General features: G+C 46.9%; 5 protein-coding genes across 17 annotated transcripts in view; 4 read left to right on the top strand and 1 right to left on the bottom strand.

Moving 5' to 3' along the window:
- The first annotated feature begins 35,387 nt into the window (after positions 1–35,387).
- CD2 (CD2 molecule) lies at positions 35,388–47,445 on the top strand. Its single transcript, XM_036344917.1, has 5 exons — positions 35,388–35,478; positions 35,619–35,921; positions 39,933–40,163; positions 43,972–44,094; positions 46,556–47,445. Exons 1-5 carry the CDS (start codon positions 35,418–35,420, stop codon positions 46,885–46,887), a joined length of 1,050 nt encoding a protein of 349 aa, XP_036200810.1. The 5' UTR covers positions 35,388–35,417; the 3' UTR covers positions 46,888–47,445.
- Positions 47,446–137,251: 89,806 nt separating this feature from the next.
- Positions 137,252–189,076, top strand: PTGFRN (prostaglandin F2 receptor inhibitor). 7 transcript variants are annotated; one of them, XM_036342668.1, is made up of 9 exons: positions 137,252–137,563; positions 159,780–160,148; positions 162,975–163,406; positions 165,772–166,176; positions 175,353–175,778; positions 178,766–179,245; positions 181,932–182,039; positions 183,709–184,014; positions 185,472–189,076. In XM_036342668.1, the coding sequence occupies exons 1-9, from the start codon at positions 137,515–137,517 to the stop codon at positions 185,636–185,638; spliced, it is 2,742 nt and encodes a 913-aa protein (XP_036198561.1). In that variant the 5' UTR covers positions 137,252–137,514; the 3' UTR covers positions 185,639–189,076. The 7 variants fall into 7 exon arrangements, with proteins under 7 accessions (XP_036198561.1, XP_036198563.1, XP_036198559.1 ...); XM_036342666.1 differs by lacking the exon at positions 137,252–137,563 and adding an exon at positions 137,779–138,040 and having other exon boundaries at positions 165,796–166,176; positions 178,826–179,245; XM_036342665.1 differs by lacking the exon at positions 137,252–137,563 and adding an exon at positions 137,779–138,040 and having other exon boundaries at positions 165,796–166,176.
- A 4,107-nt stretch (positions 189,077–193,183) lies between these two features.
- CD101 (CD101 molecule) lies at positions 193,184–225,160 on the top strand. 2 transcript variants are annotated; one of them, XM_036343828.1, is made up of 9 exons: positions 193,188–193,757; positions 201,492–201,872; positions 203,153–203,566; positions 204,767–205,153; positions 209,794–210,177; positions 211,113–211,517; positions 214,691–215,101; positions 217,959–218,354; positions 224,272–225,160. In XM_036343828.1, exons 1-9 carry the CDS (start codon positions 193,715–193,717, stop codon positions 224,499–224,501), a joined length of 3,051 nt encoding a protein of 1,016 aa, XP_036199721.1. In that variant the 5' UTR covers positions 193,188–193,714; the 3' UTR covers positions 224,502–225,160. The 2 variants fall into 2 exon arrangements, with proteins under 2 accessions (XP_036199722.1, XP_036199721.1); XM_036343829.1 differs by lacking the exons at positions 217,959–218,354; positions 224,272–225,160 and adding an exon at positions 217,351–217,558 and having other exon boundaries at positions 193,184–193,757.
- An 11,533-nt stretch (positions 225,161–236,693) lies between these two features.
- On the top strand, positions 236,694–272,992 carry TTF2 (transcription termination factor 2). Of its 4 annotated transcripts, XM_036343943.1 has the most exons (23): positions 236,694–236,800; positions 236,880–236,982; positions 239,204–239,290; positions 246,821–246,887; positions 248,608–249,600; positions 249,907–250,021; positions 250,578–250,766; positions 252,267–252,394; positions 253,916–253,997; positions 255,678–255,797; positions 256,982–257,132; positions 259,244–259,349; positions 260,910–261,091; positions 261,808–261,961; positions 262,279–262,370; positions 263,395–263,477; positions 263,863–263,996; positions 264,760–264,930; positions 267,324–267,382; positions 268,189–268,339; positions 269,031–269,113; positions 270,241–270,315; positions 272,161–272,992. In XM_036343943.1, the coding sequence occupies exons 1-23, from the start codon at positions 236,773–236,775 to the stop codon at positions 272,303–272,305; spliced, it is 3,498 nt and encodes a 1,165-aa protein (XP_036199836.1). In that variant the 5' UTR covers positions 236,694–236,772; the 3' UTR covers positions 272,306–272,992. The 4 variants fall into 4 exon arrangements, with proteins under 4 accessions (XP_036199836.1, XP_036199837.1, XP_036199838.1 ...); XM_036343944.1 differs by lacking the exon at positions 250,578–250,766; XM_036343946.1 differs by lacking the exon at positions 246,821–246,887 and having other exon boundaries at positions 236,737–236,781.
- A 5,976-nt stretch (positions 272,993–278,968) lies between these two features.
- Positions 278,969–287,353, bottom strand: part of TRIM45 (tripartite motif containing 45) — a 9,091-nt gene continuing 706 nt past the window's right edge. The window contains exons 1-6 of one of the 3 annotated variants that reach the window (XM_036344209.1): positions 287,256–287,353; positions 284,906–285,639; positions 283,297–283,426; positions 282,590–282,704; positions 280,372–280,498; positions 278,969–279,236 (exon numbers count right to left, since the gene is read on the bottom strand). The exon at positions 287,256–287,353 is cut by the window's right edge and continues 706 nt beyond it. In XM_036344209.1, the coding sequence (XP_036200102.1) occupies positions 279,088–279,236; positions 280,372–280,498; positions 282,590–282,704; positions 283,297–283,426; positions 284,906–285,639; positions 287,256–287,353 (1,353 nt within the window). In that variant the 3' untranslated portion in view covers positions 278,969–279,087. Of the gene's footprint in view, positions 279,237–280,371; positions 280,533–282,589; positions 282,705–283,296; positions 283,427–284,905; positions 285,640–287,255 lie in introns of all 3 variants that reach the window. The other 2 variants (XM_036344210.1, XM_036344211.1) reach the window with 2 other exon arrangements.

Here is a 287,353-nt window from a genome sequence, read left to right as displayed (position 1 = left end):
TCCAGCTTCTGGTGGTCCAGGTGCTCCTTGGTTTGTAGAAGTGCAACTTCATTCTGTCTCCATCTCACACGGAGTCTCCCCTCTGCGTCTCTAAGTTCCTGTGTCTCCCCATGGTGCTCTCCCTCTGCCAGGTCTATCTTCCTTCAGGGGACAAAAGTCACCTACTTTTCCTGGGAAACCGCCTTTCTTCCATTGTCCCATCAAAAGCCCCCTGCTGTATGGTGAGCTGCGGAGCTCACACCAGCATCCCAGGAAGCTTCATGAGTGCAATAATTAATCATTGTAACATTCCCTAATGTTTTCGAGGCGTCTCACAGTTTACAGAGCACTTTTCACACATATTCCAGCTTTTTCTTTCCCCCCAATTCCCCTTTCCTTCTATAAGAAGTGGCACCGCTTAGAATCACTCATTCATTCATCTACCCATCCATTCATCCTGGCTACATAGTGCCAGGCCCTGAGCTGGAGGCAGGGCTTTCAGAGATGAGTGACAGGTCTCGGTGAGGAGACAAACACACAAACTGCAATACAGTGGGACAGCCCTGCAGTAGAGAGACAGGCTCTGGTGTAGAGAACTGGGAAGAAAGGAACCCACCAAGGAGAGAATCACAGGAAGGGAAGCTGAGCCTCCAGTCTGCCCTACCCATTGTGCTGTGAGAAAACAGGCCCCTCCTCCTCAAAGTTGGACTTCCTGTCCCTGCAGACTAAAGCATGCTCACTGAGACATGTCCTCACTCACAGGCAACGAAATTAAGTGCCCAGAAGCAAAACGATTTTGCCAAATGATGCCCAGTTAATAAGTGCCTGAGATGGTTCTTGATCCTGAGTGCCTGATGCCAGTCCCACACTCATCTCTGTACCCTGTGTGCATCTCCCAGGGGCAGAGACAAGGATGCCCCATTAGCCTGAGTGTAGGTACACTGCTTGGCATCTGTCTTCCATATACACAGCAGAGATGGCTGGGCAGGAAAAAAAAAGGCGCCCAGCCTGCTGGTGTGGCTCAGTGGTTGAACATCAACCCATGAACCAGGAGGTCACGGTTTGATTCCCAGTCAGGGCACATGCCCAGGTTGTGGGCTTGATCCCCAGTGGGGGGCATACAGCAGGCAACTGATCAATGATTCTCTCTCATCATTGATGTTTCTATCTTTCCCTCTCCTTTCCTCTCTGAAATCAATAAAAATGTTGTTGTTTTTTAAAGAGAGAAAAGGTGCCCAGCGACACTCATGAGCCCGGGTCACTTCCTCCCAGGCGGCTGAGAGATGGGCATTTTACAGTAGGGAGCCATTTCACTAAGTTCAGCGGTGTTCACACAGACGGATAGGGCGTGTGCACAGTTAATCAGCCCTAACAGGTGAGCACACTGTCGGAAGGCCTCGAAGTGCCTCATGAATAATTCCCTGTAAATATGGATCCATTGTCCAAGTCTCAGGGAGACGGATGGAGGGGATAAAAGACTGAATGGCTCAGGGAACAGGAGCTAATGGATGGGCGGAATCCATGGGAGCAGAGGCCAGGGAATAGGCTCAGTGCAGCCAGGCTCACCAGCCCACTGGGAGTTTGAAGTATGAGGGCAATTAGGCATGAGCTATTTGCAGATGGCAGGAGAGAAAAGGTGAGCTGCACGCTCAGTTCCATGTGCAAGCCTGATGCTGCGGACTGTCACCCTCAGAGGAGGCTGTAAAACGATGCAGAGGGTCATCCTTACAGAGGGCGGGGCCCAGAGTCGCAAACACTTAAGTCCACCTCCTGAGCTTTCAGGCAGCCCTTATCATAAACATAAGCACGAAGGTCAAGAATTCTAAACCCTTAGCTGCTAATTGCCTCATTTCACCTTAAGTAATTTTGCTAGAGAATGCTGATGCAGCCTGTGTGTGTGTATGTGTGTGTGTGTGCAGGGAAGATAGTGTAGGGGGAGGGGATGTAGCATTTTTTTGCCAGCATTTGCCTTATTTTTATTTTTGATCTTTTCCCCCCCTGCTTTTCTCCACCCTTCCAATAAGCTGAGGCAGTGTAAGTTACAATTTATTAGCTGGTTGCTATGGGTTACCCCAGCGCGCCACAGATATTCCCTTCAGAAATAGTAACACTTAATGTAATGTAAAACAGAACTACTGTATCACCACTTGGTTGGCTTCTGCTGGCTTGCAATATTCCATCCTTCCCTGCTGAGCCTGAAGCCTCGGGAAATTAGCTGGTGCCATTATTCTATGATGGTGATGGGTGGCTGCCATAGCCCTTGTTTCATGGAAAAGAGAGCTTGCCAACCACGGGTGTCTGCAGGACCTGGGGGCCAGCTCGCAGTGCCCCACAGTGCCTGGAGACCGAATGTTTATTTCATCTTCCTGGTCATTATTTCAGGCTGCCTTCTCGAAGCACAGTCCCTATGAGCCTGAGGCCAGTTACCGTAACTGGGAGGCTAGTCGTAACTACCGATGGGTTTTCTTTCTTTTGCCATCTGTGTAATGTTAGTAGCAGGCTGATTAACAAAAATGTGTGGGCTGGTACATTTTTAGGATAATATTTAGCTGTCAGGATTTAAAAGGAAATGGTGAGGTGACAATGCTGAGTACAGTTGTTCAACTTAAATAAACACAGTAAGAGAGAGATTGATATTTTTAGGTCACCTACATTCTCTTTTCTGCCCACTGTCGCCATCAACCATGCACCTCAGCCCCGGGGAGGAAAGGGACCCCCCAGGAGAGAATGCCAGCTCCCTCCCTTTTCTCTTCTGCTCACAGAGCTGCAGCTCGCAGTGCTGTGGGCCACTGGGTGGGTGGGTGCTGCCCAAGCAGGGGCCACTTCTGAGGACTGCTGGGACGGGAGAAGGAATCTGGGTTCTGGAGTCCAGTGGTCTGTGTACAAAGCCTAGCTCTGCCCCTTTCTGGCGGTATGACCTCGGGCAGGTCACCACTCCTGGGGCCTCGGGTTCCATACTGTAGAGTGGGATGACAGTATTTACCTTGCACACAGCCCAAAGACGAGAGAGGCAAACTGAATGTTACGTCACGGAGCACAATGCCTGGCTCGCTGTAGGTGCTTCAACAGTGGCCCAGCTTGCTTTCTAGGTCTCGGGAACACGGGATACTGCTCCCTCTGCCTGACGGACGCCTGGCCGGCTCGTCCACCTGGGCGACTCTTGCTTTTTGTCCGAGGCTCAGTTCAGATAGAACCTTTGTGAAACCTGCTCGGTCGCCTTCCCAGTTCCCTGCTCTCAGCTGCCTGTCCCTCCTGCTTGCAGCTCCGCTGTGGCCTCAGGGGCCCTCTGCTGTCTCGAATGCACTGATGGGCAGTCTCTGTTTATAGCTCTTCCTCCCACGGGCATGGGCTCTGGCCCCTTTGGGGCGGGGACCTTGCCTTGTCAGTATCGCGCACACAGTGGCTGGCACACAGGGTTCAGTGAGGTTTGCTGGGTGTATGGACGAAGGAAGGAAGGAACTAGTTCATCAGGTCCTGTCTACCTGACGCCATACCACGGGATGAAAGCCGGTGCTCCAGTCTACAGGCCAGGGGCAGTCACTAGGACAAAGGGACAGTATATGCCGCAGTCTCTAGGGTTCAAATGGCTTTGGCTGCAGGTAACAGAGATGCAGCTCACAGGGCTTAATACTGAGAAACTGATCACACCCCACAGGAAGTCTTGTTTTCAGTAACGTCATCAAGGAGGCAGGGTCTTCAGCTGGCCTAGGCATCGTATGGGATCAAAAGGCAGAGTCCGCTTCCTTTTCTATGAGGGATAAACCTCTTCTAGAACCTCCCAGATGGACCCAGCAGACTGGCACTCACAGTTCTGCCAGAGGATGTCACGTATCCTTTCGGAAACCAGTCACTAACATGGGGCAACCACGCTGGCTCAGTGGAACGCATGGTCCTGAGCAGGGCAGGTTGCCAAACACAATGGGGGGTCTGCGAGGAAGGGGAGCATGGAGTGAGGGTATTTTGGATGAGCCAGCACCCGGCTTGTGGCAGCAGCGTTCACCCCATTTATTCCTTCAGTGGGTATTTACCAGCACCTACCACGCACCAGGCATTGTTGAGATGCATGGACAGCCGTGAACAAGACCTCTCCCCTAAAGGAGCCGAGGAGCTAACATTCGGGCGGGAGAGAGGATGAGCATGTGAAGAGATAAACAAGGGCATCATAGCTGCCGGAAGTGTCGGGAGGAATAAACAGGCCAGTATGGCAGAGAGGGAGCAGGCTGCACTGCCCGGGGAGGTCGGGGACAGCTTCTCTAAGAAGGCGCACTAGATGGAGGAGGGAGTGCAAGTCAAGTAAAGACCAGGGCATTCCAGACAGAGCAGCAGCAGTACAAAGGCCCTGAGGCAGGAACGAGGTGACTGCCTGGCTGGGGCAAAGTCTGTGCTTAACCACTGACCCGAAGCTGCTCCTGGCACCCAGCCCGGCTCCTGCCTCAGGCTGGGGACAGATCACCACCATGGCTCCTGCTTCCCAGGTCTCCTGCTCAGACTTGCAGCCCCACCCAGGTCAGGTCAGAGGCACAGCTGCCAAGGCCAGGGGACAAGGGGTTTGGCTGTGGGCTCAGCCCAGTGAAGACAGGAAAAGCCAACAGGCTTTGACAAAGAACCCCTGGGGGTCAAAGGCCTCTTTGGGCACTGCCTAATTTGTGTAGCAGAGATGTCCTCGGTCACATCTACTGGGGGTATAAAAAGACAGGGGCGCCCAGCTGGTGTGGCTCAGTGGTTGAGCGTCAACCTATGAACCAGGAGGTCAATGTTAGATTCCTGGTCAGGGCACATGCCCGGGTTGTGGGCTTGATCCCCAGCAGGGGGCATGCGGGAAGCAGCCAATCAATGAATGTCTCTCATCATTGATGTTTCTTTCTTTCTTTTTTAAAGTATTTTTATTGATTTCAGAGAGGAAGGAGGAGGGAAAGAAAGAAAGAAACATCAATGATGAGAGAGAACCATTGATCGGCTGCCTTCTGCATGCCCCATACTGGGGATCGAGCCCGTAAGCCGGGCATGTGCCCTTGACCGGAATCAAAGCCAGACCCTTCAGTCTGCAGGCTGACGCTCTATCCACTGAGGTCCTTTTAGATTGGGGCACCCCGTCCCTCAGTGTCCCCACCAACCCTGTCTGGCCCCTGCTAAGGCACCAAGGCCAAGAGTGGCATTCCTGGTTTGTCTTGAGGATAAAGATCACCTTTGCCGCCCCCTCCTCTAAACACAGAAAATCGGCACAGCACATACTTATTGAATTCGAGTGGGACACCATTTCCCGTTTTCTACTTATTCTGTGGTGTGTTAATAAGAGTACTGTGAAAATAAAAGTGCACATTTCCTGCTCTAACAATTAAGTTAAACAAACTTAGGTTGTTGTTTTTACTGCAGGACATAGAGCTTATAATGAGCTAAAACGCGTTGTGACTATGGCCACCTCACATGAACCTATAGCACCTCCAAAGAGTACTCTCTGTACCACATGGAAAATCCGGGCTCCCCTGGACCCCGCCCCCAGGGGCCGTGGGGTCCCCTGGGATAGTGAAAGCTCCAACTGTCTCAGGGAGAGGAGTGCTCCTAGTCCCTGCTGAAGCTGCCCCTCCGTGTCCTCAGGGCTGCCAGGGGCGGGGCTCAGGTCACCCCATCAGCACAGGTGGGGTTCCTGGGGTGGCTGAGACACTTCCCACCCCCTCCCCTCTCCCTGGAGTAGAGTTTAGGAAGCCAGCCAGCTTCAGGCCCAGGAGACCAGCCATGAAACGAAACCTGTCTTCTGACAGGCTTTTCCTTCAAGTGGATTTTGTCTGCAGAATTGGGTTTAAACATTGCATTTCAATTTTACACACACACACACACACACACACACACACACCAAGATGCCCCGGGGCAAGGGGGCCATTTGAAATGAAAACCAGACCAAGTCCTCTACCTGCCAAGTGTTCGATTAAGCTGCTTAGGTCTGTTTCCACCATCCTGTCTTTCAAATATTTATGTGGCAGATTATAGGCAAGCTTCAAAGGCAAGGAAATGCAAATCTGCTCTATAAATCATAGAATAGCACAGCTGCTGTCCTCCGCACAGTGACAGTTCACGAATGCCAGCATTTCTGTCTGCAGGGGTGGTGGGTGGAGGGGTGGGCTTCTTGCTCTCAGCCAGGCCTGGTGTGTGTGTGTGTGTGTGTGTGTGTGTGCACGTGTGTGTGCACGTGTGTGTGCTGAGATGAGGTAGAGGGGGGAGGTCTAACATTGTTTGCCGTTTTGCAGAACTGCAGGTTTTATTTTTTGTGTGTGTAGTTTCCCCACAGTTAAGGAGTTAGCATTCTGCTAATCCTAACAAACTGAAGGGGTAGGGTAGAACCTCTCCAGGCCGCTGAGGCATCCAGGGAGTAAGACAGACATGAGTGGCTTTCAGCTTGGGAGGGAATATACCTAGAACTTGAAGTAAAGTGGGAAGAAGTCAATAAGCAATAACTTTGAGAATCCCGAAATGAATTTAATTTAGTCTAAATGAGTAAAAAGGAAACTGTGCATTGCAAATAGCTGTGCACATTAAGCTCTGCCCCCAGGGTCCTGACAATCTGGCAGCAGAGGCCCCTGCTCTGAGGATGAGACTTCTGTGGGCTCTTTCAGCTGTTGCCATGAACACATGGCTCTGGTACACTGGCGCTCAGCGACACGTGAGCATCCGCCAGGACCGGTGCTGGGGTTTATGGTCCTTGGCTGGCAGCTGGTTCTGGCCTGGTGTCACCCTACGGGCGTACCTGGGGAAGGTGCAGAGGCCGAGGGGTGTATCAGAGGAAATGGGGGAGGGGGTTGGCTGGGTATTAGTCAGGATTCCGCTGCAAGTGACTCAAGCTCACTTAGGCAACAGGGGAATTTTCTGGGTCACGGAACAAAGCATTGAATAAGCAAATTGTGGGAAAGGAGGGGGTGCAGTTGGGCTTCGGGACAGCTGGATGTAGGGGAGCACTGCCCAGACTCCCTTCCATCACTCGTCTTTCATCTTTCTCTGTGTTGGTTTCTAACATGGTTGGCAACAACTAGCAGATTCTATACTCACACCTTTACCATTGTAGAGACTCTTTGGTACTTAATGACTTTTGCACTATCAAGTCCTCTTTTGAATAATTCCAGGGATGAAATATGATTGGCCCAGCTGAGATTAGGTGTCTATGCCTGGGCCAATCAACAGTAAGGAGTGGGCATGGGGGGGGGGGGACTCTTCTGTTTGTCATGGGGATAAGGAGAGGTCTCTCTAGAAAAGGGGGTGGGAATGCTTTGGACAGAGGATCCAAAAAAAATCTACTACAGCCAAGAGAGGGCTGATTCCTCCTTCCAGCCGGTCTGAAAGTAAAACGCCAGCGTTATGGTAGCGCTCCCCTCACTTGATTCTTTTCTCTCAGGAATCACAGTCCTGAAATGCCTGCTGTTCACTATCTGAAAACAACTATTTCATATAATGTTGTGCAGTTTTCTAGTTGTTTTCACTTGATGGGCTAGTTGGTTACCAGTTATGCCATTATGTCCAGAAACAATCTTATTAGAATTTAATTTTATGCTTTCACAAACACTCCGTCCTAACCAACTTGAGGCTGTTTCCTATAAACAAGCTAATGTTTTTCAGTGTACAGTATTAAGACCCCCCATGTCTTCCTAGAATGCATCATCCCCTTTTTTGTGTGTGTCTCACCTCTTAACAAAAGTTATCTCAAAACTTACCCTTTCCAGAAAGCCTCCTGTGATTAATCCCTCCACCCTTCCGTATGCACCATTCCTCTGTTGTAGTTTCTAGTAATTTCTACTACCTTACATTGCATTGATGGCCATGGAGGTTTGTAAAAAAATAAATAAATAAATTGGCAGTTATATGTGACTTGTCCTGATGATTATAAGCAGAAGCTTATAAACGTCTTCTACTTACTCCCTCGGGTGCAAACCCACCAAAGCCCATGGGGCTGTTCCCAGTTAGGTAAACATCAGTGGCCCCAAAAGTCTGGTGCAGAGGCAACGGACCACGAAACAGATCTAAATATAAGCGCTCTCGTGTGATGGGCCTCCTCCAAGACCCCAAGTCCCTAGCAATCTGTTGTTTTTATAAATTTTGCAAAAGACAAATATGTGAACCACAATCCATTAAGCCACTCCCCCTTTCTTTTAAGAATCCCTTTGGCCAATTTCCCCTCTAGTCAGGTGGCACTGAGTGACGATAGGCATTTGGGGGATCCAGCTAAGGAAAGGTGAGTTGGTAGTACATTTAGGTGGGGTTTGGTGGGGTGTATTTGTGTGGTTTGCAGATATGTCATATACAGTTAACTTATTTCTATCTGCCCTTTGCAGGAATACTCCTAGCACCCACTGGGCAAACTTACCCATTGACGTGATGGGAGATTCAGGGCCAGAGAGCCGGCTTGACGTGAGCGTGTTCTACAGCATCCCACACTGGGTGGCTGTAAGGAGAGGAAGAGAAATGAGGTTTTAATTGTGCAAAACTAGAAGCTAATCTGTAGAGTTATTTTTAGTGTTGATTCTTTTCAATAAGATCATGGTTTAAAATAGCGGGTTTCCTGACCACAACATAGAAACAAATGATAAAAATCCGTTATCTCATTCACCTTCAGCTCCTTTCTTTCCATTAGCTCTACACCCTGTGTGGAAAATTCTTCTGATCATGGTACATAACATTGTAATTGGAGAAGCATTCAGTGCTCATCAATTCTTAGCAAAGGAAACTGTCAGGAATATATTCTATCTACAGTGTATGCGTTTATAAATAGTCCATGTTTTTTTGTTTCCTTTTTGAAGGAACTATGCAAAATCAAATTGATCAGAAGTCCTCTATTTAGAGGTTACAACTCCTTTGGAAGAACTACAGTGAACATGTCCACTGAAGTTGCATATTTCATGAATTTAAAAAGTTAGTAACACAAAAAATTTTTGAACAACCAAGTTAGAACAAGGACTCAATTATCTTATTATCTCTATAGAAAATATTACAGAATAGTTGTCCCATGAAGAGGCCATCAAAGAGTATGTAGCCAAAAACGTAGGAATATCCATTATAGAACTATACCAGTTATTAATTAAAATATCACATTGTTCTCTGGATCCTCATGGCATGTATTACCTTTTTAAAATTCAAAATGTGTTATCATTTCTTTTCTCATTGTGTATCAATATTTACTTTTGTTCCTAATTTTGTATTTGTAATTTTTAATGCTTCTTCTCAAAGAAGGCCCTTGAAATGTGTATATCCCAGGCCCCACAAAAGTTGGATCCAACCTTAGAGAGGTGACGACATTTGTTCTTCCCCTTCATAAACTTGCTACCAGACTACAACAAAGTCAAGTGTCAGATTCAGTTCTGCTTCAAATAACAAATGTGTATTATCAAGCAGGCGGAGGAACCATCCCCAAACCTGTCCTATAGTCGCAATGACAATCCAGTTCTGTGTCCTTTGAGGTTCTCCGACAGGACATTTCGTGCAAGGTGTTTGTGAAGCAGACAACACTACTCTAAAGGGAATTCTGCTGACCCTCTAGTATGTGTGTGTGTGGGGGGGGGGGGGGGGAGGGACCAGGCGCACAGGAATCCTCTGATTCCGCACCTTCATCCGGGATTGTTCATGAACTGAGCCAGGTGGGAGCTAAGCACCTTCTGGATTCCTGTATCTTGTTCTCACAAGATGAGGAGCCTCTCTATTTAATCATTTTCTCTGGACCATGACTTATGTCCCCAATATAATGCATTTTTACCATCCATTATGCTAATTAGCAAGGCTTGTTGATTACTAGAGATGATAACTGAAGAACTCAGAGTTCTTGGTGTGCATTTCCAATGAGAGAAGTGACCACCTGGGGTGCAGATTAAATCTACATCACACACAACGTACAAGTCACACTGTCAATGCTGAGGCATTTCAAAGGCGGTTCCGGGGAACAAGGATGTCTTTTCGGTTACATTTGCTTGTTCACTGGGTCCTGAGGCACCCGGGGCTCCCGTGGAGGGCGTCACAAGGAAAGGGTCCTCGACAGCAGCTGGGCACATGTCTGTTCTACATACTGGGGTTCTGCATGCCATTTCCTTTGTGATAATTAAAGGGGGTTCTGCTGCACTGGGAACTGTGAAAACCATTGGTCTAGTAATAAGCACCTCCCCTTGTCCAGTGCCGTGTGTTGCTATGATCAAGGCCAAAGTTGTGTAGGGGCTGGTTTATGCCAGTGAACGTGTTGCTGGAGACTTGGTCCAGGTCCGCTGAGCTGATGTAAAAACTATAGCCTGGCCGGTGTGGTTCAATGGTTGAGAGAATTACTGATTGGCTGCCTCCTGCACGCCACATACTGGGGATCACAGCCTGCAACCTGGACATGTGCCTGACTGGGAATCGAACCGTGACCTCCTGGTTCATAGGTTGACGCTCAACCATCAAGCCATCCCGGCCGGGCTTGCCAAGGGTTTTTGAACTGAGAAGCAAGCCCTGCTCTGTCCGATGGGGAATATGTGGACCAGGGGCTGCTGGGGTCCATGCATCGAGCCCAGAGAGAAAAGCCCCCCGGGGAGCACAATGCTGCCTGCAACAGGCGGGTGGGTGGGCAAGAGGGTGGAGGAGAGTCCCAGAGCCTCCAGGGCCCAGTTCTGTCATCACTGATGCCCATCCCTATTCCCGCCCCTTAAGTTTGGGTGACATGAGTCCACAAATTCTCTCTATAGCTTGAGCTGGTTAGAGTTGAATTTCTGTCATTTTTAAAAACTAAAATGCTTTAAAGGAAGCACGAGCTAAAGCAGCACAATTACAGCGCCTGATAAAAGGAGTGAAAACAACATGAAGCAGGGAGGACGTCTGACAATCCCCAGGAACAAACACCTGAAGAGATGCTAAGGTGTGTAGTCCTGGAAGTCCACGGCACGGAGCGCAGGCACTCATGTGAGTGATCTTGGGATTTTGAGCTCAGGGAGACAAGGGTGACTGTGCGGGCTCCTTAGCCTTGGGGGAGATGGTGGGGGGCAGCCATGAAAGTGTCCTTCCTCACAAGGCCAGCTGGCTGGAAGAGGAGCAGATGAGATGAGGTGCCTGCATGGCAATCCACCAACCACGAGGGTAGGGAAAGTCATGGAGAAGCTGAGAGAGAAAGGGAGTGAGACTGGTATGTGCTCTGGGTTGTGCAACCAGATGAAAGAAAAGGATGGCACACCCCTGAGAAGCGTCACTGTGGCTGAGGGGCATGTGGAGCCACCGGGAGCAAGATCGAGGCTTAAAAAGCCCACGGCCAGGCCAGGGAGCAGCCAAAACTGGCTGGGCAGCAGGCAAAGGCCACCCGCACGGGCACACTGGGAGCAGGAGCTACATGCGATGCAAAACCAATCTATTCAAGAGCAGACAGGGATGGGCTCAAGGTCAATCTAAGGGCAGAAGCTGGGTGACAGGAGTGAGTCAGATCTATGAAGAGAGTTTATGAGAGTCAGACACAGGTAGAGGCAGGAACCCAGCAACAGAGGCTAGAAACCAGAAGTGGCTCAGCTGGGGGCTGGACAAGGTGAGAAACGGGGAGTGTGCAGATACAGGGCTCACGGAGAATTCCTCCAGACGGCCATCTGCTGATGAGCTAGCTGCCCCTTTTATGCTTGTCTGCATGCATAGGCGGGTGGCTCTGCCTTCAGGGCTCAAAGGCACCCACCGGCCTTCCGACGGCCCATAGGGTGGCGTTGGACAGCAGCCAGATAGAGTGGGGACAGCAGGAGTCTCATTCCACTCGACACGGGCATCCAATAAATTCTCCTCACGCCTCTGACAGTTTCATCTTTCAGAATTTAAAGAAAGAAATGCCCCCCCCCCCCAACCTCACGCTGGGCATCCCGCTCGGCAGAGTGGAAGTCACAGGGACCCCGAAAGGGGCTCCCAAACCTGGTGGCATCCACGACCCGGCCAGAGGAAGGCCCTAAACCCGTTGGGAAAGCAGGTTTTAGAAACAACCAGAGAAGGGTTAGGTGGGTCTCTCTCTGCAAGACTCGTGAGCAGGCAGCTCAGGAGGAAACAGAGGCTAATTGGGGCTAATTGTTACTTTGCTAGCAGAGGACAGCAAGAAAGCAGAACTCTTCAAATTGTACTCCACTTCCAAACTCTCCATCAAGAAGACTGATGCTCAGAATGGAAAGGCAGGATGAATGCTGTGGATGGAATGAAGCCACATGGAATTGCTTTGAGCAGATGTCCTGGACCCATTAAATATCTAACGGCCCCCACAGGATTCCACCCCCTCAAAGGACTCCTCAGACACGTCTGAGATGCCCAGGACGCCAGGCTCTCAATGTGTGGCCACCACCCCAAGTCAGGCCCTGCTGTCAACGACACCCTGCAGGCCACAGCAGGCAGGTTCCCTTGCTGCCGCTACCAGGCTGGCCTCGGGGTGAATAGGGCCCGAGCCCTCTGCCTTTCCCCCCTAGCACAGGACACAGCATTCCCTAGGTGCCCCAGAGCACAACTGAGACCAGTCAACCCTCCGTCTGGAACCTAAGGTCAGGGAGTCATGTCTGTCCCCTTTACCCCCCACTCTCCACCCCCCAAAGCAATCCGAGGTCTAGAACAGTTCCTGGCAGGAGCTCTATGAGTCTGCAGCTCTTCTAAACAGTCCAAAATAAAAGAAAAATGAGGCAGAGGATAATGAGCAGTCACTGCTAATTTAGGGGGAGGGAAGGTTCAGGCCCAGATTTAGGAAAGCCTTTGTACAAATTACAAAAAGTGGCCCATTGAGCCCTAGCCAGTGTGGCTCAGTGAATAGAGTTATCAGCCTGAAAACTGAGGGGTCTTGGGTTGGATTCCAGTCAAGGGCACGTGCCTAGGTTGCAGGCTCTATCCCTGGACCTGGTCAGGGCACCTGAAGGGGGCAAGCAATAGATGTATCTCTCTCACATCGATATTTTTCTCTCTTTACCTCTCCCCCTCCCTTCCACTCTCTTTAAAAATCAATGGAAAAAATACCTCAGGTGAGATTAACAACAACAACAACAACAAAACACACACACACACACACAAGCAAAACAAACAAACAAACAAACCAACCAAAAAGTACCCCACTGAGCAGGCCCTGGTTTTATCTGTAGGACCGACCACCGGTGAATGTCCTGAATGTAAGAAATGGGAGGAGGGAGAGTCTGCAAATCACAGAATGGTGAGCGACCTAGATTCTGGGGAATATCTATGAATGAATTGCTTAAAGGGAACGTCTGAGCACCTGTGAAAGGGAGGAGGAGCTTACTCAGAGACAGTGTGGACTCACCCCTAACGCCAAGGCACAGTAACTATTTCTCTCCTTTTGAGAGGATTAGCTCGGGACTGAGGCCGCGTCTGTGCGGCAGGCAGAGAGCAAGACCGCGCACTCCATCTGTGACCCTGGAAATCAGAGGCTGCGGATTGGAGTCTCATGTCTCCCTCTGTTTTGTTTGGCTCTGCCCAGCATTTATGATGCTTTGGATCCGTTGCCAACATTTAAGAAGAGCGAGTGTGGCAGGTCGTCTTCTTGCCTTAATGATGCTCTGTCCTCCCACGGCGGCCCTGTGAGCGGCAGTGTGTTCCCGGGGAGGTGGGGGGAGAAGGCGTTTATCCTCTCCTCGCCCAGGCTTGGCCAGGGCACACACGGGCTGATGGGGCGTGAGTGAGCAGAAGTGACCCTGGCCACCTGGCATGGTGTCTGCTCTCGGCCTGGATCCGGAATGTGAAGACACAGAGCACAGCCATTGCCACGGATATGTAGCAGGAACAGCCATGAACTTTTACTGTATGTCACTGACATTTGGGGGCTGTTTGTTACCACAGCCTAACCCAGAAAAACTGACTGATGGAGGAGAGATCCCATAGGAATTGGGGTCTCTTCAAGGCCAGGAGACCTGATGACACTGTCTCCCAGGTCCCCAACCAATGGCTGGAGATGAGGGGTGGCTCCCCCTTTGGATGGAGTCCAGTCTCCACCTGCCCACGCTGCCCATCTGCATGGCCTGCTAGCCTTCTAAGCCTCTAACTCAGAGCCCCGTGCCACCCATGTATAAGGGGAGCCTCAGAGAGCCGTGAAAGCCCGTCATGGGCAGGAATCCCCCACGTGGCTTACTCACTCCCAGCCTCAGCTCCCCGTCCCCCCTCCCCCCGCTGCCTGTCCTCCTCACTTCGCCTCGCAACTTCCCTAAGCTCCTCGAATGCAGGAGGTTCACCCACAGCATAAACCCTCTGAGAGACAAGGCCTGTCTTGACCTTCTCCTGGCCCAGCCTTCATGATGCACGGCTGGAACAGGACCTCTAGAGGGCACCCACCGCCCAGCTCCTCTGCACCCCTCTCCCACCCTGGAATCCTCAGAAGTGCCCCATGGCTGGTGAGGGAGGGAGAGGGTTGAAGTGAAGTACCAAGAACTCTGCTGTGTGGATGCTGTCACATGGAAGCTACCACGTCTGGTGCAAACCAAGAGTCTCAGATGATCTCCTGTTGACATTTGGGTGGCACAGCTGCCCCTTGCTGACAGCTCCACATCTGCCTGGGCCTCTCCCCACGGAGAATGGCAACCCCACTCCTCTGAAACGCAGCTGCATTTCAGGTGCCAAGGCCCTAAACACTTAGGCGAAAACAGGACAGACCTGAGAGCCTGGACCCTTCAAATACCCTCCCTTCAGCTGGACGCCACGGCCCTTGGCATATTCCCAGGCACCAGTTTGTGGCTATGATGCGTCAGGGTCGCTGCAGGGTGGCTGGGATATGAGGGAAGGTCGAAGGCAGAGCTCAATCAGGAATCAGGAATCAGAGGAGCCACTGCCTGAAACCACTGCCCCCTTCTGGAGCCACGGTTTTATGAAACTAAATCCAGATGGCACCTGCCCACTCGCCTGGCACAGGGAGGAAGTGGAAACAGCTTCCCAGGCTCCCATTGGCTAGAGCCAGGCCATGGGGTCCATGCTGCCCTTTGGCAGTTGGGCACTGGGATCCTGGACCGGCCCCAGGTCATCTCCATACAGCGGCCTCTCCTGGCCTCTGATCCCAGGCCCATGCCAACCCCAAGTGCAGGCTGTGGTCACAGGAGCCTCCTAAATGCACCTCTGGTTACGCCATTCTCTGCTCAACCCTCTCTCCCTGGTTCCCATCGTTTCCAGGACACAGTGCAAGCTTCTTACATAACAAGCAAGTCTGTTCATGCTCTGGCCCCACAGGCCCTTCTACCCGCCACCCCTCCATCCACTCCCACCTGCCCCAAGTTCACCCGTATCAACTGCCCCGGGTTCCTCAAACCCACCAGGTCGGGGCTTGTCTCCTGGTCTCCCTCCTGCTGGGAACACGGCTTCTGGCGGCTTCTCCCAGCCGATTCCTCCCAGGAGTCGCCTCCGTTGGCAAGCTTCCCCCGAGCCCTTGGGCCACTCTTGGTGCCCGTCCCCTGAGCTTCTGAGGCCGCCGCGCTCCCTGTGGCAGAGAGCAGGACTCCACATGCCTGGCGCATGTACTGTCTCTGGCATCAAATAATACTTTACTAAACATTAAAAATTACAACCGGGCAGGATTGAGGCCTGTCTCCTCCAGCTCCTGCCCTCTAAGCCAAGGGCTGGAAAAGGGTCAGAGGGCAGTGCCGGCTCCCTGGGCCACATCGTGTCTGCAGCAACGACTCAACTCTGCCCCTGGAGCTTGACAGCAGCCACAACAATGTATGTGTAAACAAATGAGCGTGACTGTGTGCCAATAAAGTTTTATTTACAAAAACGGGCAGTCAGCCTGTAAAGTCCACTGACCCTGGCACACGGGTCACGCGTGGTCTTCTCCTGTCACACGTTTCTAGCAGAGGCGGCGGTGGTGGGCGCAGAACCCGGCTGAGGACGCTGTCGCTGCTCCGAGTGTGTGCGACAGCCACTCCCAGGACCCGAGTTTCTGAATTTCTCGTAGTCACGCTGGTGGTAAGAATGAATCACGGCTTCCCCGCTGCCTTTGAGCAAGTCCTCTCTTGACAAAGGAAATGGCTCTTGGCAAGACCTTTTTGTTACAGTTCAGGCTCATCAGCTATTCATCTATAACGAGATACCTTTATTATGTGTAATTAAGGCAGCAGCTGAGAAAAGATGCAAATGTGTTCTTCAAAACCTGACTTCCCAGCAGCTGGGAGCCTCGCAACCTTTTCAAAGAGCAGGTTTAAAACCACTCAGATTTGGCAGGTGCCACGATGGGAAAGGAGAGAAGCAAAGGGAAAGGAGGAAAGAAAAGAGGCTGCCGCTTAGTGTTCAGGAATTCCTGCCCATGTAGGGGTTCCCCTGCGCGCCAAGGTGACTGCACACCCCAGGACATCCTCGACCCAGACCGATGCTGACACCGCTCTGCCCCCAGGGGCTCCCCTGCCCCAAAGTTACATGCAGCAGCAGAAATATCACCTGCAACCCGAGTGTGTGCCCCGACCGGGGATCGAACCCACCACCCTTCAGTGTACGGGACAACACTCCAACCAACTGAGCCACACCAGCCAGGCTGAAAACTGGATTTTTTTTTTTTTAAGAAATATTTTTATTGATTTCAGAAAGAAATGGAGAGGGAGAGAGAGATAGAAACATCAATGATGAGAGAGAATCATTGATCGGCCGGCTGCCTCCTGCATGCTCCCCACTGGGGATCAAGCCAGCAACCCGGGCATGTGCCCTGACCAGGAATCGAACCGTGACCTTCTGGTTCATAGGTTGACGCTCAACTGCTGAGCCATGCTGGCTAGGCAGAGAACTAGATTTTTAAACGCAATTCCATTTTAACTGATTTTAATCAAAATGCTCGTAGCTCCCGTGGCCAGTGACCACCATCCAAGACAGCGCAACTGCAGGGTGTTTATCAAGGACTCAGGCTCGGGAGTCACAGACCCAGGTTTCCAGCCTGGCTTCCCACTGACTGTGCTGGGCCAGATAACTTCTTGCCCCTAATGCTCCGTGAAGTGACGTCATCTGTGGGCTGAGAGAATGAGGTGAGAGTGGAGATGATGCACTTCGCACAGTGTTCGGCAGGAGGTAAACACTCACAAAAGCTCACTGTTTGTGTTATTCTCCAGGAAGCTCCTGGAAGGACCCACGATCACCTTCCAGGCCTTCCAGGCCCTGGGTCCCAGGCACTGGCCTCTCCCACCGAGCTTCCTTGGTCATCAGCGAAACCACATAAAGTCGACTGAAGAAACAGAGCCAATGGCCACCCTCCTAGACCCCTGGCCACCTCTGATCACCTTTGAGACTTCTTCGGGAGGCGAAGACTGGACCCTGTCTCTGGCGTGAGTGACCCAGAGCAGCAGCCCTGGTCTGGAATTCGTCCCACGAGGCAGCAGCATCCTACTGGTACATCCTCGCGTGGTGGTTCCCGTGGGCCAGTGTCTGGGGTCCAGCGGCACCCCAACCTGGTGGCCCCTATGGGTGGCCCTGCCCAGCGCCTGCCTCATCGCTCAGTTTGCCATGGATTTCCGTTCCCAGAGCCCGGTCCCCGGCTTCTCTGCTTGTCCGGGAGCTGGCCGACATCTCTCTAGGGCATTTATTTTTTCCTGACACTCATCAGACTCGGTTTCTGTCTCTGCCACGGAGAATCCTGCCTGCTGCACGTGCTGAGCAGCACGATCTTACCTGTGACCTCTCACATTATGGGCATCCTGACGGCCAGATCAAGAGACAAGGTTTACATTCGCCAGTGCAGCATTGCCTGGGTAAAAGCTCATTCTCTCCGGTTTTTAAAATGTTCAGAATAGTTTTCTCCATTTCTCCTACTGTGGATCCTGAAGCCCTGGGAACTCCAGCCTGGAGACCATGGATGTTGTCGTATTTGCTCATTTTACAGATAACAGTGAACTCCCAGAGGGCTGAAGGACTTGTTCTGTGCGTCAGGCTGTGGAAACAACTTCCCAGTGAGGGCTGCTCTGTGCTTGACCTGTGGACATAGCCTCTCGGGAAACTCAAGGTCAAGTAGGGGAGATGGATGCTTCCAGTGAATGCAAATCGCCCCCTTCTGGAGAAGAGCTTTGAGGAACCAAAAGACCCAAATAACATGAAGAAGGGCAGGTCAAGCTACTCAGAGGGAGACAATGACAGTGAGAGCAGAGGGAGTGGACTTCGCTCGGGGACCGGCAAAGCAGCAGATGTCGCCCTCTGTCTGGACCAGATGAGAAGGTCTGCCCAGAACAGAGGGCAGAGCCCAAGAAGGGGTTTGGAAGAAAGCTTGCAAAATCAGAGAGTGCAATCAATAGATGCTGGGTCCCGCTGTGAGAATGTGTGATTGGAAATGTCTGAACCTGAAAAATAGATTTTTGACATCACTCGCTTTAAAAAATGGTCCTCCACTTTAACAAGAGGAAGGCACACCCATCTCCCAGGATGCAGAAATGCTGCTTTGCTCATTTATCTTCTACAACATCTTGAGGCGGTGTTAGTATCCCCACTTCCCTTAAAAAGCAGGGCTCACAGATTAAGTAACCAGTCAAGGCTGTAAGAGAAAGAGCCAGATCTGGGCGGTGTCCTTGTCTGATTCCAAAGGCCCCGAGTTTCCCAGCCTTTCCCATTCTCTGGGGCCGCCTCCCACGGAGGGCCTTTAAATAATGACACTCGAAATGCATTCGGAAGGCACTTCTAATTGAAGAGACTCAATTCACAACGACTGGATTTGCGCGCGGTTTTGAGAACACATTCATCACGCAGAGCATGATGTAACAATGTAAGGATAAATACGGATCCCATACAAAGGAGAGGGAAATAATAGAGGAAGTGTGGTTAATGCAGGCAGCAGGAACTGGAGCACTTGGAGCAGAAGGGCACTCCCGGAATATGATACCATAAGCGGCTTCATTAGGAAGACAATGCATGTGGTAAGCGAGATAATAGCGAGAGAGAGGAAAATGCAGAAACAAATCAGCCTACCAGAAAACACTGATTTGAAAATACGCTATCATGATTGATGGGTAAGAAACCTCTGCGCCATAGACATCCATGGAACCCTTGCTTTCAGAGATCTTAAAAACTAGGTCAGCGTCGCTGGGTCGGACATATTTAGGTGTGATTTTCCTTTTCGGGGAAAAGGCACCAGCTGGGTATTTTCGAAAGTTCTGTTTAGTTTATGTCTCTAAGGCTCTGCCGATGGGCGCTTCCCATGACTGTCATTCTTTAAAGCCGGTTAACTCAGGGGCTTTATTTTTTCCTCCCCTCAATCCCCCACAGGGCTTTCGCTGAGTCAGACCACATTTGGCGTCTGTGCCCCCTTCTGGGCACCACGTTCAAAGGGGACATTGACCTGCTCTGCCTCCAGCGAATGGAACCAAGACAAATGGGTGAAGTCTCGCAGAGATAAAGCCCGACTCAATGCCAGAAAGCCGTTTCCTGCCATCAGAGCCCTCACAATGGAACCGCTGCTCTCTGAGCCGGTCTGTTCTGGGGTTGGAAACCCCGAAGCAGGGGGGTTTCCACAGCCGTCCAAGCTGCTCTGGGAGAGACATTTTTTTTTCAGTAAGTTCTCTTTCAATTCCAACACTATGATTGACTGATCATCTCACTCTTCAGTGTGTTTTCCAGTGGGTAGCTCCTCTTCTGTTTTTTTTGGTCTTATTAGCCTCTTCTCCCCACCCACCACCCGCCCCCCCGCCCCACATACAATGTTGGCAAAAACAATACAGAATGACAGTAACAGTTACAACACCAAGGTCTTGTTGTTGTCCGACTGTGCCAGGTACCCTCCATTGGGTTTGTTGTTAATTATCAAAATATAGGTCACGAGGACAATCCGGGCCATCGGTGGTGACAGTGTCGGCATGAACAGGGTGAGCCGAGGCTGAGGGGACCATGTGTCCTCTCCTAGAGTCCCCATCTTGGTTAACGGAGCCTCTCTCCATTCAGATGTGCGATTTCTTCCTCTCCATACCCCACCCACACCACAGTTCAGTCCCCCTGCATAACACAAGCCCCACCCCCACCTGTCATCTGATCCTGCACCCCTGTCATGTGGGTTCACTCCCATTATTTTACACAGATTGAGACACCCCTACTTATACTTCTCATTGGCTTCCCAGTGCTGTTGGGACTGGTGGGAATACAGACTGGTGCAGCCGCTATGGAAAACAGTATGGAGTTTCCTCAAAAAAGTAAAAATGGAACTGCCATTTGACCCAGCGATCCCACTTCTAGGAATATATCCTAGGAATCCCGAAACACCAATCAGAAAAAATACATGCACCCCTATGTGCATAGCAGCGTTATTTACAATAGCCAGGATCTGGAAGCAGCCCAAGTGCCCCTCAGTAGACAAGTGGATAAAAAGGCTGTGGTACATTTACATCATGGAATACTATGCAGCAGTAAAAAGGCAGGATCTCTTACCCTTTGAGACAGCATGGAGAGAGCCAGGGAGTATTATGCTAAGTGAAATAAGACAGTCAGAGAAAGACAAGTATCACATGATCTCACTCATATGTGAATCTAATGAACAAAATAAACTGATGAACAAAATAGGTCCAGAGGCATGAAAGCTTGGAACAGAGTGGCAAATTTCAGAGAGAAGGAGGAGGGGGAGAACGGGGAGAGATTAACCAAAGACCTTATATGCATATATGCATAACTTGTGGGCACAGACAATAGTGTGGTAAAGGCCTGGGGTGGGACAGGAGCCTGTGGAGGGGGCAATGAAGGACATCGGTAACACTCTCAACAATAAAGAGACAATTTAAGAAAAAGAATCTTGGCCTCGCCCTGCCTGCTCTGGGCCTGTGCACATCTCCAGTTCTGTCTCACTTCATGCCCCGTCCCAGCCACACGACCTTCTTTCTCCCACATCTTCTCCCACAGTGAGGGGTGGGACGGGGGCAGGGAGGGGGGGGCGGGAGGGGATGGACTGCTGCCCCTGATCTTGGGAATGCCCCTCCCCCACCCCTCCTGGCTGAGGAAAGGCTTACCCATCCGTCCTTCCCAGCCCGGTCAGTGGTGCTTCCTCCCGGACCTTCCTGCCAGACCATGTCCCCCCAGGGTCCCAGGTCCCAGTACCCATGCTCTCCCTCCCTAAACTTCTTCTGTTTGTAGTTATAGCTTCATTTCTGTGGCGATTTAGTCTCTGGGAGGGCAGGGACCTTGCCCGGTGTGCCCCTGAATGAATGAATGAATGAATGAATGAATGAATGAAGAGAGGAAGCTGTTGGAGGTGCACTGGGCTTCCAATGGCCTCCAAAGGCCTAAGCCATCTAGAGACAGGAGGTGGCCATTGACAGGCCCTCAGTCCCCTGCCTCACCCCCCCACACCCCCCCACACCCCCACCGCAATCTCTGTAACCTCCAAGCCAGAAAGTCTACTGCTTTGTTAAGCACTGACCTCACATTTCAGTCTTCTGTGCAAAGCAGTTAAGGGAGGTGAGGCTGTCCCTAACACTTGAGTTCAGCCAGCAGCTGAGTCTATTCCTAGAATTCTCTCTAGTGAGGAATATTTGAGTTAGAAGGGAATATTGGCAGCCAGGGGTGGAGAGAGTGGAACGACTTAGAAAGGAAAGGGAACGACCTGTGTGGGGATGCCACGCACTGCTGAGGCCCTCGGCCCTCACACAGGGACTCCTGCTGCCTGGAAAGTGCCCGTCAGGATCCTAGCCACCCGTCAGGAGCAGCTGACGCGACCTTCGGCAGCCTTCGCTGGCCTGCCCGCTCTGAGCCTCCAGGGCACCTCGCCCGCACGCCCACATTACTGCGCTGACCACACCGCCCGGCAGATGTTTGCAGGGTGTCTCCCGTGCCTGCGGTGAGCTCTCTGAGAGCAGCACCCTGTCCCCTTGTCGTCACGCTTCCGTAACCAGCGCCTGTCACCGTGCCTGGCTGTGTTAGTCCGGACTCTGGCTGCAAGTTGGTGAAATCAGCTTGATCTCCTCACTGAAGCAAACAAGGATAAGCCACTCCTGTCCACTCGGCACGCCCCAGGCTCACTGAACTTCCCTCCCTTTCTCAAAAGCAGAGCAGTCTCCTGCGAGGGCTCTCTGCGGGGGGGGGGGGGGGGGGGAGCCCGAGACAGAGGGCAGGAATGCTGCTGAGGGCCAGCCGACCTTCTTTGCTGTTTAGTTTGGGGACCTGGCTGGTGTGGCTCAGTGGTTGAGTGTCATCCTATAAACCAGGAGGTCACGGTTTGATTTCCCTTGTCAGGGCACATACCCGGGTTGCAGGCTCAGTCCCCAGTGGGGGGCGTGCAGGAGGCAGCTGGTCAATGATTCTCTCTCATCACTGAAGCTTCTTTCTCTCCCTCTCCCTTTCTCTCTGAAATCAATTATATATATACACATACTTAGATATATATTCCCCAACTCACCTCTGAGTAGGAAGGAGTGCCTGGTCTGGTCTCTCCTTCTAGTTTCCCCTCCTCACTCTCCTCTTCGTTCCCAGATCTGTCAGCTCATTAAACTCAGGAGACAGAGCATTGTGCCCACCAGCCCGGTGGGCACACGGGGCTGGGGCTGTTACCTGGGCCGTGTTGGGTCCCAGACGAGCCAGCAGAGATGGAGGACCATGGGGTAGACACTTCCTCCTTGTCAGCATCCAATTTTCTCACGTTGCCCTTCCTTTCTAAGCACTCAATTTCTTTTCTTTGTTTTTCTAGTTAAAGGCTAACAAAGAACGAATTGGGTATTTCAGCCATTAGCGGTCATCATTAATTTCATGGTCCTCTGCATTTATTAAGTCTTATTTCCTCCCCTTAATCTCCTTTCCCCTGATATTTGTAAAAGCACATCTTATTTTCCCCTTAATTGCTTCGGCTGGTGTGATCTCATTCGGATTTTCTGCCACTTTTATCTTTTCCCAGGAAGCTTTAACTGATGCAGCCTATTCCCGCTTAATTCTCTCCCCTTCCCTCTGCAGATGGGCATGTATTTCTTTCTCTGTAGCTCCCAGTCTTGGGGGAAGCTGCACGGGTTGAATTTGGCTTCTCCTTTACGAGAAGGGCTGGGCTTTAATTATGGGTGGGACCCCCCCACACCACCATCCCCTCTCCCCCCTCCTCCACATGCTTCTCCCCTGAACGCCATCCAGGTTTCTCCATCTGCAGCCAAACCAAGTGCTCGCTGCCCCTCAGTTGTAGGCTATCTTCCCTGGCTGTGCCTGGGAGGGACAGCAGGCCGTGCCAGGGGCAGGAAGGAAGAGAAAACTGTGCGGTCAGATGGGGTTACCATTAGCAGCTTGGGCACACACACGGGTAGGGGGGCGGACAGCTGGAAAGGACGCTCCCCGCCCAGTGGGTCAGCGCATGGATCATGCAGAGCTCATTATCAATGACAGAGGAACTCCTCACCTGGCCCACTGACAGCCAGATCCAAACGTCTGCCTGACCTGCAGGCACCACAATGATCGCCTCCCCTGGGCATTTTGCTTATTCCCCTTTTAACATCGATTTCTTTCTGCCTTGACTTGTGGTTAGTCATGCACGTGTTTCTCTCACATGTGGGTCCAAAACCCATGTCATCATCGCACCCATTTGCAACCTAAATGTATTTTGGATCCCACGGTCCCCATCTCTATGAGCATCCTTGCCTAAGCTGTTCCAGAAATTTCTCTAGGCTCCCTTGCCCCTCAGCCTCCACGCATAATAGTTCACCAATGTGCATCATTTTTTTAAAAAAAATGTTTTTATTGATTTTAGAGAGAGGAGGGGAGAAGGAGAGAGATATAGAAACATCAGTGATGAGAGAGAATCATCAGTTGGCTGCCTCCTGCACACCCCCTACTGGGGATCGACCCACAACCCGGGCATGTGCCCTGATTGGAATCGAACCGGTTCGTGGGTCGACGTTCAACCTCTGAGCCACACCGGCCGGGCCAATGTGCATCTTTGATGTGTACTCCCTCCATTCCCACTGGATGCCCTTGATAAGCTTTCCCTGATAGATGTTTGCATTGTCGTGGCCAACCCACATCCACCCCTCCCTCCATCACCACAATGGGTTTTCTTTCTGTTATCTGCATCTTCCCACACCCTGAGGGGGCCTGAGGCCTCCCAGCCCCCGGGAATGGAGCTTGTGGCGGCTTAGGCCTAACCCTGGCAATGTCATTCATGGCCTGGCTCTTCTCATTGGCTCAGGGCTGAGCACTCGGCCCTGCTCAAGCCAATGAGATTAGAGAGGACAGCTGTTGAAGTCTCTGGAAGAAAAGCTTCCTTGCTCTCCTGAGAGCGCCTCCTGAAGTGGGTCATGAGTCGCTGGTGGCCATGTTTCCCACCACGTGGAAGGCCCACCTGAGAACGAAGCCGATGCAGAAGAAAGCGGAGCCGAGAGACACAGAGAGACGGGGCCCCGATTTTATGGTTCGAGCTCACGGATCCAGCGGGGCCCGAACCCTTCCTAGACCCATGTTATACCCCTGCAGCCTACATCCAACCCACAGGCAGATCCCACTCAGACCCGGGCAACAGCCTTCACACTGGTCTCCCTGCCTCCACTCTTGTCCCGACGCACCTTCTCCACCGAGAACAACCGAGAGACCCTTTAAACCCTAAGTCAGTTCACACCACTGTTCTGCTCAAAACGCTCTAAAAGCTCTCCGCTCAGCTCCACGGTCCTCACCGTGACCCAGGCCCTGCGTGACCTCTGCTCCCCTCTGACCTCACCTCTCACCACTCAGCCCACTCCATCCCCCCGGCCTTTTAACTCCCACGGCAGGTCTTTGCACTCGCTGTTCCCTCTCAGGAATGCCCTTCCAGCAGACAGCTGCATGGTTTGCTCCCCCTTTCCTTCGGGGTCCTGTTCAACAGCTACCTTTCCAGCAAGGCTATCCCGGATCACTCCTCCCTAACATGGCACTTCACCATCACCTTGTATCCCCTTTACAGCACGTATAGATTTCTACGGCTATTATCGGGATCTCCCTTTAGAACACACATCCTATAAAAACCTGGGCTGTCGTTTGCTGCTACAGATCCAGTTCTTAGAACAGCAACTGGCACAGCAGGTACTCGATAACGTGTTGTCAGCTTACTGATTGAATGAATGAATGAATGAATGAATGAGTGAGCGAGCTAATCACTTCCCCATTTTGAGTCAAGCATTTTCAGTTGGCTTAATGCCACTTTCAGACAGTGTTCTAATACAGCATTCAATTAATATGTGCCTGACAAGTGGGCAAATGAACACCTTAGCTCTGGTCAGACTGTAAGTTACAGCCTCATGTAGTGCCCATAACTGACCTGTGGCTCCCCGGTTTGAGTCCCAAAGCCGTGTCACACACAATGCTCCCTTCGATGCTCACGCTGCTTTCGCCAGATAAACAGGCAAATCGCGCCCTCCCCCCGCGTTGTGAGCAAGTGTGGTTCGGAGGAGCTACGCACAGAGCGGGCGCAGAGCGGGCGCAGAGCCCACATTTCCTGGTTCCTACCCGTGGCTCTCCCACCACTCGGTTTGCATTTCTGCCCACTGGTCCTTCACAGCCCATCCACAGCCCAGGGAACTGCTGGGAAGCTCTGGTCCACATGGTCTCTATTTATCTACCATTGCCAATTCCCCAGGCTCCGAAAGCCAATAAAACTCTGAGTTTTCCCCACATGAGATTGCGGGCTCTTTTGGGAAAAAGAAAAGCAGGCATATGGCTCTCAGGAAATCAAATCTGCCTTGTGAGAAAAATTCCCCCTGCAAGTCAGCACACAATAACATTCCTCGCAGCCGCTTTTTACATGTTGGGGGTGCGCTCAACAGACGTGGGGTCCGTGCAAAAGCATTCTCCAGGCTCCCCGCCTCCCCCATTCCAGAGCGGCTTCCTTCCCCGGCGACTCCCCACGGACCACATTAGCTCCCTTTCGAATTCCCTTCCCCTCGCTGCACACTCGATGTTCCTCACCAACCCCCAGCGGACGTGTGGAGACTGACTGGGTTTCACATGGAAGAGATAAAACAGCAGGGGCTTCTAATCAGAGACATTTTCCAGGCTGCAAAAGGCTGCAGAAAACCAACCACAAAGCGGCCAATATGGTTCCAAGCTTATTAATACACACTTGGAACAAGCGGGGCACCCGACACCTCCCTGGCCCCCGTGGGGAGGAGAAGAGATTAGTTACATGTTTACAGACAAAGTCCACAGCAGTGACGGTGGGGAGGGGGGTGATGGTCTGGAGGCAAGCTCCTTCCCATGGACCTTCCAGGGAACTCATTTAGTTTTTAGTTTTTTAAATATATTTTATTGATTTTCTACAGAGAGGAAGGGAGAGGGATAGAGAGTTAGAAACATTGATGAGAGAGAAACATCAATCAGCTGCCTCCTGCACACCTCCTACTGGGGATGTGCCCGCAACCAAGGTACATGCCCTTGACCGGAATCGAACCTGGGACCCTTCAGTCCTCAGGCCAACACTCTATCCACTGAGCCAAACCAGTTAGGGCTCGTTTGGTTTTTAAAATCAGCATTATTAATGTACAAGTGATAGACAAAGAACTGCACATACTTAATATAGACAATTTGATGAGTTTGGACATATGCACAGACCCATTGCACCATCACCACAACCCAGGTCATAGACATATCCAGCACCTTCTAAAGTTTCCTTGTGTCCCTTTGTTTGTTTTGTCATAAGAACACTTAACATGATGGTACAATCTTTATAGAAACAGTATGGAGGTTCCTAAAAACTTAAAAACAGAGCTGAGCTGCCATACACTCCAGCAATCCCACTTCTGAGACTATATCTGAAGGAAGTGAAGTCGCTGTTTCACAGCTATGTATGCTCCCTCATGTTCAGTGAAGCGTTCTTTACAATAGACAAGGCATGGGCACAACCTCAGTGTTCCAATGTGTGAATGCTGGAATATATGATGGAGTATTATGCAGCCATGAAAAGGAGAAACCCTGCCATGTGCAGCAACATGGATGAACCTAGAGAAATGTAGGATCAGCAAAATGAGCCAGACAGAGACAAATGCTATATGATCTCATTTATATACGGAATCTAAAAAAGCCAAATCTAGAAGTCAGACTATAGAAAAGGCTCCTTTTCCATTTCTTTAAACTCTGCAGAAAGAACCAGACTTCACAGTAGTCAGTACTGAGGCTCCGAACAAAGCCTCCTAGGACTTCCTCCTTGGCCTCCTGCCCCCACTCTGCCTCTCTGAGCTCCCTTCATCCTCCCTGCCCCCCCCCCCCCCCCCCGCCTGCTCCCCATTCACTCCTCTCTCCTCTCTGTCCTCAGACCCAGCAGGAGGGTCTCACCTCAGGGCCTTTGCTCAGCCATTCCCCTGCCCCGAGGGCTCCTCCCCCACATATTTACCGGGCTCTGTCCCTCAGTTCCTGTGGGTCTTTGCTCAGAGCCACCCGCTCCGGGGCCCTCAGTACCTACACTCTCCACAAGTGCAAATCCCCCACCCACTTTGCCCGTCTCCCCTCTCCTACCTATTTCTCTTGTGAATTTTCACTAGCTGAACACTTATATGTTATTTATTTATGTTATTATCTGTGTCTCCATTGAATGAACACCATGTAACAAAAGTTTTGGTTTTGCTATTATCCTGAGACACAAACAGACTAAGTGCCTGTGATAACACACATCTGTTAAATGTTTATATGGAAGACATGACGCATAGAAGAGACTATTAAATCCCCACCATCACCATTAACACCACAGCACTGATGCTTCCCCAAGGCTGAGCCTCACTGCTGTCGGGCCCTCGGCCCACGATGTCCTTCATCAACCTCTTTATAAACTTGCACCTTGTTGGTCTTTTAAGGTCAAACTCCAGCACCACCTGCCTCTCCACCTGAAACTATTGGACTTGTCAAGAGTCCTGTGGCCCCTGGAGCCTGGCGCACCTCCCACATCGGTCTGAGATCCCTGGGAGGACAGGGGCCCTGCCTGCCTTGCTCATCCTTGTGGTGTCCCCTTACCCTTGGGCAGCCCCAGGTGCAGGGGGTGTGGGGAGTTTGGGGCTGTGTGGCTGGTGGGAGGTAGGAGAGGAGGTCCGGAGAGCACCATGCTCAGATTCTGGGAACTAGCCTAGTAACCTTAGTACTAACTGACACCCCCCTAGTGATCATGGCAAGAAACACCAATCTTGGAATCAGAGAATTGGGGCTCATTTCCTGGCCAAGTCTCCACAGAAATCCACTTAACTTCTCCAAGCATTGATTTCTCCATTTTAGAAAAATGCTTATGCTGCCCTGGCTGGTTTGGCTCAGTGGATGGAGCGCTGGCCTGCGGACTGAAGGCTCTCAGGTTCGGTTCCAGTTGGGAGCACATGCCCAGATTGTGGGCTCGATCCCCAGTGCAGGAGGCAGCCGATCGATGATTCTCTCTCATCATTGATGTTTCTCTCTCTCCCTCTCCCTTCCTCTCTGAAATCAATTTTAAAAATGTTTATGCTGCAAGGACACTGTGTGGGTGAACCTGTATTATTTTTGAGGGGGAAAAGGGTAAACTGAAAAAACTGTAAATACATATAGTTTGCCTACAAAGTTAGGTTTTCTAACCACCTGCAGTGAAATTAGCAAGGGTGCACTTCAGGTTGTGGCCAGAGGGTGGCAGCAGCAGGCAGGGGCTCTGCCCTAAGGTCCTTTGAAATACAGCAAAGGTTTGGAAAGGGATAGATTTACGGGGTTGCTAATAGCGATCACTGTGATGATTCTCTCTGCCCAGCTCACCTGACCCTGAAGAGCGTGCCCTCTCTCCTGGTGTTGGGATCAGGCCGTGGTTGACCGTATTCCCAGAAACCTCCCCTTGGTGCTTTCCCCATGCGTTTTTCATGGCCACGGTCCCGGGGTTTCCAGAGTGCAGGGCCAGTCTGTCGTCACTGACCTTATCTAGCCCTCACCACAACTCTGTGAGCTAAACTGAGAAAGAGGAGTGATTGTCCCCCTCCCCCACCTCACTGTTTCAGACAGGATGAAGCCGAGGCTCCAGGAGAGACCTGAAGATCACACAGCCAGCAAGTAGGACAAGTTAGAACTCACGCTTCAAACCTGGGCCTTCTAGCCTGAACTCCACCTCGTCCCCACATCTCTCACCGCATCTCTCAACTGTTCATGCACCCAGCATTTATTGGGCTCGTGCTGTTTGTTGGGGGGCTGCGTGGACTTCCACGTAAGCCACGTGGGCCCCTCCCCCGCCCGGGCCAGGTCTGTGCCTCATGGGTCCTCAGTCTGTTTCCCTCCAGCAGGGCAGCTGGTACTATCTTCTCCAGTCCCGGGCTCACGTTCCCAAGCCCGGCAGCTGAGAAACCCTCTGTTTCCCTGTGTCCCCTGGGTCACACCTTACATCACAAACTCCCGGGTCCTGCAGGCCTCCTGAGGAGTCTTCTTATACAGCAAGAAAAAGCCGAGAAAAGTAATACACACCTAAGAAATCTTATGAAGGGTCCGAGGATATTCTTTCCATTGGTTTTTAGAGAGAATGGAATAGAGGGAGAGAGACAGAGAGAGGGGGCTGTCATTGGTTGCCTAGCTCACGTGCCCTGACCAAGGCCAAACCTGCAACCGAGGTTCGTGCCCTTGACTGGAATCAAACCCGGGACCCTGCAGTCCTTGCGCGGACGCTCTATCCACCGGGCCAAACCGTCTAGGGCGAAGTGTCCTAGTTCTCATTGGTCTAAAGTCCCCGACTGTCTTGCTGAATAGTATTCAGGGGCCCTGAGAGCCTCCAGCGTCACTGCTTCTCAATCTGCCCCTCCCTGTTCTCTAAGTACTCTTTCTTCTAAAGGGAAGAGTCCGCTGTGAAACAGTGGGCCCTTTTCGCCAGCAGCAGCCTCTCACATCTGGCGTTTACCCCGTCTCTTGACTGCATCATTCTGTCTTGTGCTTGACTTAATCTCGTGTTGTTTTATAAATGTAGTGTAGCCTCAGTGTACGGTGTTTATAAAGTTCCCACTCACACTCACCCAGAGCAGCTTCCAGCCCTGCCAGCTCCATTCAGGGCAGGGGCCCTACACAGCTGAAACCTTTCTTATCTTTCATTTTACTGTACCTTTCTGTTTCGATATGTTTAAGTACACAAATACCATTGTGCTAGTTGCCTACAGTATTCAGTACAGTAACATGCTGTATGTGCATGCAGCCCAGGGCAATAGGTTCGGCCTGTGGTCGGCAAACTGTGGCTCGCGAGCCACATGCGGCTCTTTGGCCCCGTGAGTATGGCTCTTCCTAAGCCTTAGGAGTACCGTAATTAAGTTAATAACAAGGTACCTACCTATATAGTTTAAGTTTAAAAAATTTGGCTCTCAAAAGAAATTTCAATCGTTGCACTGTTGATATTTGGCTCTGCTGACTAATGAGTTTGCCGACCACTGGGCTAGGCCATAGAGCCCCGGTGTGTAGGAGGCTGTACCCTCTCGGTCTGCAAGTGCACTCCGATGTTCGCACAACAACCCGACCACCAACGCATTTCTCAGAACATATCCCCACCATGAAGCCACACCTGGCAGCAGTGGTAAGCTAAGTGCTGAGGCTCTCCTCGGGGCCAGGCACTGCCCAGGACACTGGTCTCCTCTCCATATTTCAATTGAGGGTCCTGAGCCTGCCCCCCACATTCAAGTCAGCAGCCTAATCCCCAGCCCCTGGGACCTGTGCTCCAAACTCGGGGGGCACTGTCTGCCTCTTACTGAGATCGCAGTCTTCCTGCCTCCCACACCTCCTGGGGCATCACCAAGTCCAGCTCCCCTGCCTGCACAGCATTCATCTCCTCTCTTTGGGGCCTCGTTAGACCTCCCCACAAGCTCAGGTGAGACATGTGGAAAAGGAGGGAAAACGGATAGGAGCAACTAAGATGGCGGCATAGGTAAACACTGGGAAATTGTCGCCTCACACAACAATTGAAAATTGCCGCAAAGGACTGAGCAAACATCATCCAGAACAACAGGAAGGCTGGCTGAGTGTAAATTCTACAACTAGAAGGAAAGAAAAGCACGCTGAGAGCCAGAGGCGCTGCGGAGGTGAAGTGCAGAGGTACGGCAGCTCGCGCGCGCGAGGAAAGGGGGTAGCACCTGAGGACGCGGCTGTCTTTTTGAGTCACAAGCTCCTGACTGCTCTGAACTCCGGTTCCGGGAAGTCTCTGGGGACCCAGGACTCATACGGGGAGAGGCTGGTCTGTCCGGCAGCGAGCGAACTTGAGGGCGGCTTTCCCTCAGAGGTGCTTGCAGCCGTTACCGGGACACTGAGACGCGCGACTCCGGGCGGAGAATCGGCCATAGCTGCTTTCTCCGCCCTTTGACTCCCTGAGACCCCGCCCCACCCAGGCTGCGGCAGAGGCTTTTGCATGTGAATGTACCTAACTGCAGCCGAACCAGGCAGACCCGGAACTTCCAAGAGAAGGCCTAAGGCCCCGCAGCGGCTTGCATTGCTTCACAGCTGAGCCTCTTCGTGGCTCCTGCTGTGTCGCCTCAGGCAGAGGCTGAATTAGCACCTCCTTAGATCCAGGAGCCACTGTACCCAGTGGTCAGAGGGGGTCCATCCAGACTGCAACTCCTCAGATCCATAAGGGACACACTCAGGGAGCAGACTCAGTGAGCACCAAAGCCCCACTGAAGCAAGTCTTGCCCCAGAAGGGTGTCTTCAGCACAGAAGTTCTCCCACTTTAGACACAGCTGATTCTCACAGCCAATTGGCCTGGAGGTCAATTCCTCCCAGTGATTCTACAACAACCAAGGCACCAAGAGTGCACCAAGAGTGTCCACCCCAGGTAACTGGGGAGGCTGAGCTACTGGGCCCTACAGGACACCTGGCGCACAGGGCCACTCTATCAACACAGGGAAGCTGCCAAAATGCGGAGACAAAGAAACAGGTCACAAATGGCAGAAATGGAGGAAAGCAAACGATTGGATATAGAGTTCAAGGCCACGTTTATAAGGTTTTTCAAGAATTTTATGGAAACCGCCGATAAATTTAATGAATCCCTCAATAAGTATAGTGAGACCATGGAGGACATGAAAAAGGACCAACTAGAAATTAAGCATACACTGACTGAAATAAAGAATAATTTACAGAGATCCAGCAGCAGAAAAGAGGATCCCAAGAATCAAGTCAAAGATTTGAAATACAAAGAAACAAAAAATACCCAACCGAAAAAGAAAAAAGAAAAGAGATTCCAAAAATATGAAGATAGTGTAAGGAACCTCTGGGACAACTTCAAGCGTACCAACATCAGAATTATAGGGGTACCAGAAGGAGAGAGAGGGCAAGATATTGAAAACCTTTTTGAAGAAATAATGACAGAAAACTTCCCCTACCTGGTGAAAGAAATGGACTTACAAGTCCAGGAAGCGCAGAGAACCCCAAACAAAAGGAATCCAAGGAGGACCACACCAAGACACATCATAATTAAAATGCCAAGAGCAAAAGATAAAGAGAGAATCTTAAAAGCAGCAAGAGAAAGACAGTCAGTTACCTACAAGGGAGTACCCATACGACTGTCAGCTGATTTCTCAACAGAAACCATGCAGGCCAGAAGAGACTGGCAAGAAATATTCAAAGTGATGAATAGCAAGAACCTGCAACCAAGATTACTTTATCCAGCAAAGCTATCATTCAGAATAGAAGGTCAGATAAAGAGCTTCACGGATAAGAAAAAGCTAAAGGAGTTCATCACCACCAAACCAGCATTATATGAAATGCTGAAAGGTATTCTTTAAGAAGAGGAAGAAGAAAAAGGAACTCTTACCATTTGCCACAGCATGGATGGAACTGGAGAGCGGATAAATACCACATGATCTCACTCATTTGTGGAATATAATGAACAACATAAGCTGATGAACTAGGACTGATCCAGAGACGGAGAGGCATTGATTGGACTGTCGGGACTTGGAGGGAAGGTAGGGGAGGGTGGGGGTAAGGGGGAAAGATCAACCAAAGGACTTATATGCAAGCTTATAGGCCTAATCAATGGACATGGACAACGGGGGGGTGAGGGCATTAGCGGGGGTGGGGGGGGTGGGGGGTAGAGGGTAACGTGGGGACAAGGAAAAAAAAAAAAAAAGAAAAGAAAAGGAGGGAAAACGGAGCACACCGCGGCTTCCGTGGTGATTGGCGAGGCCACGCCGTGGGTCTGTCTGCAGCCTGGTCTGCTTGGTTGTGTCTGGGGGGTCACATCAGCATCAACTCCAAATCACAGCCATTTTCACTGCCAGGCAAGGGACGGCTGCACCCTCAAAGCGGCCTCATGCAGTCAGCCACCGAGGCACATCCCGTCGGGGAGACCTGGGTCTGAGAGCCCACGCCTTGACAAACACTGAGCTTTCTTTCCTTTTTGTGTTCCACCCACACAGCAGGGAAGAGAGAACCAACCCACGGAAACCGCTCCTGTGTGAAGTCTGGGTTCCTGACGCAAGAGTCGCCCAGCCTGGAAGTCCCTGCGCGGATTAATGTCTCTGTGAGAAGTAGATGCCCATCTGTCACCAGCTGTATAATCACGTGATTATGGAGAAGCAAGCTCTGGGCCCAATGGGCCAGCCCCACCGTACATTGCATTCCTGGATAGTCGTATGCAGTTTTTGAGTTTCAGTTTCTGCATTTCTAAGAGGACAAAGACTTCATTTTTAAGCTTCTTGTGAGAAGCTGTGGGAGCACCCTGACCACCAGGGGGCAGCTCTGGCATTGAGCATCTGCCCCCTGGTGGTCAATGCGTGTCATAGTAACTGGTCGACCAGTCGTCATTCAGTCGTTCAGGCTTTTATATATATATATATATATATATATATATATATATATATATACACACATATATATATGTGTATATATATATATATTTTATCCTATCAATTATATCGTATAATCTTACTCTTAAGTCTACTTTAACTGTTATACAATATTTCATAATATGAATATACTGTTAGTTGTTTTCAATATTTGTTACAAAACATGCTACAACAAACATCCCCAAACAGAATTTTTACATATTTATGCAACTATTTGGATATGATAAATTTATCAAGTCAAAATTTTTATATATAAATCTATCTATCTATATATGTATGTTAAAATTTGGTGGAAATTGTCAACTTTTACCCTGGCCAGGATGTATGGATTTAAAACTCCTCCAATATTGTATAAAGGTCCCTCTTCTTTCCTACATTCCTATTTTTTATAATTTTGACAATTTAATGCTGAAAATGATATTTTATGGTGATTTTAGATGTCTTCTCATATGTTTATTGATATTTCCCCTATAAAGTATTTCTCCTATCAGCTTCTCATTAATATACTCTACCCATTTCAAAAAAGGGAGTTTTCTTTTTCTTATTGATAGGAATAACATATTTCTTGGATATTAATAATTTTTCAAATATATTTAAACTATTTCCTGCCATCTGTTTTTTGTGGATGATGTGAGTTAGGGACTTGTCACACAATCATGAGCTCAACATTCTATTCAGGCTTCCTATGACCCAGTGGCTGAGATCCACTGCTTGGCTTAATTTCATTTCCTGGGCCACATTCTGGAGATAATATCTATATTTGTACGTAAAGTTGAAACAGAAAACAAGCCCAGTGTTTAAGATTGTTACTCCCTCTCGCCTACAGATCATAAACCTGGAAACTTACTTTGGGGAGATGCCTTTGGTGTCCCCTTTTCTGGGACTAGACCTCTCTGTGCACCCATCACTGTGCCCATCACTGTGCTTCTCTGCCTGTGTCACCAGTTTCCTTTTCCTTTCTCCTTCCAAGTCTGCCCTCCCTTCTCTTTCTCTCCTCAACTGTTCCTTTCTCTAACCATCAATAGTGTTACCCATCTTAAATGTTTTTTTAATGATTTGTCCTGGTTGCTTAATAGTATTTCATAGTCTCTATGCATTTTTGTTTGTTTTGGAACACATTTTTATTTACCTAACTGTGAATTTTTAATAGAGTTACACAAATGTATGCTAAACATAAGATTCGGGTATTTCAAACATTTAGAGCTGAGACTCAATTTATATTTGTTCCTTTTCATCATAATATAATTTTTGAACCTCAAGAACACCTTTTGAGAAAGAAAAGAAATCCACTTTTATAATTATCTCATACATATTCATTTCCTAGTATTAATAACCATAGGATAAATAGTTGTATGCTGCTATTCACTTTTGAACATCTACCTGTATTTCCATGTGGTCTTGTCAGAGACATTATAGCAACATGATTGGAAGGTGGGCTACATGGTAGAATTGGGGTCCTTGTTAACTAAGGAGTGATGCTGAGTGATTCACTTAGCCTCTCAGATTCTGTCTCTTCAATGGGGGATAATACCGCCCCCCACCCGAGCCCCCTGCCCAAGGTGCTCGTGAGAATTAAAATGTGAGAAGAAAACACACACTCCTAAGTATGCCTACTTTGGCAAAGGAGCACATCAGCAGGGTTAATTTGCCCTGTGTGAGTGTGTGTGTGTGTGTGTGTGTGTGTGTGTGTGTGTGTGTACACGCACTCTCTCTGCTACTGTAAAAGCAGCAAAAAAGAGAGGCACGTGGTTAAGCTCACAGGGGTGGGTTCTTCCAGTCTTACTTTACTTCCTTGTGCTAAAGCTCAGAATCACAATAAGGAAACTAACCCCCAAGATGAACTTCGCATGTACCATCCTAGCCAGCTGCCTTCTGATTTTCATCCCTTCTACCAAAGGTAAGCTGGGTGTGGGTCTCCAGTGTCACCATGCCAAGCTTCTTTGGAGGCTCTGAAGTGAGTGCAGAGTCTGGGAGGTCACAGCCAGCTGTGCCTGGCGGTGAGTCTCAAGGCCTCAGAGACTGTCTTGCTTTTTATAGGTGTCACTCCTACAGTTACTAAGTTACTCCAGGGTATCCTGAATGATGACATCAACATGACCATTCCTGATCCTCCTTTGTATAGTATTTATGATATACTATGGGAAAAAAATGGAAAGAGGATTATACGACGTATAAATGGCAAGATTTTCCCCCAGCAACAGGAAAAATACCAAGTATTCGAAAATGGAACTCTGAAAATTAAACATCTGCAAAGAAATGATAGTGATATCTATAAGGTAGACCTATATGATTCGGACGGACACCACATGTTGACGCAAACATTTGATCTGAAGATTCTAGGTAAGTCTGTTCCCTAAATTCCTCCATCTCAATGTGGGTGCTATTTAGCAAGTTGGGGAGTAGCATTTATCAAATGTCCCCAGCCCCCGCCTCGGCCTTGGAGGAGCCCGAGGGAAAACGGAGGCATCCCTCCTGCCTCAGGGGAGGCTCCGAGCTGCGGGAGATGGAATCCACATGTGGAAATACACAGCTGATACACAGTCTGCCTGCCTGGAACTGGCTGTCTCTTCAGTGGTTATGGGAATGTGCGGCTGAGCAAAGAACCCGGATTAAGGTGGCATTAATCGGGGAGGGAGCAGGCAGTGGTGAAAGAAAAGGTAGGCATTTCAGGTGGATGATGAAGGGCAAGCTAAGGGGAGGGCAGGGAAGGTGAGGCTCACTGGAGAGCTGTGGGCCTTCCAACAAAGAGACAATTTTCAGCCAGGATGCCCCGAAGGAGTAGTTCTATGGCTGGGAAGGATGCATTTAAGGATGAAGGGCCCTGGTTTCTGAGCCACTCACTCCACATCAGAGTGGTCCAAGTGGGTTCTGCCGGCCTCTGTAGAGAACGCACAGGTGTGGCTGTGTGTGTCTGTGCATGGACGGGAGGGCAGAGCGCATACTGAAGATGGGGGCAAGAAGACTGGCCAGGAGGCTGCTGCTGTATCCCAGTGAAGGGGAGAGGGGCTGGGTTGTGATTCTTAGCCCTGCCTGCGCATTAGAATCAACCCAGAGGCTACTAAAAGTTGCCAGTGCCAAGGTTCCATCCTGACAATTAAGTCAGAATATTTTAGCATGGGACTGGGCATTAGCAGGGTCTAGGTTGGCAGGTGATTGTAATCGGCAGTAAAGGCTGACACCCTCTGGCCTGGACTTGAGGATGCCTGTCAAATGAGGCAGGGTGAGCATATGGAGAGTCAAGTGGAGAAAGCCTAGGCAGGATGGCATGGGTGTGGGGCAGAGGGAAGAGAAAGTGGAATTGAAATGACATGCAGTTGAACGTCCAGGAGCCGCATGAAAGGGGTGATAAGCAGTGAGAAGAGGGTCCTAGCCGGTTTAGCTCAGTGGATAGAGCGTTGGTCAGTGGACCCAAGGGTCTCAGGTTTGATTCCAGTCAAAGAGCATGTATTTCAGTTGCAGGTTCGCTCCCCAGCCCTGGTCAGGGCTTATGTGGGAGGCAACCAATGGATGTTTCTCTCTCTTTTCCTCTCCCCTCCCTTCCACTGTCTCTAAAATCAATGGGAGGGGGATTTTTGGAGGGGGGAAGAATACAAATCAATGGAAAAATATCCTCAGGTGAGGATTTTAAAAAAAGCACAGAAAACATCAAAGTGAGAAGAGGAAGCCGCACTTGGCCTTGAGAGGAAGACAGGAACCTCAGCATGAGCACAAGGCAGCCACTCTGAGCAAATAACACTTCTGGCTTCACACAGGAAATGTCACTGGGGCAGGGCCCCTCCTCCTACCCAGGGCCACCTTCCTGTCCTGTCCTCAGTATGTGGACCTGGCAGCCACCCCTCTCCAACAATCCCAGACATTGTCAGCTCCCTGCACATGACGGCTTCCCACACCCTGGTCCTCAAACCTGAATGGAGAGTACATTCCAGAACTGGGATGGGACATAGAATGGAGCCAGAAGGGGCCTCTGCGTATGGATCTGGGAGCCCCAGATCTCAAGACTCTTGCCAGCATGGGCTCGGGGTCCTGCTTCGAACACGAGCCTCCCACTCCTGTCTTCTTTAGTACGGTAGCCATCACAGTGCCTGTCTGCTGGGTGTTGAGCGCTTTGCTTCCATGACCTTATTAGAGGGTCCTAGCACTCCGGAGAGGTCGCTGTTACTACCCCCTTCTTTTCTATAAGGAAACAGAAGCGACTTGCCCCAAGTCTCACAGTGTGACTGCTACAAAGTCAGCACCAAACCTAGGGCTTCTTTTCAGCAAAGATGGTGACATTTTTTTTCTTTCCAAAGTTTTATTGAGACACAATTCACATACCATAAAATTCACCCATGTAAAGTGTATAATTCAGTGGTGGTTAGTATGCTCAGGTATGTACAACCAACAACAAAATCAATGTTAGAACATCCGTAGTCCCCCCCAAAATAAACCCTGCACTCCTTGGCCAAAAGACAGAGATCTTTCCATGACACAACAGCCACCTGTGTGTGTGTGTGTGTGTGTGTGTGTGTGAGAGAGAGAGAGAGAGAGAGAGAGAGAGAGAGAGAGAGAGAGATAGCATCACCATTCCTTGCCACACAGCCTTGAGTAAATTCTCTATCTGCTCTCAGTGTGGCTTTTATAATAATAATTGCCTGGGGTATTCAGTGAGACATGGCTTCAAGGACTAAGCACAGGTGCCCTGCGGGGCCCGGGACACAGTGCCTGTTTGCCAGGTGCCCTCCCCCTTCTCATTGCTTCTTCATGCTTCTCCTGGCTACAGTCTTGGCACCCAAATCCCCTTAATGAGAGGGCTGCTGCCGCTGATGGAAGAGGCAGTGGAAAGCCTTTTAAAAGCAGATGTTAGTGGAGAAGGGGTTAAACCTAGAATTAAGGAGTTCCCACCTATGGGATGAGCCCCCTTTGATCTGGCCATTCCTTTGCTAGGAAGCCCTCTGACAGGGAGGATATGTACAAAGATAGGACTTGGAGAAACTGCTCATCGTCATGTGGTTTATATAAGTGAAATACTGGGAAGGGTTTTAAAGTCCCCAGCAGTTAGAAAATTATTCATTAAATGAAGAATACATCCATTTAAAAACAACGGTGGTGACATACTTAAGGGAATTTCATAAAAGACCAGTGAAGGAACAAAGGCAGACTACAAAATCACAGGACACAGTTTTCATTTTTAAAACATTATTTATATGTGTATAGAATGCATAGAAAACATCTGCTAAAGATATACATCAAAGCATTAATTATTGGCTCTGAGTAGTGGAATTGCAAGTGATTTTTAGTCTTGAAACTTTTAAAATCAATTTTTACCATGATCGGGTGTCACTCTTATAAATAGAACAAAGAATATTTCCATTCTGAAAAGACAAGTAAATGCCTGACTCAACCCCAGATTACACACTGACCCTGTCTTGCTGTTTGATGGCGTTTCTGCATCTTCCTCTTTCTTGCTTGCATAGAATGCAAGGACGGGGGGAAAAAGCTTAATTTCTGCATGCCCATATATTGAGACAGAAATGCAATTTGGTGGGAAAGTTCATTAATGAGATATTGTTGTCTGGGAGTCAGGCAGGGAGGGGATCCTGGGAAAATAAGCTGTCTATCAGCATAACGAATGGAGAGAACCCGGGCAAGAAAGGTGGTGAGTCTGAGGCCAGGAGGAAGTAGGAGAGAAAGAGCAGAAGAGGAGAAATCGGAGGAGGTCTCACAGATACAAGGTCTCAACTGGTGTGGTAGGATCTGTACCTGGCCTGTGTGATGCCAAAGCCAGGCTCTTTGAAGATTCTCATGTCAGAAAAGCAAGGAATTCATGATTATGAAGGGATCAACTACCACCAATAACGTTGGTGCCTAACACTTGACCCAGGGGTTTGTCACATGCTGCCCCTGTCACATCAGGTGGGGCCTGTCTTTCTTACCTTTCTCCTAGAGATGAGGTCCAATGGGGCACAATGCGTGGCCAGGCCGCTCTGGGCAAGAACCCACCCAATTTAACCTCTCAGAGCCTTGGGCATTTCATCTGCCAATAGGAAGGAAAACATCAACCTCTCTGTTTGCTAGGACCAAATGACATCCTATATGTGAAAACTGTTTAAGGTATAAAACAGCACTTAAACATTTGACATGATACATTTTTACTGGTTTAATGTATGTAAGAACTTTATCATAAATACATTTTCTTCTGAATGTGCTGTAGATAAAATAAAAACGATTTTTGAAAATAGTGGGGGTCTTTGAAATCGCTCCCTGGTCTCAAACTGACTCTATCTTCCCCCCCTCTATAATAAGGTATGTCTATTAATCATATCATAATCAGAAAGTTGACTCATATGAATGGGATTTTTCTTTTCTTTTCAGAGAAGGTCTCAAAACCTGTGATCAACTGGAATTGTGCCAACGCAACCATCACCTGTGAGGTAACACAAGGAACTGACCCTAAAATAACACTGTATCGACATAGGAGAATAATCAAAGAAGGCCAGAAGATCATCAGGTACAAGGGGACCATCAAATCAATTGCACCATTCAATTGCACAGCAACTAACGGCGTCAGTGAGGAAACCAGCATGGTGAACATTGACTGTTCAGGTACGTGTCAGACATCCCAAGTTCACTTCTCAAGTACAGTCTGCCAGGCCCATGGGGGAGGCCCAATCCAGGGCCCTGGTGCCCGGGCTGGGAGGCAGCTCTGACTCAGGGTGAGAACTGAAAGCACATCCCTTCCCCCTAAAAACCTTCAAGGCAAGACTTAGAGGAAAGAGGAGGTGGTGTGCTATGGTTACCCACCTGGCACCTTCCCACAGAGCACCATGTAATCTCAGGTAATTAAGAAGATCTTTTGGGAGAAAGAATTGCCAAACCGAAGACACAGAAGGAGCTGTAGAGGCCATTTTATGCAAACCTCCACTTCCCAGAGAGACGAACTTACTTGCCCATGGTCCCTCGACTAGTCAGTAATCATAGTGGTGACTCCCATTGTAATGATGGAGAAGAGAGCAGGCAAGATTCTTTGGGGGGGAAAGGAGGGGGTGAGGATGCGGTGGGGAGGGCCAGCACCTCCTATCAGAGGCTGCCGAAAAAACATGGAGTTAGGGGCTGGGAGAAGAAGAGCTCGAGGCCAGGGAGGACCATAGGTGCAATGAGAAAAGGCTCCTCCTGCCATAGAACAGACAGCCTGGCTATGGCACCAGCACCAGGAAGTCCTGAAACTCTAAGCATCTAAGCTCTTTCCTGGCAGCCCAGCCTGACATTGCTCCCAGAAGTAAATTTGGGGAGGCAGTCAGCTGAGTGCTCAGCTCTGGAAGCCAGAGGTCTGTGCAAACGTAGTGGGATGACTTGACGGAGTTCCTTTCCTCTGGGCCACAGCCTCCTGGTCCGCAAGGAAAATAAGCCCCTGATTCCCAAGAGTCTACTCATCTGAGACTCTGAGATTATCTTCCCAACGCTGTCTGGTGGACCCCCAGAAGGGAAACTGAACACAAAAGTAGTTATTTGGTCAGAAGTCCTGAGTTTCTGCAGTGACTATGGCTGGTCAGTGACCCTAGGATGCAGCCCTGGGCTGGTGCGAAGGCAGAAGTAAGACTTTTTCATATATAGTCTTTGAATTAGTTATATTTTTTGCTGCATAACAAATTATCCCACATTTTGTGGCTCAACACAAGCAGTTACTATCTCACAGGTTCTGTGAGTCATGAATCTGGGAGTGACTTGATGGTCCTGGCTCAGCATCCTTCATGAAGCTACAATCCAGATACTGGCAGTATGTCCTATCAATCATGTCCAGGCTCTATGGAGGGGTCTATGTCCAAGATCACTCATGTGGGCCATTGGGCTGCCTCACAGTATGGCTGCCAACTTCCCTCTGAGCAATCTAAGCGAGAGCAAGAACAAGGTCTCAAGACAAAAGTCATGAACATTTTATAATAATCTCAGGAGTGATAGGTATCCCAGCACTTTCGCTGTATTCTAGCCATTAGAAGCAACCAATAAGTCCGGGCCACATTCAATTGGAAGGGATGACACAAAGACGGGAATCCCAGGGGGCAGGATCTTTGGGCCATCTCAGAGTCTACCCACACACGGAGACCAGCATCACTTCTCCCCACATGTCTGCCCATCACCACAGCACAGTGAATCCAGCGGCCTCTCCTTGACTTTACGATCCCTTTTCCCTTTCAGGAGGCTTTTGCTTAGAGTTGCCAGATTTAGCAAATAAAAAGATAGCATAAAAAAAAGAAAAAGAAAAAGACAGCATAAATACGTTCCAAATGTTGCATGGGGCATAGCTAAACTAAAAATTATTCATTGTTTAATTAAACTTTCACTGGGCATCCTGTACTTTATCTGACAACCCTACTTCATGTCTTTTTAAACTAGATCCCACCAGGATAAAAATGCATGTGCATTAGGGATGGAGAGAGGGCCTCGGGAAAAGCCTAGGGTCAAAGACTGGAAACTTCATGCTCCTTATTCTATGGTGCAGAGCAGGAGCCGGACTGGGAAGAGCCACAGAAGAGATGGGAGGAATATCGGGGCGGGGGAAAGGAAAGGGGAGACCGGGGAGGTGGGTGCTTCTCTTGAAGACCCTAAAAAGGAGCAGGGTGTTTCCTCCTGAAAGGCCAAGGCAGAGGGGAGTGGAGGTAACAGTAACCATGGGGCTCAGAATAGTGCTTGTGTGCTTAAAACCAGAACACAGGAGGCAGGACCCACCACATAAACTTCTGGGCACGCTCTCTTCAAGGAGGGCAGGAAGGAGGGTGGAGGGTGGCTGGCTTTAGACACGGTGAGCTCCCAGTTTTGAATGCCTCTGAGATAAGCTGGAATGTCTCCCACGGAGAGTACTCCCAGGCGCCCAGAGGGCCATGCTGGGCAAGCCTGTGGACTGACTTTTTAATGTCCCCAGGATAAGGGTGTGGCCACCCGTGTGAGGACTGAGAGAAGACGAGCTGGTGGCTGCCTGGCTGAGCCCTGGCCTGTCCTGGCCCACCCACGTCAGAACCTGGGAAGGTCTCTGCTCAGCCCGAGGGAGACTCCAGCAGCCCCAGCCCTGCCTCCCAGCCAGCAGATCCCAAAGAACCCCAGATCCGTTCTTGGACCCATTTCACAGCAGTTTAGGATCATGCCTGCTTTTCTAAAGGAAGCCCCTTCATCCGCAGACCAGAGGGGTTGTGTAACTGGCAGGCAAAGAGTCGGTCAGAGAGACTTGAGCAAAGCAAGCGAGGACTAGCACCACTGCCGTCTGTTGGTTAGGTTTCTGGGCCTCGGGCTTGCTCCTGGGGCCCAACCTGGGCTCCGCATGTAAGAGGATCTTCCTAGGAATGTTTGGCTGGAGAAGGGTTTCTTTGTGATGCTGGGCTGAGCTCCAGTTTGTTCTCCAGATGTCTGAGTCCCCTGACCCCTGGCCCCTGCTGCTGCCTCTCTAGCTGCCACTGACTCACAAAGGGCAGATGGCCCAGCAGCCCTCCCGGGAACAGCTCCCAGGACACAGAGCTCAACTAAGAGCAGGACCTCGCCTCTGTGTGCTGCTTTACAGTTTACAAAGCACTTTCACATCCATTATCTGATTGACTTTCAGCAGCCTCCCTGTGATGTCAGTTTCATCATCTCCATTTTACAAAGAAAGGCACAGGCTCAGAGAGGTAGAGTCACTTGCCAAAGGTCACACAGCGCTTTGCCTAGAGGAGCCTGGAACTCAAACCCTTTTCCCTAGACACTTAGTGATTGTTTTCCTCACTGCTTTACGGCAACTGAAGAAGGGCGGGAGCTGAAGATCAAGCCCCCTGCTGCTGCTGCTAACTAACTGTGTGTGCCAGGGTTTCTCTCACAGGCCAGGGAAATCTGGGAGGGTTGCTGGCTGTGTGGTCAGGGGGCTGGGCTGGACAAGGGACACATTTACCCTTAGTCTTTGGTCACTGCCTGGTCAAGAGGGTGAGGGGAAACAAGTGGTATAGGAGGGTGGCCAGAGGTGAAGCTGGGTAAATAGTACAGAAACTCTGAGATAAGCAACTGCTTAAAGGAACCACTCAGGAAGATACTGTGTGGCCTTGGGCAACTCACCCTCCCTCTCTGGGCCTTGTCTGTAAACCCAAAGGTGATACCGCATTGACTCTAACTCCTTCTCAGATCTAAACTTCTGCAGTAGTCTCTTTCCTGGGGGCCCTGGCGGTGCCCTGGCCAGGAAGGATCAGGTGTGCTAGCCCAGGAGGGCACTTCCTCAAGGTGCCTTTGGGGACAGACACCTTCCGCCACCCTCCATGAGCTTGGCCTTTGTGAGGTTGAGGAGTTGTGTTGATTAAGCTCTAGCATCTGCTTAACTCGGGAGGCAGGAATCCGTGGCCTGAGCAGTGATGGTCCCTCTGCTAACACTGCCCACCATCCCCCCTCTTTCCTTTTGCAGAGAAGAGGCTGGATATCCCCCTCATCGTTGGCATTTGTGGTGGAGGCATTTTCTTCTTACTCTTTGTGGCGCTCCTCATTCTCTTCATCAGCAAGAGGAAAAAACAGCACAGAAGGGAAAATGGTGAGTCCCCTCTTCCGCTCCCCTCCCCGTCCCTGCAGGCCTGAGCAAAATCCCCGTGGAAACGACTCGTGGGGAGGACACTTGTGTCTGGATTCGGCAGTTTCAGTATGTCGGGGCTGTAACCGGCGGTTACAGTTTGTTCCATTTTGTGGTTAGCTTGATTTCTGACAAACAAATTCTCAGTGGCAACCATGTGGGAGCTTTAAGAAGCTGAATCCAGGTTGGCCCCATTGGCGTCCACCACCTGAGCCGACTCTGCGTAAAGCGGTGTGGACGTTATTTATGTATTTATTTGTTTACTTATGTATTTACGTATGCACGTACGTATTTTTTCCCATCACCTTTTATCCCCTCTATGACCTCTTCCACCTCCACCCTTCCCCCTCTGCCCCCTGCAATCACCACCCTGCTGACCATGTGTGTGGTTATACTTTGAATAAGCCACACATCTCTCTGTGGGTAGGAGCATTAGCTTCAAAACACATTTCTGTGGACACACATCTTGCCCAATCCTGCAGGGGTGGCAGTTCCTAGGAACAGGGGTAAAATTTCAGGGCCTCGGGGACCCACAGGGACACTCTTGTTCTAAAACCAGGTGTTCATGCCTCCTTTTCCAATCCGCTGTTCAGAGAGATGTGCTCGGGCTCTGAGTGTCCCTCAAATCAGGCCTGACAACCCACCAAGATTAAAAAGATTATGCTCAGAAGTGGGGAGCTGGCTCAAAGAGCATGCAGGCCACCAGAGGCAGTGTGTCCGGATACAGTCGCCTCCCCCCCCCCCCCCCATTCCATCCCCACCCCTTATCTGCAGACGACAGGCAAGAGAGAATGCAGGAATGTGTTCCAAGATGCCCAGTGGCTGCCTGGAACCACAAATAGTACCAAAGCCTGTACATACTATGTTTTTCCTACAAATGCATACTTATAATGAAGGTTCATTTGTAACTTTAGGCACAGTAAGAGATGAACACTAATGACTAATAATCAAATGGATTATCACAATACCTTGTAATAAAAGTTATGTGAATGGCTTTGTGGCCATTATGAAATAGAATAATGGTGACTTGAACACACGCACTGCGATGCCTCGACAGTCGATCTGAGAACTAAATGGCTGCTACGTGACCAATGGAGCATGTATGGCGTAGATACATATATGGAGTAGATACATTGGGCAAAGAGATAATTCATACACAGACAGGACAGAGCAAGATTTCATCGCTATTCAGAACAGCATGTAATTTAAAATTTATGAATTGTTTATTTCTGGAAGTTTCCATTTAATATTTTTGCACTGCAGCTGACCATGGGTAAGTGAAACCGTGGATAAGAGGGGACTACTCTAATGGCACACCAGGTGTCTCCACAGGTGCTGGGGAGGACGGGGCTTGCTTCTGAATTCCTAAGAACCTATCCTCCAGCCCTCACCAGAATGTGGGTTGCATTAGAGCCGAAGTGAGTAAAAGGCAGATCTAACAGAGAAACCCGTGGGAATGAAGGTCATTACTGATGTGTCCCCCGCCCACTCAGGGCCTATGCGAGGGCTCTAACCACCAGATGCTCAGCGAGTCACCTCTAGGACGACACAGAGGCCAGGCTGAGGGGTCCGAGTGCCCTCTCTGCTTCCAGGAGACCCAGGCACAAAGGCCCCCACCTGTCTCCTTGCCTCTGGCTTCCCAAGTTCTCAAAGCCCCAGGCTCTCATTCTGTCTTGCTGGTGGGCATATCTGTCTGCCCTAGAAGACTGGGAACCCTCAGAGCAGGGGTGGGGAACATCCAGCCCGAGGGCCTTATATGGTCTGGCCCTGCCAAGGCATTAGAAGTGAGTTAATGAAATGTTTGACCAAATACAGCAGGCTAATTTTTAAAAAATATATATTTTTCTTGCTGATAGTATTACAGATATCTCCCATTTCTCCCTTCTCTCCCCCCTCCACCCAGCCCCCCTCCCCCCTCCCGAGGTCTTCACTACCTTACTGCCCATGTCCATGGGCTATGCATATAAGTATATAAGTTCTTTGGCTTATCTCTTCTCATTCCCCCAACCCCACATTAAGGTATGTCAATCTGTTCCATGATTCCATGCTTTGGGTCTTACTTTTGTTGGCCAATTCATTTTGTTCATTAGATTCCACGAATAAGTGAGATCATGTGGTATTTGTCTTCCTCTGTTTGGCTTATGTCACTTAGCATCATATTTTCCAGGTCTGTCCAAAGCAGGCTAATTTTTACGTTGCTAATTTTGTATGGCCCACCAACAATGCCATATATATCCAAATGGCCCTTGGCAGAAAAAGGTTCCCCACTCCTGCCTTAGCGGGTAGGGGCAGCTTCTGCCTCCTCATCACCTCCCTGAGAGCAGCTGGCAGACCCCTTGTGCAGAGAAGGGCCACTTGGTAAAGAGCCGCATCCATCATACCTTGCCAAGATGAGCTCTGACGTTTAGAAGTTTTGTTGTTGCAGGTGGAAAGCTGGAACTCAGAGCACACAGAAACACCTCTGAGGAAAGGAGCCGGAGGCCCTACCAAATTCCAGCCTCAGCTCCTCCCAATGCAGCCGCGTCCCAAGCCCCTCCTCCACCTGGTCATCATCCCCAGGCTCATGGTCCTCGCCCCCCGCCTCCTGGCCACCGTGCCCAGCACCAGCAGCAGAGGAGGCCCCTTCCTTGCCCTGGCGCCCCCGTCCACCAGCAGAAAGGACCTCCTCTCCCCACGCCTCGGGTTCAACCGAAACCTCCCCGTGGGGCCAGAGAAAACGCAAAACAGTCTTCTGGCAGAGCTGTCCCCGTCCTTTGATTAAAAGAGGTAGAAACTGTCCCTTCCCGGAAAGGCACCGTGGAGCTCCTGCACTCGGTGCGGACGCCTCACTTCTACCAGCTGCATCCGACAAGCAGGGCGTCATCACCTCCCGGGCTCCTGGCCCACAGCCGCACCTGCACACCCCTCTCAGCCACACGGTCTCACATCTGGAATCTCTGGCCTCCTCCTCAAGTGCCACCACACCAAGAAGGGAGAGACAATAAAAGTGCAATCGTTAGGATGATGGGTGACCGAGCACGAAACCCTGGAGCACTCCTTGGCACCCTGAGCGACATCCAGCAGCCGCTGTGCCCGTGTCTCCTTTACCAGCCACCTGCTGTTGCAGAGACTCTTGGGTTTCTGATGTGCCTGGTGGACACTTGCCTACCATCTCGTGAGTAGATGTGAAATGTAAGGTTTGACTTGACCCCAGTGCCTACTCACTATAGAAAGCAACCCAGCAGCGCCGGCCAGTGTGGCTCAGTTGGTACTGTCGTCCTATGCACCAGGAGGTCGCGGTTTGATTCCCCGGTCAGGGCACATGCCCAGGCTCGATCCCCAGTAAGGGGCGAGCAGGAAGCAGCTGATCGATGTTTCTCTGTCATCGATGGATGTTTCTTATCCCTCTCTGCCTCTTCCTTCTTTTCTAAAATCAATATAAACTTATAAAATAAAATAAAATAAAGGAACCCAGCATCAAGCTGCAACATCAAAAAGAGGCTTGTTGGTGTGGCAGCAGGACCACATTTGGTTCCCCCAATTCACCTGGGTCCCCTTCCCCACCAGAGCGTGCTCCCCAGGGCTCAGATTGAAACCTCTCTGCACAAACTTCAACAAGAGGCACCAGAAAACATAATTCTTTGGGTACCACTTCCTTTACTGTTCAGACACGGTCACGACGATCTATAATGGTGGTTCCCAGCGTGGGGCACATGCCCCACAGAGGGGCAATTTGAGAATGAGTTATTAACAGTGAATTTTTTTTTGTATTTCTTATGGTTCTAGGGGCCTCATATACAGTATATAAATATATTTTGTGACATATTTATGCATCTCAATTCTCTATTATGTTTTGAAACGTTATTTGCTATTTTTTCATATCACTTCATATTATTATGTTTTTTTATCAGTTTCTTAGTGATTTCTTCCTCAGTACTTCAACTGTCCTTTCATTCTTTTATTTTTCTCTTTCATGGATGCCATGTTCTTTGGAAGCTTGTTTAGACCAAGTTAATTGCCTTTTAGGCTTCCTCCATGTGACTAAAAGTTCACTTTTTGAATAAGAATTACATGTTACAGGGGGCATCAGGATTTTAGAGATGCTTGGGTGGGGCATGGCCAAGAAAAGGTTGGGAACCACTGATCTAGAGAGTCATCCTAGAAAACCCATGGATACTGGAGGTGCCGCAAGCCGATCAGATGACATACAAAAGGGCAGGCTCAGCGACAACTCGGCTGAATCAAATCCCAAGTGTCTTCAATGACCATTGCTCAAAGGTCAGACTCCATCCCCAGCTAGAGTCATGCTAGCTGTACTTTGGGAGAAGTGGGAAGAACAAAACAGCTTTTTGTTAAGGTTCTTCAACACTAAGCGGTGAAAAAGCACCCAATTTGAAATGTGGGTGCCATGGTTGTGGTCCCGTTCGCCACCTTCGCCTGGCCCCTCTAACACTTGGTAAATCTTATCAGGCTCTGACAGGAAGCTCTGAGGTATAAACCACAAGGTCTGTGTGCCCATACAGGGCTTCCTGTGACAGCTTCCTGAGGGCTGAACTGCTTATTCCTTAGCACCCAGAGTCAATTATGAAGGATAATGATGAACGAAACCCCACAGCCTCCTGAAATTCACACAGGAAATCCAGCCAAGCAACGGTCATGGCAGGATCTACCTTCAGTAGGAGAGATGGAGGTCTGAGCACTGCCCCTTTCTCATTCCTCATTTCAGTCCTGAGCCATTCCATCAGGCATCCTGCCAGATGGCCTCCATCCCATCCCTTCAGGGAGCCATCCCCGGCCTTTCCAGCTCCGTGCTGGGCCTTTCTTTTGAAATCCTCTAGCGTTACACGTGATGCAGATCATGTGCTGCCTGTAAGTATTCGATCTTTTGTTATTCATTCATTCAACAAACATTTACTGAACTTCCACTGCATCCCAGGCTCTGTACTAGGGACCAGGGAACACAGGGGTGTACAACCAACTGAATCTTTGCTTTCAAGGACCACATAGCCTAGTTGGGGGGAGGGGGGACAACGTCCAGGACATGATAAGTATGGGTCAGAGGCCAGTACGGGAGCCCAGAGGGAAGATTTGGACTACAGACCAGGTGGTGGGGCTGGGGTGACACAGAAGGCTTCCTGAAGGAGGCGGCATTTGAATTAAGTTGTAATAGATAACATTCGTGAAACAGAGGTGCAGAATTACCCATGTGGAGGGAACAGCATGAGCAAAACTCATGTCAGCTACCTGTTCATACATGTAAGTTTTTCCTTAACTACTGTGTTTCATTAATTTGAAGATACCGTTGATTTTAAGTGGCATCATTATTCCACATGCCATAAAAAGAAAACTTCTCAACTGCCTTATAACAAAGCTAAGATACACTCTTCTTTTAGGCAAACCCCATTTCTGAGATGTTAAAATGTGAAAAGATACACATTTTTATTCCATTTATTTATTTTAATTTTTTTTTTTTAATCCTTACCCAAGGATATTTTTTCCATTGACTTCTAGAGAGACTGGAGGGAGGGAGGAGGGGAGACACACACACACACACACACACACACACACACGCAATTGATTTGTTGCCTCCCGCCCCTCCTGGGGCTGAGGAACTTGCAACTGAGGTACATGCCCTTGACCAGAATCTGAGACCCCTTGATCTGCAGGTCAATGCACTAACCACTGAGAAAACCAGCCAGTGCTTTTTTTTTTTAAATCCTCACCCAAGGACATGCTTATTTATTTTAGATAGAGAGGAAGGGGGAGAGAGAGACAGAGAAACATCAATGTGAGAGAGAAGCAGATTAGTTGCCTTCCTGATGGAGATCGAACCCACAACCTAGGTAAGTGCCCTGACCAGGAATCAAACCTGCAACCTGTCGGTGTGCAGGTCGACGTTCCAACCAACTAAGCCACACGGGCAAGGGCAAGACGTGCATTTCAGAATTGATGAAATGCATAGTTAATAAGCCTCGAGAACAAAAACCATAGCACTTTATAGAAATATCACTAGCTAATTGACTCAATGGGTGCCCACAGCCTTTATGAAAGAAAGGGAAAGGAACACACGTGGCATTTACATATTTAAGACACACTCCCTGCACCGCTGGAATCTCCACCATGAGGCAGAAAACGTGGGCCTTGCTCAGCCTTGTGTGACCTACCACTGACCCTGTCCCCAGAGCATGGACTTCCTGAGAAGCGGTCAGACCAGTTGCATCAGAACAGTGTGTGGAGCTTAGGGAAAAAAAAAGCAAGAATTTAGTAGGTGAGTTTGGGCCTCGAGCCGCTGCACTTTTAATAACCTGTCTAGGTGATTCTGACTGGTGATTCTCACAGGCCAACTGGTCTTCACATGGTTAACCATCAGTAACAGGTGAAATCTGAAGACGTTCTAGATAATACGGCGTTGCAAGAAAAACAGTGATAACACAGTTAACAAATCTTCTGCTGGAAACTACGAACACGAGGGAGTCAGCTGGGTTGGGTAACAGTGTCCAGGTAATTGAAGGGACTGGAACATCCTAGGGGGTCATGTGAAGGCAGGAAATTCAGGGTTTTTGACAGCCTCCCTGCCCTCCATAAAGAGCCATCTGAGCCTAGCAACTGGGTCAGCCCAGCTCCAAGGGGGCCTGGGCTGTTGACTGGCAATTTCATCTCAGTCCTCCTTGATGAGGTCTCTAACAGGGCTCCTCGAGGCTCCCCGACGCTTGCCGGGCTGCAGCCACATGGTTCCTCGGGGCCACGGCCCACGGTGTCCCCCTCCCAGAGCCACTGCCCACACTTTCCACTTGTCTACACTCTTCTTTCAGGACTCAGGGGCCTTGCTGACTCCTGAGTTCTGCAGTGGCGGGAGCCTTGTGAAGCCATCTTGCTCTGTCTCACTGTGGTCATCTTGTCCAGAGCAGGAGGCGGCCCATAGGCACTATAGCCAGAAGGCTCTACTCTCTCTCACTGGTTTTGCAAGCTCAAGATACTTACTCAGCCTCTTTGAACAACTGGTTTCCACATGTGTAAAATGGAGATAACACCTCACAGGGTTAAAGTGCGGATTAACTAGAAATACTGTATGAAAATGTAAGTAGTGTATCTTGGTGGACAGGAGACATCTGTTACCTGTGAGCTTTCCTTCTGGCTTGATACCTGAGAAAGAACATCCTGGATAGCAGACGTAAATGACCCAGTTATTGGAAAGAGGCACAGCCATTATAAATTCGTAAGTACTCTGTAAGGGGAATAGTGTGCTATGCGTTTGATTCACCTTAGTTTTCTAACATCGGCCACAGTGGACAGACTGATAAAACCCTATATGCCAGATGTATTAAAAGCTAAACAACAGACCCTTGAGACCACCACACAGAGCTTGGATTGAGCCACCGGCCTGCTGTCCCCATTAAGGGGGACCACTCTGACAACACGTCTGGCCACCACTCTACAAGACAGCCTGGTGATTCATTCACAGCCATAGGGAACATTCTGGTCTTTCTGAAATCCTACCAGTCTGTATGAGACCTGCCGACCGGTCAGGGCTGGCATAGGGGAGGTGCTTACAGTGAATGTTTGGAGGACAATCAACTTTCCTGTTTCAAGCAAACCATCAAGCAGTCCTGGAGGCCCCGAATGAACTGGTGCAGCCAAAGGCAGCCACACAGACCGGAGGCAAGGCCTAGACTGCGGGAGCTGTGGTCCGGGAGGGGGCAGGGCGGGGTACCCGTAAGGCCGGGGAATTTCTAGTTGAGGATAACAGCTTAACTCATGTGTTAGCTTTTACCCTCTCTTCCCCCACCCACCCCCCCAAAAAACAACAACATTAACTTGAACAAAAATAAAAGACACAAACCACAGACAGGGACAAAGAGAATAGGAAAAAACCCCACACAACAGTAGCACATGTGGGAGCTTAAAAAAGCAGAGTGAAGGGTGGCAACTGACTAAGTGAACTTCAAAGGTGCAATCAATCTGAAGGCAGCAGAGGAGAAAGCCATGGTACAAACTGATTTACTGTATTACACCCTCAAAAGGCGAAGGTATCTCCAGAAGTAGGGTGCTGATGGTGCTGAAACAGGAAGATGCTGAAAGATCTGCAGAAGGAGCAATTAGATCCTGTCCCCAGCACCGTGCAGGTCGGTTACTGGTCAGGTGAGGCCAGTAATTCTCTGCAGAGGGTAAAACAGAGGGTTTCTGAACTGGGGATGCCCTACACAGTTGATAGAATGAGACTACATTAAAAATAGAGAAATTAAATAAAAATTTCTACTGAATGTTGAGACTGATCTCCTACTCCACCCAGCTTGCAGAAAGCAGAGAGAATATTTATGATATGTTTCGGGCAGGATATTAGAAAACACTTACTAGTTTGAAAAAGCCTTACCTGCTCAAGGAAAAAGTCCTAATCACACTGACATTCAGAGTTTCCCAGTGAAACCACCAAGCTAGCACTATATCTAGAGAGAAGACTACAGTCAATAACCCCCTCCTACCCACACACAGATTTCAGTCTTTACTGTTTCCCTCTAGGATATGAACAAACAAGGATCTCCATAGAAACGAGGAAAGCCTCTAACATGAAGGAAAGGGGTTCAAACAAGTAAACAGAAACATTACAGGCAAGAGAGAAAAACTTAAAGACACATTACCCTTAATGTGCTCAAGGGATGAGAAAATATTGCATCCGTGAAAGAAGAACAGAGCGCTATGAAAAAGGCATATTCAAGAACAAAGAGTATTTTTGGAAAATACAAATATAAAGGCAAAAATGGAAAACTCAACAGAAGGGCTAGAAGATGATGCTGGGAATTTTTCTCAGGTTGTAGAGGAGAAGGAGAGGAAGGAAAATGGTAATAAAAAGATTTTAAAATTAGAGAACAGGTCTAGTAGGTCCAAAATCTAAATAATGGGTATTCCAGAAAGAAAATGGTGGCGCAGACTCCGTCCACACCTTTGGGAACCCCTGGACCTGCTGAGGCTGGACCCCAACAGTGTTTTATACCTTGGAGAATAAATCTTTTATGTGGAAAAAAAAAAGAAAGAAAGAAAATGGTGGAAGCACAGGGAGTTCGTTGTCCATGAAACCATTCCAGAACAGTTCCCAAATGGAAGAACGCAAGTTTCCATATTAAAAGGGTTCATTAAGGACGTATCATGTATCACGATGAAAGAAAATGTATCCACAAAAAGATATATCACTGTAAAACTTCAGAGCACTGGGACAAAAAAAAGAAAAAGAAAAAGAAAAAAAGCTGGTGGGAAAAAAAGAGAGAGAACATTAAGTATCAAGAATTAGAAAAGATTAGAATGACACTGGATTTCTCCACTGTACAGGGAGCTAGAAGATAACTGAGCAATGCCTTTGAGTCCTGAGAATAATTTCCAGCCTCATATTCTCAGGCAACTATCAACTGGGTGTGGGGGTAGAATAAAGGCATTTTCAGACACGTGTGCAGCTTTAAAAAGATTTACTTCTAATTTATTACCGTTTTTAGGAAGCTACTACAGGACTGTGCTTGGCCAAATAAAGGTATAAGCCAAGAGAGAACATTAAAACATTGACAGCAGTGTTAAGGTTAAATGAGGTCATAAGGGTGGGGCCTTACTCCCAACTGGAGCAGGAAAAGGGACCCAAAGAGAATTCTTCAAGAAGATGAAACTGATCAATCTGCTTGTGTTTAAGCATACTAAGGAAAGATTTATGTATAAGAGGGAGAGTTTGGAAATGAATTACTTATAAGTACAGAGACCATTACTCAACAAACAAAAGACAATAATTAACTGTAGGAAAAATAATAACTTGTAGAGAAAAGCAAATCATTGTACATCATGCCACTTAGCAGTTACATGCCCATTAATAATATAAACACTGTGTATTGATCTACCCAAAATTTAGGATTATTTATTGGGAGGATTAGGAGTGGAGAATCTATACATAATGCCCAAAATGGAAAAAAAAATCAATAACTATATAACCATGTAATTTAGATACAGAGATGTAAATACCAAACTAATCGGTTTAAAAATTTGAGGGTGGTTCTCTCTGGAGAATGGGAAATGTTGGGAAGGGGAGATCAGAAGGCAACTAATGATATTATTATTATTTTTGTAACAAGCCTTGCGGAAGTACTTGATTCTTTAAACCAGCGGTCCCCAACTGGTAGTCTGCAGACCACTGGTGGTCCGGGAGGTCCGAAAGGTTGGTGACCACTGCTTTAAACTATACACATATTAAACCTTGATAAAAATAAAAATTAAATCTACCAAAGAAAAGAAGAAAAAAAAAGGATAAGGCTGATTTTTTTTTTTTTAAGCATAGAAAGATGATAGAATAGGTAAACTGGAACCCAAGAGGCCCTCAAGCTGGGGAAGTGGGACTCTATGAGAACAGAGACATGATTGAGCGCGGCTTTATCTATGACCGACTCAAGAAGTGACACAGGATCCCAGAAGTCAACCCCAGGATACCACACCCTGAATCAGTACTGTCATGAGCAAGGTGTCACAAGAGTACAAGGCGAGAGAACTATGGTTGGCAAGAGGATATGGTTTTCAGATAAGCCAAAAGAAGGTGATGAAACCTGGTTCCCTTTCATCTACTTGATTCCTCCTTTGGGCTTTCTGCTGGTGATTTCATAATTTAAAATGGTCCCCAAGCTTAGTGTTGGTATTATTAGTCCATTCAAGCTGCCGCAACAAGATACCTAGACTGGGTGGCTTAAACCACGGGTTCTGGAAATCCAAGACCTAGGTACCAGCCGGGCTGAGTTCTGGTTAGAACTCTTTCTTCCTGGCTTGCAGGTGAGTGCCTCCTCATTATGTCCTCACCTGGCCTTTTCTCTGGGGGTCTGCACTCCTGGTATCTCTTCTTCTTCTTAGAAGGGCCCCAGTCCTATTAAATTAAAGCCCCACCCTTATGACCTCATTTACTCTCAATTGCCTCTTGAAAGGCCCAGTCTTCAAGACATTCACACTGGTGACTAGAGCTTCAACATACAAATTTTGGGTGGACACGACTATGGTCCATAACGATGTTAAAGCGCCATCCAGTATTTCCCAGGGGATGAAGTTCTGATGTGCCATATGCAGAAAATACACGTGTTAGATGAGCTTCACTGAGGCATGAGTTATAGTGCTGTTGGCCATCAATTCAATGTTAACGCTTTAGCAATATGTCTTTAAACAGCAACACACACAAATCAATGTTGAAAACAAAGGATAATACTCAGAAAGATGGGAAAAGAATAAGCAAAGAAAGAGAAAAACATAATAACATCGGTAGAAGAGAAATCAATAAAATAGAAAATAACAAAAGAAGATTAATAAAACCATAACATAGTTTTAGAAAGATTAATAAATAAACCTGTGACAAGACTACTTCGGATAAAAAAGAGAGCTAGAAGATGCCAATAAGAAAATAATGCAGAATGCAAAAGAGGAAATAACTACAGATACCTCAGAGGTTTAGAAATCAATAAAAGAGTATTATGAACAACTAACTATACACTAGTACATTTTTAAGACTAAGGAAATTTGATATATTTCTTGAAAAATGAAAAAGGCATAACTGGCAGCAGAAGAAATACAAAACTAAAGTAAATTGTCTGATCTTAAAGAAATTGATATGATTATCGGAGAGCTCCCTTAAAAAAATCTTCAGGGCATTTTTATAGGTGACTTATATGAAAAGTCTATGAAGCAGTTAATTTTTATCTTACACATGTAATTTCAGAAAATAGAAGACTGAAAACTATCAGCTCAATTTATGAAGTTAATATAGTTCCAAAACTGAATAAGAATAAATAAGAAAAGTATAAGTCTATTTTACTTATGAATGTAGAGGAAGAAAATCTTCAATGGAATATTAACAAATTTTTAAAAACGCATCATGATCAAGTAGAGCTTATCCAAGAAATGCAGGAAAACATCAACATAAAAGTAATCCTATACAGTAGGTCCTTGGGTTACATCGGAGATCCGTTCCTACGGCGCAACATAACGTGATTTTCGCCGTAAGTTGGAACCCACCTACATAAGCACCTACGTTACTCACATGGAGCACATATACAGCAGTAATGAAGTGAAACAGTAATACAATTTTAAAAGAAAGATAACAATTCCTGACCCTTACTTGTGGTAAATAAATAATAAAAAACATAAAGCACATTTGTACATATGTCAAAATGGGGGAACTTTTTTTTTTATAAATAAATGGGAGATGGCGAGATAACCATGAAACGACGTACATCGAGTCGAGTCTGAAGTAACCCAAGCATTGTTTGTATAATCAAAGGCTAATATGCAAATTGCCAAACGGCAGAACAACTGGTCGCTATGATGCGCAATGACCACTAGAGGGCAGACGCTCAACGCAGGAGCTGCCCCCTGGTGGTCAGTGCACTCCCACAAGGGGAACACTGCTCAGCCAGAAGGCAGGCTCACGGCTGGCGAGCGCAGTGGTGGTGGCAAAAGCCTCTCCTGCCTCCACAGCAGCCTCGAGGGCTTCTGGACTGCGAGAGGGTGCAGGTCAGGCTGAGGGACCCCCCTGAGTGCACGAATTTTGTGCACCAGGCTCTAGTCTATCAATAAAATTATAAGAATGGCCAAAAGGAGAAACATGTTGATGTTACTGTGTATGGAAAAAAAGCACATGATTAAGAGCCTTAGCATGGCAGGACTAGAAGTTCTGGCCATGGTCCCCTTCTAATGATAAAGTCACCCAGACACACGGTTGCCAAACTATGTATCCCACCCACTCTTGCTACTAGAAGTGGCCAATATTTAGGCTCTGGTCAAGGGGATGTGTTTTGTGACATCTGGCGGTGTTGAGTCAAATCAAGAACTCATACAGTATTTGACTTGACAAATTGCCCCTGGGCGTACACATCTTAGAGACATATCTGCACAGACTATTATGTCTGCTCTTACAAAGAATTATAGGTAATCTAGGTTGTGACCAGGAGGATGGATAAACAAAGTATGGCACTCAACATAGAATTTTATGCAGCAATTAGAAACAACAAATTAAGTGAGTGCTCAGCAACAAAGAGACATCTTAAAAATAATACCACAGTCCCCCCTTATCCACAGGGGATACGTTCCAAGACCCCCAGTGGATGCCTGATTACACAGATTGTACTGAGCCCTACATACACTATGGTTTTTCCCCCCTATATATACATACCTATGATAAAGCTTAATTTATAAATTAGGCTCTGTAAGAGATTAACAACAATAACCAATAAAAAAAATAGAAAAATTATAATATACTGTAATAAAAGTTATGCAAATGTAACATTATTACATTTAAAAAGGGTCACTTGAACATAAGCATTAAAATACCAAGATAGTCAATGATACTAAACGACTAACGGGCAGGTGACATGTACCGTGTGGATACGCTGGGTAAAGGGATGATTCATGTCCTTGGGAGGATGGGGTGGGACAATGTGAGATTTCATCTCAAAATGGCATGCAATTTAATAATTATGAATTGTTTACTTCTGAAATTTTCCCATTTAATATTTGTGGACCGCAGGTCACTGAAACCTTGGAAAGCAAAACCATGGATGGGGGGGTGGGGGCGCGGGTATTGTACTGCTAGCTAATCAGTGTTTGCCAGAGGACAGAATAGCTCAGTATCTTCATCGTGGTGGTTATGGAAAGTTATACATGGGACCAAACTGCACAGGACGGACAGACACACACACACACACACACACACACACACACACACACACACACAGTTCATGTGAAACCAAATAAAATCTGTGATTTAGTTAACAGTAGTGTCCCAATATATATTTCCTGGTTTTGATATTGTAATACTGCTATATAAGATGTCACCATTGGAGAAAGCTAGGTTTACTGAACTCTAGGTACAATTTTTGCAACTTCCCAGGGATCTGCAATTTCAAAAAAACTGGAAGAAAAATTGGGTGGGTAAGTCTACTGACTATTCCAGAACAATGAGACATTTTTGCAGACAATTAGAAGTCTAAAGGAGAAACCAGTCAGGCCAGCAGAAACTGCCCATATAAATTCTGCACCATCAGAATCTGGGAACAAGTGCATAACTAGGGGCCAAGAGGTCAGGGGTGTCGTGAAAAACAGTCCTTAGATCTCAAGTTTCCTGCTGCAATCCCCCTTCCTTTTTTTAAAATATGTTTTTATTGATTTCAGAAAGGAAGAGAGAGAGAGATGGGAGAGGAAGATAGACACATCAATGATGAGAGAGAATCACTGACCAGCTGCCTCCTGTATGCCCCACACTGGGGGTCAAGCCTGCAACCCAGGCATGTGCTCTGACTGGGAATTGAACCAGTGATCTCCTGGTTCATAGGTCGACACTCAACCACTGGGCCATGTTGGCCGGGCAAGACCATTCTTGTTGGGTTCTATCACCTTCCACAAGAAGGGATTGGTGCCCAGATCACAGACGTACACACAAATAGTAAGTAGAACTCACAAAGCGCTTTTCGAGTTTAGAGAAGGGGGATGCTAATTAACTCCTTCTGCTGCGATAAAAGGAAGGTCTGATGGAGAGCGCAGCAGGAAAAGGAAGCTTCAAAGGACAGCTCTACTCTAGGTCTGTGGAGACAGAAGGGGGGGGCACATTTCAAGCAGAAAGAGCAGAGGTGAAATGAAAATGGAAATGAGATGTGTAGTCTTTATTTATCAGGGGTGTCGTGGGATATCATGTGGAAAATCATTGTGATTATTTATCTCTATGATGCTGACCTCTTTGCATCTTTGTAATAATAACCTTGGCAGGAACTTACATCAAATCCCAACTGGAACCAAATACTCATTTCTTATTTTTAACTAAGGCACATATCAAACCAAACTCGAAACACACACACACACACACACACACACACACACACACACACCACTTTGAGCCAGACAGAATTCTGTATAGTTTAAAAGCCACTGAACCAAAATTGCTGATAAAAAAGGTATATTTTTAAATTCTAAATTATTTTTTCTCTTCTAAATATATCAAACTTATTCTGATAATCTGAGTTTATAAACCTCTTTATTAGCACACAGAATTCAATGAGGCGGGACTATGCGTAATGATATTGATTCCTGCGTGTAGCTTGCAGGATTAGTCTTCATAATTAAACCTCCCTACACTGCTATATCCACAGGCTGTCAGTGGGGGTCCTTAATTGAAAACACCGTCACCCACGTAGCTAGTTAAAGCAGAAAGGGAATTTATTACAGGCTGACAGGTACCACACACTGTCTGAGAGGGCCAGAGGGTGGGTTGGGCTTGGAAGCTACATAGCCAAGCAACTGACTCGTTACAGGACTGAACTGGAAAGACCACTCAGGCCAGCACTACTGTGACCACCGGTGATGCCAGGCGCTATACATCGGAGGCCCTGCCACTGCTCCCCCCAAAAGCAGACATTCTGTTGTTCTTCTCGTCAAAAGAGACCCCATGTGCTCCTGCTCTTCACATTGCTGTCTTCCAAATCTAATTTTTACATGGGGGCATCAGCTAGGCAACCTAGATAACACACCTGCTCCCTACACCTGCATGGGAAGATGCGGAAATAAGTTCTGGCTTCCACCTTAGGAAGCACAAGTCCAAAATACGGGGAGTTCTCTGAACATAGGAAGCTCTTCAAATAACCTGGGGTGGTCAGAAAAGCATGGCAGAAGTCCCCTGCACTTGGATGTGTTACCATGTGCCACAGGTCCATAGCAATCAACTGTGTTCAATTTGCTTAGCATCCTGGAGATTTCTGTTTCTGTCAATCTTGTCAACAACATAGCCTGAGAAAACATCCCACCACAAGACATCTAGAAATTCTAGATAAAATAGAAAGGCATCACCGATTTTAATCAAAAAAATAAAAAATAAAGTAGTGAAATATGTACCAAAATGAAGCTGAAACTGGAAAACTTGGTGAGCTGCCTCTGAAGCTGTAGCTACCCTTTGGAGATTCGCTGATTTGGAGTTTCCTGACTACTGAGCTTAATGGTTGTGTAAGAACTGAAGCTAAAGCCTTGGCCCTTCTCAAGGTGCAAATTGGAACAGAGACCCCCATATGATGTTGACCAAAGAGCCTCAGTGAAAAGGTGTCCATAGAAAAGCTGCTCAGAAGCAAAGGGAATCACGGAGGGAAGTTTTCAGCTTGTGCAGAAGCTGGGAAGGGAAAAAGGTTTCTCCTACAGCTTTGGGTTTGGGGTTTGATTCCGCATTGCTGGTGTAGCCCAAGAAGACACAGCTGAGAAATTCAGTGAAGGGCCTCCAGGTGTGCACAGCACACATGGTGACGGGTAGCGGTGAACACTAATTGTCCCTAGAAGACATAGTCTCAGTTTAGGGCTCTTCCTCAAAATACAGTTAGTTCAGTCAAACACAAGACTGTATGGTGAAATCATAGAAGATGTAAGGAAACAAGCCACCACAAGCAAGAGCCACTGAAAATAACAGTCAAATTAGATCACCTAGGATTTCAGATACTCAAACACACTAAGAGAAAGAGAGAAAAAGGAAACATGAACAAGGAAACGGTGTCATAGAAAAAGAATGGGTCACACAAGAGATTATACACAACGGAAGAGAGATTGTGTGAATTAAAAGAAATTACTCAGAAGGAAAAAAGAGCAAGAGGGAAAGGTGAGACATAGAGGGAAGTTAAGAGACATGGGAAATCAAATGGGGTCTAACATATAATTAAGTAGAATTCCAGAATAACAGAAGAGAAGGACTCAGGGATATTAGGGTTGAAGAGGAAGGCCAATAAATGACACTCCATTCTCCACTGTGTTTGGAACCAATTGAGAAATATACATTGGATTCAAACAGCTGTAGATAAAAAGCACTAGATTTATTGCTGATTGAACTGATGTATAAATAAGCATTAATAATGGCCTTCTTAATACTGCATTTCAGAATTAAGCAAATCCACCCCATCATAGACAGTGCTGGACAGTTAAAGCCCTTTCTCCCATCCTCCACATTTTCTGCCCTGAAAACTGTAGCACAAAGGAACAGAAAGGAAGTTTACTCCCAGCAGTCAGCTCCCAAAGAGAACTGCACAATAAGCTTACTGAGCAAGCTCAGAGACGGAGCCCAACCTCAGCCTTTGGATAAGTCATCTTTCTGCAAAGGGGAAGAGAAACAGCGAAGCCACAAGTGTTACTTTCATATAATCTCCTACATAAAAATCTTTCAATACTGATGAATCCTTAGCTCAGGGAAACACAATAAATGCTGAGCAAGATAAATAAAAAATTATCTACATTTAGACACACTGGGGTGAGACGGCAGAACACCAAAGACAAAGGGAATTTAAAAGCAATTAGAGGATAAAGACAGATGACTTACTAAGACCTGTTGGAAAACATCACAGCAAGAAGTAAACCAGAGACAGAACAACAAGGTCTTCAGATTGCTAAGAGAAAATAACTGTCAAATTAGAAATGTGCTCAGCCAAATTACTTTTTAAGAGCAAGGGTAAAATAAAGATCTTTTCAGACCCTGCCTTCCCCCCCTCAAAAAGAAAAAAACAACAACAAGCGCCTTACTAAATTTCTCAAATGTATTTAATTTCGGAAGAAACAAAAAATATACCAGATGGGAAGTCAGAGATGCAAGATGATCGGAGCACAGGAACCTCTTCGTTCACCGTTCACCCTGTGACGGTTCCCTGGCTTCACTGGAGAATTTGTTGTCTGGACTTTGGGGTGAGGTCCATGACTCATCACCAGCCCGCCTTCTCTTTAGAGTCTGAACAAGGAATCCAAGTGCTGCCACCTTTTCAGAGGGTGCAAGTCCGTGATGTTCCCAAAAAGGGAAACAAGGCACGGAAAAATGTGAAGACCTGTGATGTAATACATTACCAAGGAGCCATGAGAAAACAGACTGCTCAGGTGGAATTTCCTCTGGAGATACTGCAAGAAAAATCCATGCCTCAGTGTGTTGTACCAGGTGAGGGACATTTTTATCTGCTTGGCGCTTGTCATCTCCTGCTTCCCACTGGCCAGGTTTACCTGCGGCAGAAGTCACTCCCCTGCACTTTTGGGTGACAGCCCTTAGCTGCTCAGAAAGCCATATCCCGTGCTTCATGTATCAATTCATTCAAGTCCCAGACATAGAAATGTGACGATGCCAATCAAGCTTGGTGAATGAGATGTAAGAATCATGCTGGTCTTAACCTAGTCTCCAGACAGCTCAGAAATCTTGGCCGAGTAGCAGCAGAATGGTGATGGACACCTCGGGAGGCAAGCAGTGCCTTTGGAAATAAGGAGGCGATCAAGAGAATTGCAGAAGGCATAAAAGGTTAAGGTCTCACAGACTCCTAAAACAGTCGTTCTCTCCAAGAAGTTAACTGACTCGTATGGAGATTAAATCTGTATCTTTGGTCTTATAAGAACTATTCTCTAATCAATGAACTAGCTAAGCCAGATTCAAATATTTTTTAACTGAAAATTAAAGGAAAAATCCAACACTGTACCAATCAGGATAGGATATACCAGTGATGGCGAACCTTTTGAGCTCGGCGTGTCAGCATTTTGAAAAACCCTAACTTAACTCTGGTGCCGTGTCACATATAGAAATTTTTTGATATTTGCAACCATAGTAAAACAAAGATTTATATTTTTTATATTTATTTTATATATTTAAATGCCATTTAACAAAGAAAAATCAACCAAAAAAAATGAGTTCGCATGTCACCTCTGACACGCGTGTCATAGGTTCACCATCACTGGGATATACCATGCTGGGATAACAAGCATCCCCAAATCTCATGGTGTAACACAGCCAAGGCTTATTTCTCATTCATGCAACACCCCTTGAGGTCCCAGGTGACTCTTCAGGGCAATCATCCTTTGTGAGATGCCTCAGGGATCCAGGCTGACAGAGGCTCCGCCATACTTTACTACTCCCTCTGAGCCTGTCACCTCCTGGTGAGTGTGGCGGGGGGGGGGGGGGGGGGAGCAGGGGGGATCACGCACCTGCTCTCCAACGCTCCCTCCCACAGGTGATTCACATCACGTTGGCTGACAGCACTGATCCAAGTAAGGCACATTGCTCTGCCTAACTTCATGGAAATGGGAACATATAATCTTCTGTGTGTCGGAAGGGGAGGAGACCCCTTGAAGTACACAAGTGATATCTAACCACAAACATTTTTTAAAACTAGGATTTATGTTGAGAGGATTAATCACTAAAATATCATCTCCCTCATTATTCTTATTCTCCCTCATATTCTTATTCTGGACACCTAACTGTATTCAGTTTAAGTATAAATTTTAGGAAGATTTAAATGTATTCTCTTTAATAATCCCATCATTTCTAGAACTATCCTAACCAGGAGTTCTATATTTGATTTTTCTTAAGGAAAGTTTTGATAGTCAGTAGAATTGAAGTTGGCTTAGAAAAAATAGATTCAGAACTGAAAATGACTTTGGAATTCCACACACAGGAAAATGTGTTTCGGGGAGGATCGGCAGGACTCTCTATCAAAATAGGAGTTTGATATTAATGTCCATCAATACTCCCTCGGGCACTTCTGCAGTATCATCACTCTGTCCTTTTCCACTGTCTTACCCGTAATGTGGATTCATCGTCTCTCCCTGCCCCAGTTAATTGCATCTTGGCAGTTCCCTCGCCTCCCCAGTCCCCATCCGAGACATGTCCCATGCAGAGGCTATAATCAGTTATGACTTTAAATATTACTCATTGTCTCTAAGCTTTCTCATTTTTTCCTACGTGTGCTTTGCCTCTCTCTCAATACTGAAAGCTCCTGCCGATTAGAACTGTTTCGGATATTGTTGTGTTTTCTCCCATCCTTGTTTCCTGCCTTTTCCAGCACCTGGCCCAGAACACTGTGTGTTCTCAGTGCACTCAATACACACGCGTTGAATTGAATTCTCTAAACCACACTCATTATTCATTCAGCTCAAGTCCTTGCGTCGATGGAGAATGATGGATTTCCAGACACCAGGACTGAGGGTCAATTCAAAGCTCTTGGGAGCCTGTGGGTTTACGGTCCACAGCACCTTCCCCTGCTCCACTGGCAAAGGGAGCCACTGGGTGACCGTCCAGGATTTCTAGGCAGCTGCCCTGTGCTCGATGCCTCCCCTAAATGAGTCCTGGTGGCAGCCATGAAAATAGACCCACTTTTTCCCCCCTATGTTCTGTCTACAAAAGGGCTAAAGAATGTCAAATGAATGACTCATCGAAGTCCACTGCATCCTGTTTCTCTGACTTCTTGGAGAAGTAAACCCCTAGATTTCTGAGAACACGCTTAGCAATTTCTCCACTAAGCACTCCTTTCAGATGTTCGCAAGAGTGGCAATGTCTCCATTATTGTAAGTCGAAGACTCTGCAAGACCAGTGTGATGTTTAAGCACTGTCATAGCCTGTTTCTAGTGGAGCGGACTGGAGGAATGCCGTGGGTCTCACCTTTTTGCCTGTCCTTATGTAGTGCAATCATGCAGGTACAGACAAGAAAGATTTGTTACACAACAGAAGACACTTCTGATCATTGGGATCAATTTTATCACTCTATCAATAAATTGGCAAAACGACAGTGCCATAAGTACTGAGAGCAGAAAAGTAACAGGAAAGCAGCATGAGTCATAACATAATAAATGCCGCCCCTGAGATGTGTTCCGTGAACCACTACGTGCTGCTGCGACAACACAGGAACCTCTAAAAGGATGCCAGAATCGTCCCAGGGCTGGGTCATTCCACACAAATGGTCTGACCTGATTAAGGTCTGTTCTTTAAACTGTGGACTTCCCAGCATGCTTTGTAGTGTTGTGAGCACCACATTTTAGTTTTCCATAGTGAAGTTTGAGACAGGATATTTGTACAAATAATTCAAATGAGACAAGAAACTACTTTGGGAGAAGCTGACAAAGTGGTCGCATTCGCAATTTCTCTGCAATATAACATGGTTGTACAAGCCTGTATATCTTACAATATTTTAAATAAATTCAATAAAAGCACCATGGTGGTGTACAGAAGCTGCAAAGAGTGCCGAGGTGAAACTGAAACACAGGTGAGGTTAGTATGAAGAAATGAGACTTACTGTTTTGAAGCAGAGACAAGAACTGAGTTATATAAAACTCTGTAAAAGGTCATAGATTAAAAAATCCTAATATAAAAGTTATCATACAATTAAAGTGTATTTTCTCACTAATGGAGACATAGTATCTGAGGAATCCATTTATTCTGCTCTCTGCATAGGATAATTACCAATTAAAGAATAACAGCACTTGGTAGAGATTGTTAATGATTCAACTTTGAAACAGTCATGAGACACTACTATTCCCTTTTCAGGCCCTTCTAGAACAGTTAATTACAGAGCATTCTTAGATTTAAGGCAAGCCATTGTTAAATAACCTATGTTTTATGATTTTTTTATTCTGTGCAATTGGGATTTTCCCCAATGTTATGCCTTTAAAACAAAACAGAATTAATTGGCTAACATGAGATTGGAATTGGTATCTATAACCTCTGATTTAAGTTAATGCATTGGTGATTATGGGGGCAGGGAAATTGGGGAGGTGGAAGAGGATATGGAGGGATAAATGATAATGGGAAAAAATTAAATAAAGAAGAAAAACAAACGTAAGAGAAGAATTTAAATAAATTAAAAAATAAAGTTAATGAGTTCTTCAAAACAGCCTCATTTTTGACTGATTTAATAGTAAATATCTATAATAATAAAAGCGTAATATGCTAATTAGACCTGACAGCCAAATGACCTTCTGGACGTCCTTCCAGACAAAGGCAGGGCTACGAGGGCCAAGGCAAGCCCTTGGGGCTGTGAGGGTGGAGCCCCTTACATGAATTTGTGCATTGGGCCTCTAGTATGGCATAAATTCAAAGTTAAAAAAACTTAAACTGATAAAATATTAGGAATTTTGACCAAGAACTTAAATTTGATTTTTTAAAAAGTATTTCAAATAAAAATATTATTAAAACTGTGGAATAAACTTTAGTTATAAAGTCTTGGAGGGTTCCAGAACCCTAACAATATTATAATGGGATACTTTATGTATAAATAAAAATCATTAAGTATTAGGTTGATCTGCACAACTCTAAAATTGCACGATAAAATTACACTCATGATTCACATAACATTTTACATTTGCTAAGACACTTTATATTCATTATCTCATGTCAATCCTGTGATACAGAAACTAGCCCTCTCAGTGGGCAACGTGCTACAGGACCAAGGATTTGTGCTGAGCTACTTCAGAGCTGATGGTCAGGGATCTGTGGACTTGGGGAGGCAAGGCAGGGACAAATGGAGGTGGACAATGGTTACTGAGTCAGTGGGCTCCCTGACTTTTGTACAGAATCATTCCTTGAGGGCTGCAATGTGGACATAGCAAGGAAAAAAATGAAACTAAGGGAGTGGTTTAGCCCTGGAGGGAGTCTATGAATGAAAGCAAATCCGCAACTCACGGAGGGAGGCCGCTGGAGTTGGCCACTGGGGATCCCACTCAACACGGGTTACACTGATGTGGTTTCTCTTGGTAAAGGGACCCATCAAAGAATTTTACCTAGAGCAGGAATTTCTAGTAGCTAAGACAAACTGTGAAAGAAATATTTTTTAAAAACCTTGAAGTAGGACAGAAAAAATGGCTAAAGTCTACATGGGAGAAAAACTCAGTAGGCAAAAATCACAAAATTTTAAACAATCAACATTTCTGAGTACATGTTTTTGTGTATTATACCTATTATAGCCTTCAAACTTTCCATCAGCCCCATGGAAAAAGTAAATCAAGCAGTCTCAGTTTCTCTCCCAATATCACAGGATCATTAAAGTGGCCTATGCGAGTTTTGAGCTTTGACCGATGACTAACTGCAAGTCTAGGCGGGGGTCTTTCCAATTCCCTCAGCACTTTTCAGGTACATGGTAAGAATACTGGTAAAGACTTTTAATATCTGTGCAGAAAAGAGTTAACATAGCAGCCTAAGACTGGGGTCCTCGCTAAGGCCAGCTGGAATCTGAATGATAAACAGTTCCCTAGACTGACATAAATGGAAAGAGTGGCTTGCTGTGCCTAACCTGTTGGGGTAAACAGTGTGGCTTGTGCTGAACACCTGCTTTCCTCCTGGGAATCTGGAATTTTGCTGTGTGCTAGGCAGAGGGGGTCTATATGACCAGGCTCCAATAAAATCCTTGAACACAGCCCCTAAGGAACTTTCCTGCTAGAAAACATTTCACTTGTGTTGTCAAAGTCATTGCCGGGAGAAGTAAATGTGCTTTTTTGTATGTGACTCCACAGGGTGAGGACTCTCAGAAGCTTGTGTCTGGTTTCCACCGGCCAGAGATGACCTGTAGAGGTGGCTGCTGCTGCAGAGCATGTGAATGGGCATCCGGTGGGGAGAGTTCCCGGGCTTTGCAGGAGCTGCCACGGAAGACAGAACAGAGCACAGACTGGATGTGGCCAGAGCTGGTCTGTGAGGGTCACTGCCGTGAGCACCACCAGGCCCCTCCCACATCAATCCATTGGCTCCCTCACTGGATAAAATGGTAGGAGAAACAGAACCAGCGGGGAAGCAAGTGCTCCCCTGCTGCTTTGCAGATTTACGGCTTTTACTACTTTGAGTGTCACTCTAGTACCTTCCATTGACAAAGCCTAATATCAAGCCAGTCAGCAAAGCAGAAATGCTCTCAGGGTACAGCTCCAGGATTTCAAATCAGGGCAAAGAAGTTGGATTTAGAAACGAGAGGCAATAAACTGATAGTAGGCACACTCGCCCTTCAGGGGCCAGGTTATTTCTGAGTTTAGAGCCTCTTGGTCAATTTCTAGAGCACAAACCTTCTTTCTATTTGTGGGGGAGGGGAAGTCACCTATGCTCTGACTGCTGCTTATCTATAATAATAAAAGCGTAACATGCTAATTAGACCGCATGTCCTTCGGGATGACCTTCTGGATGAAGCCAGGGATGCAAGGGAAGCCTGGGTCCTGGGTGCCAGAGGGAAGCTGGTGCCAGTAGCCAGAGAAGAAAGGCCTACTCTTGCATGAATTTCATGCATTGGGCCTCTAGTATAGAATATACATGAAGGCTCCACTTCCATCCGCTCTTCATTCCTAAGTTCAGAGGTTTCTCCAAGCCTCTATGAGGCTGACATGAGCAAGCTGGCTTCCCATTCTCACTTCCTCCATTGCACATGGGCATTTCTGCTTGCTCTACATATCATGAACTACTTGTCTACCCACTGTGTGACTCCCAAGATTTTGCTCACATCTCTCTTCTAGTGCTATTTTTTTTCCTCCTGTTTTTCTTGATTCTTGCGGATTTATGGCTTTTACAAAAGTCCACTTATTGTCTTTTTATTGGAATTTCAGGTGTTTACCCACCCATCTTTTAGGGAAAGTTTAAATATTTACTTATACATGAAAGAAAACGAGTTAGATTAAGCAGGGATTAATGACAACTAATTTTTAGTTTGGAAGGTACTGACTTTACATCCATGCATATGTACTTTTCACATCTTACTCTAGGACTGTCAAAGATTTGGTCCCAGAAACACAAGCATCGACATCAGCTTATAGTATTTGTTGAAAATGCACATTCTTGAGCACCCTAGAATTTATGGATCAGACTCAGAGGGTTGGGCCAACTAGTCTGCATTTTAAACACATTTCTCAGATGATTAACAACTCTAAAGTTTGAGAACGACTGTTCTGTCTTGTATTATTTATGAGTGACAGAGTATTTGATTTGGCATTTTGGTGAAAAGCTGCATTTTATTAGGAAAAAGACCATAAAAATGACTCATATGAGTCATGTCTTGTTTGCTTGCTTTCTAGCCAAACCTGGTTAAGCCTCGCTGACTGGCCTAAACAACCATAAATGAAAGTACCCTTGTTCGCCTGCTGTTTACTACCTGGAATTGGAAAAGCATCTAAGAACCCAGGGCTCCCTGTGGACCAGCTCTACAGATGCAGTCACAGGGAAGCAACAACAAATGTCATTGCCTCCATTCAACTGTGGATAAAAATGAATGTGCGTCCCAAGGCCTTGATGAGCTCAACTAATTATGCAAAGTGAAACTCTACATTAGTCTTTTGTTCCATCCCTAATCTCTAGCTGACTGTAAAGTGGGAAGTCAACCTTTAGCGATTCCGATTCCGGGAAGGCCTGAGCAGGTAACAACCAAGAGCAACCAGCAACCACCACCCTTTCTCCTCCAGGCCCTCGGGGCACAGTGGCAGGTTTTCCAGCCAAGATTACTTCCTTTTCTTTTAAAGTAATAACATGAATGTCCTTGCTGCTTATGCAAGTAATATATCCTAATGAAAGTGAAATTAGAACACTGAGGAAAACTGAGAAGAAAATATACCATAACCGCAGAGATAACCAGTGTTAATATGCTTGTATATTTCTTTCAAGCCTTTTTCTGCACTTAGGCATTTTGCCTGGTTCAGATAAGGCCTTTGAGCTGGTGGGGTGCCCTGCTTTTCCTCACTTAACATTGTAAGCATATCTCCACATAATTAAAGTTCTTTGCAAACACTTTTAAAGCGTGGATGACTTTAATGGCAGCCACTCTCCAAATGTGGTTTCCAACTTCTTGCTGTTATGAGTAATATGATATGAGGCTCTCTGTATCAGTTTTGGGCCACTTTTCTCACTGATTCCTAAGGATACATTCCTAGAGGTTGTAGATATTTTAAAGCCCTTGATAGCTGTCAACCTATTTCCCCCAAAAGTCTCAATATACCCTTCCATCAGTAAGGAATGAGAGTGCTTTAACAGGTCTGGCTATTAGAAATATATATTTTTTTTTATTTACTTAGACATATCTTTATTGATTTCAGAGAGGAAGGGAGAAATAGAAACATGAATGATGAGAGAGAATCATTGATCGGCTGCCTCCTGCTCGCCTCCTCCTAGGGATTGAGCCTGCAATCTGGGCATGTGCCCTGACTGGGAATCAAACCATGACCTCCTGGTTCATAGATCAACGCTCAACCACTGAGCCATGCGGGCTGGGCATCATTATAAGTATTTTTAATCAAAATAATATATGCATATTGTATAAAACAAATATTATCCAAAGACATAATAAAATGGGTCTGCTGACCCACGTGTGCTGTCCTCCTGTCCACAGCTCAGAGGCAACCCACTCTTAACTTTTTTAGCCACTGTTTTAGGTGCTTACTGCTAATAATATATTTATTCTATGATTTCAAGTTTTTAGATCTTATCTATTTATTTTCTGCCACAGCAGGTTAGGAGTTAGCTCATTTATAGCAACTCCCTCCTTTCCCACTCTTTATTCCCATATCCTCTCAATAAACATATATGGCTATGCTTAGTTTAGCCAATAGTAAATCAACAATTAATTATTAAGTACTATAACAATATCTCATTGTGATTGTCATTAATACATTTATTCATAATTGTTATGATTTACATAGTAATAAATCACTATAACTGCATAAGTACTATTCAACACAGACCCATACTGTGTATTAATATTACATCTATGTTCCTATCCCTTTGTGTTTGGGCTGGCATTTCTTATTGTCCTTTTCTTTTTGCATTGTCTCTTTTTGTCACCTTTCACATTAAAAAAAAAAAAATAGCCCTAGCTGGTTTGGCTCAGTGGATAGAGAGTCAGCCTGCGGACTGAAGGGTCCTAGGTTCAATTTCGGTCAAGGGCACATGCTCATCACTGATGTTTCTCCCTCTCTCTCTCCCTCTCCCTTCCTCTCTGAAATCAATAAAAATATATTTAAAATAAATAAATAAATACACCATTATATTACATATTCTACTGAGTTCTCCACTTTCCTAAAGATCTCCCTGCCAAATTCTTCATGTTTCACAAGTTAAGACTGGATCGGGAATCAAACTATTCTTTTAAAATACTTCTAATTAATCCTCTGATTTTTAATTCTCCACATCTCTTGTAACCTTTTTGGCGCTTGGAGTTTCTAAGCCAAGAGGTGCTACAGGGCCAGCCGGTGTTCATCTGTTCTGCATCCTGTGATGGCTCTGTGGGCACACCAGGCACTGGCTTCCTCCAGCCCGCTCCACCCAAAACCATCTTCAAGAGTTCTGCTGAGATTCCTCACCCTCAAGTGCTCTGGCCCCACCAGCCCTCACCCCCGGGGTTCTCGGTGATCCCAGCAGGGAACAACTGGCAATATCTGCTGACAGTCTGGTTGCCACAACCTAGTGGGTGGGGGGTTGCCACTGGCATCTGGTAGGTAGAGACCAGGGATGCTGCTAAACATCCTACCTGCAATACACAGGACAGTGTCCACAGCAAAGAATGATTATGTGGTATCATTTTAGTGGTATCTCAGGAGGCAAAGGATATCAATTTATATTCATTCAAATCAACATCTTCACATCACTTGATTTCTTAGAGATTGTTTCTTCATTCATAAAATGAGACTGATACTTGAGCTTATTTTAGGAATATTAGATTAGGAATATTAAATGAGATGATGTGTTAACAGGGTCCAAAACATAAAAAGCCTTTAAAACTAGTCAGAAGTTATAATTTTTTTAAAAATTTGTTGATAGTTTGACAGATTTACAAATGCTATAAATGCTATCTCATTTACATTTATATTTCTTTGTCCTGGGGAGGCTGACATATTTTCATAAGCTAATTTTGCAATTGGCATTTATTCTGCTGTGATTGGTTCTTCAAATCTTCTATGAAAACATATTATAATTCAAGTGCTCTGGCCCCACCAGCTTGTGACTGTAAAATTAAGTCCCATTTACTTTTTAAAACTTATTTTTATTATTGACACTATTACAGATGTCCCCCACTTACAACTCCCCACCTCCTGCATTCACCATTCTGTTGTCTGTGACCTGTGACCATAGGATATGCATATATGTTCTTTGGCTAATCTCTCCATCTTCTTTTATCCAGTCCCTCCCACCCCAGCCCCTTTGACATACCTCATTTACTTTAATATCCAAATCACTCTGAGTCATTACATCCAAATTAATAAGAAATTCACTCTTTTCTGGGGTTGCTCTTCCCACGTATTACTGAGTAAGTACCCTGGGTTATTGAAATGCCTGTCCTCATCACTTGCTGCCCCCTGCTGGGAGAGCAGGGACTTGCATTGGCCCCACAGGAGAGGGGCTGCTCTGTGTGGTTGTTGGTAGCTGTCCCCTCTGCACACCCTTCTGAGGGCCCCACCTGCTGGTCTCCATGCCACCATCCTCCCCTGGTAGTGGTCACTGGTGGGCCGGACAACATGATGAAGCCCTGCAGGTCTGCAAAGGTGGAGCCCAGCTGGGCATCTCCCTCGACCTCTCCTAGGACCCTCTTGTTTTACTGCCTCTGGGGCAGTTGGTCAACCCTCCCCCCAGGTGGAGATGGGTCGCAGATAAGATGAAGACCTTAACATTCCAGTCAATGAGGAGTGTTACCACAATGAAACTGCCAAAAGTCCAAGTGACTTAGCTCTTTGGTGATATATGTATAGTCAGTGGTTTTTATATATAACATTCTCTGAACACTCACTATGTAGCAGATACGATGCTCCATACTTCCCATGCATCATTTCATACTTATTCCTCACAATAATTTAGGAGTTAGGCACTTTATTATTATAATTCCCATTACTAACTGGCCAAAAGACATAGAACCACAAATCAAACTTGGAACCGTTAGTCCTCAATGCCTACATTCTGCGTGGCTAAGGTATTTCTTTCTTCAATTTGCACATACTGTGGTCAATTCCTCCCAGGCAGATGTGGGTAGAGTAGGTAGCATCTAGGTTCAGATCCTTTCCTCCCTGAGGGTATGTTTACTCTCAGGAGCCACCAGTTAATTCCTTCACTCTGGCCTCAATCAGAGCCACTCAAGTCCATCAACATATGTCGATATTTTGCAACTTCACAGTGGGATGGGGTGGGGTGTTGTGGGGTGGGGTAGAGGGCAGGATCAAGGTCTTAATCTTCTTCTCCCAAAAGAAGACTCTCCCATACTTCATGAATCCCATACCTAAAGAATGAGATCCTTCTGCCTCTGCCTTTCCCAGCTCTGCATTGCTGGGTGCATCCATGCTGCCACCCACCGGCCCTTTCTGCCCTGAGCCAGCTCCTGACTGAGATTCCTGTATGTCAGAGACCTCAGCGCTCACTGTCTACCTCCTGAGGAAGCCATCACCTTCTCAGACTTTACCTCAGAAGCGGGTAGTGGCTCCTGTGTTCTCCCCCACCTTCTCCCAGCATTACATCCAGGTCTTCTTGATGGCATGTCAGCAGCCTAGGGTCCAGCTCCCCCCTGCTCCACTCTGAGACCAGGCCTGAGCACTCACAGCACTGAGGAGGAAGTTTCTCCCGACACCTGCCCATGTCCCCACGTCCCCACGTCCCCACGTCCCCACGTCCCCATCTGATGGAATCTCAAGGAACAGGACCGGCCTATACAGTCGTGAAACCTGGATCTAAGATCTGACTCATTAAGCCTCCTGGTGCCCTGATCCCTGTCCAAAGCAAAGCACAGGCTGGGGATCCTCAGTGCCCAATTTTATTGCTGCCACCAGGGCCTGGACCCTTGTTCTATTGCCCATACATACTCAGATCTCTGGATGTCACCTGCCCATCTCCCTGACCCTGAGGATTGACAACTGTGGCATCTCAGGTCAGCTGTCTATTCTTCCTGATGGAAATCCTGAGTCTATTTCCTGGTCAAGCCTGAACTCACCTGGTCCTTCAGGCATTGTGACCTCCCTATTTTCTGCCTTATACCCTGTGACCAGGCCATTTCCCTGCCCTGCTACCAGGTCCTGGCCTCTTCCCTGCTCTGGCCTATCCTCCTCCTGTTGCCCTTTCTGACTGAGCCTCAGTTCTGGTGGGGACAATAGTTCAGTTAAGGGGACTCCGAGGGGCTGGAATAATCAGGCCCCAAAGATGATGCCCCACCAGGTTAACGTGAACCTTCCAGCTTGTGATTAAAAGGACCAGGTCTTCTTCATCTTTGTAACCTGAGTTTTTGTACATCTACTGGGTAAATTAACATTTATCTGATGAGTGGACATAAAAAGAAGTGAACAAGCAGAGCAGAGGGAGCTCCCCATAAAAGTCCACTGGACTCTCTCTCCTTGGCCCTGTCCAGTTCACTGTTTCCATCAGTGGCTGCATTTGGTGAACGCCCAATAAATGGCGCTATGGAGGATATGATTACAAATTGTACATGACAGAATGTGACAGTTTATTAATACCATCGTTCACTAACTCTAAAATGCACATTTTAACATGTCTACAATCAGATGCATCACACAATCAATTGCATGTTGTAATTTCATTGACAGCATTTCTTTCTCTTCATGGTAATTTTGTTTGGTAATTTTTTTAATGGTGCATCTAACAATTAAAAGAGTCTTGCATTTGAAGAAATACGGTATGGGTTGATGTAATCCAAAGTAGACTATCAACAGGATGGAACAAATGGGAGTGAGTCTAACAAGATGGAATCTTGTAGTGATAAACAATATAGTTCTGCACTTAAGTTCAAAAAATCAATTGCACAAGTAAAAGATGAAGATAACTTGGCTTAACTGCAGTCCCTGTCACAGCGGCAGGAATAGGTTTGAGTAGATGGCTAAAGAAGAGTCAATAGCCAACTCTCTGCTCAGAGAGCTGATGCAATTACAGGCTGCGTTAACAGAAATACAGTGTCCCAAACAGGCAGAAATATCTCATCATTTTCTCTGGTCAGACTGAGTTTGAAATATTTTATTGCTGTATTTTATTGCTGTGTTTTAAGAGGCACATTAACAAACTGGAGTGTATGCTTTTACTGAAATGGTGCTTTGGAACGAAGACTGAGCTCTGCGTTGAGAGATGACTTTATAAGAAACAGCTTGGGACGTGTGCTATTGAATTTATCATAAGAAAAGTATTGGGTGCAGTCTTCTTTAGGAGGACTCAGAAATTTTTCTCTCCTTTCCAGATCCAATTTCCTGTCTGCTCTTCTGGACCCTATGCTGTATAACTGCCCATGTCTCCCTTTTTGGCCTTGGGTTGCCAGGAAGTTCAAAAGGCACATTTAGGGCCCACCTACAGGCAAGTTCGGAGAATGTATGGCATCATGCTGTGTATTCCGTTTACCTTGGGCTTCGTCTTCCTGCATTTCTTTTCCCTTCACTAACATTCCCTCCATTGCTTTTATAAACCTGCCATATCATTATGCTTTGTGAGCTCCTTCATGTCTCTTTTGGAATAAATCAGGACTATGAATGAATAAACGCAAAGATAACTATGTGAAAAATGGATGCATATTCAGAGGAGAGCTATGGGGAAGACCGTGATGAGAAAATTGTTCCCCGGGTGCTAGCAGAGAAGGAACCGAAACTGTTTGGAAAGCAGAAGACTTATTGAGAAATAAGAGCAATCCTAAACATGTTACGGGTCTATCATATTGAAAAGGGATCGAGTTTATTCTGTATGACCTGAAGGTAGTAACATCAGTGGAAGCGAAAGGGAGATGGATTGTCCTTTTCTCGATATAAAAGAAAAACCTGCTGAAAACTCAAGCTGCCCCAAATGAGAATGGCTGCCTTGTGGGGTGATGTGCTTGCTCCCTGTCTTTGGAAACGCTCACATTCAGGCTGCATGGCCACCTGTCCAGGATGTGAAGGGCAGGATTCCCCTGGGCTCTCTCCCGGAAGCCCATCTGCCAGTGAGTCAGCGTTTTGTGTCATGGAAGCCGAGGTGAGGAAGAAGAAGCCACCTGTGCTTGTGGGACGGTATTAGGGGGGCAAGGGCCTGTAGGGAGAGAGGCCACTTCCCAGGGAGGCTGTCTGCTGGCCCCATGGGGACCTTCTTCCGAGCACACTGAAAACTGCACGGAGGAAAATCCGGAACAAGAATATTAAACCAAGCAGCGCTCTCCACCGACCTCTCCTCGCAAGGAGTGGCAAGGGGCACTGGGATGCGGCCCTCTTTGATTCCCCAGGGATCTGTTCTGCTCCCTCTCCCCAGTTCAAGTTCCATCCTTCACTCTGATTGGCCGACAATTACCTCATTGTTCCCTCACTTGTTGGAAAATCACATCTGCCCTCTGGGCCCCTCCCTCCTCTCCCCATCCCTCTTGCTCCCAAATGACAGAGAGCCTTTCCCTGGCTGTGCATCCCTGGCCTCAAGTTCACAGCTCCCCATTGTCCTCAACCTGCGGTCCCAGGGCTCTCAGCGGGCTCTGTCCTGACTTCATTAGTCATGCAGATTTATGCGGCTCTCCTCTCAGCCCCACACCCAGCTTTGCTGCTATGCTAATAGTCAATGTTCCCCTTCTCTCAACTCTGCTTCTAGCAGATCTTATTCCAAAGGACCTCAGACCCTCTCTCCCAGCTGGGAGGGGGCAGCCACATGGGGTAACACAGGACAGTGCTCAGCCCAGGGGACAGGAAAGCCCCCCACCCAACCCGGGGCCAGCTGCTGAGGTGTTAAGCTGAGAGTAGGAGGGGGAAGAGACCGCCCTGCCATCAGGGGCTAAAAACAGGCCTGGCCACCTCCGAAGGTTCCAGAGATTAAGCCCCTCTTCCGCCCTTCTCCATTCCCGCCATCACTCCCAAACAGCTGAACTGCAGATCACACGGCCTGTGCGGCTCCTTTTCCCGGCAAGGCCACTGGGGATGTTCATTTTCATTTCCTTTTGACAGGCACAAAGCATAGGGGGAGGAGGGAGCCCACGGTGGGATGTGGCCTCCCTCTGCCCACCTCCAAGGGCGGCCTGGGCCTGGCCAGCAGGACCTACAGCTTCAAGATAATTTATAGCCTGAGACCTCAGAAGGCTGGAACCACGCCGAGGCCATAAACTTTGTTCAAAGTGTCGTTTGATAGTTTATGGTGAAGGGCAGACTCCACTTCCTGGCCCTGGGCTTGGCCCTTCATTACAGAGCAACCCTGTCTGCTGCATTCTCCTAAGATTCACAGGCTGTGTGGTGTGGAACCACAAATACTAAACAGACATGGTTCCCATGTCCTGGGTCCTCGCACACCTGGTTCTGCCACGCCCAGGTCCTTAAACACCTAAGTTTATGCACACCGAGGTCCTCCCACACCAGGGTTCTTACATGCTAGGCTGTTAGACACAAACACACTGGGCAGAGTCACAGAGTAGGCACCCACAGCCGTATCAGGTGGGCTATCAGGAAAGAGTGTGGGGCCTCCCCAGACCCCCCATTTTATCTACTGGGGAAATGGTGTGCAAATGAACTTCAAGAGCAGCCTTGTGGGGAAAAGACCACAGAATTAGATGGGTGAGGAGGGAGGGGCAGGTGTTTGTGGTGGTGGACGGATTAATTATATGCCAGGGTAACAAAAATGCAAGTGCTTTGCCAGCATTCGTCTAAATAAAATGTCACATTTCTACTTAAAAACAAGTTAGTGGACCTGTCCTCACTCCTTTTGATCAAAGAAAACTTGTTTTCCTCCCACCTGCCCGCCCCCCACAGGAACCCCCCAGTATTCCTTCCCTGCTCTGCCTCCAGCCAGGCTGTCCGCACTGAAGGTCCCTCAACCACCCCCGGGGGCTGCTTTCACCAGCCCCTATCCCTCACGCTGGGCTCGGGCCTGTCCCTCAATTCCCCACCAGGACAGGCAAGAGCAGACTGTCACACTTAATAAGATTCTTACCTAAAGCTGAGGCTAAAGGCATCAGAGCCCACCCAAAACTAACAACCCCCCACGATGGATGTAGGGTGTCCTCACTGGATGTCACTCTGCCTGAGTCACTCAAGAAGAAACGAACCTTTCTCTCCCCACATCTGAAGTCCCTTACAGCCCACCTCAAGCCTGTCACCCCACCACCTTCACAAAGCCTTGTGTGTGACCCCAACTCCATGACAGTCTGGAAAAGGCACAACTATAGATAGTAATAAGATAAGGGGTTGCCAGGGTAAAGAGAATTAAGTGGCACAAACTTCCAATTATAAAATAAGTAAGTCATGGGGATATAATGTACAGCGTAGGGAATATAGATGACAATATTGTAATAACTATTTTTTATTTTTTAAAAATATATTTTGATTGATTTCAGAGAGAGGGGGAGAGAGATAGAAACATCAATGATGAGAAAGAATCATTGATTGGCTGCCTCCTGCACGCCCCCTACTGGGGATCGAGCCCAAAATCTGGGCATGTGCCCTGACAGGTCATCAACCCTGGACCTCCTGGTTCATAGATCAACATTCAACCACTGAGCCACGCCGGCTGGGCTATTGTGATAACTTTAAATGGTGACAGATGGTAACTAGACTTATTGTGATGATCATTTTGTAATTTGTATAAATATCAAATCACTATGTTCACTAAAATACTTTTAATATTTAATATTTAATTGAAAAAGAAAATGCATATTAAAACCACAGCAAAGTACCACTTCATACCTAACAGAATAGCTAAAGTAAAAATATTGCCAAAACTAAGTGTTGACAAGGGTATGAAAACACAGGGACTCTCATACAGTGCAAATGGGCATGATCACTTTGGAAAACAGATGGACTTTATTGAGCTAACTTGAATATGAGTCCAGCAATTTCACTCCAAGATTCATACCCTAGAGTTCTCAACCTTCTGGCCCTTTAAATTACAGTTCCTCATGTTGTGACCCAACCATAAAATTATTTTTGTTGCTACTCCATAACTGTAATGTTGCTACTGTTATGAATCATAGTGTAAATATCTGATATGCAGGATGGTCTTAGGCGACCCCTGTGAAAGGGTTGTTTGACCGCCAAAGGGGTCGTGACCCACAGGTTGAGAACCGCTGCCCTAGAGCATGGTTCTCGAACTTTACTCAGCCATTAGCACACCTGGGAGAGGGGGATCTTGTCCAACCAGATTGCTGGACCCTTCCCCCAGGGTTTCTGATTCAGTGGATCTAGAGGTGGAGTTGAGGTTCTGCAATTCTCACAGGTTCCCAGCTGATGTGATACTGAGACCACATTTTGAGAACCACCACCCTAGAAAAATTCTTGCACATGTGCACCAGGAAACATGTACAATAAAGTCCATAGCAACTGTGTCTTAATAAAAAAAAATTAGAAGTAACCCAAATGCCCATCAACTGAAAATTGGGCAAATAAATTATGGTGTATGAAATTATTAATCAGCACCAGAAAAGTATAAAACTCAGGCACAGACATCATGGACATATCATGAGTAAAAACTGCCAATCAAAGAAGGACACATAGCATTCAATTCAATTTAATTAAAGTTCAAAAAAAAGTAAAACTAAGAAAATGGTCTTTAGGAACACAAATGTTAAAACTATAAAGACAGGCAATGGATCTATAGTCACAAAATCATGGTGGTGGTTCTGTGTGGGGAGTGAAGGGGGAACTATGACGGGAAGACACACAGGGCACTTGATCTTGAAATCAGTGTCCTATTCTGACTGCTGATTGATAACACAGATGTTTGTTTTATAATTATTCTTTAAAATGAATAAATCTATCCTTGGACCAGGCTCTGAGGAACACTACCATAGAGCTTCTAAATGGATCCATCAAAAGCTAAAAATTCGACACCAGTACTTTCCCCATGTCTGCTTCCCCCAAACCCGAGAAGTGAGTGGAACATAAATGATTCCCAGGCTACCCCGTCTCCAGCTCAGGGTGAAGGCGTGCTGGCCAACCTGTCATTCTAGAAAAGGGTCCTTGCTCCACATTTGCATAATCAAAGGTTCTTCGGGGTATTGTTTTTCCCCAGAACAATGAAGCAGTCTGCTGCAAAATTAAACAAGGCAGAAAACTGCTTCCAACCTTCCAAAGAAACCAGAGTATGTTGTTACTTCTGTATAGAAGCCTCTGTTTTCTCCTTTCTTCTCTCCCTTCCTTTTCTTTCTTTTAAATCAGCAGTGTCTTCTTTCTTTACACCAGAGGCATCTGCATTTGTGGATGCTCTTGCTCTATCAGAAAATTCTTTCTTGATTGAAATATTTCTCACCCAGAGCTTTCATCCAGTTGGCTCTGTTTTTGCCCGTTGGGGCCAGAGACTAAATCCAATATCTCTTCACCATGACAGCCTTTCAAACAGATTAAGACAGTTACATCGTCCCTTAATTTTTTTGCTCTTGGTCCCTGGGTCATCTCCCACATGGCAGTTTTGAGCCCCTTCTTTTCTTGATGTGTTTTTAGGCTCTACTTTGTCTCTCCCCAACATAAAGAGGGGAACCCAGATCAGAAGGCAGATTCCAGTCATAAGAAGGGAGAAATTATTTTCCCTACACCTGTTTTATAGGCATGGGCAGAGGCTCTGCAAAGTAGACAAGAAAAACAGCCCTGGCCAGTGTGGCTCCATTGCTTGAGCATCATCCTCAGTTCAATTCCCGGTCAGGGCTCATGCCCAGGCTGTGGGTTCGATCCCTGGTTGGCGTTTGTGCAGCAGACAAGTAATTGATGTTTCTTTCTCTCTCTCTCTTTCTTTCTCTCTCCCCTCCCCCACGCCCCCACCCCCGTCTCCCTCTTTCCCTCCCTCTCTCCCTTTCTCTCTATTTAAAATCAATAAAAACAGACAAACCACATTAAGAGAAAAGCAAACAACAGTTTGTTAACATGTGCTTTGTGCCTACTCATGGGAGTGCTCAGTGAAGAGTAAATCAGAGGGGTGGTTAGAACTCAGCCTCTTAACAACAGAACAATGAAGTTTTAGAGAAGTGACAAGACAAAGGAAAAGAACGCTGAGTGCTTAATGTGGCAAATTGTGGGAAGGCAAATATATGGGAAAACTAGTGGTACCTAAGGGCTAATTTCTGCAAAGTTATTTAGATTCCTTTGGTGCTGGTCTCTGGGTTGATAGGGGTCTCGAGCTGTCTCTATGACTAACTTCTGTCTTCCCAGGTAGAGAGGGGAGGAGGGGCACCTTTATAGATTCCTGTCCTGCTTTTAGGCAAACAGGAGGAGGAGAGAGCTTTTCTTATATCTGCTTCTTCTCAATTGCTTCAGCTCAAAAGAATCCTAGCGCCAAACTGGCATATTCTGCTGCCCTTCAAGGTTCCATATGACCAGTCTAGATGGCAGCAGGACATCAACCCCCATTGCACGTCTATTAATGCCACACTTTTAAGGGTGATAAAGTGCATGCTATCAGAAGTAATTTTTGATGGGTGCCAACTTAGTAGGTACTGGAGGAGAAAAAGAGTAGGAGATTAGTTTGTCTTTGTAAAAGCAGCAGCTATTACAGCAACGTTTGTGAAATGTTTCTTATTGATGGCGCGTTGTCATGCAGCACAATACCAGCTGATGTCAGAACCTGAAGGGCTGCCAAACAAATAAGAGATTTGTCAGATTACATTTGCCATGCATTGAATTTGACGACAGCAGTTACCTCTAGATAAGTGGCCTCAGTCTTCACAGTGCAGCGCTCTTTGTAGAAGTAACAGATAAACTCTGAAAGCTCAGTGATTTCACACAATAAAAGTATATTTCTTGTCTCTTTATATCCAATGCAGGGCTCTTGTATGGGTGGTTCTTTCCTAACCAGAGATTCAGGGGTCCAGCCTCCTTCTCTGCCGTTGTCAACAGGCTGTTCCTGAGACTGCCCTGTGGAGGGGAGGCTGGGAGAAGGGGAGCCGATTTCATTCCAACCAGCCAGAGGGAAAAAGAGCATGGACGGCCACCCCTGGTCACCCTGGGGGCCAGGTGTGAGAGCAAAGGGCATTACTTCTGCCTACAACCTATTGGCTAGAACTCAGTCACAGGGCCAACCTAAGCACAGGGAGGCCGGTAAATGTAGCTAGACAGGTACCTAGGAAGAATTTACTTCTTGTCTCTTAGCAACCCAATGTGAGGGTTCCTATATGGATGATAAATAACATATTTTTTGTTTGTTTTTGGGTTTTGTTCTTGTTAATCCTCGCCAGAGGATTTTTTTTTTTCCATTGATTTTTAGAGGGAGTGGAAGAGACAGAGAGAAACATCGATGTGAGAGAGACACATCAATTGGTTGTCTCCCACATGCACCCTGACCAGGGCCGGAGATTGAGCCTGCAACCGAAGTATGTGCCCTTGACCTGAATCAAACCTGGACCCTTCGGTCCACAGACCAACGCTCTATCCACTGAGCCAAACTGGCCAGGGCAACATTTTTATTTGTGTAAAAATTGCTTTGACTTCAAAGGTCCCTGAAAGGGTCTCAGGGACCTGCAAGATCTCTGGGCCACACGGGGAGACGGCTGCCCTGAATACAGATGACCCTTCAGTGGGCTGATTTCACAACTCGGCAGTCGGACATTAAAAGGGCACACAGTAATCTTTTACCTCCCTGAACATTTTATATGCAGGGTTAGAGTGCCATGGTTCAGTTTCTGCCTTCTCTGGGCTCAATTGGAAGACACTCAGCTAAGTGCCTCCCCTTCATGTTAGGGGCCCCTGCAACTGGTGGTGACTTCTCAGCCCTTGCTTTTCTCAGTGCCCTGTCATGTCTATGACCTGTGACCTCTTCCCATTCAGCTCAGACAATGCATGACCTTCCTGGGACAGACCTCAGCATCTGTTTCCACCTCTCCTTCTTGAAAGTGACTAACAGAGGCAGTCACCCTGGTTTCTAACTCTCAACAGAAAGTCCACCCTCTACCCCTTGGACCTGCGTCCCTTCTCCTGCGCTGTCCTGACAGGCGCTGCCCTCCCACTCAGCCCAAACAAACTGGGCTGGTCCCTCCCTCCCCACTCAGTGCCCTGGAGTGCCCAGCCCCAGCAGTCCCTGCAGCCCCTCTCCCCTCCTCATGCCCATGTGGCACGGGCACACCTGTGCACACCTGGGCAGACAGGAGGCTCCCCGGGCCGCCGAGGCATTTTTATTTTAGATCCTGTCCCTCCAGCTCCTTCAGGTGGGGGAGCGGGAGGGGCAGACCCTGTGGCTCCTGCACTGTTGCTGGAACTACCAGAACACTCTCCCTTTTTCGAGGCCTGTGTCTGGGGCGAGGAAGGCTCTGGGGGCAGAACCTGTTCTGCTGTTTGCTTCATTTCAAGTCTCCCAGTCTCGCTAGAGACGGTGCCTTGTGAACCCCGAAGTCAGCAATTGGTGCCCCTTTCATAGATCTAAGCCTTGCCTGACAACCACCCCCAACCCGGGGCAAATGGCAGCCTCGGATCTCAATGTGCTGGATGCGAAAACCGAAGCACTGTGGTCATGTTTCCAGGTATCAGTCTGCTGGGTACTATCAGGAGTATAAATGGGGGAAGTGGTTTGAGGGCAACGATTAGGCTTAAAGTCACGTGCTCTTTTTTTTTTTCTTTTTAAAATTATTTTAGAGAGAGAGAAGGAACGAGAGAAACCTCATCCAACTGTGCCCACTGGAGGACACAGCACTGCCCTTCCCGCCCCTGGGCCAGGAGGAACAGGGCCACCGGAGAGAAACCCAACCCTGTGGGGAGGCTGGGAGGACACAGAGGGGCCAGGGGAAGGATTAAGTCCAAACAGGTGCAGAGTTGGACATGACTTGCTGTGCGGCCCACACAGAAGGGAACTTACAAGACCAGAACTGGGGTTTTGACCAGGATGCCACACATGCTGGAGTATCACACCGCCTTCACACATGTGCCCCAGATGCAGATTCGTGTATAACATGTGGTTCCAACACAACCGAGGGCGTGTTCTATAGGAGCAGCTGCACATCGATGGGAAGGAATGCTGAGCGGAGCAGGCAGGGGGATGTGGAGTTGGGTTGAGTACAGTTTGCTGCAGAAGGAGGTAGAGGGCTACGTGGTGGAGATAGGTTTCCTTCCGACCAGAACAATAGAGAGTGTTGCCTCCCGAGGAGAGGGGGGTCCAGCCAGCAAAACAAATAGTGGCCACGGTACAGGACATCAAAGGACCAGGGGAGTGCAGTACATACAACTGAATGTCTTCATCTGGACCATTACAAATCCTCGTAGTTACCAGTGTGCCAGGATGCTGACGTGGGCAGCACAGACATGAAAACAATGGGATGATACAGAGATTATCATGGGCCCTACACTCAATGACGTGTACCTTCATGAAACACTCTATATTTGGGGGTAGTTTTCTATATGATTGAAGAAGTTCTAATATATACATAATATTTCTCAGTTTTTCCAAAGCAACCAACAGAGTGGTTAAAAAAAGAAAGACTAGAAGTAAGTTAATCAAGATGTTAATGATGGTAACCCCAAGTTGTGAGACTATAAATGATTGGACTTCTTGTGTTTGGACTTTCTACATTTCTAAACTTTAGAAAAATAAAATGAAAAGGCATAAAAATAATTTTTAAAAGCTAAACACACGCACGCGTGCGCGCACACAGACACACAAAACAAAGGTTGCAGCCCTTTGTTTAAGATTTTGATAGTTGCAATCCTACTTGATCCCTCCAACATCTCTCGGGGACACATTACTTTTTCCATTTTCAGCTGGGAAAACAGGCTAGTGCTGCTAATCATGCCCTCAGGATCGCACAGCTATACGTGAATGAATCCAGACTCAAACCCAGGTCTTTTGACTCCAGATGCCATGTTCCATTCAAGGCCTTAACTCCACTTACTACTGCTGAGTTACAAATGACTCCTAAACTTAGCCTCCTAAAACAAACTTATTGTTTCACTCATGGTTTTGTGGGCCAAAAATTCAGGAAAGGCATGGCTGGGCAGTTCTCACTAGGGGTCTCTCTTGTGGCTACTGTCAGATGTTGAGAGCTCAATTGGGCTGAACGTCCAAAGTAGCTCATGTACATGATTGGTAGTTGATGTTGGCTGCACCAGCTGTTGGATGGAGAACCCACGCATGGCCTCTCCAGTGTAAATAGAGCCAACTCAGGATAGGTGGAGGTCATACCTGGTGTCCAGCTTCCCCCAGAACAAGCTGCACACAGAACCAGGCAGTGGCTGCAGGGTCTTTTCTGATCTGGCCTCGGGAGTTATGCAGGACCACTCCCATGCATTCTCCTGGTGACAAGTGAACCCTTAGATAAGTGGTTCTCAACCTGTGGGTCGCGACCCCTTTAGCGGTCAAACGACCCTTTCACAGGGGTCGCCTAAGACCATCCTGCATATCAGATATTTACATTACGATTCATAACAGTAGCAACATGACAGTTATGAAGTAGCAAGGAAAATAATTTTATGGTTGGGTCACAACATGAGGAACTGTATTTAAAGGGCCAGAAGATTGAGAACCACTGCCTTAGATAGACTAGATTCAGCTGGGGAAGTGGGCTCCAACCCTTGATGGAAGCGTGGCAAAATCACATTATAAAGGAGTGAGAGAGACTGTTTCAGCCAACTCTGGATAATAAAATATCTGCCTCAGTCATTTAATCTGACCCTTCCCAACCTTTGTCACTGCGTAGCACACACAGAAAGCATTAATGTGTGTGTGGCTCACGGCACACTCACTGGGAAGCTCTGATAGGCTAGCCCTCTGTGATGAACGAAGCCTCCTTTCCTTACTGTATGGCTAGTGTGCATTCAAGGGCAAGATTCCCCAGGGCTTCCCGGTACACGTGGGCCAACAGAGAAGAAACCCCCAGCTCGGATTCCTCTCTGCTACAGGTATCTCTGCTATGAGGATTTTGTGTCCATAAGCTTTGAGGTAGTTTTTCATCTTCTCTCTCATAAACATTAGAGGAAACATAGAATCTGAATGCACTGCATCAGTTTAAAATATATGCTGGCAATCACAAAGATTGAGCACTTCAAGTACGTTAAAATTCATGAGTTCATACTGATTTCAAAACAACAGTGACAACAACAGAAATCATTATGGCAATCTTCAGAGGTTCCCAGGGTACTAACGCATTCAGAAAACAAAAATAAATGGAAAAGACAAGCATTTGTCCTGCCTTTCCTGTAGGAACTATTTTCATGGCATGTGAGACATCAACGTATTGCCTCTCAGCTCCCAGTCCACATGTCTTTGTTCTGCACTGTGATACTGGTACTGGGTCCTGTAAACATTTCTCCTGTTGCCACCTGGAGTAGTGTGGACAGAGGATGCTGGAAGGACGCTGCCGGAGGAAGGAGTTTCTGGTTCCAGGGGGCTTTCCTGCCTGTTCCTGTGGTACACCGTGCTCAAGAGTGCGGAGGACACCCCAGTGAGTGTTAGCTGCACCCCCACCCTCCACATACAGCTTTCTATCGAGCTTTGTCAGCACCCTCGTTTCCTGCTTGCCAGCCCTTCAGCAGTGACCTTCCCCGCTGTCCAATGGGCACAGCCATAGTCTCTCCATCCTTGGGGGTGGGGAGACTTTCTTATAGTTTGTCACGCCCTTGGGTGCTCTGACTCGGCTCAGAGGTAAGGCTATTCTCTGTATCTGCTATCCTTATATGCTTTCGCGTTTCTTAACCCCTATTGGCCAACCCAGGGGTGGGCAAACTTTTTGACTCGAGGGCCACAGTGGGTTCTTAAACTGGACCGGAGGGCCGGAACAAAAGCATGGATGGAGTGTTTGTGTGAACTAATATAAATTCAAAGTAAACATCATTACATAAAAGGGTACGGTCTTTTTTTTTTTTAGTTTTATTCATTTCAAATGGGCCGGATCCGGCCCGTGGGCCGTAGTTTGCCCACGGCTGACGCTAACCCCATATTACTATTTCATTTCTTAGATTAAAATTTTTCTGTTCAAATCGTTGTATGCTTTCTTTCTCTTGTTTGGACCCTGATTGACATTCAAAGAGTTGACAAAAGAACATTCTCTAGTCAAGAAAGGTCTATGCATCTAATGAATGTGCAAGGAATGATACAATTGAAATATTTTGTAGTGAAAAAACTCAATCTAAGCAATGATCCTCCATGGATGCTACAGCCATTTGGTGACAGGCTGATGGGGATCCGAATACTGGAAGGGTCAGGCTGATTACAGCTGGATCGCGGAGCTTACCCCAAGGGGAAGCCTCAGCGCCCCTCACTCACATGGTCCTCTACTAAGACCTAGAACCTCATTTTGTAATTTTCATTTCTTTCTTCTAAAGAAAGCTCGTCAAATTGAAAACCTCATTGTCCACCGTTGTGAACCCAATGATCAACCTTAAGGTCACAAGCACAGAAACAACCACACACAATGCACCTCCTGATGTGATGGACTAGGAAATAGCACCATCCATGACGCGCCTCTGCCAGAGGCTTGACCTCACACTGATCAAGCCTCCAGACAGAACCCCTAATTTATACACATACTTGGGATAGAAGAATACGTTAAAGACACCATCAGAATACAATAACCCAGTCCAAAATATGGGACGTTTTATCTGATAAATCACCCAGTTTTTTCAACAAATAAATAACAAGTGAAAAAGAAAAGTTAAGGCAGGGAGGGAGAATTATAGATTTCAAAATACTTTTGGAGCAATATCACCAAAAGCAATGTGTGCCTTTTTTGGATCCTGATTCAAGTTAAATAACCACTTATGAGACCATCCAAAGTTCTATGCTCTCTGGATCTTCAATGGAATTAAGGAATTACTGTCAATTTCTTTTAGATGTGGTAATGGTATTGTGGACATATATTTTTCACAGAGTCCTTGTCTTTTAGAGATATGTGTTTAAGCATTTTTGAATGAAGTGGTATAAAGTCTGGGATTGTTTTAAAAATAATCTAACAAAAGGTCGGAGAGTAGAGGTTCTAGATACAGTGCAATTGATCTACTATTGATAAATGGTGAAGCAAGGTGATTGGTACATGGAGGGTCATTATAAACATATTAAGTATATTTGAACACACTTTACTGTCTGTTTAAAAATGTCCTATAAAAAGCTTAATAAAATAAAATGTAAGCTGCCACAGATGGCATATTATATGCACATTAATGATAACCAAATTAATAGTGGATATTGCCATTTCCAGAGTACTTTTCATACATAATTTAATGTCATCCTAACCTCCGGTCTACAAGATAGGCTGCATTGTCTTCCTTTCACAGGGAACAGTTGAAGAGTGGTTAATTCAGGGGCTCAGAGGCCTGGGGCTCGGAGGAGGCAGAAGGGGATTCAGGTCTGAGTCCTGATGTCTACCTCCTACACCACACCTGGCAAGGTACAAGGGAGGCTGCATGGCCCAGGTTACATCACTTAACTTCTCAGCCTTGGAAAGATGGGAACAATATGACTTAGCCCACTTTCTTTTTAGTTGCTGGGAAATTCGAGTCTGATGATTTCTAGAAAAAGGCTTTGTAAATTGTAAAGTGCGCTATAAATTTAGATAATCATATATTGACTAGTTTTCTCCACAAAAATGAAAGAAAGCAGAGAGTTCTGGGGGCTGATCTCAGATGATGCAAAGTGTGTTCTTGGCAACTTCTCTATGCTATTTCTGTAGACCTCACATCCCCAAATCCATCCCTTACATCAATATTAACTGACTAGAGAGGCCCAATGCATGAAATTCATGCATGAGTAGAGTCCCTAGGTCTGACTGGCGATCAGGGCCGATCTGTGGGGCAACTGGGGGGGGGGGGCGGGAGTCTCTGCTGACACCCCTCTTGGCTGGCCTGGGGCCTGCAGGCTGGAGGCAGCTCATATGTTGAGCATCTGCCCCCTGGTGGTCAGTGGGCATCATGGCAACCAGTTGTTCCACTGGTTGTTCCACCGTTCGGTTGATTTGCATATTAGGCTTTTATTATACAGGAGGATAGTGGCTTGGATGGTTTTCCTTGTGGCTCATTTGAATGCTTGCCATTGTCCCTAGGATACTGTCTATGTCACTTGTGGGAACAGAGACTCCACAACAGCTGTTGATAACTGGATGTTTTCTGGCTTGTTTTTAGGCTGTTAAAATGAGTATGAACTGCACGATAGTTTCTGCTTTTGTCCAGAATTCTCTGCTAAGAACAGGTAACCACACGTGATCTTAGCCAAAAGGGCCAGAAGCAACTGTCCAGAATTCTCTATCAGATTATTTACATGGAGTCATCGGTACCCAGGAAGTTCCATCAAGCAACACTGGGAAACCAGTGAGTCACTTTCAGTTCCCTAGTGGGCAGAATAATCAAGTGGTACAATTAAAACGGCTGACATTAAATGACAAAAACAAAAAACAAAACTTCTCTGGGGTAGAAACATGAAACAGCCATGTCAAATGGCAGTGTCCAAACAACCACTTTAAAACATCTTGTGCTGAAACACACATTTAGCGATGGCAACGCAATTCAGCTGGTGAATTATTTAAATACGAACAAGGGTACTTATATATAACAATTTCATCGTAGATAAGCTATTTTATTCGTAAATTATTTCTTTTACAGTAATAGTTTTAGCCATAAATAATTTGGGAAGTCCTGCTACCTCGCTGGGTCTCCATTTCCTTAGCTGTAAGTTAGGAAGAACAGTAACATTTATCGCATGGGTTAAAATTAAAGGAGATCAGATGTATAAAGGTACCCTAGCCTTGCTCGGGGCCTGGCACACAGCAGGTGCTAAATGTTAGTGTCTCTTTGAGTATAGGTACTCATTAAAGTGTGCATCCTAGCCTATAATTGCTCAGGGGAAGAGAGGTTTGTGGACACCGCGGCACCAGAGTGTGGTTGCTGGGCACCAGATACTGAAAACAGGGGCCTGGCCATGTGACAAAACAGTGTAGGCTGTCACTTTCAGAATCTTGGTGCTGAGCATAGTTCGCTAAACATTTTCTCAACTTTTCTAAAAGTTTGAAAATTGTTACAATAACATGTTGGGAGATAAAGTTAAAAATAAACTCTGGGGACCCCTCCGAGCTGTCATGGCCATGAGCGGCCTTAGCAGAGTAAACAGAAATGAACTGTCCAGGTCTGTGAGCCCTGGACAGGCACCAGGGAGGGAGAAGCACAGGCAGGGGTGCACTGGGGGAGGCCACGCAGACAGCTCTTTCCTGCTGGGTGGGCATGCTGCTGGAACTCCAGCTCACAGAGGGTCTTGCTTGCGCAGCCAGGAAAGTTTGCATCACTGGGAACATCTGGGCAGGACTTCTCCCACCAGACAAGCCATGATCATTTTCAGCTCTGCTTCCAGCCAGCCGAGTTCAAGATGGAAAATTTCAGTCCCAGGGTTTCAACAGGAACTTCTGGAGCTTAGGAAAGGTACCTCACTACTTGAGAGCTGAATTAAATGCTAAAATTTCAGAACTGCTGTAAAAGTCTGTATCAACTGCCCTGAAAATATCATGTGTGGGTGATTCATTGGACTTGAATGCCTTGTTTTGGTTGCATGGATCGCACAGGACATCGGCTAGGAAACTATGATGCAATATTTACGCCAAACACCATGGAGGATTGCTATCTTCAGTTCACAATTCACTGAGTCACACAGTTCCCTTAAAATTTAATCAAATAAGAATATATGTGTATATCTTAACTCTGGACAAAGGTTTAAATATTATTGAAGCCAATGCACATCTGTTGAGCCACCTACTATCTACCATGTAATTATTATGAAGTACAGAAAATACTTCTTTTCTAGAATATGCAAATTATGTAATTCCAGGAATGTGTCACAATCAAGCCTTTTGTAAGCACAATCTCTTCACCTGTTCTTCTCTGTGAGAGTCACTGTAAGCTTTATAATCATACAAGAATCAAATTGGAGCAGAATGGAGACCCTCTATTCAGCTACTTAGGGGTCACCATTATTTTTCTTAACTGTGTTTAAATGTTAAATGCCAGTGGCTCAGAAGGCTATAAACTGAAAAATAAAGTTCACCTCCACACGACACTCCCAGTCTCACGCCCCAGAAGGATAAGATTTTTGCATCCACTTCCAGAAAACTTTACACATATGCAAATATATATGTGGCCCAGATGTGGGCTGTCCACCTCGTCTGCATGGCTGACTCTCTCTTGGTGCCATGCCATGCTTGACACAAGACTCAGCCTGTTGACCAGCATTTACAAGAAATCTAATCATACCAAACACATTCCGATGTTTATAAAGTATTACTGAAGATTGGTGGGGCTGGGGGGAAGGTTCACGGTGTCCGGCACCTCTCTCTTAAACAAAACTACGTTCAAGACTATGGAATAGACTAGGTGTCTCTCCCATGGTCTTGCCAGCCCACACTCGGCACTCTCCTCTTTGGCCCCCTGTGCACTGCATCCAGCCAACAAACGGCACTGCACTGCAAGTACTTGTTTACCTGCCTATTTCGGCAACAAGGCTGAGAACAAGGCCTGGGTCTTATCCATCTTTATGTCCTCTCTGTGCAACACACAGAAAGTGCTTTAAAAATGTGTGGGAAGCCCTAGCCGGTTTGGCTGAGGGGATAGAGTGCCGGCCTCTGGACCAAAGGGCCCCCGGTTTGGTTCTGGTCAAGGGGATGTGCCTCAGTTGCAGGCTCCTCACCAGCCCTGGGCCCTGGTCTGGGCTCGTGCAGGAGGCAACCAATTGATATGTTTCTCTCACATCAATATTTTTCTCTGTCTTTCCCTTTTTCTTCCACTCTCTCTAAAAATCAATGGAAAAATATCCTCGGGTGAGGATTTAAAAAAAAAAAGTGTGTGTGAAATTGACATGTCCCATTGTGTTAAGAAGCACCCAGCACACCCTCCCCTCTTCTGGAGCTGGAGTTATGGGTAAGGCAGCATCCTGAAGGCGTGCTGCTGGCCCAGCCTCTCTGTCCCTGCCCTGAGGCACGAAGTTAGCTGAGTCACACAAACCCTCTGAAACCTCCCGTTTAGACCCGTGCAGTCTCCCGACCAATTAATAAAGGTCAAGGACATCACATGAAGAAGGCAGGGTGCACCAAGATTCCAGTCAATGTTAGAATTGGTAGCCAGAGCCCGGGGAGGAAGAGTCATGTTAGGAAGTGGAATGACACTGGAAGAAACAGGTCAGATCAACTTAAAGTCACTGGGTTATCTTGTGGACACAAATGAACCCTGAAATAGCATCGACTTATATCACAAGGAAGGGCCAGTTGTACTTACAGTCCACGTTCACCAGGTCCACCACCAGGGCAGGCTCCTGCTCTTCTCAGCCCCGGGAACCATACTGATGGGGTGTGGCAGGTCGGGGTCCCCACAAAACAGACTCTGAAAAAAAATTAACATGCAGGGGGTGTAAGGCATTGCTCTTATCAACAACCGTGAAAAAGATCAGGAGGAACAGGATCGTGCAGAGGGAGGAGAGGAGCTACAGAGCAGGCCCAGCAACAACCTTGGCCTAGCCCCTGGGTCTCTGCAGCTTCAGTGGCCCTTCAGAGCGGTCCCAAGTTGGGCCAAGATGGCTGGGTCCTTAAATCCCTGTGTCAGTCAAGTGGATCATGCCAGGTGGCTCTGAGCAGCGGAGGCAGTCCCTTCAGGGACTGACCACTGAAGGCCCTCTGCGGAGGACAGCCTCCTCGGCCCCCAGGGCAACAAGACCTTCGCGGAAGGGGACATGAACAACCCGTGGCAGAGCCCGCCAAGCAGAGGGCTAGGGTAGCTGCCCCCTCGGAACACATGCCAAGGTATCTCAACTTGGATCCTCCCCAGAGGTCAACCCTCAGCCCGGGTGTGAGTGCAGGCAGCTCACTGGGGAATATGGAAGTGAGACAGGGAACATAGAACGCTCTTACGAACTGGACGCTGCTGGGCTCTGCCAGACAGAACAGAACAGGCTGCCAGTCGTCCCACCCGGGGAGCAACAAAGGGGTGGTACTTATCCACCAAATCCTGTCTGTCACTCAAGGCCACTCCTGGAGGCAGTCACCCCTGGCAATTTCAATCTGCCCAGCCCACTTGAGCAAAGAGTCACAGGTAACTGCAGGAAGGAGTCACAGGTAACTGCAGGAAGGAGCCACGGGAGTGGTGAGCACCAGGGGGATGCCAGGGAGGAGAGAGCCCGCGCAGCCTCTCAGGAATGTTACGTTACTCAGCCCAGACGTGACACACGCACACCCAGGAGCAGAGCGAGTTGCATGGCCCACCCTTGATGGGCTGGGCCAGGAGTCTGCCTGGCCCAAGGGAGGGAAGCAGAAGTGGACATTGCTAAGCCCTGAGAAGGTCCACATCCCACTTCACCACCTACCGGCGGTGTGTGATTGAGTAGTTGCTTTACTTTCTGAGCCTCAATCTACTCATCTGTGAAGTGGGGAGAATAACACCTATGTCATAGAGTGTAAGAAATGAAACCAATGCACATGACGAATCCATGTGATAGGTTCAAATTATTATACTTTATAACACTTTATGTTACCTATATTCTTTCTATGTATCAAATATAACATTAACATAATAAAGGATACTTGCTTGATATTATGTATTGTGAAATTCTAAGACTATTTCAAATATATAAATATCTTTATACATTTGTATATTTCTAAATAGCCTACCACAGTTTCTAGGACCTATTTGGCAATTCATAAATGGTAACTATTATTACTTGGGAACGCCTGGCAATCAATCTCATTAATCATAAGCTAACAATGGGTTTGGAATGTGAGTTACCCAGATAAATAATCAGTTCAAGGGTCTTCTACTTGGAGAGGAGAGATGACCTATGCCTGTTGACTCACCATGTAAACACAAGTCATGGCAATTTACTAACAGCAAGATCGATTTCCTGCTGAGTCCTTCCAACCCCGCTCCCATCGGGAGCCAGACACGGGGGAGGAGGTCCGATGTGCTCACATGGAACCCGCTTCCCTTTCCTCTGACTTCTGTACGATTAGACACCTGCTTGTTGCAATGTCATCAAAATGAGACGCAGAAATTCCTCACCTGCCATAAGCTAGACAGAGCTTTTGAGATGCAAACCATATACATTCTCAGAGGAGAGGACCGAAGCGGAAGGGAAAGTCACTTTCACAGATTCATCCCCCAGCCTTCCCCCTCCGTACACATGCTAAGCACACAGAGCTTTTGCAATCTGCTATGAAAACAGAATTTTAAAATAAACCCTCGTCTCCTCTCTCAGATCAGAATTTAGAGGAAAATGGAATTCTGCAAGGTGGATTTGTTCTCCCAAATTAGCTTCATTCAGACACACATACACACACACACACACACACACACACACATGTCCACAAAAAGCAGCCTTCATTAATAGGCCAAATATAGAAAAAACAAGTTCACCCTCAGCAGGAGGGAGACATTCAATAAATATGAGGACAGGCTTGAAGCTGCATAAAAATAAAACTCACAGAAGCCAGCAGATGGCACTTAATCATAATTTTTCCTATAATTTCTATTAATTGTTAAATATTCTTCATTCTGTCTTCCCAATAAGATGAATGCTGTGGAAATATGGCATAGTAAGTAATGTTTTCCCTTTGAGATATTAAATAGGCTTGCTACATAAAATTTCCCCACCTACAAAACTAGCCCGAGACCCATTTTTCTCTCGCGTGTATTTATCATAGCACGGCTTGCATATGCATGTGCATGTATCTGTGTGCTTCCAAGCACGCAGCACATTTGATAAATGTATGAAGTACCAGCTAACACCTTCAGTTATCTCCTCCAGAAGCAAATCCAAATCAAGAAATTGTTGTTCCGCCCTAACCGATTTGGCTCAGTGGATAGAGCGTTGGCCTGCGGACTGAAAGGTCCCAGGTTTGATTTTGGTCAAGGGCATGTACCTTGGTTGCGGACACATCCCCAGTAGGAGTGTGCAGGAGGCAGCTGGTCGATGTTTCTCTCTCATCGATGTTTCTAACTCTCCATCCCTCTCTGTTCCTCTCTGTAAAAAATCAATAAAATATATTTTTTAAAAAAATTGTTGTTCCTGAAACAGTCACATAAAACCACTTAAAACCACATTGTCTGCCACAAATAGAAATGTAGGGATACCTCAGGGAGGCCACTTTGGCAATTTCCTTCAAGGCTTCTATTACAAGCACTAACAAGGCCAGTGACCCCTTCTAGGCTATTCTGTCTCACCTGCCTATTCACCCCCACCCCCGACTCCTCCCTCCACTATGATGTCCTCTCCTTCCTTCTCCTCACACTCCCACGCTGCTTCCCCCCATGCCTGCTGCCTAATTCCTTTCCCTTTTCTGCTTCTGCCGGTTTTTTTCTTTTCATCTCTCCTCCTCTCCCTTAGGCACTGGAGTCGGTTTCCTAAGCCTTAGAGGGACAGATGCTGTACCAGTCAGGGTTCTTGGTTTCTGACACCAGAAATTGACTCTGTTAAGCAGAAGAAAAAAAAATTATTGGAAAGCCATCAAGCAGTTCACAGACTCGACAGGAAGCCTGGAGAATCTGGCTCGGCCAACAGACAAGAACCAAAGGAGACTGGCACTAGAGAGGACAGCCAAGGTCACACCACTGAAAACCGCTCGGCTGGGACAGTGCCACCGGCACCGCGGCCTCCAGCCACCACTGCCACTTGACTGTGCAGAAAAAGTGAGCACTCGTTCTGAGGATTTGTTTCATTCCCTCCAGATCCCCAGTCCAGACACATGACCTGCTCTCCAAGAGCACAGCCGTAGGTCTAGTTCAGACCAAAAGGAGGGGGGAGGGGGTGCCGAGCCAGAGCCAAAGCTCAGCAGCCTATCTAGAAAGCAGATCTCAAGAAACACTTGAGATTAGGAAATCCCATGTGTCACAGACACCACTCGATTTAGACCCACCTTATTCCTGGCCAGTGGGAATAACTTGGGGAAAAGGAAAGCTAAGGGGCAGAATACAAATCAATTCTGCCAGCTCTGGAGAGACAAAGTATAATGTGAAACGTAGCTGATGCTATAGCTCTGACAGTTGACTCGGTTATTTCCTATGTCCTTGGTCCTGGACAAAGCCAGGGGCTGCAGTTGCTAATGTGAACACCCTTTGTTTGCAGGTTCTGTTTAGCCAATTGAAATTCCGTCTCCTAAACAGTATTCCTTTGACCTCCTACATCTTAACCCTTAATGGAACAAGAGCAGCTACTTTCTAGGGATGAGATTTGTAACATGATGCCTGGCTTGGTGCAGGGGCCTCTGTCCTCATCCTGCCAGCTGGTCCCAATTATGCGCTGGTTTGGGTAATTTGAGATCGCGGAGGGTATCTGCAGTAGGACTGTTTTCTAAGCACTGAACTTCCCTTAGGATCCCCGGCCCAACTAGAACTAAGGGGTCCTTTAATATTCTCAATGATGAGGTGATTTTCTCTGTTTTTCAAAAAAAGGGGGGGGGAGGAAATAAACTATATAAATAGAATCACTTGGTGGCGTGCCTGATACCACTGCCAAGGCAGGGTGAAAAATGAAGGCAGCTGTCTATGTCATTCGGGCAGCGCTCCAGCTCTGCCTACATATATCTTGGGCGACTGCCTCAATTTTCCTGTGGGTTAACAGAGCGGGTCTGTGTTGCTGCAAGTTTTCTTTGTGATAGGTGACACCTTGGCCAGCCTTTGGGGGAGCTCCAGCCCGGTGTTAAAGGACCACACACTTATCTGAGTCCAAGTTAATGTGTTTACAGCTTAATGTTCATTAAGCATCTGTTATACCAAAGCACTGAAAATTCTAAAGTCTAACTGGGTAAGGCTCACTATCTAGTGAGACTTTATCCAGCCAGTGGCATCCCGAGGTGGTGGAGGGTAGGAGAGTCCGCCATTGGCTGGGAAGAGCGTTGTGTCATTGACATTGTTTAGAATTGCCACAGTGCACGGTGATAATACAAACCAGATGGCTTTTAGTTGGTTTTATAATTATTTTTAAACCCTCTACAGAGTAAGACACCCCTATTGCCTGCACTTGGCCCCCTCGCCATACTCCTGTTCCCCACCACCACGCCCAGCTCAGGCCATCGTGGGCTCTGAGCAGGTGCAGGAGAAGGAGACTACAGCGGAAGATATAAATGTCGCCGGAAGACAAGTGCCTGTAGCTGAGTGGGCCTGAGTTCCACTAGTTAGACTGATCTTTGGGGGGGGGGGGCCTGTCCCCTCACCCCCATGCCTTGAATCACATTATTGGCATTTATAAGTCAGCTCCTTTTCCTCACTATCAGACGTATTCAGTTATATCTATGGGTTAGACCTGCGGTTGGCAAACTGCGGCTCGCGAGCCACATGCGGCTCTTTGGCCCCTGAGTGTGGCTCTTCCATAAAATACCACGTGCGGGCGCGCAAGTACAGTGCGATTGAAACTTCATGGCCCATGCGCAGAAGTTGGTATTCTGTGGAAGAGCCACACTCAAGGGGCCAAAGAGCCGCATGTGGCTCGCAAGCCGCAGTTTGCCGACCATTGGGTTAGACCATCCTGCTATCGGGTTCTTTGTACCATAAGAACCTAGGCTTCTTCACCACTTATTTCACCTTTCCAGCACCGTCACAGCATGCCAAATGCATGAAATAGATGTTTACAGCAAATTGGCACAGCAGCCAGGCCGGTATGGCTCAGCGGTTGAGCCACCCCCAGGTCCACGCCATCATTATCTCTGTTCTACGTGGTCTCACAAAAGCCCATTTCTGCCTCAACTAAGTGAACCTGTTAAGTCATCAGCCAAATGACATCATTCTTCAAAGTCAAAGTCTTCTAGTAGCTCCCATCTCATCCAGAAAGGATGCCACAGTCCTTCCTCTGCCCGCCGGGGCCCTGCTGGGCGGCACCCCCATCCTCTTTAACATCCTCTCTAGCTGCTTCCTTCTCATTCCTGACTCTCCCAGACACGCTCCCACCTCAGGGCCCATGGAGTCACTGTGGGTTCCCCCGACACCCTTCCCCAGGGAGCCACATGCTGTTCTTCACTCCACTGTGCTGTTCTTCACTCGGAAAATATCCTCTCAGTGCGCCTTCCCTGCCAGCCTAACCCAACTTTCTCATTCTCCAGACTTCACACTCCCTTTTCTACTTTATTTTCTATGTTTGGCTTCTATTACTGTTTTTTTAACAGAGAGTTTCATCCATTAGCCTGTGGGTTCACGAGGGCACAGACTGTTGTTTTGTTCACTTTTCAGATTCTAAAACAGTGCTTTGTGGGTGGAAGGAAAGCAGGAGGGGAGAGGAGGTGGTGTGAGAAAAGGAACTGGAAACTTAAAAAAGAAGGAAATGAGAAAAGCAAGGAGAGAGGAGAAAAGGAAGAAGAAAGGGGGAAATGGAATGTAGCTTCCATTTCTGAGTATGATGGTGGCAGGGTAGCCCTCGAATAAAAGCCATCCTTCCCTTGCCTGACTCCCCTTTCCCACCTCCCTCAGGTGGCACAATGATCAGGCTTAAGCAGAAGTTCATCGAACAGTGCATGTCGGACCTGGACTACCCTTGCCAGAATCTACACTTTATACCCCAAGTTCAAATTTGAGCCAAGGCATATTTCCAAGGGAAAAACAACACAGCACTTTATCTTGATGTAGCTCTTTCCCCTTGCTAATTTCAAAGAAGGTTTATAAACAAGCACTATCATTGTACAAGAGAGGAAACGGAAGGGAACTAGTAATATTTAGGTGACCAAAGGCCAAATCAGTGAATGAATGCTATACTGAGTTATAACAGGTGATTAAGTGATGTTGTTGAGTCACAGGCAGGCTTCAGTGGCCTCAATGGCATATAATTTGGAAGAAATAGAATATAAAAATGTCCACATAAAAACAGAAGTCCAAGGGGATATAAGGAGTGAGGAAGTAAAAATAGATTTATATCTAACTAGATAGAAATCAGCGTTTAAACAGTTGTTAGGATATGAAGAATGGGTTTAGTTTTTAGAGTCTGGAAGAGTTTTCTCATTTTCCAGAGCTGCAGGTATTCTGTGCCAGGAGGCAATGTTTCCTAACCCAACCTGACAGGCAGTTGTTGAACAAGAGGACTTTGCAGACTAGCTTTCCGGCTAAAACCCAGAAAAGGACATGACTTTGGGTTTCTGAGGCCCCAGTGCTTCAATACAAAGAGATAGGTATCTGTGTTTCCCAGAGATACTAAGGATGCCATACACTGTGGTGTAACAGAATGTGACTTCCCTGAGCATGGGATTCTCCCGATGCTTAGGTACCACAGAACAAGGTAGCATCATGTTTACTTCAATCCCTGTCCTCTCTGAACTACTTTCAGTCTCCTTTATATGCCCATTTTAGGAAAATTGGGATAACTCAAGAAAGTAGCTTCTCATGTGTCCGTTAGGATTAGGTTTTGTAGTAGGAGATTGAATTCTCCTTACCCCTCCCCCCCTCCAGGAAAAAAAACACAACAAAACAAAACAGTGGCTTAAACAACAGAGACGTTTACTTCTCTTTCATATAAACACGGACAAATAGTTTACAGACTGTAAAGTGCTCCACAGTATCAGGGACTCAGATTCCTTTGCTTAGTTTTTTTTGCCTCACATAATCGTCAGTCCCTAAATCATCTCATAATCCAAAATGGCTGCTTTAGCTCCAGCCCTCACAGTGCCATTCCAGTCAGGTGAAAGAAGAAAGAGACAAAGAGGAAGGAACACCCCCTTCCCTTTAAGAACACTTGCTGGAAGTTGCTCACACTATTACTTATACCCAATTGACCAGGCCTTAATCACATGACCTTATCTTACTAAAAAGGGGCCAAAGAGACTGGGAAGTGGAGTCTTTCCAGTAGCATATGCCTGGCTAAATAGTATGGGAACCAAAACTATGGAAACAAAGAGGGGAAACAAATGTTTTGAGACAATTAAGGAGTCTCTGCCACAATGTATCCCTTTGACCTCTCAAAAATAAATGTGTACCCTTCTTCCTCCAAAAAGGACACACTCCTTCCCCAAAGGAAGAAACCTCAAAATCTTATCAAGGGACTGCCTCCAGTTCAAAATCAAGATCTCTGGGTGACGTGTCATCTTCCTGTTTGAGTCCAGGTTGAGTCCACGATCTTTCGAACCACAACTAAAAGACTAATGATCTACCCCATATCAAGCTACACATACAGTGATGGGGTAAGAACAGGAAAACCACAATTAAAACTACCATTCCAAAAATGGGAAACCCCCAGGAGTCACAGTCCACAGCAATGGTCAAATCCCACTGAGCAGGTAAGCCAGTCAGAGAAAGACAAGTATCACATGATATCACTCATATGTGGAATCTAATGAACCAAATAAACTGATGATCAAAAACAGACCCAGAGTCATAGAAGCATGAACAGACTGTTGAGTCTCAGAGGGAAGGCAGGGGAAGGTGGGTAAGAAGAGATCAACCAGTGAACTTGTATGCATACCAGTATATGCATAACCCATAGACACAGACAATGGGGTGGAGAGGGCCTGCAGGGGGGAGGGGGACGGGAGCAGGCTGGAAGAGGTTAATGGGAAAAGCAGGACCTACGTAATACTTTCAACAATAAACATTTTTTAAATAAATCCTGCTGAGCAGGAATAGAGGAGACTGTCCTCCGGAGGTTCTTCTGTGTCCATTACCCTGCATAGCCGGCCGTAGCTGAGACAGGAAGCGGCCAGGATGCCCTTTGGGTGGTACACAGCAGTCACAGCCTGTTTCCTGCTGATGCATATTTGGTGGCACAAAGGTTGCTTGAGACATTGAAGAGACTCAGGATTTTGCAATGCAATTCCCCAGAAACTCAGTGAGCATCTCTCCCATTTGCCTTCTCTCAGCTCCATCACAAGGAACAACCACCAAAGATCTTGTCTAAAAATAATTTTTAAACTTGAAGACTTGGGTGTTTCACTTATACACCTTTGTCCTCTGCCTACCCCTTCCTCTAAGTTAAAGGCAGTTAGTTGAGGCCATCTAAAACAGTAAGTTCTGGAGGGGAAATAACATCTTTAATTGGATAACAGCTAGTTGGCATCACTGTCCGGCAGAGAGCTTTTAATGGCACTTTCCCAATGAAACACACTGCAGCTTTAGAGCCACTGCCCAGGAATGTACCTTTTGAGGGGTGAGGGGGTCAGAACATTTCTCTTTTTCACATTTCAGCTCCCAAACCACTGCTCTGCTAGTCTATTTAGACGGCAGGCCTGAGGCAGAAAGCACACCCCTTAGCACTTTCCCCAACATCTTAAAAATTGGGTAGCTTAGCTCTTCCTGTTGCTCAAGGATTTTAGGATTCTGTGATGGCACTTCCCCACCCCACCCCCAATCCTGGTACTACTTTATGTTTTGGCTAAGGTAGCAGAATTGCTACCAAAGATAGATCTAAGAATGGAATCACGCTCAAACAAAAGAAATGTGTTTTCCTTTGCCGGGGCTGTCCAGGACAGGGGCTCCAGAGGCCCCAGGGCCCAGACCACGGGGGCTATGTCTTCATAAACAAAGCAGCCATCCTAGTGAAGGGGCTCCAGTCCTAGACTCTTGCCTGTGAAGGGGTGCTGATGGCGCCTCCCTGCAGTCCACACAGCAGGAAAAGTAATTCTGCTAGGTGCCCAGTGCTCGGCATTTCCAATTGAGAGAGATTTGTGCGGGTGGCAATAGGGCATCTCTAATACAGATGTCCATCCTTTATTTGAGAGATTGGCTTCCCTTACCCCCCCCTTTCTCCTCCCCCCGCAATCTGAACCCACAGGCCCAGGGAGCTACTGTGGGCTTTGCACAAACCTGAATTCAAATATCCCCCACTCCCATTATGTACTACCTACGTGACTTTGGGCAAATTACTTAATCTTTCAGAACCTCAGTTTGCTTAACTGTAGACTGCAGATTAAGAAACAAAATTACCTGTATTGTGTAGAGATAATTTTATTTATATATGTTTGCTATATAGTGAATTTAATATATTATTTACATATATAAATATTTTAAAATTATATCATGTTTGTATATAGTTTTAGTAAGTATTTAATAAATGGTAGCTCTGCTTATCTAAGGTGTATGCAGTTAGGATGATAGAACTTGGATTTGAATTTTGGATGGATCTGGGTTGGATCCTCATTCCCCGCACTGCTAGTTTTGTGACTCTAGGCCAGTGGTTCTCAACCTTCCTAATGCCGCGACCCTTTAATACAGTTCCTCACGTTGTGGTGAACCCCAATTTCATTGTTACAAATTGAACATAATTAAAGCATAGTGATTAATCACAAAAACAATATGTAATTATATATGTGTTTTCTGATGGTCTTAGGCCACCCCTGTGAAAGGGTCGTTCGACCCCCAAAGGGGACGCGACCCACAGGTTGAAAACTGCTGCTCTAGGCAAACTCTCCTTATCTAGTTTCCTCACTAGTTAAATGGGGATCGTAACACCCATCTCAGAGTGTAGTGTGAGGATTACACACGAAAGAGCAATTGGCACATAGCATGGCAATTAGTACATAACAGTCATTCAATATGAGTTATTGTTTTTAAATTTTTTTATTGCTTCCTGATTAAGGAGATTCAACTAAGTTTGGAAAATACAAAAAGTTAGGAAGGAGAAAATAAAAATGGACTGAACTACCACTACCCGGATGACACTGTCAGTATTGTATGTCAGTGACTTCATTACAGTCTTCCTTTGTCTATCAGACTATTTTTTGTAAGGTTGTGGACTACAGGGGACCCTTTGATTCTATATACACAGGCAGTTCCCCCACTCTGTGTTATGAAAGGGAAGCCAGAAGTCTCTACCAGTCTGAAAATATAAACAAAAGAGCCCACTTAATACATACCGAGTTTCAGAGGAAGAGAGGGTAGCTGTCCCTAAATTAGTCTAGATTTGCTGCCACCTTAGGAAGGCCTGAGCCCCAGGGGACAGGAGGCACTGGCACGATCCAGGGGTGGGTGAGTCTAATTCACTATCTCGCCTCCGGCTAGTTCTTCCGGAACGTCCAGTGCTCATTCCAGTCAATGGAGTATTCTAGTCACAGAGGAGCTGTGAGATTCGGCAAAGGGCACAAGGCAAGAAATGCAGACAGAAACACTTAAAACTTGCAACGTGGCACAGGGCAGAAATAGAACCGCAATCTCCAGATTCACATCTTCTGACATACCCAGTCGAACTGGAACAAAGATCAAAAATTTAAATTGGGCAGCTACCATCAGGACTTATTTCTTCCCCAATGGGCTGTGTAGAATTGGCACTCAAGGACTATTTTTTTTATAATAATCTGTGATAACCTGATAACAGAATAACAGACCACTTTGTCATTTTTAATTTCTAAACCTCCCCTTCCTATTATCACCACCTAGACATTTTGCATTGGTCTTTAAAATGTAAATTTACCTGCAGCTATTCATTCTGTCTATTCTAATGCCTGTCAAATAGAGATGAAAGAAAGCTACACCAAGGCAAGTCTGAGACCCGCGTCTCAATCAGTAAAATCTTCCGTGGAACCTTGCACTACTCAAGCAAGACAGATCTGAGCGCTTGATACGGTTAGAAAATGTGACCTACTTTAAAACCCAGCAGTGTGTGTGTGATGAAATGAAAGTGAATTGTTTTGCTGAAATCTGACACTAAAAATAGGGCACCGGATCCTTCCCCTGCTGGAGGAGGGAAAAAAAAGGCATTAAAATGAGTGTGTGTCTGTATGTCTGGGAATATGTCTCCATGGCAACCATTGTCCCACCTCTCCTATCAACAGCATTACCCCTCTCTACAGAAAGAGGTCATCTGAACGCCTTTCCCAGCACCCCTCCCAATCCCTTACTCCATGAAATCTAATTAAAGAGTGGAATGAATTTCAGTGATGGTTCTAGAGGCTGGGAGAAGTCCAAGGTGGGGGGACGGGGGTGTTGAGGGGGGCAATGGGGAGACCTGACCTTCCACACTGGAGCAGCCCCAGGCAACTCTGCTCTCATGTTTGAAAAGAGCCACAGCCCCCACACTGAGGGGCTGCGAGGGAGCGATAAACTTGCCGCACAACAATGTTATTACTTTAATGGATACAGGACTGGTGGAGCACTTTATTTCCACCAGGGCTTTTTACGGGGCATCTTCTTCCCTTTACACAACATCCCGTTTTCCTCAGACACCCCTCCCCTTTATTAAGGAACCTTGTCCCCGTTTCTAATCCTACTGGGGGCAGCGGGGAAGCAAACATTATTTAAGATAATAGGTCTGTCTCCAGAATGAGGTGTGCGAGACAAGCACACTCGTGAACAACCCCACCCCCAACCTCCGACACCCTCTTCTGTATGGATTAGAACCTGGAAACGACAGGGGGGATGGGACAGCAGAGGCTGGGGAAGACACTCTGGGGAGGCTGAAGCTGATTTGTGCCAAAGAGCCTCAGGTTTTTTTTAGCATCTGCTGGGAACCTCCCCTCCGCCTTTGCAGCAGCTGCGCCCCCTCCTTCCTGCTCCCCGCTTAGTGTCCAGTCAGCAGCGGCCTCAGGCACTCCCTCTCCCTCCACGCTGGCCACCCCTGCCCCGGGCTGTCTGGGCGTCTGCTCTGTACTCCTGCATCCAAATGTGCTCTCCAGGCTGGATGTCAGTCGGCTTTGAGCTGCACAGGGCCCCGCGGGAGCAGAACTGTCTTCAGAGGAGGCCACAGTCAGGTCTGGGCTCGCCCGCTGGCAGGAGGAGCTGGGTGGCAGGAAGGCCTGGGGGGCCTCCTGGGAGAGAGGGGAGAGTCTGCCACACACAGTCCTCAGCCCGTGCCCTGCCTGAGCGGTGGAAGGGGGGGGCGGGCAGTGTGAAGAGCGGCCCACTGTCACCCAGACCTGTCTCCGTCCTAAGGGGCTGGGTGTGAGGGCTGCTCACATGGGAAAGGTGAAAACCGGGCTTCACCAGGACAGAGTGGCAGGGCAAGGGGTAGACTGGCAAGAGGCAGGCAACGTGCCACTGGGCATCTGGAGATGGCACCAGCTGTGGCACCTGCCGTAGCCGCCACCTCGCCTGCCGGCCCTGCAGCTTCAATTGAAGGCCGCTTCCCTGTACAGGGAGGGACAACCAACCTCTCCCCATGGGCAGTGGGTCTCCAGCTAGGGTGGCAGGGGCTTCCCTCTTGCCAGCCAGAGAGGGCAGGGAGGACCCTTGTTTGCCAAATACCCCCAAAGCCTCTCGGAGAAACTCAGGGAAGATCTACATGAATGAGTCACGCTCAAGCCAGAGAAATCCCTGTGACTAGTTTCTTGCTCAGCATGTGGCTCAGAGCACATGGCTTACCCATAATATCATGGGAACTAATACTGACGGAGTGCTCACCCTGGGGCAGGAATTTTTCCAAGCCCTCCATATCCTGACTCACTTAGACTTACAATCGCCTGTGAAACAGGCATCATTCTTATCTGCATTGGGCAGGTGAGATAGGAATATGCCCAAGGTCCTATAGCTAGAAAGTGGCTAAGTCAGGGGTAGAGGTCAGAGGCCACGCTCCCGCCTCTCAGGGGGGGATCTGTACATTCACTGCACCACACGGGTCCCCAGTCTCCATCAGATCATCTTCCTTTGTTCAACATGCTTAGGATTTTTTAACACCAATATCATTCTATAAATAGTATCATTAAAAGCATATTTAAATGAGAGAAAAAGAAGTCACTGCTAAACCCACCCCCCCAAAGCAACCAATTTAACCAAGGCCTGCTCCTTCAGTGTGCGCATCATATACACACTCACATAGGGAACATATGATTCTGTATTCTGGTGTTTTTTTCAGTACAACATTATATTATAAAGGTAGTTCCATAGGGTGATTTTATTTATCTTAATTGCCATATAGCTTTCCTTGAAGTTGATGTACCATCGTTGACTTAGCCAGTCGCCCATTTTGGACAGTTAGATTGTTTGCAGCTTGTCACCATTTTAAAAGGAAAAAGAAAACAATCTTTGCCTCCATTTTTTTCTTTCATTGAGTATTTTGACTGTGTCCAGTACAATTGGAGCTGTTTTGATAACCTTTGCCCTACATAAGGTTTGCTCACAGGTTGGAAGTGTGGGAGCTGGGAGAGTTTCATTACTGAAGGACATGGGAGGGATGAGAGGGCGGGTGGACCTCACTGGAAATACTTCTGCGGGCTGAGGGGCAAACTTGCAGAAGCGGCGTTGTTAACGTGGCAGCAGAGAGCCCACTGGTCACAGCTCAAAAGGCCAGGGCTCCTTCACCCACAGGGCACGGGCGTGTGACTCAAGCTCTCTGCCGCACAGGAGCTGGCTCGACTCACTTGCCAAGGGCAGGATGACACATGTGAATATGCAAGAGACATGAATTATTTCCTCCCTGAACCTCTGCGAGTAAACATTCCTAGTCTCCAACAGAGACTTGTAAAACTCTGAATCACCACCGACTGCATCCCCAGCTCCATCTGGGCTCAGCCCCTCTGGACTAACAAGGGAAATCTCAGAATCTGGCTTATGCTTAGACCAGACGATTCTGCTGAAACCCTAGTAAAAATGAGCCATCTCCCCCAGATCTTGAAAGCTCAATGCTGACTTGGCCAGTGTGGCTCAGTGATTGAGTGTGGACCTATGAACCAGGAGGTCACAGTTCGATTCCCAGTCAGGTCACATGCCAGGGTTTCAGGCTCAATCCCCAGTGGGAGGCATTCAGGAGGTAGCCCAACAAGGATTCTCTCTTATCATTGACATTTCCATCCCCTCTCCCTCTCCCTTCCTCTCTCTGAGGTCAATAAAAACATTTAAAAAAAAAAAAAAAAGCTCAATGCTGGGCATTAAATCAGTCCAGAGAGGAAAGGGGACCCCACAGCGAGGTAAATATAAGGCGGCACCCCTCTCAGGTGCTGGCCCTGCCCTTGCACGAATCAGAGATTGCTGCCCCTTAAGCATGGTGTCCTGGGCACCTCACACGCCTCCACCTAGGCCTGGTTCTACCTAAAGTCATGGCAATGCTCTGGCTTGAACATTGCTGCCCTTCTCAAGCCCACCTCCCCCATTAGACTCTGAAAAACTAACTAAATCTGGGCTCCCAACTTTGGCATGTAAAAAAAAAAAAAAAAAAAAAAAAAAGGCTGCATGCACTAAAAGGTGGCAGTGACGAAAGTAGACTGACAGCCTTTCTGTGACCAGCTTGAGAGCGTACTCACGGACTCCAACCAGCTGCCACCCGGGCGTATTGACAAACAAGAGGGCCAGATGACCCAAGCCATGACGTCAGGAGGGACTGGCACTTGTGTTTTTAAGAATTCACATTCAACAGCTGTGCGTATTCACACTGCTGAAGGCGTGTGTATTACACAATATTATCAGACATTCTCCTACGCCGAGCAGCGGTCCTGGCCCACGGGGTGATGCGTGAGGTTCCAGCACCAGAGAAAGGGAGCTATCAAGATGCTGGTGATGAGAGAAATGGTAGAACATGGTCACAGAGGAAGACAAAGCGATAGCTTTTCAGGCTGGATCAAGAAAAGGCTCTGACAGAATGAGGCATGATTTCCCTTTATTTGAAGTGTTGCAGGTCTACAGCTCTCAGTGCAATTTCTCCTGCGCATGGAACAATGCACCAGGGATTCCGCCCTGAACAGCTGGGAGAGGAGAGATGTGAGAAACGAGAAGGGAGTCAGGTGAGTTCACACTTGAATAATAGATTCTCTTGGTAACAAAACCACAGAGAGGGCTAGGGCCGGCCCAGGTCGAGAGGTAAGAAGGGCCTCTTCCCTGGGTCTCTACCGGCTTGGTTTTCTCGTATGCCACCTTGACCTCCTGGTTCCCAGGAGCAAGGCCCTTCAGAGCTTCCCCATTGTCTGAGCCAGTGGCCTCCAACCTGGGATGTGTGTGCACTGATGTTCTGGGGTACAGAAAAAATAGTAGAATCCTCTTTCATCATCATTTGGCCTCTGCCTTAACTCTATTCTTGAAAAGGTATTATAATGTATATCATACAGTAATACAGCATTGATGAGTACTCATTTCAAAAACAGCGCTCAACAAACATACTAATGGGTTACATGATCAAAAATGATTGGAAGCCAGTGAGTGGTCTAAGAAAGACGATAAAACCCCTTAGCCTATAATTTACCTATTCAACCCCTTCTCTCACGATTTCACTTTTCAGACCATCTACTGCAATAAAGTGGAACCGGTCATCCAGAGGTTCCTGGGGTTGGTGGTTGTTTGAGACTTTCTTGCTTCTGTATCTTGGCTCATGGAATACCAGCAAACGAGATTGCGTTTCCCAGTTACATGGAGACTCCAACCACTTTCATAGCAGAAATGTCAGTCCATTCCAGGATACCCTTCCTGATTAAGCTCTCTACGGGTAACTGCCACGTTTGTATTTCCCTATGAAACACAGCCTACTACTCTCTGCTGGGAAGAAATGGTGACTCAGATGTAATCAAAGCTCAGACAAACACTACAATTACTGCCTCCGCCACTCACCGCTTCTCCCTCCTCTTGGTAGGCTAGAGGCCATCCACGTGATGGGAATGACTGCTAGCTGTGTACCCAGCCACCCCAGCCTTGGGGATAAGACTTTGGCATTATGAAGTAGAAGTGACTCCAGGAGGCTCAATATGGGGACCCAGAAAACACTTCCTCCCTCGCTCAGTCAAGGGTCCAAGGGTCTCCCAAAGCACAGTTGCTGGGGCAGGAATGCTGCGTGTTTCTGCAGCGCGTGCACTGCACACTGGTGCCCAGGCAGACAGTGGATCAAGCCTTCAATCTACTACGTTTCCCTCTCCACAGACTGCATTTTCCATACACAGCAGCCAGAACATCTGTCTATCATGCGACATTGATGCTCCTCCCGTTCAGTGGAGAGGTCGAAGTCCCCTCGTGACTGCTTCCATCAATCTAATATGGCCGAAGCAATGGCGTGTGACCTCTGGGGCTTGGGTCCTAAAAATACCACTCACTTCTATAAAAATCTCCCTAAAACCTTCTCTATTATCTGTGGCACCTTCCACACCAGATGGGCTGTGTAACTGTGGGCGAGCTGCCTAAAGTCTTGGACCCTCACTATCCTCATCCATAGAGCAGGGATAATATGAATGCCTACTTCATGAGGATTCAATAAGGTAATCTGTGCAAGTGTTTAGTGTAATGCCCGGCACATAGTAAGCACTCATGGTTAGCAATTATTATCAACACCTGGATAGGGTGGGTGGCCAGTTTACATGTGTTCACTGATTAATCAAATCGCACCATGCACAGACTGAAAAGATGAAGATCCAGTTCTTATCCGAGGCATAGAGGGCTCTCTGTGTCCTGGCTCTATCAATGTCTGCAGCCCTCTTTGCACCGGCTGCCTTGGGCACAGCAGCACATCACACACACACACACACACACACACACACACACACACACACACCCCTCAACCGCTGTGCCCCCTGCCCAGTCTTCTATTTTTTCCCTCAAACTCCATATAAGCCTCTGGCATTTCCTTTTGTAGTTCCCTCTTCCTGAAGGATCCCTTTCAACTTCTCATTCCCCTTTCAACTAATTTTTACAGATACTTCAGTCCTCAGCGTCCAGGGCATCCCTTAGGGAAGCCTTCCCTGACCTCAAAATTAAATAAAGTCCCTCTCCCTGCTCACCCTATCATGGCAGTAACTCATCCTATGGCAACTGCCTGCTAATTTCTCTGTCTGCCCCATCCCCCAAAAGCTGCTGGAAGGTAGGATCTATGTACTGTTTACCATTGCATTCCCAGTGGTGAGGAGAGTCTAATGAATAATAGTTACTTAATAAACACCTGTTGAACAAATGATTGCAAATGAATAGCAACTCTAAAACATTAAAGAAAGGCTACATAGTGTCTGGCACCACCACTTTAAGAAAACAGAGAGCTGTGTAATACATTTTGAAAAGATTTCCATCAAAACAGTTTCAAATAAAAATCTTGGCACTTAATGGAGTAACCTTCGGTTATCTGGAAATACAATTTGCTTGCAATGCTTTAACAGAAGGTGGTAACTAAATGAAAATGTTATTCTTTAGGTGTGTTTGTCTTTTACTGGCTTCTCAAATAGATAAGCTCTTGGGAGGATGGGGGGTGGGAGGAAGAGGCCACATAACTTCCACAGTGCCAGGGATGGAGCCTTGAAAAACTATTAGCACAATGAATATTTGATGACAGACTGTAGAAGTTTCAAGCTGAAAGGGACCTTGATGACTGACTGGAGGCTGAACTAAAAACTGAACTGTGTGTGATGCTGGGGAGAGGCCCAGAGAGCAGCGGTCACTGGCCAGGAGCAGGGAATACCTCTGTTGCTCCAAGGACCTGGCCCCGGTGCCTGTACGGAATGGCTTTCCAGGAACCCCAGCTGCCCGTGCCAAGATTGCATTTTCTGGTTTCACTACGCAGGCTTTTTGTATGGAACAAGAAAATACCTGCTGTATTTTTTGTGCAAATGTGATTAGCACAGCATTCTGCGTTAAATTCCTTCCCAAGGAAAGCATACCCTGCTTAAGCTGGGAAAACACCCAAAATGTCCCTTGTGACAGGATCCACCAGGGTGAGGCTGATTTCTAACAGAATCGAGGCCACTTTAATTTCCCACGGGAGGATTCTGATCACTAGAGGCTCCACCTTGTTGTGTGTGGCCAGAACCTGTTGGAGTGCTGCATGCCACAGCCTGCGCTTTCCTGTATGTTGCCTGTCTATTGTCAAAAAACGCAAGACTCTGACATAATGGCACTAGTCTTCAGGATGCTGAATGGGTCTCCTCCCTGCCTTGGAAAGCCCTCTTCTAGACAGGACATGGCAGGCTGGTTTGGGAAGCCTCGGGTTAATTTTTTTCTGACACCACCCAGGATAATATGGAGATAGGTATGTCCACTCACAGACTATGCCACTGTTTCTAAATCTTCCCCCACAAAAGGAACCCCTACACACAGTCCTGTTCAATGGAGTCTAGAACAGGCGATTCAAACACACACTTTTTAGCACAACATGAAGAAATATGGGGGTCCAGAGAACCTGAGCTGCTGTGTTGCACAACTCCAGGGAGCGCCGTCCTCACACAGCTACTCTGCCAACAACCTGGACTTGCCTGACTCACGTAGTTTCTTAGTCCTCTGAGTGCAAAGGGACAACCTCTAACGTTGGGTTCCTAGTGCCTCTCATCTTCGTCTACAGCTTCTTCTCCTAGGCTGCGACCTCGGCAGTTGACATTTCTTCTGGTTAATAATAGTACCTACTTTCATTGATAGTTAACACTATCACATGAAATGCAATATTCTGGTGAAGGAGTTAGGTAGTTATTGCCCTGTTTTACAAATGAGGTCACTGACTTGCCAACAGTCACCCGAAGTAGACTCATTTCCTTCCTAGATCTGGTCAAGAAAATTCATAGATAGAAATCCTCTCTCTCTCTCTCTCTCTCTCTCTCTCTCCTATTCTTCCTTTCTTTCTCCCTTTCCCTTTCTTCCTTTCTTTCTTTCTTTCTTTCTTTCTTTCTTTCTTTCTTTCTTTCTTTCTCTCTTTCCTCTTGGTCCCCTCTACTCAGTCCCTTTCTCCCCTGTGCTTCCACATGTCTATATGCACCTTGATTAATACTTCTAACATTATAATGTAATCACTGGCTTATATATTCATCTCCTCTTTTAGACTCTGATCTCCCCAATTCACTCCTATTCCTGGACCCTAATACCATGAATGTTATTTCGTGTGTCAGATGGAGAATGTGGGGAATAGCCTTGCTACAAAGTGTGGTCTGAGGACCAGCACATCAGCATGACTTGAAAGCTTACTGACCATACAGACTCAGACTCCACCCCAAATCTATTTAACCTTATTCTGCATTTTGATAGGATCCCCGGGGATCTGTATGCACATTTCAAGTTGAAAAGCCCTAGGTTAGAGGCTAATACATGCAGATGGTGAGCATGTGTTTGTGTGGGTGTTCACATATTTTTTATGGGTCTGACTACCCCCAAAGGAGGCCCTAATTGGTAGCTTCTGGAAGCATCCCCTCTGATCACTCAATCTGGCTCTAGTCTCACCCACAACCCTCCTCCAAAATTGTGGCTGGACTGGGCTTGTGTAAGAAGTAGAGGAAAATGAGCCTGCCCATGGGGCTCCATTCAGAGCAATGGAACAGTTGCTACTTCCTCAGATCAAATCTTGTTACCACAGCAGAACTGGCCTGGCAAGATCCCTAGCACAGTAAAGGTTTCTGTATTCCAGCTGGCTGACTACCTCTTTCGAGGAAGACTTATATCAGTTAGTTCATCTGTTTGTTGGTGAAGACCAGGCTTGGGGCACTGGATGAAAATTACCGATAGGGAAAATCCTGAAAGTTTTCTAGGATTACAACTGGGAGACCAACCCACTGAGCTACTATGTAATCAGGCTTCACCGGGCAATTCCTAGGGCTTTCCCAAAGCTTGCTCACAAAAGTCTGGCAAACCTGTTCATGGCTATTATAATCAACTTCAGATTGTTTTCAAAGAAAATTCTGGTCTTCCTTCTGATGTTGATTCTACTTGAGCAGCTTTTAACTCGATGTCTAATAACGGATGGAACTGAGACCTTTCTCTTTTTGTTAAAAGGACCGAGATGGAATGGGAGACCACATCCACGCTAGATTTGGACAATTTGGCAACTCAGCTTGCTCACACCTGAAAGAATAAACACTAAAATTATTAATTTTTGACTCTGGCAAGTGAAGATCCATAGACAAAACCAAAACACCGACATTTCTGCTGTTATGGCAATGAGCCAGGACATTGGAAAAGAGATTTTCACAAACTGAAGTCCTCAAGCATCTTCAGCCTTCTAGCCAATCCTTCCAGTGTCCTCCTGAGCCCCAGGGATGGCTACAGGGGCTCTTCCTCATCCTCTTAATCTGCTTGTATAGACCACTCTTCAGGTTGAGAATGAATCGCTCTGTCCTTATTGACCCTGGAGCTTAACCCCTCTGTCTAAAGTAGCCCCAGTGACTAAATCATTTCAGACAGTGGGGGTCTCCAATAAACCCAGCAGGTTCCTGTCTCTGAAGCCATTCCCTTTTTGTTCAGGCCCTTTGAGAGACACTAACCCTTTTCTCCTTTCCTCCCTCTGCCCTTACTCATTGACTAGGCTGAGACTTCTTAGAGAAGAATCATGCCGGAATTTCTTTCTCCCAAAAGGGGGAAACAATTCTAAAATTTACCATAACCATCAAAATAGCTAGTCGGATAAATTAAATGACCTTTTAATGTCTTTTATTTGCTCCACAGCCGAATCTGGAAGCACTAATCACTCGTCCATATTGGATCAGCTATCATCCTCTTTATGGGCAAAATCTTCCATTGATGTGGGCAGAATCCACAGTGCACCTTCTATCAAGATTCAAAGAGATCCCTCAAAACCCCTCCCCAGAATCAGTCAATTACCCCATAAGCAAAGAAGCCATTCAAGGCATAAAGTCTATAGAGGAGATTACAAAACTCAGGGGTTTCATTGTCCCTTGCACTAGTTCCTGTAACACTCCCATTTTACCTGCGAAGAAACCCATGGGCCTAGGGTAAGGTTTGCCCAGGACCTCCCAGCAATCGTCCATTGTTACCCCTTGGCACCCTGTTGCTCCTAACCCTCACACAAGACTGACATCCGTCCCAACTGAACTGAACTCTCTACTGCAACTGATGTGTGCCGTGCAAATTCTTTAGCATTCCAGCTGATGAGGCTCATCAATGTGGTTTTGCCTTCACTTGGGAAGGAAAACAACTCACCTAGACAGTAATGCCTCAGGGTTTACTGAGAACCCTTCTTACTTTATGCAATTCCCCAGGGTGATCTGGATGACATGAGGTTCCCTAGGGGTTCTGCTTTGTTGCAATAATATGTGGAAGACTCGCTTCTTTGCTGTTCCTCCCCAGTCTCCTCATAGGACGACAGCATCCGCTTGCTAAGGCTTTTAGCCTTCAGGGGACATAAAGTCACCAAGGAAAAATTACAGTTTGCCCAAACCCAAAGTTAGTATTTTGGGCAACTGATGTCAGAACAAGGTCTGCATCTAGATTCAGACAGGATTTATAATGCCCTAAGTTTCCCCAAACCCAAAACTAACTATCAACTGTGAGGTTTTTCTGGGGCTAATTAGTTACTAACAAAATTGGATTTCAAATCTCTCCCTTACTGCCAAATCTCTGTATGATTTACTAAAGAACAACAACCCTGACCCAATTTTATGGGATGAACCAGACAACATTGCCTTTTAAAGCCTTAAAGGAGAGTTTAATTAAACCCACCTGTCCTTGGATATTTCGATTATCAGCTTCTCTTATTCCTTTTTGTACATGAAAAGGAAGGGAATCCCTTTGGGTATTGAACCAGAAACTTGAGGACCACCATCAATCCTTAGGGTATTATAGCCATCAATAGGACTGTGGTGTGGGGCTATCCCCCTGGCCTTAGAGCCATTACCGCCATCACCCTTTTGGTTAAGGCCACCGAGGAAATCGTTGTGGATCCCCTTTAACCTTCTTTGTACCCCATGCAGTAGGAGCCCTCCTGAACTCTCATCACACCGAACATTTTCGGTCAGCTGCCTCACATCTATGAAATCCTTTTGTGACTGCTCCTCATGTAACTCTTTCCCGTTGTAATAACCTTAACCCTGCCAGTCTTCTCCCCTCTGTTACTGACAACGCCCCTTATGACTGTTAAACACTGACAGGTCACCTCCTGACCCCTCCTGATGATCTGCCAGAAACTCCTTTGAGTGACAACACTTCTCAGGGTTTGCTGATGGTTCTTATTTAAAGGGTGACAATGGCAAATATTGTGCTGAATATGCAAAGTCAACACCCTTTGATGTAATTGAAGTGGCACCTTGCCTTTGGGCCTGCACCTTAGTCAAGGGCAAAATTGCTAACAGTTAGACTGACAGGAGATATGCTCTTGGAGTAGCTCATGATTTCAGAAGGTTGTGAGAGCAACCATGGCTTCTCTTACCTCCAGCGGAAATTAAGTCTAAATGGCCAGTAAGTTCAGGAATTAGTGGATACCATACTTTTACCAGCTTTGACTCCCTGGAGGCCAAGGGAGATCACCTTCCCAAAACTCTGCAAGGAATGCTACCCTTAAAGGAGCCCAATTGGCCTCAGAAAAGGAAAAAAAAAAAAAAGGTTGGCAATCCAACAGCTATTGGTTTGATAAAAAGAGAAAGCTCTTGCACTGTCAAGGGTGAAAAAAAAAGGAGACATATGTAATACTCTTTGTAATACTTTAAGCAATAAAACGATTTAAAAAAAAGAGAGAGAGAGAAAGCTCTGGTTCTAGCCAAATAACAACCCAGTCCTACCAAAGACTCTAAAGGCATCTCTGTTAACTACTGTACACGATTGAACCATTGGTCCATGGACCAAATGATAGCCTTCATGAATCAATATTGGTGGGGAACTGTTAGAAGGCTGCCAAAAGCGCCTACCTCCCTGTCCCACTCGTTCAAAGTGCAACCCTGGGAAGCCTACTCACACTGCACCCAGACACTTTACACTGCCCAGTGGACCAGTTGAGTGTTGGCAACTGGTTTTCATACAGTTTCCCCCATCTCGTGGATATAAACGTGTTTTAGTCATGCCTAAATGTGTTCTCAGCTGGACTGAAGCTTTCCCTTGAAGACAGGCTACTGCCTCTTCTATGGCTAAAGTCTTTCTGGAAAAGATTATTCCTACCTGGAGAACCTCTCTCAAACTCAAAGTGATTAGGAAACCATTTTGCCGGTCAGGTCCTTCGACAAGTCTATGTGTAAGTCCATTGCGCTTACCACCGTTAACCCTCAGGCTTAGTCAGATGTACCGATGGCATTATTAAGACACAAACTAGAAAACTGTGTAGAAACCCAACAAATACCTTGGCCAAAAGCATTAACATGGGTCCTTCTAAATCACAGATCCACGACATTGGGAACTCACAAACTCTCACCACTTGAGATAGCACCCAATGTACCCGGCCCTCTTATTACTCAAATGTGACCACAATTGGTTTCCAATCTGTGCACTTTTGCTTCGATGTGGGACACAACATCCAGAAAAAGTCCTTCCTGGTTTTGAGGGACAAAAGGTCACTGAATCTGGAAAAACCTGACTCTTGATCAGCGATGCTTTTACAGAAAGATCTTGATCAAAAGGGGGAAATGTGAAAATTAATAAGCAGAAACCTCATTTAAAACAATTGAGAGGCTAGAAGGGAAAATGCTCATGCACATGTCACTCAACACACACCACCGTCATACCTTGTATCTGGACAGGAAGTGATACTACTTAGTAACAGCCCAGCCAATGGGAGACTCCCATAACTCAGCCAATGAGAAGTCACTGTACTTCAAACTCTGAGTTTCTTCCAACTCTTGGTTTACAACAACCCCTCCCAAGTCCATAAGAGAGCACTCCTCTCTGTTTCTAGGACTTGTGAGTGTTTTTGGCATTGGGTGACATGCCCCAAATTGCAATTTTTTGTTCTTCCTGAACAAATCTACTTTGCTGGAGAAATATCTTGCTATTTGTCTAAGGTCAACACATTTTGTTTAATTTTAAATTTCAAAAATTTGACTAAGTAGCATAGGAGATAAGCCATTTAAACATCTAGGTTCCCCTTGCTGGGAAAGGGGGAGTGGCCTTCAAATCTGGAGACTTATAAACGGGGTTCGCCTGGCTACACCTCCTACCCTGACGGTGCAGCTGCAAAGTGGGCTGTCAGTCATATCCTTTCGCCCAGGCTGGATGGACCACTTGCCAGGGAGACTGTCAGGCCTCTGCATTTCTTGACCCACCAGCCCAGGTCTTTCAGGAAGTCTCTCTGCCCACCATGAAGCTTCAGAGCAGAGAGATGGCTCCAGTCAGTGCAGCCCGGCTTCCTCCCACAGGAGAGTCCAGGGAAGGCAGAGCCAGCAAAGCTCCTGCCAAAGGCAGGATGGTTTCCGCACCGGGTGACACTGGCAGGAACATTTTCCAAGAAGCTGGTCTAACCGAGAGAAAGCCAAACGGTGGGGAGCACAGGCTGCCCGAGAGCAGCGCACTCCGAGGGCGTGGCTAAGGCTAAGGCCTGGGAGGCACTAGTCCGGCAGCTGGAGGCTATTAAAATGTGGCACAGGCTCCCTTCTTTGTTCTCAGATCAATTTAAAGTGCTACTAGCCCCTCGGCCCTGGAGTTAAATTCCAGGAACAGGGACTATTCAGAAGAACCCTGATTCTCAAACACAGGATGCCATTTTTATAAAGTTATTTATTGGAGTAACAGACTTCTTAAAAACCATCCACAATTCCACCCTCCCTGCCCCGAGCACATTCACTGTTTTCATTTTTCCATGTTCTCCTCCATAGCTAATACAATTTGTATTGCTCTTTTTACTCCATCAGTCATGCCTAGATGTCTCTTGTCTCCTCCCCACTTCTGAAGGCAGTTCTACCCAAACTACTGTCATTTCAGTTTTCCGGGATTAGTAGAAGGGTTTCCTTCATTCTCTGTGTCTCTTGGCTCACCCTGCCCCGCCCCGCAACACACACACACACACACACACACACACACACACACACACACGTCTCCCTTCCTCTAGGTGCCCTCCTTTCTGTTGATGTGTTTCACTAACTTACTCTCTAGGTCAGTGGTCGGCAAACCACGGCTCGCGAGCCACATGCAGCTCTTTGGCCCCTTGAGTGTGGCTCTTCCACAAAATACCACATGCGGGCGCGCACATACAGTGCGATTGAAACTTCATGGCCCATGCGCAGAAGTCGGTTTTCGGCCTGGGCGAGTCTGTTTTGAAGAAGAGGCGTTAGAAGAAGTGGGAGTACGTTCTCTGAGGTCGACCCTTCACATTGAGGACGTTTTTAGCAAAGGTCAGCTTAGGAGTACCCTAATTAAGTTAATAACAATGTACCTATCTATATAGTTTAAGTTTAAAAAATTTGGCTCTGCCGAAACCGGTTTGGCTCGGTGGATAGAGCGTCGGCCTGCGGACTGAAGGGTCCCGGGTTCGATTCCGGTCAAGGGCATGTACCTGGGTTGCGGGCACATCCCCAGTGGGGGGTGTGCAGGAGGCAGCTGATCGATGTTTCTCTCTCATCGATGTTTCTAGCTCTCTATCTCTCTCCCTTCCTCTCTATAAAAAATCAATAAAATATATTTTTAAAAAAATAATAAAAATAAAAAAAATAAAAATAAAAAATTTGGCTCTCAAAAGAAATTTCAATCGTTGCACTGTTGATATTTGGCTCTGCTGACTAATGAGTTTGCCGACCACTGCTCTAGGTTATCTATCGCCCAACCCTGATGGGAAAGGCACTTGTGAGGAACAGAAATGTGCTTTTTCAGCCTCATGCCCGTTTTCATCTAGAATCTGCCTGTAGAGTTGCTCATTGCAGGATGTATAATGGTATTGAGCTCCTGGAGCCCAGCCCAGTGGTCAATTTCGCCCCCTCTTCTTCCCTTCCCTACTGAGTTTTCTATCTATCTATCTATGTATCTATATCTCTATCTCTATCTCTATCTCCCTTTCTTTCCCTCCCTCCTTCCCTCCTTCCCTTTTTTCCTTCCTCTCCATCTCCCTTTCCCTTTCCACTGATAACAGCTCTCAGAAATGTCACTTACATTAAGGGACTAATGGAAGAGGTTCCTAAAGAATTTTTAGTGCATGTACACCACCACCATAATGCATTCCATTTTTTTTTTTTTTTTTACAACTCTCGAAGTCTAAAAGTATGACTTTGGCATTCCTAGCAGGGACAGGGTAAGATTTAGGCACTGAAGCTCTTTCCTACACCTTTAAACTAGCACCACTGGGGTTCCTGGCCATGGCAGGACCCTGACACAGGACTTGGGAGCCTTTCCCAGGGAAGCAACTTCTGTTTCCTCGGCCCAGGTGGCCCTCAGGATGCTCTGGCGGCTTGTTTCAACCTAGCTGCACATCTGGATCTCTTGCTTCTGGGGACCTAATTCTCATTTCCAGGTGCTCGCTTGCTTAGGTTTTCTGTTCAGGTATTCCTTCTTATGGTTAGGCTAGCTGTCATGACTCAGCAGAAAATACGCAAACCTTTTCTCTCAGAAATGGGCAGGCAGGGGAAGTCAGGGTGCAGGACTCAGATTATAACTTAATCTCCATCCACTAAATCTGGGCTAATGTTCCGGTGCCTGGGTCTCTGTCCTGAAAGGCACTTTTATTTCATTGACCAGTTTCCTCCTTTTTGTGAAAAAGAGTTCAGCACTTGACAACCAATATCAGGAAGATGAAATAATAGTGTATCTTTTTTTTAATCTTTATTGTTTAATGTATTACATATGTCCCCCTTAACCTCTTCTAGCCCTCCCCAATAGTGTATCTTGAAGTCAGAGAGGAACCTGACAGTGCCACATATTAAACTTCATAAACTTTATGAAACCTGCTGCTCTCTCAGCCTTCAAGTTCTGCATCTGTAAAAAGGGGTTAATCTATCTCCTAGGTTTGTAATGACATTAAGTGAGATAAGATATATAAAACTCTTAGCACACTATCTAGGTTGCACACAATGCTCTAAATTTTATTTTAAAAATTACTAACAATTACTGAGGATTTACTAATTTATTAGTTGACTAAGTTGTATTAATTAGTATAAATTAGTATACATTTGATGTCAAGTAACAAAACAAAACAAAACAAAACCACCCTAACTGCCTTATAAATGAAAAACAAATTTTTGGACATAGCAATTGGTCGCCAAGGCGGGGGGCTCCAGGTTGGTAAGCTCAGTGGAGCATCAATGTGACCAAGGCATTTTCATCTTCGCTCCCTACTATTCTTGTCACATTGGCTTTGTCTGCAGGCAGCTCTCTTCATATCTGCAACTTGGCTTACACACAACCTCACCGCAACCAAGTGCAACAGCAGCCAAGAAAGACACCATATGTGTACGTGGATTACGGTTTGTTGCGTTTTTTGTTTTTTGTGTTGTTGGGTTTTTTTTAAGATAAAAGAGACTTTTCCATTTCTGGCCATGAAACTGTAACTTATATAGGAATTGCTTTCCTGCCATAAAGAACTACAGAACTGAATAAAATATACGAAAAAAAAAAATCCCACCTGTTTTCCACTATGTACACAGGCAGTGTAGAGAAGAGGGGAGGGAAATAAGCTCTACAATTGCTCTGGCTTTCTTCCTGGAGACATTTCTGGATCACAGAGCAGGAGGGGGACCAAAGCAAAGCAGGGGTGCCTCTCTGAGTTTGGAAGACAGACATCAGAGTTTGGGGATGTGGAATTGGGGGCAAGCGGGGTGCGAGTACTGGAGAGATGAAAGTTTTACAAAGAACCTCCAGCAATCTGCTTAAGGGGAACCTTTGAGTCTCTGGTTAAACATTAAGCTGCACAAACTCAGAGTAAAACTGCACAAGGCAGGGCAATAAAGCAGCTCTTGATGCTGCACAATTCCCAGTGTTGGCACAGGAGGGACAGCTGTGGCACTGGAGCCAGCTGGGTGGAGTCTGCTCTGGATACCTGGGCACTGAGCAGAGGCTCCAGGGAGTAGTAAGGCTAAACTAACCCTGGAGTGAAGGCTACCACCTTAACAAATGTTTTTAAAAATCCTCAAAAGTATCAAGCTGTTTTTACTTTTCATATAAGTATGTCTCATGCAATAAATATGTCTCATGGCTCATTGTTTGAGGTTCAAGATTAACTAGATGTTCTATGTTTTTATTTGCTAAATAGGGCGACTCTAGATAAAGGTACTATGGTTGTGGAAGATGTGAATATGAAGGGAAGCCGAGTGAAGGACATACAGAAACTCGGTGCTACCTTCGCAGCTCTTCTGTAAATCTAAAATTACTTCAAACTAAGCTTTAAAATGTAGTTTATAAGAGATTTTTAAAGATATAAGAAAATATTGTTGTGGGGCGGGGGGGAGTTGTGAGCAGGAAACAGAGCTGTATATTCATTATGATACCATCTATGTGTTTTTGGTTTTTTTAATGAAATGCATCCTGAAAGTGTAAAAACACGGAAAGGAAATATATACTGGTCAATGATTACCTTCTTTGTTGTTTTATTTTCTTTTTTATACTTTTCAGATTTCTAACTTTTATATAATAAGCACACTGCTTTTAATAATAAACTTTTTAAAAATAGTTTTTAAAAAATCAAGCTGACGTGCAGGTAAATTAACTGCCTGACCATACACAGCTTATCACTTTCAATAAAAAATAAAGGAAGATAACAAAAATCCAGATACTCAGCAATGCCTAGCAATCAGTAGTTCCCAAATATACAAAGAAGCAGAGAAATGTGACTCTTAACCAGAAAAAATACCACTTCATGGTGAAATTTTTAAAAAAGGAATTTAAACAGCTATTATAAATATGTCCAAGAATTTAAAGTAAAACATAAGATAACAAAGACATAAATAAAAACTATAAAAATAATGAAATGGAACTTCTAGAGCTGAAAAATACAATATCTGAAATGAAAAATCCACTGACTGGGTTTACCAGCACAATCCACACTGCAGAAGAAAAGATCAATAAACTTGAAGACATAGCGATAAAGGCTATCCAAATTGAAGCACAAACAGACAAAAAGTTTTTCAAATAACCTATGGGATCATATCAAGTGACTAACATAAATATAATGGGAATTCAGAAAGACAAAAAGGGGAGTGGGGCAAAAATATATGTATATTTGAAGAAATAGTAGCCCAATTTTTTTTGAAATTCAATAAAAATTAAAAACAATACATCTTAAAAATTTAATAAATCCCAGACAAGATAGACACACACAAAAATCACAGCAAAACACATCATAATAAAATTGCTGAAACCAGTGATAAAGATGAAATCTGAAAAGTAGTCAGAGAAAGAGATGCATTGTATACAAGAGAACAAAGAAAAGAGTAATGATTGACTTCATGTCAAAAAACACTGCAAGCCGGAGACAATGAAATGACATCTTTAAAGTTCTGAAAGAAAAAGAAACATTACACCCTAGAATTCTATACAGGGAAAACAGTATCCTTCAAAAATAAAGACAAAACATATTTTTTAGGCAAACAAAAGCAGAAGTATGCTGTGAGAAATGTTAAGTAAGCTTTTTAGTGGAAGGAAAGTAATACCAGATGGAAATTGGGAACCACACATGAAAATGAAAAGCTCTCAAAATGTAAGCATATGGATTAATGAGACATTTTTTTCTTACTTTAAAATTTCTTTAAAGGATAATTGCTTAACAAAAATATAAAAATGTATTCTGAGATTTACAGCATATATAGAAGAAAATTAATGAAAACAATAGTACAGGGAAAGAGAAGGGGAAACAGAAGTAGAGTGTTGTCAAGCTCTGATATTTACACGAGGTAACCATGACAAGTTAGAGACACAGATTGTAAACATAAAAACATTAAAAAGAATAGCAAACAGGTATATCTGAAAGTCAAAAGAAGAAGTAAAATGGAATACTAAAAAAAAAAAAAAAAAGAAGAAGAAACAATCCAAATAAAGGTAGACAAAGAAAAGAACAGATGAGACAAACAAAACAAATAGGATCATAGACAAACTCAAACATATTAAAATTGCATTCAATCTAAATGTTGTAAGCATTTCAATTATAAGGCAGAGATTGTCAGAGCAGATAAGAAAGCTAAACCCAACTATATACTGTCTACTAACATTACACTTTAAATATAAAGTCATAGATAAAGGTAAAAAAGAAAGAAAGAAAAGAAAAGATATACCATGCAAACAAATATGGAAAAAATATCTGCAAAACATATCTGATAAAGGACTTGTATTCAAAAAACTATAATGAACTCTTATAATTCATTAACAAAAAAGAAAAACAACTCAAAACGAGCAAAAATACAGTTAACCCTTAAACAACACAGGTTTAAACTGCACGGGTCCACTTTACACACAGATTCTTCTTCTTTGTTTAAATATATTTTTATTGATTTTAGAGAGAAAGGGAGAGGGAGAGATAGAAACATCAATGATGAGAGGAATCATTGATAGAGTACCTCCTGCATGCCCCCCCACTGAGGATGAAGCCCTCAAACCAGGCATGTGCCCCTAATCAGTATCGAACCCGGGACTCTTCAGTCTGCAGGCCAACGCTCTATCCTCTGAGCCAAACCAGTTAGGGCCATAGGTTCTTTTCTTATACCAGACACAAGAATGAACTCAAAATGGATTAAAGACGTAAATGTTAGATTCAAAACCATGAAAACCCTAGAAGATAACATAGGCAGTAAAATCTTGGACATTTCTCGTAGTAATATTTTTTCCTGATATATTGCCTCTGGCAAGGCAAAAAAATAAACAAATGGGACTACATCAAACTAAAACATTTTTGCATAGCAAAGAAAACCATCAACAAAATGAAGACAACCCCCTGATTTGGAGAACATATTCACCAAAAATACATATGATAAGAGGTTAATATGCAAAATTTATAAAGAACTTATACCAAAAACTTCACACCAAAAATCCCACAAACAACCCAATTAAAAAATGGGCTAAGCACCTGCATAGACACTTCTCCAAAGAGGGCATACAGATGGCCAGTAGACATATGAAAAGATGTTCAATGTCACTAATCATCAGAGAGATGTAAATTAAAATGACAATGAGATATCACTTCACACCTGTCAGAATGGCTATCATAAATTAATAGACAAACAACAAGTGTTGGTGAGGTTGTGGAGAAAACAGAACCCTCATGCACTGTTGGTGGGAATGCAGATTGGTGCAGCCACTGTGAGAATCAGTATGGGGTTATCTCAAAAAATTAAAAATGGAACTGCCTTATGACCCAGCAATTTACTACTGGGCATAAATTCAAAAAAACCCCAAAATGCTAATCTGAAAGAATATATGCATCCCCATGCTCATGGCAGCATTATTTACAATAGCCAAGATCTGGAAGCAGCCCAAGTGTCTATCAGTAGATGAGTGGATAAAAAAGCTGTGGTACATTTACACCTGGAATACTACTTGGTTATAAAAAAAAGAAGGAAATAACCTGGCCAGCATGGCTCAGTAGTTGAGTGTCGGCCTATGAACCAGGAGGTCACAGCTTGATTCCAGGTCAGAAAATATGCCTGGGTTGCAGGCTCAATCCCCACTGTGGGGTGTGCAGGAGGCACCCAATCAATGATTCTCTCTCATCTACTGAGGTTTCTATCTCTCTCTCTCTCTCCCTTCTCTGAAATCAATAAAAACATTTAAAAAAAATATTACCCTTTGTGACAGCATGGATGGACCTAGAGAGCATTACGCTGAGTGAAATAAGCCAGTCAGAGAAAGACAAGTACCATATGATTGATTTCACTCATATTCGGAATCTAAAGAACGAAATGGACTAACAAACAAAATGGAAACCGACACATAGATAAAGAACAAGGGAGGGGGTTGTGGGGCAGGGTGAATAAAAGTGAAGGGATCAAGCAAAGAAACTCATACACACAGACAACAGAATGGTGATTACCAGAGGGAAAGGGGGGTGGGAGGAGGTAGAAGAGTGTATCGGGATATGTGGTGATGGAAGGAAATTTGACCTGGGGTGGTGAACACACAATACAATATACAGATGACATATTGTAGAATTATACACCTGAAACCTGTATAATTTTATTAACCAATGTCACCCCAATAAATTCAATTAAAAAAGCAACAACTCAAAAATGAGCAAAATACAGTTTACCCTTGAACAACACGGGTTTGAATTGCATGGATTCACCTATGAGATTTTTTTCAATAAATACAGTAAATGTGTTTTAAGTTCCTTACGATTTTCTTAATAACATTTTCTTTTCTCTATTGTAAGAACATAGTATATAATAATACATAAAATATACAAAATAGGTGTTAACTGATTGTTTAAGTAATCAGCAAGGTTTCCAGTCAACAGCAGGCTATTATTAGTTAAGTTTATGAGGAATCAAAAGTTAATTGTGGATTTTTTTTTAATCCTCACCCAAGGATATTTTTCCATTTATTTTTAGAATGAGTGGAAGGGAGGGAGGGAGGGAGAAGGGGAGGGAGAGAAAGAGATAGGTTTGACAGTGTCTTATAAATTTAAACATAAACCCAACATATGATCCAATAATACAACTTTGAGGTATTTTCCCAAGAGAAATAAAAACATACATCCACACAAACACTTTCTTGCAAATGTTCATAGTACCTTTATTCATAATAGACAAAAAATGGAACGAACATAAATGTGCATCACCTGGGGAATGGATAAATTGTGTTATATCTATATAATGGAATACCGATCAACAATGAAAAGGAACGAACTGCTGATATATACAGATATGTGGATAAATCTCAAAGCACAGTACTGTGTGAAAGAAGACAAACATATAAAACTGTATCTGTGTGAATCAATTTATATGAAACTTTAGAAAAGGCCAAAACTATAGTGGTAGAAAGTGCAGGTGAACAGTTGCCAGGGACTGGGTGTGGAGGGAGGGGATTGACTACAAAAGAGCATGGGAAACTTTTGGTGAAATAGAAATATTCTTTATCATGATTGTGGTGGTTATATGACTATCAAATTTATAAAAACTAGCCCAGCCAGTGTGGCTCAATGGTTGAGCATCAACCCATGAACCAAGAGGTCACAGTTCAATTTCCTGTCAGGGCACATGCCCAGGTTGTGAGCTTGATCCCCGGTGTAGGGCTTGCAGGAGGCAGCTGATCAATGATTCTCTCATTATTGAAGTTTTTCTCTCACCCTCTCCTATCCTCTCTCTTAAAATATTTATAAAAATCTAACTGTATACTTAACTTGGTGAATTTTATATGTAAACTGGAGGCCTGATGCATGAATTCGTGCACAGGTGAGGTCCGGCCGCCCACCGCAATGGGGGCTGATCAGGCTGGGCAGGCCGGGGGGAGGGGCCACAAGTGGTTGGCTGGCTGGCCCTGCCCCCAATCCGGGTGAGGGGGGTTGAGCGGGGTGACCGGCTGGGGGGAGGGTCCGCAAGAGGTTGGGGGGGCCAATCGGGGCCCTGATCGGGCTGGTTGGCCACCTCAGTGTGCATCATATATATATACAGATGATACCTCAGGAAAGCTTAAAGATAATCACTTAAAAAAAAGAAATAATACAGTAATCATAGGAAAGCTGGAATGGTTAAATATATTTTTTTCTACTCTATTTTTTCCACTCTGATTTCAGAGTGGAAGGGAGAGGGAAAAAGATAGAAACATCAATGATGAGAGAGAATCAGTGATTGGCTGCCACCTGCACGCCCTATAGGGTATGGAGCCTGCAACCCAGGCATGTGCCCTGGCTGGGAATTGAACCATGACTTCCTGGTTCATAGGTTGGCGCTCAGGCAGGCTGGAGTGGCTACATTAATACAGTAAAAAGAAGACCTTACCAAGAACCTATCCCAGACTTCCCCTCACATCTCACTGGCCAGAATTCCTTCATGTGTTCACACTCAAACCAATCACTGACAGGGGAATGAAGCTTAGGAGGATTCTAGTGTGGAACCTGAGAGAGCACACCCTGCAGAGCAGTCAGGTATTACCCATGGGAACTGGGGATGGAGCCAACACCCCAGGGAGGCAAATGGCTCAACAGAAATGGGTGGATTCCTCCGCAAAGTGAGGTTCTATTGTGAGGATAGCTGTAGCAGCTGGAAAAGTAAGGCCCCGCCTTTCAGTGACTTAACCACCCTCAAAGCTTATTTCTCCCTAGCACATTGGAGGCAGTTTTCCTCTATGGAGAGATTTAGGGACTATTGCTTCTTCCTCATCCTGTGGCTCTGTCATCTCAGGCACCTGCTTCCAACTAGCAGGCAGGGGACGAGAGTGTGAAGAAGCCACACAACTGCTTTTGAACCTGCTCCCCTCAAAATCATACATGGAATGCCTGCTTTCACTCACTGGCAAGACCACGTCATGGAGCCACATCTAGATAGAGAGAGAGCTGGAAATACAGTCCCCACAGGAGAGCTGATTCCCAGCGATAATTCCACCCTGTGGAGTGGGACACATTTTGATAGGCAGCTGGTTGTCTGCCTCAGTGGAGGTGGGGACATTCACTGTTGAGTGACAAACCAACCACTTCTACCCCAGAAATGCATCCTTTACCCTTTGCCAAGTATTCCCCAAATAATGTTTTGCCATCAATATTATTATTGTCCCCATTGTAAAAACATGGACATTAGACAGCATGTGCCAGGTCAGAGAGCTTTTGTAAATGACAGAGCCCGAATGTTCGTCTACCCTGAGTGACGCTAATACAAGTTTCCTAAACTTTATTCTAAGTTGCCTGAAGAAAAATGCCACCACTTCTTTCTTCATTTGACTTTTGGAGCTTCTGGCACAGGTGAGAGTCAGAAGGAAAATGTCTGAAAATGGGCCACCTAGACGAGGAGCAGGTATCGGCCCTACATTCACCCCGTTCTCCTCAGCCATGGTATCAGGGACCATGGAAACCCTACACCCGCCCTCTTTTCTAGAGTAATGTTGACCCACGTCTGGGCAAACAAGAAAAGTTCAGTATGACTATGTCTGTTCAAATAAATCCTAACTCTCTCATTTCATAGGAATGATTAATTCCAATGACTTAGGTGACACCCTCTCCCCAAAATAAATTGTTTCACTGGGTGTTTCATATATATATATATATATATATATATATATATATATATATATATATATATCACCATGCATTGAAGAATGCCAAACTTTTTTTTTTCTTGGTTTCATCATAATCTTTGACCATGCCTGGCATTCTGTATAGCACACATGTGCCCAAGATTGCAGTGGAAGGACGGGCTAGAGATAGGAAGGGCTCAGAGCACAAGGGGAGGATTTTTCTAATTTATTAAGACAATAGTACCACCCACACTTCATTTTTTATTAAAAACAAAAACCCCACTTTCCTGTAGCTGCCACTGGCCGATGAACAGGTTGGAGAAAAGGATGCTAAATAAGTTCATTCTGAGTCAAGGGCCTTGCTACATTGAAAATGTGTTTATAGGGGCTGAATTTCTTCTCCTAGAAGAGAGAGTCTCATTCAAGCCATTCACCTCTTTAATCAGAGCTCAGGAACTTTCCAAGTTAATTTTTCAAAGCAATTTTCTGCTGGAAACCCAGCACAGAGGTGGTCAAACCCTCCACTGGAAGTGCTAATAATTCACATTATAACTCAGTCGGCTCCCTGGTCTGCACTTTGCATACTTTGTGAAATCATTTTAATATTCCCATAATCACTTTAATATACTGTGTAATCTTGGACAAGTTACTTAGGCTTTCTGGGCCTCTCATGCCTCATCTGTAAAATGAAGGGGTTGGACTATGTAAGTGGTTTTAAATTCCTTTTTTCCCCCAAATATAATTTTACATGGCATTCCAATAGCTAAGAGACAGAAAACTACACCTATTTGTACAGACCTATTTGTCAAGCGTTGTGCTGGATGCTGGGAGTGGAGTGGACCACAGCCTCTACTATCATTCTAGTGGGGATACAGTCACATAAACACAGGATGGCTGTATAACTGTAAGACACATGCATTGAATGCAGAGCTAGAGATACACCAGGACATTTGGGGGGCACCAGCCTGAGGACACAGGGTGGGCTCTCAGAAGAGTGACGAGTAGCTGTAGCAGACGCCCTCTCTTCATGTGTTTCCAGGAAGCCTTGACGGACAGTCCCATGCAGACTGCCAGTGGCCTGCCTCAAGCACACCCACCTGCCTGCATCAGGACTCTAGACTAGGACAGGTGCACTCCATGCTGGCTGATCTCAAATGAGCAGCAGAATCAGAGTAAGTGCCCGAGCCTCCCCTCTGTCCCCTGGGGGACAGGACTGAGGCACCCTCTGTATACCATTACCCCCTCGGGATCACATGCTTTATTGACTTGCTCCTCTTTCCTGACTGTTCCCCCTGCTCCCTCACCACTAATCTCTGAGATCACATCCCAAATCCAAGTCAGTGTGTTGGATTTGCTTTCAAGGCAACCTAACCCAAAGGAGTGGCCACGTGAAGAAGCATGGAAGGCATGTCAGACGGAGGGGGGCAGCAGTAAACGCTCAAAAGTGAGAAAATGCAGAGACTAGGGATCACTAGGTGGTTCAGCGCCGGCTGGACCATCGCATGTGAGCTGTCAACTACAGAGCTTCCGGTGGGTGTCTATGATCACCCATCTGCCTGTGATGCCCTCGGACCACGGCCACCTTCCACCATGGTGTGCTCAGAGAAAGCAAGCTGATTCTCCTATTTGCTAACTGGTGCAGACAGGCAAACAGGGCCCTGGGGTTGGGTGAGGAGAGGCCACTGCCTGCTGCTCTTGGAAACAATGTCCTTTCTCAGAAGTTCCCGTAACTGACAGGTCCCGCTGCCCTCTCTCATCTCACCGGGGCCTGGAGTTCAAGGGCAGCTGACACAGCCCGATCACATGCCAGCCTTTCCCTGGAAGCAGAATTCATTGTGATTATTACCTCATTGAATTTAATCTGCAAATGAGGAGTTAGCCTTGAAAATGTCTCTTGAAGGGCAGGAGGTATGGACTAGAATTCTACAGTAGGGCGGATAGGAAACCGGTTCCTACGTTGTACAACCGCATGAACATAATAAAAGAAATGGAGATGAAAAGAGTAAAATGAGCGAAAGCGAAATGAATAGCACCGCGGTGAGGTAAGGAGAAGCTGGAGGTGACATCCTTGCTTTAAGTCCTATTCCTTTGCTAGAGGGGGCGTTGCAGAGTTGGCTGTAGCTCTCTAATCACCGTCATTTAAAAGAAAGATCCTGGCGGTTATAAAATTCCCAGAGTCCACAGGTAGAGAGAAACCAGTCCTGAAGGAAAAGCGCAGCTATTCATTTGCAGTGCGGAGACCAGAGTCACATTCCTCGGTGGGTCCTGAGTCCACAGGCTGCCGCAGGATGCAATGAAGCGGTTGCAAACCTCCCAGGAAACGCAGCGACAGAGTGCGCAGAGGGACTGATGTCTCAGGACATCCCTCCATATAGACGGGTGGCATCCGGACAAAAGCAGCGTTATGAGGTGCCGATATGACAGAGCCAGACAGCAAGCTTACGGATGGTCCACTTAATTCATAATTCAGGGGCATCTAGAAGAATGTACAGGCTGCACTTACTTCCGGGGATCTTCCACAACCACTGCTTCTCTGAGCTGAGCTTGTAAACATGTTGAGGAGCAGGACATCTGAACTCACCCCCCGGATGGGGTCGGTTCCACCAAACCACCTGCTCTACCCGCCCCGTCCACGAGCCCACCTGGGGCGGAGCTGACCTCCTCCTGGGAACTCGCCACACCTGGACCTGGACAGGCTGGGAAGGGGGCCTCCTGCGGGTCCAGGGCAGGGAGCCCAGGATTCTTCCAGGAAGTCACTTCGCACTCGTCCTAACTCAGAGGCAAATGGGTGACCAAGACCCCACAAGTTTCATGTCAGAAAGCATGGATACGACCGTTTCAGTCCGGAAAAGAAGGACTAAAGCCCGTGTTACAAACCTGCTTCCGCCAAGAGGGAAGAAAAGCCGTTCAGTAAAGTACAGCACCCCCCTCCCCCCCCCGCACCCCCCCCCCCCCCACACACACACACACTCACACACTCCCCGCCCCCATATCCGCAGGGACACGGCCCAGGACTCCCCTCCCCCCCCGTGGATGCCTGAAAACGCGGATAGTACTGAATCTCGATATACTATGTTTTTTCCTTTACATACATACCGATGAGAAAGTTTAATTTATAAATTAGGCACAGTAAGGCATTAACAACAATAACTGGTAACAGGGAACCATTATGACAACATACTGTGGTTGAAGTTATGCGCATGCGGTCTCTCAACACACCTCCTGGAACCGTACTCACCCTTCCTGGGATGCTGTGGGGTGACGCCGTGTGGACGCGAGGAGCCAGGGCGGTGAGTGACGTGGGCATCGTGAGGCGGCCTTAGGCTGTTCACCGTCAAGGCTGCTCCCACGCGCTCCCTCGTCCGATACCCAAGATGGCCAACAAGTAACTAACACGAGACGCACGTCTTTGGTGTGAAGACGCCCAACGTCTCGCGGGATGGAGCAGACATCGCGAGACTTCGTCCTGCTACTCATAAGGGCGCACCATTTAAGCTTTATGAATTGTTTCTTGTCTTAGAATATGTTTTGATTGATTTCCAAAGAGGAAGAGAGAGGGAGAGAGACATAGAAATATATCAATGATGAGAATCATTGATCAGCTGCCTCCTGCGCGCCCCACACTGGGGATCCAGCCGCAACCTGGGCATGTGCCCCGACAGGGATGGAACCGTGACCTCCTGGTTCATAGGTTGATATTCAATCACTGAGCCATGCTGGCCAGGCTGTGAATTCTTTCTTTCTGGAATTCTCCGTTAATATGTTCGGGCTGTGGTTGATTGTGGGTAACTGAGCTCTTGGAATGTAAAGCCCTGGATAAGGGCGGCTACTGTGCCCATGAAATGCCACTCCCTGGCACCTTCCAGGTTTGACCAAGTTTCGCAATGTATCCCTCTGCTAAATGACTTGTCCAGGGAGGTTATGAGCTACTAAGTGGATGAAAAAGAAGAGATGTCTACCGAAAATGATGGCTCAGTTGTAGAATAATTAATCTATGAGTCTCCAGTAGAGAGTAGGTAGGTAGCAGGGGTAATAGTCCTGGATTTTCAGAATAATTCCCTGGCCATGGGAGCTTGCTCTGTTCTCTAACACTGCAAGCAACACATGCAGCCGAACCCGAGGGGGTGGGAATTCAATAAATCACACCATCTTTAGGTTGGAAAGGACATCCTTCAGGTCAGCTTGTCTAGGGCCCATCTAATGCAGAATTCCCCTATGGCTGCTTGTAACGGTAGGTATTTAATCTCTGGCTGAATCCCCTTTAGACAGGAGATACCACCATCAAAGAGCTACCTCTGGTCATGACAAACTAGGCCAATTCTGCCTCCTGGCAATTTTTACCCAGTGACTCAAAACAACACCCTGAAGCAAGTCCATTCATCCTTTGAAATGCAAAAATTCAAAATATTCTGAAGATAACTACTCAGAGTTCCCTGTTATCTTCTCCAAATCTTCCAGAAGAACCTATTTCCACACAAGGTACCTCCTCTCTGAATAATCAGATAGATTTAGCAATTAAAAATATGGGATGCCCAGGTGAAGTTGAGTTTCAGATAAACAAAGAAGCCTTTGTTGGTATAAGTATGCTCCATGTAATATTTGGGACATACTTATACTCACAAAAGATTCCTTGTTTATCTGAAATTCAAATGTAACGGGGCATCCTGTATTTTAGCTAACAATGCTCCTCTCTGGGTGCATTTTAGCTTGCAAATGTTTTTAAAATGTAGTGCCTGGCCCGGCCCATATGGTAAGTTGGTTGAGTGTTGTCCCACGCACCAAGAGGTCGCTGATTCAATTCCCAGGCAGTGCACATGCTGGGAATGTGGTCTCCATCCCCAGCAGGGAGTGTGCAAGAGGCCCCCATCCATGTTTCTATCTCTCTCTCCCTCTCTCTAAAAAATCAAGTAAAACATATTTAAAATGTAGTGCCTAGAACTTAATATTCCAGTTGAACCCAGAAATAGAGCTCAAGTGGGTGAGAGGAATGAAGGAGGACATGCTTCTGTGTGATGACTACGGTAAAGTGCCTTCCTGGGGGCTATAGAGCCCTCTCCCCCAGCTCAGTGTCCAGGCAGGGCACCTCTGGGTACCACCGAGGTTGCCCACCCTGATCTTAGGTAAAGGGTCTCTTCCAACATCTCGAAGCCCCCTCTAGCTATTTCTAACTTGCTGTGGCAACTCTTCTTTTTCATAATTGGCTCTGCAGTTTCTATTCATTAGGGGTTATTTTGAGCCCAGTTTGATAGCATATTTTAAAACACTATACACACAGTGGGCTTGCCCTCTCCTATCTACTCACCTCCCTTTGAATTTTCTTCCCTCTTCTGGCATTGATCCTTGGAATGCCTTTGTAGCATTCCAGCTCTTTTGCTACATTAAGCTAGAATATATAAGCTTCTCTCAGGCAAGGGCCAGGTGCACTGTTACTATGATGGTAGTAACACCTCACTTTTGCAGTGAGCTTTTACTGCCATAGCCTTGTCCTGTTCCACTTGCTTCCTTTCTCCCCTCACACTTCCACACCAGTGTCCCTGCAGGAGTAGACGCTGGAGATGGGTGATCAGGGACACTTCTGGCCTGGCGAAAGTGGAACCAAGGACAGCTGTTGTCATCTAAGAACACTTTCTCCCCTCTTTGCCCATTTCAGCCTTTTCAGGCCAGAGGTCCCAGAGGGCAGCCCAAGCGTAACCCATTGCAAACAAATGAGACCCCCTTGCTGTTTAGGAAGCTTGTCAGGTGAGCATTCCACAACTTCCCCCAAGGCCTCCCCAGCACTGAATGACTCTCACTCAGCGGGAAATGAAGGCTTCCTCTCCCACCCCTCCCTTTTTAACTCTTAATTCCATTCTCGGATTCTATGATTAAATTTTAAATTTCTGAATAGTAATCCCCTGTTTAACTTCAATAGGGGAAATAGACTCCTGGAAACCAAACAAGAACTGTTTTAATGAAAATAAGTGGCGGGATGAAATATTGCTATGGAACACACTCCTTCCCCTGCCACCCTGCCGCAAAGGGTCAGGGCTATCTGGAGATTGTGTGTATGTGTGTGTGGGGGGGGGGGGGAGGGGGTGGTAAAGGGGAGAATGGAGGGGGGAGGGGAGACTGGTGGGGGTGGCACAACTAACACGCCAAGTCTGGGTGAATCCTAGCAGCAAATTCATTTAGTGGGACCTTTAACATTTCCATTCTCAACTTTAAATAATAAGGCGATTTTACTGATTTCAGCAGAAAAACCCATTAGGAGTGTGAGGGTAAAGACCCTTATGAGCTTTTCGGTGGCAATGCCTACAGACACAGGCGTGTAATCAAGAGACAGTAAGGGCTGGCCGCTGTGACCAGAGCCCCTGAGGGTCCCTGTGAGGTGGCTAAGGAAACCCGTGGCGGACTCACCTCTTTGGGGAGGGTGTGTGTCAAAATTGCTGAAGAGTGAGCCTTCCCTGCCCGTACACTAAGCAAACCGAGAACAATCGACTGGGCAAGTGCCTTACCTGTATAGGAGGTTACTCACTCTGACATATAAATATCTTTCACCATAAAAGCGTCATCAGATTCCAGAGTCATGAATTGACACATTGTGCTGGTCTGCCGCAGGTGCTTCCCTTCTTTACTGAGAAACCTATTTTATCCTTTGGGACCCAGGGCTCTCCAAGGGTGTGGTGGTTATGACCAACTGTCTGGAGCCATTCATGTATGCTCATTTTCTGCTACAAAAATGGCTATCTTGGGCTGACTCTCATGACACAGGTGACTGCCCACCGCCGACAGGCTATCCACGTTAGTTAGTCCCCATTCTGCTTGCCCTGCCTGAACAGTCTCATTTATTCTTTCTATTTCAACTATTAACCACTGTTATTTCCAGGACTGTAAGATGCACCATTAATTTAATAACACCTAGCAGTGGGAAGGTGAAGGGAGAATCCCTGTCATATTAAATAGACAACATCTATTGTCAGCTCATCCCTACACCTCACAGCTAAAGACCAATGATCCTTCAGGACTCATGTCAGTCATCTCCTCTGAGAAGCTCTTTGTTCGTTTTTTTTGCTAATCCTCACCCGAGGATATTTTTTCTATTGATTTTTAGAAAGAGAAACATCAATGCGAGAGAGAGACACCAATCAGTTGCCTTCCTGCATGTGTCCTGACCAGGGCTGGGGATTGCACCTGCAACCCAGGTACTACATGCCCAGGACCTGGAATCAAACCCACAACCCTTCGGTGTGTGGGATGACGTTCTAACCTCTGAGCAACATTGGCCAGGGCTCTGAGAAGCTCTTTTGCCAACCTTTCCTAGGACTGACCTCTCTCTGGTATCACAACTGCACCTTGCACATGCTGGCATAGTCAGGGTCTAGCCCAGTGCTTGGCATGAATTCACTCTATAGATTTTGATTGAAGACCTACCATGTGCCAGGCGCACTCCTGGACTTGGCACCTGTTTGTTAAACAAAAGAGTTTTTAGCAAACGCTGACTCGGCAGTGATACAAAATGAGGATGTGACTGTTTCTCTGTCCATTCCATTATTAGGCAGAGATGGGAGCAGTAAGTATGTTATGCTGCCTCAGTCAGCCCAGGCTGCTGTAACAAATATCACTGACTGGGTAGCTTAGGCAAAAACATTTCGTTCTCACAGTTCTGGAGGCTGGGAAGTGCAAGGTCAAGGTGCCCAAAGATTCTGTTCCTGGTGAACAGAATTGTAATCTTCCATGCTGTGTCCTTTCATGGCAGGGCAGAGATCATCTCTCTGATGTCTTCTTATAAGGACATCAGTCCCATTCCTGAGGGCTCCATCCTCAGGACCTAATTATCGCCCCCTCTCCCGCCCAAGGCAGGATAGTAAGAAGCTAGGAAAATTCCTTGGCAAGTGGAATTAGGCAACTGAGACAGACAGCTGAACAAACTGGCCAAGCAATTTACAGCCAGATACAGAAGGCCATCAGGGTGGAGAGCCCTGGGTGCCTAGTAATGGGCAAAACTGGCACTGGACCTCGCTCCCAGGATGGCCTGTACTCCCCTGGCATTTCTCTGGTCATGCAGTTTACACCCCCTGACCTTCCATATCACTGGTCATGCAATTTAGATCCCCCCCTGACCTGTTCCTCCCTGGAGATATCGTCTAGGCCTCAGTTGTATTTCAGCTTCAGGCCCAGAAAAGCAGCAAAGCCAGGCAGGTGATGACAGGATCCTCTGCAATGACTAATCAGTGGAGACCAAAACCCTGAAAGGACACACCTGGAAAAGCTGATGAATATTCTATTGAGATCCTCCACTAAGACCTCCCCTTTAAAACACTCAAAAAAAAAAAACAAAAAAAAACGAAGAACCCAATGAGTGTTCCCTTTCCTGGAAGCATGCCTGCATCTTTCCCTCCCCCCTTCTTCCCCCACAGGCCTGCATCTTCTAAACTCTAAGGACCCCAAAATACTTGCAACCAGGGGAGCAAAGGGCAGCAGCAGCTCGTCCTGGGCTAAACCCCGAATCTGTCTCCTTCTCGGACTCTCCCGGGAGCTGGCGGCAGCTCCGCCTCGGCTCACTTTTCTCCCATGGATTCTAGGGGCCTCGGCAGCCACGCCCCGTCTCTTTCCTGTCGCTTCTTCGCTCCCAAGCCCTTTGTCTCACTGCCCCAGCTTTAGTACACGTACTCTCCAAATCACCTGGACTCGTGTTGTGAAATCTTTCCTGCACAAAGCGAAGAACCCACACACGGCAGGCCAGCCAGAGGCAGACCTGCTCAGGGCCCTGTCCCCTTTCCCGTAACATTCCCAGAGAAATTCTAGAGGATTCCATGGGATGGGAAGTGGGAAAAGAATGGCAGGATGAGTGAACAGCATGAAGAAAGGCTTGGTGGCAAGAATGAATTAAAAAATTTTAAATTGATGTTAGAACATAGATAACATATCATTTTAACCATTTTTAGGTGTACAGTCCGGTGGCGTTTAGTACATTCTCATTGCTGTGAGTTTTTAATTGTTGGATTTGTAAGGGTCTCTTTCAGAAGGGTTGATACCTGGCTGGTCACACATTTGTTAGTGGAAATAATGATGCATCAGAGGAAAAGCAATTTTCCCCACTAACATATGTGATTTGTTTTGCATATATTAATGAGAGGCTGTGGTTTGGGGGGACAGGGGGCACCAGGGCTGCTTCCAATATGGTTTGAATCATCTTTGTGAAGTTTTAAACAATGGACACTAATCCCCTCCCCCCATACTGGGCCTTTTGTATTCAAATCAAAAGCACAAAACCCTATTGTGGGGGGGAAAAGTGTCTTTATTGGCAACCAGTCCCTTCTACTTAGAGCACTAAATGTAGCCTCACGAGTACATTCCCTACAAGTACTGTAGCTATTAATCACATGGGTGTTTTCTTTTTTGGTTTGGTTTTGTAATAGGTGTATTCGTGGCAAGTGTTCTAATCAGCACTATGGGCACCCGGAGATGGAAGAGGGTGGGCTAGGGAAGGCGAGGCCCACCCAGCCACAGGGCAGGAGCAGAGGCCTGAGATCTGGGGTCCGGCCTTGCCACTTCGCTGCGAATCCCCGGGCAAGTCACCTGAACACGTAAGGCCTGGGTCCCATGCAGAGGTCGGATCCAGGGCCTTTCAAGTCCTCCCATCTCCGTGGTCCTCCCTGAATAATTTTTAGCAGGGGCCCATCTGCTCATTGGTGGGGCACTCAGCTTGGGCCCGGCGGGTGAACGTGCGCGCAGTTAGCCGAAGGGACAGCAGACAAGCGTCCACGGTGGCGGGACGCAGGGCGTCCCGGAAAGGCGCTCAAGTGATGGGATTTCCAGACCAGACTTTGCCCCGCCAACTTTTAAAGGTCGGAGGAAAGTTTGTCGTGGGCGGGGGCCCGAGAGGAGGGCCGGGTGGGCTCCGCCGCCGCCTCCCCTTTAAGCGGGCGGCCCGCGCTCCCTCCGTTACCTGGCGCGGGGAGGGGCTTGGGAAAGTTTGTGTTTGTTGCTGGCAAAGCGCCCGATGGGAGGCGCGGGCGGGCGCTGCGGTTCTTCCCTTTTGCTTTCGGGAAGCGGCCAGGGCAGCAGGCTCGGCGCGGCGGGGCGGCCAGGCGCCCGGCTCCCGGCTCCCGGTGCCCGCGGGCCGCAGGAGGCGGAGGAAGGTGGGCGGGGGGCGGGCGCGAGGGGCGCACGCACGCCCGGCGCTGGGAGTGCGCGGCTGGCGCGGGGAGCGGAGCAGGCGCGCGGCCCAGGCGGAGGAGCGCTGACTCTGGAGCAGCCGGAGCTGGAGGAGGAGGAGAGGCGGCGGGGAAGGAGGCGGCGGCGGAGAGACGCTCCCGCCGGGCGAGCATGGGGCGCCCGGCGCCCAGGCCGCTGCTGCTGGCGCTCCTGTGGCTGGGTGAGTGCGCGCGGGGCTTGGCTCGGCGGGGCGCGGGGGGACCTGCGGGCCCCAGGGCGGGGGTGGGGAGGGGGGCTCATCGGGGCGCGGCTGGGGCGCGCGGCCTGGGGCCCCGAGGGTGCCGGGGCCGCTCTCGGGAGACCCGACGGGATAGGCGGGCGGCGCTGCCCGGCGGGGAAGCGCGCGGGGCCCCCGGAGCCAGGCGCGAATCCGCCCCGGCCACGCGCGGGATGTCAATCCCCGCTCCGCTAGGCCGAGCCTCGCCCCCCACACGTGCGCGGGGAGTGGCCCGTGACCGGCTGCCCCCGGCCCTCCCTACCTGTTGGCCGCCGGGAGCCCGACTCACCTTGAACTCCCGGGCCGGAAGGTGCCTGCGGTCCCCGGCCGGGATCCCCAGCCCCGGAGCGGAAATATGCGCCTTTGATCTGCCCCGCCATCTCCGAGCCCGGCTCACCCGCTCCTCACATGCAAACCCAGGTTGAGTTGCCTTTCGAGGGAAGCGGGAGAACCCACCAACTTCCTTCTACGAAGGTCACTGGGTGGCCCAGGGCGCTGCCGTGAAAATGGGTGTGCGAGCCCTTCCGTCCTGTTCTCCGTGGGAGAGCGTCTGCCTCAGGCTTTTCTTTTATTCTGGAAGCTGCCTACCTCCATATTCACACACAAAGACCTAGCAGCCGTGGCTTGGCCAACTTTTCCTACCTGTTACTTTTGCTCCCTTCACTGCCTCCTGCCTTCCACCCTCCCCGAACCTCGGCGCCTCTTGGTAATTTGGCCGGCACCCTCACCCCACCCAAGGAATTTTGGGTGGGTGTTTTTTTTCCTCTCTGTTTTCCTTTTATTCTATGCACACAGACACCATCTTCACGTAGATACGCCTGGTTATCCGAAATGGTTACGTTGCCATAACCATGTGGTTACCCACCACGGAGGTACATCTGCTTATTACCCGCTCACCATGGTACCCAGGGCTGACCCTGAAATGCCGGGATATTCTTGGATCCTTTGGGTCTGTGTCAACCAGAACAGAATGAATCCCGAGACCTGACCACGGGTTTCCTTCCAAGCCCCTTGAGAAGGCAGAGCGGTCAGAATCTTGCAGAGTGCTGCCTGTGGTGTCTGTCCCAGCCGGGCCCCAGCTGTGCACGCGCTAAATGACTGCTCTGCACTTATGGTCGGAGGGTCCCAGTGGAGGCCTTGCACAGCCACTCCCGGCCTGCTGGCCTCAGGGCTCACACGGCCCCACACCCGTGACTCCCGCTCCTGGGGGGCCAGCCTTTCTAGCTGCCATGTTTTCTTCCTTCGCCTTGGAGAGGGTCTTCTGGAACTCACTCCCAAAGAGAGCTGACCCAGCCTCCTCGCGTTGGCTGCCACTGTGTATAGAAAGCTTCCAGATCGCTCACTTATTTTGTGGCATGTCTTTTATGGTCTGGGATCCTAGAGTTTCTATTCTTCCACTTTCACTCTCTGACCCATGTAAGCTGTACGGGTGTGGTACACTGCTGGTGGCCAATGGTTGCACAGACTGTGCACTGCTCAACTCTAGAAGTTGCGTGCACTTTATAGTCTGTGTGAGAATGACTCCCCCTAGAGTTGTACAGGTCACACCACAGCCTGTATACCAATGAAGGTGTTGGGGTCTGGTAGGAGCTTGAAAAAAAATGCCCTTGAGTAACTGAAAAGAAGTCGGGCCAAAGAGAGACTAGAAGTGGGGAGAGCACAGCTTGGGGAAGTCTTGGTTGTATACCAATGTCTCCTGCCCTGCCTGGGCATCTCTCATTAACCACACACAGGGAATGTGGTATCACCAGCCAGTGCCTTCTCTCCTAAAACTTCCCCAAACTTGAACCTGATAACTCTGCCCCCCACACTCTCCCTCGGTTGGCTTCCGGCTGACCTCTGGGATGCCTTCCCTGTTGTACCACTCGAGCAAAATATCCTGATTCCTGAAACTTAATATGTTGATAAGCAAGATCATCTTTCCTCTTGTATTGCAACCCGGGCATAACCTTGCTGTCGCTTTCTTTGACCTCCACGTTCTCACCGACCCTCAGTTCTGTGGCTTTGCCCACATCGCGCCCTCCAGCTCCGTCCTGTCGCCCCTGCTTGTACAGCTACTCTGGTAGCCCAGGTCCTGGCGCTTCTCCACACCATTGGCTGGGTTGGCTTTTCCCTCCAGCTTCCCTTCTAAGTTCATTATTTTCCTAAAGGATGAGTTTAGGGAGGCCCATCCTTTGCATGTAGGTTCTTTCTGACTTTCTTACAAGGATTTGCTTCCCTTTGTGTTCACCCCCCCCCCCCTGGTCTTCTCTCTGATTCGCACACTTCATCCTAAGGAACCTGTTTGCTATCCTTGACGTGGTCTATCCGTGAGCCTTCTGGCTCTGTCGTTTCCCTTGGCCTTGGAATGCCCCTCCTGCTTCTCTACTCTGGCCTGTGTTTTTCCTTTTCCTCCTAAAACTCAGCTTCCTCCATGAAGCTTCCCTAACGAACTTAACCATCACATCAGCATCCACACAGCTTCATGGAGCAAGTTTTCCCTCCTGGTCCCTGTGTCTGACCCATCTTGGTTATCCATTCAATACAGCATTTCTCGAAGGTCCATTAGAGTCCGTAAGTGTCCGGACAGATGCCTCATTGAGTGATCGGGGGTGGGGGGGGTGGGGGGGGGGTGGACGGGTACTAAAACAGCCAGCTACAGGACAGAAGGAAATACCTACATAGAAACCAAGTGCTGGTCGGAAGCAAGGAAGAGATGATTCCTTTGACGTGGGATTGGAGTTGATTTTGCTAAAGAGGTGGTGTTGGAGCTGAGCCTTGAGGACAATAAGAATTTTGAAAGAAAGGATGGAAGAGCATTCCAGGCTCTGGGGAAAGGCATACCATGTGTGGACGAGTGAAGGTGCGTGGCTCTTCAGGGATGGCTGGAAGGAAGGTCCGTGTAACTGGAGGGGGAGGAGGGGATATAATGGGAGAGCAAGCTGGAAAGCTGGGATGGGGTGGGTGCTGAGGGCTTCTTGTGCTGTGCTGAGAAGTCTGGACCATGCGGGGTGGGTTTGTTGGCCCTGTGAGTGCTGCCATCTTCCCTCCTGTTTAGCTCACTGTACACAGTTCTCTGTGCCTGGCTGCAATCCCCACTCTGATTATACCCCTTGTGGGCAGGGACCATGCTGGTCTTGTCTTATTCACTATTGTATCCCTGTTACTAATAGGGCGCCTGGCACATAGTAGGTATTTGATATACCGTGGCTCTGGGTACATGTATATATCCTTTTATCTGTGGGTAATGGGTAGCCATTGAAAGTTCACAGGACATGGCAATCTGATTGAGGAGGGTAAGTCTTCTCTAGTATGCAGCATGAATTAGAGCAGGGAAGGTATGGAGGTTGTGGAGGGAAGGTAATATGTTTTTAATTTGTCTTTTAAAAAACATTTGCAAATCCACTGAAGTAGTTTTTAAATGACAAAAGCATTGCATCTACATTTTAAAATTCACATAACATAGAAGGGCATTAACTAGGCAGGCCAGGTTGCTCTCACAAGTAGACTCAAAGCACAGAACTTCAGACAGTAGAAGTGTCTTTCTTAGCAGGCCCGAGGGGATGTTTCAGATAAAAAGGTTGGGTTGGATCCCTTCTCCACACAGCCATTCTGGCTACCAGGCTGATGGCAGTTCATGGTCTTCAACCCATAGTTTCTTTTTTTTAAAGAATATTTTTATTGATTTCAGAGAGGAAAGGAGAGGGATAGAGAGATAGGAACATCCATGATGAGAGAGAATCATTGATTGGCTGCCTCCTGCACGTGCCCTACTGGGGATTGAGCCCTCAATTCGGGCATGTGCCCTTGGCCGGAATCAGCCTGGGACCCTTTAGTCCGCAGGCTGATGCTCTATCCACTGAGCCAAACCAGGTAGGGCAACGGTAGTTTCTAAGGTTCCTTTGGTTGTCATCACCGTCTTTCCAGCCCCTTAAAGGGGAAAAGGGCATGGAGGAGTCCATGGAGGCCTCACGGCCAAGCTTGGAAGTGTGGCACCCATCATTTCTGCACACATTCCGTTCCATGGAATTCAGTAGCTGCAAGGGAAGCTGGCACATGCAGAGTCGCCTGGCAGCCATGTGCCAGCTACTATGGAAGACAAGAAGAACAGATTTGGGAGAACAGCGAGCAGTCTCTGTGTCAGTTATAAAAGATATAAGATAAAAAAAGCACCCACCCTCCCACTGCCCAGGCATAGCACTCCTGTGTACGGTACCTGTGTCCATGTAGTGAATATTCTGCTTGTTCTTTCTCAGAGCTTCTGTACAGGGCTCTGCACCTATACAGGCACAGAGTGAAAATAGCAGCTACTGACCTAGTGCATGCAGACAAGCATCAGGCTCTTACATATTATTTTCTTATTTAATCCTCGCAACAACACTTGGAGGGAGGTACCGTTATTTCCTCCGTATTCCAGGTGAGGAAACTGGTGCCCAGAGAAGCGAAGGCACTTGTCCGGAGTCATTCCGGGACTCCATTCTGACTCTGCTAAGGAGAAGTTGGCTTATGGGCCCCATCACCTGATGCTGTATACTTCTTGAGGTTAGTTTAGGGGAAAAGGGGTGATAGTGGTGTTTGAAAGCAAACGTGTGGTTAAAAATAACAGGGTCTGGGGTGAGCGCAGCCCAGACACAATTCCTGCAACCCCATGGCAGGTCCCCACACCTTCTCCGCGGACAGGGACCGAAATGCAGCTTTCTCCAGAAAGCGCCGAAGCAGGAAGCCTGGCAGGAGGAGCTCCCGTGCATTCATCCCGCCTGGCCGTCTTTGAAGTGCTGTGGCCTTCAGAGATTCCTTGGCACTCATTTCAGCCTTGTTAACAGAATTCCTGTATCTGCCAAGCTGATGAATGCCTGCCCTGGCTGTAATTATTCTTATTAGCCTGCTGAATAGGAACTCTGGGTGTCAGTGTTCATTCCTTACAGGGCAGTCGGGCTGGTCCGCGTGTATATGGCTATTCTGTTGTAGTGACGGAGTGCTGAGCGGATTTTAACCCCGGAGATCGAATGTAGGTTTTCATATCGGCGCCGAGTCTGGCAGTGAAATAAGGTGTGCACTCGTCTGTCAGTGTGTGACTGCATCTCACTTTATCAAGCGAAGTTGGGGTGGGGGGAGCTGTCAGGGCATTTTATGGCTCTGCTGTTTAATTGCATTGGTTTCTTAAAGGCAGGATTGCAAGGCCATTTGACGCTCTGCTTTGGGAAAATAACTTGAACTGGCAAAAATCCTCCGTAATTTATCTTCTGGAAAAGGCCAAGTGCTGCATTTGGCACAGCGGTGGTTTTTTAAGATCTTGGAAGATTTCCCCCCACACCAACTGTAGTCTTTGGGAAGCCACGGGATTCGACCCAGTCGCCCTGGACCGGTGCGTAGACGAGAGATAATGACACGGTGTACACGTCTGCATTCTTCGAATGCTGATTTCGCCACAATGCTCCCCGAGTGTTGGTGCGAGATTATGGAGTCGCTAAGCAGCATGATTCAAGTTTAAATACGATGCGCTGGGACCTTAATTGCGTCCTGCCTCGCACCTTTCTAAGCAGCTGGAATGTGAAAGTGTTTGCATCACTCATATAATTCAGGGGATGGAGTACCATCCCCTCTGGCGGGTCTAGGAGGAGTCTGGCTTAGCACCATGCTTAAGGGTTCAGGGCACATTTCGGAATGGGTGCTACCTTTGAATCCTAATAAAATAGAGGCAGTGTGCAGAGAGACGGGTTACTTCCCAGGTGCTACAAGGGACACCAAGCCAAGAAAATCCTGATCATGGCTCTTCCTCGTTTTTAGTCAGAGCTGGATTGGGCCAGGACTTCCCGGCCTTTGTGCGGTGGTAAGGACCTGCAAGGGTTTCAGGTGGGTTGTATTTGTGTCACGCTACCGGTGCCCTTAGCCCCCAGAGCTGACAGGTCAGAGCTGCCCCTAAACCAGACACTGTGGTTACCCCAAGAGCCATACAGATGTGATCACTTCCTGTGTGTGCTGTGATCTGATGGAGGTTGGCAGTTACATCTTTTACCTGACGAATCACAGCCCTTAGCCCCAACCTGGCTTTGAGATATGAGCTGTTTGAGGATGGATGTTGAGAAGCTCGGTGACCTGGAGAACGGCCATTTATTCACTCCGTTAATACTGAGAGTGTTCACTAACCCTGGCCAGGCGTCGTCCCGAGTGCCGGGGATTCTGCCGTGGACAGAGCTGACTCAGATCTGCCCTCCAAGGTGGGGCAGGATGCACCAGACCTGTGGTCGGTGTTGTTGCCAGAATGTGATGACGGAGGTGAGGGTCAAGGTCAAGTTCTTGGGAATGCCTGCTGGGGAACAGGAAATGGAAGGAAGAGCTCTGGGAGGAGTGGCCAGAGGGTGGCAGAAGAACCAGGAGTGCATGCGGTAGAGGCCAAGCAGGGATGAGTGTGAGTAGACTTGTTAAAGAAGGGTTGGTCACATGCCGCTATAAAATCAGAGAGAGAAAGGCAAAGAGTAGCCTTGGATTTGGCGACTGAAGAGGAGGGAAGTGAGAGATTGTAAGCAGATCCCCCGGGGGATTCAACTGATTGCTAACGTTTGAGGTGCCCTGGTCTGGATGACTGCTTGACACACAAGAGTATTTGGTGGCCTGGTCTTCCTGGGCGAAGTGTGAGGCCAAGGCCATGCTCAGAGTCAGAGCGAGAGGAGTGTGGGTGGGCTCCGTGGGAAGGTGGAGCCATTTAGTTAGCCATGAGGATGGGTCGGCTTAAGTCTGTAGTGGAGGCAGCCAGCCTGGTTCCCTGACTTGATCCCACCAAGTTTGGCAGCCCGGGATCACATGGTGTGGTCTCTCCATGCCATGAAGCGGGGAGGATGAAGGATGCAGGAATCTGTAGGGAGCTGCCTCATGGAGACTCGTCTCCAAGGAGTTCAGGTGGGAGAGGCAGGTGAGTGAGGCTGGAAGGGCTGATACATGGCAGACGGTTTGAGGGGCCAGGGGGCATTGATGAGGGTGAAAAAGCATATTCAGAGGCACAAGGGAGTGGGTGGGCCAGGAAGGTAGGCGGTGAGGACCAGAAGAAGTAACTTCTGCATCCAGGCTCTTGGGGGAGGAGACGGTGGTGTGACTTTTTAGAAGCATCAGTCCCAGGTATTGTAGGGAAAAGGTGTGGCTAAGATGAGCGGGGGGGGGGGGGGGGGGGGGGGGGGTTGGGGGAGAGGTGTGCTGAGGAGGAACCAACCTCCCTAAGAAATTCCTTCCTACCTTTTACATAGCACTTCCGTTACGCCAGGCAATGGACGCTCCATATATTAACTCACTTAGTAGGTTTCAAAACCCCACGAGGTACTATTACCCCATTTGATAGATGAGGAAACTGAGTCACAGAGAGGTGAAGGAATCGGCTCAAGGTCACACAGTCAGCGGCAGAGCTGCTGGGATTTAAACCCACTTGGCGGGTTCCAGATCTGAGCTCATAACCGCAGCACCCTGCTCCATCTCTTCATTAGTCTAGCTATTCAGAGTCAAACATATGTTTGCAAACCTAGAAAGGAATTGATACAATTAGCCACAATGTGAGAACATTTGTTTCCTCGTATTCTGGAACAGGAGGCTTGGATTCTGGCCCTGGATCTTTCACTCACTAGTTTTGTGACCTTGGACGCATTGAAAAATAGCTCTCAGCCTCTGGAACGTCAGGGGCTGGACCAGCAGCCGACCCCGAAGGTCCCCTTCCGTCCCCGGAACTCTTTAAGTCCACGCTGACCCCTGCTGTGGGGCCATATGGGCTGCTGGGTCCAGCCCTGGCTCCTGGCCCATCTTCCCCAGCCTCTCTCCCGTCTGCAGCCTGTGCTCCTTCTCTCTCACCTGCCTGGCACCTCTCTACCACCGGGTGGCGGGGGCCTCGGAGGGCTCTGGGAACTGTTTGTCATTCTGTCAGGATCAGCAGCTGCTTCCTCCTTCCAGCCCCGTCCCTGTGCTGGGAGATGGCAGCTCTCCCCACCCCCAGGGTTCTCTAGGCTACGGAGGCGTCCCCACCACCAGGCGGACTGCGCTTGCAGGCGGACTTCTGGGAAAGGTCAAGGAAACGATAGAACCAGCAAGGCGTTTCTAGGAGACAGACTGTTTCTTATTACTGACTTTGGGGCAAGTTTCGTTGAGGACATCAGCCGTGAGTAAGCTGGGGGTGAGTAACCGAGCCCAGCCTTAGGAGCGGGACTGTGTTTTCTTCCACACGTGGTCCTGGCGTCCAGGGAAGAGCCTGGCAGACCTTGATGCCCGACAGGCTCTCCTTTTTTTTGTTTTGTTAATCCTCACCCGAGGAAATTTTTCATCATAGATTTTTAAAGAGAGTGGAAGAGACACAGAGAGAGAAACATTGATGTGAGAGAGACACATCGATTGGTTGCCTCCCGCATGCACCCTGACTGGGGCAGGGGATCGAGCCTGCAACCGAGGTACGTGCCCTTGACTGGAATCAAACCCTCGACCCTTGAGTCTGTGGGTTGATGCTCTAACCACTGAGAAAACTGGCCAGAGTGGCTCTCCTTTTCCGAATACCCCCCAGTCGAGGGCGAGAAGACAGATAGCCTCGGTGTGTCCAAATGCATACTCAAGGGCAGGGGAGTTGGAAGCAGACGTCTCCCACCAATAGTCTTAATCGGCTAAGAAACGTGCTCCCGGTGTTTGGGGCCTTTCTTCCTTTTTATCCCTGAGTCTGAACGGGGAAGGTTCACAATGGTGTCGGAGGCAATGACAGCTAAAAGGATCCCACCTGGAAGGCCTCCATTCTGCTGGGAACCTGTGCTTGCAAACCCAGTCGCCAGCACACCCGCCTACTTCGAGGTGCAGCCAGTCTCCTGACCCAGTCCCGTTCTCTCGCTCATGGCGGATGCAGATATTCTCGCGGCTTCTTAGGAACCCTCTCCGGCTGTGTTTGGCGTGGCTCGCTGCCTTTGGCCATTCTGGGGGTGCAGGGGTGGCCGGTGCTTTGTGAGGGCTCTGCCCCTCCGGCATGTCCTGGGCACCAGAGACTAGCTGGTTTGGTGTCTGTGCAGGTGCCGCTGCTTTGCTTATGCTGCAGAGAGGAGTTAAAAACCAAACGGCTTTTGGCATGGCTATTCATTTTTCCATTTTCCGAAGCCTGGCACGTCCAGTGTTTTCTTATTTATTAGAAGGCATTATAGTCCATCATCTTTGACGGACAAATCCATACAACCAGTTCCAAGTGAAGACCAAGCACAGCGCCTGGCCCAGCGCCGGGCACAGGCTGGGCGCTGAGTCATGTTGCTCAAAGGCACAAACGGATGCCCCGCTGTTACCCGAGGCCGCAGTCCACGACAGTCCTCCTTTTCCTGGTGGTCTTAGTTTTTAGTACTTGAGCAGCATTTAGGGAGCCTTTGCCACGGTCCCGACACTGTGGGAGACGGCAAAGGAATTAGGAAATGGAGGCCAACGTGGAAGCCGACCCAGGTACACCGAACAGCAGGATGGGTGGCTGGTGCTTGTTTCGCATCCAGGCGGATGCGTTTTTAGGGAGCTGTGCATATGGGGCTGTCGGAATTATGGGGATGAAACGGAGGCCTGGGCTGACAGGAAGGAAGGCCTTCATGGAGCAGGTGGGACTGGGAAGTGGTTTGAGCCGGGAGCAGGAAAAGCATTTCGGGTACGAAAATGACCGGTGGTAGGTAGGAGTAGATCAGTGTCCCATTTGGGGATTAGCTGGAACAGTGAGAGCGACTCCGGGGATGCATTGAACTCCGAGGACGGAGGCTGGCGGAGAGGAAGAGGGTGAGCAGTCACCCTGCAAGGGGTCGTCAGCGCCCGCAGAGCAGCTAAGAGCTCACGCGCACTGGCGAGGCTGCTGAGGTCTGCCGGGGCTCACAGGAAGCTCGCCTGCTAAATTCAGGTGATGCGTCAGGCCATAATCCTATTTTTGGTTGTTTCTTACAAGGAAAATGGCTCATAAAACAATTACTGATATTCCCCTTCGGTAGTTTATCAGAGCATTTCTTCTAAGGACTATCACCTGGTAAGAGGCACGGGTAAGTTTTAGAGGAAGAATGGGGGATTTTAGATGGGTTTTCTATGGAAACAAGCTCTATACAATCATGTGGTCTATTCCTCAGAGTCCTACATTAATAACAATTTATCCCACAAACAAGTTTCATCTGAAACAACAGGATGAGTCCCGAAAGCTTATGTCTTTCCTGGCTCGTAAGTAACCGGGGAGGGTACCCCTGCGCCCGCACCTCAAGGTGGTATATTACTTACTGCCCAGTTGTCCCCTCAGGAACCCAAGGCCTAAGGGAGTTAACCTCGAAGCAGGATGGGAGCTTGGTCCTAAGAAAACAGCATGATGCGGCAAGCTTGCTGTTCTGCCCAGTGTGGTCACTGAAGGCATTTGGACCTCAAAACAAAGAGGTGTGGAGCCCGACTGGCGTGGCTCAGTGGTTGAGCACTGACCTATGAACCAGGAGGTCACAGTTCAATTCCCAGTCAGGCCACATGCCCGGGATGCGGACTCCATCCCCAGGATGGGGTGTGCAGGAGGCAGCCGATCAGTGATTCTCTCTCATCATTGATGTTTCTATCTCTCTCTCCCTCTTTCTTTCTCTCTGAAATCAATGCAAATATATTTAAAAAACAGCACACAAGTGTGGAGCACACAGTCAAATTTGACGACTCCTTGAAGTTTTCCCAAGTGCCCCCCATTCCGTGTCCTTGGAAACGACTGGATAATCTATGCCCGAGTTGCCCCTCTTTTGTTTTTGATTCATTTTGGAACGATTTCCATTGGGAACTCAAGCTTCACTTCCGGGAGACAGGGGGACCCGTTCTGAGCCGGGTGCCGCTGCCCGTGGCACGGGCCAGCCTGTGCCAGTTCCTTTGCCGTGGGCTCACTGAGCCGCGTGCCTTCAGCGCACAGCCGTGGACTAGAATGCTCTGACTGTTAGGATGAGTGCTGGTCTTCCTAGCCCCGGGGGTAAGCACCCTGACAGCAGGACCATGTCTGCTTTTATCTCGATGCCTAGGAATTCAAGTCTTGGAATGAGATTCATTTCTATGTTAATTTGTCTCGTGTACTTCTACATCTGTAATATACTAGGATACAATATGTGACATATATGAAGTCTGTATATAGAATCGTGGACCTTAAGTCATAAAGGGGGCAGAGGTTAGGATGTGTCCTTACTATCTTCGGAAGGTGTGCTTACGGTTTTGTTATTAGTATTTCCGAAAGGATTGCTGGTGACTTCCTTTCTAAGGCGTGTATTTGTGGGGTCGGGTAGGAGAGAATGAAGTCTGCTGTTCTTCCTCGGCAGCTCCTGGGAAAGACAAACGACTCATGGCTTCTCCTCATTGTCTCTCCTCTCCCTCCACCCCTTCCTCGCTTTGTGCGGGTGACACAACCTCCCATCCCCGCTGGTACCGCTCCCTCTGGGACTCACTCTGTGGTTCATGGGGAGGAGGAGCAGATGTTCTCCGGAACAGCCTGTGCGTCCAGGGCCTCGTGGCTCAGTTTGTCGGGACCGCAGCCCTCCTGCTGGTCCTCACCTTTGTAGCACCAGCCCGCTCTGGCCACATCAAGGGAAGGGGCAGTGATGCTGCAGCCGGCACATGGGCCGCCGGCTGCCTCATTCATAACCACTGGTTATTCTCAGCACCGTGTCGGAAGTTATCCCAGAGCTCTGGGCCCACGAGGACAGCCCCTCCACTCTTGTAGATGCTGGACTAGATGTGGAGTGTGACTTACACAGGAAGAGCAGTGACATTGCAGAAGTGTCCACGGATTGTTAGGGGGAAAAGTGCTGAAAGCTTAGAAAACAGGCAGGAGAACATTCTGGACTAGTGTAGACAGAGGTGCTCTTGCAGACAAGGTAGGATGACTGATATAACCTTCTATACCAGTGGTTCTCAACCTGTGGGTCGCGACCCCTTTGGGGGTCGAATGACCCTTTCAGAGGGGTCGCCTAAGACCATCGGAAAACATATATAATTACATATTGCTTTTGTGATTAATCACTATGCTTTAATTATGTTCAATTTGTAACAATGAAATTGAGGGTCACCACCACATGAAGAACTGTATTAACGGGTCGCGGCATTAGGAAGGTTGAGAACCACTGCTCTATACCTATTTGTATCACTACCCGTGTCTCCTCTCTACCTGTACGTCCATTCTTGGGCTTTAGTGGCCTGTCTGGATTGGGAACCTTTTGTAAGATCCACAGCACCCCGCTCATTGGCTTCTCAAGCCCCAAAGAAGAGTGAAATAAAACTGACGGGGTGAAATTTGGGGTTTGGGACACTGAGGTTGCATCACTTTTGGGGTACTGAGACCTGCTCTCTGGACGGATGTGTGTTTCTCTTACCACACGCTCTTCACTTTCTGTGGTGAGCTTAGCAAAGAGCTTTGAAAATTCATTGACGAGGAACCATTTCTGATATAAATGAGACTAATGACTCCAGTTGTAACCCACCTAGGTGATGGTCCAGAGATCAATTCTGGCTCTGAAATCCCAGTTTGCAGAAGCTCGTGCAGTCATGACGTCACCAGGCACGTCGCTGGGCTGGGAACCTGATGATGAGCAGGGAACCAGCCCTCTGCCCCTTCAAGGGGCTCACAGTCCAGCAAGGAAGCCAAACATGCCCGGGTGACCCTGGCAGCCGTGCCCATTGACCCTCAGCGGGCACATTCTGAACTCCACCTGCGCTGGGACTGAGCCTGGGGGAGGATCAGGAATGGCTTCTGCAAGGTGGATGCGCGTGAGCGCATTAAGTCTGGACTAAGTAGAAAGCTTAGAGAACAGGAGAACATTCTGGACTAGTTTTTTTGCTGGGCAGAGACGGGCTGGGTTATTTGTTTCAGCCAAGGAAAGAACACGGGCAAGAAATACAGCCTGTCCGACCTCCTCGCCCCGCCCCCACCAGCCAAAGGCCCAATTCAAATGCTGACAGTGCATGCAGCTTTTCACTAACCTTTTTGGGTGGACACACCCTCACTTTGAATTCCATGCCACTGGCTCTTGTCTCTCTTTGGTGACTTATATCCTTCCTTATATCACAGTTTCTAAGTGCACCTCTGACCCTCAGCACATCACACATGAGTCCCTCAAAGGAAGATGCAGGGGCTGACTTGCCTCTCTCGGGCGTCATCTGGCACAGGGGCCGCTTGCTCAATATTGTTTGTTGAATGAGTAACATTATATTTGTCTAGTGTATGTCCGGGAGGTCTTAGCTGAACCTTAAAAAAACAAAAAACGATTATAAGACCTGCTCTAGTAGAACCTATTTGCGTTCAGATGGGATTTTGAAGTCCTGCCATATGTGACTTCACTGCGCATTCTCTGCTGGCCGTGACTTGTTTGGTGCACACACTACTGCATGTTCATCACTTAGGGACTGTCTAGATGAAGCTGGCACAGTCCCTCCCTGCAGGGCCTCTCGGTGGCAGACGGGAAGAGACAAAGGTTTTTTCATTAGTTGAGTCAGATACGCCAAGAAAGGCTCCATAAAGCTTTACAAGTTTGGCCTCTCTGTTCACTTCTAGCTCGCAGCGGACTGGGAGCTTGACCTCTGTGTTCAGTTCTAGCTCGCGGAGGACTGGGAGCTCCCTGTGGAAACCCATAGGCTCCGGTCTCTCTTAAAGTCCCGGTAAGGTTTCAGGCAAGGGGACTCAGGTGTCCTTTTATAAAGCAAACCGAAATACCATAAGCTCTTTCGTGTCAGTATTTCAGCTCTGCCTGGACCCCTGGATTCAAAACTGCCAATATTTCCGAATGGCTCAGATTGGAAAGTCAGGCTGTTTGCTTCTAGGCAGCTCAGCGAGACGGTAAAATTTGAGCCGTTGCAAAAATCCTTGGCCTGGACGCTGCAGGTCTTGATTTAGAATCATGTGGGTGATAACCCAAGAAATAAAATTGATTTCCCATGGATATCATGAGGGGGTGGGAGAGGGTAGATAAATTCAGTTTAGCCTTTATTAGCTCGTCTCTCTTAATGATGCCTCACGGTTGCCCATCCCGCTCATTGAAGGAAAGGTTGCAGGAATAGGTTACCTTGGAAAACGTGCCTGACTTTTCTGGCCTGCCCCCATCCATTCTCCGTGGCTGGAGAAAGTCGGAGGCGTTTCATTATCTTCCCGAGCACTTCAAAGGTAGGCATCTGGAAACAGTGGCCTCTTGATTATCAATTATTGGTACCGCCGGAGAGTCAGAGCCCTGAGCTGCCAGGAGCCCCCCTACACGGCTTTGGAAGAAAGTTCCCCGTTACCTTTTTTGAGTATGAAAGTGTGAGATGTTAGAGTTCGTCTCGCTTAAAATAATGAAGGTAGTATCTCAGGGAGAAAAAAAAAAATTAACCTGGAAGGTATTTTTAAAAAAATATATTTTATTGATTTTTTACAGCGAGGAAGGGAGAGGGATAGAGAGTTAGAAACATCGATGAGAGAGGAACATCGATCAGCTGCCTCCTGCACACCCCCCACTGGGGATATGCCCGCAACCCAGGTACATGCCCTTGACTGGAATCGAACCTGGGACCCTTCAGTCCGCAGGCTGACACTCTATCCACTGAGCCAAACCGGTCAGGGCGGAAGGTATTTTTAACAGTCCCATTTCTCTGTTTCTTTCATCTACCTACTTCATCTTGAGACTATATACTTCTTCTCTTAGTAACTCATTTCTGTTACTCTGCTGCCGATTTGGTTCCATTGCCCTTGGAGAATTTGAAACATTTTATAGGGAATTTCAAGCTTTCTCCTTCCTCCTCAGAGCAGGCGGGGCTACTGTCAGCAGCACAGTTGAAGGCCTTGACCGTGCAGTGTGTAGACAGGCCAGATAAGCCCGGGGTAGGCTCCCCACTTAAAAGCTGTTATGACCTTCAGCAAGTTGATTAACTTCCCCGAGTCTCCGTTTCAGCCCTCCGTTTCCTCGGTTCTATGTTAGAGGTGGCATCCTAGGACCAACCTTATGGTCCCGTTATGGGGATTTATCACGATGAATTATGAATAGTTGCCACCTCGGTACATGGCATGTAAGGAAGATGCAGTATGTTATTATTCCAGTCTTATTGTTGAGAGATATTTGATGATGTGTCAAAGTGAACACATGACAAAATAAGTACTTCAGAAATGCTTAAGTGATTTTTAGCCGAAATGGATTCTTTGATTAACCAAGTTTTTGGTGTTTTTTTTTAATCATCCCCCTCTGCCCTCTATTAGTTTGTTATCCATTCTTTCATTTTCATCGTTATTCTAGGGATTAGAACATGCTTTGTGGACTTTTTAGTGTCTACTGGTGGCCCTATGTATTCCACTCTTTCCCTCACTTTTCGTGCTGTTGATGTCACATATTTTAATTGTGCGTATATTTTACGTTTCAGAAGACATTACTGGTGTTGTAGCATAGCATCAGTAATCAGTAGACTTGCCCACATACTCCTCCTTTCTTCTGCTCTTTATGCCTGTCTACTCTACTGCCTTTCTTTCTATTTGAAGACCCACCTTTAGTATTTTTTTGTTATTTTTATAGTATTTCTTTTTATTAATTCTCTTCCCCTTGTTGAAAGTTGGTGGAAAGCATATTTATATTACTTTTTTTTAAGGGATGTTTTCTGTGTAGAACTTGAGGTTGGCTGTTTTCTTTCATCACTTTAAAGATGTCATTCCATGGTCTTAGGAGCATCTTTTCTATTGAAAGTCAGCTGTCAGTGTGCTGTTGCTCCCTTCTCTGCCTGTCAGCAGTTTACCATGATGTGCTAGGTGTGGTTTTCTTTGTGTCTATTCTGCTTTTGATACATAGCACTTTTTTTTTAATTGACATTGAGAGAGAGAAAGAGAGAGAGAGAGAGAGAGAGAGAGAGAGAGAGAGAGAGAGAGCGGAAAACATCATTGGTTACCTTCTGCACGCACCACAACCAGCGATGGAATCCGCCACCTTTTGGAGTACGGTACAATGTTCTAACCAACTGAGCCACACCAGCCAGGGAGGTGCATCGCACTTCTTGAATCTGTGGTATGCTGTCTATTGTTGGTTTAAGAAACCTCTTAACCATTATGTCTTCAAAAATGAGCTCTGCCTAATCCAGGGGTGGGCAAACTTTTTGACTCGAGGGCCACAATGGGTTCTTAAACTGGACCGGAGGGCCGGAACAAAAGCATGGATGGAGTGTTTGTGTGAATATAAATTCAAAGTAAACATCATTACATAAAAGGGTACGGTCTTTTTTTTCAATAGTTTTATTCATTTCAAACGGGCCGGATCCGGCCCGCGGGCCGTAGTTTGCCCACGGCTGGCCTAATCCCACCACATTCTTTCTCCTCCTGGGACTCTGTTACACATGTCTGAGCTTTTTTTACTGTCTCCCATATGTCTCTTGGATTCTTTTCTGTATTTTCATCCTTTTTTTACACCCTGGGCTTCAGTTTGGATAAGTTATACTGACTTCTTTCCTACCTCACCTAACCTGCTAGCAAATCTCATTTATCTAGCTCTTAATTTCAGATATTATATCTATGTTTTTAGTTCTAGAATTTCAATAGATTTTAGTTAAGAGGTGAAATCCTCTTGTCTTTTTCTTTAGCAAACTAATTGGAGTTAAAGTCTATGTCTGAGAACACCAGTGTCTGGATTTCTGGGTCTGTTTCTATCATCTGTTTTCTTCTCTTTTGTTTCCTGTCATCTGATCCTGTTGTTTGGAATGTCTGGCACATTATGGTTGAATCCTGAAAAATGATAGAGACTCTGTATATTATCTTCTTCCCAAGATTTACTTTTTTTTTTGTTTTCCTGCTAGGCTTGTGGGGTAAAAGAAGTAAGTGAGACCATAATCCAATGAGGAATTGAGATGCTTTGAGACTGGATTTCAGTCGCATGAGAGCTAGTTGTTTTTTGAGCTTTACTGTTACTCCAAGGACATAGCCCTTCAGGGTTGTCACTGAAAGTCTGGGGTAATTACTTTGCTTAACCTTTTAGCCTCTTAGTATTGACTTTGTGCTTAGCTTCTCAGCCCCTCACACCCCAATTCCCACCCCAGGCAGCTTTCATAATGTTTGTCTCCTGGAGGGGAAAAGTGATGTCAGCTCATTTCCCTGCCGGGGCCTCTTTCCCTCGGACCTGGACCCCTCACATTGTGGCTTTCTTTGCGGGCCTGCACTTCAGTTGTCTTCTTGGCCCCATGAGGTGCTGACAGCTCTGAGCTACTAACTTGACTTAGTCTCTCTGACCTAAACCTCTCACAATTGGTGAATCTCCAGCGAAAAAGCAGTGGACATTGTCAGGTCTGTGATGTTGCCCCCTTGATCCTGGCTTGCTCAACAGTGCATTCAGTTATCGGTTTTTTTGTAATGTATCCATGTTTTGTAGTTGTTCTCAGGGAAGGAGTTGGTCTGACATAAGCTACTGTGTCATAGCAGATAGAGAAAATCTCCTGGAAGTGGAAATCCCAATAATTGGTCTTTTGAAATTTATGTCATTCTTACCCCATCCTCCCAAAAAAGTATTTGAGACAATTTGTAGTAAAATACACATGTACATGCCATAGAAAACTTAAAAGAAGAGTAAAAATATCAAAAGTACAGGACAGCAGGGAAGGCAGAGGGAGGTAATTATGAGAAATTGAAACTATGGGTGGTTTCCATTGTTGACCATCATATTTAGACAGGCCTTCCTTGAAGCGAAGGTACAAAAGGACACATGACTTGAATATGTTTTGGGGAACACAGGACTTGGAAGAGAAAAGAGAGATGATAGCAGTAGTAACAATTGTATTGGGTTTTTCTTGTTGTCTTTTTTTGGTTTGTTTTATTTTTTTGGCTGTTTTGGTTTTATTTTTGTAGACTTAGAAATGTTTAAAACAGAAGTTTGGAGGCAATGGAGGGTTCTGAAACTTACCAAAGGGAGTCTGACCCAATCAGGGCATTGCATGTGCTGGGCTACTTAGTCATTGAGATTGCTAATGGTTTGGCATCGAAGCCTCGGCTCCACTGGGTGTGGCTCAATTGTTTGGAGCATCTTCCCTACACGGAATGGCCGTGGGCTCAGTTCCCGGTCAGGGTAGTGCCTAGGGCAGGGACGGCGAACCTTCTGAGCTCGGCGCGTCAGCATTTTGAAAAACCCTAACTTAACTCTGGTGCCGTGTCACATAGAGACATTTTTTGATATTTGCAACCATAGTAAAACAAAGATTTATATGTTTGATATGTATTTTATATATTTAAATGCCATTTAACAAAGAAAAATCAACCGAAAAAAATGAGTTCGCGTGTCACCTCTGACACGCGTGTCATAGGTTCGCCATCACTGGCCTAGGTTGTGGAGGGCATGAGGGGGAGGCGTCCGATCTATGTTTCTCTCTCACATTGATGTTTCACTCTCTCTTTTTTTCTCTCTCTCTCTCTCTCTCTCTCTCCCTCTCTCCCCTCCCCCCACCTTTTACCTTCTCTCTAAAATCAATAGAGAAAACATATCCTCAGGTGAAGATTACCAAAAAAAGAAAAAAAAAACTTATTTTGTCTTGAGTATCAATGGTACTCAACTGGTTAGTCTTATCCTCTGGGGAAAGAATGTATAATGGTCCATCAACAGGTATTTTTTTCTGGTACTTAATTCTAAGGGAATTTTATTATACAGATTTTTACGTCATTGAGCAGCACAACAATATCCCCAATGTTATTTTAAAGGGTGATAAAGAAATGCTTTAAATCATCACTTAGTAAAGACATTTTGTGAAGAACTAGACAAATAATAGTTCAAATAGCAATGTGTTTGGGACTCTCAATTTGAAATGCTGGTAGAATTTAGAAAACCAGGGGAGAGTTTTATTCTTTTCCCCTCAGTTATCAACTGTTAAAAGGGATTTTGACAGAAATGGGCAATGTGTAGCTATGCAGATACTTTTCTTTCGATCGGAAAAAAGCCATATGCTTTGTTTTTTTACCATTTATATTTATTTAAAAATATTATTAGCTGTTATTTAACACTATTAAGGGAAATCTGCTGAATACCAGATTGCTTGTAGTAAGTTGAAATTCTGTTACCAGAATTTAAAAACTTGATTTGCATGGCTGAGGGGACAGCTGAGTTCTGCATGCAAGACACATCTCGGGTTTATATGTTTTCAGATTAGAACTTGATCTTTCGAGCATCTGTTCATATCTGCTTCACTGTCCCCAGCGGCACTATCACAGAGCCGGCGTCGGCGGTACTGTCTCAGGTTGGGCTGGAACGTGGAGGCAGGAGTGCCTGCTGATCCCAGGGGAGAGGGGAGGCTTCACAGAGGAGGTGGCGCTAGAGCTGCTTCTTGCAAGAGGCTGAGAGATTGCTGACACGGGCACCGAGGCAGAGGCCACGGGGCACACGAGAGCATGGCATTTCCAGAAAATGAAGGGTCATTTGTTTTGCTGGAGTATAAGCATTATGGGGTGGGAGAATGGTTGGAGAAGAAGCTAGAGTGCTAGCCATGGGCCAGACCATGCACGATCTTGTATGCCTTTTATTCAGCCACTCATTTTGCAAATACTTATTGAACAACTGTTATGTACCAGGCCCTGGAGTAGGCACTGGCATTCATTCAGCAGTGAACAAAACAGGCCAAAAAATAAAACAAAACCACTTGTTCGTATGGAACTTACATTCTAGTGGGAAGAAACAGACTATAAATAATAGTAAAAATATATAAATGTACAAAAATTGTATTAGTGAGAAGACGAAAATTTGGCAGGAGGAAGAATGGGCGGTGGGGTTTTAGTGTGGTTAGGAAAGGGCTTCCTACGAAGGTGACATTGGAATAAAGATCTGAAGCTGGCGAAGAAGCCGGGAGCGAGTGAGAGGGCTCTGGACTGAGGAGCCGTGCAAAAGCCCTGAGGTTGCAGCAGATCTGCTTTGTGCAAGAAACCGTAGGAGGAGTGCATGGCTGAAATACAGTGCAGGGAGCCAGAGGGAGAGGAGAAGGAAGTTTGAGAAAAGCCAGATGTTGTGAGGTTTTGTCTGTGTGGCCTCTGGGAGGATTTTGACTTTTATCTGAGTGAAATGGGGAATGATTAGAATGTTTTGAGCAGAGTAATGACATCATACAACGTCAGCTGTTAACCAGGAGCCCAGCTGGGAGGTGGTTGTCAATGCTTCTGGTGAGGGGGATGGTGGCTTGACGCGGGGTGGTCGCAGTGGGGACATCTGGAAGGTGGATTGTGTCCTGTAGGTGATGAGGAGCCCTGAAGACTTTGGACCAGGGAAGTGGCATGGCAGCCATGTGGAAGCAGGATTGGAGACATAAGGAGCTGGATCAGTCTCCCAAACTGCAGGCACTAAGAATACGGATAGAGACCCTACCAGGGAGGGAGTCTCATGCCTGGGGGCAGTCGTCAACCCTGGTCAACTTTTTTTTTTTAATCTTTATTGTTGAAAGTATTACAGTTATTTCCCCCGCCCCCATTGACCTCTTCTAGCCTGCTCCCACCCCCACTCCAGGCCTTCACCACACTAAGATTCTCTAATAAATATATATATGTACATATATAGATATATTTGTATATCTATACATATATTTCAAAGAGGAAAGGAGAGAGAGAGAGAGACATCAGTAATAATGAGAGAGAACCACTGATCAGCTGCCTCCTGCGCGCCCCACACTGGGGATCAAGCCCGCAACCCAGGCACGTGCCCTGACTGGGAATCGAACCATGACCTCCTGGTTCCTAGGTTGATGCTCAACCACTGAGCCACACCGGCCAGGCAGCCCTGGTCAACTTTTTGACAAGGGATAGGAACTGAAATGATTTATACATTAGGAGATTCCTTTGCAAACCTTGTCAAGTCAACAAGATCAATGATGTGATCAGGTTTATTCTAGAGGCGGCCTGCCGAGCAGATGATAACCACACACCCTTACCGGGAGATAGGCCTGGTTGTGAGTGCCGTGTCGCTCAGTCCTGCAGGGTGAGCGTGGTGAGTGTTGTCTTTGTTTCTCAGAGGAAACTTGGGCACAAGGAGGTTAAGATCTTCCCCTTGACACGAACTTCTGAAAGCCTTCCTAGGGAGCTTCAGAATTGCCGGGTCCTCTCCAACCTGACATTGAAAAAGAGACCACATGTCCCTTGTGAACTGGTGATGGTGGCTTTGCTGCTGGGTAGTCCCCATTCTGTCCCGCTCTGCTTGCACGGTGGGCCCTCAGCTGGCCGTTTCATCTCACGAACTCATGGCACCCTTCATGCCCCATTTCACAGCGGGAAGGCCGGGCGGAGAGGTCTCGCAGATGTGAACGTGGGTCTCCGTGACTTCAGAGCCCGTGCTTTCTCCTGTGTGTCTCATTCATAGAGCATCCAGGAGTCACTCGCGTTCATTTGGTCTGGGTTGCAATGCTAAGCACAGGTGGTCAATGCAGTATGGAATCGTGCCGAATTTCACTGCAATGAAGATGTCTCAAAGGTCACACAGGATTGCCGGGAACTCTTGGCTTCGTCCATGGGCTTGTCCCCGGCGAGTGGCTGCATTCCTTACAACACCTAGCCTGGAAACCAGCCAGACAAGCCTCTCTCTCTCTCTCTCCCTCTCTCTCTTCCTCCCTCCTTCCCTCCCTGTGTGTTTTCCTATCCTCATTCTGCATTTGGTGAAGAGTAGGGAGAAGGAAATGAGCCAGAAAATAGAAAATTAATACTTGGTAGAGTCGTCATATTTTAAAATTAATTTATAGGCAATGTCAGATAATCAGAGTTAAATCATTTTTTCAGCAGGCTGGTGTAGGATTTAAAAATTGACATCCATCAGTATAAATCAGTCCCAGGAGCCCCAGGGAATGGTCTCCGGGGACGAGGGCTGATACAGGGGTGGGCACAAGTGTAAATACTTGATTAGCTATGTTCTTTTCTTTCCCACAAAACCTGAGCCATTTCTCCATCCCAGTGAGTGGTAATGATGGTATGTTACATAGTAACGGGAGGGAAGAAGCTGCTATTCAGATCTGTGGCTAGCCTACTTTAAATTCTTGTCTTCCTCCCTGGCAATCCTAGGAAACTTGGGTGAGAGGCACTCATTTTGGGTGCACTCCTGGCTTCTGGCTCCTTCTGTACAGACACACACAGGACCCCATGTCCCCCAGCTGTCCAGGTGCCCCAGCTCTGCCATGCGCCTGCAAACACGAGGGCCCACAGGTGTGCTACATGTATACCAGGGAGGCCTGGCCAGATTCAAGACCCTCCTTTCTCCTCTTGTCCTTGCAGCTCTTTGTCGAGGGCGCGTGGTGAGAGTCCCCGCTGGGAACCTGGTGCGGGTGGCGGGCACCGAGCTAGTCATCCCCTGCAACGTCAGTGATTACGACGGCCCCAGCGAGCAGAACTTTGACTGGAGCTTCTCGTCTTCGGGGGGCAGCTTCGTGGAGCTCGCCAGCACCTGGGAGGTGGGCTTCGGGGCCCAGCTGTACCGGGAGCGCCTGCAGAGGGGCGAGATCCTTCTGAGGCGCACCGCCAATGACGCTGTGGAGCTCCACATCAAGGACGTCCAGCCCTCGGACCAAGGCCACTACAAGTGTTCCACCCCCAGCACAGACGCCACCGTCCAGGGCAACTATGAGGATACAGTGCAGGTGAAAGGTACATCCTCAAGGGGGGCCCCCACGCCAGCGGCCAGACTTTCCCCTGCCACTTGGCCGTGGGTCACTTTGTCAAGAAACGTAACACCTCTGGGGCCCTGCTTCCTCCTTAACGAGTAAGAGCATCTTATCTGATTAAAGGCAGGGGATGGGCCAGGTGGCCCCCGAGGTCCTTTCTCTTCGCTGTGATTCTGGGCCATCCCCTGGCTCAGGGGTCCTCAAACTATGGCCTGCCGGCCACATGCAAATACAAATATTGTATTTGTTCCCGTTTTGTTTTTTTACTTCAAAATAAGATATGTGCAGTGTGCATAGGAATTTGTTCATAGTTTTTTTTTAAACTATAGTCCGGCCCTCCAACGGTCTGAGGGACAGTGAACTGGCCCCCTGTTTAACAAGTTTGAGGACCCCTGCCCTGGCTGGTGAGTTGGAGGCAGGAGGGCCAGGCGGTAGGGAGCCCCGCTCTGAGCCAGGTTGCCTGCACTCCATGAGTCACTTACTGGCTCTACCACTTGTTGACTATGTTGCATGGGCACGTTGACCAGCTGCCTCCTCTGTCCCAGTGCCTTTGTCAAAGGCGGTGAGGACAGGGAGATGGCACGTGTAAAGCCGCAGTAGGCATTCAGTGAAGGTTGGCGATGAAAAGCTGACGGCCGTGATAATGTTTGGCCTGATGGGAAAAACAGATACTTCAAAGCTCATGTCCTCCTGGGTGCCCGGAAGCACCTGTTAGTTCTTGAACTTGTATGGGGTCATATGTAGAGAAAGAGTGATGTGGTCACTGCTCGCTTATGATGGGCACGGCGAGCTGATTGGCCTGGCTGTGCAGGTCATCACACCTTGTATATTGGCAATGTTTTTTGTTTTTTACATGATGCTTATTCTTTTTTTTAAAATGTTTTTACTCATTTCAGAGAGAGGAAGGGAGAGGGAAAGAGAGATAAAAACATCAATGATGAGAGAGAATCATTAATTGGCTGCCTACTGGAAATCGAGCCTGCAACCCAGGAATTGAACCATGTCCTCCTGGTTCATGGGTCAGTGCTCAATCACTGAGCCTCATTGGCAATGTTTTTGTTTTGTTTTTTCCCCATTTTCCAAATCCTGTTAGATTTACTCACACATTCAGTTCTCTGAATTCAACGAAGAAGGTCGGACAGGATATTGCCTGAATTTACACATGAGGACATGGGAGAGCAGAGGTTAATCACTTTCTTAAAATCCCACAGCTAATTAGTAAATGAGCAAGAACAAACAATTTTAATTTGGGGCTAGCCAAATAGAAACATTATCGTTGTTATTTTTATTACTTAATTATGCACTTATTTGTACCCTGCCTTGTTCCAGAAAGAATTGATATCAGGGTAGGAGTGTATTTAACAGTCAAGAAAGTGGAAGAGGCTACATGTTGACATAACAAGAGGGCTTGATTCCCACAGTAACGATTTGTAGAACCCTACCACACCTCAGAAACTGTTCCCCCATTTGACTCACGAGGGGATAAAACAGCCCTGTCCATGATGAAGGTATTAAAACATCAAACCTACCTCTTCCTTTTTCCTGTAGAAAATCCTAAAGATGTCTTTTAGAAAAAATGTCCCGTAAGGCATCCTTGCTTTGCAGCTAACAAATGCGTTGCTTTTGTAGTCAGCACGCACATGCTACACCTCCATTAGGTCAGATGCACCCTTGCTTCCCCTCGCCATTGAAAGCAGAGGGATGGCCCACGACAGAGGCTGGTTGGCTGCCCAGGGGGAGCCCCTGGCACCTGCCATCCGTGGCCCAGAATCGGCCTGGCCGTCAGCCTCATGGGTTTGAAAGTTGTTCATCTGTGTCAGGGAAAACTGGCCTTGGGGACTGAGCCACGTTAGCCGGAATCACAGACGGGTGTATGTACTAGAAGGTCATTACATTCATTTTGTAGCAGGGATGGGTCTTTCTAAATATGTAAGTTTTATGAATCGTGGTGTGCGAGCATTCTCTCATCCAGCTCGTAGACAGACCTCGGGGATTGTCCCTGGGAAGAGGCCCCCCCTCTCTGGGTCCCTCCCTCTCACTTCCCTTCCAAAACGGCACTGACTGAACTTCCTTGATCGCCGGCCGTCTTTTCCTAGACTCTGTAGAAGACCCCAGCCCCTTTCCCGATGGAGTGGCCCCAAGAGCGAACGCAGAGAGCGGAGGCGTCTGTCTGTTTGCCTCGACGGGTTCCCCACCTGTGGAATTCTGCTCGCTCTGCTCACTCGCAGGCAGTGCCCAGGCCCAGGCCCAGGAGCTCATGCCCAGCCTCCCCCTGGGGATCATGCTGCTTGGAGTCTCGGGAGATCCTTTGCGCTCCACACTCTAGCCCTGGGTCCTAACAAAGGAGTGTGTGACAGCTGACAGCTGTGGCCAGTGGTTGCACCGTGATTGCCCAGGGCCAGTGCTGTCCAGGGCACTTTCCCTTCAGCTTCCTGAGCCAGGTCCACTTGTCATCCCTCTTCAGAGATGAGGAAACTAAGGCACGGAGGGGGTAAAGGGTAGTTTAAGGGGAGCAGAAGCAGGTCTCCAAGGCCCAGCTCCCAAAAGGGAGTTTGCACCACCACCCCCAGCTCTACCAGGGGGTCTTACTAGGCCCTCTTTTATTTTCATTTTCAAGTGAGGAAGTCAATTGAGATGACAGGTGACTGACAATGGGAAACCGTGCCCATCGGGGCATTAGCACGGGGAACGGGAGGAGGAGGTTGTCCTTGGTCAGCCAGGCTTGTGGCTCAAGGCCAGAGAAGTGGCTGGTGCTTGCTGGGGCAGGGGCTCGGGTGCTCTGCTGATGGTCTGTCCCTTCCACCTCCAGTGCTGTCCGACGCCCTGCACGTGGCCGCCAGCCCGCTGTCCTCCCCGGGCCCGGGCCTGGGCCGGAGCCTGAGCCTGCACCTGGGCGAGCCCTTCGAGCTGCGCTGTGAGGCCGCCACCACGTCCCCGCTGCACACGCACCTGGCGCTGCGGTGGGAGCTGCGGCACGGCGCCACCCGGCAGCGTGTCCTGGCCCTCACCCGCGAGGGCCGGCTGCACCCGGGCCCCGGCTACGAGCAGCGCTACCACGGCGGAGACGTGCGCCTGGACACCGTGGGGAGCGACGGCTACCGCCTCTCCGTGACCCGGGCCCTGGCCGCCGACCAGGGCACCTACAGGTGCGTCGTCAGCGAGTGGATCGAAGAGCAGGGCGCCTGGCAAGAAATCCAAGAAAAAGCCGTGGATGTGGCCACCGTAGTGATCCAGCCAACAGGTGAGCTTCTGGGAATGGAGCGTTTAGACGTGGTCTTACTTTCTGGCCAGTGATGGTGTAAGAAGCAGATAACACTACGCTGGGTTGTAGCTTAGTCTCATCATGAGAGGAGATGCTATATTTCAGGTAGGAGAATAGAAATGTTTTCTCATTCACCCATCATGGACTCTGTGGACCCCAGGTTCCAACCCTGCACTGGAGTGCTGCTCTTTCTCTCATCAGCACCTGCACTGTCCGTGCCGGCTTCTTCCCGCATTGTTGTGCTAAACAGCTCAAAGCTCCTGGGACAGTGGGCTGTGCCACCTGGGCAACCGTGTTCCCCGCTGTGTGAACACTCCCCTCTTGCGTTACGAGTCCCTAGAACTGCTTCCTTTTGCTTCAGCCTGAATTCTTCCCGTTTCCCACAGGAAACCCCCTCCCCCAATCCCAAACATGTGGGAACGATGGTTAGTGGTGTGACAAGGTACTAGCCACTTGCAGAGACCTTTACACAGAGAGCTGTACAGTTGAAGAGACATTCCTGCCACTGCCCAACCTAAGACTGTTTCCTCCGTGCGGACAGCCCACAGCTGTGCGGACCACTTCTCCACGCACCCGGCTCCCTCTGAGCTGTCGTCCACCTCCAGCAGCTGGTGGCCGGCACAGGGCTCAGCAGTATCCCAGGGTCTCTGACCACAGTCGTACGTGGGGCGGTGCAAACCACAGCACAGACTCAGGGCAACAGTTTCCATACTAACTCCTCTAAAGACTGACTCCTAGTCTGTCCGGTGAGGCTGCCAGGAGGTCACCGTTCAATTCCCAGTCAGGGCATATGCCCGGGTTGTGGGCTCCATCCCTAGTGGAGGGTGTGTAGGAGGCAGCCAATCAATGATTTTTCTCTCAATATTGATGTTTCTGTCTCTCCCTCTTCCTTCCTCTCTGAAATCAATAAAAACATATTTAAAAATAAAATAAAAAGACATCTTCAAATTACGCTTGGCCCCTATAAAAGGGCCTACCTGGAGAGGAGGAAGACTTTGGAGGGTAGGTGGAGGTGAGAAATGAGACTGAAATTCCTTTTTCTAATTACTATGCCCACCTCAGTTTCTGTCTTCATCAAGGTGGGTCTTGAACTTGGCCTGAAACCCTTGTCTGAAATGTTGTCAGGCTTTGGAACTATTCATAGGAAAGCACTTCAACTCCAGAGGGCATGCTCTGCGGGGCTGGTCCTGCTGGAACTGGCACCGGCCTCGGTCAGTGAGCCGCCTCCGACAGCAGTTGAAGCTGCGAGGCTCCTGCTGGAGGACCAGGACTGTGCCTGTGCTTCCTGTCCCCCCCACACCGGCCCCCATCCCCCGGGAGCTGTTGGCTATGTATCATCTAAAGCAGCTGTTCCCACAGCATTACCACGAGTTGAATGTTTTTCTACTCTGATTACAGATGTTCGACTTCTTTTCAAAAGCCCCCTAAATACAGTAAAATGTTTCCATGTAAAAAGCTGTGACAGGGGAATGCTGAAACCAGAGCTGCCTCCAGGCTGTGGCTCCAAGCCCGGCAGCGCTCCTCCTAAATATAGGCCACTTTTCATCGTCCAGGCCGATGAGAGAGGGCGGCGGCTCGGGTAACCCCAAAATCATTGTTTTAGTTTGAAAATATATGCTTTACGCTTAACTGCAAGGAGGTATGTCTCATGGAATAAATGACGCGCTGCGTACATTGCATTTTGAAGATGTGACTCATCTGGCGTACGGTCTGGTTTCACTTTCCCAGTCCTTCTGTTTAGGATTCTCCCCTCTTTCACCAAAAGATGGTTTCACCCTCGCTGCTACCCTCTAGCCCCCAGTCCCCAATGAATAATATGTACCAATCCGAACAGAACCGTCATTTCTCTATAAAACGCCCAGGTCTTACCACACACATGGAGAAAGTATAATTTTAGTTTTGTGATGCTCAGCAGACTTCTTTTCACACAGTAGTGTATCAGTTAAAAGCAGAGTTCCTGGAGGCAGACAGCCTGGATTTGAATTTCAACTCTGCCACCTATTAGCTGTGTGAACTTGGGCAAGTTCCTTACCTTCTCTGTGCTTCAGTTTCCTTAGCAGTAAAAGGGAGATAATAATAGTGCCTACCTCATAGGGTTGCTTTGAAGATTAATATTTATGAAGCACTCAGAACAGTATCTGGCATAGAGTAAATGTATATAAATTTTTATGAATTAAAAGGAAATGTGATGTCCTTTATGAGTTTATTTAGGAAAAATTTCTCCAGCATTTACAGCTGTACAAGGCCTTCTCACTTTAATGCCATAAATAAGAACCTAAAAGGAAATGATCTAAAAGAGGGCACGGGGGAGGTGAAAGGGACAAACATCATCCAGATTATCAAGATGTCCTTGTTTTTCATCTTCGAGTTCTGCGAGCCGCCGTGGGCAGGAACGTGTCTGTGGCTGAAGGCAAGGAGCTGGACCTAAGCTGCAACATCACAACCGACCGAGCGGATGACGTCCGCCCCGAGGTGACATGGTACTTCAGCAGGACGCCTGACCGCACTGTGCCGGGCCCCCACGTGTTGGCACGGCTGGACCGCGATTCCCTGGTGCACAGCTCTCCTCACGTCGCGTTGAGTCACGTGGATGCTCGCTCCTACCATTTACTGGTTCGAGATGTTAGCAAAGAGAACTCCGGCTACTATTCCTGCCATGTGGCGCTCTGGGTACCGGGGCATAACAGAAGCTCGCACAAGGTGGCAGAAGCCACGTCGGCCCCAGTGGGGGTGGATGTGACTTGGCTCGGTGAGTGGTTTGGAGGGTGGCTCCTACCCTCCCTGGGGTCGTCCCTCCTCGGGGGGGGGTATCAGGAGCTACAGCGCTGTGCGTTTCATGCTAGTTTGGCGTTCTCGGTACCAGGATGAGCGGCTTGGATAGGTCCCAAGCTGGGGGTGAAAGCAACACTGGCTGAAATAGAATCTGGCAGGCAAGGGCAATGTTTAGATAATGTGGCCTCAGTTGAGAGGATAGAGTTTCCTTTTGTCGAGATTTGCAGGGTCCAGCCCTGCTCAATGGCCCTTTGAGACGGACCGTTGTGCAGGGGGGCCGCCGTCATGCTTCCTGTCCTTCCCCGGCGCCTAGGTGCTCCCTGGCCAAGCCCCGTGCGGAGAGAGAGAATTCTGCAGCGAATGGGACACGTGTTTTTTCTGAATGCCCTAGAATCGCCAAATGATTTCTTTGCAGATATACCCGTTGCACAGAAGGGCCCTCCTGCTGCCCCAGCTCTCCTGGTGGGCTCTCACCCAGGCACAATGCGCCATCACCTGTTGATCCCCTTGCCACGCGTGTATACCAACTTGTCATATATGTGACGATCTTTGTCTTGTCCTTTCTTTTTCCCCACTTAGTCTTCCCCACCTCTTACTGTCCTAAATGCCGCCTGGCAAGACCCACTTTTTCTGGTTTCTGTTACGGTCTTGTAAGTAATTACAGGTAAACCTAGGCAGGATGGGGTCGAGTGGAGTGTGCCTCGCTGTCCACCTCCATCATCACAGGGATGGAAGCAGGCCTGCCAGTCAGACCCTTCCCTGTCCCGCGCTCCAGCTCTGCGTCCCACGCCCGCTCAGAGCCCCGTTGGCGGCCTTAGGCATGGCTCTGATTATTAGGAGTGAAACCTCTTCAAAGGCTAGGAAGTCACTTCCTCCTTTGCCTGATGCTAAACACCCCCAGCTCATACTTGGCTCTTCCTTTGCCTTGAAATCTTCTTATGGGTTCTTGGGTCTGTGTCTTCCTAATAAGCCTTTTATTTGGCAGAGATGGGGAGTTGGCAAGTGGGGACCGAACGGGCAGGGAGAGGACGAGTAATGAGAGTAAGCAGAAGGTACATCCAGTTCGGAGCGCGACTAGGCAGGGCGTGCGTCATCCCTGGTCGCAAAGCGATGCTTTGATATCTGAAAGCGAAAGGAGCAGGGTTGATCTGGCAAGCTTTTATCCCTGCCTCCTGCACCCCACGCAGGAGACTCGCTCTGAAGTTCTGAACTGGAACAATGTTGGCCCGGCTAGAACTCTCCTTAGCAACCTTCAAAATAAAACAGATGTTGTCAGCCCAGAGAAGGTTTTTCATCTCTGGAGCTGATCCTCGGAGCATTGTGTGGTGCTGTCAGATCCCGGCGCCCCCTCTGCTCCTCCCTCTCCCCCTCCCCCTCTGACTCAGAATCACAGCCCCAGGGTTTTTTTTTTTTTTTTAGAAAGTGCTGCCTGCTCCCCAACCTGAGGGCCCCTTTGAAGTCCTCCCACATTGATCCAGGCATACCTGGGGGTGCCAGCACTGGAGGGGGGCTCTGGGAGGGAGCGAGCTCTTTTGACTGGAAGGGATTTGTTGGGGTCTGTTGTCCAAAGTGAGAAGAAATAAAGAGACTGAATTGTGGGAAACGGTTCAGCGATCATCCTGAGGATCCAGTTGTTTTTCTGCAAAGTGCCAGCACCATTGTTGCGAAGTCACCTGTGTGCTTTTCCCTGCCTGGCGCCGAGGTGCACAGACCCCACACCTTGCGCAGCGCCATGCACGTAACAGGCATTCTGTGAGCGCTGGCTGGCTGGCTGGCTAGATAAACCAGCGCCGGACTCATGGGCAGTGGTGAAGTATGTGCAAAGAAAGCATTGGTGTTCTATTCAGAGTTTCAGAGCCATGTGCACCCAGTAAGCCTACTGGGAGTGGATGGCGGACGGCATAAGCCGATGGCCTCCTGCTCCCTTCTCCCTCCTGAGTCTCCCCTTCCCTGTGCCTGTGACTCACACCATCACAGCTGCTTGGACACTTGTCAGGAGGCACGTCCGGCTCGAGTACAGCAGCCGATCTTTCTCCAGAACCTCCCAGTTGAATAGCTGCCCAGAAACCCATGGACCCGGCCTGACATGTGATTCTTCTAGATACACAACGTGCATGTGTATGTATGTGGATACCATACCATGTGCAGCTTGGGGCCTGTAGAGGTCACTGAGAGGCACCCCAAAAAGACAGGAAGGCATCACCTGCCAAGTCCTCTGTTGGCATGGCTCATCTTATGGTATGACTATGGCATGTTGTCACAAAAGAGTTCTTGAGACAGTTGGTTCGCTCTGCAGGTGTTACACAGAACTCTCAATTTGCTACTTGACATATTAAAAATTATCATTATCATTTATTGAACACTTACTGCCTGCCAGGCATCGGGCTAAGGGCTTTACATGCACTAACTCGTTAATCCCTGCCACAACCTGTGAGTGAGGTGCTGCCCTACCCGCCTCTGAAAACCGTGGGTTTTTATTTTGCTTACGGTTTTGAGGGTCAGGCATTAGGAAGGGCTCAGGGGATTCGTCTCTGAGGCACATGGCGACAGCTGGGACGGCCGAGATGGGGATTCCCTTCCAGATGGCTTTCTCGTGCACATGTCCTGTGCTCCCAGGCCTCCCTCTGTCCCCACGTGGCATCTCATCCTCCAAGTCCGTTTCACGTGGCTTGGGCTTCTCACAGCACAGTCTTCTCGGGCAGTCACACTCCTTACGTGGCGGCTGGCTTCCAAGAGGCAGGAAGTGAAAGTGCCCAGCCAGTTAAAAAGCTATCTCCGGGCCGGCCAGCGTGGCTCAGTGGTTGAGCATCGACCTATGAACCAAGAGGTCATGGTTCAATTCCTGGTCAGGGCACATGCCTGGGTTGCAGGCTTGATCCCCAGTAGCGGGTATGTAGGAGGCAGCCAATCAGTGATTCTCTCTCATCATTGATGTTTCTTTCCTCCTCCTCCTCTGAAATCAATAAAAAATATATTTTAAAAAAGCTATCCTCAGGATCGACCTTGTCACTTGCACTGTTTCCTGGTGGTCAAAGTAAGAGTCCTAAAAGCTGGGCCATTCTTGTCCTTCTCTGTTTGGGGTTGGTGCTCTGAGCAGATGAGGGGCTGAAGCTGATTGGAACTTTCTCTCGTTCTATTGTGTTAACCAGACAGAGATCAGGGCAGTGACATGAATGGGTCTGGCAAGTCCAAGAGCGTTTGTAGCGGCTGGGAAGACCTTGATGTTTGTTTTTTTTAAGAGGGTAAGAAAAGGCCTCTTTTACTTAGGGTTTGTGTCCTACTTTTGAAGGGGAAAAAAAAGATTCAAGTTGGCTTGCAAAATGAATCACAGTTAAAAGCAGGAGACATAAAAATAAAATCAAGATCAGAGGTTTAAAAAAAATCAAAGGGTAGATAGCTCAAGGTAGTTGGGCAAATAAGTTGCTGCATTTGAACACTGAACTTGCCTCTGAAGTTTTGAAGAGTTGAGGCACAAAGGAATGTGATTAGGCAGCCCTCCTCGGATAAAGGAAATCAAACGCAGGGAGACAAACTTTCTCTTGGCACTGAATTTGTCATGTGCTTTGTTATTTGAGGGGCATTGGATAACAGAACGGACAGGGCTTTCCACTGTTCTTTCACAAAAGGCCCCGAGTGATTGTTTAAATGGATGTTTCTTCTGTCCACTTTCTGTAAGAGCTGAGGGCCTAAATCTTAAGTGTGTGAAGGAGTTTCTGTAAGGAGCTGAGTTACTGTGGAGGACAAATGTTGCTTTGTGTCCATGCGGTTTGGTGTATAGCTACAACTAGAGGGGGTCTGGAGGAATCGCGGGTTAATCTGCATCTTAAGCCATCTCTCTCTGCTGTGAGATGTCGGAAATGAGCCTTTGGCACGAGTTGGGCGCTAATGAGTTGGTGGTTGAGCTCCCTGCCCCAAGTACCAGCTTCTGTGGTGTTAATTGGAGAGGCTTCCACGGGCTTCCCGATCGATTGGAGAGCAGGGAAGGCAGAGTTGAGTTCTGCTGCTTGGGGGTAGGAACCTGATTTGCATCCTTCCCCACGAGAGGGCCGTCCCCTCTTCCAGCAGTGTGCCAGCGAGGAAGGTAATTATTTTTCTTTAAAAGGAGCTGTTGCCGAAACCGGTTTGGCTCAGTGGATAGAGCGTCAGCCTGCGGACTGAAAGGTCCCAGGTTCGATTCCGGTCAAGGGCATGTACCTGGGTTGCGGGCATATCCCCAGTAGGAGATGTGCAGGAGGCATCTGATCGATGTTTCTCTCTCATCGATGTTTCTAACTCTCTATTTCTCTCCCTTCCTCTCTGTAAAAAATCAATAAAATATATTTAAAAAAAAAATAAATAAAATAAAAATAAAAGGAGCTGTTAATCTGCTAAGTACGTGGCAGAGACTTCAGCGTTCTGTGCCATCTACAGGCGATAGGAGTTAGACCTGCAGTCTGTTAATAGGCAGCCATGATTAGCTGCCTGACCAGGGTTATCTCTGAAGGCAGAAGAGCCCGTAGGTAAGTGTGGGAATCTTGCTCTGAGACCCTCTGGGTGTGTCATCTTGGGTGTGTCACTTACGGTTTCTAAGCTGTGGTTTTCTGGGTTACCTTCGCTGCATTTAAAAAGTGTTTAGCATAGTGCCTGGTACTCAAGTGCTCAGTACATGTTCATGCTGGTGGTGATGACTTACTGGTGTGGGCGTTCGGGGGTAGGGAGGGTGTCAACGTGTAACATACTCTTCCCCACCAAGGTCTTAACCAAGTAAGACATAGGAGTCTGTCTTAGGGCATGGAGGAACTGGGAGTGTGTGTGTCCTGGAAGCACCCCTCCCAAGAAGAGGGGGTTGAGCTGACCACACCCAGTCCCTTTCCTGTCCCCGCCCCCAAATCTGGTAACTCACTCTTCTCTGGGAGGAGTCGAGTGAAGACGGAACGGAGCAAAACCACATGAGTGTTACGTTGTGTGGGGGACATAACTGAACCATTCAAACAATATTACCTTTATGGCTCTGACATGGCTAAATCTAAATCCAGCTTCAGAATAATGGTTCTACTACGGAGGAGTCAGATGTCCCCTCAAAACAACAGCCCCTTATTTGTAGCCTCGGTGTAAATGTTGGAGAATTTTGTTCTACACAAACGTGATAGTGGCAACTCTTTAGCAATTAGTCAACTTGCTCAGCTGCCTCTGAGATACCTGCCCGAAACCCCATCAGCAGAGAGGACACTCCCATGTCCTCTAACTCAGGCAGGCAGCCTGTTCCTCTGATTAGCTGTGCCAAGTTCACTATGCTTCAAAGGGGTATTAGAACATGGCCCTGTGGGCCACGGTCCGGATTAGTGCCTGGGCTGTTAACCATCACTCGCGTCTTCTGGGACACAGCAGGCTCTGGGAAAGTGTTAATAAACTGGGACGAGTAATAAGGTTGTGTAATTTGGTCCTAGTGGGAGGACCATGGAGCCAAAGCCCAGCCTGGAATTCTGCTCACACATACTGTGCAAGGCTGGACTCTTTTTACTTAATTCCTCTGGGCTTTGGTATTTTTTGTTTTGTTTTTCTTTTTATTGGATTTATTGGGCGATATACAATTTCAGGTGCACAGTTCTTCAGCCCATCATCTGTACCCTGTGTTTGGAGTGTGTTTTTTGTTTTCCATTTAGGAAATGTGCCTGAAAATAGTGTCTGTCTCATAAGGTCGCTGAGAAGAGTAAGCGAGAGTGTGGGGAAAGCGCATGGCATGGTGGGAGCCTGGCCTGTAGGAAGCCCTCGATAAATGCGTGTCGTTGTCATTGTCATTGTCATTGTCACATGGGGATAATGATACCTTCCTTATCGAATTATGAGAGTGAACGCAGGTAATCTGTGAAAACCTGCAGCTACGCCCCTGCATACAGTAGGCACAAAATATCTGCTTTGATAACTCGGCCAGTGATTCTGAGAGCTCATTGTTTTGAAAGTTGTAACAAAGGAGTTTCAAGACCCATATGCAAAGACCGTGGTCTTTGATTTGAGGGGGGCTCCTAGTGATGGAGGCCATGGCTCCAGGAGGCAGTGTGCTTATGAGCAGACACCGTCCAGGGCACCGGATTAGGGAGCAGACCCTTGCTTGTTGGAATGTTGGTGACGCCACTCCTCGGCCTCTGTGCTGAGAGAAGGCTTGCTCACATGTGGTGCTGTTGGAATAGAATTGGCTGAGAAATGTACACAGAAGTAGAAGGAACCACCAGCTTCAGTAATGATCAATATTTTGCCAATCTCATTTAATCTCTCTTCCCTCCCCCAGACACACACAGACACACTCACTTTTTTTTTTCTTCAGGAAGAATTTAAAGCACATGCCAGACAGCGTGTCATTTTACCATTAAATACTTCAGTAGGCATCTTTAACTGATACGCATTTTTAAACATAACCACCATGGCATTCTTAGCAGATTTCTTGATGAGATCAAGCAGAATGCCTCGGTAATCAGTGGTGGAATGCTTCTGCCCAAAATGAGCATTTTTTATGCAAAATATGAAATGCAGTCCAATTCAGCAAGTGTGGCAATATCTTTTATGAACAAGGCACTGCGTGGGTAGCACATATGTTTGAATAGGTAGGCAGTGCCTGGCCCTGTGAGGAAGGTCCATAAGACACAACCAGAGTTCAAGGCCGTGTTCAGGTACAGTCCTTAGAGAGCAGGGAGCCTGGTGGGTGGTAGGGTGTCTGTGAACGTTTGTTGAATAAGAAGTGGGGGTGTGACAGGCTAGGTCAGCGCAAAGGAAGAATTCTCTGTTAGAAGGAGAGGTGAGGTACGTGCACAATGGGCCATGGGGATCAGGCGCAGTCTCTGCCCACAGAGCAACACAGGACACTTCCATCCATGCACCAAACGAGAGAAATAAGAGCCCATCTCTGACTACTGTTCTGACATAGTGGAGTCATAGCTTCTCTAGGAGTACAAGTCTCGTCGACCTACAAGGCTGGTGGATAGTTCAGGTGACCTTGAAACGTCCTTTAATAAAAGCAGCAGTCGCCAACCGGTGGTCCGTGGATCATTGGTGGTCCGTGAGGTCCGAAAGGTTGGCGACCGCTATTGTAAGTCACTAGGACCTTCCCTTTGTAAGTTCACTTGCTTTTGTTAGTCTTTGCATTAGGGTCCCCCTCTTGAGGAGACCACCCGTTCAGTAAAGAGCTTCCCAAGGCTTCTCGATGTTGGCACGGTCCGGGTCGGTCCGGACCGGAGCTAAGAGTGCGTCCAGCCCTGTGCGCAGCCAGTTCCGTCTGTCCTGTCCACGTGAACTGAGCTTGTTACCCTTGTCTGCACTCCAGCCGCTGTGCCAGAAGCTGCCAGGAGGAGAGGGTCTGAAACCCTGCGTGCGGGGTGACGGGAATACCTCGGCTTATGCACGCGACGGTACAAATACATTCGGTGGTATTCGTTCCGCAGTCCCTTGTCGCTAGGGAGGCGGTGTGGTGTGTCAGCCCCCGCTGCCCGGGAGGCAGGAACCCCCAGCCGTGCGACTTGTCTGAAAGATGAGGCAGGATGACGTCCCAGAAGCCACCTCATGGCAGGGCGTGCTCCCAGGGGCCGGCAGGGCCACGTTGGTTTAACTGGCAACGGCACAGGGTCCAACCTCACTTGCAACCAAGTGCTTGTGGAGACAGAATTAGGATTTTGAGTTCTTCCCATTGCCTGGCCCAGTGAATTGTTCTTGGGGCAGCCTTGATGTTACACATTTCATTAGAAGCGTAAATCAAAAAAGAACAGTTCCTCGACCTCAGCAGTTTATAATCTGAATGAGTCATAAATAAAAACAACGTGAAATAAAACGACACTGTCAGACCGAGGTGAATAAAGGTCGTGCTGGCAAACGAAACTTCTGTTTAGGTAGAGTGATTTTCCCTCCCAGAAGGCAAAGTGCTACGAAAGAAAAATGTAGCCTTTTCTAAACGCCTTACTATGAAAGCAGCAAACATTTACTGAGTGCCAACTGCATACGAGGCTGTGTGTTTGGAGCTTGGGGATGAGACCGAAGCAAGGAGTGTAACAGGGTGGGGCTCCTGCTACCCAGGGTCACATGCCCGTCTTATGGAAGCATAGAGAGAAAGTGTCACACTCTGGGGACGCCAAGAAGGGGGTGCAGGGGAGGTGACGCTGAGGAATGAGTGGGGGGTTGCAGGGCAGTCAAGAGGAGAAGCCACTGCAAACAGGCCGCCACAGAGGTGTGAGACTGTGGTGACTGGGGGGGACTCTAGATAATGGGGGGTGACATTCGGAGGGTGGGGGTAGAGGGAAGGAGGTGGCAAGGGGGTTCTAATATCCCTTCCTTGGCAAGTGTGGAGGAAGGGCTCGGGGTCGACGTGGAGTTGCAGAAATGGATTAATGTCGTGAACCTCAGAAGGAGAGGTTTTTATAAAATAACAGGACCGTGACAATGGCCATGGGGACGCTAGGAGAAGGCTGGCTTTCCCCCTCTTCCCTGTCAGATCGGTGCCTGGCAGGAAAGTGGGGCCTCAGCGAGCCAGGCTCTTCAAGGTTGACCTTTATACGGGCGAGTTCCATGTGGCCGTGAGAAGAATGTCAGTTGGGAGTTTGAGGATGGTGTGTTTATTGACCATGGAACAGATTCAGTGGAGAAAGTCCAGGGACCAGTAAAGTGAGGGTGAGACCACATGGGGGTGGCGGCCTGAGGGCCTTGCATTTGGGGCCCAGCCAAGGATGGCAGGAGCCGCGCCGCGATGGGGTGGGTTGGCCTCAAGTGCTAGAATGTCCTCTGGGATAGTGTTTTCCGGTGCTGTTCCAGTGGGGTCTGTGGGCACTGCTTGGCATTCCAGGGGAAATCTTGGCAGAGTGTGGACACCAGGCTTCTTAGATCCTTCTCCAAAGAGTCCAGGCTCCTGGGGAAACTGACTGCAGACCCCACCCCTATGGAAAGATCGAGGCTCTGATGGGGACATTGGGCTTCTGGCTTTGGAAGTGTTCTTGGGGACAGAGTTGTACAAGTTTTGCAATAACAGCTCTTCCAGGCTCCTTCCCGTCCAATGCAAGGACTTTCATTTCTGTCTTTGTCGTTGGCAGGATAAGCATTTAATTTAAGGACAAGAGGAGTACATGTCTCGTGCTTTTTGCTAAGCCTTGGGATGTTGCCGCCTGATTTTTCAGCCCCGTTCCTCTCTCTTTGGTTCAGAGCCAGACTATCAGGTGTACCTGAATGCCTCCAAGGTCCCCGAGTTCTCCGACGACCTCACGGAGCTGGAGTGCCGGGTGGTGGACAAGAGGAGCATGGAGGGGAGCGTCCGTGTCACGGTGTCCTGGTACTACAGGGTGAACCGGCGCAACGACGACGTGGTGACCAGCGAGCTCCTCGCAGCCATGGACGGGGACTGGACGCTCAAGTACGGAGAGAGGAGCAGGCAGCGGGCCCGGGACGGAGACTTTATTTTCTCTAAGGAGCGTGCGGACACGTTCAGTTTCCGAATCCAAAGGACTACAGAGGAAGACAGGGGCAATTACTACTGCGTGGTGTCCGCCTGGACCAGACAGCGGAACAGCAGCTGGGTGAAGAGCAGGGATGTCTTCTCTAAACCTGTCCATATATTTTGGGCCTCAGAAGGTAGGCGCTTTGTCCTTGTTCTCTGTTCATATTTTGGCTTAAGTCATCCGACTGTATGTTCTCAGATGCACAGTCACCCTGCAGGTTTCCATTTATACGAGGGATCCAGGAAAGGCATGCTCAAATGACTGCTGCTTCTCTCTGCAGCACCCAGCCCTGTCGGGTGGTGAGGCTGGACAAGGGTAAGTCCTCGGGAGAGCGCTGGGCAGGGTCGGTGGCAAAGACTCATCTTGGAGCCACTCACGGTGTGCATGGGGTCAGCCATTGACACTGTTGCTCCACTGGGCGGGTCTTACTAGTAAGCCGGACTTCACATGGGCCTTTGGGAGTGTCCGCACCATGAGTTCCCACTGGGTGCAGGCACATTGAGGCGCCACAGTGTAGATAAGCTTTTCATTCTCGGCCCCTTGTCCTTCTCTCTGGTCATCACGTCCTCTGTCCTATTGTTGTTATTCATGCCCCGCTTACACCCGAACTAGACCACCTCCCTTCTGATAACTGAAAGACCTGCATGCTCCCAATTTCAAACGTCCTATTCTCGATGCACACCACTGCCTTTCTAGATCACTCTCTCTAGACTCCAACATCAACTCTTCAGCCTACCAGGACAGACAGTCCGTTAATCCTACCGCCCTGCACTGTCCTTCACTCCCATTGTCCTCACTTCAGCCTTACAGAGGGTGACCATTTGCCCAGGGTAGTCCAATCTATACCTGTTATCCTGAGTCTTTTGTTGTTGTTGTTGTTAATCCTTACCCTATGATATGTTTACTGATTTTAGAGAGAGAGCGAGAAATATCGATCAGTTGCCTGCTGAACACACACTGACCGGGAAACGAACCCGCAACCCTTTGTTGTGCGGAACGATGCTCCAAACAACTGAGCCTCTTGGCCAGGTCCTGTGTCATTTTTAATAGCACCCTCTTCATTCTTGGACATGCCCCGGGTGGGAGGTCCGATAAGTTAGGAGTCACCCTGCTGTTACTTAGGCCAGGTTCCCAGTCAGTCAGTCAGTCACTCCCCGCACACCCTTAGCTCCCCGATTGCACTGCTCTCTGGCTCAGCTACACCCCGGTTCAGAGCCAGCCCTCTGCCGCCTCCCTCTCTGCATCTGCAGAGCTCAGTGTGGTTGGAGAAAACATTTAAAGATGTTGACTGGGCTCCTTTTAGATTAGATCTGCGATCATTCATGTCAAGTGGGCTCTCAGCACTCCCTGGGCATCATCTACGTTTCCTTAATCTGTTCACTTCCCTACTCTTTAAAATGATGACTGCATATCACTTTATCTGAAAAACTCCTCCCCCAGCTCCCTCGCAGCTCCCGGTCCTGCTTTCTAGGCCCTAAGCAAATGGAAACAATCGGGAGAATTGTCACACCCTCCCCAGCGCCGAGCTCACAGTTAGGCGACCTCTCACTACTCAGGCACATGGCTTCCCTCCTGTATCTTCAATCTCTCTCTCTTTTTGGACCTTTCCCATTGGCTTGTAAACATGCTGTTAGATCTCCTGTTTTAGTGTGTTTTTTTTAACTTAAATTAATCTTGACCTCCCATCCCTTCTATCTTTCTGTTCCCCACACCTCCTGGCCCACCTGTTATTCTCATTCTTTCCTTGCCCCTGGGCGGTCCAAAAACATTAAAAAGAAACTTTCAAAAATTAGCAATTAATAAATCTTAAGTTCCACATTATGCTGAGTAGTGTGGCGAAATCCCACACCATCCCTCTCTGTCCCTCCTGGGATGTGAGTCGTCCCTTTGTCCAGCATCTCTGCTCTGTACACACTCCTCGCCCGATAGCCACTTAGCAGCCTCTTGGTGATCAGGTCGACGGTTGTGGTGTTGCAGTCAAGTGCTCAAGTCACCCTTATTTTACGTAATAACGGTCCCAACGTGCAAGAGTAGCGATGCTGGCAATTTGGATGTGCCAAAGAGAAGCCATAAAGTGCTTTGTTTCAATGAAAAGGCGGAAGTTCCTGAATTAATAAGGAAAGAACAAAGATTGTATGCTGAGGTTGCTAAGATCTATGGTAAGAACAAATCTATCAATAAAATTGCCTAATTTATAGATTCTCTCTCATCATTGGAGTTTCTATCTCTCCCTTCCTCACTGAATCGATACAAATATATTTTAAAAAAAGAAAAAGAAAGAAAAGAAAAAGAACTGGTGATTCTGGAGAGACGCCGTAACATACATGTTCTACTCACAGGTTTGGTGGAACAGTTATTCTTAAAAAACCCCAACATAAATATCTCATCTTATTTCCTTAAAGGATGAAAAGACTGTTTAATTCATTTATTCATCCACTCAGCAAATATTTTCAGCACCAAAGTGCCTGACACTGAGCTGTTCTAACATCGGTGATTTCTGATGTGTATATGCTTAGAGATTTTTTTTTTTTAATTATTATTTTTTTGGACAGAGATATGGGGCGTAACACACTTAACACCTAAAGTTAGTGTAGACATGGATGCATGCTCAGAGTGTTCAGCAGTGTCTCTGTGGAAATGACTAGATCTGCAGGTGGGTGTGTCCATCACTTCAGTAAATACCGGTATCTGCTCTGTGACGTTACCGTCGCAGGATTGAACGGAGAGCACACGTTTCTCCCTTCCCTGCCCTTCCACGAGGCTGGTTAGGCTGAGGGTTCTTCCCTTGCACCCAGCGGGATCTCAGGAGAGGAGAGGCACGTGGTGTCTCTTAGAGCCTGTCTTTCCCCCTTCCCTGAGAGTGAGCGCTCTCTCACATCCTTAGGGGGTGAGGGGCAGGTACCAATGGCTACCCAAACTCTTACTCTTCTTAAGGACTTGAAAAACCTCAAAACTAAATTTCCACCCATCAATTCTGCTTCCCTCACACCCGATAAGTCACTTTAGGCTGCTCCCCTTCCCCCAGCATCACGTGATTTTTCTGGGTTTCCACATTGTCTGAAGTGCCGTTATGTGGCAGTTTGCAAATAAATTCCTATTTCCTTGACATCGTTCTTTCAGATACATATCCATTTGACCTGATCCCATCGGGCATCACCTGTTTCTGCTCCCTCATTCCAGATTCCGTGCTCGTGGTGAAGGCGAGGCAGCCCAAGCCTTTCTTTGCTGCCGGAAATACATTTGAGATGACTTGCAAAGTGTCTTCCCAGAATATCAAGTCGCCGCGCTACTCTGTTCTCATCACGGCGGAGAAGCCTGCGGGCGACCTCTCCAGTCCCAACGAGACCAAGTACATCATCTCCCTGGACCAGGACGCCGTGGTGAGGCTGGAGAACTGGACAGATGCCTCCCGGGTGGACGGCGTTGTGTTGGAGAAAGTGCAGGAAGACGAGTTCCGCTACCGGATGTACCACACTCAGGTGTCGGATGCAGGGCTGTACCGCTGCGTGGTGACAGCCTGGTCTCCTGTCAGGGGCAGCCTGTGGCGAGAAGCAGCAACCAGTCTCTCCAATCCTATTGAGATAGACTTCCAAACCTCAGGTGAGCGGGGAGCCCTGTGCAATCAGAGGTTGAGCTAGAAGAGACCCGTGGGCTTTATTTGTTTAACAGCTTGTTGAGATATGGTTCCTGTGCCCTAGAGCTTACCCATTTAGAGTGCATACTTGGAACCTTGCTTCTGCTCACGGAGGGATGCAACCTATTTTCAACCTAGGACGGTCGTTCTCCAACATGGTCTGAGCCCAACAACAGCTTCCCCTGGGAACTTGACGGAAATGCAAATGCTGGGCCCACCTAGACCTACTGAGCCACACTCCCCGAGGGTGGGCACACACAGCCTGAGCTTTACCGCCCTCCTGGTGATTGTGGTGCAAGCCAGGGCTCCAGAACCGCCGCTCTGTGGCAGGGTTCTCGGCCTCCATGCTCTGCACGGTTTGGCCTGGATACTTCTTTGTTGTTTTTTAGTTCTAGTTTTTTGGTCGATTCCCTGGGATTTTAAAAATAGGACTTCATGCTTTCTGCGAATAAAGACAGTTTTACTTCCTCCTTCCCAAACTGAATACCTTGTGTTTCTTTTTCTTGCCTGATGGCCCTGGCTACAACCTCTAATACGGAGCTGAGTAGTGGTGGCTCCATTGGACATCTTGTTCCTGGTCTCAGCGGGCGGGAATGTTCAGGCTTTCTCCATGAAGTGTCATGGGAATGTGGGTTTTTCATAGGTGCCCTTAACTGAGTTGAGGGAGTTTCCTTTCATTCCTAGTTTGTTGAGTGTTTTTACCATGAAGAGGTATTGGGTGTTTTCAGATGCTTTCCTGTGTCTATTAAGATTCAGATGATGGTGTTTTTACTATTTGTATGTCTGTTTTACTGTCTATAGAACTTTATTCCAGCTTGTTTTACATTTCTTATTTGATGTTTCTTTAAAACTGTTATGAGGAAGAGGGGAGACATACAATCTTTTGTATTTCTGGGTAAGGAATGGGTATTGAATTTATTTCTCAATTCTTTATGTCTCAGTATAACAGGAAAGAAAAAAAATCACTGTAGCTTCCAGGATGAATACACTGCCTAAGGTTTTTATTTTAATCCCTGGAGTTGTCGTGGCCAGTTCACAGTGTAAGAGAAGCTGCAGTCAAAGCCAGTATCCAGCACAATGCCGTAGCCTGAATAGCGCTTAGCAAATATTGACTTGATACTGAAGAGTCGTCACTTTATTGATTTCAGGGAAGAAGGGAGAGGGAGACAGAGATAGAAACATCAATGATGAGAGAGACTCACTGGTCAGCTGCCCCCTGCACGCCCCATACTGGGGATCAAGCCCACAACTTTGGCATGTGCCCTGACGAGGAATTGAACTGTGACCTCCTGGTTTATAGGTCGATGCTCAACCACTAAGTCATGCTGGCCAACCACTTCTTACAATCAGCAGCACACTGTCAGACACACACAGCAAAGATGTCCTTCCTAGTGTCCACCTTTCTGTCCCCTGGTCTCAGGCCACTTGCCTCCTGGTATGAGGACTGCATTTCTATGGAGCCATGACTTACTGATGGTTTTCTCCTTAATAGAGAATGTCTTAAAACACAGTAAAGTAGAAAGAAGGAAAAGAGATTCACCTATAAACTTAATTTGTAGTCTTTGTCTTCCTAGAATTTTCTCTGGTATGTTGTCTTCATGACGTTGAGAGCAGACTGTATATACAGTTTTATGACCTGCTTTCCTCCTATTTAACATTACAACATAAACATTTCCCATGTTATATAACACGTTCTAGGTAAACACCATCTTTAATGACTCAACCTCCTAGAATTTGGTTGGTGGTCATGCAGCTGGTCTGCAGTTTTGCCTTTCACAAAAACACTGCTGCTAACAGCCTTCTTTTAGGGGCTGGAGTTGCAAGATGGTTTGCGTCAACATTTATTTTTAAAAGCCAAGTGGTCCACGTACCCTCTGTAGACGAGGAATCGGGGGACAACTAGTGACTCTGGTTGTTCACTGGCCTAGTCTGTCATCTTGAAGTTAACCAGACAAATCCCCTTACAAAAACAGCATCACTACAGAAATTGACCGTAATAAAAATATTTCTAAGCCTGGGATAATGACCCACATTAACAGCGAGTGGCTGGTTTCATTAGCAGGAAACCCGCTGGGTGAGTCATTCCCAGGGAAGGCCTTTCCGTCCTCACTGGCCTGGGGAGCCGGAGCACAAATGCTCTGCTGTTCCCGCAGCCGCGGCCACGAGGGGAGGTGAGGGCCGGGACTGGTGACCTCAAAGGCGTTTGGGGCTTTCTCTGGTCGTAGAAGGAAAAGAAAGGGAAATTTGTCCAAATTAGGTAAGTCTTTCCTTGCTGGTTCAAATTAAGTAAATAAAAGCCTAAATCCTCTGTGAGGATCTTTTTTTTTTCTTTTAAATATATTTTATTGATTTTTACAGAGAGGAAAGGATAGAGATAGAGAATTAGAAACATCGGTGAGAGAGAAACGTCAATTAGCTGCCTCCTGCACACCCCCTACTGGGGATGTGCCTGCGACCAAGGTACATGCCCTTGACTGGAATCGAACCTGGGACCCTTGAGTCCGCAGGCTAACGTCCTATCCACTGAGCCAAACCGGTTAGGGTTGTGAGGATCTCTTTAGGTTGTATCGTCTTGCGTTCTCTTAGAAGGGGACTGGACCCTTTAAGGACTGAACACTGTGAAAGGGAATGATGATCATCATTTTCTTCCAGGTCCTATATTTAATGCCTCCGTGTATTCAGACACGCCCTCAGTCATCCGGGGAGATCTGATCAAATTGTTCTGTATCGTCACTGTCGAAGGAGCAGCCCTGGACCCAGGTACTTCTCCCACCCTTTCCCCATGTGGCCTTTTGTAAATATCTCTTGCATCATCCCCACTACGTTGCACAGACGTGGACGTCAAGGATTGGGCTGTCCAGTTATCCTCACACTGCTCAGCTCAGGTCTCAGTAGGTATTTAATAAATATTTGTTGAATGGATGCATCTGTCAGATGAATTGGAAACACATGATATTTTTAAAAATATGTTTTTATTGTTTGTTTTTTTTTAGAGAGAGAGAGAGAGAGGAAAGGAGAGGGGTGAGAGAAACATAGATGAGAGAGAACATAGATCATCGATCGGCTGCCTGCTGCACACCCCCTACTAGGGAATCGAGCCCACACCCTGGGCACGTGCCCTGACTGGGAATCAGACCAGCAACCTCTTGGTTCTTGGGTCGACGCTCAACCACTGAGCCACACCAGCTGGGCCCCATGCAGATATTTTGTCTGGGTTGTTCAGGCAATTAGTGGGCCACTTACAGGGCCGATTCAAGCTGGTGTGAAACCCACCGGCAGAGTGAAGCGCCTCACCTTTGTCTTTCGTCCTCCTCATCATGCCGATATTTATTGAGCTCCTTCTGTGTACACGCGCTGTTCGAGATGCTGGGAGTAGAGGAGTGAACAAAATATTCCAAGTCTGCCCTCAAGGCGCTGCCAATCTAGTTAAGGAGGCAGACCAGGAGGAAATCACCGTATACCATCAGATAGTGATTGACGCTAGGAAGAAATGCAGAAAAGAGCAAATGCGTAGCAGGTGACCAGGAGGAGCTAGTGCGGATTAAATCCTTAGAGAAGTCGCTGTAAGTGTTTTCTTTGAAGGAAATACTAGCATCGCCAACAGGATGCCAAAGAGTAGTGGCCATTCGTCTTACACCCTTTCTTGGCGGTCCTCTTCGTGACAGTTGGTGTCCCTTTCTCACTTTTTAAGAGGACATTAAGTATCAGTGCGCTAGGGCTCATGGTGGACGCTGTCTTCACATCCTGTGAGCATTACCACTGGGGCCGAACTCTTCCTTCTCTGATGCCCATATGAATGCATTTGAGGCTTAATTTTGCAGCACACTTTACAGTTTGGCAGCGTTGCTCTCTGGGACTGTTCAATTGTGTTCAGTTTTCTCAGCTTGACTTTTTTCCTCTGGTTCTGAGTTTAAGCACTTCTTGGGAGGCAGGGAGGAGGAAGGGGGAAGCCACAGGGAGCCGTAACATTGACACTGTTGGCGCCTCTAAATTCTTTATGATCCACTGGATGGACCTTTCGTTCCTTATGACTCATGTCCTCCCAGTCATGGGTGCTTCTGCCCCGCTTTCTCTGGGAGACGCCGTGTGATTTCACCACGTACCAGCTCTACACCCCGTGTTCTCTGTGGGAGACAGTTTGGGGTCTGACTCTTCCTGCTGTGCCCCTTGGCTGGGTGGTGGCAGCAACAAGGTCGAGCGGGGGCCCCTGGGCTGGACTCCCAGAGGGAGGACACACGCGCTGCTGCCTCCTGGCTCTGTGACTCATGGGGATTTGGTCCCGCCACAGGTCTGGAGGGTGACAGCACTTCCATCACAGGGTTGGCGTGAAGAGCAGGTAGAGCAGTGCCGGCCCGTCATCAGGTGACCTGCGTGCCAGCCTATTTCCGCCCATGGCACTGACCCCAGGGTTTTGGCTTGTGATCCATAGATGACATGGCCTTCGACGTGTCCTGGTTCGTGGTGCACTCCTTTGGCCTGGACAAGGCTCCCATCCTCCTGTCCTCCCTGGACCGCAAGGGGATTGTGAGCACGGCCCGCAGGGACTGGAAGAGCGACCTCAGCCTGGAGCGCGTGGGCGTGCTGGAGTTCCTGCTGCAGGTGCACGGCTCCGAGGACCAGGACTTCGGCAACTACTATTGCTCCGTGGCTCCCTGGGTGAAGTCGCCGACGGGTTCCTGGCAGAAGGAGGCGGAGATCTACTCCAAGCCCGTCTTTATAACTGTGAAGATGGACGGTAAGGGTGGCGCACAGATCCTGTCTGCTCTCTGCTGGACCGCGACAGGCAGAAGCCGGGCTCCCCCCCCCCCCGTTTGAGGAATATGCTAGAACACGGCCTGGTGTCCTCCAGGCCTGGCGGGGCCCGTACCAGAAAGAGCAGGCAGCCCTTGGTGTTTGCCCAGCTTCGGTATCGTATGCTGGGGGCAGCGCTGAGAAATGATTTTTAAGACTTACTGGGAAGATTTTCGATGCTTCCTATGAATTCCATGCAAGCTCACTGTGCCCGCAGAGAGCGGAGTCAGGAGAGCCGGTTCAGGTCTCCGGGGAGATGCTGGGAGTGGGCTCCTGCTACTCTTGTCCTCCTTGATGTTGGTTCTTGGGAAAGGGAGGCTCCTCCTGGTGTTACTAGCATGGCGGGGTTCTGCATGGGACCCCAGGATGGGAGGGGGAGTTCCCGGCCTCTTTGGCCCACACTGACCACCAGGGTCAGGTGAACAAGGTGGGCAGAGGGCCCCCTTGCCACCCTGTTCCCCGAGCACCCCAGTGTCGGAGATAGTTAATGAGAACCATCTCTGCAAAACGTTTCAGGGTGAACATCGATTGAAAAAACTCCTTGGAGAGAGTTCCAGTCCAGGGACCTCTGAGCATTCGGAGACTCGAGTCTGTTTCCCTGGTGATAGTGTCAGTTCAGGGGAGACTGGAATTGGACCCCCAGCTCTTCCACAGATGATGTAGCCCTTCCGATCTTTATTCCCTCTCTTGTAAAACGGGGTGGCCCCCTTTCCTGGGGCGGGTGTGAAAGTGCAGCCCTACGAAATGTCAGGCACCTCCCACATTGCGGGCATCCGCGAAGGCGTGCTGGCACTTCCCGGGGGAGGGGACATGGGATTCGGGGAGTGGGGGAGGGACCTAAACAGTGTGCATTCCTAACACTTGCACCGTATTTGCATCTTAGAAATTCTTTCCTTGAAGTGGCAAAGAAAAAAAAAAAGAAAAAAAAAGGAAGCCCAGATTACCAAACAAGTGCGGGAGTGACTCTTGACTTTCCTGGATAATTTACTACAGTGTTACTTAAAATAGCTCCCCGAGTGCGCTTCATTTGTTTGACTCTTAGAATTGGTTTACGTACTGTTTTTTTACGGAGGCATCTGCTGCGGAGGGTGTGGTGCCCTTATACTGACTTTTAAAAATCCATCTCCTGCCAAACCCTAAAAAGCAAATTGACATTCAAAGGCATCGAATGCAATCATTTTGCTGTTTTCTTTCCCCCCGCAGCACTGGGTGGGGAGACATTTGCCCACTTTTTGGACAGATAGGGCTGAGCTGCTCCTGCCAGCAGTGCTGTGTGCCGGGGGGCTGGAGACAAGGTCAAAGGGGGTCTGATGGCTCCAGTGGGGACAGGAGGTGGTGGTGGGCCCTGCGGCCACCGCCCTGGCATCACTAACTGGCTTCCCTCTGCTCTGCCCCTGCCAGTGCTGAACGCCTTCAAGTACCCGCTGCTGATCGGCGTCGGCCTGTCCACCGTCGTGGGGCTCCTGTCCTGCCTCATCGGGTACTGCAGCTCTCACTGGTGCTGCAAGAAGGAGGTGCAGGAGACCCGGCGTGAGCGCCGCCGGCTCATGTCCATGGAGATGGACTAGCGAGGCCGGGGCAGCGACACGGGGACGGACGGTCTCAGAGCGATTGGGGCAGGAAGAGGACGGTGATGTTCTGACGTGAAGTGTGTGACACTAAAACCCAGTCCTCGCTCATCTCAGGTGGGACTCGGCGCGCTCTCCTCTGCACGTGGAGTTGGAGCGCGGACACGTTTACCAGCACACAGCTTCTCTTCCCACGGCACTTTCTGAGGACGGCCGCGCGTGTCTTTTCCCCGACGGCGGCTTTTTCATGGTTAACCTCTGTCTAATTTTTTTCTCCTACTGGTTTATTGATCTCTGGCTTGTGTGTGTTTATAGCTTTTGTCCCGAGGGGTCGCGGTGAGGGCGGGGTAGTGGCATTCGGAGTTCTTTGTCCCGGGTGAGAGCCAGCCGGCTCCTGGGTGGGAGGCAGGTGTTAGGAGGAGGGTGGCCCTCCACGCCGGCCCAGGGACAACACGGACCTGTGCCCAGGGCGAATGTGTGGCCTTCACCCCCCCCTGCCCGGTCCCTGTTTTCAGGGGCTTAGACCACATTGGAAATCTGAACTTGCGGTATGTAGCTTCGCATCGAGCCCAGACGCGGATTTTGGTTTTTTGCCTCTCTGCCCCCTTTCCATTTCTTTGCTCTTTGCTTTCTGTGAGCATGCTGAGAAAGGCAGCCCTGGAATCTAGGATTTGGCTCTCCACCAAGCACCTTATCATGCCACCTTAGCCTTAAGAATGAACATGAAGAAAAATACACAGCCACTCGTACCAGGGCGGGGAGAAGGTCTGCCAGGAAGAGGAGGCTGGGGACAAGGGAAGGAACTGACGCTGCGATCGAGCAGAGGCCACTGGGCCTCGCGGGGGCCCCAGGGAGAGCGGAAGGCGGACCCTGAGAGTTAGATTTCTGCAGCTCGTGCTGGGAGGGTCAGGGGTGTGTCAGGCGGAAGAAGCCACCTCCAGTCCCCAGTCCTGTCCTTTGCAGGAGGCAAAGGCCTTGGACACCCAGGGACGGCCAGGGAGACCCACAGGTGCCCCCCTCCCCTCCTTCCAAGGCTGCTTGCTCTCCTTAACGTGAAGGACTCTTGCTGCTTGGAGACGGGCTGACTTCACGGGATCAGAAATCGCCTGGAAGAACCGAGTGTTTTCCCTGGCCTTGTCCGCCCTTGCAGGTCTGTGAGATCCCCTGCAAGGGCTGGTGAGAGAGCTGGCCTCTGGGATGCTTGCTTTCCTGTTAGGAACATGAAGGAAACCCAGCAACGCATTGCCCTGGGAACAGCCTACAAAGGAGATCTGAGAGCAGTCTCTTTGGCCCAACTGCTTGTACCAGGAATAGGACAACGGACCAAAAGAGACCTTCCGCTCCGTTCTGGCCCCGGCACAGGGCCGGCCTTTCGGAAGCCTCCCCGTGGGGCCCTGAGGCTCGGCGGTGACGCCCGCCCTGCATTGCACTCCTCCGTGCTGCTGCGTGGCTCCGAAGGATCTGACACTCCTCTGTCTTCCGAAGGGGAAAAAAGACACGTTGGTTCTGAGCAATAAAGTAATACGAAACGATGGCCATTCATGTACGGCTCTTTGTCACAATGGGCTGGACGAGCCCGACCCCTCCCGGCCCACAGTCTTCCCTCCACTTCCCTCACTCTGCTGCCCACCGCCCCTTCTGCACGCATCACCGAGGCAGCCCCAGGAGGCAGGCCCCCACTCTCCGTTTGCCCACTGCGGGACCACTCGTGGGGTAGGCACGGGCTCCTGCACTGATGGTGGCAGCACAGATGACTTCTAGGCACAGATGGAACCGGGAGAGACGGGCCTCAGAGCATGAGTGACTGGAGGAAGAGGAAGAGGCCTCCATAGCACTAGAGTTGGGTATTTTCTTAAAAAAATTTTTAAGTCTATTTTTATTGCTTTTGGAGAGGAAGGAAGAGGGTTAGAGAGATAGAAACATCAATGATGAGAGAGAATCATTGATCAGATGCCTCCTGCATGCCCCGCCACTGGGGATCGAGCCCACAACCCCTGCCCTGATAGGGAATTGAACCGTGACCTCTTGGTTCATAGGTCAACACTCAACCACTGAGCCACACTGACGGCAAGAGTGGGGCATTGTCTACATGTTGCTTCCTAACTGCTATTTCAGAGGAGGTGGGTCATGGGTGAGCGTACACATGGAGGTTAAAGAGAGAACGCATAAGCAGGTGTTGCATTGGGAGCAGCCAGTGCCCGGGAGCCTGGCAGCGCTCACACTCACTAGAAGATTCAGGATTGTTGTAGCGGAAGCCCTTCTTGGTAGAGGAAAGGGTATTAGCCTGGGGCGTGACCAGGTGGCCCCAGATGTGTGTGGCCCATGAAAGGGTCACACCAGACACTTGGTAGTAGGAAAGGTGACCTGTGCTCACACTATCCCTTGTCCTTTCAAACTGCTGTTGTAGTTCAAGGCTTGATCCCAACCCCACCCTCTGTCCAGGGGGCGGGTCCGAGGGGAAAATCCCAGGGTATTGTAACAGGGACCTCGTTCCTCCAGGGACATGCGCCTGCCAGCAGCCTGTGTGAGAGACATTCTTATGCGCTCTCTGGCGGGGTTCCTGCCAGAAGCACTGGGCGTGCGGAGGAAGGACCCGGCCACGATGCCCGCGGACGACGTTGCACTTCTGAACAACAACAACAACAACAAAACTTGATAAAATGTTTGGTTTTTTCCCCCCAATCATGAAAGTCTCCCCGGAAAGCGCCTACGCTATGTTCAGATAGGAGCCTCAAAATTACGTTCAATTGTTTACTTTGTAATGTTTACATACATCTTACACTTTTTTTAAAGAAAAAAGAAGAGAAAAAAATGCAAACTCTGACTTTTTGACAACTTTTCCGATTTTTCGTGGGACGGTGGAACTCTGACTCACCAACTGGATTTCAGTCTTCATGGAGAAACGTATTTATTTGTGTCTTTTCTCCCCTCCTATCCACGCAGCTTTCCCCGGGATGCTGGTGGAGGCCCCTTCTCCTCAGACTCTTGTCTGCTTCCCCGGTGGCTCTCGCTTGCTTTGCAGACCGCCTGCAGCCACGATTTTGTCACGGGCACCTGTGAGCCAAAGACTGGGCGTTTGTGGCAGGAATAATAAGCAATACTACACAACTTGCTACTTTCAGAAAACTTTCTTTTTAGCTTCACCAATAACCACAGAGGAAGAAGGGAACTGGGATTTGGGTAAGTTCTCTTCCACTGTTTGACCAAATTCTCAGTGATAAATACTGGGTGCAAATCACTAGGAGAAAAAAGTTGACTTTCTTTTGTAGTGTGGCACATGGGATCTGCCAGATTTCACGTAGACCAACGAAGGATCTTGTGTATTTTTGTCCATTTCCAATGTTATATGAACTGATTGTATTGTTTTATACTGTGACCACAACTATTACGCAATGCACCATTTGTTTTTTTATTTCATTAAAGGAAGTTTAATTTAAATTGAAGTTGTGTGAGGAATGTGATGTTGGCCTCAGGTGTCCTTCTATCTCTTCGGTGGGAGGGATTGCAGCTGAATTCCAGTCGCAACTCGAGCACCTTCTGAGCTCTGAACCCTAGGACAGCATCTCAGAGTTTCTCTACAGATATGAGAAGAGCCCGGCTGGTGTGAGTCAGCGGTTGAGCGCCGACCCAGGAACCAAGAGGTTTCCAGTTCAGTTCCTGGTCAGGGCACATGCCCAGGTTGAGGGCTCGATCCCCAGTAGTGGGTGTGCAGGAGGCAGCCAATCGATGGTGTTCCTCTCTCGTTGGTGTTTCTATCTCTCTATCCCTCTTCCTTCCTCTCTCTAAAAACATCTACAAAAACATTTTTAAAAATAAACAAAGATAAAAGAAGAAATGGATTTCATAGGATCAATACTGAAATTCCCACTGAGCGGCAAGGTGAGGGCCAGGCCTGGTGCAAGGTCTTTTTGGTAGCTGGGTGAATTCTCATGACCTGATAGGTCTCCTAACAGGAAAGAGAAGTCACTGTTGTTCCTCTCTGCGGATCAGGAAACCAACACCAAAGTCCTGTGACCATATCGTGACTGGAGCAGAGTGGCTTTTCTGACTCATGACGCAGTCTGGAACCCAACCCGTCCAGGTGCTGGCCCCTGTAATACAACAACAGTGCGATTCCCCCGCTGGCTTCTAGGACCTGGACAGGGGGGCGTGCGGGAGCCCCGACTTCCTGCTGGGCCTTGGAGCAGCCGCAGCCTTGGCTGGCCTCCCCATAGACTTTCCTGTGGGCCTCATGTGTGCTCTGGGTGGGAACCAGCTCGTGTTTTGAGGTCTGTGTCCTCGTTACTCACCTTGCCCAGGAATCGGCTCCGTTCTAGGCCTGGGGAAGGTACTGGCAGTTTATAAATGCAGTTAACGCCCTGGAAAGAGCCCCGCAGTGACTTGGGCCCATTCAAGGCCTCAGTTTCTCTCTTGTTCTTTGAGGGAGTTGACAGATCATTTGATCCCTTCCTGTGGCGTCCCTGCTTGGTATTCCATACATATAGACAAGAGGCTCAGCCCATACCTTTGGCAAGTTCCACGCCTGGATATAGCCATGACTCTGACCTGAATTGTAAGCTCAAGTAGGGAAAGGAGCAAAATCATGACCAGCTTCCTGCGGACACGCATTCTGCCTTCTCTGAAAGTCATGAATGGCAAGCTGCAAGGTGTAATAGAAAACACTGAATCAAAGTAAGAAGCAGCCTTAGAATGCAGCCATTTCCCAGCCATACGATCCTGGCTAGGTTAGTTGATTCCTCTGCGCCTCAGTTTTCTCACCTGCAAAATGGGATTAGCAATAGCTATCACATAGTGATGTGAGTTAGTCTATAAAACTACGTGCCAAGGGTCCCTGTTTAACTATTTCTTGGGCCTGAGTTTTTAGGGTAGGGGAGGGCACAGAAGGTGTAATTTTTATGATTCTGTGGAATTAATATTTGAGTGTATCACATCTAAAAAAAAATATATATATATATATATCTTTTCATTAATCTTCCAGGACCTGGAATAGGATTTTTTTTTTTCCCTTTAATACATTCCTGGGTTGCTTTGTCCAGAACTGCCCGCCCCCAAGCCCCCCCAGCCCCCCATCTCAAGCAAGAACTACATTTTGCATTCCTTTCATATGATACAATTGCAACGCACCAATTCCCAAGGTAGTAGAATAACTCTGTCTCTCTCTGGCTCTATTTTTTTCTTTCTCCTTTTTTCTTGACAACAGAAAGCTTCTTTTTCCCTCCAGAAAGGAAATGACATCACCCTGTGAATGTTAAATTCTGGCAGAAATGGAGCCACTAAAATGGAAACAAAAAAGGGGGTGAGGGCGGGCAACAGCCAGGAATGAGCAGTTGCATAGCTTTTACTTGGTTGTATGTATTTCGGGAATAAAGGACGCTCTGTATTATTGGCAACGGTTATCTCTGTGGTCAATGCTGACTTCAAAAATAATTCTCTTCTCCGTGCGCTTGGCAGGTTGACTGCATCGATGACTCCGTTCTGTATCTGCATCGCTCCTTCTGCAGTTCCCTTCACGAAGGAGAGCGAGTTTGTTAACCCATCTCTTGCCTTTGGATGTGGCTATGTGACCCGCTTTGGTCTGTGAGATGTTGGCAGTCCTGATGCAAGTAGAAGCTTTAAAAAGTACCGATGTATTTCCTCTCATTCTTTGGGACCCCTGACACCATGAAAGCGTGTCCAGGCTACCCTCTTAGAGGGATATGGGGGGCGGGGGAGTCCAAGCCAAGGGCATCCTAGACCATCAAGCTCTTGCTAACAGATGCAATGGCTTGTGAGCAAAAATTAATGCTGGCTGTTCTGCGCCCCCGAAGTTTGGTGGTGGTTGGTGACACAACAGTAACTAACTGAGACGGTGCGTTTGCCTAAAATTTTGGTGCCTGGGGTTGACTCATGACTTCAACTGAAATGGTGAACAGGTTCTTGTCCTTCAGGCCACGCTGATGTGACAGTGAGCAGCCTAGCGAGGTCGTTTGAAATCTCCATTCCAGACACACTGCCCTAAATTAACCTGCACACCCCTGCCTCTGTATCTGTAATTTCATTTCTCCCTCCTAGCATGCCCTCCCCTCTCTTGTCTGCCTATTTCAATCATACCAGATCTCTGAGCACCTACTTAAAAGCAGCCTTTTCTGAAGGACCTTTGGCTGCCCTCTGCCTGCAGTGGTCTCTCCGGTCTGCTAATTCATGGGGTGTTTCTTGCCAGAGCCATAAATTGGATACCCAATGCAGACTGCTTTTCATGGCTACTATTGCTTATCTACAGTTGTTTCTTAAACTAGAGTCTAAGTTCCTGGTGGGCAGGGCCCATTTTCCCCTTCTTTTATCCGCCAAGCCTCTTCCCTGTTGTCCCAAATTAGATATTCTCTTTCCCTCCTAAAAATGTCCATATCTCTCACGATGTGTTTCTTCTAGGGACCCCCACTAATTCCCCTGGTGTGATAGCTGGTCATTGTATTTTCTGCTTGCCTCTACCGTGCTCTACCTCCACCATCCATTAAAGTTCCTCCGACACTTGAATTCCACGTGCGCCTGTAGCACCTGGTAGGGTGCTGACCCTATAGCAGGTGCTCAGTGAGTGAGTGGTTACCTCTTCATCCCTCTCTCCTCTGACTTCATGTTCAACGCCCACATTCAGACCCTCATCATTGCTAAACACAACATGGAGTTCAGCTTAACAGGAAAATCTAACTAGACCATGCTCCTGTAAAACAAACGCACCGCCAAACCAAAACAAACAGAAAACGCCACCCTCTCAAGAGCTCCCCAAAGCCAAACGCTTGGGCCTGGTGTGCATGGCTCACTAAGATCTGCCCAGCCTACCTCTCTAGATCCTTCTCCCTTCACACCAGCCTCGAACTTGACTCCAACAGGCGGGCACAGCTGGTGCCACGTCATTCACGCCAAACCGTTTCTCTCCAGCTATACCCGGCCCCCTTCCTCCCGAGCTGTTTCATTTGACCCAGCCCAGCCCATCCTGTCCATCCGTCCTGCCCACCAACCTCCCCCATTCCCTTTGGGTGCTGACTTGATCATTGTGGCATTCTGATCATCCGATGACGTGGAAGTTTCCTGAGAGCCAAGACGGAATTGCTACCTCTCCATAGGGGCACAGCCTACCACGGCACCCAGAACATAGAAGGACTAAAAAATTGTTGGATGGGTGGATGGAGCCAGGGATCTGCCTGAAGCAGGCCAGCTTGCTATTGGCCTATCTGAATGTAGGCTCAACCCAGGGAACCAGTCCTCTGTGAGCTCACCCGTGGTCTTCTGGGACTAGAGTGGGATTAAGTTGGCCAGAGTCCAGTGCCAGCTTTTAGGCTCTCCCCCCGGCCTCCTTGGTGCCCAGGCCCACACTGGCCAGAAGAAGATTCACTTAAATGTCGAATGACGGTGGCTGACATTTACTGAGCATTTTCCATGTATAAGATATTGTTCTAAGCATCTTAAGCAAATTCGTCCATTCAATTCTCACAGCAATCTTGTGGGGTACATACTCTTTTATAGATGAGAGTTAGAAAAGGTTAATTAACTTCTCTAAGATCACACAGCTCTTAAAAATAGGTTCGGTGTGCAAACCCAGGCAGCCGGCCCTGGAGCCTGCCCTCCGCACCATCACCTCTTGCTTCCCCAGGTTCATGTCCTTCAGGGGCCCTTCTGCCATTTCTCAGTCCTTTTCTCCCCCAGGATGGGAGGAGGGGTCAGGGCTAAGAAAAGAACATTTCTGCTTGATTTTTTTTATTTATTCCATTTCCTTACATTCCCTGATGACTTCCTGTGGATGCATATTTAGCCAGGATGAGGCCTACCTTTTCTTATTTTTATCTGTATGAACATATACTTACCCAGGAAGATAACTGTCCTGTTCAGTTGTCTGAACTAATTTTTTTTTTCACACCCAAATAGGGGCAATTCGCAAAGCACCACAGTGCGACTAGCGTGGCTTTTGCAAGTCACCTCGCTTCTCAGTGGTCTGGAAATGACACCGCTTCCTCTTTGCCTTTACAGTGAGAACATAGCGTTTCTCACCCGGCATCTGAGCAACCTCAGTGCCGCCGCCAGCAGAGCTCTGCACGGGTCCCCATGGCACGCATCCCACGTGTGGCATCTCTCCTTCTCTTTCTCAGTAAGTGTCATCGTTCCGCTTGTTTCTCTGGTCCCGGGGGCTGCTGGGTGATGGAACAGGACAATGTGGTTTCTCCAGGAAAAACGGGGCCAGGCTTCTCTGGTGTTGGCAGTGCTTTGTGACTTTTGTCTGCGGTGCCAGATCTGCCAGTTCTGCTGGCTCTGCCTTTACCTTGTCTTCTTGGGCTAGCTCATCCCTGGAGACAGGAAGAGGCTTCGCTCTCCAGCCTGGGAGGTGATTGTAAGGTTTGCCTGATGTCAGAGCCTCACTAGATAAGTGTGCCTTGGGGATAGAAGGAAAGGTCATGAGAGCACTTAGTAGTTTTAGGCTAAGCTAAAGAAGGTTCTGGACTCTACCTGGGCTGAAGGGGGAAATGACTGCTAAGAGACGGAGAAGGGGCAGGGAGATTCACTTGGCTTGGCTGAGGAGCATACGCAGGGGCCTTAGCTGGCCCGGGGCATTCCTACCTCCTGTAACGGGAGGAAAAGGGAAGTTTGATGGTGAATTGGGAAGGGAATGACATAGTTCCAGAGTAGGTAGAGCAGCGAGCAGGTACTAATTGTGCAATGGTTTCCTTTAGCATCTGGTAAAACTGATAGACCCCATCTCAGAATACTGTCTTAAATGCATAAAATAAGATACAAAGGGCTCTAGGGGAAATCAATCAATCATATTGAAATGCAGTTATTAGAATATTTTTAATTAATTTTAGAAAGAGGAAAGGGGAGAGAGAGAGAAACATCAATGTGAGAGATACATATCGATTGGTTGCTTTCCAAATGTGCCCTGACTGAACCAAACCTGCCACTTTTTTTTTCTTTTTTGGTGTATGGGACGATGCTCCAACCAACTGAGCCACACCAGCCAGGGCCAAAATAGTTTTAAATCGATTGTGATGTAGTCACTTATTCATCTCTTTATGCATTACATAACAATCTAGAAGTTAACCACCAAACTTCAACGTTGCAATGAATGTGAACAATATTTCAAGATTTTTGCAACAACTGTAATGTGATAATGAAAATATTTATGTTTTGTTGTTTACATTCATGACTGAAGGAAATACTAAATTTCCATGAATATTAATGAAAATTAAAATGTCGGGTTTTTTGTGGTTTTTTTTTTCCCCACCCAGGTTTATGGACTCTTTAAAATGGCAAATTTTCTCTCTTTAGTAAGCAGGCTGGAAGGTCCGAGGGGAAAGAAAGTAGTAATCCCAGGCTAAGAACTCCTGCTCTACAGAGAGTGGACTGAGTTAGCGAAGGGACTTAAATGACTGGAACCAGAGGGGAACTAGAAGAAATTACACTCAGTGTAACCAGGGCTGTGGCCAAAGCACGCAAAGGGAGCAGCATTCAGCGAACGAGGTGCTTAATAAACATTGGTTTGAGCTGAATTGGCTTGGGCTCACGTCGCAAGGGGCATTGGCTAGTGTGAGGTAAGAACCAGGTCTGGGGCTTGATGGGGTGAGAGGTGGTCTGAAGGAGATTCCTGGGACCTGTTGCTGGGTGACCAGTGCCCACTGGACTGGTCAGGCAGGTGCTGAGGGCCAGGTGGACTGGTGGGACCCTTTGAGGATTGTTGGCTGGTGTGCTCCTGTTTGTCCTGTTCATTTGTCTGAGAGTGATTCTCGGGTGTACTTGCTTTGCGAATTTGGAGTGTGTGTTTGGCTTGCGTGTAGGAGGAAGCTGGGTTTACATTGGGCAAGTCAGACAATTGCAACTTTTCTCTCTTTTGTAAGCAGGCTGGACGGTCTGAGGGGAAAGGCAGTAGTAATCACGATTCAAAAGGGGGCGCTGGAAGCTTTTCCTTAACCCATTTAAACAATGGCCGATACCGGGTTATATATTTTACTTCTAAAGCCTGAGTCATCCTCAGCACTAACTTCGTATAGAACCAGTTTTTATGTGAAGAACACATAAATCAGGAAGTAACTTGCAAAAATGTAGGAAGCCTGCTATTAGTCATCACAAGCACTGAGGGGGAGTCCTAGCCAGTTTGGTTCAGTGGATAGAGCATCGGCCTGTAGACAAAGGGTCCGAGTTCGATTCCCCATAGGGGGTGTGCAGGAGGCAGCCAATCAATGATTCTCTCTCATCATTGATGTTTCTGTTTCTCCCAGTCCCTTCCTCTCTGAAATCAATAAAAACATATATATACTAGAGGCCCAATGAACGAAATTCATGCAAGAGTAGGCCTTCCTTCCCCTGGCTTCTCTCAAAGCCCCGGCTTTGTCTGGAAGGTTGTCCAGAAGGACATCTGGTCTAATTAGCGTGTTATGCATGCATATATATATATTTTGAGGGGGAGATGAAGGACACTAATTAAGTGATGACCAGTTGATCAATTGTACTGTTTGGTCCTAATTTATTTATATTTTTAGTAATCCTGCTTAATCCTGTTATAACATGGTGCTAAATGAGGTCAATGTCATGATTAAATGAGCTCTTGGATTTAGCCCTTCGTTCTGCATATTTGATCTGTCATTCCTCACCTCAACTAGACGGCCTCCAAACAAAAGCCACTAATATGGGAGGGTCTTGGGGTGGGGAAATTGCTTGTGTAACTGAAACTATTTCATGAAAAAAATGTCACTAAGTTCTGGGTGGAAGCTGTCCCAGCTTCCGTGCAGATAGGTTTTCCATGTGTAAAGAAAGGAGTTGCGTGGTGTGTTCCATGTTCTCCTGGTAGCTTTTCTGTAAGGTGGAGTCATTTGGAGTTGCTGTTTTTGTGTATCAAAAATGGCCAAAGATGAGTCGTTTTATATGGTTCAATCTCATAGCTTCTACTTAAATAATACTGAAGCGGCAAATTTGGCAATCCCAGAGATAGTTTTAAAAAAAAAAAAAAAAAAAAAAAAGCCAATACCATCAAGAAATTCTTCATGTTTCAAAAGCATGACTCCAATGCCGTATGTCAGTGCCACGCTGTGTGCCCATCAGTCAACGAGACTTTGAGCTGCTGTGCTAGGGCATCTAACCCTCTGCCCATTCAGAGAGAGGGCAAAGGGACAGTTTACTCTTTCGGAAGAGGAGAGATATATACACCATATCCCACCGAGAATATATTCGTGATAAGATGTTTCAGGGTATGATCCCAATGCATAGGCATTTGAATTGAACTCTGTCAGTCAGTCCTTTCCATCTTAAAAATGCCTATGAAACTGCTACATTATGGCGTTCACTTTTCTGAGAAACAGTACCATCCCAATCATGTTCTTGACCTCATGCTGCTACTAGGACCTTACTCCATTCATCACCCTTTCTCTGGCGTCATCCATCTCTCCCCTCCCCTGCTCCTCTCCCGTAAGCAGACAATGGCACCTGTGTCCCTCCCGGCCCTCACTGCTGCTCCCTACCTGCTGTCATCTTATTCCTCCCTACTCTTCTGCATGAAACTTCTTGAAGAAGTTTACGCTTCCTGCATTGGCTTCTGACCCTTGAAATCCGCCGCTTCTGCTCGATTGACATCACTTTTACAAAGATCTCCACTGACACCCTCATCATTCAGCCTTTAGAATCCTCAGCCTCTCAGCGGCATTTCGCAGGGCTGACAAGCCCTTTCTTATTGGAATGATTTGCCTCCTTTGGTTTCCAAGCCACTGTGCCTTGGCTGCCCTCTCAACTCCCTAACTCTTCCTTCCATAGGTATTGTTCCTCATCAAAGCCCCCTAAATAGAGAGATTTTCTAGTAATCTCTGTTTAGCACTCTTCTTTATATTCCCTAACACTTCCCAATACTTACGTGTATAACTGACTTATTTTGCATCTACAGCCCAGAACTCTCCCTACTTACAAACAAGCATTTACAGGAAACCATGAGAAACTGTAGAGATAGCCAGAGGTTTGGCATTGGCAAATCTAGGTTCAAGTTTGGCTCGACCATTTACAAGTTTTGGCACTGCCAAATAAGGAACTATGACAGAGTTCTTGAAAGGATTAGAATATACATCTTTTCAAAGGGTTGAAGACTTTAAAGCACAGATACATATATTTAAATATCATTTCCAGTTATTTGCTGTATATCCTTCCTGTTTATTCCGCGGTATTCAAATTTAGTATTTACAAAATTAAATGCATTATCTTCTTCCTTGAACACACAACAGAAACTCTCCCTGATCTCCTATATCTGTTAATAGTTCCATTATTCTTGCAGTCACCCTCACAAACCTGGGTATCATCTTTGATTTCTTCCTTCCTTCCATCCCTCCACCCACCCCTACTGCCTCCAAGCATCCAAGACACTGAAAAACGGTAGATTTTATCACCACAATGGCTTCGAAATTGTAGTCCCTTTCTTTCCACCCCTGTTGCCTTCATCACTTCTCTCCTGGGCTACAATAATTACCTCATGTCTGTTTCTAATTTCCATCATCCTATACAAATTGTCAGGTTAATTTTCCTAAGACCATTCAAACACTTTCAGGCTTAATCAAGCATGGCTTACTCAATCAAGTTCAAACATTTAATCATAAGAGTCAAGTCCTTCATGTTCGGGACCCAAATGTCCTACCTGGTCTTACCTCCTCCTATTAATCTTCATATAACTCTTCCCCTAATCTAACCGATTATTTCCTATTTCCTTTAACAAGTCTTTTGATTCCTATTCATTCAGTCTCCTCATGAAATCTCCTTATCTAAAAGATCCTGTCTCCCCACTTAAATTGTCATAATCGTTCCAATTCTCCAAGGTCCATTTCTGGTACTGTCTCTTTCATAAACCTGGCCTATTTCCCTCCTCAAAAAATACAATCTCTCCTTCCTTCAAATTCCTCAAAGCATTTTTATCACATCTCTCTATGAGGACTATTACCCTACTTGACCAAATTATAAAATATAGAAGTCAGAGTCTCTCTCAAACTCATCTTCATATCTTGGTTCCTGAAGCATCAGAAATACTAGAAATGATTGAATAAATATTTATTGAACTGGCAAATAAAACAGTAGAAAATGAAATGTTAGTTTTCACAATGAAATGCTTTAAATGCGGCACCCATCTCTCTGAAAAGTCATGGAAAATGTTGAAGGAGTGTTGCCTAGCAACCAAAAATAGTATTGTGGAAACATGCCCTGATATAAACAGGTTAGTGGTACCTCAGAAACTATATTTTTTTAAAGGCATTTTTTTATTTTGTGAAATATAACACAAAAGAACAGTTAATAAAACATAAATGTGCCTTTGAACAAATAAGTAAAAAGTAAAAACCATGCAATCATTACCCAGGTCAAAAAAAATAGAACACTGCTAAGACCCAAGAAAGACTCACCCATGCTGCCATGGGCCCCATCCAGATCACAACCCTCCCCCCGACGCAATCACTTTTCTGACTTTCATGATAACCACTTCCTAGCTTTTCTTTTCTTTTAATTCTCTTTACCCCTTATGTTTGCATCACTTAACAACACAGTGTAGTCTTGCCTGTTTTAAAACTTTATAAAGAGTAGAACCAGTCTATTCTCTAGGTAGTCAAACAGATTCAAAGTATTTTGCATCTTTTATTAAACACAGTTATTCATATTATTGCAACTATTTCATTTTATGGATGTACTGAGTTCATCTGCGCTATGTTGGTGGGCGAATGGGTGGGTCTCTAGTTACGGGCTCTAATGGATAATACAGCCACGGATGCTCTCTCATGGTCGCCTGAGGCACAGTGCACACCTTCTCTTAGATGCATGCCTAAGACTGGCTGGCTTTGCTGAAAATGTTTTCAATGGCCTCTGTAGTATAATTTTTTTTTAGTAATAATTTAAAATTTTCTCAGGTGCCCTAACTTCTATTTCTAGGCATAATATAATCATAAAATACATATGAAATTGGGATTTATGAATACATGAGTATATTATAAATGATTACTGGAAATGTGTGTGATTGGTCAGTTGATTGGTTGGATGTTTGTTGTTCCGTTTTGCACTGAACATGCACATGTGCAGTTTTTAGTTAGTTGACTGTATCGGGTGACAACTTACTCTTTCTGCCCATTTGTTTGTAGCCCCGCTTCTATCAGAATTGTTTTCATTCCAGAATTTCTATTCTCAGCCTTATCATGGTCTCTGTAATGTCGTTGTTCCTTTCTCTCACTTTTTTCCCTTCAGTTTCCTTTGTCCTGTAGGGTCACGCGATCTAGCAGATGCTCTGCTTCTCCCGTATCTTCTTATGAACTCATTCCTTCAGATGAGTACTCCGACTTGTGGTCACTCCATCTCATCCTCCCCTTCCCACTGGCCCTCCGCCCTCCTGAAAGATCTAGCTCACCCTTGTGGCATCTGTCATCTGTTCTTTGTTTTTTTCTGGAACACAAACTAGCCTTTAATATTAACATAATAAATAAACACATTGTAATTTCTGCAAAATGCTTGATTTTGAAAATATGTATATCAGAGGAAATGTTACCGTTCAATAATATTTTCTCCTTTAAATCTAATACATGAGATTTGTCCCAACAGGAGACATTCCACAGTGGTCCCAAATGAAAACCTGGGGTAAGGGAAGAACTAAAATAAATTCTGATTCCAGATCCTGTGGGACTTGACATTCAACAGTATGAAGCTTTTCAATAAAGTTGTAGTGGCTCTTTTAAAAGTTATAAAACAAAACCCCCTCCGCGGTATAGAAAGGAAGTACTGCTATCTCTTCAGGTGCTAATTTCAGCTGATCTTGCATCATATGTGGCCAGGAGCTACAAATAGACCAACCAACCCACAGGAAAAGGCATGGCCCCATGGGCAGTGCTGGAGACTGCCTCTCCAGCAATCATGGCTGCGAGAAATGCCACCCAGGAATTTGAGGCTTAGGAAGTACCTGCTGAATTTCGCCCCCCATCCTCCCCCCCGCCAAAATGTACAGGTGAATCATCATACATTGTATTTACTTTAAAATAAGTGCACTTCAGATAAGCAGATATGTTTCATGGTAGGGGCCATGTTACATGAATTAAGCTAGAATTGTTGTGGGGTTTTTTTAACTCAATTTAGAGCGGAAGGAAGAGGGAGGGAGAGAGAGAGAGAGAGAGAGAGAGAGAGAGAGAGAAACATTGATGTGAGAGAGAAACATACAGTAGATCGGCTGCCTCCTGCATGCTCCCTACCCGGAATTGAGACCACAACCTGGGCACGTCCGCCTGACTGGGAATCGAACTGGCAACCTTTTCGTGCACAGGATGATGCCCAACCAACTGAGCCCCACTGGCCAGGGCTAGACTTGTTTTTGTTGTTGTTGTTTTTTAATTAACTTCTAGTCTTGTTACAGGTATTTTTATTTAGCTATCTTTTTTAAAAATATATTTTTATTGATTTCAGAGAGGGAGGAAGAGGGAGAGAGAGATAGAAACATCCATGATGAGAGAGAATCATGGATCGGCTGCCTCCTGCAAGTCCCCCACTGGGGATTGAGCCCACAACCCGGGCATGTGCCCTTGACTGGAATCATCGAACCTGGGACCTTTCAGTTCGCAGGCTGACGCTCTATCCACTGAACCAAACCGACTAGGGCTAGACTTAATTTTAAGAGACTAGAGATTATAATGGAAGTTAAAGTTATAGAAGAACAATTCATTCATCAAGCCATTCCACTGCTCCTCAGCCTAAAGAAGATGTTGAATCTTTGAGTTGATTATAGCTAATAACCTGCGATCTCAGTTACAGGGATTGTAATACAGGGAGCTGCAGAAGTCGGCACGCTGGGAACTGGGACACTAATCTATTTTTATTCCCCTTTCTTTCTCCCACTTGCAAGCTAAGCTCAGCATTGGCCAGAGAGAAGTAACAGTTCAGAAAGGACCGCTGTTTAGAGCTGAAGGTTACCCTGTCAGCATCGGCTGCAAGGTAACTGGCCACCAGGGACCTTCCGAGCAGCATTTCCAGTGGTCTGTTTACCTGCCGACAGTCCCGACCCAAGAAATCCAGATCGTTAGCACCAAGGATGCCGGCTTCACTTACGCAGCGTATGCGCAGCGGGTGCGAAGCAGGGACATCTACGTGGAGAGGCTCCAGGGCAACTCAGTCTTGTTGCACATCTCAAAGCTCCAGGTGAAGGATTCTGGTGAATATGAGTGTCACACACCGAACACTGATGGCAAATACTATGGGAGTTACAGTGCGAAGACTACTCTGATTGGTAAGCCGTGTGCCCTCCTCTGCTAGCCACCCCCAAATATCCATCGCAGTGCCTTGCGGTGTGACATGGCTTTATATTGTGCTGTTTGCTTTGGCAAAATTGCCCATGTACCTCTCTGGATATTTGGGGGATTTATCACAAATAGGTATTTCATGTTTTTGAAAGCTGTCAATTAATTTTTCCAATCAACTTTGCCTTGAAGATTGAGATAGTGTGTGTCTTCCCAAGGCCTACCCACAGCTACCCATAGGTTGATAGTAGCCACAGCATCAGTCAAAGCTTAGAGAGCTCTCATCAGGTTATGTCTTCTCTTAGAGGCAGAACATTAACTTGATAAGAGCTGGTATTAATGTCATAATGTCAATGCTTATTTTCAAACTACCCTTCTCTAGCATATTTACCAAAAAAGAAAGGGTAATAGTTCTTGCAATTACCATTGTGTCCCTTTGCCTAGAATGTCTTATCACCCTTTGTTCAGCCTAGCAAACTCCTACATATACTTCAGGACCCAGTTTAGCTATTACCTCTGCTATGAAACCTGCCCTGACTATTGCAGGCAGTATTTCAATGTCTTTCCTCTCAATGCTCTATTCACACCACTATTCTTAGCCCTCACCCATTTATGTGGTAATTGGCTGCTTCTGTGACTCTCTCCTACCTCACTCTGAGTACCAGGAGGAGGGGATGTTTATCTCAGTCCCTTGCACTAAATAGATGCTCAGTAAATAGTCATTGACCGAATCTAAGTGTTGCCTTCACTTAAGCTTAGGCTCTGTCATTTCCTTTGAGGACGGAGAGAATGATGAGGTGTAGGATGGTTATCAGCACTTTCGTACAGGTTGCATGTTGGCTCTGAATAGCAGATAACAGATGGTTTCAGAATGTTGTTTTATAAAGGAGCAGATTAAGGCCAAGGAAGTGAACTGACTTGCTCCGGTTCGTGTAGTCAGATAGGGACAGATTTTGGATCAGAATCTAGGTCTTCTAGCTCCCAGGGTGTTCCCCTTTAAATACTTCATGTCCAAGTAGCAACCTTGGCTACAGCCTATGCTAAACATGTAAAGTCAGGATCAGTGCATCAGGGAGCCATTAGCTTTGCTGAGTTCCGTTGACTATATGTACATAGATGCCAACATTTGCATCGGCCACAGGGAACGCGTATGGCTACCTGAAAAGAAACTCAAAGTATGTGCTTTACAGATGGCGGGTCAGGGCGCCATCTTCATCTAAGTAGGCCAGTCTGACTGGCATTGGGCCAATTATTATTTCTTTGCTTCCAGTTATTCCAGACACCCTCTCTGCCACCATGAGTCCCCAGACTCTCAGTAAGGAGGAAGGTGAGCCGTTAGAACTTACCTGTGAGGCAGCCAAAGCCACAGCTCAGCATACCCACCTGTCTGTCGCCTGGTACCTGCTGCAGGATGGAGGAAGTCCAGCCACCAAGGTTATTTCCCTCTCCAAAGATTTTACGTTGCTCCCTGGGCCTTCATACACAGAGAGGTTTGCACGTGGTGCCGTGCGGCTCGACAAGCTTGGGGCCGCTACCTTCAGGCTGTCCATAGGGAGCCTGCAGCCCTCGGATCAAGGCCGGCTGTTCTGTGAGGCAACTGAATGGATTCAGGATCCGGATGAAACCTGGACTTTCATTGCAAAAAAGCAGACAGATCAAACAACCTTGAGAATCCAGCCAGCAGGTAATTATCTTCTCGGAAAATTAATGTGCTGGTGGTGGGTATTTATGGGATAACTTTTTGTTTTCTTCTAATCCTCTGTTGAATCTATAAATGTTTTTCCTGAAAGCTTGAGTAAATATTCCTTTTGCCATCCGGGAAGCATAAATAAATGAAAGACCGTCCTTTTTTGGCTCTGTCCACAGGAGGGTTTGTATGGGCTAAGGTCTGTTGAATAGTTGGATAGATTCCACAAGCCGTATGTGGAAATAGTGAGTGTTGTTACCATTCTGGCCAGGCTCTGCAAGGACCCTGAGCCTCAGCCATGCTGAATGCTCTGCCCAAGGTCACCCCGCTGCTGAGCGGTGGAGCTGGCCTTTGGAATCAGGTGGTCACCACAGACACCTGGCCTGAGTCGCTGTAGATTGCATTGGGGGGCATTTTCTTCTTTTTGTTGCGATTGTAAATAAGAGCGTTTTCTTAATTTATTTTTCTAATAGTTCGTTGTTAGTGTCTAAAAATACAACAGATTATTTTTGGATGTTGATTTTTGTAACCTGCACCTTTACTGAAATGGTGTATTAGTTCTAACAGTTTTTGAGTGGAGTCTTTTGGAGTTTCTACACTTGATTTTACTTCTTTTTTTTTTTCTGATTTGGATGCCTTTTATTTATTTATTTTTCTGGCTAATTGCTCTGGTTAGGACTTTTGGTACCATGTGGAATAGAGGTGGTAAGCGTGGGCATTCTTGTCTTACTCCTGATCTTAGAGGAAAAGCTTTCAGTTTTTCATTGTTAAGAATGATATTAGCTGTGAACCTGTCATAGATCACATGTGCTTTTAATGCAGGAAAACTCCACTGGATACTCTCAGCCAAAATATAGAGCAAGAAATCACAATTCCTAGTCATTCAACATAGCATAAAACCTGTCATATCTTTTATTTTAAAAACACATTGCTCTATACTTTATTCATCTATGCACACATCCTGCTTAATAGGATTGCATTCAGAGAACAGGTATGCTGTTCTTCCTGTGTGATGTCAGAAACAGGCAAGGGCATTTTCGATGCTAGGCATTTCTTCAGCCTATCTCCTCCTTAGACTTGAACCCCAACATGGCATTCAATCTTTGTACTGTCCTTAACGGGGCTGTCATCTCTCTCTGCTACTGAAGGGACAGATGCAGTGGCCTCTCTAAATACCTGCCTTGCTTTGTTTCCTAGTGAGAGATTTTCAAGTCAACCTTACGGCCGAGAGCATGTTCACTGAAGGGAAACCCTTGGAACTGGTGTGCCAGGTCCTGGGCAGTGGCCGGGACCCACAGCTTCAGGGCGTGTGGTTCTTCAATGGTATGGAAGTGGCCCGCATTGATGCCGGTGGAGTTCTGGGCCTGAAGGAAGGCTACAACGAGAGAGCAAGTCAAGGACAACTCCAGGTTTCAAAGTTGAGCCCCAAGGCTTTCTCTTTCAAGATCTTCTCTGCGGGCCCAGAGGATGAAGGCACCTATAGATGCGCAGTGGCGGAGATGACAAGGGCTCAGATGGGCTCCTGGCAGCTGCTTCAGAGCAAGCAATCCCCAGACAGTCACGTGCACCTGAGGAAGCCAGCAGGTATGTGAAGTCGGACCAGGCACGGTCAAGCTGCTTTCAGATCCTCTCCTTCATCAGTACAGGCAGCCTCAGGGACACAGCGGAGATCTCCTGAAGAGTCAGATGTCAATCAGATCACTTTGGGGGGAAGTACAGGAAAGCACCCAAACTAGACGAAGACCTGAGCCCTGTTCTTTCTTCATTCCTTTTTTTTTTTAAAAAAAAATATATTTTTTATTGATTTCAGAGAGAAATGGAGAGGGAGGGAGGGAGGGAGGGAGAGAGAGAGAGAGAGAGAGAGAGAGAGAGAAACATCAATGATGAGGGAGAATCATTGATCGGCTGCCTCCTACACGCCCCCTATTGAGGATCGAGCCCGCAACCCGGGTATGTGCCCTGTCCGGGAATCGAACTGTGACCTCCTGGTTCATAGGTCGGTGTCAACCACTGAGCCATGCTGGCTGGGCCTGAGCCCCGTTCTTGAGCAGTTAAATGGGCCATGACCGTGGATGCTCCACTTTATTTCTCTAAATCTCAATTTCCTCAAGTGTAAAATAATTAGATTGTCCTTAAATCCTTTCTTGCTATCCTAGGTTCTTTGATTCTATTTGCTGGCAGCCCTAATTTTCCACAGTGGCTTTTTCTTCAAGCAGAGAACACCTGTCTGAATGAAGCCCTCTGTCTTCTTTTGTTGTGTGTGTGATGTGAGTAGGTTAAGAGGAAAAAGCTCCACTTTGCTTCTTCCTGGGGAATGAACACCCACATTACACCCCACACTCCTCCACCATTCAGGTGCCTTTTGTCAATCCTTTATTATCTTCACCAGCCATAGGGACCAGTTCTAAGTCTTTTTTTTTTTTCTAAGCCATAATTCTGCACCAAAGCATGGCTCACCAAAGGAATGAAGAGGGAAATGATAGTACACAGGCTCTATTCCCTGCCTTTTGCTGTGATGTGGTGAGATGTCTGTCCAATGGGTCTGAGTAGCTGTAGGCATGAGACTGGAAAGGCCACTCAGCTCTCACTTAGTTTGTGAAGGTTGGGTGACCTTAAACATGTTTGAATAGTCAGTGCTTTTGTGTGGAGAAAAAATGGATAAATATGCAAATAATGCAGTGGTCCCTCAGTGTCCATGGGGATTGGTTCCAGGACCCCTCACAGATACCACAATCCATGGATGCTCAAGTTCCTTATATAAAATGACATAGTATTTGCCTATAACCTGTGCACACCCTCCTGTGTACTTTAAATCACCTCCAGATTACTTATAATACTTAATGCAATGTAAATATTATGTAAGTAGTTGCTATTCTGTATTGTTTAGGGAGTAATGACAAGGAAAAAAGTTTGTACAGATGCCACCATCTTAGGCCTAACTACATAGTACACATCAGGTACAATAATAACTTTTGTGTGTGTGTGTAATTTTTTCAACCCACAGTTGGGGTTGAATCAGCAGATGAGAAACCCATGGTTATAGAGGGCTGACTGAATTAGGATTCTCTGGGCTGAGTATTAAATTCAAAGTCTGGAAAGATTAATTTGCCTGAAAACAAAAACGAAAAGCAAACTAAAAATTAAGATATCCTTATTGTACTTGCTCATTGGAGAGATCTCCCAAGATAGATAAATTCCCCTTTCATGCTTTCCTTCATCTCCCCGTTTGCTAGGAATGAAGACAGAAGCTCTGGCCTAGAGTGGCGAGCCAGGAAGTGCGTTGGTGTTAGTTTTCACACCAAACATTTGGTTTAACTTTCTAGGAATCAAGGAAAACAATGTGGGCGGTTTACATATTTACACAGAACTAAATCTCTGCTTTGTGCATCTGAGTTTCCCCTGGAGCACATCCGTGACCTTTCTTAAACCCAGGATGTGGGAATTTGTGCCAAAGGGACCATAGGTGTATGTCATGGAGTACAGACCCTAAGCTTACCAGTAGGGTGGTAAAGCAAACACAGTCCTGTGTGTAGGCTGGAGCCCAAAATGGGCCCAATATGTAGAAACAGAAAAAGTATTTAGCAAATTTATTAAGGATCCTGTTGCACACTCAGTTTTAAAAGTCAAGCCAGCCCTGGCCGGTGTGGCTGGGTTGGATGGAACGTTGTTCCGTTGTTCCGTACACCGAAAGGGGGCAGGTTCGATTCCCGGTCAGGGCACATGCCTAGGTTGTGTGTTCCTACGGGAGGCAGCCAGTCGATGTTTCTCACATCTATGTTTCTCTCTCTCTCTCTTTTCTTCCCCTTCCCCTCTCTCTAAAATAATAAATTAAAAAAAAAAAGAAATGAAAGTCAAACCATTATTTGAAATATGAGCAGAGTTGTATCCTTCTATGAACATTTTAGACAGAAGGGGGAGACGCACTACTGAAACTGGGAAAGCCAGCATCAGCGCTACCTGTCACTACCAGAATCAATAAGTAGAGACAAGGACTGACTCTTTGTGGGCCCTTTATTCAGATGGCAGGTGATCTGAGAAGACGGCAGGCTATGTACCCTAAAAAGTCCACCTTACACCTCATTTCAAGCCACCCTTTTTGTAAGGAGAAGAAAAGTATAGGTAAAGGGCTTAGAATTCAGGAGAAAATAGATAAGGGGTTTGGAATTCAGGAAAGAAGGTTAATCAGATAAAAGCTGCAGTCCAGCGATTTTCTGAGATCCCCTTTATCTGCATCCTGCGTAGGGGACATTCTCTCCCTGGAGCACAATGGCTCAGATACAGTCTTGTCTTGTCGCTTACAGTCCTCCTGAGACACAAAGCTCGAGTTGCTTGTGGGTCTCCTGAAGTCAGGGCAGGTCCGGTCATACATTCCAGTCCCTGGAACAATAGCTTTCTACATGCATTAATTACCATAATGGTTACATTAGAGTAGTGAGATTATGAGCAATAAAATTCCCTCTAATTTCTAAGCCTCAGTTATGACTCTATTTTTAACTTGACAAAAATGTAAGTATAATCATGCTTCTAATACCCAAAATTTGGAAACAGGTTTGCATATATATATATATATATATATATATATATATATACACACACACACACACACATATATATATGTATGTATATATATAATTTGAAGACATTAATCTTCATTCTGCCTTTGTAACTTATATACATCTGTAATAATAAAAGCGTAATATGCTAATTAGACCGATGTCCTTCTTGACGACCTTCTGGACAAAGCTGCCGGCGGGCAGCAGGGGCTGAGGCAGAGGCCGAGGGCTGAGCACCTTGCATGAATTTCATGCATTGGGCCTCTAGTATATATATAAAAGAGCAGAAGAGTGAACTATGTCCACAGCAGGGAAGAGCAATTTGCAAATTCAATTAGAGGCCATTCAGATTCCCAGTGTCGGTTCTTTTTCATTTTTCTCCTTTGGCTCTGAACCACCCTATTTTCACAAAGTGTCTATGATAACATACTAATGCTAACAGCTAACCCTTACTGGGCACTTTCCCTTGCCAGCCAGGCTAAGTCCTTTACATGTGCCATTCATTTATTTCTCTCAACAATATGATAAGGTGAGTGCTATTATTACCCTTATATTTATAGGAAAGAAAATCAAGGCTCGCAGAGGTCAATTATATTGCCCAAGATCATTCTGACTCTAGGGACCTGGGCCTTCAGCCTGAGGCTGGGCTGCCTCCGATGCATGAGCTCCTGAGCTATCTTTGCTTTGCCTTCAAAGCACCCAGGACCAGGGCTTGCCCAGGAACTGGTTGTTGAGTGAATGTCTGCATTTCTACACATCTCGAATTTCCCACCTGGGAACCAGATTCACATTTATCGGTTTACACTGTAATTTAAAAGAAGGATCTCCCTTCAGCCAACACCACCTATATATTATATGTAATTTGAAAAAGAGAAATATATCTGCACATATGTATTTTCCCCCAAGTAATCGTTTTTAATGAGAGTATCAGAAATAGTGAACAGAAATCCTATTTACAATACTCCTTCCCTGTTCAAAACACATGCTAATTTAGGGAAAGGTAAGTAGAGAGAGGATGGTCATTTTAAACTGTGCAAGTCTGACTGCCAAAAAACTAAAAATTTAAATAAACACAGCTTCATTACTTTCAGGGTCACACATCCTCCCCCCCACCCCCAATTAATTTAACAAAATATTGCCAGATGTTTTCCCAACTAGATGTTCTCAAGGAAGGGCTGATTTAACACACTGCTAAGAAAAAGGGCACATTATAAATTGTTTAAGCGTGAATAGGCTCCCCTGATATCCTTTCTGCTGTCTTGTTTCCACCATCAAAGCATTTGGCAAGTCTTTTTTTCTGAGGTGGTGCAGGAGCAAGCACCCTGGTCTGATTTGTCACTAACCAGTCACGTCCCAATGAATGAGATCTCACTGTGTTTTAGAAAATTTTTCATTTCCTTGAAATCATTTTTTCTTACCCAGCTGGTGTGGCTCAGTGGTTGAGCATCGACCTATGAACCAAGAAGTCATGATTTGATTCCCCGTCAGGGCACATGCCCGGGTTGCAGGCTTGATCCTCAGTGTGGGGTGTGCAGGACAGTCAATGAATGATTCTCGCTCATCACTGATGTTTCTATCTCTCTCTCCCTCTCCTGTCCTCTCTGAAATTAATAAAAATATTTTTTAAAAATAATAATAATAATTTTTTCTTCTAAAACCTGTAATCCACAGCAAGAAGTGTGGCCGTGTCTACCCAGAACAAGCAGCAAGCCGTGTGGGAAGGAGAGGCACTCACCCTTCTCTGCAAGGCAGACGGAGCTGAAAGTCTCCTGTCCGTGAGCTGGTGGCACGTCCCACAGGGCCAGACACAGCCGGAGTTTGTGGCTGGCATGGAGCAGGATGGCACCGTGCAACTGGGTGCCTCCTATGGGACACCCACTAACCACGGCCACGCCAGGCTGGAGAAAATGGACTGGGCCACCTTCCGGCTGGAGATCACCTCCACCACGGTCATGGACAGCGGCACCTACGAGTGCAGAGTGACCGAGAGGGTCCGGAGCCAGGCCAGAGGTCTGAGCTGGACGCAGAAGATGTCGGTCACTGTAAAATCTCTGGGTAAGTGTCGAATAAATCCTTTTCTGAAATCACCAATATCTCTTGCAGTGAGATGGGGTGGGATCCGATTGTGTCTCATCCTGAATCCCCTAGTTAAGGTGTGTGTACCCAGAACACAGAGCATAGTCTTTGGCTACCATGTCTGTCAGTTAATCTCCAAAGTTCATTCATCTTTATAAAAATCATCTTTTTTTTAAGTCCTCATCTGAGGGATTATTTTTCCCCTTGGTTTTTAGAGAGAGTGGAAGGGAGAAGGAGAAAAAGAGAGAGAAAAACATCCATCTTACATCGATTGGTTGCCTCCCTTTACGTGCCTGGGATTGAGCTTGCACCGGGCTACATGCCCTTGAGTGGAATTAAATCTGGGACCCTTCCGTCAGGCTGACGCTCTATCCACTGAGCCAAACCGGCCAGGGCTATAAAGATCATCTTTAAGGTCCAACTTGTAAGCTGTCATTCAAGGCTAAAAAGGAAATCCTAGGAATTGGAGTAGACTTATAGAAGAGGTATGCCAAGTGCAGCTGAGTCCCATACACTCAGCTTTTGACAGCTGCAGCCCTGGAATGACAGTCTGCCTGGCGTGTGCCGAAGGGTGTACTGCACATGAGTGGGGGTAAGGGAAGGAGGCCAGGCACCGGGCCTGGGGGCACCCCTCCCCCTCAGTGGCAGCTGTCTAAGGAGCCGACTGGACAAACACTGCCTGTTTGTTGTTGCTGCTGAGGACGCTCTGAGAAGAGACTCAACTTTAGAAAATTGAGGTCAGCATTCAGGACAGACTGTACTGTGAATCAGCATCTAGCCCCCAAATACTTGGTACTCCCCGGGAACCATGAATGATGGTTCGGTGTGCAGAGGTGGTGCCTGGGAAGCTGGGCAGGGCTGGACTTTGGTTTGATAAACATACTACAAATTGCGTTTCGCATTTCTGCCCACAGCGTCCAGTTTACAAGTTAGTCTGATGAGCCGTCAACCGCAAGTGAAATTAACCAGCACCGTTGACCTGGCCTGCATAGTGGGGGCCGGCTACTCTGACCTCCAGGTACCACTCACCGTGACATGGCAGTTCCAGCCCGCTGGCTCTCACGTCTCTCACCAGCTCATTCGAGTCACTCATAACGGCACCATTGAGTGGGGGGACTTCCCGTCCCAGTTCCAAAGGAGGACAAAGATTTCACAGTCTTCGTTTCGTTCTCAACTCTTAATCCACGAGGCCACCGAGGAAGAGGCAGGAGTGTATCAGTGTAAGGTGGAGGTTTATGACAGAAATTCCCTGCCCATGAATGGCCCGGCGCGGGCTTCTGCCAGCTCTCACCCCCTGAGGATAGTCATCTCTTTACCAGGTAATCACCACTCAAAATTAATCCCTGCTCTTTTTTTTTTTTAACCTCAGCTGAGAATATTTTTTTCCCTTAATTTTTTAGAGAGAGTGGAAGGGGATGAGGGGGAGAGAGACAGAGAGACAGAGACACACACACACACATCGATTGGTTGCCTCCCACACATGCCCTGACTAGAGCTGGGGATCAAACCTGCAACTGAGGTATGTGCCTTTGACCAGGAATTGAACCCGGGACCCTTTGGTGCGCCAGCTGGTGCTCTAACCACTGAACAACATCAGCCAGGGCTATCTCTGCTTTTTTTTTTTCTTTTTTTTTTTTTTCAAATACTACTCCCACTTTGGGTAAGTTATAGAATTAAAACAGAAAGGCCTCTCCTTGTGTTTGTACTGCATACATCAGCACCACATATAAGCGATATCTAGGCTAACACTGTGTTAGAATGCACAAAATGGCCATGCTGGTTGTTAAAACATTGAAATAGTTCCACACCAACTAATAATAACTGTTCCTCCCTGCCCCTTCTCCATCTTTCCACAAGTCCCCACCAGCCAGCAACCCAAGAGTAGTACCACATGGCACAGCGGGGACCTCTAGGGCTAGCACCAGTGGTGTGGATCATGTACATTTCATCAGAATATATTTATCCACTTACTTTAATGCGTTGATGTATATGAGTTAGAGAATTTATGATTATTGGCCAATATAATTTACCTTGTCAGTTGCTAATAGAGCATAGAGGTTAAAAGCAAGACAACCTGGCCAAGTTCTGCTGTGTCGAGTATCTTCTTTCATGACTTTCGTTCTCTCAGGGAAGAGTGTTCGAGAGCCTTTGAGGTCAGTTAGATCTGACAAGCACTGGTAGCGGCATGGCTTTGGCCGAGTCACTTAACCTGCCCAAGCCTTGGTAGCTCCCCTGTAAACTGCTGATGTGCAATTTAAAGGTGGTGGCACGCGTAATGTGCCTAGCACAGTGCCTGACGCACCAAGCGGATGCTCAAACGTGGTGGCTGTCGTTGTCCTGTCTGCTGCTCAGCAGTGTTTTTGGTAACAGTAATGGTCTCCTTGTTGATGAACTCGTGCCTTAATTTACCTGTCCTTTCTGTGGATTTTGAAATTGTTGGCCCAAGCTTTTCTTCTTGAAACTTCTTTTTTTCTTGACCTCGTGATACAAGTTTTTCTTGGTTTCCCCCCTAACGCTCCGACTGCTCCTTCTCATTCTGTTTTGCAGAATTCTCCTCCTCCACTGATACATCCTTGGGGTTTCATCCTCAGGTTTCTCTCTTCTCATTCTATACCCTCTCCTGAAGTGGGCTTATACCTACCCCCGGATTCAACCTATATCCTGCCAACTCCCAGACCCATTATCTTGAAAGACTCCTTTTCTGATCTCCAGACACGTCTATGCAGCTGCCCCCAAGACATGTCTACACTCAATATGTCAAAACATAAATGCACCATTATTATCCCCCCAAAGCTACTTCTCCTCCATTGTCCTTTATGTCCCCACCACCCACCAGTGGCCCACATGGGAAGCCCGAGTCATCCACCACTCCTCCGTGCTCACCTCATATCCACACTCCCATAGCACGACCTGCAAGGCCCTTTATGATTTGGTACGTTTTATGTCTCTCCAGCATCATCTCCTTCCACTTTCCATCTTGAATTAGAGCCCCAGCCACCCTGAATTACTTGCAGTTCCTCAAATACTCTATGTTCTCTCTCATTTTCAAAGTCTTTGTTCCAGTTGCTTCTTTTGTATAGGATTTCTTAACTCCTTCTCCATCAGTCTAGTTCCTATGAACCCTTACGACTTAGCTTAGAGCTATTTCCTCCAGGAAGCGTCCCTCACTCCCACCATTGGGTGAGGTGGTCCTGGCATGTGCTTCGATGGCCACTCCTGCATACCTCTGTCCTGCGTGGGTGACACAATCCTATCACCTCTAAGCCTCTGTCCTTGCACTAGTCCTTCCCTCTGGACTGTGAACCCACCAAGGGGAGGGATCCACAGAGCCTGGAATAGTCTAGCACATAACATAGTATGTGCTTAATAAACGCTTATTGAAGGAAGAGCAACACCAATAAGCAGCTACAAAAGTAGAATCAGTGATGTCAACATGAAGTTAGACTAAGACAGTGGTTCTCAACCTGTGGGTCGCGACCCCTTTGGGGGTCAAACGACCCTTTCACGGGGGTCACCTAAGACCATCGGAAAACACATATATAATTACATATTGTTTTTGTGATTAATCACTATGCTTTAATTATGTTCAATTTGTAACAATGAAAATACATCCTGCATATCAGATATTTACATTACGATTCATAACAGTAGCAAAATTACAGTTACGAAGTAGCAACGAAAATAATTTTATGGTTGGGGGTCACCACAACATGAGGAACTGTATTAAAGGGTCGCGGCATTAGGAAGGTTGAGAACCACTGGACTAAGATCTGGAAGCCAGGTTTTACCATTCATCTTTCTGACTAAGCAGAAAAGCTGTTGGGGTTAAAGAATAGTTGATTCCATATGTATATGATATTCCCACAGTTGAGTGGCTGCATAGAGACATATAAATCTTTTTTTTTTTTTGTCACTCAATGGGTTTCTTTCTTGAGACATACAATTTTAATAGCCCACATACAACTTCCTTTTGTTTACCCATGTTTGAAGGCACATACAACTAGACTGGCAAATTGTGAATCCAAGGGTGTGCTGGCTAGTGAACACACAGACAAAGAACTTCCTCTCCCTTTGAGTTATAAAAGGCTACAGAAGAGAAGATGTCTGTGCTTAAACACTGAGGCGCTATCCTGTGGAAGATTGGGCTTTTCTGTATGACTCTTCCTTACTGCCCCACCCGCCTGTCCCCTCCCCCTGGGCAAGGGTAAAACCAGGACCCGTGGATGGAGGTTGTGGAGAGGTAAAACTCACCTTGATATCAGGAAGAATTTTCTAGTGGCAGAGCTGTCTGAAGACGGAATAGGCCTCTTTGTCTGGTAGTGAGTTGTCGGAGGCTGAATGAGCTGTCGGTGGGGCTGCTGGAGAGGGAATTCACACATCTGAGGGATGGAGGAGGTATGGCTCTAGTTGGCCTCTACTGTGTATCTTCTCCCTTGAAACTCTGTCTTCTGACAAAGTAAAATATGTCGCTGCTTCCATTCTTTTAATTTAGAGAGCAAGCTAAAAGTGAACTCCAGCAGTCAAGCCCAAGAGCTTGCCATCAACTCCAACGCCGCCGTGGAATGTAGCATCTTATCCAAGACGCCTGGGCACCTGCAGTTGGCCGTTATTTGGTACTTCTCTCCCATTTCCTCTAACGCATCCTGGCTGAGGATCCTGGAAACGGACCAAACCAATGTTGTAAAATATGGGGATGAATTTCATACCCCTCGGCGAAAACAAAAATTCCACACCGAGAAAGTTTCCCAAGACATGTTTCAGCTACACATTCTGAATGTGGAAGACAGCGATCAGGGCAGATACCGCTGCGCAGTGCAGGAGTGGCTCTTGTCTGCAAACGGCACTGGGCACAAGCTTGGAGAAGAGACATCGGGTGTGACAGAACTGAAACTCAGGCCCACAGGTAAACTTGTGAGTGTACTCGCACGTCTTTCTGTAGGGTTGCCATCTTCTCTCAGTCAGCTGTTCTTTGGACTGATCACATGAAGGTAAAAATAGGACCTAGAGTCCTAGGAATAATGTCCTACACAATGACGGTAGGACCTAGAAACCCCGCAGAGAGGTGCGGGGGGTCACCTAAGGTGAATCAATCTGAGGATTCAGGGGCTTGGAGGGGAGTAAGAGTCCTTTGATTGGTTTGCCGAGCAGCCTGGCAGCCTGGTCCAGGCAGCTACCCAGGGTATCATATCTTCAGATCTCTACTAGTATAATAACAAGCTGTGTCATTCCAGTGGGCTCTATTGTAATTTGGCAGAGAAAGAGTAATACGAAGCATATTTCTCCCACTGTTGAACAGAAACTGTACAACTCTACAGGGATGTGTGCAGAAATTGCTTTTCAACATTTGGCTGCCTAAACAGAAGGCGAGGAAGAGTAGTTAACCGTTGGAATGGCTTACTGAAGGGATCGCCTCTGCCTCAGGAGATCTTTAAAAATGTAATAGGAGTTCCACCCATTGCATTGGCCTGAGAGAGCTGCGGTCCCGTGTGGGCAGGGTTGAGCAGACCTCTCAGCCTTCCATGGGTCACCTCCAGTGTTGATTAACATTAAATGAATGTCACGGCTAAGGGTTGGGAACTGGACGAGATCCAACAGCACGATGCAGATAAGTTCATCTACTTTGGCACTTAAGGTTCTATTTTTGATGTAACATCAACAGCAAGATTTACTGAGCTTTGCTGTGTGTTAGGCAGTTAGGAATACACAGATATAAGGCGCAGCTCTTTCCCGAAGGAGCCCCTCTGGCTCCCCTTCTCACTGTTCTTCAGACCCTTCTTCCTCTCCCTGCTAAACGTGGGTGTTCCTCAGGGCTGGATCCTGGGCCCATTTTTCTCCTTCTTCCCTGCTCTCTTCAGAGCTTCATAAACACTGCCTTGATTCCAGCTGCCGCCTTCAATGAACTGGCTCTAGGTCTCTATTCTTAGCCTGGCCTCCTGTGCTCTGGGGCTTTTAACCAGAGGCCTGCTGGGCATTGCTACTTGGATGCCTCGGAGTCCCTCACACTCAGTATGTCCTATATTGCATTTAGCCTCTCTGCTGTCCCATCAGCTCGTGCACACTCAGCATTCTCCATCTGCGGGGCTGGCATCCCTTCCTCCCCGTTGTCTAAGCCAAATCTTTTTTTTTTTTTTTAATATATTTTTATTGATTTCAGAGAGGAAGGGAGAGGGAGAGAGAGATAGAAACATCAATGATGAGAGAGAATCATTGATCGGCCGCCTCCTGGACGCCCCCTACTGGGGATCAAGCCTGCAACCTGGGCATGTGTCCTTGACTGGAATCAAACCCAGGACCTATCCACCGAGCCAAGCCAGCTAGGGCTAAGCCAAATCTTGACAATGTGTGCACGTCCCTTTAAGGAGGCAGCCCCTGCTGAGCCCAAGCCAGAACTTCCCATTCAAGTATGTGGGCTCAGTGTTGTCCCGTCGTTTAGTATAGCAAGAAAGGCCTACAGTTGTTTTGTGTGTGTGACATGGCTCATTTTGAGGCAAATTCAAATCCTTTTAAAATCCGGAGAGTGTCAAACAAAACATATTTGGGTGTGGCTGCTGCAGTGGCCAGCTGAGCACCCTGGTGTCAGGAGTGGGTTAAGGAAGAGGCCCAGGGTAAGATCCTGAGAAGGGACATTGGTAAGAGGGACATTTTCTCTGAAATCAGAAGAGGAGAGGAGTTCAAGAAGAAAATGAACTTCGGTGACAAAAACCACAGAGGGCACAGAAAGGACCGGAGCAGGAAATCAGGCCCTTCCTGGGGACCTGGCCGGAGGGTGGTAGTGGCATTGGAGGGCTGGCTGCAATAACGTAGGGAAGTACTTTGAAGGGAGGAAGCAGGTAAATACTAGTTTATCACCTAAGCTAGTATTTCCCATGCTTTGCCATCAAGAGAAGGAAAGAGTAAAGAATGGGAACTGAAAAAGAATCAGGACCAGGCAGAGTTGTTCTTTTTTGTTTTCTCTTTATTGTTGAAAGTATTACAGATGACCCCTTTACCCCCATTGTCCCCTTCTAGCCTGCACCTGTCCCCCGCCCCCCCCCCAGACCCTCACCACACAAAGCTGTTCTTTTAAAGAGAGATTAATACATTTGTTTGTAGTAGAGTTTAGCATTTAGTACATACTATGCTTTCTTTTTTGTTTGCTTGTAACTACTCTAGCCTTCATTACAACTCCTTACCTGATGAGAGAGAAAAACAATTTTTAAGTGAGTGTCAAAATCTGTTTAAAACTTAGTCTAATCCAATAAGGTAAATGGTCTCCTTGAGTAGTATTCTAAGGCTTTTACAAAAATGGACAGTCTCTCAGACAACCTCCTCCTTCCCAGGTGTGTGGGAGGAGGGTGATTTGCTAAGAAGGAAAGGCAAGGTGGAATAGCTGACTTGAGGGATCGGGGGGTGGGGGGTGGGGGGGTGGAGGGTGGGGTGTGGAGTGGAAGTTTTGACTGGTCCCCCTGGGAAGCAGAAGAGACAGGTGACAGGGAGAAGTAAAAGCAGGCAGAGCACCCAGTGAAGCTGGGTAGCTTTCAGCGGCAGGTCCAGCAGACAAGAGGTATGGCTAAAGGATGGAAGTGGCTGGTTTGATTCATAGCAGAGAATGTTCTCGCAAACATGGAAGAAGGACAGAGGTCAAAGAAAAGTGTTGAAGAGGAAGGACCTGATGTCTAAAGAGTATCAACTGGATCTCCTCTGGGAGAGTGAGGTGCTTCAGAGGTGCCTGGTCTACAAGTCCGGGCTCTTCTCTAACTTACCGCCATTTTATTTCCTAGGAACTAAGGTCCGTGTCTCCAAGGTGCACTGGACAGAAAATGCTACGGAGCACGGAGAGGCGGCCATGCACTGCGGCCTGGAGAGCGCGGGCGGCTCGGCCTCCCTGTTCTCTGTGACGTGGTACTGGGCCAGAGAACATTCTGGAAGTAAGAAGCTGGTGCACCTGCAGCACGACGGCTTGCTGGAGTATGGTGAAGAACGGCTCAGGAGGCGCCTGCACTGTTACCGTTCGTCCCCTGCAGACTTCGTCCTGAAGCTTCGTGGGGTGGAGATGGAGGATGCTGGGGAGTACTGGTGCCGGGTGGTGGAGTGGCAGCTCCATGGCACCCCAAGCAAGTGGGTCAGCCAGGCGTCGGATGAGTCGCAGCATATGGTGCTCACGGTGCTGCCCTCAGGTAACGAGGGGTCAACCTGGCTTGGCTCATGGGCCGGAGGCCCTCTGTCTCCCCTCTTCTCCTTGCCCTCTCAGCTATGGTTGGCTCCTTCTTCAGGCTGAAAACAGTTCCAGACTCCCTAACACAGCGACGTTGTCTTTTCTCTCGGAAGTAACTTATTTGGACAGACAAGGTCTACTTGAGGTTTTAGCATAGACATTGAAATGTCAGGGGACTCCGCGCTTGCTTCCCGTCCCAAACAAAAAAGCCTTCAGCATTACATCCCTGAATAACCTAAGCGTGTGTGCAGCAGGCATCCTTACCTCCTGGCTGATCTTGAATGTCAGGATGCTGATGTGCAGTGGGGGTGGGGAGGAAAGAGAGGGACCTGGTGACTTTACCTTCGATCTGGTTGAACCAATATCAGCTACATCTCTGCTCCCTGAGTCAAAATCAAAACAAAACAAGGAGGAAAAAGCTTTCTCAATGACCAAGAGCCAAGCTTCTTTTTTTTTTTCCCATAGATTTTATTGATTTTTTACAGAGAGGAAGGGAGAGAGATAGAGAGTTAGAAACATCAGTGAGAGAGAAACATTGATCAGCTGTCTGCTGCACATCTCCTACTGGGGATGCGCCCGCAACCAAGGTACATGCCCTTGACCGAAATCGAACCTGGGACCTTTCAGTCTGCAGGCCGACGCTCTATCCACTGAGCCAAACTGGTTTCAGCTGAGCCAAGCTTCTTATCTCTCTGTGTGCGCAGCCAACTACCAGGACTTTGATGGGGACAGTCACGTGACGTGCCTCTCCTGTTTGCACCTTGGAAGGCCTCAGAGAAGGAAGTGCACCTGATAGACTTGTTTACAGGCTCCAACAGGGAGGCAAGCTCCTTGAAGACCATTGGCCAAAGGGTGACCCCTCTCTGTGTGGGAAGGTCGTCCTATCCAGCTGAGCCCACAGATTCAGGAGGGAGGTGGAACAAGAGACGCTGGGGGAGAAGAAGGCACCCTTCCAGCCAGTGCCATGCCAAGCATATCATAGCCATTTATTAAGCAGTTGTTAATGAAAGCAAAAATGTCTCCAGCCAGACCAGTAAATCTTCCCTGGCGATCAATGAGCTGGCAGAGGCTGTAGCCAGCTCGTTCTCTGAGCCACTTCTGCCCGGTGGGGTTTAAGGAGAAGGTGAGAGGTGAGTGATGAGCTAAACAAACTATGGAAAAGGGTCATCAGAGAGGCAGCGGTGTGGTCTTGGTTCCCTACCCCAGGAAGGGTACAAAGGATCGATAGAGATAACATTCCTAGGACACCCGCTAGCTTTGGTGACACGCCTCAGGTGGGAGAGTGCTGCCGAAAACAAATGGAAGTTTCTCAGGAGAAGGGATAGGTGGCCGCCTCCCAGCTACCCCAGCAGGGCTTCTAGCGTGGAAGTCAAAGCTATCTGATTTGCTCCCTGGGGTTCCATCATCCTCTCCCCTGCCCATTCGTCAGTGAATTTTCCCCCCGAGCCTCCAAGCAGAATTTTTCTTCCTATCAGCTTTTCTTCCATTCCAACAGTTATGGAAGTCCCACACCCCTGAGCGCATTCCCTATATGTTTTCCCATAGAAATTCCTAAGCTCTGCCAAATCAGCACTTTTTTTCAGTAGAATAGATAGTAACTGTCAAAAGTGTATACTTTAGTACATAACTAAAAATCGCATCTCTTTGTGGCATCTTTATAAAACAAGTGTGAGGCTTTAAACAGATGGTCCCTGGAAAGGAAATGTTAAACATGGAGTGGTCTTTGTATCCTTCACAATTGAAGATGGCAGGAGATGAGGCTAGTGAGATGGGGGGGTATAGATCTCAAACGTGTCTGAAGTATGAAGCTAAAGAAAGTGAACTCTATCAGAGAAGTTATGGAGTGCCATTGAGCAAGTTCAAGCAGGGGAGTGACATCGTCAGATGTCTGGGACCAGGTAACAAAACTGGAGCGCGTGGTTCCAGTGAAGGCAGAGATGTTAAGAGGCATTTCCCTGGGGGAACCAACCTTGCATTTTCTTCTCCAATTACCTCCTTAGCTGTGACGAAGCAAAGGCAGAGGCTCCAGTCTTTTAACCTCACCCTCCGACACCAGACATAGATGTGTTATTCTAGAGACTTCTCTGTGATTAATTAATGGACAATCTATAGGGCTTCCCGGGAACTGGGTTATTTGTAGTAGTATGGTATTTGTTACTATTTCCAAGCTTTTATTTGGACAAAGATATACTTAAAAAGTGGGTCCTCACTGGAGATATGTGCGCCTACCACCCTGAAGTTTCTGGAGAGACCATGCTATTTATCCACGCTACCCCCTTGCCCCCAACAAGGCCTGACACACAATGCTCACCATGTGTTTGATGAAAGAATGAGCAAACCAGTCTTGTGTTGGCTGCTGTCAGGCGTTCACTTTTTGGGGGATGCACTGGTGTCAGGTTACCCAACCCTACTTTTATTTCTTGGCAGGAGCCGACTCCCCCACAGGACCACACATGGCAGTCAGTTGCCCAAGTTTTCGTGAGGGTGGGGGAAGAGTCGGTAGCCCCCTGATTGTCCCGTACCTTTCCTCCTCCGAATGTTTCCTGTGACGTGTTTGGCTGCGGGTAGAAGCATGTTATAAATTAAACCTCGCGATGAAATATTCTCATTGCATTTTTGGCTCAGTCTTGCACGCCTTGTACTTTGAGCTTTGGGTACTCACTTGGATGAATTCAAAATGCCAAACCGTAATGGTTTTGAATGTCACTAATTCTAACCCAGATAGGGGTGAGGCAGATGGTGGGGAATGGTGATTGCGGGATCCAGAGCAAACACTGTCCTCCCAGGAGAGGTCCTTTGGAAGCAGTGGAGCCGGCGGTTGCTAGCTGGTGGCCCATCGGTGCTGTGAAGAGCCCGCTTTGCCACCCTTTGATGGCAGACGGCTCTAAGCGGAGCAGCCTCCTCCCCACTAAGATAGTCAAGCCCCTGGCAGTGCCTTCACACTGAAGGTTAGCATCTCAGTGGCAGAAAAAGCAAGTACCAGGGCTCTTTTCACCTTCTGTGTCAGTGGTTCTCAACCTTCCTAATGCCACGGCCCTTTAATACAGTTCCTCCTGTTGTGGTGACCCCCAACCATAAAATTATTTTCGTTGCTACTTCATAACTGTAATTTTGCTACTGTTACGAATCGTCACGTAAATATCTGATATGCAGGATGTATTTTCATTGTTACAAATTGAACATAATTACAGCATAGTGATTAATCACAAAAACAGTATGTAATTATATATGTGTCTTCCGATGGTCTTAGGCGACCCCTGTGAAAGGGTCGTTTGACCCCCAAAGGGGTCACGACCCACAGGTTGAGAACCGCTGTTCTATGTGCTGGCCCCATCTCCCCACCGTCACACCGCCATCCTAGCAACAGTGATACGTGGGTACTGGGGACTCCCACCTCCCAATTCTCTACCTCCCATGACTAGAAAAAGAGGCCAGAGTCTCCTAAGTAATCATGTGGCTCTCAGTGAATGTCACCCTGGGGTTGAGGGCTCAGGGATTTAAGGAAGAGACTTGGCCTGTGGAAGAACAGGACCAAGCCTGTGCTCTGGAGAGGAATCAGCAGGCTCAGCCTGTTTTCTCTCTGATCTCTCCGAGAAAGTTGCCTGTGATTTTCCTAACTTTCTCAGTAGCATCCTAGCTGATATTTATTCCTTGCTGACTCAACAAATGCACTAGGCACTATGTGAAATGCTTTATTATGCATTATCTCATTGCGACTCTAGAAATCATTATCCTCATTTGATTGATGAGGGAACTAATGATTAGAGTGGATAAATAACGTGTCGAATGCCAGTCATGATGAGTGGAAGAGCCAGGATTTGAAGCCAGCTCTCCAAGATACTATGGTAGGTGCTCAGTCACCACTCTGCACAGGAATAGTATGAAGTACCAAGGCCCTTAGCCTTTGGTCTCTTCAGCATTTCTGTCTGTGCCTCCTCCTCCTCTTTTTTTTTTTAAAATTTTTAAAATTTTAGGGAGATAGAGAAAGAGATTTGTTTTTCCACTTACTTATGCATTCCTTGGATGATTCTTGTATGTGCCCTGACCAGGGGTCAAACCCACAACCTTGGCAAATCGGTTCCATGCTCTAAGTAAGAACCACTTGGGCAGGGCTATCTATCCTTCTTAACCAAATGCCCTCAAATCTATTCAGATAAGATGTGCAAGAATTGCTGTAATCAAGCAGGGCCTTAGAGAGGGGTTAGATAGGATGTGGAGAGGGGGTGATGAAGGATTCAAATCTAGCTTTTCAGAAACCAAAACCAGATTTAAGGTGGAGAATTAAACGAGACCAGAGAAAATGCAGACAATGAAGCCCTGCAGCGCCTTGTCAGCCCTGTTCAGTGATGACCTTCACTCTGTGTAAGAAGAGGGCAGGCACGCCCCTGGGTCCCTGTGTGTGGAATTCTCTCTCTTAATTGATTCATCCATCAGTCTCCATTGATGACCTGTGGACAAAGCGCTGCACAGAAAAGATGCATGAGACATAGGCCCTGTCCTCCGGAGTTGCCAGTGCAGAGGTTGGACAAGTGTCTAGAGATTCTTGACTTCCAACAAAGACACGTTCATCAAGGAGCAAAATGCATCAGTAATACCAAAAAATGGAATCCTTGTAGTATATGGTTATCAAAATGACCTCGGAATTTGTTGTTTTCATCTCAACGAGTTTACATCCCAAGAATCCTATAGCTTAACCTCTAAGAAAAGAAGTTGCTTATGTTATTACAAATTTCCCTTGAAAGCACAGCTCCTGTTAGCACCAGATTTTCTGAACAGCCCTGGTTTTGAATATCCTGTCATCAGTAAATATAGCTGAAGGCTACATTTGGCAGTTGGTGTCTCATGAAACATGTGTCTCTCTCTGCATTAAGAGACTGTAAGCCTGGTCCTTACCCAGTAACTCAAGGTCCTGTGTCCTGGAGCCTATGGGGGGTGCGTTCCTCCCGTCTGCTTCCCTGGCTGTGTGGCCGGGGCCCGCTTTGGGGCTGCATGTATGTGCTCCATGTGTCTGGTGCTACCAGCGCTTCCCCGTGGACTGCAGCTACGGATGGGGTGTCTTCAGCAAGCCTTTCTATATAGTATCCTCTGCCCCCGGCAGCCCAATGTAGTTCAGATCGGCAGACGTTATCAAGCACATGTGCTAAGCGCTGTAGGGCCTGTAGAAACAGATGGCACCATCAGACATACCTGTGATGGGACAAAAGAGATGGTTAGAAGGGGATTGAAAGAGATCTGAACAGGTAGGTCTGAGTGGAAGCGGATAGAAGAGAACTGTCTCTGAGATGACAGGACCACCTAGGGGAGGAAGAGGGCCCAGAGGGTCCGGGTGCAGAGCGCATGCCAGGGGGAGGCGGCAGTAAGAACAGCACAGGAAAGGAGCTGAATGGAGGGGGCCTGGGGAGTGAGACCAGTTTGGAGGTGCTATTTTATGAGGCCCGTGCATGTGAGAGAGAGAAGGGAGGGGAGGGATTAGGAAGCAGCAGCAGTGGGAATAACTCAGTGAAAACATCGGGATGGTGGCAGAGTTGAGAACGAGGGTTGAATTATAGATATCTTTTCTGAGGAAAGAAGATTAAAGGAGAGGTTTTTCTTTTTTGTTTTGCGTTTCCTCCTGGCTGCTAGTTTTAAGTAGGTCGTTGGAGCCTGCGGTGGTTGGAAATTGCTGGGCGAGGGGGTAGGTTGGAAGAGCACCCTCGGAGTTCTGGGCTCCCACACTCCCCCCTTGCTCCTCACATGTGACTCAAGGGGCCCGCTGCTCTCTGGGTGTCATTCTCACGTTTGTTTGCCTGTGACCGTGACTCCCAGAAGTGTATGAGATTGGTTAGTGCAAGTAAGTGGGAGGCTAATGATCCTCTTCGTTTCTCTCTTTTTTGTCGTAGAGCCCTCGTTTCCTTCCAGGATCTGCTCGTCGGCACCTTTGATCTACTTTTTATTCATCTGCCCCTTCCTTGTGTTCCTTCTGCTCGTCTCCACCCTCTGCCTCTACTGGAAGGCCAGGAAGTCGTCAGCACTGAGGCTAACCTCCCAGAGAGAAAAGGCCCTCTGGGTGGGCTTGAAGGCGGCTGGCGATGGGCCTGCCACCACGAAGGAGGAAGAGGAAGACAGTTGAATCCCAAGAGGCGCGCAGTCTTGTGAAGAGTGTGGACTTTGCAGTGGGACTGATCAGACCCGGGTTGAATCCTGGTTCTGCCATTCTCTGTATCTGTGGCCTTGGGTAAGTTACCCAGGAATCGGAGGAAACCGGTTTTCGAGCGTGTATGTGGTGCCAGGCACTGTTACATGTTTCTTTATGTGTGACCTCATCTACCCCTTGCATCCCCCCAACAATGAGGAGCTAGATGGCCTCAGTACCCCGTTTTCATTCACCATGCCTCCCAAAGGTTCAGGTTTAATATCTGTGAGGAGAGGAGGCCTGCCCTCACACAGCCTCTGGGAGATGAAGTGAGATCCTACAGCCGTGCCCAGGGGGATCTGCCCTCAGCTCTCCTCGCTCTTCCATCACTGGATCCCTGAAGACACCAGGAGCGACCTGTCCCACTGGCTCCAGGTAATCCTTAGCCTCCAGCGGAGAGGAGTAGGGAAGGGATGCCAGCGAGGCAAAAGGAATTAGGGATATGCCCTTCGTTCCCAGTAAATCTGCCTCCAACAAGAACGTGACTTCCTTCGAGGCAGAAATCTCATCTGTAAATGCCACTCAAGAGCTCTGCATAGCAGGTGCGTCATCAATATTGGTTCTTTGATTAAATGATAAAGCATTTTGTAGCCTGAGTTTCTTTATTTGTTTTTTTTTTTCCATTTTCTCTGTAAGACTTATTGAGTCATTGCTAAGGAAAAGCTTTTTTCTTTTTTTAATTTTGCGACAGTGCCTCAGTCAGTCCCCCAAGGCCTCATATCATAGCTTCCCTTTCTCCCCATCCCTAAAGTCCTCTCTGGCTCCTGGCTCTCAGCCAGTGCCTGATTTTCTTTAACCCGACAGCACTCTGGGGCTATGGTAGTTATTTGGGGGAGGAGGGGTCCATACTGTCACCATCCCCTCCCACTCCAGCGGGGTCTAGAAGTTCAAGGGGGACAGCCAGTCAAGTCTGGTTCCTCAGGATCCCCTATTCTCAGCCAGGAAAAGTCAAGAGGATAATTGGGGTGGGGGGAGGGGGGAGAGGAGAAGGGGTGTTCATGGTTTAAGACTTTCAACAACTGTGCCCCAGGAGATGACAACTGTCCCCACTGGGCCTAAGGTCCTTTCCCTTTGTTTCAAAAGCTGCTCCAGCCAGAACTGAAAATCAATCAGTGTCACCTAACAGACTTGAGAAAACATCTACTTATTATCTAAGTGGCCTACAGCATTGCTGTAACACTCGGTAATTTGCATTTCCAAGGAGAGCAATTTATTTTTAATTATTTTATCAGGCACAGACGTCCTCTCCAAACATAATTAGTTCCTTTGCTGGGGGATTATCAGTGGCTATGAGAACTCCCACTGTAGACCTACTGGTTCCTTAACTTCACCTCCCTTTATGGCCTCGTTTGAAATACTCCAAATGTTTCCTTAAACACATCAGCACACTGTTCCTTTCTCTCAGGAAAGGGAGCATAGCTTTCAGAGAACAAAGCTCAAGTTAAGACTTCTTAGAAAGTATGATTAATGCCTCCCCCTCCCAATTTTTCCAGAAACCTCTATTTTCATTGGGATATTGAAGGGAAAGAGAGCAGAACTGAGCCCAGGCAGAGAATCAGTGGATTCTGGTGCTTCCCCTCCCTCCACTGCCTCTCTCTCCACCTGGATACCGCCTTTCAGCTCTTAGCTCAAGTGCCACTGTTTCATGTTTGACTACAGCACAGAGGCTGCCAGAGGTGACACTGGAATATCTAACTGCCCCCCACCCAGCAGAGTCGGGGGTGATCGTTTCCCAGTGAGCGTCCTGTGTCCAGCCCGGGATGGGTGTGAGGGATCCAGTGGGGACCAAGCGGGCACAGCCCCACTCCCCTTGCTTATCACCTTGTCTGTTCTGGACGCTCTGCTTTCAGTGATGGGATGTGGAACATGTTGGATTTTCTAAGAAGCCACATTGCACTGTTTGGCTCATGGTGAGGTTTCAGGCAATGAAAACCCCCCAGTCTTCTCCTTTTCCTTTTGGAACTTCTAGAATAAAATTTGTTCTCACCCATTTCCATAGGCATTTTACACGAAATCTCTACTCACCCCGGTTGTGTACTTGTTCATCTTAGTTCTTAAAACTTAACGGAGAACGTCACCTTTCCTCATTGATTTAAACTTTTCCATTCTGGGTCACCACCTGGTTTTACTTTACTTGCTTGTGTTATAAATTCTCCCTGGCAACAGGACAAACCTCTGCCTCAGGACGTGGCTACCTACGCCCCATGGGCAAAATACAGCTCACCCTTGTTTTTTAAATTACAATTTGTTGGAATACAGCCCCTGCCTTCCGTTTGCCCACATATTCTCTGTGGCCACTGTCATGACAAAATGGCGGAGTCAAGCAGTTGCTATGGAGACTGTAGGGCCTTCGCAAAGCCTGAGATGTTTGCTGTCTGGCTCTTTATGGAAAATGTTTGACAACCCTGCTCTCTTTAAGTGGCTAGTGTTCCATCTGTCTTCACCATGTGTTATGTTCCTGGGAAACTTGATTTGACTTATTATTTCTGCACCGGTTATAGATCTGATTAATTTAACAAAGAATCTAAGGCTTCCATATTGGTGTCTCGCCCAGCAGTTCTGCAGGTGGGATCCTCTCCACCACACTCCTACTAGCGATGGCAACTCCACACCATCCTGTTGAGCACTTACTCTGTACAGGACGAGATGACACAGAGATGACTAAGGCAGGAATAGGCTCTATTCATTATCTTCAGTCGATTGGGGCATCTTTAGGAACAACGGATTTATGGCAGCAGATGAACGCAATGGTAGATTGAAGTCACGTGCCATCATAGTCTCTTATAATGGGACAGGTGTTCATCATCTCAGAGTTTCATGGCCTCCCCGTGTGAAGGGGATTCTTCTTCCCATCCTATAGGCAAGAAACTGAAATTCAGAGGGGTGGGGACTTATCTAGCATCACCCAGCCATCTGCAGAAGAGTAAGAGCTCAAATTGACGTTGGCTGACTAGTCCTGGGCTCTTTCTGTAATAAGCATGACAGGTGCTTGCTTTGTCACATGCTCTCGAAGTGCTGGTTTGTTCCAAAAAGGGGGAAAGGATTCAGACGATAAGAGCAGGGGACCGCTTTGCACTCTGCCCTGATCCCCAGATTTCCATTCAACCCAATGCATGTTGATTCAATAGCTCCTCTGTGTTGCCTTATGATGGTGTTCAAATAGACACACAAGAGCATGTTTTTGTTACAGTCTCCCATGACTGAAGGCGGATGCTACAAGTTCTAAAGTCTGTCTTTAGGGAATCTTTGTGTTGCTTAATGGTCTGTCTCCAGCAGCTCTTTGTACCACCCTGCTGGCAGGCGGAAATGGTTTGAGGATCTTCTGTTCTCCATAGCCAAGGCATGACCAGCCCCATTAGAGGGCTCTGATGCAAAATGGTCTTTATTCCCTAAGTGTGGGCCAAGTACCTTCTAGCCATAAGAGTGACAAGTTGGGGTGCTGTGTGCAAAAAGGCACCACTGTTGAAGGAAAACATTGAGCAGTGTTCAGGAGTCTGAAGTGGCTGGAGTTAGCGTCACTACTGAGTAAGGGTTACTGGCTCTGTCCGACATCAGCTCCCAACACACACATACGCCTAAATTCCTCACCTGAAACATTTTCCCTGATGGAGAGAGAGGTATTCAGTGTAGTATTAAGTATGGGTCATTCAAATGCAGTAAACTGGGAGACTTCCGCTTGGCAACTATGATATTTAGTAATCTTTCCACCCAAAAGGAACTAGTCAACATTTGAGCCCTCCTAAGAAGTAAGCTGCAGTGAGATACAATTGAGGCTGCAACTGCTTCCTCTTAGGACAGTGATGGCGAACCTATGACACACGTGTCAGAGGTGACACACGAACTCATTTTTTTTTTTGGTTGATTTTTCTTTGTTAAATGGCATTTAAATGTATAAAATAAATATCAAAAATATGTCTTTGTTTTACTATGAGTGCAAATATCAAAAAATTTTTATATGTGACACAGCACCAGAGTTAAGTTAGCGTTTTTCAAAATGCTGACACGCCGAGCTCAAAAGGTTCGCCATCACTGTCTTAGGATCTTCCACTTTGACGTTTTGCTCCTTTTAAATGATGTGCCCAATGAGTGCTTCGATAACTCAATAGTCAGGAATGTGAGCTCTGGACTTAGGCTCCTGGGTTCAAATCTTGATATCACTCACCGGTTGTGTAGCCTTTAGCAGTTAATTCCTCTTGGACTCGATTCCCTCCTCCATAAAATGAGAATAATACCCATTACTTCGTAGGATTTGTTATAAGGATTATATGAGATATTCATGTGAAGGAGAAGTCATAAATGTTAGAGATCATCATCATTATTGACATCAGTGACAAGCTGGCCGTTTGAATCCTTTCTACTCCTGAAAAGGAAACCAGACAGCCATACTTTACTACCTAATTCTTAACACAATAGTGGAGAGAACAGGGCAAGAGAATGAAAGGCAAGCATGGGCTTGACCACAAAATGGGATCCTTGCTTGGGTCCTCAGCCCAAAAGGCTAATTTAGAGAAAGAGAAGTGTAAAGCTTCTGAAAGAGTCAGGATATCAAGGCGGTGTGGACAGAGGAATATTTGGATAAAATTGTCTGAGCGCTTTACAGTTAAATGAGGAGTCAAGATAGTTTAATCCAGGAGTTCCAAGTGAATATATGGGAATTAATGGGAAATGAAGTCACTAGAGACTCCTATCCTGAGGTTCTTTATACCTGTATTAATTAGCTAATTCAATTTACATGTAGATTTGGGTGCAAATAATTAGCTTGGGAATTTGCATTCGTCTGCTCAGACTGCCGTGACAAAATGCCATAGACTGGGTGGCTTACACAGCAGGAACTTATTTTCTCACGGTTCTGGAGGCTGGGAAGTCCCAGATCAAGATGCCAACTGACTGACGAGGGCCCTCCTCCCAACTTATACACTGCCAACTCCTCAATGTGTCCTCACATGACACAGAGAGAGACCCTCGTGACCTCATCTAAACCTAATTATCTCCCAAAGGCCCCATCTCCAAATACTACCACATTGGCAAGCAAAGCTTCAACATATGAATTTGGAGGAACAAAATTAAGTCAGTCCATGGCACTTGGGGAGGGTACACAAGTTAAAAGGAAAACCATTCGAGTGAGCAGAATTCTTCCCCCCCCCTCCCCCCACTTAGCCATGCTCCAGCTCTTCCATAAGAAATGGATGATTACTAAAGTGGCAGGAATGGTGTCATCATGAGAAAAGTTGAAGGAGGAAAAGGGATTGCTTAAACATACATGCGGAGCTCTGGGTGGGAACACAACGAAGCTGGGCCATGTGTCCTTCACAACCACCACAAAATGCTGTTTTTGTCTCCTCTGGACCAAAGAAGTATTGAGGGTTGGAGGGAGGTGTTATGGCGAAAGCAGGTGAAAAAGAGGAATTGGGGAAAAGGAATGGACAATTAGCACATAAGAGTGAGAAAGCAGAAATAAAAGCCAACAAACCACAGAAAGAAGAACCTCACACCCCTTGCCCCACCCAAGCTTTGACCTTGGGCGCAGATGGGTCTTGGATCCGTCCTCTCCCACCCCCTCAGCACCAGGCAACTTCTGAAGGAGGAAGACTGCCTGCCCTCAGGAAGAAGCCCTTCAGACACCAGGAGAGGCAGCGAGCGCCACAGCACTGGGGCAAGGCTTTGCTGTCTGGGACAGTAGGAGAAACACCTTAAGTCTGTCGGTTTCTTTCCTTTTTCTTTTCTTTTTAAATATATTTTTATTGATTTCAGAGAGGAAGAGAGAGATAGAAACATCAATGGTGAGAGAGAATCATTGATCAGCTGCCTCCTGCATTTCCCCCACTGGGGATCAAGTCTGCAGCTCAGGCAGGTGCCCTGACCGGGAGTCAAATCGTGATCTCCTGGTTCATAGGTAGACGTTCAACCACTGAGGCACGCCGGCCGGGCTGGTCTGTCAGTTTCTGCTTTTGAGTAAGGTGGAAGTTCAGTCCAGGAAAGGGAACGTGAGAAAGTACTAAAGAGGAACTGAAGGGCTAGGAAGAGCTAGACCTTTTGAAGGGGCTGCCCTGAGCTGCCCAGGAAGGCTGCCTCAGATCTCCATCAAAAAAGTTATTAACTCTTCCTCTTCTCATTGTGGGGCTGAAGCAAATCCCTCACTTCGCCTTCATTCAAATGCATGCAGACCTTGAGAGAGGACCAAGAGGGAGAGGAAGGAGGCGGCTGGTTACCGGAGAAGTGAGAAGTGACAGGTGTTGTGAGGCAAATTGACAGGACAGAAGATGATGCAACCGAATGAGTGTAAGGTGACAGCCATTGTCCTGAAGAGCCACATCCCCTTGTGGCTTCTAGTCTGTGTTGTGTCCTGTTTACCAAGAAAAAAATCACCCAAATTAACCTCACTTCCTTTTCTGCTATACTTTGGAGGCTGGTTAATCAAGAACTAGCTATATAGAGCATGTAGGATCTGCAGCGAGGTGCTTGGACCAGAAGGAACAAGTGGCATTTATGGGACTCCGTGCCTGACTAAATGACCGTACCCAAAGCATGACGACTAGGCGTCATGTTTACCTGGAGATCTCTCCGGGTTGAGCTCTAGTGCCTGTTCAGAATTTTTGCTGACAACTTGAAGGCAAAGGGAGCAGCTTGTCAAGTGTTCAGTTGACACAGAGTCAGGAGATGGCACTAATAACCCAGCTGACGGGAGTGGACAGGTGAGAATGATGGATCAGAACTAATGAGATGAAAGATAGAATCCCTAGTTAAGTTCAGGCAGTTCGATGCACCAGGTAAGGGAGATTTGAGTTCACGTGTGAAAAAAGAAATATGTGATTTTGGTTGATTGCACGCTTGATAAAAATTACTAACTAGCATGACATGTTTGCAGCTTTAAATTGCTTATATAGAGTGGTCAGTACATTTAAAAAAAATCATGACAGCAATACATGTGTGTTTTAGAAATTAAAACCACACCCAAGAGGAATGAAAACAAATGCCCATATAAAGAAGTGTGTATTAATGTTCATAACATTGTTCCTAATAACCCCAGAGGGAAATCAACCCAAATATCCATCAACTGGTGAACGAATATCATGGAATACTGTTTAGCAATAAAAAGGAGTGAAGAAGTACAGATATATGCTATATAACATGATGAACCTCAAAAGCATCATGCTAAGTGAAAGAATACGAGGCAATAGACTACATATTCTGTGACTTCATTTATATGAAATGCTTAAAAAGGTTTAATGGCAAATTTCTGAAGACAGAAAGCAGATTGGTGGTTGCCTTGTCCTGAGACTGTTATTAGGGATACAATTTTAACACCACTGAAATTCATACAAAATATTGGTACGACTAAAGAATGTGTAAAGTCTCCTGTGTTTTCAAATTATAACCAGAGTCGTTCCTACTATAATGGCAACCTGACTGTGCCTGTGTTAAAGGACAAATTGAAAATGGTCGTTTTTTGAAAGGCACACAATGAAATGAAATTGAATTAGCATTACATATTGTGAAGCAAAAAGAATAGAGCCTTCAGAAGAGGAGGGCCTTCGGTTTGGTTATTATGTTAATGTGCTGCTACCTAGTGATCATTTAGAAAATGGCAGGACTCAGTTTGTTTTTTTTCCCTTCTTGGATTTGTTAAGTCATGTCTGTATACCACAAATATCTGAATGCTTGGCTGTGGGGTTGGTGAAATATTTGCGTGAATCACTGAATAATTTATGCTTCACAAAAATACTACAGTGGCAAGAACTGGATGGGGAATCTCGAAAAATGACTTCCAGTCCCCATCTGCTGGTGTCAGCTTTGTGACTTTGAGCTGGGAGAAGATTAATTTGATTCCAAAGTCCAAGGAGAGGCTCTTAAGGCAGTGGTTAGGAGCAGGGCCTCGGGGCAAGCTCTTAAGGACTCTAAACTTTGAAATCTTATGCTTTAAAATGGGGATAAAAGAATGCCCACTTGCCGGGTAGTTATGAGAACTAAGAATGCATGTAAAAGTACCTAGCATACACCTCAGAAAGGTTAGGCTAGCTCTGGCCAGTGTGACTCAGTTGGTTGGAGTGTTGTCCTGTACATCTAAAAGTCTCGGGTTCAGTTTCTGGTCAGGGCACATACCTAGGTTGCAGGTTCGATCCCTGGTCGGGGCGCTTACAAGAGGCAATCGATCAATGTTTCTCTCTCACATCCATGTTTTTTCTCTCTCTCCTTTCCTCTTTCTCTCAAATCAATAAAAACATGCTCAAGGGAGAGTTTTAAAAAAGTAGGCTCCAGTGATGTTTCCCTATTAATTTGCATCATAACTGTGACCCCCTCCCTCCCCATCCCAAAACAATGAGCAAAACCCACAGGGATATACATTCAGAAAACTAAATATATTTTGGTTTACCAATGAATTGGAAAACACAATTGAATAATTTAATTTTAAAATAAGGTTGCATAGAAGTTGGAATTTTACAAATAACTCGAAACCTGGCTTTGCTGATTATTTTTAAACTAGAGGCCCAATGCACAAAATTTGTGCAAGAGTAGGCCTTCCATCCCCCGGCTGCTGGAACTGGCTTCCCTCTAGCACCCGGGACCCAGGCATCCCTCCAACCACAGCTTCATCCTGAAGGACATCCGTTCTAATTAGCATATCACCCTTTTATTATTATAGATCATATGGATAGTGCCAGGATGTCAAGGGTTGGCTGTTCTAGCTGAGCCTCTTACCACTGGTATCTTCTAGATGCCTGACGTGTTTATATATGCCAGCCAGCACAACACTGACTAGAGAAAATACGTTCCTTCTATTTCCCCACAAACAACAATGAGTGTTTAAACCACTCTGGATTTCATTTCACACATTGGAGAACCGGTCTGCTTAAGGAGCTACATTGTCTGAAACGGAACAGTTTCTACTGTTTTACTTCTTCTTATTTCCCTAAGATGTCAAAATCGCTTAGATAATTAACCTTAGCTCTTGTTTTCCACGTTCTGACACTGCTTATACATTATATCTTTTGTTTCTTTGTTTTGTACAGCTTCTATTGAGGGATAACTTAGATACCACAGAATTCACCTAAAGTATGCAATTCAGAGTCTTAATAAATTTGTATAGTTGTGCAGCCATTACCACAATCCAGTTCTGGAGCAAACCCATCACATACTTTGTGTTTGACGAGCCCCGGAATGGAAAGAATTTATTGGACCATTAACGGGTGTATTTAAGCCATCTAGCTCTAGGACCTAGCCTAGGCATTCCTTTTGAGGGAATCAATCTCTAAAGAAAAACCAAATCAAGATCTCAATTTGACTCAAGATAGAGGTCCGGAAAGCACATTCTTCAGTGGTTGCTCCACAGGTCTGCAAGCTATTTCAGGACATAAGTTAAAAATGTGAATACAGAGTCAGAGTTAATGCACATACCCTACTGTACGTGTATATATTGAAAAGTGTATATTGTACAATTCATTATAGTTTATGCTGATATTATGGCCACCCTTCACCCAGTGACAAACTTGTTTTTTCACTCGTATGAATATGATTAGGTAGGATAAACTGTCCAGCGCCTAAACATTTTTTCCTTTATTTTTATTGTTGACATTATTACAGATGTCTAGCATATCACATATTTATGGAAGAAATATTCCCCCTTTCTGTGATCTGGCTGTGCACACTTTCATGGGGTTGGACCTGCGATATTGGCTGGGATACTTACAGAGGAAGAGTTTCTTCCTGAATGGAATACTTAGAGAGGCCCTGATTTTGTCTTGTTTCAAAAGGATATTATTCAAAAATGAATTAAATTACTATGCCCCTCTTCCTGCAAACCCAGTGTTTATGGTCTGCTTCTCCCAATACAGAGTCTATTAAATGTATGTACCTAAAAATGTCTCAGTGCAAGAACTATAATCTGGGGATGATGAAAATGCCTCTGTTTGTTTGTTTTTGCTTTGTCTTATCTCTAAATTTATCTATAGGCATTTCAGAGGGGTAGTTATATATAAACTAACTCCACTTAGGTTCCAGAAACATCTTTATCTAGCCCTACAGAGTTTACTGCTAATCCCACTCATCTCCACATTTAAATACTATTTTATATGATTATTTAAGTGTTCAGTCTCTACCAAATATTGAGTAAGCCTTTTCTGTTTAGTTGTTAGAAACTTTGTGTGTATGAATAAATAAATTCTATTATTTCTGAAATGCCCAGTCTACACCGGGCACACAAAAAGCTATTTAAGCCGAAACCGGTTTGGCTCAGTGGATAGAGCATCGGCCTGCGGACTGAAAGGTCCCAGGTTCGATTCCGGTCAAGGGCATGTACCTGGGTTGCGGGCACATCCCCAGTAGGAGATGTGCAGGAGGCAGCTGATCGATGTTTCTCTCTCATTGATGTTTCTAACTCTCTATCTCTCTCCCTTCCTCTCTGTAAAAAATCAATAAAATATATTTTTTTAAAAAAGCTATTTAATATGTACTTGTTTAACTAATAAATGATACCTCAGGTTTGCCTTCCCTCTTCCAGACCCCCGTGACATTTACATTTATCATATAGCCCAGGCTTCCTAGACATTGCAGCTTTTCTGTCCTGCTGTCCCCACTAAGTACAGCAGCACATGCCACACCATATGTCTGGCCATATGGCCCTCAATAGCTGTAATACGAAACCATCTCCATTGCAATAAGTCTGATTTCTATCCCTCCATTTTTAAAATCTTTTTTTTTCTTTTTAAAAAATATATATTTTTATTGATTTCGGACAGGAAGGGAGAGGAGAGATAGGAACATCAGTGCTGAGAATCATTGATTGCTGCCTCCTGCACCCCCCCTACTGGGGATCGAGCCCACAATCAGGCATGTGCCCTGACCAGGAATCCCACTGAGACCCTTCAGTCTGGAGGCTGATGCTGTATCTGCTGAGCCAAACCAGCTAGGGCTCTATTCATATATATATATATATATAATTTCAGAGAGGAAAGGAGAGGGAGAGACAGAAACATCAATGATGAGAGAATCGTCCATCGGATGCCTGCTGCACGCCGCCTACTGGGATTCAGCCCGCAACCCGAGCATGTGCCCTTGACCGGAATCAAACCCGGAACTCTTTAGTCAGCAGGCTGAGGCTCTATCCACTGAGCCAAACCGGCTAGGCTATTCCTTTTTAATGGATAACTTGGATTGCGATTTCAAATACAGTCCCCTTTCCTTTAATTTCAACCTCGATTTTTAATATTATCAGAGCATACTAGTAGAAAAAAGTTTGACAAAGTTCCCCTCCACCCCTACACTACCAGAGTCTAGAGAACATTCTGTACACACAGGAGGCAGCTGCGCGGTCCCCTGGGCACCTGTCAGTAATTCGCTGATTCCATGACCTGGAGGGAGTCGCTTTAACCCTCTGAGTCTCGGGGGTCCTCCATAAAATGCTGCCCATCTCTCCAGGTTGTGGAGTCTAGAGAGGCATGCATGCGTAGGCACTCTGTGGGGTCCAAAGCGCTACACAAATTTAAAAGACTGTTGTGGGGTCCGTTATGCCTGTCCTGGGGTAGACCTGTCAGCTCACCACGCAGCTTTAAGGGACGCCCCCATCACCTCTCACCCGCACCCCCTCTTGCCCCCGCCGCTGCAGCACCACAAGTTCTGCGGCTCCTCCTGCGGGGCCCGCTCCTCCAGGCCTGTCCTCCCCAGTGACCGTGACCGAGCACAGCGCCAGAGCGCCCCCGAGCGCCAGGCCCCGGCGCGGGGAGACCCGGGCAGCTCGCGGCGCTCTCGGCCACCTGGCGGAGCGAGCCTTCTTTGCAGCGCTCCTTCCTGCGGTTTGTAAACCCGTTTCCTCTAGGGCCGCCCCCTAGAAGGTCTTAAGTGGAAATCCGAGTCGCCCCGTCTCAGTCCAGCCCGTAGCTCCCCGAGTTCCTGCCAAGCGAAGCCTCCCTCTCCCCGCCCACCTCCTGTCTAAACCACCCTCCAGCCTTAGCCACGCCCCCAGCCAAATGCCCCGCCCTCACGCCTCAGCCTCAGATTTGATTTCTGCGCGCGCCAAGTCTTAGTGTAGCTATGATTGGTTGGAGGTGAGCGGACCTCCAGGATGATTGGCTGGTAATAGTTAGAGGGTGGGGTTAATGCCACGGCGGTGAATTATGGGGGCATTAAGACTGATGATTGGTTCTGGAGGACCGACTGAAAAGCGGAAGCAGGCGTTGGGGCGGGACTTCGTGGGAGAGTCCCGAAAAAGAACGCGATGGAATTAGTTAGGTGTCCGCAGCATGGTGAGGGGCCAGGGTCCGAGGGCCCCCCGGGGTCGGTCCACCTGTCATGGCGTAATTGTTGTCGACCTTCTCTCCTCAGGGACTCCCTGCTTCCTGAAGACCGGCGTTCGCGATGGCCCGAATAAAGGAAAGAGCTTCTACGTGTGCCGGGCGGACGTTTGCGACTTCGTGCAGCCCACCGAGTAGGTCCCGAGCGGGGCCCGACTCCCCGTGACCTCGCGGGAGGAGCCGCCGGCTCGGCGCCCGGCGTCACAGGGACTAGGAGCGAGCGGTGGGGCCCCTGGTCTGCGGAGCCAGGGCCCTTGAAGTAGTTGGTAATCCCAGGACCGCAGCGGGTGCTGGGGAGACGCTCCGCTCCTGCTTGCTGTGTGCCCTGAGCCTGGTTGCTCACCCTCTCTGGGTCCCCAAGAGCCGTATAATGGGGGATGCTTTCCAGCTCTGGGTTTCTATTGATTTGTCTGGCCTAGGCAACCTGGACATTCCCCTCCTCCGCCCCCTCTAACTGAGGACCTGCAGGCATAGTAGGAAATAGTTGGGCCTTGTTTTGAATTAGTTTTAGGCTGAACTGGTTTTTAAGTGTTGGAGGTCAAAACACCCCGATGGCCCCATCTAAAAACAGGATTCTCTGCATTTAAGTGGTGATAATGATAACCCAAAGAAGCAAGTTACTTTAGGGGTTAATGCCGAAAGAAAATCAGATAGCTGATTTTAGCACTTTATAGTTTTACAAAATGGGCAGCTGAGACCCAGCAATATTAAGTATCATTTTTTTAAAGTGAGAAAAGTTAATACTGTTCTCAGAGTGTTCGTGTTTTGTAGTGCCAGCTGTCCACAGTCTCTAGAGAACTTGAAAACGATCACATCATTAAACATTTTTTCCTTCTCTCTATGTACTGAACTTGGTAAAGAAAAATAACTTTTCTCTATTCCATGTAAAGCACATAATGGATATCAACTAAAAAATAAAGTATTCTTTCAACGTGTAATGTTAACTTTTCCGAGAAAATATTCTTTTAGCCCTCTACTAAGGTTTTTAATTGAAAGAAATTACTGGGATCCACTTTAATTAAATACAAAATGATTTTGAGTAAAGCTGTCAAATCTTAAGATAGAAGGAACTAACCAAAAATAAGCTATCAACAGCGTATTATGTTAGGGTTTGCTATTTATTTCTGGTTTCTATTCTGAGCTTCTTAGGTTCTGTATCTAGCTCAAGTTTCGTGAAACATGAAAGCATGTTCATATTACAGGCAGTCCTCGGGTTACGTTGGACTTGACGTATGTCGTTTCGTGGTTCGTTTCGTGGTTACATCGCCATCTCCCATTTATTTATAAAAAAAAAAAAAGTTCCGTCATTTTGACGTATGTACATATGTGCTTTATGTTTTTTATTATTTATTTACCACAAGTAAAGGTCAGGGATTGTTATCTTTCTTTTAAAATTTTTTTACTGTTTCACTTCATTACTGCTGTGTCTGTGCTCCATGTGAGTGACGTAGGTGCTTATGTAGGTGGGTTCCGACTTACCGGGGAAAATCCCCTTTATGTTGCGCTGTAGGAACGGATCTCCAACATAACCTGAGGACCTGCTGTAGTAGGAATTAAGTATCAATGGTAGCATAAGACTTGGTTTTACATTAAAAGGAACATACCCTTATATAGACTGCCATTTGTACAAACGTACTGTTATACAAACTGATCTATAATAATAAAAGTGTAATATGCTAATTAGACCAGACATCCTTCCAGAGGAAGCCAGGGCTGCGAGGGAAGCCCAGGTCCCGGGTGCCTGCTGGCAGCCGGAGGGAAGCCTGGGTCCCTGGTGCTGGCAGCTGGGGGCAGGAAGGCCTACTCTTGCACAGATTTTGTGCATCAGGCCTCTAGTACCATAATATTTGACTTGAAGACAGTAATTTGATAAACTTGATCTATTTGGAATATGTCTGGTATCCAGAATATAAGCAAAATAAAAAGTGTTGCAGGACATAGGAAAGTAAATTTCTTCATTTCAACCAATTTACTCTCAAATGTCAAATTTTCTCATAATAAGAAGTTGGAGGAGGAGTTAAGTTTATGCCAAGCATGAACAAATTAGGGTGTGTTGCTACAGTAGGTACTTCAGGCATTCCTGGAGTCTTATAATGTAAAGGTCACATACCACAGTATATTTCAAAACCTTTGAATCATCAGGAAAAAGATATTATTGTCATGAATTATTTGGGGGGTGGGAAAGATGAAAGCTGTGGGCGCTTTCCCCAGGGGAGTGCACGTACACATGAAATGTCTGGGATTTACAAGCTCAGTGGAAGTTATGCATGGACTCTTACAGTTTGGATTTAATTGTAGGATGTTAGCTTCTGTTCTTTGCCTTCTAAAACAAAATTTCAATTTTTCCCCCTCTAGCCTTCCTGTTTCTCATTGTTTATTGCACGAGGGATTTGTGGTAGAACTTCAGGGCTTACTGCCACCCCAGGGCACGAAAGAATATAGGTAAGTGTCCAAAAGGAACATCTAAGTACATTTGCTTTTCTTTTTTTCTTGCCTGGAACAGTTAGAGCCAGGTATGTTTTCCTAGGATTCTTTAATACTCATTATTTAAAAAAACAACAACACAGCAGTATTTTTGCATGTGTTGAATATTGTCTGAGCTGTCACTCCCTCACTGCTGAGCAAAATTTCAGGATTAAACTGCTCCAATGGTCATTAACTTGTCCACTTTCTCATTCTATTATAGAATGAGGTAATGTGTAAAAATGTCTAACATATGTTAAATAATCTGTGAATGTTAGTTGCCCTTTTTATGGGAACTCAGAAGGGCAAGAAAGTCTATTTAGATGTCAGATGATATTTCTCATGAGAATTGAAAGATAAGTAGGAATTCACAAGGAGCAAGAAAGGGGTCATATTTAACTGATTAATACTCTACATTAGGGAACAGAGGCACAAAGTAACAGAATTACATGCATTTGGTTCAGTAATAGTTTAGCACATGTTTGAGTAGAGACTTCAGAAGATAAGGCTGGCCAGGAAGGCAGGGGCCAGGTGTGATGGTCTTTATATGATACCAGAGGCCTGGTGCACAAGTAGGGTCCCTAGGCCTGGCTGGCTGCAGGCCAGGGCCTTCCTTCGCTCTGTGCCGCCCCCTGGTGGTCAGTGCACATCATAGTGAGCAGTTGAACTCCCAAGGGGACAATTTGCATATTAGCCTTTTATTATATAGGACTAGAGGCCTGGTGCACAAAAATTTGTGCACTCGTGGGGGAGGGGGGTCCCTCAGCCCGGTCTGTGCCCTCTCGCAGTCTGGGACCCTTCGGGAGATAACGACCTGCTGGCTTAGGCCTGCTCCCGGGTGGCAGAGGGCAGGCCCAATCCCTAGGTGCAGCCCCTGGTCGGACTCAGAGCAGGGCTGATTGGGGAGTTGGGGCGCCGCCCCCATCATGCACAGAGCAGGGTGATCGGGAGGTTGTGATGCCACCCTCAGTCACGCTCAGGGTAGGGCCGATTGGGGGGTTGGGGCACCGTCCCGTCACACTCAAGGCAGGGTCGATGGGGAGGTTGCGGCGCCACCCCCTGTCACGCACAGAGCAGGGCCAATCAGGGGGTTGGGGCACTGCCCCCGTCATGCACAGAGCAGGGCCAGTCAGGGGGTTGGGGCGCCGCCCCCTGTCACGCACAGAGCAGGGCCCATCAGGGGGTTGGGGCGCCGCCCTCTATCACCCACAGAGCAGGGCCGATCAGGGGGTTGGGGCGCTGCCACTCTCACACTCAGGGCAGGGCCGATGGGGAGGTTATGGCTCTACCCCGTCATACACAGAGCAGGGCCCGTGGGGGGGTGGGTTGGGGCGCCGCACCCTGTCACACACAGAGCAGGGCCGATCAGGGGGTTGGGGCGCCGCACCCTGTCACACACAGAGCTTCAGAGTGATCAGGGGTTTGGGGAGCTCCCCCCGTATCAGGCACAGAGCAGGGCTATCAGGGGGTTGGGGCACCTTCCCCTGTCACGAACAGAGCAGGGCGATCGGGGGGTTTGGGCGCTGCCCCCTGTCATGCTGATCCTGGTGCTGGGAGGCCTCGCGGCTCCGCTGATCCCGGTGCTGGGAGGTATATTACCCTTTTGCTATAGGGTAGAGGCCTGGTGCACGGGTGGGTGCCAGCTGATTTGCCGTGAAGGGTGTCCTGGATCAGGGTGGGGGTCCCCGCTGGGGTGCCTGGCCAGCCTGGGTGAGGGGATGATGGCTGTTTGCAGCTGGTCACATACCCTTCAGGGTGGGGGTCCCCACTGGGGTGCCTGGCCAGTCTGGGTGAGGGGCTGAGGCCTGTTTTCAGGCTGGGGGTGACTGAAGCTTCCAACCGCTCTTTTTTTTTTTTTTATTCTGGGCCAGCTTTAGCTTTGAGGCTTGGCTCCAGCTCTTAGGCCTCCGCTGCTGAAAGTAGGTTTCTGGCCTTTGCTTACAATGTTGCAATCCTGCTGGCTGAAGCCCGGCAGACTAAAGCCGGTTTCTGGAGTTTTGTTTAGTTTCTATATTTGTTACATAGTTGCTTAGAGTTGCAGCTCAGAGGCCGGCAAGGAAGGCGGGGAATGTTGGAGTCCTCCGTCACTGAAGCAAGCAAGCCTCATGTTAGTTTCAAGCTGCCTGGCTGCCGGCTGCCATCTTGGCTGGTAGTTAATTTGCATATCGCCCTGATTAGCCAATGGGAAGGGTAGCAGTCATACGCCAATTACCATGTTTCTCTTTTATTAGATAGGATTCTGTGCAGTTTGGAATTTACATATTCTAGATTGATTTCCCCCAACCCCCTCCCTGCAAATTAGAGGCATTCAAAGGCTATCTTTACAATTTTTACATACCTGAATACTGCCTGTTTTACTATTTTTCTTAATTGAGCTATATATTCAATAAGATGTACAGCTCTTACGTTTTCAACTGGTTGAGGTTTGAGAGAAGTATATACCCATCCTTATGACCAAAACCCCAATCAAAATATAGAATATTTCTATTGCCTAATTAAGTGCTCTTGGACCCGCTTCTAGTTAATCTCCTCATCCACCATAGACAACCACTATTTTGATTCATAATATATACATTCTTTTTTTGTTTGACTTTTATGTAACAGTATCTGTGAAATTCTCCATCTGGTTGTGTTTATCAGTAATTCATTTATTATTATTGCCGAGTTGAATTCTATTTTATGAATTCCACAGTTTGTTTCATGTGCTCATTTGCCATCTGTGTACCTTTGATGAAATACCTGTTTAAATTTTTTGCCCATTTTTTTTAAATTGAAATTTTTATTGAGATAATTGTAGATTCACTTGCAGTTATGACAATACAGAGAGATCCCTGTAGACTTTACCTAATGGTAACATTTTTGCAAAATTTAGTATAATATCACAACTAGAATATTGATACTGATAAAATTCATTGATCTTATTTGTAAAGATAGCTTTACTATACTAATTTGTATACTTATACATTTAGTTCTATACAGTTTTATCATGTGTAGTTTTGTGTATTCACCATGACAGTCAAAATATTGAACAGTTCAATCACCACAGGAACCTTCCTGTTGCCCTTGTATAATCATACTCCTGCTCCCCCCTCACTCCTGGCAGCCATGAATCTGACCTCCATTTCAAAAATATTACATAAATGGGATTATTCAATATGACACGGGACCTTTCAGTCCGCAGGCTGATGCTCTATCCACTGAATCAAACCAGAGATTTTTGTCTTAAATATTGTGCTGTCTTTTATTATTGAGTTGGAGTTCTTTATATATTCTCTATACAAGTCCTTTGGCAGATAAACACATTCTGAATATTTTCTTCTGTTTGTGGTTTTCATTTTCTTAACTGTCTTTTGAAAAGCAGAACTTTTCCATTTTTATAAAGTTCAGTTTATTATATTTTAATGGCTTGTGCTTTTTGTCTTTTCTCTAAGAAATCTTTGCCTACCCAAGATCATAAATTTCTCCAGTGGTTTCTTGTAGAAGTTTTATAGTTTTGCTTATGGCTTTGTTTATTTGTTTGTTTAGTCTATGGTGGACCTCAAATTAATTTTGGTTATCTTATAAGAGTAGAAGTTTATTTATTTTTGTAATATCGAATGAATGCTATGCATTTGTTTCTGCACTGTTTTCTGAAGACATTCTTTTCTCCATGGAAATGCTTATTAAAAAATCAGTTGAGCCCTAGCCGGTTTGGCTCAGTGGATAGAGCATCGGCCTGTTGATTGAAAGGTCCTGGGTTTGATTCCGGTCAGGGGCACATGCTCAGTTGTGGGCTTGATCCCCAGGAGGGGGTGTTCACGAGGCAGCCAATCAGTGATTCTCTCTCATCATTGATGTTTCTATCTCTTTCTCCCTCTCCCTTCCTCTCTGAAATCAATAAAAATATATTTAGAAATATTTTTTTAAAAAATTAGTTGACCATTTGTGGGCTATTCCTGGACTTACAAATCTGTTCCACTGCTGCCTTAGCCTATCCTTACACAATCAGGTAAGATAGTGTGTGTCTTCCAACTTTATTTTTCAAGACTGGCTATTCTGGGTCCTTTGCATTTTCATATACAATATAGAATCAACTTTTAAAATTTCCTCAGGAAGCACTGTTGGGATTACAACGAATCTATATGGATCATTTGCGGGAGAACTGCCAATAATATTGATCTTCCAATCCATGAGCATGGCCTCTTTATTTATGACTTTAAAATTTCTTCCTAGTATTGTTGAATAATTTTCATTATGGAGTTCTGTACCCTTTTTGCTAATTTTAGTCCTCAATGTTTATGGTTTTTGATATGGTTTTAAATGGAATTTTTAAAAATTTCACGTTTCGATTGTTTTCTCTGATATAGTGGGGCTAGGATGCTTCTAATTACTAGAATCTAGTACATGAAACCATTTGCAAACTACTGGGGGCTCTATCATGCAGAAACACTGTTCTAGATGATAGGAAACCACTGAAGAATTTCTTATCCAATTTGCATTAAAGAAGAACTAAATGGAGGATAGATTAGAAAGTGAAGATAGTGGAGGCAAGGGGGACAACTGAAATAATTGCTACATAGCATATTCATTATCTCTTATTGTCGTAGATTCTGCTGCGATAAGTTTCAATACCCCTGTTTTACAGACAGATAAGGAGAAATGTAGAGAGGTGAGAATGGAATCCAGGTTCCCATGGTTATAAGTTACATTGCTGGTATTCAAACCTAGTGAGAAAAATGGGCTTGGATTGAGGCAGTGGCAGTGGAATTGGATCCACTTAGATTGCAGGAAACTTGCTGAAAGAGAATTGATAAGACAAACTTTCCGGTAGGGCATTGAAGCATGCTTCTTCCCTTCTTTCTCATCAGGAATAGTGATCATGGTAGCCCTGGGGGACTTTCCTAGGTTGTGAGGACTCAGTGGGGCTGTGTGTGATGCATTTAGTCTGGTGTTTAGGTTATTGTCAGTGCTCAATAAATGGTTGCTGAGTTGGGGTTTATGGGTGATGAGTATACCATTAAGCAAGACAGGAAGAAAGGGTTGGGATGTGATCACGTAGAGAGCTTTGGATTACTCATGTCTTGTGTAATGTGAAACCAGCTAAAAGAGTGAGTGTGCAGCTTTGAAGAGAGGTTTAGGCTAAACATAGAATTTTGAGAACTTATCATTAATATTCTTCATACTAGGTAGGTGAAGCTGAGAGGTGATCATTGTTTTAAAATAGGGCAAAAAAAGTATGCTAAATGTAATTCTTTTAGCCCAAATCCAAAGCACTATTATTAGGAGGTATTTACTAGAGCTTTAAAAAGGTTGTTTTAGGATGAAGAAAATAAAGTTCTGCAGCAAACAACCACAACAGAAAACATGCATCCAGCTGTGTGGTGCAGGCGGGAAATATAAGCAGAAGTAGACAAACCCAGGGATGATGATGTCCTTTGCAAACAATAATGCATTTAGCCAGAACTCCTATAGTATACTCTGGAGAATGACCTCAGGGAATACAGCCCCTCCTTCCCCCAAACTGGCTTTTCTTTTCAAGAACTTAGGTACTTTATTTCCCCAAATTAATACCATTTATGAGTAAAGCTTAACCTGAACAGGAGACAGGTGCAGCCAAGTAATGCCCCTTCTATACACCTTGGATGCAGCTGCATTTGTGTGCAGTTCTCCAATTTAAACACCAGATGGTACCACTCACCAGCATTTGACTGGTCCTTCAGCCGTGGCCCTCTGTTGGGCAATGAAGGAAGCTATGCTAGTCATTCAGTAGAACCCGTGGGAAGAACTCTTGCCTTGACAGGAGTGTTTACCACATAAAAGCGGCACACCTTGATTTACAAATGTGGGACATTGTCACTGAGCTCCTGAGTTCATGTTCTCTTTTTTTCTCTCCCTGCCCCCAGCCCTTTTACTTTTTATTCTCAAGGATATGGGATCAAAATGGGTGGAAATAATAATACTCTTTTGCCTATAAATAATAATACAAGCTAGTTCTTTAAGAAACTGGTTTTAGTAGGATGCTCAAAATATTTTATTTTTAATAACACTTGAATCTTTGAATGTCTACAAAATTCCTTGAATGGTTACTTTTTGGGTAAAATTGGCATGCAGATTATCTGGCCAATGAAGATTACCTAGGCTGCTGACAAAGAGGCATTAGGGCATGGGCCAGAAGGACCCCAGGCCCCAACAACCCTTAAAGAACCCACATCAATAAAGCCAGTACCTAGTAGGTGTTATGGAGTATCGTTCACTGTGTTGTACAATAGGAGTAATCCTTGTATGTGAAGGATATGAGCCCTTTGTAATATGTGTAGCAATTACTTTTCCCAGCTTGCTTTTTGTCTTAGAATTTGCTTATAGTATTTTTACTATATGGAAGTTTAAAACTTATGTAGCCGAAATTCCGAATTCTTTGTCTCTCAGCTGTAGGTTCTTATACTAGTAGTCATGCCAAGAAAAGCCTTCACTTTAGGATTACAAAGATATTCATCTGTGGTTTTTTTTCCTTAGGATATTTATAGTTTCATTTTTTATGTTTCCATTTTTGTTTCAACCTGGGTTTTAGTGTAAAAGCAGTGAACCCATATTCCTAAGTGCCCTATGACAAAACTGGGTAAGAACTAGACATAGGAAGGTCATTGAGCAGTCCTATCTGCACAAGTTAGAATGCCAAATTGGATGTGTTCAAATGCCAGGTGCTTCTGTGACTTTAAGACCTCCAGTAAGGGAATATTGCTAATCAAGATTACTGAGAAAGTGGAGGAATTCAGACTTGAACTTGGCCTTGAATGACTTTTAAAATTTGGGTAGAGATAAGGACAAGGGAGCGTTCCAGGCTGTAAGCAGAGGTCTGGATATAGGAATAAGCCCCTGTGGCTGCAGGAGTGGAGTAATGACAGCAGTTATTAAGTTCTTAATATGGGTCAAACTTTGATCTGACTCTGTTATCTTCACAGTGACCAAATGAGGTAGGTACTTATTTATTAGAGGCCCAATGCACGAAATCCGTGCAAGCGTAGGCCTTCACAGCCGTGGTGGCTGCCTCGATCCTGTGGCTACAGCCCCGACTTCATCTGGAAGGTCATCCGTAAGGACGTCCAGACAGCTGTTTGGTTGATTTGCATATTATGCTTTTATTATTATAGATTATTATTACTTTTTACCATTTTATAGGAAAGTAAACTGCCACAGGGGCCAGTCAAATACGGTGTCTTCATTTTCAGAGCTAGTTATGTGGTAGGGCTGAGATTCGAATCCTCCCAGCCTGCCTGACAGTGTGATGCTGGGTTAGACAGCCAGCCTTTAGTAAGAAGGGAGGATTTGCTTTCTGATGAAAGAGACTGAATTGAAGAGGTCTGTCCTCCTCTAGCTGGTTTCTTCATCCTTGTTGTTTATAACCCGTGTCCTGGAAAATAATTAATATGCTACAGACATTACATTCTTCTTATAGTGGAATCAGTATTTGCTTTCACATGTGTTTTAATGGATTTTCACATCCTTGATTATCTGTGTTTTATACTACATTAGATTGTTATTCCGATGCACTAGAAGTAAGGCTGAGAAGAAACAATGGTGTGGATCTATCCCATGGCAGGTAGGAGTTATTCACCTGTTTTCAGACCTGCTCTGTTCAGACTGTTTAATCTGTGGCATCACCTGAGAAAACTTGGAAGTACAACAGAAACTGGTCGGTCTTCATCATACTGTCTCTGAAAGGCAGTTCTTTTCTTTAAGGAAGATAGACCCTGTTGTGACTTTTAATTCAAAGGACTATTTGGTTATAGTAAAGAATTAATTAACTTTCTTCTATTTTACTTACCTAAATATTTTCAGAGGTCTTAAATGTTGTCAATATTCTCCTACTTAGGGGAAGATTTAGATCAGTGATGGCGAACCTTTTGAGCTCGGCGTGTCAGCATTTTGAAAAACCCTAACTTAACTCTGGTGCCGTGTTACATATAGAAATTTTTTGATATTTGCAACCATAGTAAAACAAAGACTTATATTTTTGATATTTATTTTATATATTTAAATGTCATTTAACAAAGAAAAATCAACCAAAAAAATGAGTTCGCGTGTCACCTCTGACACCCGTGTCATAGGTTAGCCATCACTGATTTAGATTTTCTTGACTAACTTCAGCATCTTTTTATAGACTGATATCTCCTTGATATTGGTATAAGCTGATTATAATTCATAAGCTCTTAGAACACGAGAACTAGGAGAGATCCCACAGATATCCAGTAGGTGAGAAACTACACCAGTGATGGCGAACCTATGACACACGTGTCAGAGGTGACATGCGAACTCATTTTTTTGGTTGATTTTTCTTTGTTAAATGGCATTTAAATATATAAGATAAATATCAAAAATATAAGTCTTTGTTTTACTATGGTTGCAAATATCAAAAAATTTCTATATGTGACACGGCACCAGAGTTAAGTTAGAGTTTTTCAAAATGCTGACACGCCGAGCTCAAAAGGTTCGCCATCACTGAACTGGACCTAGGGAGGTGAGGAGACTTGTTTTGATGGAGGGATAGCTTGAACTTATGATTCTAGACTCCACAGTGAGATCTTCCAAATCAAGTAAGCATAGGACCTTGATTTGGTTTGGGGAAAAGTTCATCTTGAGCAAATAGTTTTTCGTGAAAAGAATCCATGTGGCTGTTGCTATTAGAAAAGCTCTTTGATTTAGTCAGCACATTTCCTAGAGGCCTGGAAAGCAGTGATCATGGACAGAGAAGGAGCCAAGCATTGAAAGTGCTGTTAAGAAACAAATACTTCATGAGTTTGACAGGAGTCTTTTCTAGAGGCAGGGATAGTCCCAGGAATGTTCAGAAATATAGTGCTTTTACTGTTTCCATTTCTTCTGGAAAAAAAAGGCTTTCTAGAAATGAAGTTTGCATTAATATCTTATATTAGACTAGAGGCCTGGTGCATGAAATTGGTGCACTCGAGGGGGTCCCTTAGCTTGGCCTGTGCCCTCTTGCAGTCCGGGAGCCCTCGGGGGATGTCCACTGATGGCTTAGGCCTGCTCCAGAGCGTGCCTAAGCTTGCAGTTGGACATCCTTAGTGCTGCCGTGGAGGCGGGAGAGGCTCTCACAACCACTGCTGTGCTCATCAGCCATCAGCCTAGCTTCTGGCTGAGCAGCGCTCCCCCTGTGGGAGCACACTGACCACCAGGGGACAGCTCCAGCATTGAGCGTCTGCCCCCTGGTGGTCAGTGCACATCATAGCGACCGGTCATTCCTCTGTTCGGTCGATTTGCATATTAGCCTTTTATTATATAGGATCATGTTCTTTTTCCTGTAGGATCCTAATTCCAAAGAGCATTCTGTAACCAGCAAGTCTCAACATGCACCTGAGCCATCTCATTATCCTTCAATCCAGCAGAGAAACCCGTTCAAGGTACTTGACAAGAATCAAGAACCGTCTCTGTGGAAACAGCTCATCAAAGGTGAAGATGTGGAAAAGATGGCTGATAAAAAGCAAAGGGAAAAGGAAGACCCACTCTTGGATCAAAAGAAGAAACAGAAGCCTGAATCTAACTGTTGGGTGGAGAAAGATCTCTCATCTGGCCAGGTGGTAAAGGAAAAATCTGCAGGTCAAGAGAAGCCACGAGGGGAGAGAGCAGAGCTTCGGTGTGAAGCAAAGGGAATTGAAGGGACGCACAAAAGAAACCTTCCTGAGATGAAATCCAAGCAGTGCCAGGGTAATGAGCTGAGAAAACCATCTGCGGCTCAGGAGAACCTGAATGGTGAGAGTCATTATGTCCAAAAAGAATCAGAACCTCTGAGAGAAAAGAAGACCAGGCCTTTGCCTCAAACTGTTCGCAGCCAAAACCCAATAAGCAAGCCCCTGGAAGCAGGACACCCCAGCAAGGAGCAGCCCAAGATTCGGGAGGCTAGAGAAACAAAGGCCAAGGACGACCCCAGCACGCAGGCCACCCAGAAGGGGCTGCTCCAGGGGCCTTTCCAGGCGCAGGCAGAAGCCCATCCTGCGCCTGCTCCAAAGGGCCCTGCCACCCAGCCTGCGCCTCCGGCTGCAGGGCCGTCCCTGGGGGAGAGGCGAGAGGCGGACACCAGCAGTGGCGAGGAAGATGATGTTGTTTTCGTTTGCTCTCAGCCAAGGATCCCCTCATTCTTAGACACGACTTCGGACTCACAAAAGAAGGAGAACCTTCCATTCCCTGGTCAAACTGTGCAAAGAAAAATTTCCCCTGCCTCCAGTGTTTCCAGGAAGGTAGAACCTTCAGACCCAGCATCCCAACGTGCACACCTCACAACACAACTGAAACAAAAGAAGGTAACTACTGCCTTGTGCTTCCTTTTGAAGGTTAGGACTTTGCTTACTCTGGGCAGTTAGGGACTCCACCAACCGGTTAAAGGTGTTAATGTGAGCAAAGGTCTATAGGTGGGTGTTTACTTCTGCCTTTTCCTATGTTTATATTTTCAGGATTGGTAAATCACCTGGGCTTAAAAAAAGTTTTGGTTTTCACATGTATAGTTAAAAGATCATAATTTTAGAGTTTTAGCATTGTAGGTATTTTAATCTGAAGCTGTCTTTAACAACAGGAGAGGAGCGATCCGTTTTATGGGACTTGTTTTTCAGAGCACACTGGCGTCAGTGAACATTCAGGTTCTTCCAGACAAAGGTCAGAAGTTGCTCAAGCAGATTCAGGAGTTGGAGGAAACACTCAGTGCTCTTGCCCTCTCCCCAGAGCAAGGTAAATGGGTTGTGCCCCAGAGCTCGGGTTTGCATGAACTTTACAAGAGACATTCGAGAAGCCATCTTTTTAAAAATATATATATGTTGATTGATTTCAGAGAGGAAGGGAGAGGGAGAAAGGGATAGAACCATCAATGATGAGAAAGAATCATTGATTGCCTCTTGCACACCCCCCCACTGGGAATCGAACCTCAACTCAGGCTTGTGCCCTGACTGAGAATCAAACTGACCTCCTGGTTCACAGGTCAGTGCTCAGCCACTGAGCAACACTGGGCAGGCACGAGAAGCCATCTTGATAAAGAATGTTGACTCATTCACCTTTCCATTTCATTATCTGCTTCTGAGCTTCCTTCTAAATCACAAGTGTAATTTATAAAAGCTTCCTCCCATTTCCTGTGGACTCGCCTCTCTTTCCCATAGTTTTATGCACACACTCTAGGAAGCTTTCCCTAGCTTATTGCAATGGTGCTCATCCCACTCTCTCGCCCTCTCCTCACATATAATTCCTTTACTTTTCAGAACTTTAATCTGTTCTTCCCTTGTTTTTTGAACAGGCACAGATGAGAAGGGTAGCACTCAAGTACCACAACAGAGTAGCTTCGCCAAAACTACCACTGCCCCTCCCCACTTGGTGCCACCCAAACCCCTACAGCTGCAGGGTCAGGCTCTCCAGCCTCTGGGTTCTCTGGGACTGAAGGCTGCCAGCCAGGCAGCTGCTGGACAGTCCAGTCAGCGCTATGGAGGTAAGATCAAGGGCCTGGCCCTGTTGTGAATAGCTACCCCTAGGAGGTAAAATTCTGCCTGGTAGATGTCTTTCTGTGCACATTCCTGAGTTGTTAGTTGCCTGTGTGAGAAAGATTGAGATGCTCAGCTGAGCTCTGCACAGTGTGTTTAGATCTCTGTGAGGGCAGACACTGTGTCTGCCTGGTTCACTGACCTTGATCAGTCAGCCAGGGGCCGGCACGTAAGAGTCAGTAGTAAATGTGAATGGAAACTTGAACTCACAGCATGGTGAAGGAGGTAGATGAGCAGATACGTTTGTCTTCTTCCCTCTGTGTCTGGTAAGCAGAGCAGAGGAATGACATGACTGAAGACCGATAGCAGTAGACCCATCAAGAGCAGTAACACTGGTGTAACTCAACATTTTCATCCTGAACTTTCCAGAAAATGATGAATTTAGAAGTAACTGCAGAATGAAGATCTCAGGGAGAGCCTCGGATATGTAATAGGATCGGTTGGCGTGTTGATCACGAGCCAGGAGCTCAGGTTGGCTGGCAGTGACCAATTTCCCCCCAGTGAGAGCTGCTAGAGGAAAAGGGAAGGGGGGAGAAGGAAGCAGACGGGGAGAAAAGGGAGACGGGAGAAAGCTGAAGAGCATAGTTCACCAGGGGCTGTATACTCTGCCTGAGGAAGCTACGGTCCGTCTAGAAGGACACAGAGAAGGCGTACTTGTTAAAGTAGCAGAGTAGTCGGGGGTACAGGAATGTTTTGAAAACATTACTATGTTGCAGCATCATCCCTACTCATAATGGTGACTGAGTCACCTAGAGGAAAATTAGATTATTAAGGTTTTGGAAATAATCCCATTAAAATAGTTTTCCTTTTGAAAGCATTTTAACATCTAAGTAGTTAGTGTTTATTGATCTAAAAAGCTTTTATTTGAATACTTCATCCCTAAAATTGCAGTCAGCTGAGGTGCCTGCACTTGTTAACTAGCTTCACTAGAATTGTCTAGGCTGGGCTACCAGCATGAAGTATTTCTTGGTGCAGGGCATTCCGCTCTGGCGTGCGCTACAGGGCGGTCTCTGTCTGCCTCAGCCTCGCCTGGCTTGGCCTTTTCTGTTGCTAATTCCTTGCACTCGGCCCCAAGGATCTTTTCTCCAAAATACTGATGGTGTTAAATTTCCTCTGCCACCTCTTCAAAGCTGGAAAAAACTTAACCAAAAATATGATGGGTTATCTTATATTTTCATTTTACTTTATATTATTTTGTCCTTTATTATGTGATTAAAAACAACAACACACACGCACAAACAGAGAACGGGGATAGAGGAGCCTGTGGGCTAGGAGAATCTGCAGGCAGGGAGTTTTAGTCCAATATTGTATGTCAGCTATAATTAAAAATAAAAAATTTTTAGTCCATACAAATCCATCATTTGGCAAATAACGAATTTCTTTTTGCAGCCATAACCAGGACATGCTACTGGCTATGTCCCCTTTAGGTAACACCTCTCTGTACACAGGCCCTACAAACCCAGACCGCCTTCACTCCGTGTGGAAAATCACAAGTGAAGCCATTGATGAGCTGCATCGATCACTTGAGTCCTGTCCTGGTGAGACAGCTGTGGCAGAGGACCCAGCTGGGTTGAAGGTGAGCTGGGGAGTGTCCTGTGGCGGTGTCCCCGTGCCCATGGAGAGGTGACCACTGTGCGACGGCTCAGCAGAGTGCCGCTCGGATGTGTTTCCCACAGATAATGCTTCAGTGGCTTCCCTTGCATTATTTTGTCCTTTTCTGTTTCGCAGTGAGAAATAAGCATTTTTTTCCTTAAAGTCATAAAGTTATACAGTTGACCTTGCACAATACTGTTTGAACTGCATGGATCCACTTATACTTAAAATCCGCATATAATTGGACCTGCATAATTTAGATCCACTTTGTTCAAGGGTCAGCTCTCCACGTCTATAGCAGAAGCAGATCTACTTAACAACCTTTGGTGGATGCCACAGGATACAGAGGAACTGCTGCTCTTAAAGAACTGGTTAGGGTGACAGTGCCTACACAACATACATAGAACAATAGAAAGTGACTTGAAGGTAGGATGAAATGTGCATTGTAAGGCACTATAGATTGTCTACAAAAATACAAAAGAGATTCAAAATAAAGGAAAAGTCACACTAGGTCAGTAATTACTAGTCTGCCCACTTTGTGCCTTGAAGCTGCAGGCCTAAAGATAGCTGGGAGGATGGAACCCAGGCACCCCAGTTAGAGGGAGGGGTGGCTAGAGGGAAGATACAGAGAGTGGTATTAATAACTGGTGACAGGGTGACATCAGGGCCTGAGCCGGGAGCAGCAGGTGATGTTACTGAGTGGGACGACTCCCGTGCTGTGGAGCCTGGCCTTGGCGAAGGGGCTTAGATCACACTAGCTCAAGAGATATTATGGAATCACTGTAGAATTTTGAGCAAGGGTGTTTTATGAAGATTATTTTTGTCACTGAGTACAAGATAAACAGGAGTAAGAAAAGACTAGAGAGAGGGGTGCCAGTTAAAGGGCTGCTGAAAATTATGGTTAACAATGCAGACTGGGATGTTGGCTACAGAGGGGAGAGTGAAATCTATAATAATAAAAGCGTAATATGCAAATCAACCAAACAGCCAAACAGTGGAGTGACCGTCCATCCGGACATCCTTTTGGACGACCTTCCAGACGAAGTCGGGGCTGCGAGGGCTGAGACAGCTGGAGCTACGAAGGCCTACTCTTGCACGAATTTCGTGCATAGGGCCTCTAGTTGAAGAGATAATAAGGAAAAGCCAACAGAATGGCTGATAAAAGCAGGGTGACCCATCAGAGGTGTTGGTTGCAAGCAATAGAAACTGACTTTGGCTGATTAGGTAGACAAACCAAGACTCTCACTTGCGAGTGAGATGGGGGGGTGCTAGATAGACATGCTGGACAATAGGCATAAAGCACACTGTCCCGGGCAGTCCAGGATGTACGGGTGCCCAAGGGGACACGGTGGAGTCAAGGACCTCAAGGTTATATGACATCTAGACTGTTGGGGGGATCACTTAGAGAAAATAAAAGAGTAGAATGTGGCGTCGCTGTGGGCGGGATCCAGGATAGCCTCTCGTGAGGAATTTGAACTTGACTTTAGGTGATTACTTTTGTCAGGTCCCTTTGCTGCTGCACCAGAAGCAGGCATTAGCCTGGTTACTGTGGCGGGAAAGTCAGAAGCCACAAGGAGGAATTCTGGGTAAGTCTGGTATTATGGAAGGAGCCAACGAAGATATTGTTGTACTATTTCATATGATCCTCTCAACGCCTCTGGGGTTGTTGCCCTCTGTTACAGTTGAGAAACGGTTCAGAATGGCTAACCAGCATGCTCAGGACCCTCAGCAGGATCAGCCAGGTCCCGGTTGCCAACAGTAGAAGCTGACTCTGACTGGTTAAGCAGAGACGGTTTATTCTGTGGTGGGAGGTGTGGAGAGCCAGGCGGGAGCCAGGCTTCTAGGAGCAATGGTCAGAGCCAAGTAATAAGCTAGTGTCTTGTGGAAACTGTCATGGCGGCTTCGCTCTATCGGGCACTGCTACCCCAAAATGAGACACTTGTGTGCCCAGCCCTTCTAGCCTCTTTTCTCGGGTCACTTATATCTGAATCTACATCTTAGGTGAGTACTGGTGGCCTGTGGAGCAGGTCATGCTGGCACTGCCTTCGCTGCAGGAAGCCGAGGAAGCAGGCTTTTCAGGCTGTGCTTCGGGCACTGGTCAGACTGCATTTTCCAAGGTGCTCAGCTTCTAGAAAAACATGACAGATGTCCACTGTGGCTAGTAAGTGGCTCTGTTGGTCCCCGAGACCACCTCCAGATTCAGTGATTTGCTAGGAGGATGTAGAGCATATAGTCACACTCATGGCTATATTGTATTACAAATAAAAATAGTAACAACACTTATTTGATACAAATCAGACTCAGCAAAAGGAAAAGGCACATGGGATAAAGTCTAGGGGAAGTCTAGACACCAGCTTCTGAGGCCTTTCCCATGGGAGTCACACAGGGCAAACGTAATTCTCCCAGCAGTGAGATGTGAGAACACGTGCAGTGCTGCCAACCAGGGAGGTTTGTTAGAGATCCAGTGCCCAAGGTATTTCCTGGGGCTGGTCGCATAGGCAGCTTCAGCCTGGTATGTATGTAAGTTCCATGCTTCCAGAGGGAAATCAGGCATTCAGCATAAACCGTGTTGTTTGTACAAATAGGGTAAGCATAGTGAGCCAATCTTTTTAAAAATATATATATATATTTTATTGATTTCAGAGAGAGAGAGAGAAACATCTATGGTTAGAATCATTGATCAACTGCCTCCTGCATGCCTCCCGGGGATCAAGCCCGAAACCTGGGCATGTGCCATTGACCAGACCCAAGACCCTTCAGTCCACAGGCCAATGCTCTATCCACTGAGCCAAACCAGCTAGGGCCAGTGAGCCACTCTTGTCAGTTCAGGGAATGGTGAGTTCCCAGATGCCAGCCACAGGTCAGTCTTCCCTGGAAGCAGGGATTCCAGTGGATAGCTGTGTTTCCTCTTTTTCTGCACAGCAGCAGAGCCAGGATTTGAACCGGAATTCATGACATCACACTTTACTTCTGCTTATGTCAGAGTGATTATTTAAATGGTTGAAATGAGGATACTATTTTGCAAGGTATAAATAGTAAACTAGGTTAGTTCAGTTACTGACACATTGACAGTTCTCAAGGAATGCTAATTCATGTCTCTCTCTGATGAATAAGTGAAGGGGATGGAGGACTGTTTTGAGTTAACTGTAACTCCAGAAATGTAGAAGCACCACGAAAGTAGGCATAAGATATATTTATTTTCTGGAAGCTGAGTTGATTCTTTGCCCTAAGTAATTAACTCTCCTGTCTTTATTTTTATTTTCCAGCGGATGATATGGGATTAGGAAAAACCCTGACAATGATTTCACTCATTCTGACCCAGAAGGATCAAGAGAAAAACAAAGAGAAGGACAAAAACACGACCTTGACTTGGCTTTCCAAAGATGGTATTCAAGTGCCTTCGTGGCCTGTCATTTCCTACATCAATCATTTGAAAACTTTTAAGCCACAAAAGTACACCTGTGGTCATATTTAATTAATTTATTGGAAATCTAGTGTTAGACTATTTTCCTACAGTATCATTTCTGATGCTCAATATGCTAATTTAAGTGATCTTTTTTCTCTTTTAATATAAACTTAGCATGACCTGTGAACTAGAAAAATTTTGTGGAGAGAGCTAAGGCTCTAGGAGACAGTCTATACATAATGATTACTTTTATTAATATTGAGGATATAACCACAGGATAAGTCCAGATTAGTTAATGTATTATTTTTTGAAGCAGGATCTGTCACAAACTCAGATTTGAGCCACCGTAGCAAAAGCTGTCTTCCATGTTTCTGAAGTTCTGGAAGTTTCCAGGTTCTAGACAATTCGTATCTTGTTTCATCCTGTTTTTAATCTGTAATGGCTATAAGTACTTTAAGTCCTGTGTATTGTTTATAGACACCACCACAGTAAGTTGCCATGGACACAGTACATTTCTCAAGTGGTTAGATAGTTAAAAAAATCAGTGACCGTCTGCTCTCAAGCCTCTGATGACCACTGTTGCAGCTGGATCCTATGTCCCTGTGTGCAGTAGCAGCTTAGGTGTGCACACACTTACACTTACGCACACATGCACGCCTGTATACAAACACACGGAATGAGGGGCAGTGGTACAAATACTACATTACTACGTGGTTCCAAAGTAGTGTTTGCCCATCTTAGGGGTTTTTGTACTTACATTTTAATGTAGATATAATTAAGTTAATGCTTTTCAGAAAAAAAACAATACTCCCCCATAAAGCCCAGGATGAGTTAGGATATGATCCAGCTTCCACCTTCTGGCCACTGAGAGTACACTGGTTTTTTTGGTTTTTAGATTGAGGTTGTGTACCACTTGCTTTCCTCTCCTTTTTTAGCCTCTCTGTCTGACACCTATGTAAGGGTAAATAAGAAGTAATTAAGTATTTTGAGTTAAAAGGCCATCGCTTCCCTTTCCTATTCTGCTTACCTATGTGTAGAAATAAGAGCAGCAGTTGTTAAAAATATTGACTGAAGGAATGAAGCCAGTCGAGAGAAAGGTAATGTCTCTCAGAAGCTAAAAGCTGTTTAATGGGTGTAACTAGGTGTTGATTTTTTCCTCCCGAGACTCCACGGAGTTTACTTCCCATGGAACACTTATCATCTGTCCTGCTTCCCTGACCCACCATTGGAAAAAGGAGGTGGAGAAACGTGTGAGCCACAACAAACTGAGAGTCTATCTCTATCATGGCCCAAACCGGGATCAACGTGCGAAAGTGTAAGTGCAGGAATGTTGAAGTCACTGGGCTTCAGAGGCCTCATTGACTGCCTGCGTCCCCGAGGTTTCATTTAATCAGAACTAATGATATTGTCAAGGCCAAAGGTACTCTTATCCCCAAACAGCCTTCACCTGTATTAAGAGATAACTCTTGAGAGAAACGGTGTTCTTGTGGCACTCTGCAAAAAGAGCTGCCATGTGAGCAGGCCGAACACGCCTGAGTTGTCAGCCAGGCAGCAGCTGCATTCCCTGGTAGAAGAGGCTCTGTCACAGGTATTTCATGATGGTGAATTTCTGCTTCCAAATTCACATTCTTTTCTGTTAGTGTGAATGGAACTAGCCCAGTCTTAAAGAGCATCTTGATACAACTATTAATGATTAGTTGATGTAGGCTGATTATATTTTTACTAGAGGCCCAGTGCATGAAAGTAGTGCACGGGTAGGGTCCCTAGGCCTGGCCAGTGATCAGGACTGATCGGGGCCTTCCGGCTGCTGGCTGGGGCCTCCCTCCCCTGGCTGCTGGCTGCCAGCCGGGCCTTTCTTTATTCCGTGCTACCCCCCTGGTGGTCAGTGCACATCATAGCAAGCAATCGAACTCCCAGTCGAACTCCCGAGGGGACACTTTGCATATTAGCCTTTTATATATATAGATGACTGTATTTTTCATATGTGAATGGTCTAAGAAGTTTTAGATGCAAGAGTTTAGGATTAGACCTAAATGTGAATTCCTGAGGAGGAATGATCAGGAAGGGGAATATTTCCTCAGATGTTAAATTGAGCCCTAGTCTTTGCCTTTTGGCTTTAAATAATTTGGTTTTTTTGTTCCTAACTGATATAAGGGTCTGGGTTGAATACTTGCTGATCTAATTAAGAATGGATTTGTTGCCCTAACTGGTTTGGCTCAGTGGATAGAGTATCAGCCTGTGGACTGAAGGGTCCCAAGTTCAATTCCGGTCAAGGGCATGCACCTTGGTTGCGGGCACATCCCCAGTAGGGAGTGTGCAGGAGGCAGCTGATTGATGTTTCTCTCTCATCGATGTGTCTAACTCTCTCCCCTCTTCCTTTCCTCTCTGTAAAAAATCAATAAAACATATTTAACAAACAAACAAACAAACAAACAAAGAATGGATTTGTTCCCACTTTTCTCCCCCACCTCTGATAGTGAATCTTTTATCCCCTAAAGAACAGGGCAGTGGTCTTTCAGGGGTAAATTGCCAGATTGGTGACCCCTATATAATACACCAATTCTTGTGACTGAGAGTCTCTTCAGACGACAGGGCATTGGGGCAGCAGCGGCAGGCCTGCATGTTTCTCCGGCAGAGAGTGCTGTGAGTGGCCTGCCTGTATTTAGAAATAAATTGCATCTCATTGGTTAGCACTTTGGTCATACCTGGTTTGGTATTCAGAGTGTACTAGTGGACTGATTGGAATCATCTCAGTTATATGTTATATGATGCTAAGGCCACCTGGAGTCCTTGCTGCCTCTCTGCATTATGCATATCATTTTTATCAAAGGTATGTGTGGACGTTCTCTCAGGTTCACATTATTAAGCTGCTTTGGGAAAGGATTTGTGCCTTTCATTAAGAATCTTTACATGTAAAGAGTGTAGGCAAGGTAAACGGAAAGTTACAGCGTGATTATACCCACATGTCAAAGCTAGATCAATGGGTTTTGAAGTCCATTGGAGAACAAAGAGGAGAAAGCATCCTTGATGAAAGGCAAACTGCTTTGAGAGTCTCTACTTCTCTGGGACTGTAGCATCATCTGTGTCAAGTCATTACTAAATGTTAGTTCCCAACGTTCTGTACAGGCCAGATATGAAGGTTAATATGAGCCCCGCTGGTTCTCCTTTATGACTCACTGGATGGGAAGAGGGAGGCTGTTCTTGTTACAGTGAGTAGACTGTAGAAATGATCAGAGGGAAGAGGGAAGGAAGCCAGATGAGTCAAGCTTACCTCTCCAGAATCACGTGTGTTGATGAAGGCATAAATGAATGAATTCTGCCGTCTGTCCATCCAGCCATAGGCATTTTTATGAAGAAATCAGCTCTGCTTCTCATTGTCAGACACACGGGATCGTTTACCATTTGCTTCGTGTTATATCTACACAGCCTCTCTACGTATGACATCGTCATCACCACCTATAGCCTTGTGGCCAAGGAGATCCCCACAAAGAAGCAAGAGGGACTGGTCCCGGGCACAAACCTCAGTGAAGAGGTGAGGCTGGGGGCTGCCAGGGAAGGAGAGGGGGAGCCCCATCTCCTTTCGCTCAGTCTTGTCACAGCATCAGAGAGAGCAGAGGTACCCTCCTGTGAGGTCAGGAGTGTCCTAGCCGGTCCACCTGTGGGAACGAAGCGCTCTCTGTCCCCTCTTTTATCCTAGACCACCTCCTCAGTGATAAAGGGTGAGGGTTGGCACAGTTTTAGCTGTTTGTGTGTGTTTTTTTAAGAAAGAATGATAACTATATCACAGTTGTGGTGGTCATCACATGATGATAGGAAAACCTCACTTGTTGCAATTTTTACTTTAGAATCTGTGAGATATCCTCTCGGGATATGTTTTATATTTGGTGTGAAGACTGGTATTTTAGGACTAATATTTTGGTATTAGGCTATCATTCCCTGCCTCTCTCCAACTCTCAGGAAAAGGGGTTGAAATAATAAGGCTACACATGGGCCAGAGGCTAAGTGATAACCAGCGAAAACCCTGATGTCTGCTCTGCACTCAGGGGAGTCGCAGTTGTCTAGGGCGGAGGCTTTATTGCTTAAGTGACTAAGGGGCTTTTTTTGTCCTGAAAATACAGTGTTGTTCCAGGAACTCCTCTTTAACATATGTTTTTACAATAGAATAGTCACAGATTCTGTATTTGGGGAGACCTCTGATGACCACCTCTGCCTTTTGCAGATGATTAACTTTGCAGATTCCTCAGTGGTTCCTCATTGCTTTTAGGGTAAAACCTTAATTTTTTTACATGATATTTTAGGCTTTTATGACCTTGCCCTGCTTGCATGTCCCTTTTCACCTACACCCCAACCCTCTCTGCCCCCCCCCCCCTTGCTCAGCCACAACAAGGCACGTGTGCTGCTCCGCCAGCTCTGCCACCCTCTTGTGCCTTTGTTCACAATAAGTGGAATGCTTTGCCTCCTGTTTGGTTAAATGTGTCTCTTATGCTTATGTGACAGCGCTCCATTTATCCAGCAAATACTGAGCTGCTGTCTCGGGTATTATGGGTACAGAGTGAACAAGACTGGATCCCTACTGTCATGTGCTGAAGGTTGCAGGGGGGCTCATTAGACACTCACTGTGTTGTATGTAGTTATCTTGGTGCTTGCTTTTCTCTAGATTTTGAGCTTTCTGAGGGTAGGAACTGTCCATTTGTATGGCTTAGTATCTCACATATGAAAGTAGACTTTTAGTAAGTTTTCAGTGATTTTTTTGTAAATTTAGTAAATATTTTATCAAATGAGTGAATACCTAGTGAAGTCCTGACCCATAGCCATTGCTCAAAAGTGGATTGAAAGAATAAAGGAAAACTCATATTAGGAAACATTTTATTCTTGAGCTCAAGGACTGGGGTACTCAACTGACTTGTCTATTTGGACCCATTGAGAGTTTCCACTCTCGGTTTCTTAAGCTTAATGCTTATTTCAGTGTACCTCAAACTTGAAGGTCAGATGGGTCTTCAGTGGAGGACCCACTTGTTGTTGTCTCCCCTTATCTTCTTAAAGACATACGTTTTCCCATTCCGTTGTTGGGTTTCACTGGCGTTTCTTCCAGGGTATCGCAACACCTTTGCTTCGCATAGTCTGGGCCCGAATCGTCCTGGATGAGGCTCACAATGTTAAGAACCCCCGCGTGCAGACTTCCATAGCCGTGTGTAAGCTGCAGGCTCGTGCCCGTTGGGCCGTCACTGGAACCCCCATTCAGAACAACCTGTTGGACATGTATTCACTGCTGAAGTGAGTAAACTCTTTGGAATTCTGTAAACGTGAACCCTGTCAGTAACCTTCCTAATTATTTCGTATCTCATGGTAAAGCTCTGGTGTATGCCTGGTTATCTCATGTAGCAGATGGCAAGCCTCCCAACCTTTAAAGGGCAAAAGAGTTCATATTTATGAGAAAAATAACCAGTTGATTGACTGGCTGATATGGGACTTTGATTACATTTAGCCAATATATATGGAAGAATATAAAACAGATTAAATTAAAGGAAACAGAATCACCTTTCTTCAGTCCAGTGAATGTTTTGGGCTATTTCTGCTTTAAAGCATATGACCTGGGGTCAGGACTATAATTTATTTGAAGCAAACAGAAAAGAATGCTGATTTTAAAATACTTGCTTTTATTAAAGTCAGCCTGTAAGAGGATATGGAATTTCTTTGCTAGCCTTTTAAGCTTTAGGAATAAATTCTAGCTATTGGTTACATGTCCTGTTGTGACGATACAGACAGTGTGTTAATGGGAAAGTTCACAGTTTTATAATGTGGTTTTCGTTGTTGACCTAGGTCCTTTTGATCTGTCTAGCAGAGCTTTACTATGACATTCCTTTTAAAAATGATGGGATGGCAGATGTAACAAAATCTGATTTGTTTTTCATCTGATGTCTTTCTTTGAACCTTTATTCTATCCTCCCATACTTTTCCTTCTTTCTATGTCCTTCTTCCCAACAAAAAAGATTTCTCCGTTGTTCTCCATTTGATGAGTTCAATCTGTGGAAGAGCCAGGTTGACAATGGTACAAAGAAAGGAGGTGAACGGTTAAGTATTTTAACCAGGAGCCTTTTGCTAAGGAGAACAAAAGACCAGCTGGACTCCACCGGCAAGCCCTTGGTAATCTCATTTATGTGTGTCCGAGGGGGAGGCCAGGGGAGGATGGGGACCATGTCCTTGTCTTGGGTTGAACAGCCATCTGCTTTGCTTCAGGAGCCTCTGAATCCCACTTTCCAGGGCAGAGCCCTGGGTTGCTGTCCTGCACCTGTGTCCCAGCAGCCCTGCCGTCTGTGTGTTAGCAGCCCTACTTTTAGGGAAGGGTGGAGGCTGCTGTCCAGCCTTGACTAGACTTCCAGTGTCAACTCTGGGAATGTACTCTAATATTCAGTTAATTTCTGTAACTTCATCCCAGCTGCCTTTTCCCTTTACTTTCCCAGGTGGTGCTGCCCCAGCGTACATTTCAGTTGCACCGTTTAAAGCTTTCTGAAGAGGAAGAGACTGTTTATAGTGTCCTTTTTGCAAGATCAAGGTGTGTGCCAGGAAGAAGCACCTTCTCATATGTACTGTTGCTTTTCTGTCCTTGGCTTGGCAGTGAGTCGAGTGTCAAGTCTTCTCAAACTGTATTTAGGGTGTTATTGATAAGGCGGATACCTGTTCCTTTTTTATAATCTCCGTCTTGCTCCTTACCCCCTCCCCAGCTCACCTGTGTGTCACTGACATTGAAGGCTTTTGAAGCTGCTCTTCACTGGCTTCCTTGCACGGAAGTGCTAGGGTATGGTCACTGCACCAGGTCCTGCATCTGGTCCTCGTGGGGCCATGTTGGGAAATTATCTCTTTGACCTTTGACCTGTTACCCAGCATCTCATTGGAACTTAAAAACAAAAAACTGCTCCGTAATCCTTGTCATCTGGTCTTTGCACTTTCTGTAAAACCCTTCTCCTTCCCTGACTCCAGATTTACTCTCCCACTACCTCTCACTTCCAGCATAAATGTGTTTTTTTCTCTTTGTATACCTCATATTTATTAATATTCATCAATAAAAAATATTAATAAAACATACTAATTAATAATATCAACATGTCAGTGTATTACATATTAATATTTAATATTCTAACACAGGGGTCCTCAAACTACGGCCCACAGGCCACGTGCAAATACAAATATTGTATTTGTTCCTGTTTTGTCTTTTTACTTCAAAATAAGATATGTGCAGTGTGCATAGGAATTTGTTCATAGTTTTTTTTTAAACTATAGTCCGGCCCTCTAATGGTCTGAGGGACAGTGAACTGGCCCCCTGTTTAAAAAGTTTGAGGACCCCTGTTCTAACATTTTGCATTGATATTTATTAATTATTTAAAAATGATTTGGGGGTTTTTCAGTAGTTAGTTTTCGTTGCCTTTGGGCCAGTGCTTGCTATGAGCCTGACATCACTTAACAAGTCCACCTTTAGTTTTTCAAGGTGCTACTGCAAGCACAGTTAAGCAGTGGCCATTGTAAACCTATTTAGTTGTAGCGAACATTATATGTGCATTTTCTTTTTTGATCTGAGGCAGATCAGCTCTCCAATCCTATCTAAAAAGACAGGAAAGTGGGGATAAGCAATCTGGACGAAGCCCTGATAATCCATTCAGTAGAGGTAAGCAGTGGGGCACTCAAACATAACTAATGACACTGTGCAGTCAGATTCATAAAATTACAGCAGGGAGGTTGTGGATTCTTGGTATCAGAGATTTGACCTTAGCTGGGAACCTCAAACCATAGTGTATATACTGATCTGTAAGCATCAGTCCTGGTGACCTAAGCTTCTTTTTAATTATTTTCAAACTCTGATCTATTAAATATAAGTAGGTCAATAAAGAAAACCAGCATTTCATTTGGCTTATTTAGTATAGAAGTGTTACAACTAATATCATTGAGCCTCAGATCAAAGAAATTTAAAATAGCATCATTTAGTTCTTGATTCATCCTCATACCTGTTTTAAGCCCTTACTGTTTCCTATGGTTTGTTTTCCCTCCTGAAGTGGCACAGGAGTTTGGGTCTAGTGCGCCTGCACGCTCTGTGGCCACAGACTCACAGCGATCCAGCACCGTCCACATATTGTCACAGTTGTTGAGACTCCGCCAGTGTTGCTGCCATCTCTCTTTGCTAAAGTCGGTAAGAAAAGCCTTTAGCTTCGTGCCCAGAAGGGCTGCCAGGAAATTCCTGTCTTTCTGCATCTGGGATTTAGTCTGCTGGACCAAGGAAAATGGGGTTTGGGTGTGTCTTTGGTTTTTGGTGGGGCAGAAAAGAGGGTGCTTGTTTATTTTACTTTGTTTTACATTAATTTTTATTGATCTTGATAATTCCCATGGTGTTGAGAACAGTTTTTATTGTTTGTTTTGTTTTAAATAAGCTTTTTACAAAGAATGGAAAATAGCATTCTGTTAAGAAGGAAACCATTTATGAATACTTTGGTATTTTAGGATGTCACAAAGCTAATTTAGTTACTTTTTTTTCTGCCTCAGGCAGTAGGACTTTCAGGTCCAGTTATGAAAACTCAGATATTGGAAAAGTTGCCTTTATGTTTGAGAGAGGTACATCCATAATTAAGAGGAGTGTTTTATTCTTTTGAGGAGTAGTGGTAATGTATCTAGATTAACAGTACCTTAATTTACTGTACTATCCCAGCTGGGGAAAAGAATGATCATGTGATCTATCTGGCAAGTCACCAAAAAGTTTCATTATTTGATTTATCTTCAATCTGGTGAAAAAACTTGGAAAATTACATTTTTAATCGTGGTGTCTCTGAGGAGCTACTGATGATCAATGAGAAGACATTTTGCTGTGTGGAGTGTTAACAGTCAGCACTTCATTGGCAAGTCCTGTGGCTTGCTGCCTCCGTGCCCACCTGCTCCTGTCCTGTCTGTTTCCTGCTCAGGCCCTGGATCCGACAGAACTGAAGAGCGAAGGCCTGCTCCTTTCCCTGGAGGATCAGCTCAGCGCTCTGACCTTGTCCGAACTCCAGAACTCAGAGCCGTCTGCCACTGTCTCCCTGAATGGCGAGTGCTTCAAGGTTGAGCTATTTGAAGACACGAGAGAGAGCACCAAGGTACTTCGTCGCCTCTATTCTGGCGGACAGAGTTGGCCTCCTCACACATTTGTCCAAGGGGGTACAGTCCTTTGATGGCAGAGCTAGAACTGTTCGATTTTAGCTGGTCAAATTCTCCCTCCAGTCTTAAATTCTAATTTTATTTCACAAATAAAACTAAAGTTAGATAGTGGACCAGCTCAGGCATGAAGGCAGCTTTTCGGTCATGGATTACTGGGAAAGGAGCCGATCAGGTTTACGCTGGGACAGGGCCACAGTGAGCAAGCAATTTGTTTTGGGAAAGCTTTAAAGGAAAACAACAAAAGCTGGACCCTAGAGGCTGTAATACATCTGAGTGCCAATGGCTCTGACTTGTTGAAAGGCTTCCATCTGCACTAGTGTTTCCCACACGGCCTCCTATCTCCATCAGTCATTCTGTTCTGCTCATTAGAGCTCTTTAAGGCGGAGAGCCCTGTTAGAGGAAGGCTGAGAGGCGCTGCAACTTGAGCCCTGCCTTTCATCTCACGCCCACTGCTAGCCTCAACCTCTTCAAAGGCTTCTTAAAAAAGTAACTAGAAAGGCGGTCACTGCCAAGGAAATGGTGTTACTTAAGAATACTTTTAATTAAAATTTTAAAGTATTTACCTGGATCTTTACCACTGATAACTGAGAGAGACATAAGAAGAGAGCCATATGTGGCCAGACTTCCTGTCCTGGCACCTTCAGAGTTTGTGATTGGGTTAAAACTTACATTGCTAATAATTCGTGGTAATGTTTATTCACAAGGCTTCTTAGCATAAGCCCATTAGTGATAGCTCACACCATTGAGGTTGCTCTATGAAGGGAAGGGAGTTTTCTCTGGTTACATAAACCTGAGCTCAGGCAGAATGTCACTGGGATTTGACCCCAGCACATGGACCATGAATCCGGCTCTCAACAGTTTTCTCAAAATACTTGTGGCTATTCTTTAACATGGCAATCAGAGCACTTTCTAGAACCTCGAGTTGCCAAGATACCACACGCTACACGTACCTTCTTTTTTCTTCCTACTGTTTCAAAATGGTACGGTCCTGTGACTCCCTTCCTGCCTGGCATCAGCACGTGTGGGGGCCTCTACAGGTCACTGCTATAACCATGGTGTAGAGCAGGGGTGGGCAAACTTTTTGACTCGAGGGCCACAATGGGTTCTTAAACTGGACCGGAGGGCCGGAACAAAAGCATGGATGGAGTGTTTATGTGAACTAATATAAATTCAAAGTGAACATCATTACATAAAAGGGTACGGTCTTTTTTTTTTTAGTTTTATTCATTTCAAACGGGCCGGATCCGGCCCGCGGGCCGTAGTTTGCCCATGGCTGGTGTAGGGGCTGAAGGACCTCAGAATTCATCTGGCTCAGCCCAGTTTTTTACTGATGTAGATTCTGAACTCGTAACGGGGAGTTCCAAAGTGATACAGTCATGTGGCGGCAGAGTAAGGAATCTCTTCATCTCCTGGTTCCTGGTCTAATTTTCTTCCTCCTCCATCATTCTGGGGATGATCTCTGGGGCCCTTCGGAGGCTTTCGCAAGGTCATTCACATTAGCAGTCAGGAGGAATGCACTGAGCTGCTGTCCAAAGTCCTGCCCATGTGTTCTTATTGACTGGTCCCCTGTGGACTCAAATTTGACAAATAACCAGAGAGATTGTTTGGACGCTTTAGCAAGTGTTCCTCAGTCTGGACACATCCTCTCCTTCAACAACATTTGGAGCAGGCCTTCAATTGGGGAAAGGCTTTTTACCCTCTTCCCCAAATGTTAGGGTGGTACCGTCTCTGGTCTAGTCGTGTGCTAGGGGTACAGAAGTGAACCAGACATACACTGGCTATCTGCCTCCTTGGAGCATCTCAAGTTATGGAAGCAAGAGATGATTAAGTGAGCAATGAATATATAGCATGAAGACGATCTTGGTGATTGAAACAAAATGTGCTGTGGTAGCACGTAGGCAGTGGGCACCTGACCCATACTTTGGGGGCTAGGGAGAACCTTCAAGAAGAAGTGACATTAAGCTGATGGGGAACAGAACGGACAAAGGTGAGACAAAGCATGGCTTGGTGAAGGAAGAATTTTCGTATGACTAGAGTGTCGCTTGGGGAGGGCAGAGTGAGAGATGAAGCTGGAGCTGGAAGCAGAGGCCAGAGCAGCCAGGATCAGTGTACAGAGCGTGGGCTTTATCCTCAGGGGAAGCCACTCAAGGGACTTGAGCCCGGGAGGGAAGTGACACTGACATTTTAGAAATAGCTGTCTGGCTGCAGAGACGAGAGTGGGGTAGAGAGGGTCAGACCAAGCAGAGAGGCCATCCAGGTGCCACTCAGTAATTCCGGAGAGGGACAGTGAGAAGAGTTCTTAAGCTACATATGTTAATGTAACCTTTTCCAGATTTCATCTCTGTTGGCAGAATTGGAGGCAATCCGAAGAAATTCAGGGTCTCAAAAGAGGTAAATGTGTTATCTCATTATCTAGGTATTACTTGTAATTAAGCAAGAAAGTTTGGTATTGCTGACAGTTGCAAATCTTAGTTTTTTATGTTAAGGACCTTGAGTCATATTCAGCAGAAAGCACTGACGTTATGGCCCAACTTCCCTCTGATTTCTGATTAAAGTATTTGTGGCACTGGTTAGAAAGGAAGTCCCTGAGGACCGGAGAAAGCTAAGCCTCTGAGAAGTGTTTAAAAGTAGAGCAGTATCTAAAGAGAATCAAGGGTAACAGGTGCAGAAGGGAGGGAGAACTGCGTGAGAAGGCCGGGAGTCCATTTGCTGTTTGTTTCAACTTACGTGCATGTTATAAACCTGCATTTGTATATGTGAAATATTTTTATCTAAAACTTTAAACTCTAATTAACACAGGATGGAGGGGGTTGGGTGAGGGGAGTAGAGAAGTCCTAGCAGCTTGTTGTTATGACTGGCGATGGGTCCCTCTCTGCAGGACCACAGAGCTCCTCTGGGTGAGCATTCGACCCCCAAATAGTAGGAGGCTGTAGTGCTTACCGGAGTCTAGTCACCACTGTATCCTCACTTCATTCAGTGCCGGATAGATCGTAGGCTGGATCTGGAAACAACTTGGAGCATTATCATCTTTTTACCATGTCACAATTTATTTGTTTATCCACATATAATCTTAAAATGTGACCTAAGCATGTCACAGAAGGCCTTTCCTCTTCCACATGACAACTGAACTCAAAGGGGCATGACAGGTTGCAGATGAGTTTAATCTGTTTGGGGGGTTGTTTTATCCTTCCTTCCAGTGTCATTGTCTCTCAGTGGACCAGCATGCTGAAGGTTGTAGCCTTGCACCTGAGGAGGCACAAACTGACCTACGCCACCATCGATGGCTCTGTCAGCCCCAAACAGAGAATGGACTTGGTAGAGGCATTTAACAACTCCAGGGGCCCCCAGGTACGAGCTGGTCATATCAAAGTTATAGAATTAAGAGCAATTTTTTCTCAGTTATACAGAGAATTCTAATGTAGCAGCTCAATTTAAATATATTCATAGCTTTGATCCCTCCAGGTCTTTTAAATTTATTAGACATTTATGAGGTACATATCAAAGTATGCAGATCCTCTAAAGAGAATAAAATATGAGGGCTAAAAGGAGAGGGAGAGCAGAACTGGGTGGGTTCAAGAGAATCTTTGTGGAGGAGGCAAGTCTTAAAAAATGGGTAGGATTTAGAGATGAAATATGGGAGGAAGTTGAAGAATGAGGCATCTGATGATGGATAATAAGACTTTGGAAAGCATTCGTGAGTGGCAGGAGGATCATAGAGGTGCTGAGGGTGGGGGTGCAGAGACGGATGGGATAGACAGAATCTGGTTAAAGGGAAGTGTATTGAGCTAGCCACTACAGTCCTCTAGAGTGTAGTACTTGTATATTTTGGCAGGCACACAGTGTTTTGAGATTCACTCACCAAAAAACTGAAATGAGAATTTTCTTAAAAGTGGGACGTTTCACAGTTTCAAAATAGTGCATTTACGGCAGCAGAAGGAAATTCGATAGGAACTCGGTGCTCTCTGTACTGATGCTGGCCTTGAACCTGGGGCAGAGGAGCGTGTATTTCATGGAGTTACTGGTGTGCTTTCTTCTGTAGGTCATGCTCATCTCCCTTTTGGCTGGAGGTGTTGGTCTAAACCTGATTGGCGGAAACCACCTTTTTCTTCTGGATATGCACTGGTAACCACAGCTCTGGATTTTTCTGGAGTTTCACAGCAGAGCAGGGGACCAGCAGGCTGGAGGGGCAGCAGGGCCTGTCTGTTGACTCGGCTCTACCAGTGTTGGGGAGATGCCGCTGCACACGTGTGTGGAGATGCAGGGCTAGTGGACAGCCCTGAATCCCTGACCGGCAAGGCTTCAAATGCTACTGAAAATAGTCCATTCACTTTATTGTTATTCTAACGTCTGTTTCCATGGAAACTGGGAGCAAGGCTTTTCCTATGACTAAGACCTAAGACCTGCATCCCTCAGTTCTGACTCTTCACAATACCATATTTCAGACATATGTGTTGACCTCCAGGGAACTCTCAACCCTGGAAAAGAGGGAGCAGCATTACTCTGTCTAAAAGGAAAAGGGGGAGGGATTTTCTAATTATGTTAGGACTACACTTAACATGTCGCCCTTGGCCTCCCACGTAGCGTCAACACCAGGAGCATAATAGCAAGCACCTTTCCTGGAAATAAGATAAATGAGTATGTGTTGTCAGGACAAAGTGTCATAATTAGTCCCAGCTTTTGGTTTTCCGTTTATGCCAGCCAGGGATTGCTGCACGTGGGTCTGATTCTCTGGCAGTTGAATCACAGAATATGAAAGCTGAGAAAGGTATTCAGCTCTCACGTTTCCAGGTAGCAGCCAGGAATGTAGAGGGTTGAGGCTAGATGACTTGCCCAGGTCCCCCAGCTAGTTAGTGACCGAATTTAAATGTTGGTTCCACCTCTGTTACTGTTTGAACTGACGATAATGCTGAGTCACTATTAGCAGTGGCCCCAGTTTCTCATTAGAAAGCAGGAAATATCTGATACCACACTGTCTGCGGCCAGTATAGCCAGGACAGGGATCTGCAAGCTTTTTCTGTATATAGTTTAGGCCAGATCGTCATTATTTTAGGATTTGAAGGCTGCATAGGTCTCTGTTGTATATTCTTCACTGTGGGATTTTGCTTGTTTTTACAACCCTTTAAAGCTGTAACAACCATTTTTAGCTAAAGAGCCATACCAAAGTCAGGCTGTGGGCTGGATTTGCCTATGGAGTTGGCTGCCCTGGCCTAGGATGTCTGTGCCTTTGAGCTTTCCCTCTTTTCTACCAGGAACCCCTCACTTGAAGATCAAGCTTGTGACCGAATTTATCGAGTAGGACAGCAGAAAGATGTTGTCATACACAGGTAAGTAAGGGCCTCCCAGGACCTAGGACCCTCCCCAAGTTCTGCTTTCGTGCCAGTCTTTCTTGGGTAGATTTTAATAGAATGTAAAGTATTTGGTGATTGTTTTACTAATGATGCTACTGAGGCACATCCCCCCTTGGACTCACAGTCAGGAAGGGAACACAGGCAATTGGAGGATGACCTTGGAATTGGCCTCTGCAAAGAAGAGCAAGTTGTCTAGAGTAGTGAGCCTTAGCTCAGTCAGGGCAGCCCATGAAACGACCCTCTCCCTCTCTTGCTTATAACTTTTATTTTGACGTAATTTCAGACATATAAAAAATGTAAGAAGTCTTAAAAGAAAAAGACCAAAAATATCCTGCGTGTCTGTGTGTGCATGTGTGTTTGTGCGTGTGTGTGTGCGTGTACATGCAAACTTTTTTCTGCACCATTTGAGAGTAAGTTGCACGCATGCTGTTTATTTATCCCTAACTACTTTACTGTCCATTTTCTAGAAATAAGGACATTTTCTTACATAACCACAATAAAATGGCCAAAATTGAGCTGTTAACAATGTACTCCTGATATAATACCTGACCTATGGACTTTATTCTGTTTTGTCACTTGTTTCAATGACATCTTCTCTGCAAAAGAAAATCCTAGATCCTGCGAAGCATTCTGTTGTCATGACTCTTCTCTCCTTTTATGTGGAACAATCTCAGTCTTTTTTGTGTTTTATGTTTGAAGAATACAAGCCAGTAATTTTGTAGAATAGTCCTCTGCGCGGGACCCCCTTCTCTTTAAAGACAATGAAACCTGCCTTGATGCTACAGTCCTCTAGCGATGGACCTCTTTTTCTCCTTCTGTTTCAGGGCCACCTTTCCTGGAGAATTAGAAATCACTGACTGACTTTACTTGCTTACCTCCCATTCATTCCTCAGACTTTACCAACTGACTTTCACCCTGTTGTTCCACTGAAATTACTCTTGCTAAGGGCACCAGTAAATCTCAAAATTTGCCAACTACAGCGATTATGTTAGCTTTCCTGCCTTGAGCTCTCTTCTCACTCTGGACGCACCTCCCCTAAAAATCTGTCGACTCCAGTAACTCCCATACCTATATCTTCAGTTCCAAGATCTCCTCAACTCCAGACCCGATCAGTATCTGAATTGACTGCCCAGATTCTCACCCATTACTCACTGAGAGTTAACTCCTCGGTGGAGCCTCCCTCGGTACTCCAGACAGATGTACTTGCTCCTTTTGCACACTGGACATGCTTCCATCATAGCACTTTCTGGCTAGTAGTATTATTGTTTATTTTAATCTCTTTCTTTTGGGTTCTCTTTGAGAGCAAGACTTACGTTAATCTCTCTATACCTACACTTAGCGTAGTACATGGCATATAGTGAATGCTTAATCAGAAGAGGTTGCGTGATTGAATGACAACAGTGGCATTTCCTCAGTTTGTAAAACCTGTTACAGTGTGAATTAGCCCAAAAATCAGATACTCTGTTTAAACCAGCACACATGCCTAGCAGAAATTCCTTTCCATCTTATGAAGGCGGAGCTGTTTGTGTGAAAGCTGGCTCTCTGTGCTTTCATGGACAGGGATATCTTTTGCTCATATTGGCATTTCTCAATTACCTGCTGCAGAAAGAAATAAAAAAGTCAGTCTGAGTCACATCATTTTAAATGGACATTTATTTAGTCTGGGTTGTCTGGTTTGCCTAAACTTAAGAGTTCTTAACCAAACCTAAGCTTACATAAAGGAAGACACCTCATTTAAAAACTAAAGCATAAATAGAAGTTCAAACATGTTATTAGATACGCTGCCTTGGATTTCTAATTGTTTGCTTGTCTGTGTTTCAGATTTGTTTGTGAGGAAACAGTGGAAGAGAAGATCTTGCAGCTCCAAGAGAAAAAGAAAGATTTGGCCAAACAGGTTCTATCAGGATCTGGAGAATCTGTCACCAAGCTGACCTTGGCTGACCTCAAAGTCCTTTTTGGCATCTAGCTGCCTGTTTGTAGAGCTCAGAAGGGTGCCGCTGTTGGTGTGTGTTAGGATCTGGGAGCATGGCCTAACCATGGTCCCTTGGGCTCTCCTTGCGTCCCATGTCACCATCACGCCTTCTGCCCTCCTCAAGGGAGGCATACGCTTACCCCCAGAACTGAGTGAGTGACGCAAGCCGATACCTGACTTCAGATGAAAGAAAGTGTCTTCGCGCTGGGTAACTGGAAAACAACTCTGGGAGGGTTGTGCGGAAGCTTCCGTAAGAGCTCTGTTGCCTTCTCTTGTCAGCTGGTGGGGGCCTCGTGTTACCGCCTTTCTCACATCTCTCTCTCCTGCCCATGAGGCTGCTCCTGTAACCGTCTCTTTATGGGCCAAGCAGAGAGTCACCCACGCCCATTCCTCGGCAGTGGTCTCACTTCCAGGCCCTTCTCCCTCAGGGTAAGATCAGAGAGGCGCCCTGTACATCATTGTGTGTGGCTGTCGTGTCACGTACGATTTGTGGCATAATTTAGCATTTTTATCATTTTTATATTATTTGTATTTTTACAAATCTACAGTATTCACAGCATTTAGTATTGTTGTGTTCTTTAGTCTTTGTACCATTGTATCATTTAGCATTGGTATAATCTAATGTGTTTGACAGTGTAACAGAGTTAATGCTGTGTTCATTAAACCACATTTTCTTCCCTCCTGGGTACGCAGAGAGCCAGTCTTTACTGCAGTTACATGGGTCATATTACTGAGTTCTCACCCCGGGAATGAGGACAGAAGTGATGTAAGTCATTTTTTTATCTTTCCTCTAAGAGATTCTTCAGGCTGTTTCTTCCCTTACCAGCCCACTGGATTCAGAGGACCCGATGAAAGACTACAAGGCCCCAGAGAATTGCAAAGCCTCTAGATTAGAGATTCGTACCCTGGTTTTTGCCATGGACTCTTTTGGTTCCTGAATGACTAGGACAAAAGTCTTCCCCATATGTGCCTCCCTTCTCACCCCAGCTCACCCACATTGGACTGTGATGGTTTTTTAAGGCACAGAGATTTTAGGGTTGTTTATATAAAAATTAGTACCCTAATACAAACCCTTTAGAATTTTGTACTTTGGGAAACGAGTCAGATTTCCTTCTTCCCATTAGCAACCTTTTCCAGAAGACTTACTGTGCTAATTGTGCTGGAAAGAATTGTAGTATTTCCTAGATAGACCACTACCCTCCTTTGAGTTGGGAATAGGAAACGAAATCCTCTGTTAACCCAGTCATGGTCTGAACATAGGGGTATTGGAACCTGTTTAAGCAAAAATGCCTTTCTAGGACAAGGCCTAAGGCAGTGATGGCGAACCTATGACAGGCGTGTCAGAGGTGACACGCGAACTCATTTTTTTGGTTGATTTTTCTTTGTTAAATGGCATTTAAATATATAAAATAAATATCAAAAATATAAGTCTTTCTTTTACTATGGTTGCAAATATCAAAAAAATTCTATATGTGACACAGCACCAGAGTTATGTTAGGGTTTTTCAAAATGCTGACACGCTGAGCTCAAAAGGTTCGCCATCACTGGCCTAAGGCCTACAAAGGGAAAGATAGTATGGCCTGGTAGGAAGGGTTCGGTTTAGAACTTAGACTTAGCTCCAGTTCCAGGTTCACCTTGGCTGGGGGTGTAACCTTGAAAAAAATCCTTCACTTCTCTACACTTCGGTTTCCATATTTGTAAGGCGGGTATTGTTTTCAGAACTCAACAGCCACAGTGCGGTCGCTGATAAAATGAGGAAATGAGAGACGTAAGATCACCCTCCCGGAGGTATGCTACAAGGTCAGCACGCCCGGGCAGAGAGAAGTGTCACCTGAGCAGCAGTGGCTCCCAGGCCAGCAAGAACGTACGAACCCTGCCTCCGCCCCTGCTGATTGTCTGATATTAGGCTGGTTACAGATTCCCCGCGCATCTCCATTCTGTTACCTGTAAGATACCTAGATTAGCATATAGCTCAGTGTGCTCCACTGGGAATTCACTAACCGACACACCTGCTCTGACCCGTTTGACTTGATGGACAGTGGGTCGCCATCAGAAAGCACGTTAGATGAACATAGTCTGTGTTCGTTCCAAGCACTGGTTAGGACAGAAGAGATGATAACTTGGAAGTTCAAGTATTCTTGCTCTTGGTCCAGGAAGGGATGAAGGGATTATAGCCTACAGTATTTGGAGTCCATGGACAAATGTAATCTGCTGTAAGATTCCTTCTGGCATCATAAACAGCTTCTCTAGTGTTCCTTGTTCTGATGCTGAGCTAGCAAAGCCACCTAACTATATCGTGGGTAGGTGTTCCTGTAACAGTGAGATGCTGTTGATTAGATGTGTGTGCAGTAAAAGTTGGAACCACTGTCCTGGTGGCGTGAACTATACTAAACATGCACCCTTAAATTCTAGCCCCAGGGTGAAAATTTCTCATGGATTAGTTAACATAAGTGGCATTCTGGTGACTATCTCAGGCTCACGTTCATTTCAGTTACCGTGAGTCAGTGTTTTAAGCATAACCAGGTGGGTCTTTGCCCCCTCCAGCAGTGGGCCACCTCCCAGGGGGTAGTGGTCTCATCGAGGTGCTGCCCTCTGAGTCCTGGCAGTGCCAGGCAGCCTCCCTCTCTGACACCACAGCTGCCAGGTCTTGTTCCACCTGCCTGCCCACCTCACCAGACTTGGGCAAGGATGAAATAAGATAAGAGTTTTGTAAACTGTGGCATGCCATACAAACACCAGTGTTACTGCTGTGGGACCGGGCCTGGGAATATGAGAATCCAGCTGTAGCATGGGTGTGGCTGAAAGAGCCAGATGGTGAACATCTGTCACCAAAGCGCAACACTGCTGAGCACCAGTTTACGGGGTATATCCATGGGATGGAATTGCCTGATGGAAGGTTTATAGTTTGACTTCTCTAGCAGAGTAGATCAAAAAAGGGCATTCATTGTGCCTGCCATGGCTGGATGGAACCCTGGCCCTTTAATAACCCGCCAAGGTTTTTAAACCTTGCATGCGGTCATCATGAACACCAGTGGGTGGAATGACATTTGTGGGACGCGACCCATTTCTCTAGCAGTGTGATGTAGCAGGACTCTTAGGAGCACTGGGTGGTTTCCTCTCGGATGGTCTGTTGCCCAGTGAAGTGGCTGTCAGCGGGCCTCGGGTGAAGCCAGATTCGCCTGCGCTAATGGGAGGACCATGGACACCAGTGCTCGGTGTGGCCTTTCGGGTTGTCTGAAGTCTTGCTGTCTACCATAATGTCTGGAGAGAACTGGGTTTACAAAGTGGGGTATTGTACTACGCTATGTAGCATCTGGCCCGAGGAGAAGACAGAATGAAGAAGCATAACTGCAGTCACAAAGTGAGGTATGGTAGGAATTTAGAATTCCTAGGCATATAGCTTAGATTAAAATGTTTTCATAGATAAAAATGAAGTGAGGGTCAGTTCCAGTACCAAGTACCCCAGGACTCAGTAGCTGGAGGACAAAGCCTAGCCCCTAGGGAAGGAATGGAGACACACACATGTAGCTACACGGGGTCTTTACTAGCTTGAGTCCCTTTTTCCAGAATCGACAGCTGACTCTGAATGTAGGTAGAGATTTTATGTGAGAGAAAAGGTTGGGAGAATACTTCTTACTGCTTAATTATTTATACATTAATTAAAATGTGTATATTAAATGTATCAGGCACTGCTGGGCATTGAAAAGGTAAAACCAAAACCAATCCCCATCCTCCTGCGGCTACAGTCTAGGAGGGGGACAGGCGTTACTCAGATCCTCATGGATGACTGTGATGTGCAATGGTGAGATCCGCATGGAGAGGTCCATGTAGCTGGGGGGGCTAAAAACTAGGATTGACCTGCTTAGGGAAGACTTCTCTGAGGAAGTGATGAGGGAATTGGACTCAGTATGTAGAAAGTAACAAGGCCAAGAGGGAAATGCCTCTTCCCTATTCTGCTTAGTTCGCATTCACTTCACCCAACGGCCTCTTCACTGAGACAGACCTAGCACCCCGGTGTACAGCCTCTGGAGTGAAGCTGAGCGACTGTTGCACTTCAGAGCTTAGAGGGTGGGCTGGCAGGTGTATGTGTGTGCTTGTTACCCAAGACAGCCTCGGTGTTTATCCTGTACAGTACCCCAGGGACGAAGACTGTAATTATGGCTCTTTTTCCTGACCTGTTAGCACCAGAGGTCTAACTTACATCATGATACTGCATCGTGGGATGCTTCAGTGCTCACAACTCTAAGGTGATTTCTGAAGCACTTTGTTACACTTGGGGACGATTCCTAAATGCTGACTTCTTTTTCTCCTTACCTTGGAGTCTTGGGCTCTGCAGCTCACTCATACTTTGTCAGGTTTTTCAGCTGGCAGGGCAGCTCAATTGAGTGTAGATTCCACTGTAGCGTAGGCCAAGGAACACCCCTACCCCCGCCTGCACAACTTTCTTAATATTTGTAACGGAACTGTTGCCGTTAATATTGCGTAAGGGCTAGGGCATTTGCCAAAACCTAGGTATCTTATAGAAGTTTTCTGTTGCTCATCTACATTAGTGTTACCCAATAATTGAAATCTTTTCCAACCGAAATAAATAAGCTTTTTATCCTCATTTCTGAAATCTGATTCATTAAAAGACCATGGGGGGGTGGGGGATGATGTAAATACAATAAGCTTCTTCGTGGCAAGCAATTCCCTAAATGTCTGAGGTCATTAGAAAATTCAAGGCTGGTCCCTATGGTGCATTTAATTTATCCAACATGTTTGAGAGAGACTGAGATTTTCTTTTTCTAAGTGGTATTTGGTTAAATGGTAAATAATCAGATTTTTATTCATTCAACAAAATATTAAGCTCTACTGTGTGCCAGGAACAATGTAAGATACACAGGGACAATATAATAGTTAATAAATGCCAAATCTCTGCCTTCATAGAGCTTACAGTCTAGTATAAGAGGACAGACAATAAACAAATAGAATATATATGGTAGATGGTGATTAAGCCGAGTAAAGGTAACATGGAGTCCTGGTGAGGGGAGGATTGCTCTTTTATACAGTGTACTTAGGGACCTCTCCAGGAAGATACTTGACAAAGCAGAAATCTGGGGGGGGGGGGGGGGACGATAAGGCTGCAAGACCAGAGTACTTGGAGGGTTTGAGAGCACCAGGCAGGCCAGCGTGGCTGCAATAGAGTGATGGGCGGTGGGGCGGGCGGGTAGGGAATGAGAGAAGAGCAGGTCATGCAGGGTCTACATGCTGATGTAAGGACTGGCTTTGTTCTGAGTGCCATGGGAATCCATTGGAAGGTGTTGAGCAGAAGCTGATCGCCTGGCAGGAACAGGACTGCAGTAAAGGTATGAGGTTCTATTTCAACACCACTTCCCTTTATCTACTTCCTACTTGTGTGCCCTTACCAAGTAGTCATCTTCTAGGCTCCGGGGGTACGAGATGAACGTGGTATGGAGGGGGAGGAAGGGCACTTCCATCTAAACAGCAAGCTTACATTACAATCCATTGAAATTGTGCTAGTGAAAGTGGGCACGGTCAAAGGAGGTGTTTATTCTGTGGAAAATACCTATATAGAATGTACCTCAGGGAGAAATAAAAAAAGGTTAATTACCAAAAAGTAAGGAACCAAACTGTTATCGGTGGGGTGTCCTCCATGTCCCCACTGGTTGCCAGTGGAAATGGGCTTCTTGCAATGTAACGAGAAAAGGAATTTTTTAAGACTCGCATGGGAGAATGAGTGATACTGGCATGGAATCAAACCCCTGAGTTTCCAAGGTCCCATCTCCCTCTATCCCGCCAAGAAAAAAAAGTCCATTTTGTCTTCAGCAGAGCTAGGATTAAAGCCAGTGGCCAGGATTCCACTTCCTATCTGCACAGACCAATCCAGCATCAGGCTGCTTAGCTGTATTCCCAGTGGCAGTCCACTGCGTGTGGGTCTGCATGGCTAGGGCCACATGGCAATGGGGGGAACACGGGAAAGTGCAGGGAAGCAGGAGCGAAGCAAAAGAAACAGGAGGAATAAGAGAATTCCTTTCGGGAGTTTAACCTTAATATTTTGTGCAGTCATCATGTGACTGCCCTTCCCTTTAGGGCTTATGCAGAGTAATCTTATTTACTCTGGGACAGGCACTGTACTCGACTTGTTTCAGCTTCGTGAGCCGCTCCACTACCACCCCCTTGGTGATGAGAATCTCCAAGTCACTGCCACTGGTCAGCATTTAATGCCCTAGGAGCCTTACAGTGATTTCACCCTCTAGTCAATGATCCTGCTCCTAGGTTTGACTGATAGGCAAGCATCTTTCCTACATCACCCCGACTTTATTGTGTATGTGTCCATCTTCCCCTCCCCCCAGTGATCTGCAGCGAATGGACCGGTGGTCCCCTGGAGAGTGTGAAATTGCAGCTTCCTGGCGAAGCGCCCAGATGACCATGCTTATAATGTCTGGCCTCCCTTTTGCTCTTTTCCTCTTATTAACTAGCTAGTGGCAAGAGTAACAACACTGTCCCCATGATCTCGAAGTTTAAGGGCATAGGTACCTTCATACCCATACAGACAGAAGACAGCCTCCTTTGACATATAGTGGTGGCGTCTTGTGCTCAACCGTCCACACATACAATCAGTGAATAATTCACAAAAAGTATTTGAGCTCGAGCATCTAGACAAGGCACTTTGTGTTTAATTCTATGCGTTTCTTCAGAATTAATCGAGGCCCGGGGTCTTCTGGTAATCTGAAGCTGTGCTGGCTGCAGCGTTAGCGGGTTGACCTAGGAAACGGTCAGAGTGCCACCGTCCTGAGGAGACTCCTTGCTGTGCTCTGCCCACCTGTCCACGTGCATTCTGACTTCTCAGTAAACTTCCCACAGCATGACCAGTGGGGACGACCTGGGTGGCCTTTGTGTCCATGGCCACAGCCTAGGTACCCACCTGCGTCATACAAAGAGGAGAGGGAAAAACACCATCAGAGTGAAGTCCAGCGGTTACCATGGAAATTAAAACTGGCAACATTCCAACTCCTGGATGTGACAACATCTAATAAAAACCTGGTGAGGGGAACAAACTATCAGATGCCCCTGTAGTCAGGAGGACTCCCAGGACTGATGACAGCAAATCAAGTAAGGCCAGCTGAAGTTCTGAGAAGAGTGTTATTTTAACATTGTGCTAACTCAAGGAGATGAACTGGTTTGGATTTTAACTCTGAAATAATACAAATAAAAGAGAAGGCTAGAGTAGTGGAAATAAAAGGAAGATAGCTCCTAAAACATTTATAGCAAAGGGTGCAAAAGCCACTCTTAAGGCCCACCATTGGAGTAACGACACAATAGAATGCTTTTAAAAACTGATCTCTTGCCTGAGCTGACCCCTTACCCCTGAGAAAAGAGTCAGACCTGGTTCAATTGGTTTAATCATGCCCCATCCCTGCCTCGTTTGGAACTTCTTTAACCTTGTACTAGTAAAAGGAACAGGATGGGTTAACATTTGTTATCCTGCCAGGCTGCTGGAAAGGGCAGAACGGGAAACCAAGCATCCAGGGAGAAGCAGGGCTCATGGGATTGGTGAACTGTACCAAAATGAAAAGAGCTCAGAACTTGTAAGCTTGCTGTTTGAGTGTTCAGAACAAAGAAGCTTTAAATGAAAGTTCTAGAACTGTGGTACTTGTATCCACAGACTGTATTCTTTCTTTCTTTTTGTTTTGTTAATCCTCACACAGGGATATTCCTCCATTGATTCTCAAGGAGAGTGGAAAAGAGGGAAAGACAGAGAGAAACATTGATGTGAGAGAGACATCGATTGGCTGCCTCCCACATGCCCCCGACCAGGGCCCGGGCCAGGGAGGAGCCTGCAACCAAGGTACGTGCCCTTGACTGGAACTGAACCTGGGACCCTTTGGTCCACAGGCCAACGCTCCATCCACTGAGCCAAACCAGCCAGGGCCACAAACTATATTTTTAGAAACAAAACCTAAGGCAGAATATCCCAAACTCAGTGTCCGTGCTAATTCCCATTGCTGGGAGATGGTCCCAGAGGGGAAGGACTTTCAAGAGTGACTGGCCCTCCTTACCTGGCATGGTGCCCCCACAGGCACAGCGAGCAGTTTTCTGGCCTCCACTGGAGCAGAATGTGCAGCAGTGAAACACGCCCGGGTGGGAATGGTGCCTTTTCTTCACGGTCACAGTGAACGGCGAGCCCTTCGGTGTTCAGACCAAGAGCAAAGAACAGCACCTTACGTATGAGTCAACAGGGATGTGCTGAGCATCCATGTCTAAATGGAGTGCAAGTCACAGGGCCTGCCCTTAGAGGGAAACACTCGGGGTCTAGAGCTAGCTGGGTGCTCAGCTGGGTGGGCCACATACAAAGGCAGTGACAGCCAGGAGTCTGCGCTGCCCTCCTAACACCTAGACCACGTGACACTGGTAAACGCTGCCTGTGCTTCCATGTCACTGCCTCGGCCTCTGGCTTCTCCATTCTCGAGGAATCTCGGGGAATTAGTGGAGCGCCAAAACCACAGGCCCGGACACCCTGTGGTTCCTTCTCCAGTTTCTCAGCCTCACACATCCTCCCTCACAGACTGAGCTACCTCCTTCCCTTCCACCCCTCCATCCTGGACATACTCATGTACCCACCCATTTATCCTGGGACAGTGGAGAGACTTGCAAGGGAGAAAGGTTAAGAGCATGGTTACTAATTCTCAAGTTAGAAACTCCTACCTGCCCCCCTTCCTTCAAGGATAACTTCCACTCTCCAGTTTCTAGCCCATGTTAAGCAATAAATATTCAGTAAGTGTTGCTATGTGCCTACCCCTATGTGAACCACGCAGTCGGAAAGTACCAAGTCGAGAGTCTAGCCTTTCAGATGTTAAGTCTCCCTGCCTTTAAAGAATTTACAATCTATTTTAAAAGTAACTTGGAGTTTTAAAAAATGGGGTCAAATTCTGATTTTGCTATGCAGGTACGGTATGCTTTGACACATTTGGTGTCTCAGTCTAATCCAGCGGTTCTCAACCCTTTTGAGGGTCGAACAACCCTTTCATAGGGGTCGCCTAAGACCATCTGAAAACACATATATAATTACACATTGTTTTTGTGATTAATCACTATGCTTTAGTTATGTTCAATTTGTAACAATGAAATTGGGGGTCACTACAACATGAGGAACTGTATTAAAGGGTCGTGGCATTAGGAAGGTTGAGAACCATTGGTCTAATCAGATGATGATCTGCATACCTAAAAATGGTTTGGAGGAAAAATGAAATAAATGTATGCAAAAACACCTAACCCACTCTGGCACACACACTAGCTAGGCAAGCAATGTGTGGCTAGGGAACAATGAATCTTCTGGTGCGAAGACCACAGGCCTGACATGTCATGACTCTGGTATTTGAGTCCCTGTCAGTGTTGAGTTCTGACTGGGGGGAACCTCTGATTACGCAACTGTAAGCAGAGAGCTTCTGCTGGACATGTTGAGTATGGCCCAGGTTTTTAAAAATTCATCATCTCTAACCGGAAACTGTTGCATTTGTCTGTGGAGGTGGTATGGTAACCATGGTAACAGTTAAGCATTTATGTTAACAGGGAACCACATGGGCAGCAGACAGATGACTAGGCAGTTGAAAGGAGAGGGTGTATATCTCCCAATCGTATTCTAGTAAGTCTACCATCTGGCCATCGTCCGAACAAAGCTGGAAAATCCTGAGCCAGATTATATTTCTTTTTTTTTTTCTTTTTTTTTTTACAGAGAGGAAGGGAGAGAGATCGAGAGTTAGAAACATCGATGAGAGAGAAACATTGATCAGCTGCCTCCTGCACATCTCCTACTGGGGATATGCCCGCAACCCAGGTACATGCCCTTGACCGGAATCGAACCTGGGACCTCTCAGTCCGCAGGCCGACGCTCTATCCACTGAGCCAAACCGGTTTCGGCCAGATTATATTTCTTGAGTGTGTATTCTTGTCTGCTAGTAGATTGCCCCTTGTGATTAAGGCATCTTTCCCAAATTCAGAGTTCCAACAAGCCAACTGGGAGAATGATGAAATACAAGCATCACTGCCCAGAGGTAAAACAGGGCTTGAGAATTCTTAGTCACCAGCATCCTCTGGTAAGAATGAGTCACAAAATCTGGGGCACTTCTAAAGGGAAGGGCAGTAAGAGAGAAGAGAATCCTATTCAGTCCCTCTATACTGCTGATGCTATGAGAAAGGTCTCCATATCCAAAGGCGACAGAACCCACGAGGGCCAGTGGGAAAGGAGCTCAGGGAAGCGTACGCACAGGTCCTACTCACCTGCACGTGCTGCTCTTTGACGCAGACCAACACCTTGTAGATGCCAGGCTCCTTGGGGGTGTAGGAAACGCCGTACGTCCCGTCCTTGTTGTCTTGCACCATTGTTCTGACTGGACTGGACGGAGATAAGAGTTCCAAAAAGCCACTCACTCTCACAGCCTGCTTCAGTGCCCACTACTGTAGGATGGAAACTACACCATTAAATTCAACTGAATTTTAAATGTCCCCCAAACAGGGTGCTGCTTCCCCCTGTCTCAGAAATTAATTTCACAACAGAAGGAAGCAAAATAGATGCTAAAGTAATCTGCTGTGTGGATGAATTCCTGAAGACCTTACGGCTCTGCTGGGCCCTCCTGTACTCTGTCCTTCCCTTCCCTCATCAGAGCCATGCAGCTCGGCTCCCAATACCATTTAGTAGCCAAGAGAGGCTGAATTTTGAGAAGGGCACCATTTGGCCAAATATAGACTATTTTTCACTCTATTCAAAGCTTGGGATGAAGACAATCGGGCAGATCAGACCTTTGGGAGAGAATTGCATATAGGCATAAAGCCCACACAAGAAAACACATCTGGTCCAACTGATCATATCATTTTTAATAGCACCACAGGGAGGCAGACGGTAACCACTGCCGTTACCACTCCACTATTCCTTCAGACCTCAAGCTTCCAGTGTAGTCTCCCAGGACATGTGACTGTGTGGTACGGACCTGTCTTTCTTATCTTTAGGGACAACTGCGACTTGAATGTTGTCTCCTCCCCTGCCCATGCTCTCTCCCGCTGCATCCTTGCAAAGCAGGGTGAAAGAGGCGGTCTGTTTCTCCCGGGCTCTGTGGAGATCTGCAAGAGAAACACGTAGTCCTCACCTTCATGGCCAATGCGGTGACTACCTCCCCGGCTCAGACACCGTCTTGCTTTTTCTCTTAGAACAAAAGGTTGTGCTTCCTGTGCATGGTGGTCACCCTGTTCCCTTCTCTCTCCCCTTTCTGTCTGCCAGCACCTGCCTCCTGGGATTCTCTCCTAGTTCGTTCTCACAGCAGCTGCTTTTGGGTCACAGGATCCTGGACCTTAACGGCAGCCCCAAGGAAGCTTTGAAAATATTTAGGATTGGCCTACGTCAGTGGTCGGCAAACTGCGGCCCCTTGAGTGTGGCTCCTCCACAAAATACCACGTGCGGGCGCGCACGTACAGTGCGATTGAAACTTCGTGGCCACACTCAAGGGGCCAAAGAGCCGCATGTGGTTTGCGAGCCGCAGTTTGCCGACCACTGGCCTAAGTATTCAGAGAAGAAAACCTTCAGGCCCTGTGAGGGAGGCTGGTATCCCCAACACTACCCTCTCTCAGTGCAGATACTGCTAGAATAGGCTTGGACTCCATGCTAAGAGCCTCCACAATGCGGTAGTTCATGCCAAGGTGCTGGGATATTCAACAGCAAGGACACAATAGAATACTTAAAAAAAAAAACAACTGGACCTCTTGCCTGAGTGGATCCCCTTCCCCCAAGAAAAGCGCCAGACCTGTTTCTGTTAGTTTAATCATCCACCCCGCCCCCGCCCCATCCCTGCAGCCCCTAGTCCAGCAGTCAGATGAATGGGTCCAGGATCTACTGTGAGGTCTATGGAGGGTCTAAGAACCTCCTCAAATTGCCCGAGGTAGTGGGTGTTTCTTGGGAAAGAGCGTTCCCAAAGGGACCTGTGACCTCCAAGCAGTTCCCAGTTCCTGTGCCGAGTCAGGAGGACTCCAGGATACAGCCTTCCTGTCAGGGCTGATCTGTGACATATACGTGTGAACACCTTGCTGCTTCTAGAACAGAACACTGTGGTCAATGATTGTCTTCCCCTACTGACTGAAATGCCTACTGTCTTCTTTTAAATGCCAATGGGAACCAAAAAGGATGTAGAAAGTAAACCATAATCCCTCCCTCCCTCCTCTGAAACTCTTCAGAACTGGATCCAAGCAATCTGGGGCCTGCCTGCTCCCTTCCGAGCACTCAGGATTCTGGCCTGCCCTGAAGTCTACGCTGTTATCTCCGAGGGGTACCATCTTGGCTTTGTCTTCTAATAGAAAGAACATGATCCTTGAGGTCCTGGGTGGCGACTACATTTCTCAACTGGGAAAGGACCAAGCCTCACGCCTGCAAGGGACAGTAACTGTACCCTGACCAGAACAGATCGAAAGATAAGGGCAAGGCAGGGGGTCATTGTCCTTTAGTAAACTGGCCAGTGGGGAGCTCCTCCTAGCTGAACAGGGGCCTCGCTGAAAAGCTACACATGTCCCTGCCCACTGCCCCCTCGGTGCCAATGGGCAGTGCGTCCCTACCTTTTCCTTGAAGGACACATTTGGCTGGATCGACCTCTTTGGTATTGATGGCGCCATACACTTCATAGCCGCGGCACCGGCCCGCTTTCTCCTGAGGAGAGAAGCATATCTTATCGTTGACTCTGGGACGGGCGCTGTACTCGACTTGGTTCAGCTTCGTGAGCCGCTCCACCACCACCCCCTTGGTGATGAGAATCTCCAGGTCACTGCCGCTGGTCAGCAAGTGCTCGGTGAACTCCACGCCAGTGCGCATGTCCGCCAGCAGCTGCTCCAGCTGTGCCTTCTGCAGCTGCAGGGAGTTCTCCTGCTGGGCCCGTATGTCCTCCAGCTGCTTCAGCAGCTTGTCCCGGTGCTCTTCGATGGCCTTGAGGTAGCCCTCGGAGAATGTTCGGATGTCGGCTGCCACGGCCTCCACCCGCTGCTGGAGGGCACCGTTTGTCTCTTTGACCTGGGCCAGGGCTTTCTCCAGGGCCTCCACGCGGGGCTGCGTGTTTTTGAGGAGTTCCCGCACGGAGTCCCCATGCTTGTGGATAACGTTGCTGGTGAAGTCACAGGGGTGCTCCCGGTGCGCCCCCACCACGCAGTCTCGGCACACAGGCTGGTCACACAGCTCGCAGAACAGCCTCAGCTCCTCCGCGGGGTGAGCAGGACACAGAATAGCTTTCCCGATCCGGCTGTAGCCCTTCAAGTCCTTTAGGTCCACCACGGTGTGGTAGGTGGTCTTCTTCTGCCTCCTGGGGGCAAGCAGAGTGCAGAGTCAGGAACCGGAAATGAGGGGACCGTTCTAGTTGGGAAACAGCCCAGCAGTTGTAAGAGCATGGTCTCTGAAGTCAAACCAACCAACCTTGTTCTAACCTCTGACTAACTACATGATCCTCTCTGATCCCAGTCCCCCATCTGTGCAGTGGGGATAGTGCAGCCGTGGGCAAACTACGGCCCGTTTGAAATGAATAAAACTAAAAAAAAAAAGACCGTACCCTTTTATGTAATGATGTTTACTTTGAATTTATATTAGTTCACACAAACACTCCATCCATGCTTTTGTTCCGGCCCTCCGGTCCAGTTTAAGAACCCACTGTGGCCCTCAAGTCAAAAAGTTTGCCCACCCCTGGGCTAGTGCGTACCTGAGAGGGCTGTTGTACGGGATACAGAGTGAACTAGGGCTCTCTGGCTCAGGGCATGGCGTTGCAAAAAGGTTGCAGCACTAAGTCTAAATCTTAGAACTTTCCCCAAAGAGTTAAATTGGCAAGTTTAGACAAGAGCCACAGCCTCCTTCTCCAGCAAGCTAGAGGTGAGAGCACGGTGAAAACCCAGCCCAAGAAACACCTAGGCCAGATGGCACAGCAGTCAACCCCGGGCCACTGAAAAGCAGCCAGCTGGCCCCAGAAGTCTCCTTTTCTCTAAGGTGTTGGTAGAGCATTTCCTTTGACCAGCGCCTATATCACTCAACGCAGCAAGCTAGAATTTTCCTCAAGAGTTATCAACATTAGAAAGAGTGAAATCAATGATCAGAATCAAAGCTCTTTGAATTCCTCTTCTCTGTAGCTCTCCAGAGATTCAAGGGAACCCCTGGGAAACCATGGTGCCTGTTGGGGCAGAGGAATGGTTGCAGAGAAAACAGGGTCAGCTGTTTAGCTGGCAGCAAGACAGTCAGAGTTACAAGTTAAAAATAGACCGACGACTACTAACTTGTTCTGTGGGTGAGGCCAGAGAATAAATGGAAGGCAGATCTTAAAGAACTGCTTGATGCTAACCCTAAAACCCTGGTTATTTTCCATTCTGATGTGTTGGAATGAGCCCCAGGGTGCTCCCTGTGACTTCACCTTACACTGGGAAGGCAGCATGGACTAGCAGAAAGCAGATGTGGATTTAAAAGTCAGTTGTTACATGTTACTTACCAACTGTGGTGCTGTGGCAAGTCACATATTGCGAAGCTAGTTCCTTCAATAAATAGGGGGTGAAGCAGTGCCTACTTTTTTAATAAGAGGTGCAAGGATCAAATGAGATTGAAGCAGGAGCCATGCTATTCTATTCATTCTCTTTCCTCAGCACCCAGTGCAATGACCCAGCACGCAAATGGCTGATGAGCCAAGGACACCGTGAGCGTGCTTTGCAAACTGAGAAGGACTATGCAAGCCTTTGATGCTGTCATTACCACAGGTATTATCTAAGGCTGCAGGAATATACTACCATTCTATAGTATTTGCTCTCAGACTGTAGGTTGCTCTCTGACCTTCCATGGCATTTGAGAAAACTCCTTTCCATTTGCTCACCAAGGAGGGATGTCTGTCTCAACACCTCTTTCTCCTCTGCTCATAAGCCACACGAGGTAGGGGTATCCCATCTTTACCTATGGGCCTGGCAGCAGAAATGGCAGAGATTGGCTTTGCAGGTCTGACACCTCTTCTCCACGTCCCTGTCGCTGCACAGGTCACACACCAGGCCCTG

This window comes from Myotis myotis, unplaced genomic scaffold (assembly GCF_014108235.1).
Source record: "Myotis myotis isolate mMyoMyo1 unplaced genomic scaffold, mMyoMyo1.p scaffold_m19_p_18, whole genome shotgun sequence".
Classification (NCBI taxonomy): domain Eukaryota; kingdom Metazoa; phylum Chordata; class Mammalia; order Chiroptera; family Vespertilionidae; genus Myotis; species Myotis myotis.
Note: the sequence above shows the minus strand (reverse complement) of the source record. Positions and strands in the feature narration are given on the sequence as shown.

Bases quoted from the DNA above. Each gene is read 5' to 3' on its own strand.
- PTGFRN (XM_036342664.1), top strand. From the start codon at position 137,794: ATGTCAATCCCCGCTCCGCTAGGCCGAGCCTCGCCCCCCACACGTGCG. The intron at 163,407-165,771 runs GTGAGCTTCTGG...CAGATTATCAAG, and splicing joins CGTAGTGATCCAGCCAACAG to ATGTCCTTGTTTTTCATCTT. The intron at 179,246-181,931 runs GTGAGCGGGGAG...ATTTTCTTCCAG, and splicing joins GATAGACTTCCAAACCTCAG to GTCCTATATTTAATGCCTCC.
- CD2 (XM_036344917.1), top strand. From the start codon at position 35,418: ATGAACTTCGCATGTACCATCCTAGCCAGCTGCCTTCTGATTTTCATC. The intron at 35,922-39,932 runs GTAAGTCTGTTC...TTTTCTTTTCAG, and splicing joins ATTTGATCTGAAGATTCTAG to AGAAGGTCTCAAAACCTGTG. The intron at 44,095-46,555 runs GTGAGTCCCCTC...TTGTTGTTGCAG, and splicing joins ACAGCACAGAAGGGAAAATG to GTGGAAAGCTGGAACTCAGA.
- TTF2 (XM_036343943.1), top strand. From the start codon at position 236,773: ATGGAATTAGTTAGGTGTCCGCAGCATG. The intron at 261,962-262,278 runs GTAATCTCATTT...TTACTTTCCCAG, and splicing joins ACTCCACCGGCAAGCCCTTG to GTGGTGCTGCCCCAGCGTAC. The intron at 263,478-263,862 runs GTAAGCAGTGGG...TCCCTCCTGAAG, and splicing joins TGATAATCCATTCAGTAGAG to TGGCACAGGAGTTTGGGTCT.
- CD101 (XM_036343828.1), top strand. From the start codon at position 193,715: ATGGCACGCATCCCACGTGTGGCATCTCTCCTTCTCTTTCTCA. The intron at 201,873-203,152 runs GTAAGCCGTGTG...CTTTGCTTCCAG, and splicing joins TGCGAAGACTACTCTGATTG to TTATTCCAGACACCCTCTCT. The intron at 203,567-204,766 runs GTAATTATCTTC...TTTGTTTCCTAG, and splicing joins CTTGAGAATCCAGCCAGCAG to TGAGAGATTTTCAAGTCAAC.